General features: G+C 53.0%; 2 protein-coding genes and 1 long non-coding RNA gene across 7 annotated transcripts; 2 read left to right on the forward strand and 1 right to left on the reverse strand.

Annotated features, from left to right (window-relative positions):
- Window positions 1-7,895: 7,895 nt before the first annotated feature.
- PRRT1B (proline rich transmembrane protein 1B) lies at window positions 7,896-15,849 on the forward strand. The gene is made up of 4 exons (XM_030292863.1): window positions 7,896-7,968; window positions 8,174-8,634; window positions 9,390-9,533; window positions 10,593-15,849. The coding sequence occupies exons 1-4, from the start codon at window positions 7,896-7,898 to the stop codon at window positions 10,740-10,742; spliced, it is 828 nt and encodes a 275-aa protein (XP_030148723.1). The 3' UTR covers window positions 10,743-15,849.
- Window positions 15,850-28,324: 12,475 nt separating this feature from the next.
- RAPGEF1 (Rap guanine nucleotide exchange factor 1) lies at window positions 28,325-162,630 on the reverse strand. 5 transcript variants are annotated; one of them, XM_032595542.1, is made up of 26 exons: window positions 162,530-162,630; window positions 94,276-94,415; window positions 88,337-88,515; window positions 84,499-84,655; window positions 72,349-72,437; window positions 71,522-71,674; window positions 70,901-71,024; window positions 70,271-70,454; window positions 68,196-68,702; window positions 62,686-62,885; window positions 60,232-60,390; window positions 47,827-48,099; window positions 46,914-47,006; window positions 45,099-45,184; window positions 42,480-42,591; window positions 40,767-40,842; window positions 38,099-38,183; window positions 36,378-36,470; window positions 35,347-35,532; window positions 34,520-34,604; window positions 34,278-34,372; window positions 33,036-33,114; window positions 32,843-32,944; window positions 31,759-31,856; window positions 30,652-30,780; window positions 28,325-30,447 (listed from the first exon to the last, which is right to left on the reverse strand). In XM_032595542.1, the coding sequence occupies exons 1-26, from the start codon at window positions 162,588-162,590 to the stop codon at window positions 30,297-30,299; spliced, it is 3,696 nt and encodes a 1,231-aa protein (XP_032451433.1). In that variant the 5' UTR covers window positions 162,591-162,630; the 3' UTR covers window positions 28,325-30,296. The 5 variants fall into 5 exon arrangements, with proteins under 5 accessions (XP_032451433.1, XP_032451429.1, XP_032451430.1 ...); XM_032595538.1 differs by lacking the exon at window positions 60,232-60,390; XM_032595539.1 differs by lacking the exons at window positions 60,232-60,390; window positions 162,530-162,630 and adding an exon at window positions 115,614-115,913.
- Window positions 40,836-44,285, forward strand: LOC115499408. Its single transcript, XR_003964144.1, has 3 exons — window positions 40,836-40,914; window positions 41,320-42,876; window positions 43,663-44,285. It is a non-coding gene; the product is annotated as an uncharacterized LOC115499408 (long non-coding RNA).
- Window positions 162,631-201,942: the final 39,312 nt, after the last annotated feature.

Raw genomic sequence — 201,942 nt, forward strand, 5'->3', positions numbered from 1 at the left:
CGGTGCCCCACCAACCGAGTCACCCAAGCGCCCCTTTTTTAAATCCTAGTGATTATAACGAGGCGGACGGGTGGTTTTAAGCTACTGTGTTTGTGGTTACTTTGTGATAGGACGATAGAATGCTAAAACGTACGTACCTTTATTCCTCAAGCACATTTTTTTAGGTCTCACTTTCTGGGTTGGCCCTTCTTTCCTTTTGGCACTCTAAGCCAGACTCTAAGCTACTGTCTTCTGACCTAGCCATGTATTGAATGTTTATAGAAATTCGGATTATTGTTCCCCTCTAAAGAGCGATCCCATTTTCTTCTGCCTGTTTTCAACACTTTATTATGATCGTTGGTTTCGAGAAGTTACACGATGATGTATTTAGGCTGAGTGTTCCCCCCCAGAGTTCCTGTTCTGGATTTTCTGAGTTTTATGGATCTGTAAATTTGTTTTTCACCAGACTTGTGAAGTTGGCAGCTATGTCATACTTCAAATATATCTTTCCCCCAAATCTCTCCTGGGACTTCCCTGACCGATGATGCATCAGACCTTGTGTGGCCACACAGGCCCCTGACGTATCGTTCTTTTCCTGTTTTTTCCTTTCCTCGTCCTCGCTCCGTTCTTTGGATTAGTGTCTGTTCAGGTTCACAGACCCTTTTTTCCCCCCTGTTCTCTCCATTCTGCTACTGAGGCCAGCCAGTACATTTTTAACTTCAGGTATTATTATATATGCTTTAGTTGAAAATTTCCATTTGGTTCCCTTTTTAAATAATGTTTGCTGGTGACACCTGGGTGGCTCAGTATGGGGCTCGATACTTGATCTCAGCTCAGGTCTTGATCTCCGGGTGGTGAGTTCAGGCCCTGCATGGGGCGTGGAGCCTGCTTAAGATTTTTTGTTTTTGTTTTTGTTTTTTTGTTTTTTTGTTTTTACTTGGATTGTATGTTTTTTGCTCTTGAGTTGTAGGAATTGTTTGCATATTTTGGATATTCACCCCTTCTCAGATACATGATTTGCCAGTATTTCCTCCCGTTCTCTACATTGCCTTTTTCACTTTGTTGATGGTTTCTTTTGCTGTGTGGGAAGCTTTTTAGTTGGATGTGGTCCCGCTTGCTACTTTGTGTTTTGGTTGCTTTTGCTTTTTGTGTTTAATCCAAAAAAATCGTCACCGAGACCGATGTCAAGGAGCTTTATGCCTATGTTTTCCTCTAGAAGCTTTATGGTTTCAGGTCTTAAATTCAAGCCTTCACTCTGTTTTGAGTTAATTCTTGTGTGTGGTGTAAGAGAGCGGATGGTTCCTTCTTTGGCACGTGGCTGTTCAGTTTTCCCAACGCCGTTTATTAAAGAGGCGCTCATTTCTCTGTTGTATATTCTTGGCTCCTTTGCTGTAAATCAGTTGATGATAAATGCACGGGTTTATTTCTGGGCTATTTCATTGATCTATGTGTCTGGGTCTTTGGGGGTTTTTTGTTTTTGTTTTTGAGAGAGAAAGAGCACGCTATCGGGGGAGAGGGGGAGAGGGAGAGAGACAGAGAAAGAGAGAATCTTAAGCAGGCTCCACGCTGAGTGTGGGCCCTGATGCGGGGCTTGATCTCATGGCCTGAGCTGAAACCAAAAGTCGGACCTCAGCCAATGGAGTCACCCAGGTGCCCCCCCCCCTTTTTTTAATTACAACCTCTTTGTGATGTAGTGTGAAATCGGGGAGTGTGATGCTTTGTTTTTCTTTGTCAAGATTGCTTTGTCTATTCAGGGTCTTTTGCGGTTCCATACAAATCTTAGGATCACTTTATTTCTGTGGGAAATGCTGTTGGGATTTTGATAGGGATTGCTTACACTAAATCTATATGTTACTCTGGGCAGTAGTGTGGGTATTTTCACAGTAGTGTTCCAGTCCATGAGTGTGGAATAGCTTTCCGTTTATTTGTGTTGTCTTCATTTTCTTTCATTAATGTCTTCTCATCTTTGGCTTACAGGTCTTGTACCTTCATGGTTAAAAAAATTTTTTTTAATGTTTGTTTATTTTTGAGAGGGAGAGAGAGAGCCAGAGCGTGAGCAGGGGAGGGGCAGGGAGAGAGGGAGACACAGAATCGGAAGCAGGCTCCAGGCTCCGAGCTGTCAGCACAGAGCTTGACACGGGGCTCGAACCCACAAACCATGAGATCATGACCTGAGCCGAGTTGGATGCTTAACCCTGAGCCACCCAGATGCCCCTAAGTTTATTCCTAGGGGCGCCTCGCTTGTTCAGTTGGTAGAGCATGCTACTCTTGATCTTGGGGTTCTGAGTTCAAGCCCCATGTTGGGGATAGAGTTTACTTTAAAAAAGGATAAATTTATTCCTAGGTATTATTTTTTTTTTTTTTCAAATTTTATTTATTTTTGGGACAGAGAGAGACAGAGCATGAACGAGGGAGGGGCAGAGAGAGAGGGAGACACAGAACCGGAAACAGGCTCCAGGCTCTGAGCCATCAGCCCAGAGCCCGACGCGGGGCTCGAACTCACGGACCGCGAGATCGTGACCTGGCTGAAGTCGGACGCTTAACCGACTGCGCCACCCAGGCGCCCCCCTAGGTATTATTATTATTATTATTATTATTATTATTATTATTATTATATATTCTGTTTGATGCAATTGTAAATGGGTTGTTTTCTTTCTCTTTTAAGATTTTATTTTTAAGTAATCTCTACACTCAGTATGGGGCTCCAACCTGTAACTCCAAAATCAAGAGTCACATGCTCCACCAACTGAACCAGCCAGGCTCCTCTAAATGGATTATTTTCTTTTTATTTTTTTTTTAATTTTTTTTTCCAATGTTTATTTTATTTTTGGGACAGAGAGAGACAGAGCATGAACGAGGGAGGGGCAGAGAGAGAGGGAGACACAGAATCAGAAACAGGCTCCAGGCTCTGAGCCATCAGCCCAGAGCCCGACGCGGGGCTCGAACTCACAGACCGCGAGATCATGACCTGGCTGAAGTCGGACGCTTAACCGACTGCGCCACCCAGGCGCCCCGGATTATTTTCTTTTTAAAAAAAATTTTTTTTAATGTTTATTTATTATTGAAAGACAGACACAGAACATGAGCAGAGGAGGGGTGTAGAGAGGGGAAGACACAGAATCCGAAGCAGGCTCCAGGCTCTGAGCTGTCAGCACAGAGCCTGACGTGGGGCTCGAACTCACAAACGTGAGATCATGATGTAAGCCAAAGTTGGATGCCCAACTGACTGAGCCACCGAGGCGCCCCAAAATGGATTATTTTCTTAATTTCTCTTTCTGACAGTTCATTATTAGTGGATAGAAATGAAATGGATTTTTGTTTATTGATTTTGTATCCTGCAACTTCACTGAATTCATTTATTATTTCTGAGTGTTTTGGCGGAGATTTTAGGGTTTTCTGTTAATATCATGTCATCTGCAAATGGTGACAGTTTTACTTCTTTCTTTTCTTTAAAAAAATTTGTTTTTTACATTTATTTTTTTTTTTAATTTTTTTTCCAACGTTTATTTATTTTTGGGACAGAGAGAGACAGAGCATGAACGGGGGAGGGGCAGAGAGAGAGGGAGACACAGAATCGGAAACAGGCTCCAGGCTCTGAGCCATCAGCCCAGAGCCCGACGCGGGGCTCGAACTCACGGACCGCGAGATCGTGACCTGGCTGAAGTCGGACGCTTAACCGACTGCGCCACCCAGGCGCCCCTTACATTTATTTTTGAAAGACAGAGTGAGACAGAACATGAGCAGGGGAGGGAGGGGCAGAGAGAGAAGGAGACACAGAATCTGAAGCAGGGTCCAGGCTCTGAGCTGTCAGCACAGAGCCTCACATGGGGCTCGAACCCACAAACTGTGAGATCATGACCTGAGCTGAAGTCAGACACTCAACTGACTGAGCCACCCAGGCGCCCCAACTGCTTTCTTTTCAATGGGGATGCCTTTTATTTCTTTTTCTTGTCTAATTGCTGTGGCTAGGATTTCCAATACCATGTTGACTAAAAGTGGTGAGAGTGGGCATCCTTGACTTGTTCCTGATCTTAGAGGAAAAGCTTTCAGCTTTTCACCAATAAGTAAGATGCTACCTGTGGGCTTGTCCTATATGGTGGCCTTGATTATACTGAGGTGTGTTCCATACCCACTTTTGTTGAGTTGTTTTTTTTTTTTTTAATCATAAGTGGATGTTGACTTTTGCCAAATACTTTTCCTGCATCTGTTGAGAGGATCTTGTGCTTTATTTTTCCCCTTTCATTTTGTTAATGTATTGAGTGTATCATATTGACTTTTGTGTATGTTGAACCATCCCTGGAATCCCATCCCACTTGGGACATGGTGCATGATCCTTTTAATGTATTGTTGAATTTGGTTTGCTACCATTTTATTGAGGACGTTTGCATCTGTGTGAATCTGGGCCATTGGCCTGTGATTTTCTTTTCTTGTGGCATCCTTGTCTGGTTTTGATATAAGGGTGATGCTGGCTTCATAAAATGAATGTGGAAGTGTTCCCTTCTCTTCCATTTTTTGGAAGTGTTTAAGAAGGATTGGTATTCTTTGAATATTTGGAATTCACCAGTGAAGTCATCTGGTTCTAGACTTTTGTTTGTTGGGAGGTTTTTGATGAACATGATTCTGTTCAGATTCTGTTTATCTTCATGATTCTGTCTTGGTAGATTGTATGTTTCTAGGAATTTATTCATCTCTTCTAGGTTGTCAAATTGTTGGCTTTTTACAATTATTCATCGTAGTCTCTACGATCCTTTGTGTTTCTGTGGTATCAGTTGTAACATCTTTTGTTTTTGATTTTGAGTCTTTTCCTTTGTGAGTCTAGCTGTAAGTTTGTCCATTTTGTTTATCTTTTCAAAGAACTAGCTCTTCATTTCACTGATCTTTTCTCTTGCCTTTTTAGTCTCTATTTTATTTCTGCTCTGATCTTTGTTATTTCCTTTCTTCACCTAACTTTGGGCTTTATTTGTTCTTTTCCCCCTAATTTCTTTCCTTCTAGTTTCCCCTAATTTTCCTCTGACTTGTAAAGTCAGGATGTTAATTTGAGATTTTTCTTGTTTTTCTGATGAGGCATTTATTACTGTGAACTTTCCTCTCAGAACTGCTTTGGCTGCATCCCATCCCATACAGGAAATCTGTTGTATTTATATATTCATCATGAGGTATTTTTTAATTTGCCTTTTGATTTCACCTTTGACTCATTGGTGGTTCAGCAGCATGTTGTTGAATCTCCACATATTTGTGAATTTTCCAGTTTTCCTCCTGTAATTGCTTTCTAGTTTCATACCACTGTGGTTCAAGAAGATCTTTGGTAAGATAGAAGTCTTGAATTTATTAAGACTTGTTTGTGGGGGTGCCTTGTCCATTAAGTGTCTGACTCTTGGTTTTAGCTCAGGTCATAATCTCACCGTTCATGAGTTTGAGCCCCACCTTGGGCTGTGTGCTGGTGATGTGGAGCCTGCTTGGAATTCTCTCTTTCCTTCTCTCTGCCTCTCACCTTCTTATGCGCTCGCTCTCTCTTTCAAAATAAATAAACTTAAAAAAAAAAAAACTTGTTTGTGGCCTAACGTATATTCTGTAATGGTGAATGTTCTTTGTGTACTTGGGAATAATGTGTATTCTATTGGTTTTGGGTGGAATGTTCTGTGTAGATCTAAGTCCATCTGGTCTGACATGTTTAATTTTTTAAAATATTTTATCATTTATTTTTGAGAGAGAGAGAGACAGAGTATGGGTGGGGAAGGGGCAGAAATAGAGAGAGACACAGAATCTGAAGCAGGCTCCCGGCTCCGAGCTGTCAGCACAGAGCCCGATGCAGGGCTCGAACTCACGAATGGGGTTTGACTCCACAGTCTGTCTGCTTTTGGTCACTTTTGTGTCTTCAGGTGGTTTTCTTTTGTGCTTTGTCTACATCCATAGGAGAGAGAGACTTAAAATTAAAAAAATTTTTTTAAAGTTTATTTATCTTGAGAGAGAGACAGCAGGCGGGAGAGGGGCAGAGAGAGAAGGGGAGAGAGAGAGAATTCCAAGCAGATTCCACACTGTCAGCATGGAGCCTGATGCTGGGCTCAAACCCACAAACTGTGAGATCGTGACCTGAGCTGAAACCAAGAGTCGGACACTCAACTCACTGAACTACCCAGGCGCCCGGGATAGACTTAAATTTATTTATTTTTTTTTTTAAATTTTTTTTTTTTCAACGTTTATTTATTTTTGGGACAGAGAGAGACAGAGCATGAACGGGGGAGGGGCAGAGAGAGAGGGAGACACAGAATCGGAAACAGGCTCCAGGCTCTGAGCCATCAGCCCAGAGCCCGACGCGGGGCTCGAACTCACGGACCGCGAGATCGTGACCTGGCTGAAGTCGGACGCTTAACCGACTGCGCCACCCAGGCGCCCCTATTTATTTTTTAAATGTTTATTTATTTTGAGAGAGAGACAGAGGATCCGAAGTGGGCTATCTGTTGTCAGCACAGCGACGTGGGGCTTGAACTCACAAATCATGAGATCATGACCTGAGCTGAAGTCAGACGCTTGACTGAGCCCCCCAGTTGCCCCTATATTTATTTTTTTAAGTGAACTGCATGCCCAACATGGGGCTCAAACTCATGACTCTGAGGTCAAAAGTTGCATGTGCCACTGACTGAGCCAGCCAGGCGCCCACCCCTGTTTTACCACAGAATTTGATTTATTTTTTATTTTAATTTTTAAAAACTTTTTTTTAATGTTTATTTATTTTTCAGTGAGACAGAGACAGAATGTGAGTGGGTTAGGGGTAGAGAGAGAGGGAGACCCAAAATCTGAAACAGGCTCCAGGCTCCGAGCTGTCAGCACAGAGCCCGACCCGGGCTCGAACTCATGAGCCGTGAGATCATGACCTGAGCCGAAGTCAGTTAACCGCCTGAGCCACCCAGGCGCCCCATCTCTTGTCACCTTTAAGAACACTTAGGAAGTAAACCTCCAAAGCCAGGCCCTGGGCCGCCCACCCTGCTGTGGGGCCTTGAATGCCCACCCAGGTCCCTCTCGCAGGCCGTTCCTCTGGAACCCACCTGAGACTTAGAGGTTCTCAGCCGTCAGGGTGCTCTGAGGAGTAGCAGGCTACCTTCGGGACTTGTAGAACCTGCTTGGGTGCCTCTGGAGTGATAGCCTCAGAAATAACAGCCCATTACTTTACCAGCAAAATGGGCTTATTCGGGAAGAGTAGAGAATTGCAACTCCGGACGTGCGAGCTGGGGTAAAATCACAGGCAAGTCCTACAAAGAGGATTCTTTTAGGAGGAGGACGCTGGGAGGGGCTGTCCTGACCCGGAGATTGGCAGGAAGGAGTTCAGGGTGAGGGCAGTTTCTCACTGGCCGAGTCGCTGGGGTGGCGGGTCTCTTGTTGGAGATGCAGGGTCCGTCCTTCCCTCTGGGCCCGCGATCACGATGGTCTCCTGGTGAGGGTGCCTCTGTTGGGCTCTGTCAGTAACTGACAGTTGTTCCTGGAATTGATGTCGAGGGTACAGCTCTGCCATCTGGCCTCCTGCCTCCATTTTAGTGAGCCTTCCCTTAGGGATTTCCACAGGAGTCCCCGGGGTGGGTGCCGAAGGCCAGGCCGGGGCTGGAAGGCGGCTCAGGGCCCCTGCGCCCTTGCTTCCCGAAGCTGGCGGGCTTTCCCCACCCCTGCTGGCTGCCCCTTCCCTGCCCCCTCTCAGGCTTCTGTTCCCTCTGTGCCTCAGCTGGCACTTGGCCCTTAGTGACCTCCTGGCTCTTTGAAGTCCATCCTTAGCCCGGGCCTGGCGACCCTGGGGCACCTCGTCTTCCCTACCTCACAAGCCAGGACTCTGGCTTGGCTCATCTCTCAGACCAGCTCTCCGGGGCTAAGATCCTTACTGGTCCAGTCTTCCAGGGACAGGGCAGTGGGGGCAGGACCCAGCGGCCGCCATGGGGACCAAGGCCTGTGTCCCATCCCTGCCTGGTGCTGTGCTGACCGTGTGGCTGCCCGGAGACCCTTCCGGTCTGCGCCTGTTTTCTCATCTCACCCTTCCACTTCGGGTGGATCCTTCCAGCGCCCAGCCAGCCCAGCCGGGAGAGGCCTGAGTGCGGGCACGTGCAGGGTGGGGACGGGCAGCGTCGCTGTGACTTTGTCCCTGGAGGGGCTGTGACTTGCGGCTCACGGGGAGGAGTCCCACCTGCTCACTGTCCCTGGCGTTTCTTCCCAGGAGCGGACGCAAAAGGGGGCGGCGGCCCCGCAGCCCCCCAGGATCCCTGCGGCCCCGCGCTGCCCCAGCTCCCGCGCCGCCCTCAGCTCCTGGATGAGGACGGAGGGCCCAGCGAGGAAGTGGCCGTGGATGCGGGCAGCTCCCCGGCCCCGGAGGAGCCCCGGGCTGAGTCCCAGGCCGAGGCCTCGACGGCGGCCCCTCCCGAGGCCGAGGCCACGGGCGAGGCCAGACTGGGGCCCAAGGTGGCCGTCGGAGGGGTGCCCAACATCGGCTTCGTGGGCGAGCCCCCGCCCTACGCACCGCCGGACCCCAAGGCAGTGCACCTGCTCTACCCACCCTTCCCGCAGGGGCCCGTCCTCTTCCAGCCTGGCCCCTCGCCCCAGGCCCTGTACCCGCCGCCACCGGCCGCGCCCCTGTACCCCGCGCCCGCCGCGCCACCGCTCTTTGCGTCGTTCCCGGTGGTGAGTGCCGTGTACCCCTGACCCCGGGTCTCCCCTGTCGCGCTGTCTCACTTCTCTTGCCCCTCCTCCCTCCCCAGTGGGGGTGGAGGGTGGGGAGAGTTGGGCACGCAGGTGACCAAAAGTCACCATAAGTGACCCTTGCAGAGGGGCTTCGGTGCCCAGATGAGGGAAAGGAGAAGGTCACGCCAGCCTGGGGGGTGGGCAAGCCTGGAAGGCTTCCCAGAGGTGGGGGCTTTTGAGCTGAGTTCTGAGGGATGAGGAGGGGTGCTCTGGGCACAGGGTAGGGGGTGGCCGGGCCCAGCTGTTCTGGGAATGATGGTGGTCGACTCAGGGAAGAAAGGAGGATGGGGGGGTGGGGTCTGTTGTAAGGGGCCCTGGGGCCTTTGGGTGGGAGATGACTTGGTGAGATTTGTAGAAAAACCAAAAAATCCTGGGATGCCCGTGGAGGAGAGCTTAGAGGTTCCTGGTGGTGGGGAGCCCAGTCAGGACAGGGGGGCACCGCCACGGCTCACCCTGGACTGAGCAGTTGGTGGAGGGCACAAGTGACAGGACTCCTGGGGGCCAGGGGGCCAGGGAGTGCAGAGGGAGAAGGCAGACGGGGGCCCTGACCCGGCCCCGTGGTGACCCACAGCCTCACTGGGCGGGAGTCGGGGGTGGACGGGGGGACCCTCCGGTGGCCCCCATGGCCGTGTCCTCACTGCGGCGTCTGGAGGCTGGGCCGGCTCCCTCACTGGCCGCGGCCTCTGCCCCTGCAGTACAACAGCCCCGTGGCCAGCATGCCCGCCCCGCCCCTGGTGGAGCACAGGCCCCTCCCCAAGGACTATATGATGGAGTCCGTGCTCGTGACCCTCTTCTGCTGCCTCCTCACGGGGCTCATCGCTATCGTCTATTCCCACGAGGTAGGTGGGGGTGGGGCAGCCCTGCCAGCAGTCGGGGGGAAGAGCCCCGGCGGGGCCCACACAGCCCCTGTCCCCCTGTCCCGGCCACTGGGTGTCTCGGGAGGGTGGCAGGAATTGGGAAAACAGTGCTCGGTTGACCCTGCGGTCCTGGCCCCTCTTGGATGGACACCTCCTCCCCTCTCCTGTCTCTGTCCCGTGCCACTCAAGATCTGCTCTGGAAAAGTCAGCTAAACCAGTTTAGAGCGAAGGTGTGAATGATTGATAAGGCCCCAGGAACTGCCTGCCTCAGTGGGGGCTTGTGTTTGACGGGGTAGAGACAGTCCTCCGTCCATTCACTCGTCTCTTGTAGCCCTCCGCCCCCGTCCCTCTAGCTCCTCATCCGTCCATGGACCTATCCCTCCGTTTCCTTCCGTCCAACCACCCTCCCACCCACCCCTCTATTAACTCACCCGTCCGCCTCTCCCTGTCCGTCCAACACCTTCCACCTGTCCTTCTGTCCATCCATTATCTGCATAGCTTTCTTCCTCCCTCCTGACATCGCTGACCGTTACCAGGCAGGGGGTACCCTGGGGACCCGGTGACGCTGGTGTGAGGATGTTCTAACGGAGTAGGCCAGCCCCTGGGGGCTTCTGCCCACGGCAGACCTGGCCGGGCCCTGACCTCCCCGCGCTGGTCAGGCTCCCCCATCATAAGCCAGGACGGTGGGGAGAAGGCAGCTCTCAGGACCGCTCGGAGGCGGGAGTCTGGAGGCCACAGCCTGCCTGTGAGTTCTGACTCCACCGCTAGCTGTGTGGCCCTGGGTGGGCCTTTGTTTCCTCATCTGCACGGTGGGGGCAGCAGTGACCCCGGTCTCAGGGCTGTCGTGAGGGTTGTAGGAGAGGCTGAGTGTGCGCGCCCGTGGCCTCTGTTGTCGCTGCTCCTTCACGTGAGGTGGCCGGGCGGGTCCTGAGCATCTCGGGCTGTCCGCATTCCAGGCTGTGTGCCGGGGCCTGGCCCTGCTGGTGGCACGTGGGGGGCCTCGGGGGCTCCCGTCCACTCCCTGCCTCCGTCTCGTTGCAGACGCGCGCGGCCCTGAGCAGGGGGGACCTGGCCCAGGCCGAGGAGGCTTCCCGCAAGGCCCGCTCGCTCGTGCTCTTCAGCCTGCTCTTTGGGGTCTTTGTGTCCACCAGCTGGGTCATCTACGTGGTCGTGGCCCTGTACCTCCCCTGAGGGCCGCAGGCTCCTTTCAGATGCCTGGATGCACGAGGACACCCAGCCTGGCCAGACGCTTCCTGTGGACTTTGATCCCTGCCGGGGGCCATCTGTTGCCTCCAGAGGGGCCCCAGGGCCAGAAGAAGGTGGGGTCTGCAGCCCTTGGCACATCTGTGGCTGGGCCTCAGCCCCTACGGGTGGCCTCAGGCAGCGTCCTACACCGGAGTGGCTCCAGGGCCCAGGCCCAGCGGTGGGACGGGGCCCACTGGAGCTCCGCGTCCTGTGCTTCCTCCCGAGGCCTTTCTGGGACTGGGCTGGCTGGGCCCCCATGGCCCTTGCCTTCACCTTACACCCGGCAGACCACCCAAGGGACCGGGGCTCTCGTCCTCGGAGCCATCTGGAAGGACGTTGCAAACTCGGCCTCCTCCCATCTCCAGCCCAGCCTGGTGTCCGTGGGGCAAAGCTGCTGGTGTGTCCTTTTCCCTGTCGGGGAGCTGAGTGTGGCGTCGTCCCTCTCCTCGTCGCTCCTGGCTGATTGTCCTGAGCCCTGGCCCCTGCCTAGGAGACGGGCTCTCTCAGGCCGACTCCGTGTCCAGAAACCAAGGCCACCGTGTCTGGTCAATAAACAACAAGCTGCCCCCGGGCGGGTGTTGCTACTTCCTGGCTCAGTTTCAGGGCGAGCGGCACATCTGTCCACAGCCGGCCTCTGGGGGCTCCCACGCCTGCCCCTCCCAGGGATGCTGTTCGCACAAAGGCAGCTCTGTCAAGGGCCCGTCTGTCGCTCACGTCGTGTGGCCCCTCTGAGATGTGATGCCGCTTCTCCCTAGACCCGCTTCTCCTGGGGCTGCTTCACTAGAAGCTTCTGTCTCCTGGTTTGGGCCCACTATCTCCATCTGTGGTCTTGCAGCATTTTTGGAATGTGCATTTTCTGCTCACTCCTTCTGCCCCCAATTTTATCACCCACCAGCGGAGGATCAACTGGGCCCTGTGGGGTAAGGGCACCCTGACTGGGGAGCACAATGCCAGACAGCCTAGACAGCTCTATGTCGGTGTCCCTGCGTCATGCCTGGTACACCGGTCCAGTCAGCTGTGGTCCTGAGAATGGCCCTCCATTCTAACAAGGTTTCGAGCCATCTGCAGAGGAAGGGGCTTGGGGAACAGGGAGTGGGGGCCCTGCCGCGGCTTCCCTCCACGCCTTGTGATCGGCAGTGACCTTCTGGCTTGTCCAGGTCCCAGTCCCAAGAACAGTCCTTGACTTTAAGGAGTTTCTGGCTTCTTGAGGAAATTGTGTTTTCCCCATCTGTAAAATGGGCTGGCGGTGTAACTTGTCCCCTGGAGTTGTGGGCAGACTCCGTGGAGGGCCCGTGGGTGTTCAGCATGGTGCCTCGTGTGTGGTGAGCACGTGGAGTGGAGCTGCTGGGGACCGGTGGTGGAGATTTCTCCAGGGTCTCCCACAGCCAGAGGTTTTGGGAAAGCAGGGAGCAAGCCTGTTACTATGGGCTTAGGGACCCAGGAGTTTCCCAACCAGAAGGGGAAGCCGTTAATGGGCGTTTTCCTGGGGAGGTGTCCAGATTCAGGGGGGTCTGTGATTCAGCAAGATAAAAAAGCATCTGCATGGAGAAGAGGAAGCCTCCCCCAGCCCCCCCAGCTGAGCCGTACCAGAATGACAGATCAAGTTAAATCAAGTGATTTCTGAGCACCCACTGTCCTCGCACCTGAAGCAGGAGAACATCCCATCTCGGCCTGGAGATGCTCTGGGGAGCTGAAGAGTCAGGATGAGGAAGTAAGTGGTGAGCGACAACGCTAGGGGGTGGTTGAAAGGTGGTTTCCTGCTGTCGGCACAGGGCTGGTCCAGAATTAGGGTATCAAACACTAGAAAGCATGGTAGCCACCAAAAAGGAGGGCTCCGTTTTTTAAAGGACCAGTAGATGCCAAACGATGTTTGGTAGACCCCAACAGCGACAGCTTTTCTTACTAAACTCTTAAGTAAAATCAAGATAGAAAGAAATCATCTAGACCAGTGTTCCTCGAACTTTATGTAGGAAATCTTTTTGAAATGCAGGTTCTGGTTCAGTAAGTAAGACTGGAGATTTTGCGTTTCTACTGAGCTCCCAGCGATGCTGAAGCTGGGACATGTACCGACGGCAAATGGCACATTTCAATGGAAAATTACTAAAACCGTTAAAAGCCAATATACCCAGGATCAAGCTGTGGATGCCCTCTAGTGTCTACTCAACATGGCTATGAGGTTCTAGCTTCTGTAAAAAACAACAGTGAGATTTGTAGTATAAAAAGTAGAAGAGAATGATTCCTTAGCAAGAATATCCAAGAATCCATGAAGGAAATTTGGAGAACTCAGTAAAATGGTTGGATTTAAAATCTACAAATAGTCAACAGCAAGAATCAGTTAAAAGTGGAACAAATTTAAACATTCCACTCGTAATAGTGATAAAAACCGTAAAATCTAGGAACATATTTAACAAGACAGATCCAGATCCAAATGAACGATTTTTAAAAAAATTACCAAAAGGCAAAAACAAAAAGCTGGACAAAATAGATAGGAAAAGGTACTAATGTAAAGATATCTAGCCTTCTTAAATAGAGATTTAATTGAGTTCCCAAAAGGAAACCAAGCTCTTAAACTATGGCAAAATATTTTTAAAATTGACATGGAAGGAAAGTGTGCAACAATTGCTATTAATTCTTTTTTTTCAGTTTAATGAGGGGGGAACTTTCTGCACCTTATACTAAAACTTAGCATAAAGCTACGGTGATCAGGACAGCATGGCTTTGCCACAGAGATAGATCAGTAAAAAATAACAGAAGTCCAGAAAATGTTCCAAGTGTGTATGAGAAGTTAATATTTGATGAAAATGGTATTTAAATTGGGAGAGTTAAGGATGGCTTATAATTAGTAGAGTTGGTTATCTGGTTGGAAAGAGTAATTATAACTGTATGAAAAAACAAATTCCAGATGGGTTAAAGAGCTAGGTATAAAATAGCCCTGCACTCACGATGGACGAAAGCCTAGGAGGATGTCTTTAACCTCAGGGTGCTGGTGCAGGACAGAGGGGAGGCTGCTCACATCTGGAAAACCATCCAGAAAGACTGATAGAACCGAGTCCTGTACATCAGGAAAATATGGATCTAAAGCACGAGGTGGCTTTCACTTGTCACATGGGTAAAGAATTGACTGAATACATCCAGAGTTGGTGAGGGCTCCCTCACCAACTCATCTATTGCCAATGTGTATGCTGCCACTGTATTTCTGGAAAGTAGACGGTCTCTATTAATACATGCACGCTGTATTCATATGCATGTATGTGCAAAGAACAGTCTAGAAGGATATATCCTAAACTGCTGACAGTGGGCTGGCCTTGAGGAGGGATCGGGAGGAAGCGGAGGGTCTGTGCAATATGTTGCTGAACTTTACAACAGAGCTGTGTTCGTGTGTTGTGTAATGAAAACACAACTGAAAAACGTGCATGCCTTTTGACCTGGCAATTCCAGCTTTAGGATTTACAGTGGTGAACAAAGTTTGTTTTCCTGAAGCTTCCAGTCCAGTGCGGCGGGATCTATCAGACAGCATAGTTACCAGCTGTGCCAGAGCACCACGAAGGAGAGGGAGCTAGGCAAGTTCGAAAGTGGAGTGGAACGGAGGAGGACCTGATTTGGGTGCATCCCAACTTCAGAGATGTTAGAGTGTGTGTGTCTTAGAGTCTTAGACTTCGAAGTATTTGACCTGAAAGTGGTAAAGACAGGCTTTCCTGAGGACGTTGTGGATCTGTTAAAAAGTGCAATGAGGTGCTGCCAACCTGCACCCCCAAGTGGCTGAATCATTTTGCATCCCACCCCCAGCAACAGAGATGCAAATGCTGCCACCCCTCCCCCGCCCCCCCATTTGTCTTGTAGGTTTCAGTGCTGCTGGCAGGGAGAGCTGTAGTGGTGCCTCAGTGTGGCTTTAACTTGCATTACTCTGATGACTAATGATGTTGAGCCTTTTATCGTGTGCTTATCAGCGATTTCCATCTCTTTTTATCATGTGCCTGTGCAAGACTTGTGCCCATTTTATGCTGGCCTGTCTTCTTAATAGTCTAGGGGGGTTCTTTATCTGTTCTGGCACCGAGTCCTGTAGTCTCGCCTTTGCACTCTGTGCGGGGTCATCTGATAAAAAGAAGTCCTCAGTTTTAAGATATACAAATTTATCTTTTCCTTTACGGATAATGCTTTTTGTGGCTTAATAAAAATTCCCCTACTCTTAGGTCATGAAGATATTCTCTTATATTGCCTTCTAGATCCACAGCTTTACTGTGTGTTTTCACATCTGGATCTGTCACCTACCTGGAAGTCCATTTGCTTATTTCTTGTTCCATTGTCACATTTCATTACTGCAGCGTGAGAGTAAGTGTTGATATTGGGAAGGTCAAGCCCTCCCACTGTCTTTAAGGGTCTTGGACATTTAAATTCATTTATATTTATAATCAATTTTAGAATTGTCAATTTTCACCATAATAAAGATTGGGATTTGACTATGATTGCTTTAAATCTATGGATTAATTTGGTGACAACTGGTATGTTTACTAACTTTTCCAACAAAAATGATGAATTTCCTTACTTGTTTAGATCTCTAAAAATTTTTCCCCTTGATTTTGAATTTGTTTTCTGTACAGAAATATTGTACATATTTTGTTAGTATCCCTGGGTATCTGATTTTTTGATGCTATTATAAATATTTTGTTTCTTTTGTTACTTGCTAGTATACAGAAATACATTGATTCTTGATTATTGACTCTGTATCCAGCAATCTAAGTCCACTTATTCTGATAATTTATCTGTAGATTGTTGACTTTTTTATTCACATGAATATTATCTATGTGTAATGGATTGTCTTCCTTTTGAAGCCTTACGGTGTGTGTGTGTGTGTGTGTGTGTGTGTGTGTGTGTGTGTATGTGTGTTTTGCTGTCCTGCACTGGCCGGGACCCCCCAGAACAGTGCTGGAAAGAAGTGCTGACAGTGGCAGCCTTACCTTTCTCCTAGTCTCAAAAGTCACGCTCTCAACATTCTGCCTTAAAAAAAAAAAATAGATAAGGGGCGCCTGGGTGGCTCAGTGGGTTAAGCGTCTGACTTCAGCTCAGGTCACAATCTCACAGTCTGTGAGTTCAAGCCCTGTGTTGGGCTCTGTGCTGACAGCTCAGAGCCTGGAGTCTGCTTCTGATTCTATGTCTCCCTCTCTCTCTGCCCCTGCCTCCCCTGCTCATACTCTGTGTGTGTGTCTCTCTCAAAAGTAAATAAATATTTAAAAAACCCTAAAAACAATTACTAAAAAATAAAAAAGCTTTTTCAGATTAAGGAAGTACCCTTTTATTTCTAATTTGCTAGGAGTTAAAAAAATTGTGCATGGATTTTGAACTTTACTAAATTACTTTCATGTATCTACTGAGAAAATTATGATTTATTTTGTTAATGTTGATTTTTCAAATATTAAAGTGACTTCTCCTGGAATAAACCCATCTTGGTCATGATGTGTTCTTTTTATGTATCACGAGATTCGGCTAGTGTCTTATTTAGGAGTTTTTACATCTGTGTTCGTGAGTGAAGTGGTCTGTAATTTTCATTCTTGTTATGGTTTTGGTATCAGAGTTATGTTGGCCTCATCACAAGAGTTGGGAAGTGCTTCTCATTTTCTTTTTCTTCCTTCCTTCCTTCCTTCCTTCCTTCCTTCCTTCCTTCCTTCCTTCCTTCCTTCCTTCCTTCCTTCCTTCCTTCCTTCCTTCCTTCCTTCCCTTTCTTTCTCTTTCTTTCTCTTTCCTTTTTCCTTTTCTTTTTTTTAAGTGTTGTATAAGATTAAGAGTCATTTCTTACATGCACCTGAGAGAAGTATGTTAAACCCTCTCACCAGGGGGCACCTGAGTGGCTTAATCAGTGAAATGTCTGACTCTTGGTTTCGGCTCAGGTCATGATCTCACAGTTCGGTTCATGGGATCAAGCCCCGTATTCAGGCTGTCAGTGCCTCTCACCAGGATCACAGATTTGTCTGTTTGATTTTGTAGTTCTGCTGGCTTTTGCTTTAAATATTTTGAGGCTATGTAATTAGATGCATACGGATTTAAACACTAAGTCTTTTGTTTGTACTTCATATATTCTCATCTATGTCTTTGTAACTCTAGTAATGCCTTTTGCTTTAAAGTCTACTTCTGATATTGATAGAACCATGCTAACTTTTTGGGGGACTGTATTTGTGGAATGTATCTTTCCCCAATTTTTACATATATATATATATATATATATATATATATAGATATAGATATAGATATATACATCTCTCTCTATATATATAGATATATACATATCTATATATATGTATATAATTTTTTAAAAATTTTATTTGAGAGAGAGTGAGCGTGAGCTGGGTAGGGGCAGAGAGAGAATCCCACACAGGCTCTGCACTGTCAACCAAAGCCTGATGCGGGGCTCAAACTCATGCACTGTGAGATCATGACCTGAGCTGAAATCAAGAGTTGGATGCTTAACCAAGCCACCCAGGTGCCCCTTTACTTTTTTTTTTTTTTAAGTTTATTTGAGAAAGCACATGCGCACATGTATGAGTGGGCGAGGGGCAGGGGGAGGGAGGGAGGGAGCGAGAGAGAGACAGGGAGACAGAGGGAGGGAGGGAATCTAAGCAGGCTCTGTACTGTCAGCACAGAGCCTGATGCAGGGCTTGAACTCACAAACTGAGATCATGCCCTGAGCCGACTGAGCTACCCAGATGCCCCTCCCTCCAATTTTTACTTTCAACCTTTCTGTATCTTTATATTTTGGACAGATACATCTTGTTAACAGCATGTACATTAAAAAAAAATAATAGTCTGATGGCCTGTCTTTCAGTGGGAGAATTTAGTCCATTTAGTGTTTTTTGTTTTTTTTTGTTTTTGTTTTTTTTTTTTAAAGATTTTAAAGTAATCTCTATACCCAACGCGGGGCTCGAAATCACAGCCCTGAGACCAAGAGTCCCAGGCTCCACCAACTGAGCCTGCCGGGTGCCTCTATTTAATGTAGTTAAAAAGTGGGTTTGAATCTGCATCTTGTTTGCTTTCTACTGGTCCCACCTGTGCTCTGCTTCCTGCCTCCTCCTGGATAGGCCATTGTTGTTTTTCCCATCCCTTCCCATCAGCCTGGCAACGAGACATCCTTTCACGGTTTCTTTCTGTGGATCCCTAGAAGTCACAGGTGGCACTCCAGACTTCTCGAAGTCAAGTGTTTTATTTATTTTTTTTTTAATTTTTTTTTCTTATTTGTTTTTGAGACAGAGAGAGACAGAGCATGAATGGGGGAGGGTCAGAGAGAGAGGGAGACACAGAATCGGAAGCAGGCTCCAGGCTCTGAGCCATCAGCCCAGAGCCCGACGCGGGGCTCGAACTCACGGACCGTGAGATCGTGACCTGAGCTGAAGTCGGAGGCTAAACCAACTGAGCCACCCAGGCGCCCCTCAAAGTCAAGTGTTTTAGTATCTTCTTCCTAGACAATCCAAGAAGCAATTCAAGAATACCTCCATGCATCCCCTTCCTGGGCCCCACGCCCCTGCTCCCTCTGTTGATTCTTGATCTTTTAAGCCCCAAAGACACTATTTATACAGTTAATGCTCATTAAGGTTTATCTACGTGTCAACTGGTTTTTGTTGATTCCCTCTTGCATGTCGGACCTTCCATTTTGGGGTCATCTTCCTTCTGCCCGAAAACACCGTTTTGCCTTTGCTTGGTGTAAGTCTGAGGATGAAGCCTGGTTTCGGCTGACACTCTCTCGGTTTCCACCTTCACTCTTGAAAGGTATTTTGAGTGGAGAGAGCAGTGTGGGTGGGTGGGTGGTTTCTTTCAGCATTTGAAGATCTCATCCCATCGACTTCTGTCCCAGCTGCTTCTGCTGAGGAGTCTAACTGCTGTACCTTTGAAGCCAATGTGTGCTTTTTTTCACTTCTCTGCTTAAACGTGTTTTGTTTTTTTGTTTTTTTTTTTTTTTTGTTTTTTTTTTTTGTCTTTAGTTTTCAGAAGTTGAACCACGCTGTGCTTAGAGATTTCTTTTTAATTATCCTGCTTGGGATAAAGCTTCTTCGATCTAGGGCTTGATTTTTTTTCAGTCAAGGACCAATCAGGAGACGTAAACGATGGAGTAATTTGAAGAGAGAAAGATTAATATAAAGAACTATTACCGATGATGGGAGAGAGCTGTGAAGGTAGAAAGAGAATGCTGAAGTCACCCTCAGGCTGAAGGTGACCACCCAAGGAAGGCAAACCTAGAAGGGCCCAGTTCCCAAGGCTGGGATTCAGAAGTTCCCGGTGTGGCTGTAAAGAAACTCACTGTGTTGTGCAGACCAGAGCTGGGTCAGAGCTGGATGAGCAGGACTGACCCCTTGGAGGTACAGATGGGCCATGCTGGTAGGTGAGTGTGCATGTGGAGCTGTGGGTGGGGAACTTACTTGCTGGCAGGGTGGCTCATTCCCTGAGGTGTGCACGGTCCACGTCTGGGAGGCCACAGTGAGGTGCTTACCAAGCCAGGGCTGAGCTGCAAGCTTGCTGGGGGGCTGCAGGGTGTGGGTCCCTGGCTGCATGTCTCCCCGCACACGCCTGTAGCAGCCACGTGGGCAGAGCAAGAACGACCCGAGCACCATGACCACAGCCCCCACCCTGGTCCTGCCATGTCCCTCCAGGGCTCTCCACTGACAAAACACTGCTCACTACAGAACAGCAAGTAAAGGGTAGACCTGGGCATGAAAAGCAGGAAATTGAAAACTGGCACAATCCGTTTTGGAAACTGTGATTTTTTTAAAAAAGCTTTGTTGAACTAGAATTTACAGATTGTAAGCTCATCCTGAGTGTGCAATTATTTTTAATAGCATTACCATCATCACGATCCGGTTTTTAAACCAATCCTACACCCCAGAGACGCCTCGTGCGTTTGCCGTCCATCCCTTGGCACTCCCGGGCACCCACCGACTGGCTTTTGGTCTCTAGATGTGCCTTTTCTGCACATTTCATGTAAATGGCAGCATGTGAGATGCAGTCTTTTGCATCCGTTTTTGAGGTCCCTCCATGTTGTAGCATGGCAGGCCATTTTCTTATTAAACAGCGTCCCACTGTGTGGAAATGCCACGTTTGCTCATCCTCTTACGAGCTGGTGGACATTCAGAGGGTTTCCACTTTGGGCTGTTACGAACAATAATGCTGCTCTGTACACGGTCTCTGCTCTAACCTTCCTCCTGTTCTGGTGCTCGTTAACACTGTGACCTCGCAGGCCCAGGTCTTTTCCTACTTGTCGTGTCTGTCCTTTTCTCTCCTGATGCTTCATTCCACGACTGTAGCTCCTCCTCTGTCTCCAGGTCACTAATTCTGTTCAACGTATTCATGGCGTTCTTCTCAGCAGTTCATGTTTATTTTGGTTTTGGATTTTCTGCTTGTCCTCTGTATTTTCCAGTCATTCACCTAAATTCTCCATCTCGCCTTACTCCTAGGATAGGCCAGGCACTGTGCTTTCAAAATCCCAGCCCCTGTGGGTCTTTTTCTGTTCATGCTTGTCTCTTTGGGTCCCTGGTTGTTTCTTATTGTATATGAAAAACTAAGGAAATAATCTGAGGCCTAGGATGAGGTTAACCTCCCCTGAGACACCAGCGGTCCACTTTGGGGATTGAGAGGACTGGAAGCAGGCTCCGTCCCCAGGAGGACCAGTATGTACTTGTCTCCCTTCCACCTGGAGGGTGCTTCCTTGGGGTCTCAGCTCTAGGCATGGTGAGTTCTGGACTTTTAGTTTAAATTCCCGTTTGCCACAAGGGCCACAGAGCTTCTCTCTCAGCCATCTCTTCTGGAATTGGCAGGCACCTTGAACCGTGGGGTCCCACATGTCAGGCCCACCTCCCTGGGTTACTGTCTCCCCCGAATCCCAGCCCAGTAATTCATCAGCTGCTTGCTTTCTGATGCATTTAGGCAGTGATTAAAAATATTTTGTACAGCTTTTCTAGCAGGATGGCTGGTCTGAATTACTGAGTCTGCCATTACCAGAAGTAGAAATTTTTATACATTTTTAGAATAGACTTATTAAGGACCATATGACATCCCTGTGGTCTTTTTTTTCCGGAATACTTTTGAATGTATACATTAACTGAGGAATAATTGACATCTTTAAGAAAGCCAATCTTTCTGTCCGTGAAATTTGTGTATCTCTCAATTTATTAAAGTCTTCATATTTTAAATAAAATCTTATTTTTTAAATTTATGTAGGGAGGTATAATTGAGACACAGAGTTATGTTTCTGGTGTACGAGGTAAGGATTCAATATATGATACTGTGAGATGATCACAGTAAGCCTAGTTAACATCATTACTACATAGTTATGAATGTTTTTCCTTGTGACCATGACTTTTAAGATCTATCGTCAGCAGCTTTGAAGTATGCAACACAGTGTTGACTGCAGTCACCATGCTGTATGTTACAGCCCCAAGACTTATAAGCAGAGGTTTGCACCTTTTGACCCCTTCACCCACTCCTCCTACCCTCCACTCCCTGCCTCTGGCAGCCACCAGAATATGCAGTGAACGTGGGGACACATGTATCTTTTCGAATTAGTGTTTTTGTTTCTTTGGACAAATATCCGTAAGTGCAATTTCTGGATCATGTGGTAATTCTACTGTTTTATTTCTTTAATGTTTATTCATTTTTTGAGAGTGTGTGAGCGGGGGAGGGGCAGAGTGAGAGGGAGACACAGAATCCGAAGCGGGCTCCAGGCTCCGAGCTGTCAGCACAGAGCCCAGTGCGGGGCTTGAACTCACGAACCGCGAGATCATGACCTGAGCTGAAGTCAGACGCCTGACTGACTGACTGCTTATCTGGGTGCCCCGTGGTAGTTCTATTTTTAATATTTTGGGAACCTCCATGCTGTCTCCCATAGTGGTTACACCAGTTTACATTCCCATCAGGGCACGAGGGTTCCCTTTTCTCCACATCCTCACTAACACTTGTGCCTTGTATTCGGTACTAGCCACCCTAATGGGTGTGAGGCGGTATCTCACTGCAGTTTTGATTTGTATTTCCCTGATGATGAGTGATTCGGAGCATCTTTTCATGTGCCTGTTGACCATTTGTAGGTCTTCTTTTTAAAAATAATTTTTTTAAATGTTTGTTTATTTTTGACAGAGAAAGACAGAACATGAATGGGGGAGGGGACGGTCAGAGGGAGAGAGGGAGACACAGAATCTGAAGCAAGCTCCAGGCTCTGACCTGTCAGCACAGAGCCCAACATGGGGCTCGAACTCACAGACCGTGAGATCATGACCTGAGCCGAAGTTGGATGCTCAACCGACTGAGCCACCCAGGTGCCCCCATTTGTATGTCTTCTTTAGAAAAATGTCTCTTCAGATCCTCTGCCCATTTTTTAAATCACATGGTTTTTTGCTAGTAAGTTGTAGGGGTTCTTTATATATTTTGGATATTAGTCCCTTATCAGGTACGATTTGCAAGTGTTTTCTCCCATTCAGTTGTCTTTCACCTTGTCGATGGTTTCTTTGGCTGTGTAGCAGTGTTTTTAGTTTGGTATAGTTCTGCTTGCTCATTTGTACTTTTTGTTGCTTTTGCTTTTCATGTTAAATCCAAAACGTCATTGCCAAGACTGATGTCAAGGAGCTTTCTGCCTGTATTTTCCTCTAGAAGTTTTATGGTTTCAGGTCGTAGTTCAGGTCTTTAGTCCACTTTGAGTTAATTCTTGTGTGTGGTGTAAGATAGTGGACACTTTGTTCTTTGGCACGTGGCTGTTCAGTTTTCCCAACGCCATTTATTAAAGAGGCTCTCATTTCTCCTTTGTATATTCTTGGCTCCTCTGCTATAAATCAGTTGACCATATATGCACGAGTTTATTTGTTTCTGGGCTGTTTCATTGATTTTTGTGTCTTTGTTTTAAATTACAATCTCTTTGATATGGTATAAAATCAGGGAGTGGGATGCTTTGTTCTTTCTCAAGATTGCTTTGGCTATTCAGGGTATTTTGTGGTTCCATACATGTTTGAGGATCTCTTTATTTCTTTTGAAAATGGCATTGGGATTTTGAGAGGGACTGCACTGAATCTGTACATTGCTTTGGGTAGTACAGACATTTTGGCAGTATTCTTGTGACCCATGGCCATGGGATAGCTTTCCATTTATTTGTGTCTTCAATTTCTTTTATTAATGTCTTCTCATTTTCAGTGTACAGGTCTTTCGCTTTCTTGGTTAAATTTATTTTTAGATATTCTTTTTGATGCAATTATGTTATTTTCTTAATGTCTCTAATAGCTCATTATTAGTGGATAGAAATGCAATGGATTTTTGTTTATTGATTTTGTACCCTGCAATTTCAATGAATTCATTCGTTAGTCTTAAGGTTTTTTTTGTGGAGTTTTTAGAGTTTTCTGTATATAATCTGAGGGGCAAATGATATATTCTATATATACAGATACATTGTGTATATAACATCATCTGTGTATAATATCATCTGATTTTGGCTCAGGTCATGATCTCACAGTTCATGAGTTTGAGCCCTGCATCAGGCTCTGTGCTGATAGCTCAGAGCCTGGAGCCTGCTTTGGATTTTGTGTCTCCCTCTCTCTCTGACCGTCCCTTGCTCATGCTGTGTCTCTCAAAAGTAAATAAACATTAAAGAAGAAAAAAAATATATATCCTGTTATCTGCAAATAGTTTTACTTCTTCTTTTTCAATGGGGATGCCTTTTATTATTTTTTTGTCTAATTGCTGTGGCTAGGACTTCCAATACTATTATGAATAAAAGTGTTGAGAGTGGGCATCCTTGACTTGTTCCTGATCGTAGAGGAAAAGCTTCCAACTTTTCACCAGTGAGTATGATGCTAGCTGTGGGCTTGTCGTATATGGTGGCCTTTATTATGCTGAGGTGTATTCCCTCTGTACCCACTTTTTTTTTTTAATTTTTTTAATGTTTATTTATTTTTGAGACAGAGACAGAGCATGAACGGGGGAGGGGCAGAGAGAGAGGGAGACACAGAATCTGAAACAGGCTCCAGGCTCTGAGCTGCCAGCACAGAGCCCGACGCGGGGCTCGAACTCACAAGCTATGAGATCGTGACCTGAGCCGAAGTCGGACGCTTAACCGACTGAGCCACCCAGGCGCCCCTGTACCCACTTTTGTTGAGTTTTTATCATAAATGGATGTTGAATTTTGTCAGATACTTTTTCTGCATCTATTGAGATGAGTTTAGAATTTTTTCCCTCTATTTTGTTAACATAGGGAGTGTATCCCATTGATTTTTGTGTATACTGAATCATCCCTGGAATCTCATTCCACTTGGGTCATGGCGCATGATCCTTTTAATATATTGCTGAATTTGGTTTGCTAACATTCTATTGAGGAGGTTTGCATCTATGTGGATCAGGGCCATTGGCCTGTGGTTTTCCTGTGGCACCCTGGCCTGGTTTTGGTCGCAGGGTAAGGCTGGCCTCACAAAAGGAATGTGGAAGTCTTCCCTCCTCTTCTATTTTTTGAAAGCATTTGAGATGAATTGGTGTTCATTCTTGGAATGTTAGGTGGAATTCATCAGTGAAGCCATCTGGTTCTGGACTTTTGTTTGTTGGGAGGTTGGTTTTTTTTTTTTTTTTTTAAGTTTATTTTGAGAGCGAGAGAGTGTGTGTGTGTGCGAGTGAGGGAGGGGCAGAGAGAGAGAATCCCAGGCAGGCTCCACACTGTCAGTACAGAACCTGACATGGGGCTCAGACTCATGAACTGTGAGATCATGACCTGAGCTGAGATCAAGTGTCAGACACTTAACTGACTGAGCCATCCAGGTGTTCCTATTGGGAGGTTTTTGGTGAATGAACTAACCTTACCATTTTGAGAGAGAGAGAGAGAGAGAGAGAGCACAAGTGGGGTGGGGCACAGAGAGAGGGAGCGAGAATCCCAAGCAGGCTCCATTCTGTCAGCGTGGAGCCTGATGTGGGGCTTGATCCCACAAATAGTGAGATCATGATCTGACCTGAAATCAAGAGTCCAACACTTAACTGACTGAGCCACCCAGGTGTCCCTGTTCCTATTTTCTACACCCACATGATTTTGTCTTGGTAGGTTATATATTTCTAGGAATTTATTCACCTCTTCTAGACTGTCAAATTGTTGGCATATGGGTGTTCTTGGTTGTCTTTATGACCCTCTGTTTCTGTGGTATCAGTTATAACATCAATTTTTAAGCTCTACACCCAGTGTGGGGCTTGAACTGATGATCCCAAGGTCAAGAGTTGCCTGCCCTACCCACTGAGCCAGCCAGGTGCCCCTCCCCCACCCCTCGCCTTTTTTAGCTGTAACATTTTCATTAGATTGAGTACTCTGTTGGTGAGTCTATTTTGTTCATCTTTTCAAAGGACCAGCTCTTCATTTCATTCATCTTTCCTGTTATCTTTTTAGTTTCAATTTTATGTATTTCTGATCTTCGTTTCCTTCCTTCTCCTAACTTTGGGCTTCACTTGTTCTTTTTTCTAGCTCCTTGACGGTAAAGCCGGGTTGTTTTAATCTCTTCCTGTCACCTCCCCTCTCAGAACCGCATCTGCTGTGCCGCACACGTTTGGCATGCTGTATTTCTGTTTTCATTTCTTCAAGGTATTTTCAGATTTTTCCTTGGAACCAGTGGTCGTGCAGTAGTACTGTGTTGTTTACTCTTGGCAGAACTCTTTTCCAGTTTTCTTTTTGTAACTGATTTCTAGTCGGATTCTGGTCAGAAAAGATGCTTGACAGGATTTCAATCTTAAATTCATTAAGGCTTGTTTTGTGGCCTAACCTCTATGTTCCTTCCATGAGCACATGAAATGGTGTATGGTTGCTTTTGGATGGCACATTGGATTTAAGTCCATCTGGTCTCCTGTGTCCTTTAAGGCTGATGGTCCCTTGTTGGTTTTCTACTTGGATGATTTGTCCGTTGATGTGAGTGGGGCACTTAAATCCTGTATTATTCTATTGCTGTCCCTTCCCCCCTTTAGGTCTGTTAATACTTGCTTTATATATAGGTGTCCTTTGTTGGGACAAAGGTCATTTGAAGTACCTAGTACCTTAAAGACTTGTGATAGTAGCATAAGTGGGATCTTTTAAGAATTGTATTTTAATTACTGACTGTATATAGGAACATATTCAATCTTTTATCTGACTGTACAGCTAACTATCTTGGTAGATTAAGTTTTTAAAAAATTTTTTAATATTATTTTTTTTTGAGAGAGAGACAGAGCACGAAAAGGGGAGGGGCAGAGAGAGAGACACACACAGAATCTGAAACAGGCTCCAGGCTCTGAGCTGTCAGTACAGAGCCCGACACAGGGCTTGAACTCTGGAATGGAGAGCTCATGACCTAGACCGAAGTCGGACACTTAACTGACTGAGCCACCCAGATGCCCCATTTCTTTTTTTTCTTTTTTAAAGTAGGCTCTATGTCCAATGTGGGGCTTGAACTCACGACCCGGAGATGAAGAGTCGCATGTTCTACTGACTGAGCCAGCCAGGCGGCCCGGTAGATTTGCTTAGTAATCCCTTATTTTTCTTTTCCAGCAGCATTCACTAGGATCTCCAGTACAAGTTCTGATTTTAAAGGAGCTGCTCTGAGTATTCCAACATTAAGTATAATGTTTGCATGGGATTTTGGAAGGTAACTTTTACCAGATTAAGAAAGGTTTTGATTTCTAAGAGTTTTAAACAAAAATTATGGGTGTTGCATTTCTAACAAAGGTCCTAATGACGACTGAGGGGATTATATGGCGTTCTTCCTTTGTTAGCGTGTTTCATTCAGGAGTGGCCAGGCTGTGTCATGAGACCTTACGAACCTTGAAATCTCAGAGGCTTAGCACAAGTTCGTTTTTTCTTCATGTCAGGTCTAGTGGGGGCGGCCCCGGTCTGGTTTCCCTTGGAAACTTGGAACTCTGCCATCTTGCGCTGGGAATCTAAGGGTGTCACGGTGAGGAAAGAGCGGGCATGAAGGTGGCACCCATGCTGTGCCCGGCCCACGGGGACACATGTCTGGCTCTGAGGGGCCTGCCTGCGAGGGGCTGGGAAGCAGAGTGTTCCCCTGCGCCCGGGAAGGAGAGGCGGCCAGATGGGAGCACCCGAAGAAGGCATCTAGTGCACGAGGTCTAGTCCGTTCACCGGCGTACGGGCATTCCGTCCCCACACCCAAGGGAGAGTGCCGATTTTTACACACTGTTGGCTTGGGGTTGCCAAGATTATTTTAGAAGTTTCGTGCAAGTATTTGCCTGTAGTTTTTTTTGGACGGTTGTCTTGGGTTTGATGTCAAGACTGTATTCCGCTCAGAACGAGTTGAGAAGTGTTTCCCTTCTGTTCTCGGGGGTGTGCAGGTAAGCCTGAAGCTATTTGTTTGGCACGAATCACCTGTTAAGCCTGTCTGGACCTGATGTCTGTGAGTGGATTTCAAACCAGATTCAATTTCTTTAATGTCAAGAGCCTCTTCTTCAGGGCTGTCATCATGGCCCGGATACTTCACTTGTGGGGATTTTCAGTTAAGAGGACTGAATGAAGGGGTCTGCAGAGTGCTTGGTCCGCAGGATCTACATGTATGCAAGTGATGAGGGAGGTGGCAGCTTGCCACACCTCTTCCAGGTCCTACCTCGCTGGGCTCTCACCTTATGAGGTGGAAGATGACAACACCTCCACTGTCGGCTGCAGAAACCAGGAAGTGGAGAAGGGGCCGCTTACCTAAGGTCTCTGGGCTTACCAGCTGCGGAACCAGGACGGGAGAGAACAGTGCGAGGCCATTGCACCCACAGAAGACCGGCCCTGCGCATGGACCTAAGGTCTGAACGGGGGTGGGGGCAGCTAGGGGAGGGTCCTTCTCAGGTCATCTGAGCATCCTGAGTTGCTGGGCCAGACATGCAGATTCCCAGGCCCCTCTGGGGGTGTCAGCGGAGCCCAGGCATTTAACCAGGATGGGCGGTACCAGCCAGGCCTTGCAGCTCTGGTCGGCAGGCTCAGTGCACCCATCTGCACCTGGCCCGTTACCTGCCAGTCACCTGCAGGGTGGGTGGGGCCAGACCAGGCTGGTTCTTGGTATTGTCGGCTAGTGGAGGACTCAGGACCTCTCTTCTTTCTCGTGGGCAGGACAGTGAAAGGGGCTGACACACAGGCTGGGAATAAGTCCGATGGCTCACCTTAAATGGAGGAGACCCAGCCCACCTCAGATAGAAAAGACTGGAACTTACCGGGCTGTTTCCAAGCCCACGTGTGCTGCCTTGTGAGTGGCAGGCGGATGGAATCTTGCAGAGGGTGCACCTTCAGAGACTAGCTTTAGGGGCTTTGGAAAGTAGCCCTAGGTACCTCTGTGCCCCCTGAACTCGACCTTGGAAATTTCAGTTTTTTTAGGATGCTGGGTTTGAGGGAGCAGTATAGGGCTTGTGCATTAATCTGCTTCTGGAGCCCCAGGCCTAGGAGGGAAAATCCCAGATAGGGGCTGGTGACCTCTATCCCCCCCTGCCAAAACCACCCGGCCCCAGCGCACGGGCCCCAGGACTGGGTTGTTACTGCATCCTGCCGGAGGCCCCGCCTGTGTGGAGGCAGCTCGGACTGTCGCTTGGACGCTTTCGTCTGTGTTTATTTTCCTCTCATATAAAAGTTACAGGTTTGAAATGTCTGCAGGAAGATGCTGCTATCAGCCAGGTTAGTGGGGGATATATATATCTTACAACGAACGTCGCGGGGGCGTGTGTGGAGGTGCTTCTGGAGAGCTGGGTTCGTGCTGACCTGGCGTGTGCCTGCCCTGCCGCTGGCCCCGGCCCCACCTGCAGGTGAGAATGACTTTCCTCCCGAGGCAGAAAGTCACGGGCAGGCTGCGGTGACGGCACAGGGTCTGCAGCTCCCAGAGCCCCGAGGGCGCCTCAGCGAGGCACGGGGCGGGAAGCCCGCCAGCCAATAAGTTAAGCACACGTTGCCCCTGCGGTCCTCACACAGGGTCGCCCTGACACACGGGCCCCTCGTCCCCGCCACGCTGCATCCCCCTGCCTGGCCGGTCGCCAGACCCTGACCATGGACACCCACCTGACCACGTGTGTGGCGGAGACACGGCGTCAGTTATTTGTGGCACGGTGGCCCCCATGCGTGCACACGACAGCATTCAGCAGAGCTGGGGTGGAGGGAGGCGTGACGGGAAGGGAGAGGACAAGACTGCAGCGAGAGGTTCCAAGTGGGAAGCAAGCCCACCCTCAGCACTGAACCACACACTTCAAACAAGAAAGCGACACGTTCCGGCCTGTGGCCACAAGATCGCCACCAGAGGGGCGTCACTGGCAATTCACAGATGTTCCCCCCTCCACATACAGGACCACAAACAAGTGAAGGGAGCTGTTCGAAACCCATGAGGGACTCAAAGGGACTGGTCGTTTAGGAAGTTAGATCCCGGCATTTGCTTGACCAAGTCCTGAGCCCAGGAGAAGCGAGCGCTCAGCCACAGACCAGGACACGAGAGGCGTGGGGGCAGCCGCCCGGCCCCTCTGTGTGCGGAGAGCTCCCTGCCTCGGACCGTCAACCTCAGCAGCGAGAGGGGTTTCCAACAAGGAAGACGCTCTGCCGGAGGAGAAAGCAAGCCTGCCCCGGGTAGACGCTGCCGTAGCCAGGCCGGGCCCTGTCCTCTCAGGGCGGAGCAGCCCTGGCTCCACCCGATGGAGGCAGGTAGGAGGGGAGCCCACGGGGCAGGGGGGACAGGAGATGGAGTTTAAGGCACACAGCAAGTGACAGAGGAGGGGGCCGCGGGCCTTCCCCAGGACAGAAACACCCCTCCGCTCTCCACATTCACTCCCCCGGGAGCTCCCGGCCCCAGCTCAGATGAAACAGAAGTCCTCCTTTGCTCCTCCCTCTGCCCACTCCCCAGAGCGCTAGGTGACAGGGACGATGAAGGGACAGACGGGGGACCACCGTGAGGGCCAGTACCGTGACGGGAGCACCAGCTCCGGGCCTGCTGAAAGGCCACCTGCCGGAAGAACCTTTTGGGGCCACATACGAAGCTCACGCCATTTTGCATGTTAAAAAGCAGGGTGGGGGAAGTGGAAGGAGCCTCCCCGGGTCTTCTCTGCTCTCTGCCCACCCGACCGGAAGTCCCCTTCATTCCAGGTCACTGGGAGTCCAGCCCCCCGCCTTGCGAGGGTCCTCTACCTGTGTGTCACGTCAGCAGATCCAGGACCCTAGGACCCGGGGGGGGGGGGGCGAAGAGGCCACCATCCCCACCCCACCCTGTCTGCTGACATCCCTGTGCTGTTGCCAGGCGGGGGAGGGGTGCGGAGGGGGACACAGAAGTGAAAGCAGAAACCAACACCACGGGTTCACAAATCGGGAACGAGACCCGCCTGCTGGCTCCACTGCGGGCCTGGCGTCTGCTCCCGCGGGGCCGGGAGGCTGCCGGGGCTCCCACCCGTCACAGCCGAGGGCTGGCTGGGCCTCGGGGCCAGGACGCGTGCAGCCTGCCCGGGGACAGGTCCAACGTCCCTCCCGGTCTCGGAGCCGCCCTCGGGGCCCCTCTCGAGCCGTGTTCTCCTCGCTCGTGCCACCCGCTTCTAGGTTTTCTCCTCCCGGTCTGTTTTTCTCCTCGTTATGTTCCTGGGCTTGATCTTCAGAGACAGTTCCCACAGCGCCTCCTCCGCCAGGTGGTCGCTGAAGTCATTGAAGAAGTTGATGATGTCGTCGTTTCTCCGGATGTCGTAGTGCCTGGGGGGGGGGGGGGGGGCGCCAGTCAGAGCCGGTGGGGGCTGCACGCACCGTCCCGCTCCTCGGGACCCCCCCCCCCCCAACCGCTCTGGAGCCGCCTCCTACGTGCTGTGCAGGGAACAAGCAGGCCACCATCTCCGCGCGTGCTGAGCCTCACGACCCGGCGGTCCCGTCCCCTCCCCTCTGCTCAGCGGCGGTACTCACGCTTGCTGGAAGCATCGCATGCTGTCCAGGATGTTGAACTGCTGCCACCGTTTGGAAAAGTTCACCTTCCCGTCGATATAGTCTGGGTTTCCCAGGTGAACAAAGGTGAGGTCCTGCAGGATAAGCCCCCTGGGAGGAGGGAGAGGCCCAGTCACCGCCCTGGACAGCAGTCGGGGCCCGCTCGGGCCCGTGGGCTGCGCCCGGGCAGCGCGTCTGGGAGTGTCCGTCTCTTCCGGCGGGAAGTCCCGACCTCCGAGCTGTGGGTCCCCGGGAAAGCCAGCTCAGATGCTGGACAAGCCTCGTCACGTTAATAAACAAACGGGAAAAACATAACAAAGAGAGGCTCTCCAGGCCTCCCTCCCCACCGAGTCTCGGGTTTGCTTAACAGGTGAGGGAACATGCTTCTGACTACAGAGGACACGAAGCCACGAGGTGAGCGATGGGGCACAGACGACGCCCTCGCAGGAGCCCAGCCGGCCACCCCAACGGGAAAGCACGGTGGCAGCCGGTGAGGGCCCTGAGGGCAGCCCCGGCCCCGGGACACCACCGAGCCTTCTACCCCTCTCTCCAAGACTCCCAAGGTGTCCCAGCTTATTAAGGGCTCTGCTAACAAACCGGTCCCACTTTGATTTTTTCCGCTATTTCCCAGAAATGTTTCTCCCCCAAAGCCCCGCTGAGTCCATTCCGTACGTACACTTGGGGAAACCCTCTCTGAGCTGCTTTACGTGGAGTGCTCTCGGGGCCCTCAGCTTACTGGAATGTGCAGCCAAGGGTGACGACCCCTCCCTGAGGTGGGGGTGGGGCGGAGAGAAGTGGGATGGGGAGATGGGAGAGGTGCAACCCTTTTTAAAAAATATTTTTTGCATTTATTTTTGAGAGAGAGAGAGCACAACCAGGGGAGGGGCAGAGCGAGAGGGAGACACAGAATCCCAAGCAGACTCCAGGCTCTGAGCTGTGAGCACAGAGCCCGACGCGGGGCTTGAGCTCACGAGCCGTGAGATGGACCGAGCCACCCAGGCGCCCCTGGTTTTAAAGTTAGAAGTAGAACTGTCTGGGTTGGAAACCCTTAAGGGAGGGTCTCTCTGAGGCAGCGGGGGCTCTACTCACAGGTACGGGATGCAGGGGGGCTCCACCTCGGAGAGGGCGGCCCGGTAGGCGCGGAAGGAGGACGAGCTGTCGATCAGTGTGCAGTACTCGGCCAGGCCCTGGGCAGGCGGGACAGTGTGTGAGGGCGGGGACGCCAGCCCCTCCTCCCTGCCTGGCACCCCAGAGCCACGGCTGAGCGCCCGGGGGCCCAAGTGGGCTTCTTCTGAAGCACACTGCGACCTGTGTCATGCCCCGAGCCTGCCTCTGCTCCTCCCTGCACTCGAGGCAGTGACTTCCCCGAGCTGCCCTTTCGGCACGCAGGGTGGGGTTCTTTCCAGTCTCACCCCTAGCTTGTCTCTTCCCCCGATGTTTCACCTCCTCGGGAACCTCCTACGTGTTCCTGGAGCAGCTGTTGTGACTGTCCCACACTTCTCCATACGATACTGTCTTACAATACTGTCCCCTTGTGTCACCCCTTGAGATGACACCTGAGTGGCCCAGCTGACACCCAGCCCCTAGGGGCTTTGCCTCTCTTAAGGAACCTCTCGACACAAGGATAAAGGTCCAGGTCCTTGCCCGACTCCTCCCTGCAAGGCCCTCATGGTCCAGAGCAGGGCCCCTCCCCAGCCCCTGTCCTGCTGCTTGAAGGTGCCTAACTCCCAGTGTGTGCCCTCCCATCCCCTCTGACAGGAATTCCCAGGATTTCCTTCTTCCCAGGAAACTCTTCCTACTTGGGTCTTGGTGTGACGGACGCTTCCTCAGGGGGCCTCCCCGTCCCCAGGCCAGACCACCCCACCCTCCCCCTGGGGCACCCGCCCTAAAGAAACCATCCAATACATCTCTAGCCTGTTCACAGTATGTCCACAGTGACCAGTGTGGCCCCCAGCCCAGAGCAGCCCCTCCAGGAGCACGGGTGGATGGGAGGAAGGAACAGGTGAAGCTGGGACCCAGATACGGGCCTGCAGCCCAGGTGGCAGGACCCTGTGAGGGGACAACCCCAGCACCAACCGCAAAGATCAGAGATGAGCCACGGAGAACCCAGGTTGGGGGTGCGGAGCAGACATCTGCGTGCCTGCTGCCACAGCTGGCCCCCGCAGCCACTCACCTCCGAGGTCTGTTTCTGCCACTCCAGCCTGCGGATGGGCGCCGAGTCCAGTGCCGAGAGGATGGCCAGGTAGGAGTTAAAGTTGTTCAGCTTCCGTAGGTGCTGCGGAGGGAGGGGAGGCCGTGAGGCGGGGGCCCGGGGCCACTGGGCAGGGCCCAGAGGAGCAGACTCTGGGCGGGGCGCCTGCGGTTACCTTCATGATCTTGATGAACTTCAACAGCAGCCGCTCCCTGTCCTGGGCTTTTTCTTGTAACATGATTATTGAGCGGACCCTGCGTGAATCAGAGAGAGAGAGACCGCTGAGCTGAACAGTCTCCTCCCAGACCCCCGGGTGGTCCTGGTGGAGAGGGATGTGGAGGCCTGCACTGCGTGCCCAGGGCTTTCGAGGCGCCAAGCACAGGCCCCCGTCTCTGCTCTCCAGGAGCTCACGGCATCGCAGGGATGGTCAGGAGGCCACACACCAAGACGGGGTCCTCCAGATGGAGGCGCGGGAGCATCGGAGGAGAGAGTTCCCGATGAGCACGGGCCGGGGCGCCACTGGGGCTGGGAGTGCTCCTCAGGCGGCCTCCGGACTAGCCCAGGGGACGAGTGAGCCTTGAGGACCAGCAGAAGGCCAGCCTTGCATGAGGACGTCACGGGGGCCACAGCAGCCACTCGAGGAAGAGCCACCCCTGCTTCGTCTTAGGCGCCTGCCCTGAGCACACCCTGAGGACCATGGCTCTGAAGGGCCCCGCCTGCACCTCCTCCTTGGAACCCCTGAGGACGCCCCATGGAGGCCGGCTACAGTTGAGCTGAGGAGAAAAACCAGCAATGTGGGAGGTGACCCACGTTCTCTCCAAAAGGCAGCCCCCAGAGCCTTTTAACAACTATTAGATGCTCTGTCGGTGGCAGCGGTGGAAGGGGTGTGGCCGGGGCCAGGTGCAGGCCGCATGGCTGCCACGCTCTGAACATCCTCCGTGCGATGCCGAGAGGCCATGGGCACCTTTGAGTCACATCTAGAAAAGCTAACAGTTCTGTTACACGTTACAGTGTAAACACTTCGGACCTCATTCTGTGCTAAGAATTCAGGGCTTAAAGTATTAACAGAACACCCTCCTTAGCTGTTCTCTGTCAGGCAGAGGCCGGGTGAAGTTCAGCCTTGAGGCTGCCTGGGGGCTGGCAGTGACCAGTGCCGGTCGGCATACTGAACTCCCCTGTCGCCACCCAGGGCAGACATTACCAATCGATCCTGGCACTCCCCAATCTCAGCCAGCCCCCCAGGTGGCCCCTTCCAACATGCAAGACCCACCCTGCCCTGTCCCTGCTCTTTTCCTGCAGTGCCCAATTAATGCCCAGGGCCTTGGAAGAAGCTGGGAGGGATGGAGGGGGCACCTCCTCCTTGCCCTCAGAGCGCTCTGTGGGGGACGGCGTGGGAACCCGCTCAGATGCGCCTTACCAGTAAGACATGTTGTTGAAGTGCTCCGTGAACTGGGTCAAGTTGGGGCTTTTCTCCTCATTCTGCTCTTTGGCCCAAAGCAAAACCTCAGGAATCTGAAAAAGGAAGTAGACTGGATGGAACTGGAGCCCTCTGGCTTCTCTGTGATGGGCCGTTTCTCCTGTCTGGGGACAAGCAGTGGCTGCTTGCCCAGGGCAACAGACGGCCTTATCCCCAGTCCCCAGCCCTGCTCAATGCCATACCTCTATTTTATAAAAGAGCTCAGCGTCCAGCAGGGTCAGCTGCTCAGCTATCTCATGGCTGTGGAAGTCGTGTAACGTCCCCGGCCTAGAAGATAGAGGTGAGATGAGCAGACGGGACGGGACGGCAGGAGCTGGGTGGGCCTTGTACTGCGGCCTCAGAGCCGGGGAGTGGGGGGGGTGGGGTGGGGTGCAGAGGGAGCAGCTGCCCCTAAGCCCGGCCTCACAGGAGGATGGCAGCCACAGAGCTGACAGGCAGCAGGACGGGACCACACTGCACTCAGGCCCGAGACCCTGGTGCTCTGCTAGGTGGGTAGCCCCACTGCCAGGGCTCAGTGGGAGCAGAGACGGCACCACAGGGCTGAAGGCCGAAACACTGACAGGAAGTGGCACATCAACAAACATCTATGGCTGGGGCACAGGTGACAGACTGGACACTACATCCCCAGGTTCTTAGGAATGTTCAGGATGGTGGGGATGGGGGGGCGGGGCAGGCAAGAGCTCGCGGCTGCCACGTTAGTGCCGGGAAGACAAGAGCTGACCACGGCCCGGAATGCATTCGCCTGTCTCCTGTCCCAGGAGGCGCCCCCGTCCTGGCTCCTCACTTCCTCGCCAAACGGGGACTCATCACACATCATGACCCTGGAGAAGAGGCCTAGCCCCTGAGGAACGCGCTGGACCGTCCACTGGGCTGAACCTCGTGGCAGGGCCCGGGCAGAGCCAGGACGTGAGGCTGGGGAGGTACGCCGAGGGCAACGGAACGGAGAGGCTGAGATCGGGGGCAACTCTACCAGAGGAAGGAGCTGGAGAAGCCACGGCTGGACGCTCACCTGGCGGCCACCCCCCTGGCTGCCAGGGGCTGGTCGGAGTTGGCACACCTGAGCAGCTTCTTCTGGTCCACCTTGTCCAGAATGTTCTTCCGGAGCACGCGCGCCAGGCTGAGCTCCCCGTTGCACACCAAGCGAAAGACCAGTTCCATCAACAGCTTCAAGATCTCTTCTGTCAACTCCACTAGGCTAGAGGGCCGAGGGCCATGCGGTGAGGGACAAGGACCCAGCATAGGAAGAGGATGCCGCCGCCGGGCCCACATCCACCTCACAAACCCAAGGGTCACGTGACAGCGACCAGCAACACTGGGGATGGTCCCACTGGTGACACTTAGCGGTCGTGCCCTCCACAAGTGCCTGCTGGCACCTGATGAACACCAGGCCCCTGTTAGTGCTTGGGCTATGGAGACATTAGCATGTAAATCCCACCGCAGAGGAAGTTCCTGTTCCCTTCCGGGTGACAGTCACTAAGTGGTCCCGGCCCCTCAGACCAGCCGCCTTGCCTGTAGGACACTCCTGCACCCTCTCTGCATGGCACTTCCCGAGCACAGCGGCCCGAAGGCTGTGCAGTCATGGACTAAGGCCTCCCTCCCGCAGCAGGGAAATGCCTTGAAGGCAGGGGCCCTGCGGTTTCTTCCCCGCAGCTCTCCAGACCTAGGAAAGGGACCGGCCGGATGGGTACTTGTTAAGTAAATGGTGACGGCGAGTGCTGACTTGGGGGGACGTGGGGGACTGAGGAGAGCAGACGGGGCCTCCACTACTGCTGGGGGCTGAGGGCACAGATGCCACAGACCAGGCCTCATGCTCCTGTGCCCTACGCGAGGGACACCCGGCCAGGTCTGGGTGGGAGGGCCATTCTCCCCAAGGGGTCTTGTTAAAGTGGGTGGGAGAAGCTGGTGGCATGTGACGGGATGGATGGCCCCTTCTCCCCAAGGAAGCCTGCAGCCCTGGCGGGTGGCGGGGTTGGGGAGATCCCGGGATGCCCGAGGGCTCCCCACCTGCCTCCCTGCCATCTCACGGGCCGACGCACTCACCAGAGCTCATCCACCACCCGCACCAGCACGAAGAACGTGTTCTTGCTCACGCGTTTCTTGAACGTGTCGGCGAAGGGAGAGAACTTCTCGTACGTGGAGTGTGGGTTAAAGAAAGGCATTCTTACACAGGCAGGGATGGTGTGGTGGTGGGGGGAGGGCTGCCTCCCCCAGCTGCCATGGACAGAGAGCTTACAGTGCACAGGAGCCCTGGTCCCCTGGAAGCCGCTCCCCTGCTCCTCGAGGCCAAGCTTCCTGCAGGGCTCACCGAACCGCTGCAGGCTGCCTTGCTGAGCCTCAGCTGGAAAAGGGTGGTCAAAACCCACATGCCCTAAAACCTCCAGGTCTCCAGGGAAGGGGCATGGCCCAGAGGGGCTTCCTGCACTCTTGCCCTGGGTCCGCTCCGTTCCCATCTTTCCAGAGCCTCCGAGGCCCCTTCCCCACCGCAGCCACTCCAACACCTGTTCACCTCCTGCTCCTCCCCAAGGTCCTGGTTTCTGCCCAGAAAGTCACAGATCCTTGCCATCCTCTCCAAACCCTTCTCTGGCTGTCCTTCCTGCTCTTCCGTGATCCACAGGACACTGGAGGGGTGGGGACACACCAAGGACCGTCGCCAGAGCCTGCAGCACAGGACTTACTAGCCAGCTAGGCCTAGGATCTCAAGGCTGCAACATTCCCATCAATGCCTGAAGCAGCTGAACAAGGTAGGTGCCCTGAACCTGAGCTAGGAACCTATGTCAGTGGCTACTCTCCCACCAAACAGCCGTACAGGTCATTTACCTTCTCTGAGCCTGTTTCGAATCACAGAATAGTGATATCACGGCACCATCCATAATATGGCAATAACATACGAAACAGTACTGTAACTGAGTGAGCCTTCATGGCACGGGCTTAGTTAGCATCCTGCCCGACGCTAGGACGTTCTTGACAGGTACGCTGAGCCAGGCCTGCGAGCAAGTGAATGCAGACTATCCACTTCAGTCTTGAGGGACCAGGTCCTCTTGTGCTGGGGTACGGGGACAGCGGAAGGAGCGACAGAGGTCTGCAGGAGACATGAGCCTGGTGGGGGAAGCCTTAGGACACACAGGAAAGGAAGGTAGACAGCTGGGAGGGAGAACGCGGGACTTCCTGCCCCAAGTAACAGAGGCTGTCCAGCAGAGGGCAGTCGTGGGCTGCGACAGGGAGAGGTGGCCAAGGAGCAGGTGACCCTGGCTGGCCGGCTTTTTAGAAAAGCAGGTTTGAGAGAAAGGTAATGACAGCGGCTCCCGGGGCCCTGGGTCTTTCTCGGCTGCTCCCGCACAGGGTAGTCCCTGAAGGGGTGAGCCCTCGGGGCAGATGTGGCCGAGGGGCGGGAGTCGACTCTCCCTGGACATGGTACTTCTGTCCGCCGCTGGTCTGCCGCCAGGCAGAGTGGCCGTGCCTACCTCTGTGGCTGTTTATCGGAGTCCCGATTCCGGTAAGCCCTGCACACTTGGTTCCTGTCACCTCAATGCCCTGGGGCTCAGCTCAGAAGCTGCAGGTGCCACCGACCTGGGTCTCTTTGGGGGCCTGGGTGCTCCCCCCCTCGCAGGTGCGCCAATTCTAACTCCTTTTCAGGACTCCTTAGTGACCGCAACCACCATCAGGCAAGCCCACCCCCATCCCTTATGCCATCTCACTCAGCCCCTGGGCGAGGACAGGGGCTCGAAGAGCAAGCCGGGCCGGAGGGACACGGGAAAGGATATCTGTACTGCAGCTTCTTGATGAGCTCCTCTGGGGTGATGAAGGTCCTGTAGGTGGTCAAGAAGGCCTCACAGTACAACACCAAGTCTAGAGAGAAGAGCGACCATTGAGGGATGGCTGCCACTGGCAGGGGACGGAGATGGCAGGGGACGGAGATGGCAGCGTGCCTGCTGCACGTATTTGCCATCTCTGACGACACACTGAGCGCGTCTTGTCTGCCCTAAGACCCAAAGGGCCTTCATCGTCATGGGCACAGAGAAAATAATCCAAACTCATCAGCAGGATTCTGAAGCCAGGTCACCGGTAATACCTTAGGGGGCAGTGTCCAGGGGCAAAGATCTTGGGAATTTCCACATACTGAGCGATAAGGCTGAAGGGCCACAGCTCAGCACGTTGCTGGAACACAGAAGCGCCAGGGAAGGGAAGGCCAACCAGGAGAAGCCTGGCCCCGGCGGTCGGGTGGGACCCAGACCAGCAGCTCCCACCCCTCACTCCCTGCCCTTCAGAAGGGCTGGCTCTAGCTGGGGATTCCCAACGTTCCCAGAATTCCAACGGCCCCCTGGCTCCGCTTGTGCTGGTGATGCAGCCCCTGACGCTAAAAAAAAAAAAAAAAAAAAAGGAATGTTTTAAACTCAGGACACTCCCCATCACAGACTCCCCGTCTGGCCAGGCTTAGGAACTTCAGAGTTAATTCTGTGCCGGAGCTGAGGTCTGAGTCCTGACTGGGTCCCAAAGTGTGTGCTGCTCACGGTGAGGCCGAGGGTGACACACGCACACGGTTTAAATCCGTGTCCTTCTCTGGACACGGACGCCTTCTCTGTCTTCTCTCATTCGTCCCCCACCTCCCCAAGTGCAAGAATCTAGGGGACCAGCAGAGGGGTGGGCCCGGCTGGCGCAGCAGGTGTCGTGAGGGAGGCTCACAGGCTGGAAACGCACAGCGGGGCCCAACGGCGTTGTGCTCAGGCGCCTCCTTCCTGGACCCTCCACTCACCCGGCTCACTGACTCACCGATAACCGGGCCTTTGTTCAAAGAGGCGGGGGCAAGGAGGCAGAGGTGAGCCCCGCACAGGCCACCGCCTGCTTCCGGAAGAACAGATCCAAGTCCGCGTGCCCTGAGCCGCGGGCTTCCCGGTACAGTGCCACCGGTGTGGTCTCTGGTCCACGGGAAGCCACCCGCCCAAGGAACGTGCCGTGTGGCCCCTGGCCTCCCCAGCCCCACTCCACCCCAGGTACAAATGACTGTTTCCCCTGGAATCCTCAGGATCTCCGTGAATGACATCGAGAGGAGGCCCCAGTCGGCAACACCTGCCCCGGGCATGGCCCCGGCAGACCGGGTGGCTCTGGTCTGCCCTGCCCTCGGGGCTCCCTCTGGCCACACCCGCAGGTAAGCCGCTCAAAGCCGAGGACGGGAGCCAGCTCCCGCTTCAGCCCTTTTGGAGAAAGAGGAGAACTGTTCCTCTCGGCCTAGCTGAGGACGGTGCTCAGGCGGGCGTGGAGGAAGGTTTGCCGCAGCAGAGCGAGCGCCACTTCCCGAGCGCTGGCCGCGTGCCGCGCTGGCTCGGTCGGCTCCGTGCACCTCCCTGTCCCCGGGCCACCGCCAACCTCTTCAGGCAGCCGAGGCCGGAAGGGGAGGGATGTGCCCGGATTTGAACTCCGGGACCGGGGTCTGCCCTAGTCCAAGGAAGCCGGGGGTAAAGAAAGCCCAGTGGCTACGGTGAATTTGTTGGAGTCCTTTCTTCTTTTTCTCTATTTTTCAAATTCTCTGCCACGTGAACATTTCTGTACTACTTTCGTAACTTAGAAATTCCCAGAATTGTTCTGTGTAACGTATTTTGGGAAACCTGCTATGAAAACAGGGACGTGGTCATTCATAAAAGTAAGATTGGTGGAGTAAGGTTTCAGGACTGGGGTGTTTCAGTTCTTCCCACAACTGACTTTAATCCTGCGGTCACATCACCTTTTCACTGATTTTCAAAGACATCAACAGAACACCAGGCACCCGTCCCCCGTCTTGACTGAGGTCGAGGCCGTGGTGCCTTCCTCACGGCCCTCCTCCTCCTCTCCCCGTCAGAACTCAGGGCACGACAGCTCTGGTGCCAGCACAAAGTCTGCCTGACAGTGGGTGCCCTGCTCCTCCAGCCCCGTCAGTGGGTCAGGACGCTGACCGGGGCGGCCCCCGCGTGCGGAGGGTCGGAACCCCATCCTGTGACGGTGCTGCCACTGCTCTGGGGCTGAGGCTCCCGGCCGGAACGTGTGCCAGGACCTCCGTGAGTGAAATCCATCTAGTGGTCTGGAATAACGTAATGAGTCAAACATCAGGAAAAGCAGAAAAAGCTACCCACGTGTCACCGTGACGTTATTTGAGGGACCATGGGGGGAGCACCTACTGGGTGCCGAGCTCTGCACTTGAAGCTCCCTCTCCACTGACCCTGGCGGCCCTTGGGGTCATCATTACCCTTCACCAGTGGAGGACACGCCCTGACAGGGCTGGGAAGCAGCGAGCCGGCTCTGTCCCCCGGGGTGGGCTCTCCTCACGGTGACCCTGCCGCACCCGGGCCGCCGTTCCGACCGGCTCAGGGCTGGCAGGGAGGGCCGCGGAGGGTAGGGCCATGGGGCCAGGGGATGCCTGGAGAGCCGTGACAAAGGCCGCCGCACGGGGCGCTGACGCACCTTTCCTGTCTGTCTCAGTAGCGTGCACCAGCAGGATATCTCCGGACCCGCCACGGACGTCCGGCCCATCGTCACCCTGCAACGACAAGAGCAAAGCAGGGCGTGTGGCAGAATTCGGCCGTAGGAGAGCTGCGCCGGGAAGTCCGGGGTAGGGACGAGACCAAGTCCCTGCACTGTGGAGACCCCGGGGCCCCCTTCCCTCTGGTCTCTGTCACCCGGGAGCAGCGCGGCCGCGCACGGAGGCCAGTGTGCCCACGTGGCCCGCCCAGCTCTGCGCGCTCGGCGGGCAGGACAGACCACGGCTCGTCTGGGAGCCGCCCGGACACCAGGGCACCCCGCTCTGGGTCACAGTGGGGTCAGGGGACAATAGTACCATCAGATCTCTCTCTCCTCACCGCCCCGGGGTCTCAGAGGTGGGGAGGGCAGGACCCCACAGGGAGGCAGGCGGGGCTGCCAGTGGCCGCTCCGAGAAGGCAGCGGGGGCAGCGGGCTCCTTGCGGGCACACCCGCTCCCACAACTGCAGCCAGCCGCCCCGCGTTACTGTTTCCCCAGGTGGGAGGAGTCACAAGTCCCTCCACAGGGAGCACTCCCAGGAGCCCGAAAGCGTCACAAAGACGCTCGATTATGCCCGACGTTGCTTATGGGACACCAGCTGCCGTCTCCCGACTAAGGAACGAGTCTTACTTTCATGTGGGCAGAGGCTTTAGCCCATAAACCTGCTGGGAGCCAAAGAGAGCTGGCAGCAGGCGAGCCTGAGAGCCCACACCCCCGCCTCTGATCCTGAAGGACACCCACCCCGCCAGCCTCCGTGGGCCCACGGCCCGCAGGCTCAGAGGCGCCTGCCTCTCTGAGCACCTCTGTGTTTCCACGCTTGGACTCGAGTCCCGAGAGCGTCGTGCGTTTCCAGCTAAGGGTGAGGGCAGCCACGCCCACGCCCCGATTTTTCAGGACTTTCTGCGAAGGGTCACGAGACGTGACTTCTGTCGGCAGAGGAGCCAGCTGCCCCCGGGGTCCCCGCCAGCCTCGCCTTTCCTGTCACGCTCTGCGGCGGCCGGCCCGGCCCAGCGCACCCCGTGCCAAGGGCGGTGTACCCACTGCTTGTCTTTGCATCTGCGTGCCGCCACAGCCGGAGCCCAGAAACAGTCCTTCCCCAGGGCGGGGTCAAGGCTATGACACGAAACTGCTCCTCTGTGCTTCCAGAATCGCCATCCCGGCAAGGCACGGGACAGAGGCAGCTGTGGCCTCTGGGCCTGGGATTTCTTAATCAGCCTGTGTCTCCCACGCGGAAACTACCGTGGGGCATTCGGTCAACAGTAACGTGAGGGCGGCTTATGCTAACGAGGGCTCCCCATGCTCAAGCTCTGAGCTGAACACCCTCCGCAGAGTTCACGGTTATGAGACCTCTGGAGTCCTGTCCTCTGGGGCCTAGTTACACAACTCGCCCCAGATTCCTCTCTGGACGTAGCAGAGAAGGGCACATGGGACGTTTTCTCTAGAGTCCACCTGTTTGCCCAGTGTCCGTCAGCACCCACCGTGGCCCAGGCACGGGGTCAGAATAAATGCCGTGCACAGAGCCTAGGAGGCGTGGGTGGCCACCTGGGGCGTCAGTGCCTCACTTGGTCTTCTGTGTGAGACACCTCCCGGCTCCGTCCTCCTCAGAGCCCTGTCGCCCCCCGTTACGGCCCCGACGCTCAAGGAAGGCCTGTCCTCACCTCTTGCTTCAGTGTCAGCCTCGCCATGATTTCATCATGATCGATGAGGGACAGCTCGTCAGCTTCCTCCTCCGACCGAGCCAACTCCGAAGCATCTGGTGACCCTGGGGCCCTGGAGGGAGAAGTGGTTTGTGTCGCAAGCGCCCAAGAGGCCCCAGCATCCAGGACAGCAGGGGCCCGAGGCAGTGCGGCCCGCTGCGTGAGGACTAGGAGTTACGACCGCCCCTGAACAGGTCCTTCTGGAACTGCGGCTACAACGGGGAAATCCACACCCTTCCCCCCGCCCCAGCACAGGGGGCCCGAGTGGGGGCTGGGAGCCAGGGCACACACTGGATTTCTGGTGCCACTACCGATGAGCTCTGTGACCTTGGGACGTTTCTTGCTCTCTGCTCCGTCTGTAAGTGGACGGGATTAAGAAGGCGATCAAGAAGGTTTCATTGGACTATTTAAATAAGCGATGGGATCGGCCGCTCTTTGTCAAGGCCACCGTCCACATAGTCGGTATTCAAGGACACAAATGGCAACAGGGCAAGCAGCTTGGGAGAGAAAGTTCGCATGGCTATTCGCGCCATTCCTCAAGTGTTTTTCTAAGGGCCGCCTTTCTGTGGGACTGAGAAGTATGAGCCGGGCAGACTGGCCCTTGTCCTCGGGGGTGCTGGGTTTAGCAGGAGAGGCGGACGTTAAAGCCAGCAGTTGGGGCACCGGCCTGAGAAGGACACAGCACAGTCTAAAGGCCAGCAGGCCCTGGGGCAGGACACACGGGCTGAGGCCTGAAGGACTGAGCCGGGGTTTGCTGGTGAAGGGGGAGAAGGAGAGGACGGCCGGCAGAGGAGGGATGTGGGGGGTGAGGGGGGCATCCCGGGAGCAGACAGATGCTGGGTCTGTAGGCCCCATGCCTCCCCCGGCATCTTCTCCCATGTTCCGGTTTTATTCTGACAGTTTCCACCGTGGATCCTTGTGGTCACAGGCCACGTTTTTAACCCTAAGTATCTGGGAGATAAAAACCTGTGCCTTCAGTAAGACATGGACGGCCCAGAGCAAAATCACACACAGTCATGGGAAGAACCATCTGCTTCGTGTCCCTTCAGGGTCCGGTCCGCAGTCTGGCCTTTGTGGAAGGAGGAGAACATCTCTGTAATTGCTTCTAAGTGGTCGACATGCTCATCCTTCTGTTTTCACACAGGCCATCTGCAGCTCTGAAAAATGGTGCTCTCGGGTTCCGTGCAGCTGGAGGCTGAACCCATGAGTCTCTGATGCCTGGCGCAGCCCCTGTTTGCTGCCAGGTGTTCAACGAGAAGACCCATCATCCCTTGCTTAATACTTGGGGAGATCTTAGCCCGGGCAGACGGATCAGACGGTCTCCACCCACACGGACGGCACTGAGGAGCGGCCAAGAGCAGGCTGGGCGGGCAGCCCTCTTCAGCGGGCCCCTATCGAGCGCTTTCTGATTCTTCTTCTGCCTCTTGCTATTTACCACCTCTTGAACCGTTTATGCTTAGGCCTGGCAAGCAGGACCCCAGAGGTAGCGGAACCTTGGCCTGCAGAGGGAGGAAAAGCTCGAACTTGTGGAACATCTCGCTGAGAAGGCAGCGTCACCACGCGGTTGCCGATGGCAGGGCCAGAGAGGATCTGGAGGTCCCACGCGTACAGAAACGGACTACACGTTTCTAAACCGGGTCAGGTCTGACTCCGGCAAATGCCGAAAAATGTTACAAAAGATTAAAGACACATGGGGTTCCTGGGGGCTCAGTCGGTTAAGCGACCGGCTTTGGCTCAGGTCACGATCTCCTGGTGTGTGGGTTCGAGTCCCGCGTCGGGCTCTGTGTTGACGGCTCGGAGCCTGGAGCCTCTTTGGATTCTGTGTCTCCCCCTCTCTCTGCCCCGCCCCCACTCACGCTCTCTCAAAAATAAATAAATGTTAAAAAAATATTAAAAAAAAAATAAAGACCCACAACTAAATGCAGTGACTCCTGACTGATCTTGGTTCCAAAAAAATAAGCTATGCAAGCAGCTTTACGGACACTTGGGGAAGTGGAGGATGGTCTGCGTACCAGATGATATAAGGCAATTTATCATTACTTTCCTTGGGTGTGGTAATGGTATTGTAATCGGGGAAGCTTTTAAAATATTTCGGGAGGCACATGAAGTATTTAGGGCCTGAATGTCACATCTGTAACTTACTTTCAAACGGCTTAACAACACAATACACCCATCAAGAAACTCACGATAAAAGGTTTGGCAAGTCTTGTACACTCCCTTATTGCACTTGAACTTGGAAGAGGCCAAGGAAGGCTGGCCTGGGATTTGAGAAAGAAAATACTGTCGTGGGTGACTCGCAAAGTGGATAATACGTGAGCACATCACCAGGAAATAATGGCAGAATGCTTGCCAGAGTGGAGCCTTTAAGGGTGGGATTATCAAGGGTTTTTCTGGTTTACTTGTATGTTTCTGTACTTGCCATGCTTTCTGCCCTGCGCATGTATAATTTTGAGAGTCAGAAAAAGGGAAAGGACGTAAACCTAAAGCCCCGGGAGGCCTGTTTGCCGGTGCGCAGGGGGCAGCTCTCCCCGAGTGGGCTCGCTGCCTTCAGGGCGCCCACTCTACCCGGTCACGTCCTACCTTTCGCCGTCTCTGCTCTCCTTCCCAGGTGCGCCGCTGCCCAATGCGGGGTCTCTGGGATGTCCGTCTTTCGTAGCTGGTGATTCCTGAAAAGAGAAGCCAGCGCTGGGATTGTGACGGGTGCCCCAAGCCGGGTGGATCTGCTTCCCGGCATTCCTGCCTGCAAGCGGCTTCTGAGCGTAAGTTCCTCCGGAGCAATCCGAAACGTGGACACAGGAACCATGAATGCGGTTAATCCCGCAAGAAGTGCAAGGCCCTCTTGCCTTTGGGGATGGTGAAAGGGGGCCCCTACTTATGACCATCCAAGCACCTCCTGGAAGAAAGGACTCACAGCTGCTGCTACCGGCCAAGCCGAGCCAGGCGTTGTGCTAAGGACTTCCCACGCCTCCTCTCACCTGACCCGACCAGGACCCTGTCCGTTAGCTGGAGGCACCGTGCTACTCACGCACACAGACACAGGTTGAAGGCTCTGCCCAAGCGCACGCGGCTCGGAGGCCACAGCCTGGACTCTACCCCAGGGTTGTCTGCCTCCAAAACCTCTGACCTTGACCACCGTGCGGCAAACCCCTGCTGACTTCCTAGTTAGAGTCCTCAGGACGGCCACGCACAGCTGCCTCCCAGCTACGGCTCCAAGGGGTCTAGCTGCTCGAGGGCATGAGAGCCAGCCCCTCTCCTCCAGCAGCCGGGCCTGGGCATCCGGGCCCACCCCACTCGGTGACGACACGGCTGTCTGGCATCCCTGCTCTGCCACTGCGGCCGCGACAGAAACCAGGTTAGCACGAGCACATGGATCGTCCTCGTGGAGAGTGCTGTGAGGTGAAGCCAGCACCGAGCGTGGTCGTGGGCAGAGGGGAGAGCCACGGAAGGCCAGCCTGGCATGGGCTCCACCGTGTGGAGGCTAAACTGGACGATGCGGGGGCATAGGTCACCAGGTGCGGACAGGTGAGGAGGGGACCCCAGGGTAAAAACAGCTTCCACAGACAGGGTCGAATCCCACAGTGTTCTAGGACTTGCAAGTAACTAAAGCGGGGCTCGCCTTGTGCGGACGTGGAAGGTCCTGCGGGGGCATCCTCGGCGGGGCTGTCTTACCAGGGGTGACCACAATTTTAAGGGGCTGGGCCCTGTGAGCTGATCACCAGGGAGGACTCGCGTCCTCACGGCCCCTCCTGTCAAGGGACTCATTCTTTTTCAAGCTTCTGAGCTTGCTCGCGTCTTGCTGCAGCAAAACTTGGAAAGCCGACTGCTCAACAGAACGGCTGTATCTGGCTGGGACAGAGGTCAACCAAGGGCAGCCACATCAGGTAGCTCTCTACGCTCTCAGGACAGAGGGCTCGTGAACACAGAGGGCGGGGGCTCCCGGACAGACCCCATCCAGCTTCCTCAGAAGCTGTTCCTGTGGGGGTAAGGGAGTGCGCTGAGGGAGGAGGAGGGGGCGAAGGCCCGGGAGGCTTGGTGGTGAGGGAGAGAGGAGTCCCTCCCTCTGGGGAGGGGATGGAAGACGGGCTTTGACACTAGAAGACGGGATAGAGAGAAATCTCAGAGAGCAACCGACACGGGGGGCCAGGCCCACACTATGCCGCCTCCTCTCATTTCCGGAAGACCCATCCGGCCAGGCCCGGAGAGCGTCACGCGAGCCCTGAAAGCAAAGGGAGGGCCTCCACGGGGAGCCACGTCCTCTCCCCACCGAGCCAGCGTGGCTCTCGGCAAGGCTGCGGGGCCCAGCCGGCTAGGGACCGGGAGGCTCAGCCAGGCAGAAGCAGGGCCCAACCCTGCCAGGCCAGGCCACATGCACGAGGCAGCCCTGAGGTTACTTACTCCTCGGGAGTGAGGCAGCTCCTCGCTGCTCTGGCCAGAGGAATACAGATTGACGTATTCACCCTCACCAGCCTCCTCGCTGGCGTTTTCACTCTGGGGGAGACAGGATGAGAGGAGATGCACATGTGACAGGCCCCCCAGCCCGCCGTCACGGCTCCGAGAGAGAGCAGCCTACCGGGCCGGCCCTGACCGGGACTCTCCTCTCACGGGGAAGGAACGAGGGCGGCAGTGGGAGCTCGGGTCTCCCTGGGGACCTTTCCCAGGCCCGAGAAGGAAGCCACCTCTTGCCTCTGTGTTACAGGGGACGCAAGTTTCCCGCTGATCTTCTCCAGGGAGGTCGAGGGCCGTTCAAACTGCCCCGGAGGGAGGCAGCGTACCAAGACAGGCCAGCTCGCTGCAGCGCCGCCCCTGCCTGCCGGCCCCGGTCCTCTCCGCCCTGCCAGCTAGCACCCCGTCCCCGGATGAGGCGCTCAGGGAACTCAGCAGCACAGGCAGGCAGGGCCGCTGTCCTCAGCACCACCTGCAGCCAACAGAGGCAACTGCCTCCGGTCTCAGAGTCCTCTGTCCGCACCTTTCTTCCACAGGTGTTTGTGTCTTTCTCTAAAAACGCACAACCAACCAGGAAACCAGGCGCATTTTCTGTCTCGTGCTCATGGCTGTCTCTAAACGGCCACTGATCTGTTTCTGGAAAATCGGGTTCCCCATCTGATGGGAACTCCGTACGGAAGGTTCCGTTTCTGTTCTGGAAACAGACACCCTCCTGTTTCACTCTGCGACCTTCCACAGACCTCAATCAGACAGGCCTAGCTGCCACTGGGGGTGGGGGGGCGGGGCGGCAGACTCACGAACAGCGACACCGCTTTTCTCAAAACGTGCAGACCCACGTGCAGGGGTGTGTGTGCTGAGTTCTCACCGAAGGCGTCGGGGGCGAGTCAGTGAGAGAGGTTTCGGAAGGAAGGCAGACAGTGTTCCCATGAAAGCTGCTCTCCTGAGAAGACGAGAGAGGCCCGTCCACGGTGCTGGGAGGCAGACTGGCCACGGTCGGCACCGCTAAGTCAGAGCTCTGAGACTGGTGGACGGGCGGGAAGTGTGGAGAGGAAGAGGGGGTAGACGGGAGGAAAGGCTGAACGGAAGCTTGGTTGTGAGGCACGAAATCCTGGGAGTAGGACCTAAACACAGATTTATACTACAGAATCAAAGTGGCAGACAGACACAGAAACGGGAAGATGGGAAGAAGAAAACAGACAAAAGAAAAAGTCGTTAGATTAGGTCGGCCGAGCTGGGGTAGGCCGTTCACAGCGATTCTAATGAGGACCACGGAGCAGGCCGAAGCAACCCCCGCATGCCTCCGGCCTGAGGTCCCCCAACCCGGGCGCGCCCTCCCTTGAGCAGGGCCTGGGGACCGACCCGCGCCATCCGCCACAACAGAGGGACGCGGGCGCCCTCAACGACGAGCAAGCCCCAGGCGCGGTACGGGTGGTCCCACCGTCTGCTGTGTCAGAGAACCAAACCCACGAACCCAACCCGTGCCTCTGTCCCTTCAGGAACCTGGTGGCTAAATGCAGTGTGCGCCTTCAGACCATGGGTCATATTTACTCATTTCGAGTCTTTCGGATGAACTTTGGTTTTATCCCTTAAAAGTCAAACGCTGCAGCCTTTCAAATACTGTAACCCGCTTCAAATCCTTTTGGAAGGGGAGTCTTAAAAATGCGATCAAAATGCTGAAAATTTCTCTGAGCTCACTTCCCTCCCTACCCAATCTTTTCTCTTTTCTTTCACCAATGGAGGGATCTTGCAATGTCTCTGGTACCACCCTAGAGCTGCGAGGCTAACACTCCCAAACTCTCATGGAGACAGAGAAGTCTCGAGGCCAGGTTGAGGGGTGACAGCGAGCGCCCACAGCTTCTGAGAGCCAACGAGCACTGCCCAGGCCTGAGCTCTGCTGTGGGAGGAGGGACAGAGAAGCTCTGGGGCCACCAGGCTCAGAACCTGAGATGTCACCACGTCCCACAAAGGGCCTGACAGCCTGATGCTGTCACAGGGAAGTGGGAGAAGGGCATGTGGAATGGTCTGTATCCAAAGTGCTGGCCCGGCTCACCTGCCCACCACAGATGCCGGAGTTTGCCAGAAGCCAAACTCAACACAAATGTGCACACGGCTCCCTCAAAAGTTCTCTGCATGTTGCCACTGGATTTTCAGAACCCACGGACAAGGAAGAGGAGGAAGAAACACAATTCTAAACAGGAGGTTAAAGCCACTCACATCCTTAGGTGGTTTTGTAAAGCTACACTTTACACTGGACCAAGGGGCTGCCTCAATTCCAGGGACAGGCGCCCCCCCCCCCCCCCCCCCCCCCCCCCCCGCTGCCGGCCAGCCCTGCTCCTTCCTGGCTGGCCTGAGTAGGCTAAAGCTCCCTCTCGCTCTGCGGGTTTGTATCAGACTCAGGACACCTACCCCAGGCACCTACTCACTCGTACACATTTTATTTCCCCATCTAACTCCCAAACTCAAGACCAACCCCGTACGTGGTCACATGAATTCATGGGAAGTGCCGTCCATGTTCTGAAGGACAGGCACCGGAGGCTGAGATTCCTGGGAAGCTCCATTCCCACAAGCTTTCTACACAAGCTGGGTGAGGGGATGCCCGGCTCAGTGGCTCTCATACTGGGGGCTGAGGAGCCTGAACATCCACGGTGCCCTCACCAGCCAGGTGCCACATTTCACTGATCTTTTATAGCAACCACCTAGGCCTGGGGGACTCACTCTGGACCTTGCTGGGGATGGCAGTGGGGTCAAATGTTTGGCTTTGGGGCTCTCCATTCATCCCTGGTTAATGTCCCCCCCTGCAGTGAGGCTCTCTCACTGGCTGGGAAAGGCCAAAGAGAAGACAGCGTATGGAACGCATTGGACAACGGATGGTACGGTCTGGTCCTGGGAGGCCACCCTGAGAAGCCCACGTGGCCCTTTCAGGCAGCGGCTTTGGTCTCACGCAGGAGCCTGGTTCAGCTCTGTTGCCTGTGTGTCCCCAAGGGCAGAGGCTGTCATGACATGTGCTGACGGATGCCTCTCCCTTGAGCACGTACCCAACTAGTTTAGGTATTAGGAGGTGGGGACCTCTGGGAGGTGCTTAAGAGCTCCCTTCCTAAATGTGATCAGTGCCAGGAAAAAGGGTCCAGAGAGATGCCTTGCCCTTCTACCGTGTGGGGATACAACCAGAAGTCTGTGACCGGAAAGGGACACCGACCATGGTGGCAGCCTGACCTCGGACCACAGCCTCCAGAACCGTGCTGTATGTAAGCACCCAGGCTGTGGAGCTGTGTTATAGCAGCTTGAACAGACTAAGACAGATGCCAGCTCTTTTAGGGGTCCGGGACCTGTCCTCATGGACCACCCCTGAAGCGTAAAGTCTCTCGGCACTTGGGCAGGCCCCGCAATAACTGAGCACTGGACAGACACTCACGAGTGGTTTCTATGCGGTCACAAGATGCATCAGGTGTGACGGTACCTTCTTGACCAGCTTTGATCTGGCCCGCTCAGGGTGGCGGACTCCCAAGCACCATGGGTGCCTTTTCCGGGAGACGGCCTCAGGGTGACTGCCAAGGGCGTACTCTCAAGTCACACAGACTGGACTCCGGTCCCCGGCTCTCTCTTTCCACCTGTGTGACCTTGGGTAAACAGCCTAAGTTCTTGAGCCTCAGTTTCCTTGCCTTTAAAACAGCGATGCAAATGCATAGCACTGTATGCTAATTATACTAGAAGAAAAAAATGCAAAATGAAAACCCAGGAGGCAAGGACCACGCTTCTGTGGTGGGGTCTCTGGGGAGTTACAGAGATGATGCTCTGGGAGTCCTGGGTGCAGTCAGGGCTGCTCGGTCAGCTCTCCTCCCTCATCCTCCAAAATACCAGGAAACCCCAGAGCTGAGGTATTCAGTGGGGTCTACCGCTGAATACGAGGGGCTACTTAGGAACTGATTCTAATGTTAGTATCGACGTGCCTAAACACTGGCTGACTCACAGGAGTCTGCAGGGTGACAGGCTGCCCCCAGGGGAAGGAAGGAGCCCCAAGGATGTGCGTTATGGAGGGGGGCAGCCGCCGCCGGGAGACCGCAAGGGGGCTGCCTCTCCAGGACAAAGGCTCCTGGGCTGCCTGCGCTCCCTTCCCGCAGCAGCATCCCCCCCCCCCCCCCCCCAGCCTGGGAGCAGCTCCGGCATCCCAGCTATGCAGTCCTGCTGGGACAAGAGCCAAACTTGAAAAATACCTTCCAGTGGGGAAGCGCCCCGCGGTGCCCCTCCCCACAGTGCCCCTCCGGCAACTCTGGAGGGGAGGGCACTTGGGGGCTCATCCCTACACCATTTCCCCCCAAGCTCTGCCTCCACGGATCCCCCAGAGAGTTCTCTCCAGGCCCTCTGAGGCCACATTTTTCGTAGGGGCAGGAGAAAGGCAGGCTGGCCACGGAGCAGAAACACCACTTCGCCCCTGCCTGGAGTTTATTCTAGGACCTGGCTGGTGCCTGGCTTTGCCTCTGACAGAGAGTTGCTGCTTTCTCTGTAGCAGGAATTTTTATTTATAGCCAGAGTAAGACTGTTTGGGCTGAGATTTTATGCCAGGAGGGGGGCTGCCTGTCTGGAGACGGCAGATTTCTGCAGAAGATCTAGGCGTGCCAGAGCCAAGTTCCTGCAAAAGAAAGCAGTTAGGAGGGGCTGCCTGGTCCCTGCCATCAGCCTCGGTCACAATTTGTCAGAGTGCCAGCAAAACCCGTCTGGGGATGACGATGCCTGCTGGTCAGTGAGGTGCTAAGGGTTTTGCACGAATCCTCTCATTTAACCTACACCAAGGGCTGTTACGATCCTTGTCACAAAGACGGAGAAACGGGCTGAGAGTGCAGGCTACACACCCGATAACACACGGCTTGGCTCCTGAGAGACGTGTGGGGCATCTCACTGTCAGCGAGGGTTCTGGGCATGTGACAGGCCCCACCCTGTCATCCCACGGCAGGATACAGCCTCCTAACTCGCTGGGAAATCTCCTTGGCTAAGTGTTTTGCGATGACCAGCACGCAAAAGGCAGTGAGCTGAGGCCCGATATACGAGCCAGGGATGCAGAGATAACATCTGCCCTCACAGAGACGGGAGACGCGGGAAGTGGCCACCCGTTCTGAAAACATCCACTCGAAACCACCACCAAGAGTCTTCCGGGTGGAAAAAACGGTGGAGGTTGACGACCGTACATGTTAACAGGCCATTCACACGCTAAGAAGCAAAGCCACCCAAAGCTGGCCAGGCATGCAGTTTTCAATGACACTTTATCTCCAGCAGAGTCTTGGCGTGAACCATGACTGGGGAGGAGCCCTGTGCTGTGCTGGCAAGAAAGCAGGAGAAGAGATCTTCAAAAGGAAACTTCTGGCTCCTCGCTGTAACAGACACTCCATTTACTTCCCCTGATTATCAGGAAGAACGAGGGTGCCGGAGGCGGCAGAGAGGGTGCCAGCGGCTGAGGGCTACGGCCACAGGCCCGAGGGCCTCGATGGCTCTGCGTTTCCACGGTGACCTGCGCCCCAAGCTCTGGAGAACTCGCAACTCCACCAGTCACAGGGAGACGCAATCATCCGAGCGAATGGACTCACTGTCGTAAAGCGTCTGGGAAGGACAGAAGTTGCCAGAGATTGGTCATCACTGCACACTCTTGGCTCGAGCGAGGCTTATGACTTCAGTGTTTCTGGACGCTGCTCACCAACACAGATAAGCTATTGGACAGCTGGTTTTCAGGCTTAAGTTCATCATTTGTGAGAAAACACACTCCAGGGAGGCTGCTGTTCTAGCGTGGCTCGGGCCTCCTTCCCGTACGCAGAGTCACTGGGAACCCTGCAGCTCAGCACCGGTCCTGGGCTCACACTTCCCTGAAACTAGAGACTGTGAGTGTGAACACAACCAACACAGCACGGGGCTACGCCGTTCCTCTTGGAGCGAAGTCCAGCCCACAGTCACCGCACGACACCCCCCGCCACCTCCGGGGGACGGATCTCCTGCGGACAAGCACGTCCGACGACTCGGCTCCTAAGGGATGGAAGGTCCCCAGGAAGGACCCTTGATAACATTCCTCGTCACTCCGTGAGGCACACTGGGAGGGGGACCGCTGCACGCGTCTCCTCTCTCCTTCCTGTTCCCCCATCAACTACTTATTTGCCAAAGCCCTTTTTCGGGTCTCCCTTACGCCCAGAAGCGACTTCCTTCTTTGATGCCTTTGTGTCAGAAGGCGGGTTCTGAGGCCGAGGCCACCACCGCCTGCTCGTGGCACGGAGAGGCACCTTGGCGTGGGTGCTGGGGCCACGTGCATCTTAGCAAAGAAAGGGACAGCGGCAGCACAGTGGACCCCCAAAATATCTTCTCTCCTCTTGAATAAACTTCTTGGTGGAATCTAGTTTTAAAAACCATTTGAGAATTCTAATTAGTATTTTATAACAAAGGATGTAAAGAATAAAACCCCAAGAATGCTTTGCGTAGGAGAATTTTCGGTAGGATGGGTGCAAAGTTAGAAACGTATTGCATTTCTTGTCATGTGACATTTTTGCCATCTGAATCACAAGATCTTCCTTGAACACCACTGGTTTCAAAGCCAATGGTCTCTTGCCTAATCACGTTCTTGCAAAAACCTCGAATACATTTTAGGATGCTCTGTATGTGCACTAAACGTTAAGAGCATCAACGCTTTGTAGAAGGATTTAATACAGACTCAAAAATTACTTTACTTCTGTTCTAGAAATCTGACAACTATTTTTACCCGGTTTGGATTTAAACGGCATGCCAGGGGCTCTACCTTAGACTCGTTCTTAGAACTCTGTTTAGAGCCTGCGGCTGCAGCGTGTGAAGTGTCAGAACACGAAGGAGCAGCACTCCTCTCGATGTCCAGCCTACGTGCGGGCCTTTCCTTTCACACAGCCTTCCCGGGTCGCCATCGGTTATTGGCAACCGACAGTGGGGATCTGGATCCTAGCTTCAGCTCTCACCAAAGACTCTGAACATTTACATGACACGGGCAGCTTCTCTAGCCCGGTCTCCCCGTCTCCAGAGTGGAGCGGGCACTCCCTCCCAGAGCCGTGGGAAAGGGACCCTCACAAGTGGACGAGCGGGCTGAAACGGGTGAGGGTCCACGTGCACGGACAGCACCCTTGGGGTTCAGGTCGCCACGGGACCCTCGCAAGGACCAACGGGGTCCTTCTGGCACCCGGCCAGCTGGACAGTCATGGACGGAGTCAGGGGCACAGCTGCAGCGAGGGGCTGTCGCCAATTCTTGGGTCTGAAGCTGGTCCAAGAGCAATGACCATCCAAAATGCCATGAGCCCCGGCAGAACAGCAGCAGGAAGTCTTGAAGGAGAGGAGCAGGAGTGGCCGAGTCGCAGTGGCTGCTTCGGCAAGTCTCCAAGGCCGAGGATCCCCAAGTTCTGGTCTCGGGCCCAACAGACAGCAGCCAGGGCGTTCTGGGTTAGCAGGAAGGAAAATGAGGAAGAAACGGGGTTTTCGGCCACAGCGTGGGACCGGCGTGTCTGACGCACACGAGCGGAGAGGCTACCGTGGCGAGCCGACACCTGGCTGTCGCGACGAAACGCGGGGAGCGGGAACGTGGGCGCAATGGCGGGCGGAGAGGACCGCGTGCCTCCCTGCTCCCTGCCTTTGGGTGAACGAACACCCTCCTGGTCAGTCTGGCGTCACAGAGCACCCGCTGCTTGCTGGCTCGGCCCTGAGCTACGTACCAAGGCTGCAAGCACGTAACAAGCCCAGCCCTAGCCTCAGAGGATTTGCGACCTTAAGAAAAAAGAACTTGAGCCTTACAGAAGAAAGAATTTCCCAGTGTGGTAATAAACGTTACCATGATGCCTCCCTTTTTGTTAAACACTGGTTGTGTGCCTTTCACTACATTTCTCGCTCCACATGTGCTCTGCCTTTAACCTTCACGACAATTCGGGGCTCCCGTCACCGAAGAGGAAAGGGCGGCCTACTGATCCGGAGGCCGCACGCTCGGGTCCACCCCGCCAGTAAGGAAAAACAAGGTGGGGAAGGTGACGGGCGCCACCAGGAAGGGTGGGACACGTGACAGAAGGAAGGATGTGCAGGAGAGCCAGGGAGTCGGCGCCTGGAGAAGGCGGAGGGAGCACAGGGCGTGGGCAGGGGACAGGTGGGCACCGGTAGCTGGCGAGGCCTCAGAAGGCTCTGCAGTGATAAGGGGACACTGCAACCTGGCCAGCGAGAAGGGGGCACGGTGGCAGGAAGGCTGGTGGGGAGGCCACAGGAGCCGTGCCGGGGGCAGGGAGAGGGAAGCAGCGACAGGGCTGGAGGCGAGGGGCTCAGGGCCCAGGCTAGGACGCACAGCAGGGCTTGGTGAGCGGTGGGGCACGTCACAGGTCAACGTGGCGCGTGTGTGGCCGGGGAGGAAAGACAGCTCCTCGCTTCCTGCCTGGGCAGCTCGGGGACAGTGGAAACGTCCCGAGAGACAACGAGGATGGGGGCGGAGGGGCTTGGCTGGGCCTGTGGGGTCTACTTCCTAATCCCAGGGGGACGAGTCCGGGTCTGGCGAGGCGCCCGCACTTGCACCCTGAGGACCCTACTTGGCGGTACGGCCCCCAAGAACGGGGCAGTGTACGAGCCCACGACTTCCGGGGTGTGAAACCCCGACAGGCCCCAGAGCCTCCGCAGGCCAGGAAGGACCACGCGACCAAGAGGCCTGGCTCTCCCTGCGACGGTGGGGCTGGGCCACTCTGAGGGAGAGCCCGGCAAGTCCGGCAGGCCAGCGGAACGGAGCCCCAGCCAGGACAGCTGGAGCTCGGAGAGGTACCCCCCGTCCCTGGGCCGCCAGCGTCGCCCACCCCCTCCCCCGCTCTCATCTCTCAAAGCGAGGGAGGTCTACGCAGGTCAGGAAAGCACAGAGGTAAGTCAACATCAGGAAACGGCAAGGCACAGAGGCGAGGAAGCCAGGGACTTCTCTCTTCCAGCACAAGGCACACACCGGGCCCAGCCCGGCAAGCCTGAGCTCCCGGCCACTCTCCCCCCCCCCCCCCCCCTCCCCACTCCACCATCTGTCCTCCCGCACTTTCACTTCCCGTCTGCTCGCTAGACCGCTCTTTCAGCCCACGGTCTCTGTGACAGCCGCTGGGCTGCCGTTCAGGGCAGCAAAGGCGAGTGACAGAGGCACTCGTGGGACTTCAGGGGCCTCCACGTGTCTCAGGGAGTGGGCCCTTGCCGTCTCACTGTGAGGGGAAGGCACGGCAGAGGAACACGGTCCACGAAGCAGGCCTTCCAGTGAAAGCATTTGTGCCGACGTGCAAAAACCTGGGTTCAACACCTCAGAGAATCACTCTCTGCCCAGGACGGGACACCAGCTGCTCTGCCCACCCTCCCCCGTCCTTTTTCACTGAAGTCTTAGAGACGACACGCACTGGATGTTCTTACCCTAAAAATGTTGCAAATAAATGACAGTTATCATGGGTCCCTCTCAAGTTCTCCTCAAAACCTGGGTCTCCCAGCAGTTTTACTTCCAGAATCATTCTGGAAGCCAAGATGGTAAAGAAGCATTTCAACACATTCCCAGCACCTGAGTCCATCTTCTAGGAGTAAAATACCTGTGCCTTGCAGTCAGCGAAGAAGGGCTGTACCAGAAACCAGTCTGGGGGTGGAGGAAGGTGACTGTTCTAACGTCAACATTTCAAGCCCTGAAGGGCACTGGCAACCCTGATGGCTGCTGGGAGGTTTTCAACACCCTGGTCGAGGGTCAAGTGCATATAGACCCGATCCAACTTTTAAGATCCTTTTTAGAGTCACAAGACCAGCGTTCAGAGGCAAAGCCGAAGCAAGCCAGAGGAGGGACCTGGGGATTCAGCGCAGAGCGGGGAGGGCTGCCGCCGGAAGGACCGGAACTGGAGTGGAGGCGGAAGGTGGGCGGCCAGCATGGTGGGGCTGCAGGGAGGACGTGGCAGGCAGCCCGGGGGGGTACCAGTAACCGAGAGAGAGACTCTGGGGACAGAAAGGGAGGACCCCACTATCAGGTCAGAGAGCTGTCTGTAGGAAGGCACATCACTCAAGTGCCTTCCGGGGCCAGCTACATTGCCAAGGCCCGGCGGAATCCTATCAGGAACGGGGACCCGGCCTCCCTGCGCCTGGCTCTCCACATCCTTCCTGGCTCTCACTCGCTCACTCCTCATGTCCCTGAACACCTTCCTCTATCTAACAGCCCAGAGACCACATGCCTGTCTGGGTACATGTCCAAGTTTCAGGACGCAGCACGAGCCGGGCAGGACGGGAAGTCTGTGGACTGGGAGCGAAGGCTTCTGTGGGACGAGAGCTGGGCAGACACAGTGGAAGATGCCAGGAAGAGTGTGAGCACCCCCTGGCCTGGCCCCCAAGGGCCATGCTCAGGAGGGAGCCTCGGGGGAAAAGGTCTGTTGCAGTGAAGGTGTGCGACGCTAAGCACACGGGGGAGGGCCGGCTCGCTCACTACCCTTCGGCCAGCTGCCCCATAACCTCACTCCTTGAGCGCTTGCACCTGCGGTGACCTTCCAGCATGCATAGGAGGCCCCCACCCTCCAGGCAGGATAGAACATCCGTGGCGTGGAACATCTTGGACTTGTTTTCCCTGACCTTTGCCCTTTATCTCCCAGAAATCCTAACTGTCCTTCAGGCAACGGACCAAGTGCCACCGTTCCCAGGAGGCTCTGTCCTTGTCCCGGCTCCACGGCCCCGACGGTTCCCACGACAGCCTGAGACTCTATCGGGCTTACGCACACCCTGCCTCAGCACGAGCCTCTTCCATGCTTGTACTCTGCCCACCGGAAGGCAAGCACTTGTTGAGGGTGACGGGGCCTCCGAGCCGCTGCGGATCCCTGCACGAGGAGAATCCCTGCGCTTGCTGAATTAAACTCAACCCGGAGCACCAGGAAGAGCGAACAAGAGGCTTTTCAGCCCCCGTTTCAGTTACGCTTGGTCAATGCAGCCGTCCTGCTCCAATTCAAGAATCTTCTGGTAGGAGTAACAGGTCGCTGACAGGGTGAGGGGTCTTCAGGTTTGACAACTGCTGTACCCCTAAATGGCGTCCCTTCAGAATTCTGTGGTGGACTGACGACAGAGGCCCAGGAGAGACAGAGCGAGGAGATTTGGAATAACGGGCCGCTCTGAGAGCCACCCAAAGCCCTCCACTTGGGCTCATCTCAGAAGGCAAGTAGGAAATACACAAAGATGTTGGCCTTGCAATACACCACCACTTTGGGGGGGAGGGGGTCAGCGTGCCAGATGTCAAACGTTCCAAACCTTCAGGCCATTACTAACAGCTCTGGAGGCGGGAGGTAGGGTGGGGGACTTTCCCTTTCGGAAATAAAGCACCTTTAGTAGTTCATTCCCTTGGGTTCTGCTGCGGAGTTGGTACGCAGAATGTGGTCTTTCTGATGCGAGGTGTCTGGGGACTCCCCTACGTCCCGGGGCTGGAAACTGGGACATACTCAAGCCCAGGCTTCATTAAAATGCCCTCAAACTTTCATCAACTCCGGAGTAAACAGAGCAGCTCACTGACAGCCCCCTAAGCCCAAACCATTCAAAAGGGACATTGTGGACGCTTTCTTAGGATAACTCACACTTTCCTTCTGTTCACAGAGGGGAAAAAACGGTCAAGAGCTGGATTGTCTAAAGGCCAAGTTCTGCACGATTTGTGAAAGAAACTCACCAGAAGTGCCTGCTGAGGAAACAGAGGGCGTCTGTGTGCCAGGGCAGGGCCGGGAGGAGGCAGGGAGGCTGTGTGGCCTTTCCATAGCAAGCACAGGGCCGCCGAGGGCTCTCAAGAGTTAGGCCCCAGCACCCAAAAGAACAGTGCATTCCTCACCGCAGGCAGGACCATCTCGACCTGGGCCCTGGATAGGTGGTTCCCAAAGACGGAAACCAGACAGGACCACACTGGGAACCTGAGCTTCGGTAGGTCTCTCTCTGAGAGTCACCAGGTCAACCTCACTGGTTTTAGAGGGAAAAGGAAGTCCATCTGGGTTGACCATGAGGTTAGGTCATCTGTCCAAGCTCTCATGCGCAGGATTAGGACAGAGTGGAGACTAGAATCCAGAGCTCTGAGAGCAAGCGCTATGATAGTACATTTCTAAGCTTACCAGGTGCCTGGCAGTTTCCTATGATTTTATTTACTCCCTACAATCGCAAAATAAGAGACAAGTAAAAGCATAACCTCAATGGAAAGAAGTGAAGGCCAAGAAGAGTAGGTAAATTACCCAAAGGCAGAACTGATTTTAAGGAGGACCCAGACGAACCCCTGTCCGTGTTCTATCCCTGCTGCTCAGTCCCATTTCAACAAATTAAAGGGAGAACTGTAGCTATTTCGGTTCCTGGACAGATGGAGATTCCAGCAAAAGACGACAGACCGGCACCGTGCCTCCTCCAGTGTCAGTGTCCCCTAAGTTTCAGAAGTACACCGTTCACAGCAATGGCTGCGCCCATTCCCCTCCTTTGTCCACGTCTGTCCCTCTGCAACATGATCTGCTGGAACACCCCCCCCCCCCCCCGCAAGAGGCCGAGTGTACCTCCCGACTCCCCGAATCCAGACCGGCCCCGTGATTCAACCAAGAGAATGCAAGAAAGTGACAGGGTGCCAATTCCGAGCCCAGGCCTTAAGGTACCTCGCGTGCTTCCGTTTGCTCCCTTGGAGCCCCGCCAGCTGCTGCAGGAGCAAGCCCGGGCGAGCCTCACGGAGGCTAGCGGGTCACGAGGACCACAAATCAGCCCGCGGTCCTGGCTGCGGTTCCGGAGAGGTTAGCTAGGTCAGCCAAAATCAGATCAGCAGTCAGCCTACTGACCTGTGTCCTAAGCAATGCCAAGTGGTTACCGTCATCTTAGGCCACTGAGTTCTGGAATGGCCTGTCACACAGGGTCCCCAGACTCAGACTCAGACTCCGTCACAGCCTGGTGGAGCCTGCCCTCTCTGGCCTTGCTTCCTGTGCAAAGACTATTTCTTCTTCAACACAGAACACTTACAGGGCTGACCCAAGGCCCAAGGGAGATCAAAATAAAAAGGCCAAAACACTCTGCCAGTTTATGCCTGAGCGGTGAGGCTCAGAGCGGGGCTGCCAACGTTCCCCCATCCCCACCCCCACCTCGTCCACCCCAACACTTCACACAGTCCTTAGGCCCCAGAGAGCCAACCGCGCACGCCCCTTCCCCCTTGTGCAGGGTCTGCAGGAGGACAGAGTCCGGCCTGGGTGGCAGCACACACATCAGCAGGCACAGGCGACAAACGAAAGATCGCACTCACGTTTCCGAGAAAGAGCAGCGGGGAGCGACTCACCGAGGGCACGGGCAAGTTGCCGTGCCGGCTGAGAAAGGAGTTAGAGACGGACACACTGATGCCCTGAGTGGCACTGCCGTCCTCGGGGGTGAAGGCCACTTTAGTTTGCTGGACACAGTAGGAGACAGAGGAGAAGGAAGAAGCAGCATAGGAGGCCTGCTGGACAGAAGGGACGAGAGAGAAGACAGGGAAGGAGGGAGAAAAGCAGAGAACGGTCAGGCAGGTATACGAGAAGCATACCTAGGCTGCTACCTAAGTCTGCTCGGACACTCTGGAGAAGAACGGCTTCTCCGCTCAGCTTAGGAATCAAAGACGCCTGCCGAGGGCTACCCGGATGAGAGGGTGCCCTCCTTCACCTCCTCGTGACAGATTTAAAAAGCAAACTTTCATACAAGTCGCATCCGCTGGAAGTGGTTGTAAGGTGCAAGGAGGCCAAGAGGGCCTGGAGCCCCGTGGACCCGGCTCTGAATCCCGTTTCTTCCACTTACTACTCAGGACCTCTTCGTCCTCCGTGGGAGCAGCCTAGGCAGTCATTATGCTCCAGCGAGCGCGTGCACTCCTGGGACCAGGCCATCCGGCTCTGAACCTGGGCCTCACTGTTCGTGACCTGCTTGGCCTCGGGCATTATTTAAAGCTCTCTGTGCCTCAGGTTCATCATCCGTAAAGCGGGGACAACGCTGTCTGGGACCACGTATGTGTCAGGCACTCGACTGTGACTGCCACACTGTACGTGGGCTGACGGGCACAGTGATCACTACTGTTTTGCTGGTAAAACGGAGAGAGTCCTCCCTGCACCTGCATTTGAGAGCGGGCACGCCAAGCAGCCGGCACAGGGCACGTCACATGCCGTGTCGGGGCTTCAGCCAGAGTTGGGCTCGGTCCCCGCATCTTCTACTTCCAGCAGTGGGTAGGCTCCAGTTAAGTCACTCTGGCTTTCTCAGCCTCAGTTTACTTAACACGGGGGTGATAGAGGCTGTGGAGAGGATCATGGGAAACCAGACAGAAGCCCCAGTGCTGACATAGGGAGGCGTTCAGCGGAGCGTCTGCCCTGCCTGCATGGTGAGGTGCTCCGCGGGTGCTCCCAGACGGGCTCTGGTTCCAAGCGTGCTCACTAGGGATGTGTGTGAAGCCTGTGGGCTCCACGGTGCGGAGAAGATGCCAAGGGGCACCTGTGGACACTGGCAGGAGGGGCCGAGACTGTCTCAGATCTCCATGAAATCTGGTTCGGCTGCTCAACCAAACATTTTAGGTTAGGGGTCCGTGCGGCAGGCATTTCTATTTCCATGGTAAAGATCCCTTTTTGAAACGTTTTCAGAGTAATTCAGATTCACATTGGGGCACATTTGGGTGTTCGTGGGGGTGGGCAGGGTGGGTGAAGGACTGAGACCCTGAGTCTGAGTCGTGAGACACGGCTAGACAGTGGCAGGCCAAGAACCCAGGGCGGGTGCTGCCTTTCCTCTGACAGACCGAGCTGTCTCCCAGCAGGCTAGGCGTGCTCCTGCCTTGTCGGTCCCTGAGCTCACTGAACGTGGGCTCAGGGACCCTGCGGGCGGGGGCTCGGGGAGTGACCTGGGGACCTTGGTTGTCCAGTCAGCAGTTGCCTCCCAGCAAGGGAAGGGTGGCACCTTTGTGTCCCCTCAGGACGGACGAAAGATGGCCAGCTAGCCGGTCACCTCTGCGGTGGAAACACCACCAGGCTGGCCAGCCCATGACCAAAACGGCACGTGCAGCTCTGAGCAAGAATCCCCTTCGGAGGTGCACTCCTCCCGGAAAGCACGGCCGGATGAGATGCCTGGATGCTACAACCTGACCACCGTCCACGTGGTTAGGAAACCGGCAGCAGGGAGAACAGGGCTCAGAGGCGGGCAGCAGGCACACCCCCCCTGCCCGGTCCCGGAATCTCACATGCTGCCCACGCAGGACAGCCGGCCTTCTGCGCCAACCGGGGCTTCGTTACCTACAGGGAATCCTCACACAGGAGTGTTTCCAGGGGAGGAGGGGCACCGTGCTTGGGACACAGAACGGCTCTGTTTACGGCCATCGTGCTTCAATAGGGCTTGTTTCCACGGGGCCATCCCTGGCCAGGGTGGGGTGTAAGTCACCCTGTGTAGCGAGGCCATTATGTAAATCAAGTTCACAGATGGCCGTGCACAGACCATGCCCTGTGCTTTGATGGAGTCCCTCCTTTCTGGGAGGTCTATAGTGGAGCCAAAGAAGAGAGGAAAAAACACGAGACCGTCGGCAGAGAAAGCAAACATTCTGAGCACAAGCCAGGCCCAGCTGCAGGGGCGGCAATGGAAGCGAGGGCGCCACCACCCCCGGGGCGGGAGGCCGAGGAGCAGGCCCGTGAGCCGGCCAGGAGGAAGCGAGAGCGCCACGTGGCACCCGGCGCGGCACGCACGGCACGCACGGCACGCACGGCGGCCCGGGCCCCGGAAGCAGAGCGCGGCTTACCAGCTGCCGCTGCTTGGGGGGCAGGGCGGGGGGCGGGGCCAGCTCCTGCGGGGCCTCGGCGCTGAAGGAGTCGTTGAAGCCGTACACCTCCATGAGGAGCTTGTTCTTCTGCTGGTAGATGTGCTCGTTCTGCGGCGTCTGGTAGAACACGGACGGCTGCGGCTCCGAGTAGTCCTCCAGCAGCTGCATGTAGGCCAGCACTGCGAGACGGAGAGCGGGCGGGGCCCTGGCCGTGAGCGGGGGTCCCCCGCCAGCGCGCCCCCTCCGCACCCCGACCCGTCCCCGCGGGCCCGCCACACCAGGCCAGGAGCTTTGGAAACACGACAAGAGGGAGCCCTACGGAAACCGTGGCTCGGGCTGAGGCCGGCGCGACCCTGCGGGCTGGGCGACCAACGTGTGGCGCTCTGGTGGAGCCGGTGACAGCGGGGAGGCCGGGCGTGTGGGGGCAGGGACACGCGCGAACTCCCTGTACTTCCCGCTCAGTGTCGCTGAGCTCTAAGAAATAAAGCCTCTTTTTAAAAAAGCATCTTGGGGCACCTGGGTGGCTTAGTCGGTTGGGCAGCCGACTTCGGCTCAGGTCATGATCTCGCGGTGCGTGAGTTCGAGCCCCGCGTCGGGCTCTATGCTGACAGCTCAGAGCCTGGTGCCTGTTTCCGATTCTGTGTCTCCCTCTCTCTGACCCTCCCCCATTCATGCTCTATCTCAAAAATAAAAACGTTAAAAAAAAATTTTTTTTTAAATAAGAAATAAAAAAGCATCTTGGGGCCCCCACCTCCCTGCTGACAAGCCCTGGGGGTCTCTGGCCCTGTTCCCACTCTCCCCCCACCCCCCCCAAGGTACGCAATCCTCCTCCCGCACCTGGGACACCCGGGACGTGTGCACATGCTGTTCCCTGCTCTTCCCAGTCCTGCCGGGCACATTCCTCCCTCGCTCATGGCTCGGCGTCCCCAGGGGTTCCTCGCCAGTCGCTTGCCCGGCAGCCCCACCTTCTCCCCCTTGTGGCCACTCAGCCCTTCCCACAGCGTGTCCCGAGCCGTCTGCGGGACTGTCCCAGGAGCACCAACGCTTCGGGCACCGGCTCAGCTGCCGGGGCCTCACAGGGGCCAGCAAACAAGTCCTCTGCCCACCTGAGGCCTACACCCTCCCACAAGGCAGGAGACAGACCCGGAGAGAGGCGCCCGGGGGGGGGGGGTGGACAGCAGAGCGGGCTGGTGGCGGGCGCTTCTCCCGAGCACGGATGAGCCACGTGAAGGACTTCTGCACTGAGCCTGCAGGCCAGCAAAGGCCGAGGCCGGGCCCAGGGTGCGGTGAGCAGAGCAGAGCCAGCAAGGGGAGACTGGAAGGAGCGAGGCAGTCGCCTGGGGGGTCACGAGAGGCTGTGGGAAAGGGGCAGGGATGCCGCGGGGGCGAGGACCAACAAGGGCTTCCCTCGGGGCCTGCCCACGGCCGCTTTGTCTTGAGAAAACAACGGGGGGGCCTCTGTGGTGGTTCGGGCGAAAGACTGCGGGGTGGGCGGAGGCGGGGAGAGTGGTTTGATGCAGGATACACTTTTAAAGCTGATGTAACAGGGCTTACTGCCTCCCACTAGAGTTGAAGCCCCTGGAGGGCAGGGACCATAAGGGTCCGCCGGGTCCACGGCTGCATCGTCAGCACGTGACACGCCGCAGGTGTCCACAGATATTTGCAGAATGAATGAGTGAAGGAAACACGTGTCCTCCATCCCGGCTGAGTCCCTGCTAAACCAGGCGGCGCCCCGGGGTGGGTCTTGTAACGCACCCACTGGGTAAACAAGTAACAACCGCTAAACTCCGTTCCCCCCTTCCAGCCCAGAGGCCACAGAACGTTCTCGGGCGAGAGACAAACTGCAAAGAAAGACGTGTTTGAATTCAAATGCGTGCGTCCTCTCCTCCCTAAACATCCTTCCAGAAACCCCAGCCCTTGCCGCCCTGCCACCTGCCACCAAGTGGCCGCCTCACGGTGGCACAGCCTGTAGCTGTGCGGCCGCCCAGGGACAGGCTCCCTCGCCTGAGCCGTGTGGCATCACCGGAGTGGCCCCGGCAGCAGACGCCAGCAGGGGCCTCACCCACGCGGGGAGGCGAGACGTCTCAGCCCTCGGGTGCGAGCATCAGTATGCGCCTCGCTCCTGACATTTCGGGTGATCCGAGCCCCACCTCCAGAGCCAGGCCCTTCCGACGACTCCACGGGTTCGGGAAAGCGACCGTCTGGACCTGTGTCCAGCCCTCTGGCATCCTCAGGAAGGCCTTCTCCGATCCCCGTCTCTCTGTGGGACTAGAACCTGCACGTGACGCTCCCCGTGGCAAAGTCTGGGTCAAGGCCGGCCCGGAATGCAGTACTGCCTTTCTCTTCTCTCGGCAGTGGAGGAAGCTCCTGAGAGCAGGGGATCCCCGGCCAACACCGACACGCCCATGGCTGAAGGGCAGGTGCTGTTATGCCTCCTTGATTCACGAGTTAGGAACGAGGGCCGATCAACGTACTCACGGGGCCGCTGTGCACGCGCCAGGGGGAACCGGTGACGACGGGAGCTGGGAAGGAAAAGGGCCCAGGTTTGGAAGCAAGGGAACTTAGGTGCGTGTGTGGCAGGCACGGGGATGCCAGCGAAGGCACCATCTGGAGTTGGGTGCTGTCCTCTTGGGTCATGTCACAAGCGCTATGAGCACCCGCTAGATACCAAGAAAAAGTGGCCAGGACAATTTTGCAGGGCTTAATTCTGTGTTTTCAAATAGTCTCCACATTGAGGGTAGACAGGGAATTCCTCTCTCGGGGGATGTCTTTCTGATGTCCTTCACCAAAAGGGGGATTGAAAAGAAGCGGTATAAGGGCCTTCACTCCGACAAGCACTGAGCAGAGCGTGGCTGTAAAACGCGGTACGTAAAGGCAGTCTCGCCCTGAGGGCACAGCTGTCACAAGCGCACCTCACTGTCCCCCTTGAGCCCCGTGAGGCTCTCCTTCCATGCGGCACCAACACCATGAGGCCCCAGAGGACGACGCAAGCCTCTGAAGGGGACCCCACACGCCTACCGAGTGCCCTCTACAAAGACTGCACACAACCCTCTGTGGCGGACTCAGACGGGAAGCTTCCACAAGACCTGAACTGACGAAGTCCTCGCAGGGACCGGCTAACCAAGCAGAGAAACAGCAGTGAGGCTCGCGACCGGAGGAATAAGGAAGAGGGGTCCGTTTCAAAAGCAGCCCAAGAGCTCAGAGAAGGGGGCAGCGGCATCACTGGAGACGCTTGCAGGCTGGTGCTCCCTGCGGGCACCCAGGGCAGTGATTAGGAAGCCTGTCGGGCACAAGGGGCTCGTGGGGCTGCCCTCAGCAAGAGGGGCCGAGGACCCTAAGGATGTCAGTGCCACCCAAAGGAGGAGGACACTGTGACACCAGCACTGCGTGTGTACGAGCTCGTCCAGCATTAATCCCATATAAGGGATGATGTCGATCTCCTCCTTTCTCTCGAAGCAACTGTGCAAGTTTTCCACTGGGGCAAAGCCTGGAACGCCCCAAGGGTCCCCTCAGGGAGTGAGGAGCGGACTAGAGACGAGGGCTGTGCCTCAGGTTTGGGGTCCTTTCACAGGGCACAGAAACGACTCCCAGCTGCCTGGGGGTCACTACTGAAACCCATACGGTCTCCACAAAGGAGGGCCGGACGCTCTCCTTCTTAGCGTGGGAGGCACTGTGTGCGCTGTGCTGGGAAAACACAGGCCTGCTCTGAACCCCCCTCTGCCACCCACTTGCCAGGTGATCCTGGCAAGGCTTAGTCCCCCTGCGCTCCCGTTTCTTCATCTATAAAACGGGCGCCAACATCACTGCCTGGCCAGGGCGTAAGGACTAAATACGACAGTGCGGGAAGCCTTAACCCAGGTATGCCACACCTTAAGCTCTTAGTTTTTAAAGGTTTGCAGACAGAAGTGCTACAGACACTGATAGAAGAAATAAAGCCTAAAAATAGACGTCTAAATTAACAGAAAGTATTTTCAGCCACCGGAGACCTGAGGCTGCTGGAAAGGCAAGAGCGGACGACTCTCCTTTTCCTCCTCCTCTCTACAGCCCCTGCGTGCCCTGACCTGCTCTAAGAGCTGAGAAGGTGAGGCCCCTGGCTCCGTGGCCAGGCACCACACATCTGATGCGGTCTGCATGGATGCAATCCTACCCTGCATTCTGGGTTTGGATAATTTAATGGAAAGGGGAGGGGAGACAAGGGGAGAGGAGGGGAGGAAGAGAGAGGGGAGAGGGGAGAGAGGGAGAGGAGACGGTGTGAGCCCAGGACGGCACACTGCTCAAGTCAAGATAAGGTGGGTGGAGGGGAAGGGCCAGTAGCTCCCTAGACACCTGCTCGTGTAGAGGGAGACGTTCCTAGCACTGCCCCTGGTGACTCCCACCAGTAGGGCCCTGCTTTCTCCTGAGCGAACGACAGGTGGGAACGACCTCATCAGTCTGCACGGCCAGCTGTCCCTCCAGCGGGGAGACCATACCACCCAGGCTGTGACACATGCTGGGTGACACCCAGCAAGGAGCTGGGCGACAAGGCCCATCCGGCTGCCCTCAGGGCCGTCCTTGCCGCGTTTAACCAGGCCGGGTCTCCCCTTCTTTGAGAGTGGGTCCCATTCTAGCAGGGGCCAATCAGATGCTCTCATTTGGGAACCTGGAAGGGAGATTCAAGTCCTAGTTGGTGGAAGTCCTCTGCTGGATGCTTCGACTGAGGCCAGGGAATCCTGGGGCTGTGTGGCCCACGCGAGCACACACACATCTGCGTGGTGGCAGCCAGTGCCGCAGAAGGGCCAAGCAGAGCCTGGCTGGTGGGGAGAGGGGGAGGGCGGGGCAGCTGTTACGGGAACTAGCAGAAAAACAGTCTCCGGTAGAACTCTACTTAGGAACCTGATGGCAAATTTACAGTTGGAAAATACAAAAATCTAAAATTTCAGCTCCATCCCTGGGCCCCAAGAACATCATCTATTAAAAATATGTGGTCTAAGAAACGTCCTCAGCAACTGCAACCAGGTGCCCTCAGATTCCAAGTCAGTACATGACATCTCATGTCTGCAAACAGAAGACAGCGGGGGTACCAGGGACCTCTCTAAACAGCAACTGTGCACACTCTCGGGGATCCTCAGAAAACCCCTCTGTGGGCGTGGTGAGCTCTAACTAAATTCAAATGTCCACCCTGCTTTGCCCTGATGTTGCTGTAATGCTGTCCTGCAGCTGGGACCCTCGTCTCTCTTTGCTGCTGCGTGTTCTGGCCAAACACTCGGGCTCTGCGGAGGCTTGGCCCGAGGTTTTAGAGCAGCCATAAGGACAGGTTGGCTTATCGGGCTCTGAAAACCATCACCAATATGGACAAGACAAGGCTCCTGGAAGTGTCCACGTGCCGCGGGCCCTATCTTTTATGAAATCACGAGGCCACCGGTTTGATTTCGGCCTAATGCTTAAATAAAACACACCACCGTTTTAGGTGACAAAATGTGCTTGCTGACAATGGCTGGACAAAAGCTTACTGTGTTTGTTTTTCTTCTCTGGTAGAGGAGGCGGTTTTTCCGGGTCACCCGATGATTCAGGAACGGTGAAGTCACCCACAAACTCGACAGAGGCTGGGGATCCTCCTTGCTGAAAGGGGAGAACAGCAGCAAAGGGCGTGAAGGGGACAGACGGGGCCGAGGCTGGGTTCTGCAGGTCAACCTCAGAGATGTTGTCGTATTGCGAGGGGTGTCGCTCATAGGACACCCTGCAGCCAGAGCTGTCCGTGGTCTGCGAGGCCGCGCTCCTGCGCTTCTTCTCGGGGAGGGCAGGCGGCATGTCCATCTGCTGTCCTGGAGCTGAGGACCCCTCTTGCTGGGGACAGCTGCCAGGTGCCGGGGACAACTGGAAGGGATGGCCGAGGAACGGAGACCCAGACTCTCCCAAGGACTCCGGCAACGGGCTAAGATTACAGGCCACTTGCTGAGGTATCTGGTCTGCATTAGAGAGGTCTTGCTGAAGGAATTCGTAGTCGGGATCATAGTGATCTGCATTCACAACGGGAAGAACATGACCCGTCAGTCACGAGGCCCCGCAGAAAGAAACAATCCAACCCGCCCCTTAACCTGGTGCCATTCATCACAGCGTGAGGACACAGCATCCCCGTCTCATCTCTATGCTTCATTTCATACTCCTCATTCTTCTCCCTGCTTACAGAAGTAAAGCCGAGTGGGAAGACGGCTGTTTGCTTATTTGCCTCCATCGTTTGAATTTCTTAAGAAAGAAAGCAAGCAACAAAGACAGAAAGCAAGAAAGAAAGACAGAAAGAAAGAAACGAAAAAGAGAGAGAACTAAAAAGAAAGAGAAAAAAGAAAAAGGAAGAAAAAGAAAGGGAGATAGAAAGAAAAAAGAAAGAAAGAAAAGAAAGAAGGAAGAAAAGAGAAAAAGAGAAAAAGAAAGAAAGAAAAAGAAAGAGAAGAAGAAAGAAAGAAAGAAAAAGAAAGGAAGACAGAAAGAAAGAAAGAAACAAACAAAGAGGCATGACCACTGTAGGAAATGTGGCAAAAAAAAGAAACCAAAATCAAGAAAATAAAACTCATCCACAATCGCATTATTTAACTATCACCTGTTTACAATTTGACGTATTTCCTTAAATGTCTTTTTTTTCCCCCCTAGGATTCATTTTTTGAACACCCAACTGAGAAAATACTAGGTCAGTGGTCTTGGATTTTGGCCATTACTCAATGCATCATGATTGACTTTTCATAGCTATGTATCACTCCACCAAGCGGATGCATGACGGTTCGTCGGATTCCCTAACACTTGAGTAGTTAGCTTGCTTCTGGGACACCACTACTCCCAGTCATGCCGGGAGTAACGTCCTGGGATAGATCTTGCCACAGGGACGCCTGGGGGGCTTAGTCAGTTAAGCGTCTGACTGTTGATTTCAGCTCAGGTCATTATCTCGTGGTCCCGGCACTGATGGCTCGGAGCCTGCGTCTGTCTGTGTCTCCTTCTCTCTGCCCCTTCCCCACTGAAGCGCTCTCTCGCGCTCGATCTCTCTCTCTTTCTCTCTCTCTCTCTCAAAAGAAATAAATAAACATTAAAAAAAAGAAATCTTGCTACAAGCTTCTGATTAAACCCTCAAAGTGAAATGTCCAGCTCACGGGACACGAACAGCTTCATGCTCTCGGACCCTGGCACCAAGCTGCCTTTTGGACTCTCCTCCGGCCCCCGCGGCACGCGCTCAGCACCGACCGGGAGGTCAGCATGTGCTGCCCACCTGGCCTCCCCCTCCATCAAAAGCCGTCAGGGGCTCTCCCCGTCATCTATAGCTCTGAGCACAGATGGCTCTTAATTTTGGCCACGGGAGTCAGATCACACACTGCCGGATTAACCACAGTAATAGCCACCATCTGAGCATCTCCCAGGCAGTTTCACATGGTTGTTCCATCTAAACGTTCAACCTCCTGGGGACAGACAGATACCGGCAGCCCCATCTTGCAGTCAAAGAGACAGATCAGGGTCGTAGGACCAAGACTGGCATCGCCGTATGACCCCAAAGCGGCCACCAAGAAGCGGAGAGACAGGAGAGGTGAGAGATGGCTGAGCCCACCTAGTGTTTCACAGCTTGTGTTCCGGGAGCACTGCCCGCTGTCCCTGTCCAGAGAGGACAGCTGCTCGTCTGACTTGCTGAGCTTGCCCATGCTGCTGCAGGGGGACAGGCGGGGCGATTCTCCGCCGTATGAGTGGCTGCCTCCTGACAGCCGCCTCTGTGTGTAACAGTCCACGTCAAAATCCTGGTGTGGAGAAATGAAAACCAGGCCCAAGTCACTTCTGAGAAGTGGTGGCAGAGCCCAGGGGAGAGGAATCGGTACACTGACTTAGAGGAGACTGCCAAGCTCAGAAACCGGCTGCAAAGGCCCGTCTCTGATGCAAGCACTAACAAGCTGCGTCTGTGACTCCTGAGAAAGGAGCCTTTACGAGTGCTGGGAGTGCGAGTGCGTCACCAGCGAGGGCCCCAGGGCCAGCCTCAGATGTCCGCAGGAGACGCTCTTTGGCTCCAGCCTCCCCACCCCGACCTCCTCCCTCACGCGGGAACTTCCACCCCGTCCGGTGGTCCCGTACAGAGAAGGAACGGTCCTCCCACTGCCAGGGGCTGAAGACCACTGGGTTTCTTTTCGCCTCGGGAGCCAAATTCCCACACCCAAAGCCTTCCTCTGCCTTCCAGACGGGGCGACATTACCTGCCTATTAATTCCAACGGGCAAACTGGAACCACTGGTGGCCCGACTCATGGGGGCCACGACGGCCACTCGGGTCGGGGACGGAGCTGACTGTCTTTTCTTCGGTGGCAATGCTGGTGGAGGACTGAAATAGATTAAGAAATCCTATCAAACCGAAAACCCAAACAGAAGCTCTTTAAAAAGGCGTCAGGGTACAGAATGTGGCATTCTTTCATTATCAGAGACTTCACACCTACTTTGAACACTTTTAACTCCCGTCCCCCTCCACTGCTCTGCCAAAAGAAAACCTATCAATGCCAAAACACCAAGAATCAGAAACATCTTTTCTTTTCCTTCCATAGTAAGTCGTACGAAGGCTAAGAGGCAAGCCGCTGGGAATTCTTGGAGGGCGCGGCAAGGGCGGGCGCTGGGGGCGGGCGCTGGGGGCGGGCGCTGGGGCCGGGCTCGTCCTCCACAGATGATCCTCCCCAAGGAGGATCAAGATTCCAAGGCTTCTAAAGAGCGAGGGGCTGGGTTCCAAGTTCTTACCCTAATGGCACCGTCTTCGTTTTGGTTCATCTACCCATCCATTTATCAGATTACATCATAAACAGAAGAGGGTGCCAAAAAATAAAAAATTACCTATTATCAACCACCCGAATGCCAGGTAAGGGGGGTTTGGGGGGCGCGACCTCTTCATCTGTACAGTCTGGAAGCAGCTCGGCTGACTGGGACAGGCCACTTGTCTTGTTCAGAATCTCCATCTCTCGATCTGTCAGGGGGACCTCAGACTGGCTGGAGGATGAGAAGAACCTGGGATTACAGAAGGTTACAGAGCACACGCAGGTCCCGAGCGGGGCAGGATGTGACCGGGCCATGGAACCGAGGCAGGGCACCGGGCCGAGCAGCAGGAGCCCTGGACCCTGTCCCTGGAGCTCTATGGCACAGATGGGGTTTCAAGTCTGTCTGATCACCAGAAATAGCAGGAGTTCGGCCAGGACCCCCCGACTGCATCTGTTTCCTTGTCTGTAAGAGGAAACCTCAGAAGACATGGTCTAAAGGTTCTCGACATGCTCCAAATTATTATGTTTTATATTTTTACTAGGAGCTTGTAGCAGACATGGTTACAAGGCCTTGAAACTGTCCACACTGCCCTCAGCAGTTTACTCTCTTGATGAAGCTCAGTTCTCTCAAGCCCAATCCCCAAAACCCAACCCTCTAAGCTCTTTCCAGTTATGGAGGGAAGTGGCTCCGGAAAAGTGCAGGTGGGGGTCATGGTCTCACGCAGCAGCCTGCGAAAGAGTCACGCTGACCGCTAACCCTGAGATCAGGCAATACTTCGAAACATGAGCGAGCTGGACACACTTTAAAGCAACACAGGCCACCAACAGCCTACCTGATGGGGCTCACGCTCTCTCTCAAGGGGAGACCCAAGTGGCCAGTGGCTGGAGGGTTTAGTCAGAACTCACCCGTCAGGTCTGCAGGCTGGGGAACTGGGTTTCACTGGGCTGGTTGGAGACGGATGCCCCTGCTTCTCGATGGTAAGTCTGACCAGCTCCTGTACCCCACACAAGAGAGAAGCCATGAGGCACTACGACAGCTCCTTGCTGCTCGGTTCTCACCCCAAGGCAGGTCAGCTGTCTGTCCTCCGCCCAGTCTCTTTTTGTGCCTGGAGATTTCCCGCACACCGTTAATGCAAGTACTGTTCGATTTAGATAATCTGAACTTCCCAAAATGTCCCCTACCCTCCAAAAAATACCTTCATAGCGTGTTGAGACGTTTCAAGATACATAAAGGTACTTCCTCTTGGAAGAGGGAAATGACAAACCCTGCTGTCTCAAAATGACGAAGCTTAACACTGAAATTACATTCCAGCAGAACAGATTCCCAGCCAGTTTGTGGGGGGAGAACTACTCTTTAGTTCCTGAAAGCCATTAAATTACATCCTATAACGTGCAGGGCGCTGCCTATGTTAAGGAGCAAACCTCCGGCATGGGGAGGGTGGTTTCCCAAAGCAAGGTGGCCCCGGGTGTGGCGGCAGCTGGTATCCCGAGATGACTGGTCAGCATCTTTGTTGACCGACAGAAAGTTAACGGCCTATTACCCAGTGGAGATGTGACTTTGGAAAATATATTTTTTACACAGAAAAAGAGAGAAAGATCAGGGCCTGCTTCTTTGTTTTTTTTTTTTTTTTTTTTCTCAACTAGAATGCAATTTTCCCCAGTTTGATGGGGTCTGATGATCACAAATACCCGTGTAAATACCACTCAAAAAATACCGAACATTTCCGCCGCTCTCTCCAGAGCCTCTGCCCCACCCCAACCATGGTTTTACTTCTGTTTCGCAGATTACATTGCCCAGAACTTGACATAAATGGAACCATTACAGTATGCACTCTCCTGCATGCATCTTGTCTGAACAGCTTTGTGGGGCGATCTAACTCACGTGCCGTAAAAGCCGGCGCGATGGTTTCGTCTGCTCGCGGTGGAGCTGCCCTCAGCACTGCGACTTTTACTACTTCTGCTCCCCCACAAAAGAAGCTGTGCCCGTGACCAGCCCTTCCTCATTTCCCCAAGCAGCCGCAGCTCTGGGCAACCACCATCCCGCCCTGCCCTGTCTCTGTTCCGCTTCTCTCTTGCTCAGTATGACCATCCACGTCATCGTGTGCACGAGTAATCTGTTCCTTCTTGTTGCTGAGTTATATTCCAATGTATGCACAAACCTATGTCTCTTTATCCATTCTCCTGTTGATGGACATCTGGGTAAGACCTGTTTGCGTCTGGGGGCAGGGGGGAAGGTTCAGTATTTCAGCATGAATATCCATTTCTAAAGTTACAGAGGAGGCAGCAATGGGCGTGAGTGGGCAACATCGACATGCCCCTGAATGAGACTGCAAATCCTCTCCAAACTCAAAATGCCCAGACACGAATCACAACACATGGGCTAAGGCAAGGTTAATATCCTCCCTAGCACAAGGATTCTGTCAGAAACATGAAAACTAGAAGAAAAAGACAAATACATCAAAACTAATACCAAAGAGGAAACTCACAGACATAAACATCAGTGCTCAATAGTCATCAGGGACTCTCCAGCTTTGATGGTAACAAAACAGAACCTTCCAGACACTGTAGGTAGGAGTAGTCCTTTGAGAACAGCCTTCTTAGAGGATGATTTGTCAGTACGTGTCAAAATTAAATATCTGTACTCTTTTTATAAGAATTTAGCCCAAGGAGGGGTGCCTAGGTGGCTCAGTAGGTTGAGCATCCGACTTCGGCTCATGTCATGATCTCACAGTTTGTGGGTTCGAGCCCTGCCTCGGGCTCTGTGCTGACAGTTCAGAGCCTGGAGCCTGCTTCGGATTCTGTGTCTCCCTCTCTCTCTGCCCCTCCCCCAGTCGTTCTCTCTCTCTCTCTCTCTCTCTCTCTCTCTCTCTCTCTGTCTCAAAAATAAATAAACATTAAAACAAATTAAAAAAAAAAAAGAATTTAGCCCAAGGAAAACGTCATGGATGTATGCAAAAAATAAGCTGCAAAGGATGGTCATCACAGCATTATATGTAATAGATAAAATTAGACTCAATGCTCTGTAACTAAATAGTTAATATTAGATGCAGATTGTGTCAATTACGACAGAACCAAGCAACAGACCATTATGTTGCCAATACAAGTCAAACTCGTGAGAATATATGATATCACGGAAAGAAATGTTTGGTGGAAAATAGCTCCAGGTGGTCCCATGGCAGATATACAGTATGTTTTGGAAATAAATCGTAAACAAGAAGGGGCCCCCAAGTGGCTCAGTCGGTTAAGTGTCCGACTTCGGCTCAGGTCATGATCTCACGGTCTGTGAGTTTGAGCCCCTCATTGGGCTTTGTGCTGACGGCTCAGAGCCTGGAACCTGCCTTGGATTCTGCGTCTCCCTCTCTCTCTGCCTCTCCCTAACTCATGCGCTCTCTTTCAAAAATAAACAAACACTGAAAAAAAATTTTTTAATGGAAACAATACACATCTAGAAAGAAAGTATGGCTATGAAACACCCCTAATTTTCTTGCTTTTGTTTCTTTGCGTTTTTGTAAAGTTTCTATAATGAACACGTATTACTTCTGAAATACTAATTAAAACGAGAAAATACAACCAAAGGCATGCTCAGTACAGCTGGAATCAGCATCACCCCACTCTGTAGGACAGGACAGCGGCTGCCTATTCTTGGAGACAGAAGTTAAGATCTCTAAGAGTCAAGTACTAGACAAAGAAAGGAGAATGTTCCTATGTCCCTGTTCTCACAATTTACAAGCTACATAAAATCTCATGGGCACTTGGACACTAGTTACCTAGCTGGTGATTACGGCCAGGACGAGACTGAAAGTAAGGAGACAGATGACGGGTTGAGGAGAGAAAGCAGGGAGTGGGAGGGGGAGCAAGTCGCCGGGCTGCACAGAAGAGCATCGCTGTGTCAGAGGGGGTCAGAGGGCCAGACCAAAGCATCCTGGAAGGCCCATGTTCACATTACTCTTTTCCACAAGCAGGGCGAAGAACAGAGAGAAGTATGTGTACTCGCATCGGCTGACGTAGGAGAAAATTCCACTAACTCTTCACTGATTCACGAGCAATTATGATTAGCATGCCTTTCTGGAGGGGCTTTCTGAGCAACGGTGCAGGAGTCACGGAACGATGGGCACATCGGCACAAGCGCGCACCCAAACTCCCACACGATGACGTGGTGGCGGAAAGTCTCCCTTTTGCCGGTTTGCCAGCCTTGGCTCACGGAGGGTGCAAAAGGGGCAGACAGCTTTTCCACCCCTACCACCCTTCCGGCGCCAGAAGGAGACAGAAGGGAACCTCCAGAAGGTGCCCGCATCTGGCTACTGCACCAAAAACCTAATCTCGGTCAAAGCTGGCCATGGGCAGTGCGGCAAGAGCCTAACTCCTACTAAAGGCAGAATTTCCGAGAGGGACGTCAGACTTTTCAGCCCTCTTGAGGCACAGGTGTGAAAAGACCAGACTGTGCGCACAGCTGGTGACTGTGAACCAGACAACGACCGGTCCACTGAAAAGCAGCCTTCAAAAGCCAAAGGGTATTGGGAAGAGTATCTTTCTAAGTGCATAATACTTTATTTCTGTGCTCATTTTATTCGTACTGAAAATGGTCACAGTGATGTTCCCATCTTGAGTGACCTTCAACAAGTCAAAGTACGAGCTGTGGTCCTCCCATCTCCTCCTTGGCACTAAGACAAAGCCCCCGTCCGGCAGAGAGTACACGGGCCACACAAGGGCCCCTACGAGGTGCGGCCACGGGCAATGCTCCTAAGAGCGGCTGCCACGCTGCCCCTACCAGTGGGCACCACACCGTGGCCAATCCTCCCAGGCTCACACGCCGTGCCTGAGAAGCGCACCAGTCTACGGGCAGTGGCCACCAATCCTGCTCCCCCCTCACCCCGGCCCCTCGCTGTCCATCCTCAGTCACCTTCTGGCCCTGTGAGTCTTCTGGGTTCAGGCCATGACAGAGCCCCTCTACTGCTCAGCGGTCCTAAGACAAGTCCTTCGCCAAGGACACCGCATGGAGGCCACCAGTTGGGAGTTTCCCGGACCGAAGCAGCAGAATGAAATCACAGGGGTGTCTAGCTTTTTCATGGTGAAAAGAAGGGACCTTCCCACCTGAAGTCTGAGGGGTGAGGCAGCCACAGAGCAGAGGAGGCGGCCTCCTTCTCCTGTGCAGCAAGCACTGGGGAACAAGTGGGGTGGGCAGTGAGGGACTCCCGAAGTCAGCTCTCCGAGGGCCACTCCAGCCGCAAGACGCTGGCTGTCATTCCTCAAACGGACTAAAGACAAGGCAGCCAGAGGAGACCTCAGATTCAGTGTGGGAGGAAAAAAATTAAGACACGACTCTGATGAGGTTAAGTGAAAACCCCGGTGGTGCTGAATGCGAATTGCAAGTACCAGCAGAAACTCCAGATGTATTTTGTCTTACAGAAACTAACCGCGTGACCCACCAGCAGCGATGAGAACATCAGCCCTCAGTGTGGTCTCTAAACGGGACTTCCCAGCAAAGGGAAGCAGGGCTCCCTAAAGGAACGGCTGATTCCAGTTCTGTGGTAAGCAATGTACAAGGTACCTTATAACTCAATAATAAAACGAAAGCCCAATTTAAAAATGGGCAAGGCGGGCGCCTGGGTGGCTCAGTCGGTTAAGCATCTGACTTTGGCTCAGGTCATAAACTTGCTCTTGTGAGTTCGAGCCCCGCGTCGGGCTCTGTGCTGATGTCTCAGAGCCTGGAGCCTGCTTCGGAGTCTGTGTCTTCCCCTCTCTCTGTCCCTCCCCCACTCATGCGCTCGCTCTCTCTCTCTCTCTCAAAAATAAATAAAGATTAAAGAAAGACTTTTTTTAAACGGGCAAAGGACTTGAACAGACATCTCTCCAAAGAGATACACAGACGGCCAATAAGCACACGAAAAGGGACTCCATATCATTAGCCCTCAGGGAAATGAACATCTGCCAAAAAGCACAGGTGGGAATGGAGGCCGTGGAGAAGCCGGAGAGGCTGAGGCCCGCATCCACCGCAGATGGGGTGGAAAATGACGCAGCCGCTTCCAGCCCAGAGTTACCGTGTGGCCCAGGCACTGTGCTCCTGGGTGTACCACCAAGAGAAATGAAAACACACACCCGCATAACAACGTGTACAGGAGTGTCCACGGCAGCCTCACTCAGAGGTGCCGAAAGGTGGAAACTCAGACGTCCAAATGGCCACGAGAAAACAATGCCACGTGGTGCACCCACAGAGTGGATTATCATTTGGCAAGAAAAAGAAAGGAGGTACCGATACACGCTGTGGCACGCGTGAACTCTGAAACCATTGTACTAAGTGACAGGAGCTGGTCTCAAGGGGCCACAGAGCATACGACTCCTTTTATATGAAATGTCTAGAATAGGCAAACCTATAGAGGTCAGGCTGCCTAAGGCTGGGCGGTGGGGGATGGCAAGAAATGAGGGGGGAGGGGAGAGCATAAAGGGTAGGCAGTTACTTTCTGAAGGTGACGAAAATGTTCTAAAATGGATCGTGGTGATGGCTGTACAAGTGTGTGAATATAGTAAAAAGAAAAATCACCATATACATTTTAAGTGGGTGAATTATATGGTGTGGGGATGACAGCTCAATGAAGCTGTGTATCACCACCCCAAACAAAACAACTATCAGATGATAAGAGCCTGGAACAGATTTTCATACCAAGACAACTACGAAGAAAACTATCAAAGACTTCTAGGGTCATATCACAGGGAACTCAGGAAACAGCCTAAAAAAGTTTTCAGTGGCCAAAGATGGGGCCTGGGGACCAGGAAGAGGGACAAGCACAGTGGGTGGGAGCACGGCCAGCACGTGTAAATTCATGAGTTCAAAATGATATTTTAAACAGCTCAACTCACTGGTCATGTTAAAGCGTGCTAGGAGACAGGCACTGTTTTGAGAACTGGTAAAGGAAGGAAGGAAGGAATTAAGCACGGATCCTGCCTCTTCTCTGAGAATGATCACTCAGGAAAACCGTAAGTTTACAAGGGAGGTCTGTCATTTAAGTGTTTCCCAGATAATGAGAGAACGGCACGAAGAATTAGAAACTCATCATTCTGCAGCTCCAAATCAGTGAGCAGATCTAGGCAAAAATCATGGATGGCTACTAACATCAGAAAGGGAGGGGCGCCTGGGTGGCTCAGTAGGTTAAGCGTCTAACTTCGGCCCAGGTCACGATCTCACGGTTCGTGAGTTCAAGCCCTGCGTCGGGCTCTCTGCTGGGCCTGCTTCAGATCATCTCTCTCCCTCTCTCTCTGCTCCCCCCCTGCTCACGCTCATTCTCTCTCTCATAAGTAAATAAATAAACTTAAAACAGTTTTGTTTTTTTTTTTAAAAAAAAAGAAAAGGAAACATGCCTCTTGATGGAGGTGAGGGCAGCACTGAGGGAGCATTCGAAATACAAAAACCTGAAACTGATTCAGCCTCTAGTTTCACAGGGAATTCAGGGGAGAGAGGAACATGCCAGACAACACTGTTTGGATGTCATCAGCACAAAATCCAGAACGTGGGAGACCTGTGACGGCAGTGACCCTTCCTAACGACACAAGTAAGCTGCAAGGACAAACAGACGGAGAAAAGCGATCTTTAGACGCATGTTAACGGACTAAGAGGCAAATGGGCTTTATCTGGACCCTGAACTGAAAAGCAAACTGTTTAAAACCAGAAAACTATGCCCTGCATACGGGCAGGATCCAGCCCAGGGCTTGCTTTCTGTAAGGTCCTCAAGGTGAGAATTCTTTAAAAAGAAAAAAAAAATTACATAAACCAATGACAACATGCAACAGAGACCCATAGGCAGCAGAGAAGGTATGTAGCCTGAGAGGCTTCGAGTATTTATTCCCTGGCCCTTTGCAGAAAAAGCTCGCCGTGGCCTCAAGCTCTGCACGGGCATTTCCAGGCGGAAGGACATGGGATCTGTGATTTGCTTCCAGCGATCCCGGGGGGCGGGCAGAGGAACAAGACTGGCCGGGAGCGAACAGCCGCAGAGCTATGTGGTGGGGCTTCATTACCCCGTTTTCCTCTTGGCAGATATTTGAACGTTTTCATCAAAAAAATAAAAAAATAGGCTGAGCGAGGAATAAAAGAGATGGCTTCTTTGAGATGTCAGTGTGGCAGGGACAGCAAGTTGCCCCACGACTTGTTCTTCCTCTTTAGCAGAATTTCAGCTGGGCATGTGACCAAGCTGTGATCAATGAAGTGTGAGTGAGTTCTGTGAGGCCTTTGAGGAAGCATCCTCAAACGGAGAGGGCGCACCTTCCTACTCTCTCTTCCTCCTCGCTCGCTGGAATGCAGTCACGATAGATGGAGCAGGAGCAGTCGTTCGGGACCATGAGGTGGAATCCATGTGCTAACTAAGGATGGCAGGAAAGCAAGACGGGAGACGACCACATGCCTGACCATTTTGTGAAAATGTCATTAGCCTCAGACTGCCCGTCTGTGGGCTTCTTGGCCATGAAGGAGAGTTAAGTTTAAAAGCCAGTATTATTGAGGATTTTCTTGCAGTCGAACATAATCCTGACTGATGTAGTCAGAAAAACACTTCCTACAAAATATTCCCGTTGTAAGTGAAAACTGATACAGGGAAAGCTCACTAAAAGTGGACCTGGGAGGTTACGAAGGGAGCCACACCAATGACATCAGTTACAGGAGGAATCGTCGCTTACAGAGCCCAGCAGAGGTACCCTCACCAGGAGACCATCGTGATCGCGGGCCCAGAGGGAAGGACGGACCCGGCGTCTCCGATGAGAAACCCTCCACCCCAGCGACTCGGCCAGTGAGCAACGGCCCTCACCCTGAACTCTTTCCTGCCAATCTCCGGGTCAGGACAGCCCCTCCCAGCATCCTCCTCCTAAAATAATCCTCTCTGTTTGTTGGACTTGCCCGTGGTTTTGCCCCGGCTCGCAGGTCCCGAATTGCAATTGTCTGCTATTCCCGAACAAACCCATTTTGCTCGTAGAGTAATGGGCTGTTCTATTCTGTCGGTTAACGGGTACGAAGGGGGTCCAGGACAGAACACGAGCGCAAGTGTGGGTGGTGACGACAGAACTGCAGGTACTCTCCTCCAAGGCTGTCGGCATAAGGTTGAAAAATAAAAGTGTGTGTGTAGGGGCGGGGGCAGCCGGAGGCCAGGGAGAGAGGCTCTGGGTCTGAGAACTGACATCCGGGAGGGCGTGCCAAGAGGGCAAGCAGAGCCCAGGGAGCTGGGTAAGAGACGGTGCATCTGAGACAAGAAGAAGGACTGATGTTTAGACGGAAGGGCACGAAGAGCCGGCACACTGGCTTCCGAAGGACAAGCCGGGTCACCTGCTGGAGCCAGAGGAGCCAGGTGCTAGGGAAGGTGAGGGCCTTTCGATTCCTTCCTTAGACGGTCACCATCCTCTCTGGGCCTCAGGCCCCACCAGCAGAGCACCTGCCCGGGCCAGATCCGGTGATAACGACAGGTCTGTCTTTCGACCGGAGATGCACGGAAGCGAACCACAAGCACCGTCAAAGACAGGCAGGTGCAAGCCATCCTGGACGCTAACATTTCCGTGGTCAATGGTACCTACCCGCCATTTACTGGGCACCTAGCACTTACTGGCCAGGTACTTCATATACGTTCTCCCTCTTGACCTTTCTCCAGTTCTTCAGGGTAAACATTTAAAAATCTACTCGAAACTCACACAAGTCACTTGCCCAAGGTTACAGAGCTAGCAAGTGACATTTACTCAGGGCTTTAAATAATAAATGGTGCTACCCCCATTCAGGGACAGAAGCAGAGCAACCCTGTTTGAAAATACTTCTTCGACCGTTCAAAAAAAGAATTCCATTTAACAACTGAATGAGTTACTTGGAAGATGGTGAGTCACTTTAAAGGCACACGCCAACGTCTCTCCTACGAGCGGGATGACGACATCCTCACATCTCTGCGCGGCCCCGTCCCTCCCGGCGAACTGAGGCTCACTCACTCCACCACGACCCAGGCTTATACGGTGTCCTCAGCCCGATGGGGACAGGAGAGGGGATGGAGGCCGGCTGGTGGCGAGGGGGGACGCACAGGCAGTCCCTGGGCTAAGCTGGGTCTCCCTCACGTGGGGGGAGGCCGAGGGTGACAGGAGGCGCACAGGGTCTGGGGTCCGGCAGCCCCGGGTGGGAGTCACGACCTCGCCGCTGACCACTGGGCTGCCTCGGCCTGTTCCCACACCTGCGAAGGGCGATCACGCCCACGGCAAGAGTCGTTATGAGCATCGGGAGGGACTAAATGTCAGCTGTTGCTACTATGACATCTCAACAACAAACGCCAACAGCACAGTGTTCGGACCGTCCCTGCTCCCTCGACCGATTCCAGCTGCAACACACTTCCAGCGGCAGGCCGACTCCTGCACACCCCTCTCTGCCTTTGGCCCGTCTCACCCTCAGGGCAGTCTCCGACCACCCTGAAAGGGGAAGGTGACCCAAACACCCGACCAAGTGAGGCCACGTGCCACTTTCTCTTGTAACACTAGACCTCGTCATGATTACAGAATGACAAGCTCTGCTGTCCTTCTCCCTCTGCAGATCCTAAGCTAATGGTCAGGGACTGTGGCAGGGGTATCGCTACATTCCCAATCGTATGGCACCGGCTGGCACTCGAGGAGGCTCTCGAGAAGGGAATCCTGAATAAATGAAACAAAACTGGACTCAGAGAGGTCATCACCTAGAGTCTTCGTTCTGGGTCAAGTATTTTTTATTTTTCTTATTTTGGGAGGGGGAAAATATGGGAGGGGGAGGTGAAGGGGGAGGGGGAGGAGAGAAAGAAAGAGAGAGAGAGAGGGAGGGAGGGAGGGAATCTCAAGCAGGCACCATGCTCAGTGCAGAGCTCGATCCCACAGCTCTTGGATCATAACCCGAGTCAAAACCAAGAGCTGGAAGCTCTAACGACTGAGCCTCCCAGGCGCCCCTGGGTCAAGTATTTTAAAAACAATTGTGGAAGGGCACCCGAGTGGCTCAGTCGGTTGAGCATCTGACTCTTGGTTTCGGCTCAGGTCATGATCTCGCGGCTCATGAGTTCGAGCCCCACATGGGGCTCTGCGCTGACAGTGCAGGGCCTGCTTCGGATTCTCCGTCTCCCTCTCTCTCTGCTTCTCCCCCACTTGCACTCTCTCTCTCGAAATAAACAACTTAAAAAAAATTGTGGAAATGTTCTTTGTGTCCAGACACTGACAGGTTCATAATCTGGAGGTTTCTCTCTCCCTCTCTCCTTGGCCAGTTTGAAAAATCAGAGAAATTTTTCTTTCCGACATGCCTTTCAGCGGGTACTGGGGTGCTTTAATGATCCCGTAAAGAGAAGTTACTTGGGAACGTGACAAAGCTTCACACACAGAAACTCCATCTCGTCTATTTTGGGCACTCTAACTTGTTTCACACATCTCGTGATAATTCAGTAGAAGGAAACCTGAACAATGTCACCTGCAAAACAACAGCATTTCCAGAAGCCTGGGCAGGAAGAGCAAGGGGTGTGTGAGCCAGAATTCCACACGCTCTGCTGGTGACGTGCGACCCAGGTCACGTCTCATTCTGCACTGCCGACCTCCAAGAGCTCCAGGGGAAAGCGACGGGGAAAATGCGTATGGCTACACTCCAAAATCTGGAAAGTGACACAAGGCCTTACAGGACGGGCCACTCTGGGCCTTTACCCTTAAGTCGCCCTGGCCCACACAGACATGGCAGGACCTAATACGCTCTGGGGAATGCACAGAGCCTGGGCCAGCAGAGGAGACGTGGTGGCATCCAGCCAAGCCTCTCTCTACGTGAGCTTCCTGACGTCCCACCGACACGGCGGCCCTACTTATGTGGCCCCAGTCGACACGATTCATTCTAGAGCAAGTCGCAGTGCTAAGCAAGGCTTTCTTAGCCTTCCCTCTGTGACTTTTACCATCTGGGCACCCTTACTCGACTCTCCGGAACTTCCGCGGGACGTCAATCCAAGGAGACAGCTTTTAGGAATCTGCTGGGACGGCTGAGTGGTGAAGGAGGTTTTCTTGGACCTAGGTTAAGCACCTCAGCTACAACTTTGAACTGAAGGGCGTGGAAAGGAGGAGGACACAGCTGTTTTTTCCTTCCCCTAAGCCAAGAGACTGGTCTCCAAAGCACACACCTAGCACCACAAAATTAATAAGGAATAGCAGCTCAAGTCTGAGTGCTTAGTATGTACTAGGTGTTGTTCTAAGAGCTTTCCATGTATTAATTTAATACTTCCCACAACCCTAGGATATATGGCACTATCATCATACCCATTTCACAGATGAGTTAATTGAGGTGTAGAACCCTAGACCGAATAGATTGCTTAAGCTCACAGACTAGTAAGTGGTGAACTTGGATTCAAACCTAGCCGGGCAGGCCCCAGGCTAGCCCTCTTTCCACTGCTAACATGGCCTCGCGGACCAGCAGGTCTCCACTTTCCCACTGCCCGCGGCACGAATCCCGACCCGAAGGCCCTCAGCCACCTCGTACTTACATCCTGTCCTGCTCCTCACCCATAGGACCTACTGTGTCAATTAGACTTTATCCCGGACCCTCTGTGGCCTCTGCTTCCCACCTCAACTAGGTTTCGTAATTTCCCATCACGCTGTTCCCGACCTCTCTGGCCGGTAAATTCCAGAACGTCAGACCCAGTTTCATTCCTTACTCATCTCAATCCGACTTTTCTACCAAGAATCACAGAAGTTCTCAGAATGTGAAACGGTGGCGGTCGACTCGCTGAGAGCTTTGCGACCAGTCAGTGCGGAGACAACTTCCTCTGCGTTCTGTCTAGCAGGCAGGCACACACAGTCAGAGCTGTACCACAGAGCCTCACTGAGGGCTGACTACGTGCTCGAGCAAGGCTGACTGCTTCTGGCAGCTTTCCCAGTATCGAGACGATCAGGCCAAAGGCTTTAGTGCTCTGAGAGCCACCTGTCCCAGAGAGAATTAAATGGCCATCGGACCGAGCAGCAACACCAGAGACGCTCGGAGACGTTCGTTCCAACGCGTGAAGCTTGGGAACAAGTTGTCGTGTGACAGACGCCCAGCGGGGAGGCCGCTGGCAGCCCGTGTCCTACCTTCACTCCGTCCAGCACAGCCTTGATGACCCCTTTCACCGTCGTGACCATCTCTTTGTCTTCTGAGTTCACCCCTTCCAGCATCACTTGGTCAGACCAGCGGATGAGGTTGGCGAGACTTTGGTACACCCGGCTGTAGCAGGAGGAGAGGGCTGAGCTGGGGGCAAGAGAAGAGTTTCTTAAAGAAGGTGAACCCTCTGAAGCACGACCGTCCCTTGAAGCTACTGTTTGATACAGAAGCGGTTTCTTGGAGACAAGGGCTCACTTCTAACCCTTTCTCTCCGGAAGACCCACACCTCCTTTTCGTGACAAACGTTCCCCTGAATCTATGCCCTTATAAATCCAACACACACCGTATGCAGCTTTACATTCTAGTCTGTTATAAGACTGTCTTCATTTTCCAAACATAACAGATAAAAATCCCGCCACAGTTTATGTGCTTATTTCCACAGCTGACATGCTTCTTCAAACTTCCCGCCACCCCCCACCCCCTCCTCCTAGCAGGATCCTGACCTCTCCCTCCCCACCCCTCCCTCCCCTCCTCCTAGCTGCTAATCAGGGGTCAAAAGCACTACACGCTTCTCGCTCTCAGTCAGACTAACACTCATGTTAGATGGGCCGCAAGGAGCCAGCGGGTGCGTGGCATTTCAGCAGGCAGGATCCTCTACCAAAACAGCCTCTAAACGTGAGCTCGGATGGTCTGTAGCTCACCAGAATTCCTTCCAACGTGGGCTGAGCTCCACTCTCTGCACCATAACCATGGCAGACCCGCCAGAGCCCCGCACTCATGAAGAGCGTTTCCAGAACGACAACGGACGAGGGGCGAGGAGGCCCCTGCTGGCGGAGGCGTCGACCGCTCACCGCGAACGGAAGGCCCGGCTACGTCCGGATGCCTCGCCGATTGGGGAGGGGAGGCCCAGATGTACACTCTATATATCTTCCACACATTTTTAAGTAACCGGAGGTACTTTTCTCTAGGAATTATGGAAAGGATTATCTTTCCATTTTAAATATTATGTACCATAAGAGAGGAAGGGCAAAAATATGGAATTTGTGGAATGCCCCTTCTTCCCCTCAAAAGAAAAAAAAAAAAAAAAAGTTGGGGGAGAAAAAGAATGAGGGGGATATTGAGCAGCCCAAGATAGAATTTGAAGGAAAAGATACAATACTGTAAGACATGATTAAGACAGCTTCTAAAAACAAAGCCGCTTACAACAAAACCCTGGAACAAACAAAGCTCTAGCAAGAAGCTCTTCAGAATCAGGTGACGGGCAAACACTTTCCAGGAGATCTACAATTTCCATTTAGCCACTCATTCCGCTCGGTGCGTGTTCCAGCAGGAGAAGAGAGCAGTCAGAAGGAATGAAAGCAAACTCCAGTCCCCTTAGAAACCGGAACAATTTACCAAAGGGGCCCCGGGAGAGCCAGGGTTGGGCTGCCTCAGGGAAGAGTATGAGCGAAGTGCTGGGTGCTGGAAAGAGGTCTGCTGAAGGGGACGAGAACTGGTCTCCCCTGGGGGCTGGGCCATCGGTGGTGCCATCCTGCAGGAGGTGGGGGGATGGCCCTTCTGGCAACTCCAAGCCTCCTCCGCCTCCTCCCGGCAGGGCCAGGTGAGGCCTCTTTCAACCAAGACGGCCACCTTCTGCCAAAGTGCCCGTGGGGGATCCCGCCAAAGCGTCAATCACACTGTTAAACCACTGGCCAGAACTAGATGAAAAGGAGGCAGGCAGACACTTTTACACAATGCTCGATTTCTACCTGCGTTGAATGGTAACATCCTGAAAGCACCTGAAGAACTCGGCAGTCGTGGCCACGCTTCACAGCGTTAGCTTGGAATACTCCTCTGTGTCAGGGGCTGAGACATTAAGAAAGGAAGGAGGGTCCCGTAACCAGGAGAATGTCCAGTGGCCACACGTCTCCGTGCAACACACACTCCCCAGCGCGGGAGAAGGTTCCTCCGCTCACTGTTCACGCCAAACAGCCGCTGCTTGTTCAAAGGCTGGTCCGCCACTGTCCCAGCACCCTAGGGGACGGAGACGAAGGGCCCACCAGCTGGGACCCAACCCACAGAGATGCTCTGAGCAGAAGGCGGGAAACACCTTCCTAGCTCACAAACTGCACCGGGAGGAATGATGACGGAAGGAACCTAAGAGAAACCTTTGAAGAGGAGATATCAGGGTGGTCGAGAAAAAGATCATCCGTTGGCTTTGCGAGAATCTCAGGAAGAAACATCCCTTACGTGGTATCAGCCAAAGGACTGCCAGAGAAAAGAAAATCATCGCTCCTTATGGCCACACCCGGGCATTTCTCTTTCCCTCTAGGAAACTGCTATAGACGTGAAATAATTTTTGCCAACTACAAAATAGTTATAAGATCTCCCCATAGACAAAAAATGCCCCCAAACCACTGTCCTACCGCTTGATCTCAGTGTTTGCGCCTATTCCCACCCTTCCTTCAGGTCCCGCTCGAGCATCTTCTCCTGCAGGAAGTTTAATTGGGCCACGGAGTCTCCTCTAACTCTCCCTCCTTCAAATCCCAACAGAGCTCCGCTCGGTACCACTAGGTTCGAACTCCACCGCGGTAGGGACACTCACACGAAAAGGGGTGGAGGAGAACTCTGCATAAAAAGCCGTCTACACATCTGACCCTAGCGCACTGTTGGGCACATCCCCTCAAAGGAGAACGGCACCGGGCCCTTCTACGAGCCAGGCACGGGGTTAACTACGGGAGGGACATGGTACTCGGTCTCAAGCCCAGCACACAAAGCACTCTGTGCGTGGTGGCCACTCAGCAGGGCATGAAGGGACTCATTTCCCCAGGCTCCTCCTCGGTGACAGGAGCACGGCCTGGAAAGCAAAGACAGTAGCAGGGCAAAGTCATCCCGACAGTTTTTTCCTCCGCCACCAACTGGCCAAAAGACCACAGTCTACAGAGGTCAGCTGAAACTCCAGGGTGGAAGGCCCAGGCCAGAGAGCTTCTTGGAAATAAAGACACTTGTTTGCATGATCTCCCAGAAGAAGAGAACTATGCACTTCGTTGCCAAGTTCTGAAAGCAGTTCACAAAAGTTCAATCTCATGGGGCTGGACGAACACCAAACCATCTCAAGGAACAGAAAACACAGCTGCATTTATCCTGAGCAGGTACCAGAAAAGAAACACAGAGCCAGCGGGCACCTCCGCTAGGCCTCAGCTAAGACCACACCGAATACCCCTTTCCCTTCTCTACCTAACAGTGAAGACCAGAGCAAGCTGCTCCCAGACTCTGACGGGAAAACGCACTCTAGCGGTAAGTGTTCCTCAACCAAAGCTCACTGGGACGCGGGCTGACTCCTCCCGACATCCCTGGCTTCCAGGGAATCCGGGTGCTGTCTGGGAGATCCTGGTCTGATACAGTTAAAGGTTTCGTTAATCCATGCTCGAATGGGATTCTCGATCTCTTTTGGCCTAATCAGCTAGGCAGTTGAGGTCTCTACCAGGCTGGATATTAATAGGATTTAATGTCGTAATACACCACGGCTAACGGAAGGGTACTAGAAATGTGTCCAAATCAATGTGATTATTGCCAATGACCTAAGGCCAAGAAACCACCACAGACTTACCCTGTGGCTACATCCCGAGCAAGGCTAGAGATCTCCCTCAGGGTCGAGGCCTCATGAGTAACAACGACCTCGACCTTGGGAGAGCATCAAGTCATAGCTGTGAAGGGTGGGGAGAAGGCTCTTTTCCCTCCCCGCACTCTTCACTCTTCCCAGGAGCCCTAAGTTTGAAGTGCCCCCAAACCAAGACGCCTGTAGGCCTCCCTTGCTCTGACACAGTCAAGGATTTCAGGGCAACTCACCTGTGCTGAATCCGAGGGTCGCTCTGCACCAGGGGTAAGATGGCCTCCAGCACCTTACTGGCTGACCCTGGAAGCATCTCCAGTACCTTCTTATCAATAGCCATTTTGTCCACAATGGTCTTGAAGTAGCGCAAGGCACTAACGACCTCCTTCTCTTTCTCTTCCAGCCAGCTCAGGTTCTGAAAGGAAATGTTAAGCATAAGGAGGGAGGAGAGAGATTAAAGGGAGCGGTTTCGAAAAAAATAAAGTACGATCTCCTATCGACTAGCTGGAGACTGATGCAAGCAGAGGAGACTTCTTGCCAAATCACTTTCTAAGGATTGCAGTCAGGATACAGAGGCTAGGCTAGGAAGCAGAAGGGAGCTCGGACCAAGAACGTTCATTCAGATACTTCTGAATTCCCTTCCTGGTAGAGACTGATGTGGCTGAGGTCTTGAAAACTGCTTCGAGGATCCTTCCCTACCACACTGAGATAGCACCACTCATCAAGCATAGTGAGGACTAATTTGCTGATGGCTGTCGGAAGCTTAGTGAACCCGCAGTTAAATCTCATGGTGCCTATCCATCCAGTAAACCAAATCAAGAGACCCCAGGCCTTTCAAAGATCTGAGGGACAGTAGAAGATGGTCAGAGGCATTCGTGTTCAAAGCCCATTCTCCCAGGACCCCTCACTAGATTCCCACACTGAGTCCGAAGATGCAGTTCCCTCTCAATGAAATGGCTTGGCTCACCCAAAGGGTCTAGAAACCCCAGGGTTAGAAGGGGTGGATGCTCTGGGGTGAAAAGGGGAAGGTGCTGGGGCAGGTAGCAACGATTCAATCATCACTCGTGTAGCAAATGCTAACAGCATCCATAGTTCCTCTGCTCCCGAAGAAAGCACAGCTAGGAGGAAAATAAACTCCAGAGCCCTGCACTTAGCAGTATTCAAACTCCCATGCCCAAATCTTTTCTCCTTGACTATAGGATGCCTCAAATCCAGTCAGTGGGCACACGCACCCCTTGGTTCCTTTCCCCAACCTCCCTCTATATGGCCCTCAGGTCAGAGGTCCGGGTCCCAGCTGCCTGGCAGGGAAGGGAAATCAAAGATGATCTGTAAGACAGATAAATCCAAAAATGGATACCCTATTCAAGTAGAACTGATTACATGTCCAGCGCAAACTGCGATTGCTGTATATGAGGAAAGCTGCCACCTGTGGGCTCTCTGAGGTCCAGCGAACATACAAATAAAAGCACCCAAGGGCAAGAAGAACATTTCTAGAAAAAAGCTGACTTAAACAATAATCTCTAAGGAGACACACCAATGACATATAATAAGAAGTGATTATGATTCTGAACGCTAACTCTTCTCTTCTCAAATGATGGAGAATGTCATTTTAAATAACATTCAATACTCGAGGCATTTATTCCATGGGAATAGCAAAAGAAAACAGGTAAATGGGATCAAGAAGTAAGCAGCTTCTTTAGTCAGACAACGTTCGAAGAGCCGACTCAATTCTTCTCCACGGGAAACTTCCCCAAAGGGGGTCTGCAGACCACAAAGAGCGGATTCTCTAAGGCAGGGAGTGCCTGTCCCTCCTCCCCGCCCCCCCCCCCCCATCACTGGAGCCTCATTACCCCCACCTTTCATCTTCTCATGACCTCACATGTTTATCTACTGTTTTTGAGGCCAGGCACTTGTTTCCTGCCTCACAGACAAGAGCTCTCCGCCTTGGGGCGCCTGGGTGGCGCAGTCGGTTAAGCGTCCGACTTCGGCCAGGTCACGATCTCACGGTCCGTGAGTTCGAGCCCCGCGTCGGGCTCTGGGCTGATGGCTCAGAGCCTGGAGCCTGTTTCCGATTCTGTGTCTCCCTCTCTCTCTGCCCCTCCCCCGTTCATGCTCTGTCTCTCTCTGTCCCAAAAATAAATAAACGTTGAAAAAAAAAATTTTTTTTTAAATAAAAAAAAAAAAAAAAAAAAGAGCTCTCCGCCTTGCCATCGGCCGCCAGGGCCACAAGGAACGTGAGTATGAAGGAGTCACACTCAGACATCAGTGTGACTGAAACGCCGGCGGCCAGCGTGGCCAGAGGACCCTGACCACGGCACTGCTATCTCGGCACATCGGGACGTGTTTGGAACCAGGAATGATGGAAGATGGGGAGGAAGCAGGAAACCTTATAAGAAAATCTCATCGAGGGGCGCCTGGGTGGCTCAGTCGGTCAAGCATCCGACCTCGGATCAGGTCACGATCTCACAGTTCATGAGTCTGAGCCCCGTGTCGGGCTCTGTGCTGACGGCTCGGAGCCTGGAGCCTGCTTCGGATTCTGCGTCTCCCTCTCTCTGCCCTTTCCCTGCTCACGCTGTCTTTCTCTCTCAAAAATAAACACTAAAAAAAAAATTAAAAAAGAAAGAAAGAAAGGAAATATCATCGGGTTTGCTAGGGAGAAAGGGGCTGACCTGGAGATGGGAGGCACCCAGAAGGGGCAGGAAGACACTGTGAAGCAAAAAGAATCTTCCCATCATTTGCAGAGAGATCCAATGAGCACTGAATAGCCAAGCTGCCCTGGGCTCCTACTGAAGGAGCCGACAGCTTAGCAGAGTCTGGTTTCATCCATTAACTCTCCAGCAAACTGCACTCCCAGAATTAATGGCCTCCGAGTGTTGTGCGTTCAAAGCGCCTCTGCTCCTGAACAGCTCCGACTTCTTGCAAAATGCAGCCAGCGGTCAGAAGAGTTTACAAGCAGACAACTAGCTGGAGCACTCGCCAGAACTGGGAACCCAGAGCTCTGGCTCTGCTCTGTCGTCCAGCTGCACAAGCTCAGAGGCAGGTGCCCCCACCCGGGCACAGCCTCCCTGCTGTGGGGGATGAGGCACCAGCCACTGTCCCTCCACAAACCGGGAAGCTACGTGAGGGTAGAGGTGCCAGGGGAGGGACTAGGTTCGAAGCCACCACTGGGCTTGGGGGCCAGTGACTTCAGGCTCCTCATCTGAAAAATGGGGAGGGTATTACCTGATATCCGCCCCCCCCCCATGTGGGGACGTGAATAAGAATGTGCATAGAAGCAGGGCATAAAACTTAAGGGAAAACCAGATTTTGATCAAGAAAACTTGGGCCAGAGCCCAAAGTCCGTACATTTGGCATAATAAGAGGTTTTGCACACAGTTATGGAGAGGAGTAAGTAGGACAGCACGTGAAATCACCTGGGACAGGGCCTAGGCAATGAGAGACCCTCCGTAAGCCGTACATGAACCTGAATCTGTGCTATCTACCGGGCGACAAGTTTCCCGTGTGTTTAGACAGGGAATGGCAGGCATAGAAACTGGGATTAAAATGAGAACACGGAGAAAAATATTCTCTAAGAGGTAGGAGAGCTCATGAGTAATAAATAACAATGACAGCAAATGACACGCGTGTTTTCGGATTTCTTCGACGGTCTTCTAAGTTCACACATGTTGGCAGGCTCCCCACACCTCCAGTTGTGCCTGTGGGCCTCTATGACACAACAGGTTTGCGCTCATGTCGTCTCAGGCAGCTGACTTGGGGCAGAGCAGAGTGACTCAACCCTTCTTAAAGGGCGACAACCAAAAACCAGAGTAGCAGTCTTCCTGGGTAAAGCTCATACTCACAGTTCCTGGCTACAGAATAGGGGGTTCTAAGCAGCAGCACTACTGACGTCTTGGGGTGGATAATTCTCCGTTGTGGGCAGGGCCGTCCCATGTAGGATGTTTACGAGCACCCCTGGCTTCTATCCACCAGCCCTAGTAACACCTGCTTCACCTTTCGAGTCGTGACAACTCAAAGTGTCTCCAGACGTTGCCAACGTCCGCTGGAACCTGCAGGAACCCGTACCAAGCGAAGGACACTTTAGCACCGAATTCCCCCCAGGGACCTCTCTCGGAGGAACGAACAAAGGGGGAAAAATTCCAAGAACCGAGTGGCTGAACCAGTCTCTTCCTGGCGCCAACTGCTAGAACGCGGTTGTCGGAAGTCACTTCACCCTCGACTGCCTGCTCGAGTGCTACAGGGGCCACCGGCACCGTGCGTGGACTCCATTACCGGACTCGGCTCCCAGAGGGGGCCGTACGGAGGGACCCGGAAAATGACTCTGGCACACACTGATCTTCCACTCTATTACTATTCTTCTTCAATCTGGAATTTGACCAATCTGGCAAACACTGAATACTTTATTTCCTCTTTTTCTTCAGCCTCTTTTGCTACCAGATGAGGCGGGAAAAAGGGTTATTCAACAAACGACTTTTGGACTTAAAACCTTAATTGTCTCCACTTCTAACTAGAATTTTAAGATATCCTGCTGGTCAAAGTACAAACAAAACAAAAATACAGGTACGCTGTAAAATGCAAGAATCGTGGCGTCTGTTTGCCAGCGGCATTGACTTGACGGCTGTGACGAAAGCTCTTCCACCGACTACGCTCTGGGCGGGCCCTGGAGAGAGGCCGCGTTTCTCTACAAGGCTTGTGTTTATTCTACGTGGCGGGGGCTAATTTTGCTTTTCTGTCCAGTTACGTGTGAGCGTTAACACTTACATTCTGGCTTTCGTAACGAGGAATGCATCGCAAGAGTTTTGGCTTGGATGTGAGGCAGCCTGAGTTCAAATCTCAGCCCTCACTACCTTTTCCTGTGTGATGGTGAATGCTTCATCTTCCTGCAGGCCCAGTGTCCTTTTCCAGTGTCAAAGTAAGTTTCCATCCTCCAGGGCTGTTAGGAGTGTTAAGTAGGAGTAAGTGTAAAGCAGCCAGCACGTTAGTGCTAAAGCTGGATAAACGTCAGTGGCACAAAAGGTGTCCCTGGCTCTCGCAGTGCTTGGTTCTGAGTGCACTCACCACACTGGGCTTGCCAGATGCCTCACAGAGCACCTGTTACTGTAGACGCCCTTCCCTTCTTAACTGCTCAGATCATCTTAGCAACTCAAGGAAAAAAGAGCTGGTCTTGAGAGAGAAGACTTACCCACTTCCCCCAGAACCCGTTGCACCCAAGCAGCACGCCCAAACCCACCCCAGAAAGGACCCCCAAGGTTTCGTCAAGGAGTGCTGAGCTCTCTCCAAAGACCACAGGGACTTGGATAAACTCTTAATTTTACCCAAGGCCCCTCCTTGGACTGTTTCCTGAACGATTAAGCCCACAGTCGCCACCCAGTTCAACACAGGGATATTGCAAGAGACTTTTTTTTTTTTCCATCCCCAAAACCATGGGCCAGGATTCTGCAGTAGAAGGCAAGGCAAACCCAATTGTTCTTAACGTCACACTGACCTTCTGCCTTTGAGACCTGGAAGCCACAGCACTGGTGGACATAAATTCTACTGCTCCAGATCCAAGGGGATAGGGTAGCCCTCTGGTAGAAATCTGTCTGTTGCCTCCTGGAAGAGAGGAAACCTGGATTCCTGCAGAGCTTGAAGTGGCCGTTTCAGGCTGAAGGGAGGGGTCGACGAAAATCTACAGCTGTTTCAACGTATCTGGCTTCACTGGCCCTGCTGAGGTTACCAGTGCTTGAGGACACCCTTGGCTGGGTTTCGAGGATTTGACACGTCTCAGAGCATGGGCCCTAAAGCCACACGAAGGACGTTCTGGACGTCACAAAGCTCCCTCCATGTGTGTGCGTGCCAGGGCAACGTGGGGCTCTCTGGGGGCAGGCAGGTGGCATCCTGGGGCGTAAACATGATGCACTGAGCTGTTCTGAATGCCCAGAGGATGATACATCTGGGAAAGGAGAACTGCTTCAGCCAACAGAACCTGACTCTGATTAACAGGAGAAACACTCGCCATCCCAAAGGCTCACATTTCGCAAGGACACTCCAGGCCCCTGCCTGGCAGCACGGGAATGCTACGAAATCCGTGTTCTGCACTGGAAGCTGATCCCCAGGGGGTGAACTTAAACACAGCACAAACTCCGACTGCTCGAAGTAGGCGAAGGCCAGGACAGACACCTAGAGAGAGTCCGCTTACTTTGTTCACAGGCTTCTCCGGGACTTTCACCGACACCTCAGCTGGTTTTCCCTTCTTGGACGGCGTTCGCTTGATTTTGGGCGAGTGGAACTTGTCCTTGAGCTTCATGGTGAAGGAGGAGAGGTGGGAGCGCTGAGAGTCTGAAAACAAGGAGGTGCCGATGGTTAGAAGTGGGGTGGGGAGGAGCTGCGCTCCGTGACCGTCTGCAGAAACGAGTATCGTCCCCAAACAGATCGTTTCCCCCGGCTGTTTTAGAGTCACAAAGCAAAGGAAAGATCCGCTGAAACGCTGCTGCTTGCACGTTTTAATTTCTGCCATTTCCATGTAGTTGGGTTGTTCAGGATTGTGGAAGTCAGAGATGGTCAAATAGCCGTGGGAAAAGAACCCACAAACGCTTTCGGTGTCCTCTACAGAGTCTGTAGGATGAGCTGACCCAAGTCTAAGGGAACCAGCTAAGAAGAAAGAACACCACAGCAGGATCACAGGGGTGCAGGTTGTACGAACTGCAAAGGAAGGCCCTTCTGGATCAACCTTTAGGGAAGGTCACCAGGCAGCACAGGCACGGCCTCAGAGTTAGCATCGGGGACTGAAATCGCACTAAGGTATTCAAAAACCCTCCGGAACATAGTGAAAGACTGGATGGTTTCTCTCCAAGATCAGGAATGAGACTAGGGTGTCTGTTCTCACCATTCCTATTTGGTGTCATACTCTTAACAAAAGCCATCCAGATTGGAAAGGGAGACATAAAACTATGTCTATTTGTAGCTGATCTTGTATATGGAAAATCACAAGCAATCTATTAAAAGGCTATTAGTACTAATAAACAAACTCAGCAAAGCCACAGGATACAAGATCGATATGTAAGTGTCTGTTGGATTTCTAAACAGTAGAAATGAACATTCCAAGATGAAACTTTAAAAAGCTTCCATTTACACTACAGGGAACTGATGATGACGGATGCAGAGGGAAGAGGTGGGGAATGGGAAAAGTGGGTGACAGGCAGTGGGAGATACGGGCTTCCAGTTACGGAATGAATAAGTCATTGGAATGAAAGGTACAACCAGGGAATATAGTCCAGTGACACTGCAAAAGCACTGTATGGTGACAGAGGGGGCCACACTTGTGGTGAGCACGTAGAGATGCCGAATCACTGCGTTCTACACCTGAAACTAACATAACACTGTATGTCAACTCTACTTCAATAAAAACAGAACGAAAACAAAAAGCTTCCATTGGCAATATGCTCAAAAAGAATAAAATACGTAGGCATAAATTTAACACAAGAAGTGCCAGACCTACACTAAAAACTACAAAACGTGTTGAAAGAAATTGAGACAATCTAAATAAATGAATCAAGAGTTAATATTATTAAAATGTCGATACTCCCCAAATTGATTTACAGATTCAATGTAATCCCTATGAGAATCCCAGCTGGCTTTTTTTTTTTTTTTTTTTTTTTTTTAGAAATTGACAATCTAACCCTAAAGTAAGTATGGAAATAAAAGAAACATGGAACAGCCAAAACTATGTGGGAAAAAGAAGAATAAAATTAGAGGACTCATGCTTCCGGACTTTAAAATGTTCTATTATGGAGTTACAGTAATCAGGGCAGCGTGGTACTGGTATGAGGACAGGCACACAGAACAACGGAATGGAACTGACAGCCCAGAAATAAACCCACGTGTCTTCGGCCAACGGATTCTTAACAAGGGTCTCAAGGCCATTCAGTGGAGGAATGAATGTTCTTTTCAACAAATGGTGCTGGCACAACTGGGTATTTCACATACAAAAGAACAAATCTGGGCCCTTACTTCACCATATACAAAAACTAACTCCAAATGGAGCACAGACCTGAATGTAAGAGTTAAAACTAGAAACTTAGAAGAAAACTTAGGGATAAAACTTTTGTGACCTTGGATTTGCTAATGGTTTCTTAGATATAACATCAAAAGTGACAAAAGAAAAATCAGACAAGTTGGATTTCATCAAAATTTAAAACTTTAGACTTATTGTGGTGATCATTTGGCAATACATACAAATATCCAATCATGATGCTGTACGTCCGAAACTAAGACGGTATTTTGTGCTGCAAGTGACACCATCAAGAAAGTGAAAAGACAGACTACAGAATGGAAGAGAGTATGTACAAGTCGCATGCCTGCTAGGGACCCGCACACAGAAAAGGTAAACAACTCCTATAATCCAAAACAAAAGGCAAATAATCCAACTGAAAATGACCCAAGAATTTCAATAGACATCTCTCTAGATGAAATATACAAATGAGCAACAAGCGTATGAAATCACCATCATTAGTCACCAGGGAAATGCCCAAACTGACATAAGTTACTACTTCTAACCTACCAGGTATAATCAAAAAGACCTATAACAAAGCAAGCGTTGGTGAAGGCTGGGGGACTGGAACCCTCCCACACTGCTGCTGGAAATGCAAAATGGTGCAGCTGCTGTGGAAAATATCCGTCAGTTCCTCACAGGATCAAACACGGTTACCCTACACCCCTGCAATTCCATCCCTAGGCTTATACCCGAGAGAAATGAAAACATCTATCCACATGATTTGTACACGAAAAGCTCACAGCATCATGCATAATAATCAAAAGGTGGAGATAACTCAAAGGTCGATGAATGAATAAATAAAGTGTGGCATATCCAAACAACAGAATATTACTTGACAACAGAAGAAATGAAGTTCTGACACCTGCTACGACATGGATGAATCCTGACAGCATTTATGGTAAGTGAAGGAAGCCGGTCCCCAAAGACCACGGATGGTATCCAGAATAGGCAAACTTTTAGGGACAGAAGGTAGATCAGTGGCTGCCAAGATTGAGGGAAGGGGAGAGGGCACGAGAGGGGTTGCCAATGAGTATGAGGTTTCTTTCGGTGAGGGGACATAAATGTTCTAAAATTAGAATCTGGTGATGGTTGCACAACCCAGTGAACTACTAAAAAACAAGCCACACGGGATTCTACACTTTAAATGAGTCAATCGTATACGTGAATTATATGTCAATTAAGCTGTTTTTAAAAAAGCAAAGACGCACCAGGCCTTCCTCCATCTCGCCATCTACCTCCGTGCTTTCCAGTGTCTGAAACGATCTTGTGAAGCGATTTACTGACGTGCTTGTCTCCTCACAAGAATGCCAACTCATGAGGACCACACCTGCCCTTCTCATGCCCGCACCCCCAGTGCTGACATGGTACCTGGCCCAGAGAAGATGCTCAGCCAACATTCAACATTCACTCAACAAGTGAACAAACTGATCAACCAAAAAATACCCCTGCAAAAAGGACTGCTTCTTTCGATACCAGCTGAAATTCACATTTGAAATTTTCATGCTTGAAAGTGGTCGAAAATTGGGGAACAGAACACGATCCTATGCGGTAGAAAAACATACCTGTGGTTTTAAAAATAAAAAGCACCCGTCCCCTTTCCATTTTTCCAGCTATGTAGTACTAAAATACCCTTCCAAACGAATGACATAGCACCCTGCACGACAGCCGGTTAGTGTGTCTGTTATTACTTCACGTGACCTTGGGGACAAAGTGTGATTCTTTTGTCAGACCTTCCAGGTGGCAGGCAGGGTCAGATAAACTATCTGCTCCGCACAAGTCTTCTAGAAGCGCATTGCACTCTGGACCAAAGAGATGGTTAAAAGGGTGAGGGGCGCCTGGGTGGCGCAGTCGGTTAAGCATCCAACTTCGGCCAGGTCACGATCTCACGGTCCGTGAGTTCGAGCCCCGCGTCAGGCTCTGGGCTGATGGCTCAGAGCCTGGAGCCTGTTTCCGATGCTGTGTCTCCCTCTCTCTCTGCCCCTCCCCCGTTCATGCTCTGTCTCTCTCTGTCCCAAAAATAAATAAACGTTGAAAAAAAAAATAAAAAAAAATAAAAAAAAAAAAGGGTGAGCTCTGTAGTCGGACTGTTTGGGTTAAAATACTTCAAAGTCACCTCTCCAAGTCTGAAGTTTGTCTGGAAAATGGGGCTGGTAACATTGTTTTTGGTTTTTGTTTTTTAAGTTTATTTATTTTTGAGAGAGAGAGAGAGAGCGCGCGCGCACACGTGCACGCATGCACAGTAGGGGAGGGTCAGGGCGGTGGGCGGGAGGGGGGGAGACACAGAATCTGAAGCAGGCTCCAGGTCCTGAGCTGTCAGCACAGAGCCTTCATGGGGCTCGAACCCACGAACTGTGAGATCATGACCTGAGCCGAAGTTGGACGCTTAACCGACTGAGCCACCCAGGTGCCCCGGTAACACTGTTCTTAGGATGGCTGACGTGATGTAGGATAAATGAGACGCTGCCTGTGGGTAACGCAATGAGGTGCTTATCCAAGTGCCAGGCACATGGTACCTCAATGCAGGTAGCTAGCCAAACTAACTATAGGATTTGGATGGGTAGCAAGGCTGATCAAACTCTGAATTCTTACCTCCCAACTGCTTACAGATCTTTATCAGGCGATTCTGTAGCAGTGAACTTTTAACTCACGACCCTAGGTGACCGTGGGCCTTACAGTCTTCCTCCTCTTCCTTTGCACCGACCCGAAGCCTCAAGCGGGCTTTTATCCGTAATCTGTCCTGCTCTGTGGTTTCACGTGTCTCCTCGGCCCTCGTGTCCCTGCAGGCATAGCTCTGACCAGGCAGGTTCCCGAGCCAGATGGGATGTTAGAGCAGTGTACTAATCCTTACGACTTCCATCGGAGCAACTAAGACTGAAAGCAGGGCCAGAAAAGCAGACACAAATGAGGAAGTCTAGGCAGGATGCACGGTTTCTTTGGTTTGCTTCCGTGGTCAGAGACCTTCAGAGGCCTGGCATGGGGAACCAACTTCTGCCTGTGCCTGTCTGCCGCCCCGAGTTGCTCTACGGACAAGCCAGATTCACATCTCCGCCATCGTGACGAGGGCGGAACTGGGATGTGCCAGCAGGGCACGGACGGCTCCCCAGAAGACCTCTCTGGTTCCTGCACTTGCAGAGCCAGCCCTGGTCATGACCCAAGGGCCAACGAAGGGCACCCCCAACCTGAGAGCAAACTGAACGCAGGAAGTATATTACAGCACTCTCTACCTCAGCCTGAAATTCTAGTCTGTCTCGGGGCACGGCTGGGAATCCACGTCAGCATTTAAAGAACGAACTACATCTACCAATAAATCTCTCTCCTGGGAGTATTTCAGAGCCTCGAAACAGCTACCTTTCGCACACACGGTGTTAAATCAAGTGGAGAAAGCAGGTTCTTCCTAATGATAACGAACCTCGTCACCCCTGGAAACAGAAGACAGCACTAACTAGGACAGATTTTCACTCAGAGGCTGCCTGTCATCTTTTCCTTGCAACGCCGGGTCGGCAGCATAGATTTCAGGTGACTTAGATGCAGGTTGCTCCGACTGTGTCTGAGTGTTGATAAAGCACCACAAGCAGTGACAGCAGGCAGAAGGAAGCAACAGGGGGCAGCTGTGTCGGTAATTTCACCAACAGCACCCCCCCCCCCCCCCCCACACACACCCTTCCTGCTCCTTTTCTTGGGTCGCTCAAGTGTATCAATCATCTGGAGTAGAGGTCAATGGCAAAGAGATGCTCCCACAGTACGGGGCTCTCCGGTAGCTTTATTGACTGCTCCCTTATCATTCCCTGGCTTTTCACTTAGAAAGGTACACATTCAGATTCAGATTCTGTGTGTATGTTTTTAGAGATTTTCTACTACTGAAATTAAAACAAAATTTTGAAAGATTTCATAAATATAAATACACACACACACACACACACACAACTTAGAATTAAATTAAATACATGCATCCACCAAGCTAGCCCATCAGAACTTTCAGCCATGATGGAAATGTTCTGTATCTGCACCATCCAACGTGACAGGCCTTGCGTGTCTACTGAGTACCGGAAATGTGGCTGGAGGCTGCTGGATTGGACAGCGTGGCTCTAGAGGCGGAAAGTTATCAGGTCCACTGATGCCACCTCACGTCCCTTCGTGATCACATCTCTCTTCCCAACAACGGGTAACCGCGATTCTGATTTTTGTGCTCATCAGCCCTTAACCATTTGTGACAGTTTATATCTATAAGCATAGTTTAATTTACAGGTTTGTGACGCTTACATAAATGGAAATATGCTGTAAACATTCTCACGTTCTTGCTTTTTCACTCAGTAGTAGGTCTGACGTTCAACCGTGCTGAAGTGTATGGAAGTGCTCTCGTTTTCAGTGCTGTGAAATTCCATATATTCCATGATCCCAGGGGACGCTGGCATGTTTCCAGCTTCTATAAACAACACTGCCATGAACACTCCCATACGTGTCTCCCGGAACACATGCAAGGGCTTTCTATGAATAGAACTGCTTAGCTATAGAGTATATATATTTAATTTTATGGATTAAAAAAAATTTTTTTTTAATGTTTCTTTTTGAAAGAGAGAGACAGAGCTTGAGCAGGGGAGAGGGAGAGAGAGAGGGAGACAGAATTCTCAGCAGGCTCTAGGCTCTGGGCACCCCCAACATGGGGCTCGAACTCACAAACCGTGAGATCATGACCTGAGCCGAAGTCGGATGCTTAACCGACTGAGCCACCCAGGCGCCCCTAATTTTATGGATTTTGCCAAATGATTTTCCAAAATGGCCACGCCACTTTGCAATTCTACTATCAAGATCCCAGTTGTTCTACATCCCCTCCCCACCAACACCTGGCACAGCCTGACTGGTACACTGTCTTTATGGCCATACCTAACCGAGGGAAACAAAATCCCTCCTTCACAGAAGAAATGTCATAAACTGCTATCTTATTGTGGTCTACCAAATCTGTGAGAGCAACTTCAAAGGTTATCGACAGAACTTAAGAAAACAAAGCGCCCGACCACTGCTCAGTGTGGCATTTACACCACGGAAGGTCAGGAACTCCCAATGACTAATCTGCTAGTCATTTCTTCCAGAGAGAGGGTGGCTTACAGGGCCTCACAAGTCTGTATAAATGGCTACAAGGTTACGGAGAGCAGGCACTTTCTGGGGCAACCATCTCAGGATGCAGACCCAGCGGTCAGACGAAGGTCCTTCTCTACCCAGAGAGGAAAGACAGACTGGAAGAGAGGCACGTAGCCTGTTCACAGAACCAAATCGCAAAAAAACCCCCAAACCCCCAAAGCCACACCACTTTCTTCCTGAGTCGTCGGCCAGGTATCGAGGTTTCAGTCTTAGATTTTCAATGTGCCCCCCGGCCAAGCCCGACAGCGGTCTCTGCCTGTGGCTGACAAATGTACCCATCAACCGGCCTTTCAAATGTCACTTGTAGCAGCTGGGATCCCAACTTAGCAGTGGTTTCTGTCAGGGCTTAACTTCGCTCTGGATAAGGGCAGTCTCCAAATATCAACCACGGGACCACAAAGTCAGGGTCACGGTGGGTAACACTTCGAGGCAGTTCCAAAATTATTACAGCTAGTCTTGAGAAACACCGTGGCCACCAGTTTCTTGTTACTTACAGCGTACTGGGCACAGAATTGTGGCACCTTTGTCCACTTACACGAGTTCCATCCGAATGCTGTCTACCCAACCCATACTGCCCCATTTTCCAAACGTGTAAAAAGGGTAACCCCAGGGGAGAAGTGGCATGAGGACATCAGGAAGAACTTTTTTTTCCCTGAAGTTATTTATTTTGAGAGAGACAGAGAGAGCGCGAGCGGGAGAGGGGCACAGAGAGGCAGAGACGGAATCCCAAGCAGGTTCTGTCAGTGCAGAGCGCGACGCAGGGCTCGAACCCATGGAATCGTGTGATCATGACTCAGGCCAACATTAAGAGTTGGACACTGAACCAACCGGGCCACGCCGGTGCCCCTAGGAAAAACCTTTTCAAACCTAGGATTTCAGACTGTTACTTATTTAAACGTTTACAGACTAATGGAAAGATAGAGACAAGAGTCCAGGCTGTGGGCACGGCAGCCAGCACGTGGGCTTTACCCGGAGCTCGGCCGTACACAGGGGCAAAGTCTGTACCTCTCTGAGCTGCACGTTCCTCGCCTATGGAAAAGCATAACCTCGGGGCCTACCTCCTTGGGCTGCGGTGAGGATTAAACATAACCCCGTGTGTCAAGCATTTCGCCAAGGACCTGACACACAGCGAATGCTCAATAAATGGAAGCCATTACTGTTACTTGATAACATCACCAAGCCTCTGCCAACACTTAGCTAAAAATAGCCACGGCCTAGAACGGAAAGCAACCTGACGTTTCATCTTTTTCCAACAATTTCCATATTAAAAGATCCTCTGTCTTACTTAATACAGAACTATTCGTGTTAAAGCAGAGGGAAAATTAGCATTTGGGGTTTCGCAACAGCAAGGCCTCTTCCGACCCGAGAAATCTGTTCATGCGACCCGTTCGCTCTGGCAGTGGACGGACGACTTGGTGCTGCTGGGACGAGTAAGTAGCTCGCTTTTCTTTTCTTTTTTTTCCAGCAACAAAAAGTGAAACAACCTTGTGATAAAAATCCAAGCACTGCAAAAATATCTAACACGGAAGGTGAAAATCCCTCATAACTCCACATATGGCAGAGATGAAGTATTTTTCAACTTCTGTGGGCATTTTTTCATGCAAACACAGTTCATGGTTGAAAGACGTTCTGCTGAAACCTCTGTGCCCAGTCTCCTGGCGGACGGTTTCTAACTTCTGCTATTCAATCAATGCCGCGTTGATGGGCACTCTCAGGCGTACCTTTCTGGGTGCCTGTATAATGAGACAGACCTAGAAATGGAATGGTCAGGTCACGGGTATGAGCACTGAAAAACTGAGAAGATACTATCCAGACGCCTGAGCTGGGTGCAGACCAGCAGGGACGGAGCCAAAGAGTGAGGCTCGGGGCAGAGGCAGAAGGGATGGGGTGCAGGAGAGAGGCTACGCCTACTGTCTACAGAAGAAACCAAGCTTCACCTCGGATTTGGGCTCAAACCTGATACAGGCACCATTTTGGTTCTCTCTGCATAACTGGTAACGATTAAAAACAGATTCCGGATTGAACAGACACGTCACAAAAGAAGATATCCAAATGGCTAATACACAGACTACTTATGGAGCACCTGGGTGGCTCAGTCGGCTAAGCGTCTGACTTCAGCTCGGGTCATGATTTTGCTGTTCTTGTGTTCAAGCCCCTGTCGGGCTCTGTGCGTTGACAGCTTGGAGACTGGAGCTTGCTTTGGATTCTGTGTCTCCCTCTCTGACCCTCCCCTGCTTGTGCTCTGTCTCTCCTTCAAAAATAAACATTAAAAAATTTTTTTTAAAAACCTGGATGGGTGCGCCTGGGTGGCTCAGTCAGTTAAATGTCTGACTTTGGCTCAGGTCATGATCTCGCGGTTCGTGGGTTCGAGCCCTATGGTCGGGCTCTGTGCTGACGACTCGGGGCCTGGAGCCTGCTTCGGATTCTGTGTCTCCCTCTCTCTCTGCCCCTCCCCTGCTCACACTCTGTCTCTGTCTCTCAAAAATGAATAAACATTAAAAAATAAAAATTAAAAAAAAAACATGGATGAACCTTACAAACGTAGGAAGAAGGCACACACACAGAAGGACACTGTGTATGGTGTTCCATTTATACAAATACGAACACCAGCAAAATTAATCTACGATTTGAGGAGTTAAGCCAGCGGTGATGCCTGGGGTGTGGGGTAACCAGCAGGGGACAGGAGGGAGGGAGGGACACGCTGTATTTTGCTCAGAGCCGGTTACACTGGTGTGTTGGATTTGTGAGAATTCTCCATGCTGAGTACTTAAAAAGCCAGGTGTACTTTTCTGATTCATGGTATACATCAATGAAACGCTGGAATAAAGTAGACACGGGGGTCTAAGCTTCTTCTAAAAAAGAGCTCACATGATTTTCACGTGGGTCAGATGAACAGCTCATTTAAAATTTAAGGAAATCCTATTCTCTGAAACAAACTTATCTAACCATGAACAATCCAGAGTGAGTGTCTTTCCAAATAACTCTCCATTGAATATCCCAGGAAGCATCGTGAGTATCTTAGGAAGTTTCTATTTCGTCTTTGTAAAAGTAATAAAAAGAACTTACATAAATGTAAATATTTTTATGATCTTAAATCACCAGTAGATAGTGTTTCCTACTTTTGTTCGCTGCATGGAAATTTTAAAGAACTTAACGCAGGGGCACCTGGGTGGCTCGGTTGGTTAAGCATCTGACTCCTGATTTCAGCTCAGGTCATGATCTCATGGTTCATGAGTTTGAGCCCCATGTCGGGCTCTGTGCTGGCAGCATGGAGCCTGGTTGGGATTCTCTGTCTCCTCTCTCTCTCTGCCCCTCATCTGTATGCACTCTCTCTCTGTCTCTCAAAATAAATAAAACATAAAGAACTGAGCATAAACACAACTGTATTCTGTAATTTCTTTTGTTTTTAATCAAGACCGAATCGGTGTATTTTTATATAATAGCAATAGTACCTATTCACGAGGTTAGTCTGAGAAATAAACAATACTCCTTCTCAACAAACACTTGAGCACATCTCACCTGTGCCAAGAAGCCCTGTATCGGGACACCGGACACAGGAACCCTCCCCTGCAGACATCCAGGGGAACTTCAATTAGGCAGGTGGACAGGCGAGTCTGAGTTAAGGAGATGGATGGGGGCTGGAGGTACCCGTGGGGGTGCTGGCAGCATACGGATGGCACAGGAAGCCAAGCAACCAGAGGACAACCCAGGGGCCTGTGCTGACGGAGATCGGCGCCGCTTAACTGCTGAGCGATCTGTCTCTGCACACGAGCTCCTGGTCACTCCTCTGGAGGGTCTAGATCGGGCAGCTCAACCCCACAACTGCACTCCCCATACTCCCTCCCAGACCTGCTGCCACGACATCCTGGTAAACAGGAAGCTTCATCCTCCCAGAGCTCAGGTCAGAATCCCGGACTCTGCTCTCCCGCTCACGTGTACCATCCAGTCTTTCGGCAAATTCTGTGAATCCCGCCTTAACAGTACATCCAGACTCTCCCCACTATAACCACCTGCACCGTCAACACCCTGACCCAAGCCATAGCACTTGGTGCCTAAGCCACTATGCCACCCTTCCAACAGTCCCCAGCGCCTTGCCTCTCTAGAGTCTTCTCCAGCCAGTAACCAGACGGATCCTCGTAGAAGGTCGCCCCTCTGCTCAAAGCCCTCCTGTAGCTTCTCTTCTCACTCAGAGAGAAAGGTGGAGCCTCTGAGACGTCCACACGCCTCACCCACAGCCATCCGAGAGGGCTCTGAATGTATTCACACACAGAGTTCTCCCCAAGACGTACTCCTTTTATCAAACCTTCATCAAATACCGGACAGATGGCCCAAGAGAAGGTGAAGGGGGGGGGCCTCCAGGGTTGAGAACTGCTTCCCCCCTGGAGTCCAATCAAATGGTTAAATCAGCAGCCTCTGTTTTAAACATCCCGTCAGAAGTCGGGCCCCGTGCAGGGAGTTCTAGGTCATCCCCCATCCTCGCACGACACTGGAAGGAAAGTATTTTTGTTACCGTTTGACAGACGAGGAAACCAAGTCACAGGGCCCAACACTGCCCCTCCACCCCCGCCCCATAAATCACACACACATCCCCGTCACAGACAAGGCAACTGCAGCCCTTCCACGTGCCCTGAACAAGTCAAGGTCAGCCTGCCCCCAGGGCGGCCTACTCCCAAGGAAGTACTTTTTTTCCATCACTGTTTGGAAACGACCTAGAGATTCTTAAAGCCACAGACTTTGCAGACATCCGGAGATGTGAATTAGTCACCTCTCCAGAGTTTTATTTCTAGAGATGAGAGACAGAGAGAGAGAGAGAGAGAGAGAGAGAGAGAAGGGAGGGGGAGGGAATGAGACACGGGCGGGGGGTGGGAATAAGCTTATTCTGAGTAAACACACCACAGCACTGGGCAGAGAGTAAGCGGGGCCAAAGTGCGCCACACCACTCAGCATCCTGGCTACAACAGGAAGCAGGGTCCACCCTGACCTTTGTCCCTTAGGTGGAGTTGTTTGGAGCAGCCTCTGTCCCTCAGAGGAACTTGCGCGTTAGGACTGATGCCAGTTTAGAATTCAAACAATTCTCCTCAACGGCCTCAGAGCATAGTTTTTAGCATCATGTCACCAGCAAAGCAGCCCAAGTTGGAGGCAGGAAGGCCTGTTTATTTGGGGCCAGGCCACAGCGGTGGGGCACGGGCGCTCACGGGCAGCGGAGGCTGTGGCAGACCAGGACTCTGCTGGCCTCAGCTGTGCCTGGCCCCGCGCGGGGCCCCCGAGGGCTCATTATTTGTCAGGCCACCCTCTGGACTTCCAGAGGAAAACCACTTTCGTTTGTCAGCAGGCGCATATTTCTTTCTTTCCCAGGCAACAGGAAGAGCAGAGAGCCAAAGCCCTGGAAGCTTCGGACGCTGCAGAAGGAGCTCACTGGACAGAGCAAGGAGAGAGTCAAAGGACAAGGGTCACCTGTAGTCCCTTCCCTTCCTTATCACCCGGGAAACGGTGCAGCAGATGCGCACAGGGCAGGCACTACATGGCATCCGCATTCGTCCACTCATTCACCTGTTCGATAAATCTTTACAGGCCTGACATCTGCAAGGTGCAAGGGTCAAGAGGGAGGAGCAAGATACAGCTTCTCTCTCCGAGGAGCCCCTGATCTCGCAGCGGAGAGCCGGGAAAGCCCGCAGTCATGACACGGAGCGAGGAGGCCCAGGATGGAGACTTGGTCGGCAAAGGCAGGGGCTTTTCAGCTGCTCACGGCCCCGCTTGAGAGGAGCACGAAAGTGCTCTGCAGCCCAGAGGCCTTGAATAAGGCCTAGCCTGCTCCGAGGGCAGGAGGACCGGCTGGGCTTTCAGGGACAGCTCCGGGCCTTAGGCATTTCACATGGGGACCAAGGAAATGCATCCGAGTCAGCAAACAGGTGCTGGCTTGGGAAAGGCTTCACGAGTCTCTGAGGACCACAGAGGGATCTGAAAATGACCACTTCTCCAAAGGCATACGTCTGGCTTCCCAGGCACGTGGGTGGAGGGCAGTGAGGGGCGGGGGTGAAGGAGAGGCAGGGAATTTTTCTCCAAAACAAAATGAGCAAAGGGTCTTCTCAGCTGTTCTTTGATGCGTGTTTTTCATGGACCCTGACCCTCTGTTCCTGTCTCTCAAATACGTTTGTGGCCAGGGGGCCTGTTCTGGAAGAAATACTCATTCCGCGTGACAGTCCAGACCAGTGGTGGTGGGGGAACCAGCCCCACTCTGCTCTACGCATTCAGAATCAAGTGCTGATCAATGCCAATCTCTCTGCAGCAGTGGCCAGCCAAGGTGGCACCCCTGGGCAGGTGCCCAGTGAGCAGTGGGCTCTCAGTTTCCACGCAGCCTGAGAACTTGAAAGGATCCCGAGTCTGCCTGCAGAGGAAGTGGAGGCCTTGGGATCAGATATGCCCCAGCCTGGGACCCAGGCATCCTGAACCAGGCCAGTCCAGGGCTCCTTCCTCAGTAATGGCTAAAAGTATCAACCAGCCCCCTGGACATCTCTCCTCCTCGTGGGACAACTTCAGTGTCATAAGTAAACAACATGTGGAGGGCCAGGAAGAAAAAGACAGCCCCCTCCAGTACTGGTGATGCCCAGCTATTCCGTTTGTGAATCACTTAACAGCCACAGACAGTCTAACCACCCAGAGGCTCTGAGGGCCCTCGTAATTCTGAGACTAAAATCTGAAGTCATGCTGGTTTAGCCAAAGCCACAATCTCATTGGCTTAGAGCTTGATAGCCAATCCAACTCGTTTCCAGCCAAATGCATCAGTTCTGTGTGCACAAGGCACTGCTTAGGCTCTGAGGAACCACACGGCAATAGCTGGGCCCATGTCCCACACAGTGAGTGTTCAGGCCTGTCTCATCTAGTCCTCATAGTGAGGTAAGGTACTAAGGTAGGGAGACTGAGGCTGTGAGGTGACAGACCCTGGATCTGAACCCACTGCAGTTTCACACACCAGCCACACAGTCTCCTAACGCAGTAGAGGGACAAGTGAATAAACACCCTTAAAAATGGCTCAAATAAGGGGTGCCTGGGTGGCTCAGTCGGTTAAGCATCCGACTTCAGCTTAGAGTCGAGTTGGAGCCCTGTGTCGGGCTCTGTGCTGATGGCTCAGAGCCTGGAGCCTGTTTCAGATTCTGTGTTTCCCTCCCTCCCTATCTCTCTCTCTCTCTCTCTCTCTCTCTCTCTCTCTCTCTCTGCCCTTCCCTGCTTACACTCTGTCTCTCTGCTTCTCTCTCAAGTAAACAAAAAGAAATTTTTTAAAGATGGCTCAAATAAGTGGAATACAGGCTCGGGGGGTGGGGGGGGGGAAGACTTGTGGGCTCTTGTCTCCTATAGGAATATTCTCATTCTCTCTGTATCAGCATTCCACTTAAAGGGAACCAGCACCCAAGAGGAGGTACAGGGCTCTGTGTTTGGCCATGCATGCCACCCCGTCCCCACCCCCGGCTTCCGACTTACACGGCACGTCTCAGTGTAGGTTCTCTCTTCCTCTTTTGAAAACTAAAGCCTAGCAAGTACTGTTTATTAGATGTGTTCACAACTTTGATCGCCAGGTGCGCAAGTTGCCACAAGAGCAGAAAGCAAGACTTTCAGGCCAGCGCCGCCTATAAAAGCGAACCACACCCTCTTCTGGAAAAGTCCAAGACCAAGATGGCTCACAGCAGCAGCACATCAAAGACCTTCTTGCTGTGGTAGCTCCTGGGCTAAAAATACTCTTAGTGGTGAAATCTCAGGCGGTCTCTTGGCCTGAGGGGAAGAGGCCAAAGTCACACGCCAGCTCTCTCACCTTGGGAGGTGGGGTTACAGATGGGACGCGAGACTATTTTTAAATAACTCCAAAAACAATGGGTCGCGGAAGAACGTGTATTTGAGCAACGGCTGGAGTTGCCGTTTGGCTAGGAAGCATTAGAAGGGGACTTTCCGCAGTCAAAAAGGCCTCCCAGTTCTCACAGAATTTACACCTTTACGGTCTGTGATTAGTAACAAAATGGTGTCACTATGTGTTGTTACAAGATAGTTCTTCAGTGGTTGGCCCCTTCCTGGGTCTCAGGCTCAGCCAAAAAACATTCCCTTCGCTCTCTCCAAACTCTCTCTTGTTCAGAACCTTCCAGAAACTCACTCCACTCCAAAGACTGCCTTTAGGAAGAATCCAGTTGCTTCATTCTAGAATTCTCCAGAAGGAAGCTCGTTTTCCCATCTTCTCTCTCAGCACACGTATTCTTTGTGTCCCCTGGAACTGAAGTTCTTTTTAAAGGACCAAATCTTTCCACAGGAGGCAGCCTCCTGCAGCTTGTCTGAGGCCCCGTCTCAGCATGCCAGGAGGAAGGACAGGCACAGGCCACACAGGGAAGAAGGAAGGAGGCAGAGACTTATCTTCTCAAAGTCAGCGGTTTGGAGTCAGGATGCACTTTCCCACTGAAACAAGGTTAAATACCAAATTCAGGGACTCCTGGGTGGCTCAGTCGGTGAAGTGTCTGACTTTGGCTCAAGTCATGATCTCGAGGTTTGTGGGTTCGAGCCCCGCGTCGGGCTCTGTGCTGACAGCTCGGAGCCTGGATCCTGCCTCGGATTCTGTGTCTCCCTCGCTCTCTGCCCCTACCCGACTTGTGCGCGCGCTTGCTGTCTCAAAAATAAATAAGTGAACAAGCAAAAAAAACCACCAAATTCGGGCCCTGTGGCCATCCACACAGTGGCGCACAACTTGGCTCAGCTCCTTCCACCAGCCACATGCTGGGCGTTCGGTGCCGCAGAAAGTCTGGTCTGGACCGTGGTTGAACGGGAACGTAGGCTCTGCCCTCAAGTGGTGTAGAAGCTAACAGAGAGGTAAAGCCATCCACGCAGAGCCCCAGTACACAGCAGAGCAAGCAAGTCAAGTGCTAAAGAAACGAAGGGTTTACTTCCTGAAAGACACAGGAAAAGTTCGTGAAGAAAGCCCTAAAGCTGTGTAAGCCGAGCAGACATGATGGGGTAGGACCATGACAAATGCGAAGGGACGGGGTCGCCCTGGGTGAGAGAGGCCTCTCTGAGAGACAGAACCGAGGGAGTCGCGGCTCCTGCTCACGTTCACGCCAAGTCACGACCCATTAGCAGGTCCCCAAACCGATTCCAGGGATTAAGACACGAAACAGAATGGAAACGGTCAGAGGGCACTAAGGTAGTGAGGCTAAATAGCATTTCATGAAACTTATTTCCATCACAACCAGCTTGAAACGCTGAAGAACGTTCTCGGCGGGGAGAGTGGGGTGGAGAAGCCGCCTCACACGATGAGGTCAGGGGTCCTGCAGGGGCAACCGAGACTGCGGCACAGCCCTCTCCCGAGTCACCCGGGCCCCGGTTGAGCTTCCCGCCCTGGCTCTGGAACCGACGATCGGGCCCGGGCACAGCACCAGCAGGTGGGCCATTTCTAAGGCAGAAGCGCTCCGTAGCCTTCCGACCTTTTCTGACCACAAACCACAGCAAGAAATGCTGTGATCAAGTACACGAAGTGTATCAAAAATCTAAAACATCTAAACTCCATTTTGCTTTGTAACCCTACAAGCTAGTTCTAGGACCAAACAGTGTCTTAATCCTTCCCCCAGCAAGAGTGAAGGGTCTGGGTGGTTAACGGCAGCACCGTGGCCTGGAGCCGGTTGGGATACCAGCTCTCCACCCCAACCCAGACCTAACGAATCAAGGTCTCTAGGGGAGGCACCCAGGAATCTGGGCTTTAACTAGTCCTCCAGGGGAATAAAGATCTAGAATAAAGATCTAGCAGAAAGAGGTAAACTGCCAAGAAATTCCAAATCTTGAGCGGGAGATGGGGGGACTCTGCAAACTCAGCAGAGCCAAAGTGACAGGCAGGTACATCCTTTGACTATGACAGAGAAGTTCTCATCTCCCATCAAAACATTCTTTGGGGGGCACGCCTGGGTGGCTCAATCGGTTAGGCTTCTGACTTCAGCTCCGGTCATGATCTCACGGTTCATTAGTTTGAACCCCACATCGGGCTCTGTGCTGACAGCTCAGAGCCTGGAGCCTGCTTCGAATTCCCTGTCTTTCTCTCTCTCTGCCCCTCCCCCACTTGCAGTCTGCCCCCCCCCAAAATAAACAAACATTAAAACAACAACAACAACAACAACAACAACAACAACAACAACGTTCTTTGGGACAAGCCCCTTCTGACAGGGAGACAGGTAATGTAGACGTTGTGCCTAGAACAGGCCTGCACTGGCACAGCCATGGGGCTGGGGGGGAGGGGTGACTACTCGTCCCCGTCACCAAATTCCAACCAACCAGCCACTCCAAGCCAGGAAATCGGGCTAAAACAGGTGTCTTTAGTACAAGGCTCAGAGCACAGGTAAGTCAGTAGATATTTCCCGCAGACTGACTGTGCGCACGTGCTCAGGACAACAACATTCACCAGAAGTGGGGGACCAGAGTGGTCACGATTGCTCTCCTGCCCTGTGTATCCTTGCGCATATCAGGCTACAATGTTTGTTTAGCATCTACTCTGTGCTGGAAAAAAAGTGGGTCTTCCCTCCAGTAATTGCTCTAAGGCAGTGGTTCTCACGAACGTAGACAAGTGGGTCAATGACAAGGCGTCTATCAAAAGCACACACAAAACTACACGCGTTCACATCTGCAATCAGAAGAAACCAACCTGGACAAAACGCACAGAGGCTACAAGCGGAGGGGCTGTGTCAGAGGGTCCAGAATTAGGACTCGGTGAAGAGCCGGCACCCTGCTAGGCCTAGGGCCCAGCCTGACTGCTCAGGAGGTGGCCCCGAGGCAGGAGGATGGGTCCTCATCCCACACTCACCCCAACCCACGAATGAACGGTTTTCTTAGTGGAAAACAAAAGTATCTTCGAAGCCCTTAGAACACGTTCTAAGATGATAACCACATTTTTACATTTAAGATGGAGAACTCGGAATTTTCTACACAGGAAAACAAAGCCAGCTGGGAAAGAAAGGAATGTGCTAGGGATCCAGCATCCCCAAGCACAGGTACCCCAGATCTGACAGGAAGCAGGATGTTCTTATGGCGCGGTCTGGGTGGGGTTTGTCAAACCATTCCTTAGGAAGAAGGGGATGGCAGCGGACAGTCCCAGGGCGTTCAACCAGAACTTTCTGAGAGCCACCAAGTGCCCATGGAGAAAAACATGTCGCTTCATTTTCTTCCAGGAAGCCTGGGCCCATAGTGAACTCACCCTGCTGCCTTCAACCTCCCGCAGACAGTTTTCAGTTTTTGTTCTGCAACTGGTCTGCCGGCCACAACGTCCTCAGAACTGAGGGCGTCTTAATAATGAAAATACGCAGCTTCCCAAAAGCTACTGGATGTTTGAAAAAATGCGTGAAAATCAGTGGACTGAATCTGTACATGGGTCTACACTGCAGAAGATTTGGCACATTTTTGAAGGTCACCTTTTAAAGCGTTTTGGGTTCCAACTCTCTTTACAAATTGAAGTATGACCACGAAGCAGGAATTGAAATATATTTAATTTCTTTACAATAACATTTTTGTATTCTTTGTGGTGGAGGCTGAGAGTAGTGTTTCTAAACTTTTCATCAAAACAAAAACATTAGCACAGAACCTCACGTGTCCTGAAGCTTGGTTAAAGCCCGGCTGCTAAGAACGTGGTGCCGCTTTAACTTCAACATTTCGTTTCTGTGGGCAGGAAACCCAAACCATCCGTGGAAAGCCCAGTTCTGAAATCTCAAATTGGCTACCTCTTCTGTCCAATCTACTGAAGCACTGTTTGGCTTTAAAATTCCGACCTCTTACCCAGGGGCGCCCGGGTGGCTCAATCGGTTAAGCGTCCGACTTCGGCCAGGTCACGATCTCGCGGTCCGTGAGTTCGAGCCCCGCGTCAGGCTCTGGGCTGATGGCTCAGGGCCTGGAGCCTGTTTCCGATTCTGTGTCTCCCTCTCTCTCTGCCCCTCCCCCGTTCATGCTCTGTCTCTCTCTGTCCCAAAAATAAATAAACGTTGAAAAAAAAAAATTTAAAATTCCGATCTCTTACCCAGGGGCGCCCGGGTGGCTCAATCGGTTAAGCGTCCGACTTCGGCTCAGGTCATAATCTCGCACTCCGTGAGTTCAAGCCCCACATCGGGCTCTGTGCTGACAGCTCAGAGCCCGGAGCCTGCTTTGGATTCTGTGTCTCCCTCTCTCTCTGATCCTCCCCCGTTCATGCTCTGTCTCTGTCTCAAAAATAAATAAATGCTAAAAAAAAAAATTTTTTTTTAATTCCGATCTCTTACCCAAAGAAGACCGCCTGATAAAACAGAGCTCCTATCTCTGTGCTATACAGCTGACCCTGGGCCCATTCCCCAAATAGGAGAGGCCCCCACTTGGGCTTCTCCCCCAGGTACAAAGAAATCTGGAGCTCCATACTCCGCTCGGGAGGAATTTCTTCTCCCTTTGAGGGCAGCAGCCACGTGTGGCACAAGGCACCGATGCAACGGTGCCGGCTTAGGCACAGCAGAGCCTGGAGAAGTGTGAACCCTCTGATGACATCGTCTGGTGACGGTCGTGCCCCTTGACACTGCCCCCACCTGCCCAGGTTAGGGGGGCCCCCCCGCATGGCCCCAAGGGAAGAAGGCTCCCCGTAAACAAAGTCCAGTCTGAGCTGGCGCCATGCCGAGGAAGAGCCTGTGACGGTCCCTCTCTCCTCTTGGGCGAGGAAGGAACCCTGCAGAGGATGGGGAGCATGATCGTCGGGGGCAACACGGCTCAGGGCGCTTTTCAAGCCTCTGATGCGCAGTGCCCGGTGCGCAGCGTGTCAGGCAGTCGCGGCACGGACACTCAGGAGGGACGGGGAAGAGAGACCTGCACAAACCCCCGCAAGCACGACTGCGACCGAGTGGGCCGAGGCCCCATAACCCAACTGCGAGAGCGCTGAGTGCGCGGACCGTGGGCTGCACGCCCCCAGAGGCAGCCCGGGACGGGGATCGGGTGCCAGCAGAACTTGGGTGGGTGGGGAGTAAGGCGGGGATGGGTGCCCTAAAGCCATCTTCCGCCCTGGACCCTGCAAGGAAACCGGCCTAAACTGGAGCCTGAAAGACTCGCTGCATTCGCCAGGTTTTTATTTTCTGTAGTGTGTGTGCGGAGGGCCGGGCGTGTGGACCGAGGAAAAGTGCTTCTGGCAGAGGGAGGAGCATGTTGGGAAGGCCCTGGGCCAGCAGGGCCAAGGTGAATCGGGAGACCTGGTCAGTACAGCAGAGGGAGGGAGTGGCGAGAGGGAGCGGGGCCAGCGGGGCCAGGCAGGGGCAGGCTGCTGGGTCCAGGAGGGCGGGCCTCCGGCCTCCCCACGCCGGGAAGCACACCCTACAGCGGGTGACGAGCACCGGGGGCTCCACTGGCTGGCAGGACGGCTCAGTTCACGGTCGAAACATGCTGCCCGCAGGGTGACAGCACAGCGCCCTGGAGCCCTACTCCTCTCAACAAGGCCCTTCACCCGAGATGCTGAGACACAGCGAACTCCCTGCACGCTAAGGCAAAACCCAAGTGTGCGGGCGCCGTCCCGACACTGACAGAGACCACGAAGTGCAGGGAAGGGGCCACTGAAGGCACGTGTTAGTCAAGCACTGCCCACAATCCAGCCTGGTCCAGTCCGCGCTCTCCTTAAAACAGCCGTGATTCACTGAGCACTTACCGTGCCGGCCCTGACAGGCACACATGATCTCAACGGCCATTCCACAGACGAGGAAACTAAGGCTCAGAGAGGATAATGAGGCCAAAAGTTACACAGCGCTCGGGAACCCGCCTGCACTCAGACTCTGCTCACTGTGACTCATCGTGACATTCAAGTGTCTTAAGTGTCACAGGGACGAGTGTCGGGGGGGGGGGACAGTGGCGCCAGGGTGACCAGTGACGGTGCATACAAAGGGCGGGAAATGAAAGAGAGAAGCGTGAGCAGGAAACGCCTACAATAAGCTCCTTGTGCCCAAACCCAACAGCCTCTGCTCGAGCCTGCCTGCCCATCGGATTCGTCATCTCACCCAGAGGAAGTGGAGAAGGGCCATGAGGCGGGCCCCAGGGGGCTGTCCAAAGTGCCCCTCCACCCCAACCTTAGCGCCTCCATGCTGCACGGCAACCACCCGCGTAGCTGTCCGGCTTCCCCCCGAGACCCTGTCCCATCCACAGCCGACCAAGCACGAGGGCCGTGCTCAGACCTCCAGGAGGGTCAAGGGACCTCAGAGGACTAACCGGCTTCCAAACAAACCACCTCCTTCGATGGGTGGTGGATGCCATCTGGTCACAAATGGGCAGCTGGGACAGGGCACGTTGTCTGCAGGGCTAACGAGTATCTGTAACAACACCTCTTGTCCTCTCCCAAAGTTGTCACTTACCTGGGACTAAATCCCAAGAAAGGCACTAGGGCATGTGGTCACATCATGGCAGTTTGCCCACTTAGGGACATCAGGGAACATTTCTCTCTCCTGGAAGTCAGGAAGTGGGAGGCCGGCTTTTCGCATCAGTTCTGCCACTAAATGGTTTTGTCAACGAGGCCGAGCACAATTTCTCCGAGCCTCTTTCCTCGTCATAAGCCTACATGAGTGGTTCTCAAAGTGTGGTGATGAACCACCAGCAGCAACAGCAGCCTCACCCACGACGTGGTCAGAAGTGCAATCTCTGGGGCCCCGCGCCACCCCCACTGCACCAGAAGCTCTGGGGGTGGGGCCCAGCAACCCACTTTCGGGAGCCCTCCGGGTGATTTTGACACACGCGGGGTCTGAGCCCCACTGGCCTAGCTGATTTCCCTACTTAGTTTGCTTTATAAAACCATCTTTCTTGGACTTTTCCCCACCTGTATTGCTACTGACTTCATTTACCCAACAATGGAAAGGGTCTACAGCATGCCAGACACTGGCTCAAACCCAAGTCCACCGTGACGGGCACACGTGTAAGGTCTAATGACGACGGATGCGTACAAAGCTTGTCTGCTAGTTGGCCGCTGGATAAGGAGCGCGACTGTACCTTCCAGCCACTTTCCTCTCTATCCACGGTCTTCCTACAAGATGTACTGTGCCTTTATAAACAAGGTATTCAGTCCACAAGGAGGCATGCAAAGCGCCAGCCAATAAAATGTTATTATATTGCTACTGATGAAAGAAATAGATTAGGTATGTCCAATTAAAATAAGTACACAAAATCAACCGGAAAATCTCTAGAGGGAAATACAGAATAGCACAGACATTTCTTTTCTCCTAAAACTGTTTCAGTGACTCACGGGGCTCACAAGTCTTGAATGTTATTCTAGGCACAAAATAAAACACTAAGTGACATTTTTAGCAGTCCATTTTGCTTCAGGAGGTATACACAGGAAATGCAAAAGCAAAAACAAAAGCTAAAACACTCTACCCTAAGAGGAAAGACGCAGCTAGACTACCTTAACTTTAAAAATGGAACTAAAATTAGCTTCCTCCGACTCGCCTAGGGGTCCTGCTAAAATAAAAGCATCTGCCAAGAGTTTTCCTCCTCTCCCCTCCGTCCAGTGACCAAGGAGGGCAAAGGAAACACAGCCAGAAGGCAGACAAGTGGCCCAGCTCCTACAGTCAGTCATTAACACTCACTGCAGACGTCTTTGGTCTGTACCAGACCCCCAAGTTCAGTCTTGGGCAGAACAAAATTCTCCTCAATCAAAATTATATCATGGGGTTTGACTTCTGGGTAGAAGCTGACATCGGAGTCCTCACCCTGCGCACAGGTCAACAAACTCTTTTCTACATTAGTTAAAACATAGGCCTAATAATTAACATAACACACAGCTGCTTCTTCTACCCAGAAGCAGGGTCAAAGCAAACCACAGAACTGTTACAAAGTTACAAACTGTGTGCAAAGTTACAAAGCAATTCTCCCCCTGGCTGAAGGTATTTATTTAGGCAGTACTAAACACAAAACAAATAAGAGAGTTTAAAAGAGAACAGACCCAGAAGATTAGAACACAAGAGTTACCGTGACTGAGCCTTGGCAGTGTGGCTCTAAGTTTCCTAGCAGTGAAGGTAAAAAGGTAAACAAATGGGTTAATTTTGAGCATCCAAAGAAAATATATGAACTCAACAGAAGAGGGAAAACTTTTCCTGGTGTGACATTCCAGCAGAAATTTTAGGGGGATGTAAAGTAACACCGTGAACTGCGTCTTCAATCTTGGTTTTACACCGATCCACAATGTTTGGGGTACCTCAGTGACTCAGCTGGTTAAGCGTCCAACTCTCGATTTCGGCTCATGTCAGGATTTCGAGGGTTGTGAGATTGAGCCCCGAGTTGTGCTCTGAGCTGACAGCACAGAGCCTGCTTGAGATTCTCTTTCTCCCTCTCTCTCCCTGCTTCCCCCCCTCCCCCACCGTTCCTCCTGCTCACGTGTGATCACTTGCATGCCCTCTCTCAAAAAAAAAAAAAAAACAAAACACAACACAAAACTTTACATGATCTAAAATGTTCTTCAAATAGCCACTTAATATTTGCTCTCCATTAAAAAATTCAATAGCCCAAGAACTTTGTATTTGTGGATACATTTCTTAGGGAATCCCAATTATTAATACAGTCCCGTCTGTTGTTTTCCGGGGCTCCAGGTTAACACAGAAATAACCCTTAAAGAACTAATGGAAACAGGGGTTTTCCCCACCTATTCTTGGCAAAAGTGAGATGTTGGTCACATCAACACTGAGATCTGAGGCTAACGCTCAGTGTGGTCAGAGCGGATGACTTCGCCCTGAGGCTCTGCACCCCACAGGGATGGAGAACACTCCTGCCTCAGGGCGCAGGAGAAAGCCCGAGGGATCCAACAGCTCCCCTGGAGGCAGCCGCACGCTGGGGCCAGGTGGGGGGTCCGCTGGGGCCAGGTGGGGGGTCTGGGGGAGGAGAGCCAGGAGCCTCGTCCTCTCCAGGGAATCTGTCTTCGAAGAACTCAACATTCAGTCAGGCAGCCAAGATTACACAGGGAGGCTGCAGGTGCGGTGGTCCCACCTCGCCAGCTTTTTAGGAGGAAAACCGGAGAAGGTCTAGAAGGGCAGTCTAGAGAGGGTCTAGAAGGGCTGGACAAAACGGACCAGCAGGCTCACGGCCAATCTAGAGTCAGGAATTCCTCAGCTCGCAGACGCGTCACAGGCAGAACCGGGTGAACGAGAGCGCCGCTGTCCGACGGCCCGAGTGCTGGAAGAAGGGCCCCCCCACTGACACTCCAGGAAGAGGCCAAAATGGGCCCTCGACGCTCACAGAAGGGGGCGCGCGGGCAGCCAGCCGTATGCAGGAGAGGTGGCAAACGTCCCCAGGTGCCACCCCCGCGGCAGCTGAGGCCGACTTCCGGGAGGACGCGCACAAGAACAGGCCCCGTCCTCCACGCACTCGGGTGAACCACCACCGGGCCCCCCTCTGCGGCCGCCCGCGGGGCACCTCCTGGCAACACCTCGTCGGGACCACAGAAACGACCGCAGGGGCCACCTGTGGACTCACCGGCAGGACGCGACAGGGACCGAAGGCCTACAGGCTCCCCGGGGCCGTGACCTGATGCCCCCCACGGAAGGCAGACCGGTGCAGGCCCAGCGTCGTGTTCGTAGTTCGGCCGCTTTCCTGGGGGGGCCGGTTTCTGGAAGGGGAGCAGTGGGAAGAGCGCCCCTGGGGTGACGTTCTGTGGCAGCCTTCAGGCACAGGCCTCCGGGTCCCACCTGCAGTCGGGCCCGGCTCCCCACTAACTGGCTCCGAAACCTGCGACGGGACTTTCACGGCCTCCTCAGCAAAAGCGAGACACGCAACAGCACCCGCCACGAAGGGCTGTTGTGAGTCGTAAAGGAGCAAAGGCCTGAGAATGAAGCTTTCTTACACAAGTAACCACATCAGACGGGGTCCTACGTCGTGACATTTTCAGCAGCCCGTCTTGCTTCAGGAGGTATACAGAGAGGAAAGGCAAACGGTAAAATGCCCTGCCCTAAGAGGAAAGACCTTCCAGATGTTCTCTGAACTCTTAAAAAGCAGGGGTTGAAACACACACACGCACACACGCATACATACTTTCAATACATATATGCTGTTTTCTGAGCCACTTGAGAGTGAGTTTCACACATACCATGGTGAGTCCCCTGGAGTTTTTCAGTGAGTGCTTCCTATGAATATGGATATTCTTTTATATCACTACAGCACAGTCATCACCATCAGGAAATTTAACATTGAGACAATACTTTTTATCTAAGCCACCATTCATATTCCAATTTTGTCAAGTGACCCAAAATCTGGGGACTTTTTAAGATGTTTTAATTTTTGTTTTGAGAGAAAGAGAGAGAGAGAGAGAGACCGAGCACAAGTGGGGTAGGGGCAGAGAGAGAGACACACACACACACACAGAATCCCAAGCAGGCTCCACACTGTCAGCACAGAGCCCAATGCGGGGCTAGAAGCTATGAACTGTGAGATCATGGCCTGAGCCAAAGTCAGGCACTTAACCTATGGAGCCACCCAGGTGCCCTGAGGACAACTTTCAAGGGCGGCGGGGGGAGAACCTATTACAGATTCCCAGAATTAGCTTGCATTTTTATAATGTTAATATGAACCAATAAAAACCGGGGTAAACTTTTTGTCGTTTGTATTAGTTTTCTATTGTTGTGTAACAAAAAACATGCACATTTATCATGTCACTCTTTGTATTTTTTTTAGAAAGAGAGTACATGAGCGGGGAAGAGGGGCGGGGTGTGGGGGAGAGAGAGAATCTTAAGCAGGCTCCATGCTCCGTGAGAAACCCGATGTGGGGCTGATCCCACGACCCTGGGATCATGACCTGAGCCAAAATCAAGAGTCGGATGCTCAACCGACTAAGACACACGCAGGTGTGCCCCATATATCACACTTTCTGCGGGTCAGGGTCTGATCATGGGCATTTAGATGGGTTCTCCGCAAGGCTGCGGTCAAGGTGCTGGCAGGGCTGAGGTCTCGTCTGGAGGCTTAACCAGGGAAGGGTCTGTGTCCAAGTTCCCTCAAGTACCTGGCAGAATTAATTTCCTTGCAGCTTTAAGGCTAAGGGCTCTGGCTTCTTGCTGGTTGTAGGCTGAAGGCTGCCCTCAGCTCCCTGCCACATGGAGCCTCTTACTTCTCTAACGCAAGCGACAATGTCTCCAGAATGTGCTAGCACATTAGCAGGGGAGGGACAGCCCATCGCCTTGGGCCCATTCACAGGCCGGTCCACACTCAAGGATTCGACAAAGGTGTGAACACGAGGAGAAGTGACGCTGAGGGCTGTCGTGAACTCTACCCGCCACGTGACTTGCTGTTTCTTTACAACCATCAAATCAAATCAAATTTATAATTCGATGCAAATGAAACTACAACCTCCAAACAGATGAACAATACTGGTCGAGCCCAGAGACAGTGGACTCTGGAGCCCGCATCACCAGGTACGACGGGAACAGTGTGGACAGCTGCAGGGCAGTTCTCACCACATTTCTCCACCGAAATCACTATGACGTCATTTTAGCTTCTGGGTAGAACCACACCACCTGCATATTAAGTCTCCCCGCGCTTTTCTTTGCCAGCCGCCACGTCTGAAGTACACGAGTGTATGATGGACTCCATTAACCTCAGATCAACCCAATTATGTGCACTTGAAAAAACAGAGAGGCAGAAAGGGGAGGAAGGAAGGGAGAGGGAGCAGGGTAAATATTTTAGGCAAATCACTCTCTCTTCCGTTATTAAGCATAGGAACCCAAGTGAGAGCGACACAAGAGAGGGGCCATGACTGAGTCCTCAGATCTTTCCTGCCTTCTGTGGTGTGAACATCTCACCTCACTAATAGGATTCTGGTGTTAAAGATAACAATTTTCTTTTTAGAACATGGTGCTTAAATATAAAACTAAGCCCTACATTCGCTCAAAGGAGGAGTCAGCAAACATTTTCTTTAAAGGGCAAGAGAGAGTAAATAGCTTCAGCTCTGTGGGGCATACAGTCTTTGTTAAACTACTCAACTCTGTCACTTTAGTGAGAAAGCAGCACATATGATTGGTCAATAAACGAGCTGTGCTCAGATGGACCTTTATTTGTGAAAACAGGGAGCCACGTGGATTTGGCCCTGGGGGAGAAGGAGGGAGTACTGGCCCCTGCTCTAAAGAGACAGCATTCCCTTTCAATGCTGAAAGGATAACTAACACTGGATTTATTTTCAAGGGTAATTCTGACCATACACAATTGTGGCCTTGTGTACAAGGCCTTCTTCAAACCCAGTCCTTCTGTCTGGATAAAATGCAACCCCACGCACGATACAACGGGGCAGCGACACAAAGAACTGTCAACGTTAGTGCTGGAATCCACGTGAAGTCCCATCCAGACCATCTAGAATACGCTCGGCTCCTTCTGCTTGAATACCTTTCTCCGGGAGACCTTCCTTGACCTGGTAGCTAGAGTTGGGTTGGTAACTAGGTCAGAGACCCCGCGAGCACGTCAGTGTCCTGCAGGTTAAGTTTACCGCCTCTTTCCCACTAGGCAGTGAGAGGCCCGGCCTGGTCTATTTTGCTCATCGCTACGTCCCCATTGCCCAGCATTGTGCTGGGTACACAGAAAGTCCCCGTTAGTATCTGCTGAATGAAGTAAAAGATTAGGTCCCATCACACGCTTTTCTCAGCCCCCAGGTACTCTTCATTCTTGGCACTTAAATGTAATTGCACAGGCAGAATATAATTAGTTAAACTACAAGTGGGGTTCTGGTGAAAAGGAAGATACAAGATAAGCTGAGCATTTCAACTGTTCAAAAGGTTCAAAACCATGGCAAATCAGGATTTAACATCAGGAATGTGACCATTAGTCGATCAATCTGGAATTTCCTGATCACACTGGAAAGGTGATCTGCGTGATAGATTCCCCACCCTCCAGCCAAAGGAAGGTGACCTAGCCAGAAACAATCCTTTCTTTTCTTTTGATAGGAGCTGCCCTGTCCCGCCCTACTTCTGCCGATCAAAGCCTCCCATTTTATACAGGCCCTCCAGGCTCCTTCCTGCTTGCTAGATGGGGTGATGCCCAATTCATGAATGTTCAATAAAGCCAGTTACATCCTCATTTACACATCTGGACTTTGTTGAACATGTTAAATCAAACTGCTGGCCACTGGCTTTACAACAAAACTGGAAACTTTGAGAAGACAAAACCAAGTGATGGATTCAAATAATCAATAATCTTGTAGTGGCCAATCAAGTAACTTACACAGGGAATTCTCTTCACCCCTCCCTAAATGCTCATTCTCGCTTGAGTATGTTTCCCTTAGGTTTCATTTTTAAAAATGTCCCAAGAAAAAAGTGTAAGGTGGTCCTCAGCCTTTTCCTTCCTTCTTTCCTTCTTTCCTTCTCTCTCTCCCTCTCTCCCTCCAGTTTATTTATCTTGAGGGAGATGGAGAGAGAGAGCACAAGCAGGGGAGAGACAGAGAGAGAGGGAGAGAGAGAATCCCAAGCAGGCTCTGCTCCAGCAGCACAGAGTTCAACGTGGGGCTTGAACCCACGAACTGCTAGATCATGACCTGAGCCGAACTGGATGCCCAACCAACTAAGCCACCAAGGCACCCTGGACCTCAGCTTTTTGTTGTTGTTGTGGTTTATTTTTTTTAATAGAGAGAGACAGAGAGACAGAGAGAAGGGGGGAGGGGCAGACAGACAGGGAGACCCAGAATCTGAAGCAGGCTCCAGGCTCCAAGCTGTCAGCACAGAGCCCAACGTGGGGCTCGAACCCACGAACTGTGAGATCATGACCTCAGCCGAAGTCGGATGCTTAACTGACTGAGCCACCCAGGGACCCCGATTTTTCTTAATTGGAAGAAGCAGAGAAGATACATGGAAGGACATCAGCCCATTTGTACAACCAGCTCCCGGTGGTCCTTGTTAGAACTGAGTGCGCCCAGATCCTGGGACGGAGCTGAGGATGCCAAGTTCAAACGTAGTTGGCAAATACTTAATGCCACGCGGGGGGGACCCTGCCTTCCCTCCCTTCATGCCATCCATCTAAGGGGTCTCCACCCACATGCCTTAAAAGAAGTTAGTTTTCATATTAATAGAAAACCAACTTGTCAACCTTGGTACGCCACCATCACAGGTCTCCATCACCGGACAGCAACACCCTGATGGCTGCTTGTGGCAAGTGTTGGCTACCCACGCGAGCACAGTTGACACAGTTGTTCCGATAAATCATGTGAGTCACTCGTGAATAGAGGCTTCCTGGGACCTCCTAATGGAAAACGTTCTCATTAGGAGCCCAACTGCCCATGAAAAGAAATAAAAATGAGCCACAGCCAGGTCTCTTGCCCCTCGTGAAGGTCAGGACGTGCACAGTTATCTCCCTGAGCAGAGCTGCGTAGAAAAGATGTCTTGCCAGGCAAAGGGAGGGTCTCTCAAGATGGGCTTGGAGCACTGTCCCTTTAACAGCCTCCCAAATTCCACAGGAACTTCAAGAACTGGGGCGCCTGGGTGGCTCAGTCAGGGAAGCGTCCGACTTCGGCTCAGGTCATGATCTCGTGGTTCGTGAGTTCGAGCCCCGCGTCGGGCTCTGTGCTGATGGCTCGGAGCCTGGAGTCTGCTTCCGATTCTGTGTCTCCCTCTCTCTCTGCCCCTCCCCTCCTCACCCTCTGTGCATTTCTCTCTCAAAAATAAATAAACATTAAAGAAAAAAAAAAAGAACTTCAACCTGCAAACACCTATAACTAATAGTTTTGCTCCCATGGTTAACAAAAATAGAAAAAGCCCTAAGAGGACCATAATTCACTGTTTATATTTAAGCCAAATAAATGGGTTTCCTCCCACACCTCTTATCTCAGTGAATGGTGAGCGCCCATTAACACACCAGGAATCTCACTGCCGTCCCTGCCCCACTTCCTGTCCGTTATTCTCCAGATCCCACCGTTAGCAAGTCCTGCCCCTTCAGCCTCCAAAGGCCAGCGAATCTCCCCACTTCTGCCACCCCGTCCGTACTGCATCATCTGCTGGGATGGCTCAGTCAGCTGCCAAGTCCCCTCCTGCGGCCCTCGCGGCACCAATCTGATCTCCATCCTCAATCTTGCACAAACACACATACACCACCTAAAACACCTGATGACTTTTCAGCTTGCTGATGCTCTTAAACGGAAGGCTCCATCTCCTCTTCCACTGAGGGCTCCTCTCTCCGCCCCACCCCTTTGTTTCAGGACCTTTACACGTTGCTTCCTCATGTAGACGATGCTCCCCTCCAACTACACACACACACACACACACACACACACACACACACACAGGTCCACCTCACTCCATCTAGATAATAGATAACTCTGACTTAGCCCTTCAGATCTCACTCTGATCCTTCCGTAGTGGCTATCAGGAGTTATCAGTCCACAATTATGAACCTACCTGGGGGCTATCTGGGTTTCCACCTTCCTCAGCTAAACAGAAAAACGGGAAAGAATGAAGCCTAAGACCCTACGGCATCTACTGGATGTAATAAATTCTCTCTGCGTCTAGAATGACACCAGCTCTGGACCATCCCTGGATTATCTGAGAAAATCATCACTCAAATAACTGTGTGTTCTGTGGTTCAGGCGAGGAACTCAGGTTCAGAAAGATCTGTGCCTGAAAGCATCTGACACAGAGCAGGCGCTGAGATATTTACCGACAGAAAATGAAAAAAAAAAAGAAATTAACGAACAAACTGACTACCCACTCCATGCTCCAATTCCTTTCACTGCACTGAGGCCCCTGAGACCGCTGAGGGGCAATGGGATACGGATGCACTTTGCACAAGCTTTGGAGCCAGAGGGGGGTGGATGCCAGTTCCAGTGAGGCCACTTGGCATAACCTTGAGTAAGGTTAACCCCTAAACCCATCTCCCTCCTGTAAATGGGAATGATGCCATTTTGGCCACGGTTCTTTAGCAAGGAACAGAAACCCAATGAACGCGTTCAAGTGAAAAGAAAGGCTTACGGTAAATCGGAATGCAAGGAGACCCTGGGAACCGTAGAAAAGCTGAACACCCCGCCGTCGGGAAGGGCAGACAAGGGTAAAGAAGGCAGCCCTGAGAACCTGCCCTCCCCATCTCGCGCTGCTTTCTGTCCCCCTGCACCTGCCGTCATTCTCCACTGAGGCTCACTCCCGTAGGGAGCCCGCTTGCTCCTACAGCTTTAAACACATTCCCTACACCAAGACTCCTCAATTTATACCTCCAGTCCAGAGCTTCCTCCTTGCCAGACTTACAGTCCAGGTGTCCCCTCGCTACTTCCACTGGGATGTCTAAAACGCACTTGTGACTGAGCTCCAATCTTCCTTCACAGCCTCCGCCATCTGAACGGATGGCATTTGAACTCCGTCCTCATAGTTAGCTGCCTAGGCCCAAAGCCTTGGGGTCATCCTTGACTCCTCTCTTTCCCCTACAACCCTCAGCCAAGCAGCCAGCAAATCCTTCGGCTCTAGTCTGCCAGGTATGTCCAGACCCAAGCACTTGCCAGCACCTGCAGGGCACCACCCTGGGTCACTGCACCAGCCGCTCGCAGGGACCCCTGCCTCTGCTCTAGCTCCCCTTCATTCCCCCTACATACACGACACAGTGATCGTACGAACACCTAACTCAGACGATCTCACTGCTCTGCTCTCGACTCTGCAGCGGCTCCACACTTCTCTCAGGACAAAAGTCAAAGCCCTGGCGATGGTCCTCGGAGCCTAACAAGACGTCGCCGTCTCCATTCCAGTCATGCCAGCGTCCTCACCGTTCCCGGAACACGCCTACCCGGTCTCCCTGCCTGCAAGGCTAGTCCCTCAGACGTCTGCTTGGCCCACGCCCTGTCCTCCTCCGTGAGACGCATCTCCCTTTCCCCGTGAGGCCACCCTGTGTGCCCTAGTAAACTCCGCAGTCTAACCCCCCAGGCCTGGGACCCCTGACGCCCCTCGTTCCGCTTCCCATGGCACTGATCTCCTCACAGTCTTTGTAGCCCACTGGTGGATGGTGTTTGTCAGCCGCTGTCCACTCGCCCCCACTGGAAACCTACGTTCCACGAGGATGGAGGTCTGTAACCTAAGTGACTAAAACAATGCCCAGCACACAGCAGGTGCTCAAATCAATATCCATTAAATACACGCGTGACTGCGCCTCTTCTCAGCCACCACCACTCATGCTTGGGGAGCACGTCACGCTCGCCTGCCTCCAATTCCGTAAGACTCTTTAGCGCAAATGCCCACCAGTGATCAGACGGCCTAACTCCTGGGTCAAATTCCTGAGCCAGAACCAAGCGGCCCAGCTCATCTTTCCAAGGCAGGCCACACACGACACGGGTCAATGGCCAGCTGCCCAGGGAAGAGCCATTAAGTACAGAAGGTCCTGTGGGCAAACCTGAAAAAGAGCAAGGCCATCTAGAGCAACCGAGTGGGGGAGGCACAAGTTCTCCACGGGGGGCAAGGGCACTGCTGTGCCGAGCGGAGTGCCGTGGCACGTACCAGTGACAGCCTAGAAGGGCTTGGGAGCCGGTCAGATCAGAGCAGACGTTGAGCCCTCAGTACGGACCTTGGCGGGAGCTGTGGCGATGAAGAGGAGTACATCCGTGTCTCACCCACCCAGGAGAGCTGGGTTACTCGCAGGTAACCATCCACCCATGAACAGACGCGGTGACACAGTTAACTGGTGCGGATGCTACGTACTAAGGAGGAATTGACCGGACTCGGCAGGCAAGCAGGCATTCCTTAGGCTTCCTCCGTGTTCCCTTTTCACTGCCGAGGATTTCATAATCACCCACAGACAGGATGATTTAAATGAGCCAGGGGTCCCGGCTCAGGGTCTCTGACAAAGCTGCAGCTCAGGTCTTGGCCAGGGCTGGAGGAGCGGTGTCCAAGCTCACCGGCCCCCCACCCCCGTGCTGTTAGCAGGGGGCCTCGGGGCCTCGCCCCACGGGCCTCTCCTCCTTCCCCAGAGCAGAGGATCCCCGGTGGCAAGGAGGCAGAACCCTCCCCCTCCCCCCGCCACAGTCAGAACCCACCTCCAGGCACCCCTGCAGCAGTCACACGACCAGCCCGGGGACAACGCGGGAGGGTACTACGTCTGGGCTTGTGGACACCGAGGGGCAGGGAACACGGGGCCATCTTGGAGGCTGCGAGAACAGTCAGCCTCCAAGATGGCCAACAGAACACCAGGGGCTGTTCGTGTAGACCACGGCCTGCTTCTGAAAGGCTCAGAGCTGAGGGTTGTACAAAAGAAGATGAAGTACATGTGGCCTGCAAAGCCAGTGTTTAGTATACGGCTCTCTGTAGAAAGAGTTTGATGGCCCCTGATGTTATTACAGATTTAAGGGGGTTCAGGAGTAATCCTGACTACATGCCACGTTCCCTTTACGCCCTGATTTCCGAAACTAACCCGCAGGTAAACGATTCTACTGACGTAGGTGCTCAGCAAACCGCAGCTCTGGGTATTATAATGTCAACCACTAAGAAATGTACCTGAGCAGGAAGAAAATAATCAACGGTACCTGGCCCATAAGTAGGAGCTTGATAAATACAAACTCAGGGAACGAATGACTAAAAAATACAAGGAGGCATCTTCGAAGTAGAGAGTAATCGTGAAAGTATGAGAAATCTTCAACAAATGACTTACAACATAAGCAAGACATGACTTTTATATAGTAACTGCAGCCACACCGGAGATGTGCTGAGGGCCAGCTCTAGGCCAAACGCTCCCTCATTCACTCCTCCTCATGCTCTGTCAGCTGCGTGTTACTAGTTGCCTTCCTTTTACAGACAAGCAAATGGAAGCTGACAGAAATTAAGTAATTTCCCCCAGGTTACATGATAAATAAGTTGCAGGACTATGTACTCTTACTGCAAGGGGTCTAAGAGTAAAGACCGACCGTGCGACTGTGCGTCTGGAGTCCCATGCCTCTGCGTCGTCGTGAGCTTGCGGCGAGCACAGCAGACAGACAGACAGACAGACGCCCTGCTTCCTACCCAGCTCGATCGGATCCTCACCAGGGACTTTAAAGAAGGGCAAAGCTCCCGGGCTCCCCATAGGCAAGGTTAGAGAGACTTGAAATGCTCGATTTCATCTAATTACTCATTATCTGCTCTCTCGACCCAAAGAGAGCTTTCAAAAATTATCTTCACTGTGGTTTGCTTTCAAAGCAGGTATCATCTCTTCCGAGACGGTGCAACCAGCACCCAGACCAGCCATCTCTCCAGCTGCCTTCCCCGTGCACTGAGTGGGGGGGGGGCAGCTGCTCTGACACTGGACTGGGGGGACTCTGGCTTGCTGCACGGCCGTCAGACACACACGGGGAGCCCGCTGCGCACAGAACGGCACTCTAGGCCAACGGTTTCCGACGGGGACATGAGCAGACACTGTTCTCCCTGAGTGGTCTGCTCACCTCAGATTCATGAACCTGAGGGAAAATGACTTGCCCAAGGCGATAAAGCCAGCGGCAGGGCCAAAGTTTCCTGACGCTGATGCTGTTTTTTCCACTGTTTGCAGTCTGCTCTTGGAGAGCCTGAAATCCAGCTGGTTGAGGAGACAGATGTTGATTATGACATGTTCTGGAGGGAGGAGGAGACCTGAGCAGAGGGGGTTAACCCTGGACTAGAGGCAGGAGTCCCAGTGTCAAGGACAGAAACAGGCAGGGATAAAGGCAGACATCGTGTCAGGAGGCCTGGAGGCAAAGGGGGTTTGAAGGAAGCCTCGCAGACGGTGATGACCGCTACAAGAACAGGAGAGTCAGCTGACCCGGGAGAAGAGGAAAGACTGTCAGAGGCACTGAGGGTCCAGCTGGGAGTGGAGACGTGAGTTTCTGTCAACAGAAGACCTAATTACACACACCGCCGTGTCCTCAACGGGAGTCTAATAAGTACAGCTGTCTAATCTCCACACGGTAAACACGTATACCGCGTAAGACAATCACCGCCCTCGGTCCGTTCTTATAGGAGATAATGATCACTGACAGAAATACCATTCCCTTGCCTAACACGAAAAAGAGGACTTGACCCTGCAGTCAGCTCTCGGACAGCAACGCCATCAGCAAGGCTGGACAGAGAAGGGGCTCTGCCATCACAGCGACCACAGACGACGGTCTGGGCCCCAACCCTGCCACTTGGCGGCGGTGTGGTCTTGAACAAGTCACGGGACCCTCACCGGAGCCGTCTCCCCATCTGTGAAATGAAGATGATCCCACCCACCACACAGAAGTCATGCTTGGCTCACGGGGGCCCGAGTGTGCCCCACCTGCTGTCCACACCTCCCGGCAAGGTGGCTTTAGGCACCTCCCATCGAGAGGCGGGGCCCCTCTCCCTTCTCTGTGAATCCCGACTGGCCTTCGGACTTGCCTCCACCAGCGACAAGAGCTGGTGGTGGCGCCGTGCCAGTTCCAACCTGGGCCTCAGCCCCTGCACGCCTCGCTCCTAGGAAACCTGCCAGATGCCAGGTGAGCCGCCCCGCCCGCCAGAGCCCCAGACACGAGCCCTCCCGGCAGCTGGCCAGACACACGAGGGACCCCAGCGCACAGTGCCACCTGCAGGACCACGAACTAGACAGATAGCCAGCTGTCGTTTCCAGAGTCACCAAGTGCGGGGCGGCGAGTCGGGGCCGACCACGTGCGAGAACAGAGCTCGGTAAGCCGCAGGCTTCTCCCCTGTGCGGCGACTCTCCCCGTCAGTCAGACCTTCCTTGCCCACCGGTCTTCCCCACCAGCATCCAATCGCGCCCTTCTTCTTCCCTTTTTAAACAAAGCTTTCCCTTGGCCCCACCGCGTTCATCAACTACCGCCTGAAGCAAAACCCCTCAGAGAATCGACCATGCTCAGTGTCTCAGTCCTCTCTGCCCGTTCTCTTCTAAGCCCCCTTCGCACCCAACAAGGCACCGAAACCTCGTGTCAGGGTTCCCAGGGACCAGCGCAGGCAAGTCCCAGTCCCCGTGTGACCTGACTGATTTCACTCCAAGCAGCATGACCCACGCCCCGTGCTCCCTCCTTCCTATCACACTTCCTCCTACCTTACTAGCGGGTCTCTCTCTTCTCCTCGCCCTCCGAGTGCTGGAGCACTGCAGGCTCCCAGTCCAGCCCCCCCCCCCCCCCACTCACTTCCGTGGTAATCTCATCTAGTCTCACAGCTTCAAACACCGTCTTTGTGTCAAAGACTCGAGGCCTCGGCTTTCCTGAACTCCAGATCTTACAGCCGACTGCTGAAGGGCCACCTCCCTCGAGATCTCTAAAAGCCATCTCGAACTCAACTCAGACTCCTCTCCAACTGCACGAAACACAGCTCCCAGTCTCCACCCCTACCTACCCCCGATCTGCTCCGCTGGCCCTCCTCCGTTTACAAGGGACAGATGCTCAGACGGTCAGCGAATCCCATGGGCTCTCCCTTCAGGCTCCGTAGAATCACCTCCACGGCCCTACATAATGTGCTACTCCCTGGCCGCACGTCTCATCACTCTCTAGAGTCCCCGGTCTACTCCAGCCACGCCTGCCCCACGATCTTCCTCATCAGGCCTGTGCTCCCTGCCTCTCAGGCCCTCTGCACCAGTGACTCCTGCTGGAGTGCTCCCGCTCAGCGGCAACTTCCACACCTTGCTGCCGAGTGCCCCTCGCTCACAGTCCTCCTCGCTGACGACCACCCCCAGCCTTGGACTTCCTATCCCCCTCCCTGCCTTCTCTATACAATGGATTTCACTTATTTATATATACACTATAAAATCCAGAGGGCAGTGAGGTCCTATTTTTTCATTGGGCCTCCCCCGTGTCCAAAACAGTGCCCGACACAGGTCCCACTCAATAAATATTTGTTGAGTGAATAAACATCCATCAATCAATGAATGAATGACTATAGAAAATGGAGGCTTTTTTTTTTTTTTCCAACGTTTTTTATTTATTTTTGGGACCGAGAGAGACAGAGCACGAACGGGGGAGGGGCAGAGAGAGAGGGAGACACAGAATCGGAAGCAGGCTCCAGGCTCCGAGCCGTCGGCCCAGAGCCCGACGCGGGGCTCGAACTCCCGGACCGCGAGATCGTGACCCGGCCGAAGTCGGACGCCTAACCGACTGCGCCACCCAGGCGCCCCTGTTTTATTCATTTTTGAGACAGAGAGAGACAGGGCATGAACGGGGCAGGGGCAGAGAGAGAGGGAGACACAGAATCGGAAACAGGCTCCAGGCTCTGAGCCATCAGCCCAGGGCCTGACGCGGGGCTCGAACTCCCGGACCGCGAGATCGTGACCTGGCTGAAGTCGGACGCTTAGCCGACTGCGCCACCCAGGCGCCCCTTTTTTTTTTTTTTTTTAATTTTTTTTTTCAACGTTTATTTATTTTTGGGACAGAGAGAGACAGAGCATGAACGGGGGAGGGGCAGAGAGAGAGGGAGACACAGCATCGGAAACAGGCTCCAGGCTCCGAGCCGTCAGCCCAGAGCCCGACGCGGGGCTCGAACTCACGGACCGCGAGATCGTGACCCGGCCGAAGTCGGACGCTTAACCGACTGCGCCACCCAGGCGCCCCTGTTTTATTCATTTTTGAGACAGAGAGAGACAGGGCACGAACGGGGCAGGGGCAGAGAGAGAGGGAGACACAGAATCGGAAACAGGCTCCAGGCTCTGAGCCGTCAGCCCAGAGCCCGACGCGGGGCTCGAACTCACGGACCGCGAGATCGTGACCTGGCCGAAGTCGGACGCTTAACCGACTGCGCCACCCAGGCGCCCCTGTTTTATTCATTTTTGAGACAGAGAGAGACAGGGCACGAACGGGGCAGGGGCAGAGAGAGAGGGAGACACAGAATCGGAAGCAGGCTCCAGGCTCCGAGCCGTCAGCCCAGAGCCCGACGCGGGGCTCGAACTCACGGACCGCGAGATCGTGACCTGGCCGAAGTCGGACGCCTAACCGACTGCACCACCCAGGCGCCCCTGTTTTATTCATTTTTGAGACAGAGAGAGACAGGGCACGAACGGGGCAGGGGCAGAGAGAGAGGGAGACACAGAATCGGAAGCAGGCTCCAGGCTCCGAGCCGTCAGCCCAGAGCCCGACGCGGGGCTCGAACTCACGGACCGCGAGATCGTGACCTGGCCGAAGTCGGACGCCTAACCGACTGCGCCACCCAGGCGCCCCTGTTTTATTCATTTTTGAGACAGAGAGAGACAGGGCACGAACGGGGCAGGGGCAGAGAGAGAGGGAGACACAGAATCGGAAGCAGGCTCCAGGCTCCGAGCCGTCAGCCCAGAGCCCGACGCGGGGCTCGAACTCACGGACCGCGAGATCGTGACCTGGCCGAAGTCGGACGCCTAACCGACTGCGCCACCCAGGCGCCCCTGTTTTATTCATTTTTGAGACAGAGAGAGACAGGGCACGAACGGGGCAGGGGCAGAGAGAGAGGGAGACACAGAATCGGAAGCAGGCTCCAGGCTCCGAGCCGTCGGCCCAGAGCCCGACGCGGGGCTCGAACTCCCGGACCGCGAGACCGTGACCCGGCCGAAGTCGGACGCCTAACCGACTGCGCCACCCAGGCGCCCCTGGAGGCTTTTTTTAGTACACTGTCCCATTTAACAGTCAAGGAAGGCTACTTAAGGCTTCTGCATTCAACAGCGCCAGGTTCTTCAAACCTCCATCATCTATCTTGTCATTCCTGTAGTGATGGGAAGGACTATTTTTATCAATAAAGCCCTGAATGTGTGTGTGGTGGACTAGAAACCAGAAGGCTCAGCTAAGTAATTCCGATTATAAAGGTGAAGCAGCTAGAAGACGATATTTCAGTCTTCTCCTGACCTGAAAATTTGAATTTTTTTTTTTTTGTAACTGGCGAACGACCTGTTTCAGAGCACCAGAGGCATAATGACGACAGAAGAGAGCACCCAAACCGAAAAAGACCCCACAGACCAGGGGCTGGCAAACTTCTGCCTGTAGCCCCAATCCCGCCAGCCTCCTGGTTGTTGGTGCAGGTTGCTTATTTATAGCCTGCAAGCAAAGAATTTGGGCTTCACACTTTGAAACAGTTTCATTTTAGCTGGTTATGTAAGCACCTACATGCCTCTTGGCCCTGCAAGGTCCACAAGAGTCGCTATCTGGCCCTTTAAGAAACTGACCCACCCGTGACCTAGATGAGCCTCCTCGGCTGTGGTCCACAGAGTCTCCAGAAACAGCCATCTGGTATTTCAGCATGAAGTGACTTCTGAAATCAAGTGCCCTATAAGCAATTGCCAAAGTGTAATTAGATTTAAAGTGGCCACTGGCCATTGTTATTATCTAAAGCAATGGCGACACCCTCCCCACAGCTGGGAAAGACGTGGTCAAACACGGAAGCGTATTGTGTGCCTGTTCCCAGGGTAAAGCATACCGTAAAGCCAACGGCTAGGGATAGATATTGTTCTAAATTTGGAAATATCTGATGACAAAGCGAAGTTTCCTTCCCTTTTCTTACCCCACCCAAAACAACACCCCACACTTCTCACGAGAAAAATTCCTTCACACTTACGTTTCCATTTCCTACATCTGATCTTTCACTTCACAAAAAACTGACTTATGGAAGAGCCCACTATGTATGCAGATCTTCTAGTACCACACCTGGCATAAAGGAAGCCATCAGCATCACTGTAACGTTATATCCCAACCCGTTACTATTATATCGTTACATATGTTACTGCGTTATATCGTATACTGTATATATGATAGATGCGATTTATAATGTATCACATATACAAGTACTGGACACAACAACGTACTGGACACAACATATGCTACGGCTTGTAAATATATAACATAAATTCAAAATATGTAATCATAATATACACAATACGTTGCACTGTTTTATATCTTTATTACGTACATTACTACACCACTGGTATATTACTACCCTAGCACAGGAGACCCTAAGCCACAAACTAGCTGCAGGACTTCAGACAAGTCACTTCACTTCTGTAAGCCTCAATTTCTTCATTAGTTAAATTAGGGGATCATTTAGGAATTTTTTTTTTTTTTATCATTCTCTTCTAGCTGAAGACATCTGTGACTCCATTAGCATGGTAAATAACCTCTGCTTCGTAAATTTCTTTTCTCCCATCCTGAAGCCTCTTTATGGTCACGTCCAGCCGTGGCTTAGAGCCTCGCCAAAGAACAGGCATCACCTTCGTCCACTATATTTACCCTAACACCCGAGGCCTGCACCTGTTGACTCAAACCTCCGTGGCAGCACAGTTTGACAGCAACATACCCGTCCGAGTAACAACTGAGCTGGCAGCCCATCACAGGCAAGCAGTTGGGGAAAATGGTTCTCGGAGGTTCGGAGAGAGCCCTACAGAAGCGGAGAGGAGGAGGGGCTGGGTCATTCGTCACGCGGCCTAACGGTGATCATTACACTAACCGTGTTAACAACACTTGTGGGCTCACTCTTTCCCTTTCACATGAGGAAACCGAATTATTTAATACTCACTCCTCCCTGGGAGGCAAAAGACAAAAAGCTGTGATGGTAAACGGCTATCCTTAACACAAAATCTCACGCCTCCCTTCCATGAAACTTAGCACCTGAATGAGATCGAGTCAAGTTCCATGCAAAGGACAATGAGAACACAGAATCTTAAAAACAGATTCTTAAACTGATAATGGGTTTTGAACTCCCATGCCCTTCTCTGAACCCCATGCCATTAGGTAACTCATCACTCTGCATGAGTAAATACAATCTAAGTTTTACAAAAGAAACAATTCCAAAATGATAATACTCAGTGCTGATGGGCTTGTGGCTAATGGATAAACTGGTGCATCGCTCGTGACAATGTTGACAGATATGTCCCTTAGAGCCTTAAAGCTAATCTCCTACAAGCTTGGCTTGGGAAGTTTACACTGGGACCTCACCTTAAGGAAATAAAATCATCCAAAAGAATCACAAATACATATGAATGAAGCTACTTATTGCTGCCTTGCTTATAACAGCAAAAAGGGGAAATAACTGCAATATTCAGCAGCAGGTAAATGATTTAATACGTTATGGAATATTAACACAATGGAATGGTACAGTCATTACAGTAGTTACGAAGACCACACAGAGGCATGAAATAAAAAAACGATTTGCACGTGGTTACAACTCTATGAAAACTATGCATGCACGGGCAGCCGCTCTGGAAAAGATTACCAGTCGGAGCTAATACTTCTGCTCTCTTTCAGGCCCTTTAGACGCTCAACATGCACTTTCTTCTTTGCATTTGGTCCACTTTTCCCAATCTTTTCTTTAATAACGTAACACCTTTTCCATTAAAGTAAAATGTAATTCTTCTGTCTGCAACCTAAAAATACCACCAACGATAAACACTATGTGCCAGGAGCTGTTGTAAGCACTTTACAGGTATGAGAACTTTACAACTCAACTTTACAGATGAGAAAACTGAGGTCTCGAAGTTCACTAAGATCACAATAAGCCAGGCAGCACGATGAGGAGCAAGGGTTCGGCCCCGGCATCTAGGCTCCATAGTCCACACTCCTAGCCATGATGCAGTTATGGAAAAACACCGCAACGTGACAGTACTCAGAACAGGAAGACGGACTTTCATATTCTAGTTAACAAGGAATGGTTCACTTGCGTTGGGTCCCGCAATAACCATTTTCAGAGAACTGCAACGCCACAAAAGCCCCCTGTGCCCCCGGTGCTGAGCACAACGGAAGCCTTCTCCGGACACTGAACACCCAGAGAGCCTGCAGATAGGGACGGCAAGGGCCAGTGCGGGCGGTCGCTGACTCACCGACCTCACCAGCACCTCTGCGATCACCTGACCTGTGATCTCTCACACTGAGAGAAGGAAACAGGCAGAATTGGCAAACACACTGCTAGCTGGGGCTGCACAGAGCCAGGCCCATGATCCATATCCGTGGATGTATGATAACAAGAAGGACTATCATTCATTACGTGCTCACTGCCTGCTAAGGGCTGTAACCCCCTTACGTGAATTACCTCATCTACTTCTCTCAACGGTCCCTCGAGTAGGTGTTATTATTAATCTCACGTAGAGACCAGGATCGGGCTTGGAAGTGTGAGGTCACGTGGCTGGCCTCCCTCAGCTAGAAGGCACTGAGCCTGGTGGCCTGAACGTAGCACCCAGTGCTTGCCCAAGAGGCTGACACAGGCACCACTGTGGTCCCAAAGCAATGGAAGAAAGGCCAGAAAATGGATGGTGGGAGGTGGGCCGGCTTCTGCTCTGGCCAGAAAAGCCATCAGTATAACTGCCTGGCACAAAGGTGTCCAGGGCCTGAGACGCTTCTTCACTACCTAGCTTGGAGTGGCAAGTCTAAACACCATTGCTGACTGGAATCCAACCAGTTGCCCCTACAGCCCAGGGACCAGGGAGCATGTGGAATCAGCGACAAGTCCCGGATTCCCTACCTCCACCCCCACCTCAGCCAGCCAATCTCCTTCCCAGCACCGCAAGCACCCCCCCCGTCCCATCCCCCATCCCCCCCCCGTCCCATCCCCCATCCCCCCCCCCCCCCCCCCCCGGGAAAGACACTTTTTATATATAGTCAGGGCTTCCACTGAGGGTGTTAATTTCATTCACTCACACCCAGCTGAGTACAAACATGCAAATCATCAAACATTTTCCATTTACCAGGCTGGTATGGCCCTGAGCTGCTGGGATTTCTGAAGGAGATAACAATTCCATTTGCAATGACTGCTGCAATGTTTAATTCCCAAGGAAACTCCTTATACTCCCCAAAGCCAAGACGACCATTGCAAGCAACTCTTCAAATTAATTCTTAAAAAGGAAGAATGAACGAATGAGCGAACGAGTCTTCTGACAGGGCAGGATTATAGGCACATTTTAAAAGTTCAATTTAGCTCTAGATGGAAGGTTTCACCAGCTGTTTCAGTCAATGAATCAGCAACTAAATATTCACTATGATTTGAGTGCTTTTGGTGAAGCAATCTTTTGCACTGTGAACAATCCTCAATAGATTTACTCTGTAAATTCAGAATCACCGTGGGATAGAGGAAGATGTACCTATTTTCACCCCCGATGTCTCCACTTTAGCAGGAAGGCAAAGAATGAACACCTCCAGGTCCCCGTAACCAGCACACAGGCCAGCATCAGTGGCTACCGTTTACTGAGCACCTACTCTGTACCAGGGCCCAGGCTCCGCCTTTCATACCTCCTTTATATCCATGGTAACGCAGGCAGCCAGGGAGCGGGAGTTTTGTCACCAAATGCACTCATGGAAGGCATCAAGTGACACCCCCTCACCAGTGTGGGAGACAGAACAAGGGTCCCAACAGACAGCCTTCAGGGGGTTTACAATCAGTGTATAAAACAGATCAATAAAAAAAATACCTGCGGTGAGGGCTGTAAGGAAATAACACAGGAAGGCACCGTCATTTGGAGAAACCGTGGGAGGGAAGGGCAGTGAGGGAATGAGGCCACGTGGGATTACAAAATCCCCTTGTTCAAGGTCAGATGGCAAGCGTGGGGTGCAGCTCTCGCTGGCTGGAACTCTTAGGATCACACCGGAAGCCACTGCCTTATCCTACCTCCCATCGCGCGCGTGTGTGTGTGTGTGTGCATGCGCGTGTGTGTATGGGGGCCTGTTAGAACTCACTATGGGACTGCAAATAACCCACATTTATCAACCACTGCAAGCACCCAGCACTGCAAAAAAAGCAAGCAGTACTGTTTGATCCTTATGTTTGGGGTTCTGAGAGCCATTAGAAAGACAAGAATAAGACAGGGTATAATGCTGGTCCCCTCAAAGGCTGTGCGCTGCACATTGTTTAAAATCCTTAGACGTCTCTCTGCCAGGTGTAAAATGCTCTTTAGGGGGACAGCTGGCAGAGGGGGTAAGATTTGTGTTTCTTGCACTAATATCCTGTCACTTGATTTTTCAACTTTCCAGGTGTACAACCTGGAAACAGAAATGTAAATGATCTAAAGGGCAGATAGTGATGCCCTTTAAATTTGCTTTCAGAATGTACTCTGAGCTCGACCTTCCTAATCACACATGTCTGGCTCTGGTTAAAGTCTGTATTCCCGGGAGCCCCTGCCACGGCTGGGCCACAGACGGGCTGGAGAAGTCAGGGGCAGCCTAGGCTGTTTGTACCAAACGCACACAAACACGCGTTTCCCGTTCCCTTGCCCCCAAAGCAGACATGGACACCATCCTGCTCTGCCGTGGAGCCTGGAATCCCCGGTCATCCACCGAGACTTCACAGCCACGGTGAGTGTGGACCGCGGAAAATGCATGCAGATCAGGGTCACAGTGGTGCCTGGGACTCACTCGATCCGGTTCGAAAATCCCGTTTCCAAAACATCAACAACCTTTAAAGACAAAGATGAGCAACGGTGAAGGACTGCCCCCCACCCTTGCTCCTGTGGGTCCTTGGCGGGCGCGGCCGGACTCTGGATCAGGGAGAGGCACTGCTCTCCCTGGTCTAAGCTGCACAGACAAACGCACCCGACACTGGCAAAGACGTGCTCCTGGCCAGCAGGGTCCAGGCAGACAGAAACCGGGGCAGGGAGCGACTGTTCCTCTCCGCCCAGCCGGCCGCGGGCCCCGCAGTGCCCGCCAGCACCGCGCCCCCACACCCCTCTCATGGAAACTACCGGACACAAACACACAAACTGCAAAATGCAACACAGGCGGGGAACCCAGCTGCTTCCAGTGGAAATTTTAAGAAGTCTTAACTCTTCTACATCTTTCTAAGGAAAACCAGAGACTATCTGAAAACAAATACGTTAAATTCCCGTTATAAAAGCTGTGCCTCTGAGTTAACGGATTTTTATGACGATTTTCCTGTTGGCAGCCAGAGATACCAGCCCTGATACGTGGCCCTGAGCAAGAGCGGGGGATCCCGACCCACCTCAGTGCATACCCACGACTGCTAAGATTCGTGCTTCGGAAGGGTACCGCACTACGGTGTAACCAGCAACCGTTTTTTCAATGGTTCCCCCACAATGAGTAAAAATCCATTAACGAGAGGATAGCAAACCTCACCCGTCCATTACTTGGATTCTAACACTTCTTACACTTGTCCTACTTTGCTTCCAGGTATGTACACATGCACTCATTCACCTGTGCCATTTTGGAGCAAAATTATAGGCCACAAAACCCTGCCCCTAAGTACTTCAGTATGACTATCCCCCAAAAAGGACCTTCTCCTACATGACTCCTTACCACTATTACACATAATGAAGCTAGCAACAGTCCCCAGATACCATCTACTGCCCAGCTCATATTCAAGTTTCCTGAGCTGTCCCCCAAATGTCTTTTATCACCGTTTTGCTCAGACCCAGAACCCTTCAAAGGCCACTAGGGAGGACTCCTTTCACAGTAACATGCTGGACACAGAATGAGTGGTATAAAGCCAGAGAGGCTGGAACTTGACATTACGTTAGCAGCCTACCTACTTTTCCCTTTTAAAAAGAAAAATAAATAACCCATAACCTGACCACGAAAGACAACTACTGTCAACCTTTCCGTGTATTTTCTCCCAGGTTGTATTTTCTGCATAAACACATACCCACGGATACAGCTGCAATCACACAGTCTTGCTGCTGGTCAAATGTTACCTCCATTTTTTGCGGAGTGGAGGTAAAAGAGCCATGACCCTTAGTCCTGGGGGCCAGTGGCTGGTCTGAGGGGTTGATCACAGTGAAAACAGCAGTCAGATGAGCTGGAGGACCAAGGTGCCCGGGGCCATGGTTCAAAGGGCCCCCAGGCCCAAGTGCTCTGTGGCAGTGCCTGTGGCCCACGGACCTCCTCCTCCTTAAAGTGGACACTGACACAGGGCCCTTGAAAGGCACAGAGCAGGAGTGAGCAGACGTGGGCCCGCATCACGGGTGTCTGGGACGGGTAAGCATGAGGTTTCTCATGGAAAGTACTTTGGAGTCTATGGGAGAAAAATGTTATATATTCAAAAGCTGTTAACATTCTCTCACCAAACCGTTCCAAAAGATTCAAACTCCCGGATATCAACATTTTTATCCAGCATATTTCTTAAAGCTTAAAATTTTCAATCAGCACACCTGCTGCACGGAACACAAACCTCAAGGTGAGCTACGTTCTCGGCCGAGTTGTGACGTCATATTGACATACGAATTGTTTTATTCCTTAGGACGGTTAATTTTCTTTAGACTGGACTTATGCTGCACTGAGTGCTTTTTAGTGCGGAAGGTGTTTCCCAAGCAGTTTCAGCTCTGGTTCTGAGCCAAAATATCCCAATGAAGGCTGCCTCCTTCCTCCTGGAGACGAGGCCCAGGGCCTCCTTACCTTGTTTCCAGGGGCACAGACGGCTTCGTTTCCGGGGCTTCTGTTTTTCAGCAGCATTGCCCATTCTAAAGCCAGGGGCTCAGAGCGTCCTCCCAAGCCCAGGTGTCTTCGCTGAGCCGCGACTGAGGACCAAGGCACCGGCTGAAAGGGGCTTCATCTCTCAGACATCCCAATCACCCAGCGGCGAGCCCTGGCACACTCTTGCAGGAAAAACCTGATTTCTGCTCTGAGAGGTCTTTGCCTCCCGCCTTTCAAACTCCCTTCACTCCCAGGGAGGAAACCAGAAGGAAAGGCTTGTTATCGCCCTACCGGCGGGTCCCGTAACCGGTCGGTCTATATTAGGAAGCTCTTCCACGGCCTTCCTTTGACGCTCTATTACTCATCGGCACGGTAGCGGCCTCAGAGTGAACTGTATTTCCAAACACTTTCCATGCTGCCTTTTCCTGGGGGAGGAGTGGGCAATCAGGTGACCAAGAAGCTGAAAGTCAGAAATGGACCAAGTTTGGGTGCGCCATCAGAAACATTTTCCAGGCTGAGCTTTAATGGGTTATTCCTAACGACAGGCCATTCTCTTTATCTTCCCCTATGCCCAGAAAGCTGACATTTGAATCATTAGGGGAGGTCATGATTCCTTGAGAAGCAGCTGGACCACAGGGTCCTCATTTCAAAGTTGTTCTCTCAAGCAAATTTCTAGTTCATTTGTAAGGCTCATCTGTAAGTCAACTGTTTCTAACTTGGGATGCATTTTCTTATGAATGTGGCCAGTGACCCACCTCTGGTCCGCACGTTAGGGAGGCAATCCGGGACTCTAACGGATGAGCTGAATGGACAACGCATTGCTACCAGAAATAGAGCATTCACCGCACGGCCAATACGATGTGGCTCCTTGTTTCACACAAATGCTTCAGGGATGCCGTGGACGCATGTACCATATAATCAGACTCTATGTGACCACATGTTCAGTATTGAGGCATTACTACGGCAGCCCAAATCACTCACAGAAGGGCAGGGCCCACCAAGCTCCTCCCCTGCACTACAGATGGGGGGGTGGGGAGGGGATCAGGGCCACCACCTGGTGAGAGAGCAGAGTTCCATCTGTATCCTTGCCTAGGAAATCCCAGTACCCATTTCCTCATGACTGGAGGAGGAAGGAGGGCAGTGGGAAGGTGCTGGCCCTGGAGGACAGCGGGCCTGGTTTGAATCTCTGTGAGCACTTTCAGCTGGGCAGCTTTGGGACAGGAACCTAACCTCTCTGGTCCTGAGTTTTTCACTTATGTAAAATGTGTACAATTATGCCACCTACTTCAGAGGGCAGCGAAAAAGTTAAATATGATGTTGAAAAAGTGCCTGGCACATAGCAGATACTCTTAAAGGATAGTTGTTTTTATTATTTTATTAAAATCTATAAACATCCAGCTTCAGATATATTAAAGAAAACTTATTTACCTGCACAAGGGTTTTTGTTTTTTGTTTTTTGTTTTCCCCCCACATCAGAGGAAACATGCTGCAACATTCTGGTAGACAACTCATTTCTTTAGCGCAAATAAAATTTCACCTATGATGTTTGAACTATCAGAATAACACCTTGGAATGTGGAAAGTGACCTAAAGCAGGGAGGTAATGCTGTGGCTGCCGAGGTTCTGAAGCATCTTACAGAGAACCCTCCCCTCCACACAAGGCGCTGCTGGATTTCCTGCAGGGCATGAACACTCCTGGAGGGAAATTAAGAGACAAATCACGGGGAAGGGCAAGTGACGGCTGTAATGTGCACATTCACCTCCCCCAAGGGGCCAGGAGACGGAGGCAGGTGCCCGGCAGCTGACGCGAGGCTTTGTGCGTGGACTTTGTCTGCTCGGAGGAAAGTCTGATGTTGGTCACTTCCCCCCTGGAGAAAAATACAACAATATGAGGAAGCACCAGGCACTGTGGGAAGGCTCCAAGTGGGAGCTGCAGCTCAGCCCAGAACATAAACAAAGGGGAAGGACCAGCCTGGAGGTCAGGCTCAGCAGGGCACTGAGGCAGAAAGTCTGGGAGCCAGTCTTCTGGGCCCTCTAGGCCCTGCTTTGAAGTGACTTCCCTGCCCAGCCCCAGAGGAAATCAGCCAAAGGAAAAAAAAAAAAACAACAAAAAACAAACAAAAAACAAAAAAACCAACACATCTTGTGCAGAGTGCCACAGGAAGCACAGAGCACGGATTGGTATTTTCTTCTGACACGCTCGCACAGTCACACGTCAATCACAGAATGTGCGGTCGGAGGCACCTCAGGGGTTCACCTAATAAATACCAACACAGAGCTTAGGGAGAGTCAGATAACATGTGCTGAGAGGTTCAGGGTAAGGGAAGCATGTCTAGCAGGGCAACCTAATCTAATCTCAGAGGTCAGGGAAGGGTGACACTCAGAGGGTGAGCAGTAATCGACCAAACAAAGGGGTGAACAGCACTTTGTGCAGGGGCAGCATGTGCAAAGGCCCTGTTGAAGGTGGAGGTACATAAATGGGGGGACGTAAAGGGGAAGTCAGCTGGGAAGGGCCTTACAGGTACAGCGCTTGGTCTCGTGGGCTTCAGGGGGGTCCTGAAGTGTTGGCCAAACCATGAGTGTTCATTTTGGGAGAAGGAAAGTCCACGGCTGTCATCGAAGTCTCAAAGAGTTCCAAAGGTTAAGGTTCACATCCCTCTCATTCCAAAATGAGGAAAATGAGATCCACAGAGAGAAAGACGTTTCCTCAAGCTTCCACAGCCAGAGAACCCAAGTCACAGACTCCCAGTCTGGTGTTTTTCCACATCCAGCCAGTTGCCTTATTTCTGGCAGGGGTGTATCAACAACAACAAAGTACTAATCCTCACTGAATATTGATACTGTATCCAAAACAAGGCTGCTTTGTTTCAATCCGGGCAGGCCTAAAAGGGACACTCTACAGAAATGAACCCTAAAGTAAAGCCGGCCACTCCACCTTTCCTGGGGTCTAACCTAACCTGCAAACCACGAGGGGTCAGAACCTCAGATTCCAAGGCATCCCCGTGGGCCAGCTTCTGGGTTCTGAGGACCTCCACCGGGCCTGCTGGTTTACTCGAGAAGGGCAGCCACAGCAGGCCCCTCTCTGCTAACCAGCACCCGGCCTTCTGAAGAAGCTGTTCGTTTGTTGTTCTTTTCAAAGTCAGGACTGGGCCAGGAATTAAATGTAGCCCAAGGGACATGAAGGGGAGAGAGCCCACACCCCTAAATGTATAATTCCACTTGGAACTGAGACTGAGACTACTTTTTTAAAGTGAACAGAAATTAATTTTCTCCTCCGCCGCTTACTTCATGATATTTGGAATACTTGGGAAAAGCGTAAATATGCGTGGAGAACACTTCTCAAAATGTTGAGGCTTCCTGGGATACCTACAGGAGGAATTCTCAAGTGCCCGGACTGGCATTCAAGGCCCTGCAGAATCTGGTCCCCAAGTTACCTTTCCCACCTTTCTCTCCCACATGCTCCATGCTGGGGCCTAGCAACTTTGGCCAAACGCTCAACACCATGCCCAAACCCACGCCTGCTTACCGGCACTGTACCCTACCCCCCTTCCTCTCCGGCTACGCAAAAGAAACCTAACAGTCAACACTCAGCAGATGGTCAATGGGCAACCGTAAAGGGGTCCCACAATCTCTGCTCTGCTTGGACCACAGCGGTGTCAGAAGAGGGCCCACATCTTCCACCAGCTCTCCAGGCCTTCGGGATCGGTGGCCTCCTGCCCCTTACAGCTCCTGACTTGCAGAGACAGAGGCCCCCAGCCCGACAAGCAGCTGGCTCACTGTGGCCTCTACCCTGAGTGGGAGGGGCTCGGGAGGGCCACCAGGCTATCTGCTTGTGCCCTCCGAGCTCTCTGAGAAGCACACCCCTCTCCAATAAGAGGCTGAGTCTGTACCCAATATGTGCCTTTCATTGCTCAGTCCACAAAAATCGGTGGGCCTCAGCTGTGTGCCAGGAGGCCTCCTGGGCTCTGGTGAAATAGTGGCCGACAGGAGCTTACCTCCCGACGAGGGAAAAGATCACGGAAAAGCAGCAAGTAAGTGCCACGTTAGAAGAAGGGAAACGAAAAGGCTGGGCTGAGGGGACAGTGGGGGGAGAGTGACGGGAAAGGTGGGAGTGGCCCCCGAGTGCCATGCAAACCGGACCTGGAGGAGTCAGGGCACAAACACACACAAGAGCTTTGGTTCCCCGGCCCTTGGCATCGCCGGGCTTCCCGTCAGGACCGCACAACGGCCCAGACGCTGGCTCCACTTCTCCGATGAGAAAACCCACTTACGAGGAGGAGGGGCGAGCAACTTTCCAAGGTACGTAACCAGCAAATGGCGGACGCGGCTTCTGACCCGGGCTCTCGGGAGGCGCACCCCACGCCCGGGGGAACGAACGCTCCAGGTAGACGGAACAGCCAGAGCAAAGGCCCTGAGGCAGGAGTGCACCTGGCATGTTCCAAGAACACTTGAAGGAAAAGCTCGAAAGCCTGCTCGGGGGCCAGAGTACAGGGCGCCACAGGCCATGGCAAGGACTCTGGGCTGACCTCACACTGTGACAGGAAGCTATCTGACAATCGTGAACAGGCCTGATTCGATCTAATGAATGCCGATCAGACGATCGTGAGGCAAGGGTGGAAACCAAAAAGCCAGTTAGGAAGGAGGGGGCCTCGGCAGTCCAGGGAGAGACGGTGGTGGCCCGGAACAAGTGCCAGAGAGGAGGGGATACATCAAAAAGCAAGCCCCAGAGGACTTACGGATACATCGGGCGTGGGTTGGGGGAGGAGTCAGGGATGAGCCTGAACGCTTAGATCAACAACGGCATTATTTCCTGCTGTGGGCACCCCGGAGGAGCCGGTGAGGCGGTGGGTGAGGCGGAGAACCACGAGCTCTGGTCTGTGCACGTCACATGAGAACCCCTGCGAGACGTCCGGACAGAGAGCAAGTGGGCAGTCTGTAGTTCAGGGGAGAGTTTGGGGCTGGAAACATACACATGGGAATGACCAGTATCTGCGTGGCGTTTAGAGACACGGGCCTGAGACTGCCTGGGAAGAGAGCAGAGGACTCAGCCCCAGAACATTCCAAAACTGAGAGTCTGGAAGAGAGGATCCCGAGAAAGGAGGGCTGAGAGGGACGTGCCTTCATGTTACTGGGACACGTCCACGTGAAGACAATTCAGGAGTAGCTTGTTAGCATTTACCATGATGCGTTTAAAGTCCTAAAGTGAACGCTGGGTGACTTTAAACATAGTTTAAAGTGTACCATTTGGTCTTCAAGTTGCAGATGTGCAGTTTAAAGACGTCTTGCTGACGATGACTAATGTGTCAACCTAATTAATTAGCTAATCTTCCGAGGCACAGTATACATTTAGTGTGAGAGTCATCCAAGGTTCTCCACAACTGCCAATCTTCTGGCCATCCTGTCAGCGCTAATTAGACCACCGCGGACGAGAGCACAGAGTGCCGGGGAAGCGGTGTCCACACGGTCATTCTCGGGCTGCTCACTCCTGCTTGTGGTACCAGAATCATCTTCGCTCTGTGAGGCCTTTGACACTTACTCATTTTCTAAGGGTCTCGGCACCGAGCAGTGGCTTCGACCCGGCTCTCCCACGTGGCAGCTGCACGAGTCACGTGAACCTTTCCAGGCCTCCCTTTCCCCATCTGTAGGGTGAGGCCACCACCCCCTCCCTGCAGTGCTGCTGAGATGATTAAACATATGCACACAGCACGGCTCCTGGCATCGATCACAGAAGTCCCGTCCCACAGCCTTACGACTACACTATCCTAAGGGCGGCGCTTGAGGTCAGATTCCTAGGACCCTTCCGTCCGCTCCACACTTAACTCTAAGCAGTGGTTCCAGAGGGTGTCCCCCGCTCAGCCGCCCCACCAGCAGCAGCAGCATCACGGGGCCACTCGCTAGAAACGCCAACGCTCAGCCCAACTCCAGATCTAGTGCATCAGATACCGGGGGTTGGAGCCCAGCATCTCCGTGTGCTAAAATCCAAGACCAACCACAGAAGGTGGGCAGGATTTGGGGATACCTACAGGTCCTCAGGACAGGGACCACCCGGCCCCAGAAGATCCTGCCATCACTACCTGCTAATGAAACAGGCTGCGAGTCACCAATTTATCATAAATACAGAGTGTCCTGTCTTTCTAAATGTTTTCCTTAAACATCAGGTATATCACTTAAATAAAAATGAAATTTTAGCGGTGCCCAGGTGGCTCAGTTGGTTAAACACCTGACTCTTGGTTTCAGCTCAGGTCATGATCTCACAGTTCGTAGGTTTGAGCCCCACAGGGGGCTCTGCACTCACAGCGTGGAGACTGCTTGGGATTGTCTCTCTCCCCCTCCCCCACTCCTGGGTGTACCCTCTCAAAAGAAATAAACTTAAAAAAATACTGTTTAAAAATGAAACTGTATAAAAATTCAATCTTCCCATACACATTTCTATAGCAACACAGAAAACAAAATCTCCATCCACCTTCACCTAGACCAGTGTTGCCATGTAATTATTTTTCCAACTTCCTCTGTAAGACTCGACACAAACACGAACATCCTTTCTATCCGTTCCGAAGAATATGAATTTAAGATCTGGTTAACCTGACTGTGACCATAAGGAAAACACGTTCTGATTGTTGTATGTACACGTTTATTGTTTTTTAAACCAGACTGTCCCAGATTTTGATGCTTCCATGAGTTGAGTAACTAGAACATACGGAGTGGCAGGTGCCCACAGGGAGAATGGGACCCAAATCAACTCAGCGACCCTCCCGCAGCTTCTGTGGGCTTGATCCTGTGTTGGAACAGACCCTGTTTTGAAACAGTTCTCTCGCTGCAAACCAAGACCCTCTTCAGCACAAACGTGGAACCCAGCAGTCGTAAATGATGCCTCCCTCGGTGTTTTCCCATCCAAACCAGGACATTTTTGAGAGTGGCAGGGAGGATGCTATTAATAACTGTGCCAGGACAGCAGGTGTAAGCCAGAATGCGCGATCGTCACCCCATCTGTCACAGTCTACGTGAGCACAGTGATCCTCAAGGTAAGTTTCCTCCGGTGTCCAGACACCTAACTGTGAGACGAGAACAGGACTCCATTTGTTAAGCGCCAGAGTCTGACTCTTCAACGGCTGGGTGCTGCTCGCAGGGGCTGAACCAGTTGCCTTGAGCTCCGTGAGAGCAGGGGCCGGGGCTTCCGTATCGCCCCGACCCAGCATCTAGTGCCATGAGCTGTAGACGCTGGGTGCTCAAGAAACCAGCTAAAAGAATGAATCAGTGCTTCGCATTGTATTTCCCTGAACCTGAGATGTATATTTCTTCACAATTTAACTTTTGAAATCAGGGGTGTTCTTTTTTTTTTTTTTTTTTAACGTTTATTTATTTATTTTTGGGACAGAGAGAGACAGAGCATGAACGGGGGAGGGGCAGAGAGAGAGGGAGACACAGAATCGGAAGCAGGCTCCAGGCTCCAAGCCATCAGCCCAGAGCCCGACGCGGGGCTCAAACTCACGAACCGCGATATCGTGACCTGAGCTGAAGTCGGACGCTTAACCGACTGAGCCACCCAGGCGCCCCGGGGGTGTTCTTTTATAATCTACGTTGCTAACGTATTTTCTTTGTTTCCTAAGAAGCGTTATTAAACCGACAACATGCCTTACGTGTGTTGGTGCCGTATTACCAAAACAATACAGCGACGGCCTGTGATCCCGGACTCACAGAGATGGGTCAGTGATACTCACGGGACCAGAGACCCTCTCGTGGCAATCTCAAGGAGGCAGCTCCCCAATGGAGGCACCATTCCATCTAACAGAGTCTGCCTGGCCTTAAAATTCTCGGGAAGAGCCGTGATCTTGCTTCTGCATAGATCATCCTCCCCTCCCCGCCAGGTCAGTGATACCTTCTCATGAATGGGGCCAATAGCCTGGAATCCTGCCAAACGGTGGAGTAAATGCCATCTGTGTTGTCAACTCAGAGAGTGAGTGCCAACAACGGTATCCAGGCAGTCTCGGATGGAAGCCACGGGGGAGCGCGAGAGTCTTCATCAAGCGCGGACGCGCGCTAAGCACTGACCCCGTGCCAGTCCACAACACCCACAACACCCACCGGGCTCTGGCCCCCGCTGCGCTTCCGCTGGCCACCCGTGGACTCAGCTGTTCAGGCAGACAGAGGTGGGAACCAAAGGCTGCCAGAGGGCAGCCCTGGGCAGCACCCTCTCTCTGTGAGGGTCCTTGCAGGAGCCCGGCACAGCTGAGCAGCTCAGGCCCAAGGCGACAAGATCCACATCGGGTGGGTACAGGATCCACCCTGGCTTAAACGCCTCCTGCCCCACAGGAACCAGCATCTCATAATCACGCAGGTTTCCTCGGGGGACACGCCCAGTTAGAGTCGTCACTGAAGTCCCAAGCATGGTTGTCCCACCAGGTGCTTACAGACTACGTCTGGTTCCTCCCAGCTCAGATGAATTAATGAAACGAGAAGTCATTCTTACCATGAGCACTGCTGCCCAGTAACACAGCTGTCTTGTGCCATGATTATTTCAATGTTTTAATACAACTCGCAAAGACATTTAAGTTAAATAATGATTAAGTACTGAAAAACATGCTAACTGTAGGTAAGTCTTTATGAGTGGTGGTAAATACACGTAACATAAAATTCACCACCTTAGCCATTTTTAAGTGCGCAGTTCGGTGGTAACACGCACATTCATCCCGTCACATATGTGACTACCACCCAGCCACACAAGTCCTCTGGCCTTAACAAGGCGTCGTTGACCAGTAACCGCCCGCTCTCCCCTCCCCCAGCCCCTGCAACCACCATCCTACTTACTTCCTGTCTCTACGATTTTGACCACTCTTGGGTATCCCGTGCTAACGGGATCCCACAGTATTTGCCCTTTTGCGACCGGCCTATTTCACCTGGCCATCACGTCCTCAAGGTTCATCCACGATGAAGCCCATGTTAGAATTTCCTTCCTTTTCAGGCGGGGTAACGTTCCGTGTGTGTACGACCACGTTTTGTCGATCTCCTCGTCCTTCGGTGGACACTTGGGTTGCTCCCACCTCTGGGCTCCTGTGAACAACGCTGCTATGGAGCTGGGTGTCCAAATGTCTTCCTGAGAGCCTGCTTTTATTTCCTCACGCTCAGAAGCAGAATTGCTGGATCAGATGGTAATTCTATTTTTAAGTTTTGGAGGAACCGCCATGCTGTTTTCCATAGCAACTGCAGCATCTTACGTGCCCACTAGCAGTGCACGATGGTTCCAGTTTCTTTCTTTTAGTGTGCAAAGCCCAGTGAAGAGTGGAACAGTGCGGTCTCAGAGGGCAGAACGAACAGGGACAGGGAAGCGCAAGAGGGCGTGATCAAGTTGTCCACCACAAAGATCCGTTCCTTAACCCCTCGGACCTTCTGGGAAGTGGCAGGTACTGTGTCTCTGGACTGACGCCCCGCGGATGAAAGGGAAAGCAGGGGTCCACTGGTTCTCATCTGCGCTGGTCAAAGTCTGCCTCAAAGAGGTGGGGTCCCGGGGCGCCTGGGTGGCGCAGTCGGTTGAGCGTCCGACTTCAGCCAGGTCACGATCTCGCGGTCCGGGAGTTCGAGCCCCGCGTCAGGCTCTGGGCTGATGGCTCGGAGCCTGGAGCCTGTTTCTGATTCTGTGTCTCCCTCTCTCTCTGCCCCTCCCCCGTTCATGCTCTGTCTCTCTCTGTCCCAAAAATAAATAAACGTTGAAAAAAAAAAATTTAAAAAAAAAAAAAAAAAAAAAAAAAAGAGGTGGGGTCCCTGGCACTTCCGGACTGTGCACGCCAAGCAGATTTCTACAGTCTCCCACACTGCAGCATTAAGGAGAAGCCCCGAAGAGGTCCTGGGCGACATCTATGAGCAGCTGTTTGGAGCCTGTGCAGAACTGATCTGGGCAGCAATGGCTGGACTGAATACAACAGGTGAGCCTGAGAGAATCTGGACCTGAGCACAGAGATGTCGATGTAAACTCTGTTCTAGAAACGAGGAACCGCTCAGATGGCTGACCAACCTCAATGACTGCCCCCCACCCCCCCCCCCCCCCCCGCGCTGGGATGGAGTCACCAGGTTCCTGGGGGCAAGTGGGTCCCTACTTTCCCTCCATCTAGTCTCAGGGCCTTTCCCTGGCCACGTGGCCTCCGTATGTCATCTCTGTCACCACTGTGCCGCACGAGGGCAAAAACTAGAGCGCTAGGGCGCCTTGGACCTGAGGCTGGTCTCCACCAGCCCCAGCCCCAGGGTCAGAGATCGGCCTCCAGAGCCGTGCATATGAAAGGATGGCGGCCCGCACCCACTGTTCCAATTTCTACACATCCTCACCGACACTTGTCATTTTCCGTTTCTGTTTTTTGAAAGCAGCCATTTTAGTGGGTGTGACGTTGCATCTGTGACTTTGATTTGCATTTCCCTAATTTCCCTAATAACGGATGGTGTTGAGCACCTTTGCACGTGCTTACTGGCCATTTGTGATCTTCTCTGGAGACGTCTACTCAAATGTTTTAATTGGGCTGCTTGATTTTTGTCGGTCAAATGCCATCCCTATCTATTTCCAGGAAACAGACCTAGTTAACCAAGATAAAATTCTATGCAGATAAACACTGATGATACTCATACAATGGAATACAACTCAGCTACAAAAAGGAATAAACTACCGATAAGAACTGCATGAATCTCAAAGGCACTACACTGAGTAAGAGAAGCCATTTTCCGAAAGTTACATGTTACATGATATTCTGGAAAAGGCAAAAACTACAGGGATGGGAAACAGATCCATGGCTGCCAGGAGTCAGGGGTGGGGGAAGGAATTGGCCACAAAGAGGCAGCAAGTCTCAATCCTGACTGTGGCAGAGGTTACACAAGTCTAGAGATGAGTCACAGCTCAAGACAACGAAGGTCAATTTTACTGCACGTAAATTAAAAAAGTTTTCATGCAGAAGGCAAAAGGTTTCTCCTTTACCCACATAGACATTATGCTTAAGCAGCTTACAAGCATCATTTGGTAGAACCCTCACCAAACTCCAGGAATATACAATGATTAACAGTCATTTGAACCCAGGTGTGACTAAAGTGGGAGAAACTAAGTCTGATTATTTCAGATACGTGAGATTCCATTCAAGCGTTCCGAGACGTGGAGTGTTTGCTAATTATTATTTATCCTATAGTAGCAGCAATTTAGAGGGGTAAAACCACGTCCACACATAAATGCATCTTTCTCGCTGGGGACAGGGTCTACTGAGCTTCTGTCAAATCCTTAATAGGACTTACGACCTTAAACAACTCAGGAATCACCCCTCCAGTCCCAAGGTTCGGGGAGGGATCGTGGCCTGCCCCAGAGGCACAGCAGGTCTGTGGCACTTCCAGACACTCAGGCCAGTGAGTGTCCCTCTCCATCGCCCAAAGATGTCACTGTTCGAAGCATTCCTAGCGACAGCAACTCACATGTTCCCCATGGTGATTTTAGTGCACACGATTTCTTCACCGGTAGGAGCATTTCACCTACCAAGCTGGAACCAGGGCACTTTGGGCTCCCTGCAACACAGGGCCGAAATGTGGTCCAGGTCCCTAACCCAATTCCTATCTTGGTCCCATATAAAAACTGTATTTATTCTATAACCTTGCACGTTTAGGGTAATTAAGAGAGACGGTTCCCAGTGAACAGAAAAAACAAGGACAGAGCACGCAGAAAAGCATGCTTTTGATCTCTGCCTTTGGTTTTCGGATGAGCTCAGAGAATTACTATTTGTAAGGCACTCTTGACAAGCTGAGGCAGGAGCCCAAATTAGTGTGGTTATGCTAATTAAGTGAGAGGTTCTGTAGCTCCAGGACCCAATGATTAAAGAAAGTGAAAAGAACTGACTGGGCTTTGGTCTCTGTGCAAACAGCCCTGTGCTCTGAGCGAGCTTGCACTGACAAACCTCTAAGACTAGACACACACACACACACACACACACATACACACACACACACACACATCGCAGAAGCCCAGGACAGCACGGGTTAAGGGAGACTCAGAACAATACGTCAGCACCTCTGAATTTATCCTAACTGTGAAAACTCATCAAGGAGGAAAAATAAAGGGTACGAAATCACCTGCTTGTGGCACTCAAGGCAATTTGTAAGCTACTTGCCCAAGAGGACCCTGCACGGCTTGCGGTAATGCTGCTGTCACAAGACAAAAGCACCAACTGCGATCAGTTCTCCTTCAGAGCTGAACAGAGATGGTTTAATGAGTCCAGAGAGTCACCCCTGCAAGGAGAGACTGAGGTGCTATCTCTTGGGAGGAAGCAAGAATACACCTGCAGGCATGCTCTGGCTGTGGGATAAGCTGCCACCCAGGAGGGCAGGCCTACTCCTTCTGCACAGACGTAGGAGACGATATCATCAGGCCTTTCCTCAATCTCCCTGCATGTGCGGGGGCCACCTGCAGCTGAAATGAAACGCCACCTATCCTTCCTATAAATGATCTTTCTGGAGGTTTATCACTTAGTTATACAAACCTATTCTCTGGAACTCAGCTTTCTCAAATTCAGGGGGAAAAACGGTGGGGGGAGAGACCCTGAGCAGAGCGGGACATTCGGGGAGAACAAAAGCTAACGCTCACGAGCACTTCTGTGTCAGGACTTTGTTAATATGCTCCAGGTACGTCGTCTCATTTAACCCTCCCTGGAGGCCATAAGCAGGCGTGGTTATGATCCTCCCGGATTTTACAGATAAGGACGGAGGCTTACACAGGCACGGTGACTCGCCCAACATCCCATACCACTGTATGGGGGAGCTGGAGTCAAGCCCACGGCCATCGGACTCAGAAGCCCAAGCCTCCGCCACTGTTCCCCACGGAGTCCCTCCTGCCTTTCTGCAGACGGGGAGCCCGAGGGCTCAGAGGCGTGCGGACGGTGCTTCCATGTAGACCCAGGGCCCACGAGGCAGGTCTCCCGACCTCCAGCCCCAGGCCCAGGCTGCTCCTAACGTGAACGAGTGTCAAGAAAGTATGAAAGCCTAAGCCAAAAGTCCCCTGCACATACACAGCACAGGCGGGGGCCTGACTGTCAACTCCCTAAAGGCACAGATGGCCTCTAATCTTCCCAGCACCCTCCACTGCCCTGGCACTCCGCGCGCGCTTGGCCATCGACGCATAGATGGTTGGACGGACGGGTGGGCAGAGAGCTGTTTTAACCAAGGGCCTCTTCCCGCCATTCACGTCCAAAGCAGATTCCCCTACAATATTTTTAGCAAATGTACTTTTTAAGTCACCTCTGAGAAACCAGATGCTGCTTTGAAAACCTGTAGACAGATGCACAAACACCTTCCCCATCCCCTGAGATGCTGGAAAGCCCCAGGGGACTCCAGACAAAAGACAATGCGGGCGGCTCCAGGCCAGCCTCCTGGTGGCACCAGACCCCAGATCCAGACTCTCAGAGGGGCCAGGGAACACATGCATTGGAGGAGGGGAAGGGAAGCAACAAAAAACACCCAGGGTCCCCAGCTGGCTCTGCCTCTCACTCGGCACATGACCTCAGCAAGCCACTTCTCGTCTTACTGCCTCCCTTTCCTCAGCAACTGTCAAATGGGCACAATACCTGCCATTTAACTCTCTTATAAGAACAGAACTCATGAAATCGCACACGTATCTAAAGGGGAAGCTCCTAGCATGGTATCTGACGTACAGGAAGTACCCAGCAACTGTTAACTGCTGTTCTCTTCAACTGGGAAAAAACGCTGTATGACTCCAATACCTTACGATAACCAAAGAACAAAACCCAAAAACAACAGCAAAAAAGAAACACAAAACCCACGTCTAGAGAAGTGTTTTGAAAGCTATGAAGAATTATGTAAGTTTTACCATGATGAGAGTTAAGTGCCACACAATATCGGTGTCATTAAAAGCCAACAAAACAACCCCAATACATCCAACTCCCCCCTTGATATTGCTCACAAAGAATCAGCATTAGAAAGAGTTCTGGGCTGGGTTTGGCCACCTCATCAGGTTACAACAGAGGTGCGAGAAGCTCAGAAAGATTAAGCCATTTGCCCAAGGTCACCCACCCAGCATGAAGCAGGGCTCCATGTGAGCTAGAGCAGGAGAGCCAGGGCCACTGTCTCTCCCAACATCCCATCCGGCATTCATTAGTGGCCCTTTCAGTGCCTCGGTGGCAGAGGGGTCCCTGGAAATGCAGAGGCCCAGTTTTGCCCAAGTCACAACAGTCGAGAGAATAATGTCATCACAGCCAGTGGAAATACAGAAAAATGGGCTGCAGTCCCAACTTGGCCCCCACTCAGCGTATGACCACCGGCAGATCTCAGCTGTTCCGGATCTCAAGATCCCATGCAAAAAAAGGAAAGCTTGTGTCTCAGTTCCCTCCTGCAGTTGAACGAGAACCTCCCGCTGTAAGGATTAAATGAGACCACGTGGGTAAAACACGCAGCACAGGGCCTGGTACGGTAACGTGGGAAGCGTTACTGAAACTCGCTGCTACTATGACTCTTGTGTTTACCACTGAAAGGAGGAGCTGAGAGTAGCCAATTCCATGACCCGTGTACAATCACCCATCTCTGTATTCACGGCCAGCCACGTGCAGGAAGGAGGCACACGTGATTATCCATAAGCAGCAAATAAACACAACCACTGTGTCCAACCAGAAGTTTTGGGGTTTTGTTTGCTAGTTTCGGGCCAACTAAGGGGCAGCTGGAGCCACCACACCGCACCAGACTCCACTGTCCCTCTTCACGCCGCGTCCACACCTGCCTCCTCCCTCATCACTCCGCATCCACGCCTGCCTCCTCCCAAAGGCTGCGTGCAGAAGCCCCGCTCAGGGATTCCACGGGCTGCCGCCACTCTGAACGGCATGGCGCGCGGCCGGGAGCCACGCTTGTCAAGTCCGCGCCGATGGCATAAATGTTTGAAAAACCAGGAAGCAAATGTGTGAACCCCGCCCTTTTGTCTCCGGCCCGGGGAGGACCACAGGCCACCCAGGCCACCCGGTGCCTGACAGCCCCACTTCTATGCTTTACAAGTAGGGCGGTTTCCTGATCACAAAAAGCCAGTGAAAAGCAAGGAGCAAGATCGCCTTTCGGGAACTAATGAGAACAGAGGGTCTGAGCTGCGAAGAGGCAGCAACGGTGTTTCAGGAAGACGCAGTCCGACCGCAGGTGGGGACTCCACCACCCACCTTCCAAACCACAGCCTGGAAGGAAAGGTGGGGAGAGACAGGGATGGTGGCCATCAGACAGCAGACTTTCAATCCAGGAGGTAAATCTCTGCACGGCATCTTCGTTCACAGAGGAGGAGGACGGGACATAAGACACTCTGCCTGAGCCCCTGGACGAAGAGGAAAGGGGGAGCCAGGAGAGCCCCGGCAGCCTACCTCTCCTGGCCCCCCCAGGGAGCGTGTACTCACAAACAGTCCACAAACAGAGCTGACGGTGCAGGCGGCTCGTCCCAAATAACACCCAGAGGCCGACTGAAAAAATAACAAGTAGAGACAAGGACTCTCATCAGGGCCTCGCTGCTGCGGGGAACAGGCTGAGCAGAACTGGCACCTGCCAGCGGTTTGGAAATAAAAGGCAAAGTCCCATCTGTTCGGATGCCTGAGAGGACTGTCCCCGTGTGTCCCCTAGTCCCGCACAGCCATCACAAACATCAGTGGCCTGACGGTCGCAGGCTCAGAGGGGAGCGTGGCTCAGTCTCTCACCACGTCGTCGTAGAGCTCCCTCAACAGTGCTCGGAGACTTTGATCTCAGCCTTCCCGGGAGTTTTCAGAAAACTACACCAAAACAGCGATCAGCGTATCTGGTTAACACAAGCCCACAACTGTCCGCATATCCTGATAAGATTAGTGGTCCTACTAGTTCACCAAGAAACATCCTCACTGGCAATTCAAAACCCAGAAGAAGCTCCATTTAAAGATAATTTTGGGGGTTGCCTGGGTGGCTCAGTCGGTGGAGTGTCTGACTCTTGATTTTGGTTCAGGTCATGATCCCAGGGACGTGGGATCGAGCCCCACATTGGGCTCCAGGCTGAGTGTGGAGCCTGCTTGAGATTCTCTCTCCCCGCTGCTTGCGTGCTCTCTAAAATAATTAAAATGAAATGAAAAAGCAACAAAAAATAAAGATAATTTTGGGGCACCTGCTGGCCCAGTCAGTGGACCGTGGGACTCTTGATCTCAAGGTTGCAAGTTTGAGCCCCACGTTGGGTGTGGAGATTACTTAAAAATAAAATCTTAAAAAAATAATAATGTTGAGACTTGGAATCAGAGACCTGAGTTCATCCTATGATAGTATCAAGTAAATTCCTTCATTCTTCCAGCGAGTAGCTAGTGAGCATCTATATCCTAAGCACAGTGACGGCAACCTCGTGGTGGACCAGACAGGCACACTCCTCCAAGAAGCTAATGGTCTCGTCAGGACCCTATCTGTTGATTTTTCTAATGTTTATTTATTTTTGACAGAGAGAGACAGAGCATGAGTGGGAGAGGGGCAGAGAGGGAGACACAGAATCCGAAGCAGGCTCCAGGCTCTGAGCTGTCAGCACAGGGCCTGACGCAGGGCTCGAACTCACAGACTATGAGATCATGACCTGAGCTGAATGAAGTCAGACGTTCAACCGACTGAGCCACCCAGGCGCCCCAGTATCTGCTGATTTTTAACTTTCAGAAAGGAAAGTGAGGTTTCTGGATGAGCTAAACAATACCGATTTCCCCAAGTGTTTATTTGGGGCCTTCCCATGGAATCCACGATCTGCTAGGGGAAGAGAAGGCACGACGAGCCCAGAGGAGGCTGGTTTTGGAAGAGAAGGCTGAGTGCATCCTGGAAGTAAGTTTTCACACTGCTCACTGGAGGACCCAAGGAGGATCCTCAGGGGCCACCGCTGAACAGGAAGGATTCACGGTCCTCAAGGTTTCTGATGGCCCTCATCCATGGCAGATAAGGACCTGGCACCTTCAAACAGAACAAAGAAGCACTAACTTGAGAGTCTCATGCCTTCAGAGCTCCGATGGAGAAAACGAGACCCTGGAAAGGGAAAGAGTCGCCCAAGCTCACAATGACAGGTCTCAGTCTTGGTCAAATGGCCGAAACAAATGGCTAGAACCAAGATGACAGATCCCTTAAGAATTCACAAACTGTGGGTTTTGTTTTTCATCATAAAACAGCCTTCGGGGCAAGGTGGGTGACGAATCAGGGGAACACCTGTCCCAGCAGCGAGGCGCCCGGTCGGATCCTTCGTGGGCGCGGCAGCCGGCAGCACTCTGTCCAGTGCGTCATCTTATCATGGCAACGGGGAACACGTCCAGCTGGACTGAAGTAAGACCCAGCCCCGTGCTCAGGGCATTCTCCAATCCGGGCTAATTTGGGAAATGATTTTTCTGCAAGCTCACACATGACTCATCTTTACGGCCTCCCATCAGGTCTGTCGGCCACGAGGAATCCCATTCAAAACACCTCTGCCAACAGCTGTGCAGGCGACCAGGCAACATTTGGGGCCGCGGTGGCTGCTTTTGTGAAACGCAGCCCACACCCATGCCATTTATCTCCCTCAAGGACTGCTGATGTTGTCAGTGTTATTAGCATCACACGCAGCCTAAAGACTACGCTGGGCCTACCTTTATTTAACTGAGTTGTTGTTGTTTCCCTCCCCCCTTAGGGAAGACCAGAAACAGAAACATGAGCAAGAATCAAGATGAAGCTACTGTGTGCCCAGCACCACGGGAGGCTCTAAGCGGTGCTCTGTGAAGGCGGAACGGTGGCCGGGCAGGGAGCTGGAGACCGCCTGCTCGGTCCCCCACACCTTCCTGGATCTTAGTTGTCCTCAGGCGCAAAATAGGGAGAATGAGCCCTGACCCAGCACCCAGGAGGGTCCCGCGGGTGGAGTGAAAGGAGGCTGTCTCTCGATGCATTCTCAGAAGGACAGGACGCTGCAGACATGTTCAAGACCATTTTGATGTTACTCTTGGACCGGGACCCTGGGAGGGCCGGTCCTCTTCGGACCCCGTGCCGTGAGGCGTCCCAGCGTTTGCCTACGAGGACAGACTGGGTAAGTTGCCCGTGTGAGTGAATGAAGGCCTACCGGGAGCCACAAAAATGTTGCATGCGTTGACTGGATTCATCTTGACCACAAAGACTGTTAAGGGGGGGAGGGGAGGAGGAGGAAGTGTAAAATCTGAAAGAAGTTTAAAATTGACCCAAACCCAGTGAGTGCTGACCCACAAGAACTTGCTACGGCCTCGTGGGACGGCACTCGTACCTTTCCGCTGTTCTGAGGAAAAAGCGCAACGACGAAAAGTTACCGCGCACGCAGTCGGGATAAATGTTGCTTTTTAATTTACAACAAAAGCCTCTCCACACATCTGAAAACCATACACTGGAGTCTGAGACGCCGTATTTATTCTGTCCTCAGGCGGCGCACCGGGGAGCGTGTACCACATCAGCCCCAGCGGGCAGTTCGGGGTCACAGGGAGCCTGTAGAACTGGCCGGGGGGTTCGGTGACAGTCTACGTTCTCACGGTGTCTATTCTGAGTATCTGCCCAGTTAGGAGGTGAGGCCCTGGAGGGGGGTGGGGTGGTGGGTTGTATTCCAAGGACCAGAACAAGTCCAGGCCCCTTAGGAGATGCTGGACAAACCATCTGCGATGCACAAACGAGCAAGGGAGACGCTGATGAGCAGTCAGTAAAACCAGAACCCCCTTCCTCCCTATCCCTGCGTTGTGCCCCTGCTAACTCGCCCCACCCTCTGAGTCTCACCCTGAATCTCAGCTCCCCACAGAGCTAGCCGCCTGACACCTGCCCCCGCCCTAAGTCTGACGTGACCCCTCCTGACCTCTCCGGTGCTCCCCACACTGCCAGGGCCAGGGCCTGGGTGCACTGATGTCTGCTGAGTTCAACGCTAGTTCCCCGGAGCCTCGTGTGGAGCCGGACAGAGCTGGTGCAGAACGACTGAGGAAGGAATCGATGGAGGAATGGGGCAAAGATTTCAAAGTCCGGATGAAACGCGAACACACACAAATGGTGTCTCCAAGGAAGGGGCTGCAGACTCAAATGTCAACGGCCCAAGTGGGAAACAGGAATCCGAGACGTGGCTGGTGGAGGGAGTGGCGCCCACCCCCTGCCCCACCCCGCCACCTTGTAGGAAACAAGGCCTCAGAATTACCAGAGTTTGTCATTTTTCAAGAGAACCAGAAATCTGAGACATGTGAGCGATTTCCTGATTTTTAAGGGCTGGCCATCAATTCCTTCCTCTTTCTTCGGCAACGCGTATGGCTCAAACACAACACATCTATGGACAGAAGCCAGCCCGGAGCCACCAGCCCGCTACCTCCGCGCATAGGCAAGAGAGGCGTTTCAGTTCCAGACACGCAGGGCATCAACCGTCCGCACACGATGTGTTTGCTGGAACTAAGCGTGAACCAACTGAACGCCATCATACCTGCGTGCAACAGGAACCGTGTTCCCCGGCTCCCCCAAAGTGGCCTTGGAGCGGCCACACGCGTCTCCTGCCGGTGCCCTCGCTCAGAACTAGTCCCGCTGGGCTCCTAGGGCAGAGTCTCTTCTCTCTGCCGGGCCTCCCTCCGCACAAGCTCACCCCGGGTTGCTCCCTGATCCATACGCCTCCGCCCTCCAACATCAGCCCTCCTCCGCCAAAGCTAACCGGACAAGGCCCCGACCGGCCGGCCAGCTGACCCTCTGCCGCCTTCTGGAACCCAGACCGTCTCGATCTGGGAGCAGAGATGACCGGAGACAGCACGAACTGAGGCTTGCCTTTCCGTGTCCCCAAAGAAACGGCAGGTAGACCCTGGGAGGAAGGCAGTGGGCGTACCCCTCCCCCAGCCCCTCCCCGCCCCCAGCCAGGCACTGCTGAGTCAGTATGCTGAAGGGCGGCATGGCAGACCCCAGAACATCTCCCCCCCGGAAACCCCGAGTGACTCTTCAGCCTCTATGACTTGCCAGGGACTCACTTGCTAACAGGAGTCGCTGCTGCACCCAAAGCCCTTCCCTTGGAATGAAACACTCTGCTGGTGACTTAGGAGAAGGGCTGTTTAGAAAACGCCAACAGGAACCTCATCCAAACGCAAGGAGAAGCGCGCCTGTAACGACCAGCAGGGACCCCCAGGGAGACGCACCCTTCATTCCAGGGGCGCCCCCATCTTCCCCGACGACCGTGAGGCACAGCCAAAGGCCGTAGACACCACGGGCTTCCCGCTAGCTCCACACAAGGTGCCAACCTCAGAACTTTCTCGCTTAGCTGCCTCTCACCCAATGCATTTTCCTCCCGAGTTTCCCGCGGCCCTGGGTCGGCCCCTTCCTCTCTGCCCTCCCCCCCCACCTCCACTCCACCTGGGCATCCCTCCCACCCTCTCTTCGGAGCCCAGCACGAGCCCCGTCCCCTCCAGGGCCTCCCCCCATTCCCTGGCTGTCCCCAGGCCCTGGCTCTGGCTGCAGTGCCTATCAGGTGGCCCGGGAGTCCGGGGTCAGGCTAGGTCCGGCCCTCCCTGCCTCAGAGAAGCTTCTCTGAAGAAGGCGCTTACTGGTGTCTCCGTCTGCGGCAGACCCTCGCGGAAGGAGGTGCCCAGAGAGGGCGAGGGGCTAATCTATGCTGAAAGCAACTGGCCTTAAGACCCCCCCCACCTTCTCTAGGTAACAGAGCACACAACTGAAGACTCGTTTTATCTGACAGGTCTGCGCTGTGGAAGGCGGTCCGCGGGACGACACGTGCTTTTCAGCTCGCTTTTTCCTCTTCCTCGATTCTCACGTTTTTGACAATGAACACATCCTAAGCAGCGAAAACCCTGCCATTTATTTATTTATTTAAAGCAAACAATCTGACCTGCCCAACAGCACCCTTCGGAGACACTATTCATGGGGCTCCTGAGAAACGCTGCACAAATTAACCCCAGGTATTTCTGGAATGGTACGTGTGCCGAGAAGCAGCTCGCGGTCACTGGGCACGGCCCTGATGAGAAGCTGAGAGAAATACCCAAGAAACAGCCCCTGAAACCGAGGGCCCTGCCCCTGAGGAAGGCAGCCAGGCCCGCAGTGGATGGCCAGCTGCCCTCTCGCTGGGTGGCCAGCCCGTAGGAACTCACTGAGAGGCCCTGAGCCTGTAAAACCACCATCAAATCCTCTCCCACCGAGAACCTGCAAGGATTTACTAAGCAACACTTGTAAGGTGCTCAGCACAGAGCCGGATGTATAGAAAACCCTCAATAAAGGCGACAGAAATTTCCTTCCTGTGCTTAAACCACAGCCTGCAAGTCCCCACCCACCCACCCCCCACCCCTTCCGAGTCCCCTCCTGAGGCCCAGCGCAGAAGAGTATATGGGTTCCGCCTGGGCAGAAGGCGCCACTTCCCAAATCAATGCAACTTGCCCCTCGGCAGCCCCTAAAAGCCTGCCTTGCACGACGCGGCCGCCAAGCTAGGCTGGCGCCCAGGCGATGACAAGCAACGGTGTCCCCCACACAGGAGCCCTGGCCTGCCAGCCCACCTCACCTGGGACCCAGGGATTGGCCCCGCAGGGGGTCGCTGGCCAGAGCCGCCCCGGGCCCCCCACCCGCACCCCGGAGGCACGGCCCTAACGGAGTCTTTGGGGACCCTGACCCCCAGCACGGGCAGAAGCCCGATGATGGGAAGGCAGCTCTCCGAGGTTTCTAGGAAACACACAAAGAGATGAGGTTATCATCGCCCCCAAACCCGCAGGCTCCCTCCGGGCCCCGCTGCCGGAGCTCAGCGCGGCGCCAGCGGGGAAGGCGAGCGAGCCCCGAAGGCGCCCAGACACATCCTGCCTGCTTCCTCCGAAGCCAGCGAAGCGGCTGCTTCGGGTTCAACGTACACCCGGGGCTCGGCAGAAGTGACACCTTTCGGGGCTCGGCTCCGCCCGCCGTGCAAGAACGGCCGCGCGCCCGGGCTCCCGTCCCGCTGCCCGCGCGCCCCGGGGGCCCGAATCCCGCCGGCCCCGCCGCCCCGGGAGCGCCAGCAGGCCGGCGCGCCGAGACGGCCCCCGCGGGGCGGCGGGGCGGCGGGGCCCCAGGCCTGGGCGGCGGCTCGCCCCGGCGCCCGCGCCCCCGCAGGCCCGCCCCTCCCGCCCGGCGCCGCGCTCACCTGCTTTCTCGAGCTTGCCGGACATTTCCGGGCTGCGCCGGAGGCCGAGGCCGCCGCTCATGGGGCCCGGGCCGGGCCGCTGCGGGGCCACAGGCCGGCGCGGCCGCCGCTCGCCTCGGCCCTGGCTCGCCGCGCCTCACACCCGCGCCGGCATGGCGGGCTCTGCGGGCCGCGGCCTGTGCGCTCGGCCAGCGGCGCTCCCGCCCGCCCGGGCCCCCGCCGCCGCCGCCGCCGCCGCCGCTCCCGCCGCCGGCCGCCGCCGCTCCGCCTCCTCCGCTCTCGCCGCCGCCGCCGCCGCCGCCGCTGCCGCTTCCCGGGCCCGAGAGCCGGCCGCAGCGCCGCGCTGCCGCCGCCGCCGCCGCCCGCCGCCCGCCTCGGCCGCGGCCAGAGCGCCACCTGCCGGGCGCCCGCCACGCCGCCGCGAGCCCAGCGCCCCCTGCCGGTCCGGAGCCGGCCCGAGCCTCCCGTCTGGGAGGCGGCGCCCCCTGCCGGCCCGGAGTCTCCACGCCAGGGCGAGGCGCCGACCCGCACCAGCACCCCTGCCCGCGCAGAGCCCGCACCGCCACCCACCGCCGCAGAGCCTGCACCCCCACCGGGGCTCCACAGCCATCACATTGACCCCAGCCAGGACTCAGCGGCCCCTGCCCACCCGGCCTGACCTTCTCACCGGAGGCACATGCCGACCCGGAGCGTCCAAGCCAGGGCTTGGGGCTGACGCACTCACCCGCATCATGCAGGACTCGGAGTCCTCTTAGGGCCAGAATTTCCTCGCCAGAGGCTGGGAATGACCCCCCAAGCGGCCCTCAGCACCCTCTACCGGGGCTGGGAGCCCGTCCTGACCCTGCTACCCGAGACACAGCACCTCCTGCTGGCCTGGAGTCTCCAAGCCGGGACCCGGGAGTGATCTCCCCCACGCAGAGTTCAGGGTCCTCCCTTGGGCCCAGAGCCCAGCATGTCCCCCTGATACAGGACACACTGCTCCTTTCCAAACTCTAGCCTCCATGAGGGAACCAGTGACTGACTCCACCCAGGATTCAGAGCCCCATGCTAGCCCACAATCCGCGAAAAGTCATGGGGCCAGTCTCCCCTCCGGTCAGCTGGGTGTCGGCAGCCCCTGCTAGCTAAGTCAGCTGGCCGGGTCTCGGCTTGACCCACTCCAGACCCTGTGCTCCCTGCCATCATAAGGACTCCAGGCTCTGGACTGCCCTGCCCTCCCCTGCTCTCCCCATCTGATACTCAGCACCCCCTGAAGGCAAGAGCCACCTGGCCAGTCTGACCCCACCCAGAGCTCAGTGTCTCCAGAGTCTCAGAACCTCCATCTATGCCAAGGCTTGGGCCCAACCCATAGGACAAGAGACCCCTGCCTGCCCTACTCATTGGATCCCCATCTGGGGACTATTTATGCTTCTAGTTTGGAGCTCAGGTGTGAACCTTTTCTAGCATGGTGATTGCTTAAGTAAAAGTCATTAATTTAAGAATCAAGGACCCTGCTAGAGCCAGGCACTGTGATGGGTGCTGTGTGTCCCACAAAAATGCACATGGTCGGTTCTTGCCTCCAAAGAGTTCACGCTTGGAGAGGCAAAGTTAAATCATATAATGCAAGTATAAATGTTAGTAACATACTTTGGTAACACAAGGGATAGTCACATGTAGAAAAATGTCCTTCTCCCTGCTCATTGTTCTTGGCCCGAGGTAGAATACAGAAAAGCAACACAAAACCAACGCAACTAGTTTTCCCTCCTGTGTCTCTTGACATAGGTAAATTAAATAATCTGGTGATGAGGACAGGATTTGGGAGAGGTGCAGGGAGAAGGGGAGGCTGATGTTGCAAGAGATTTCCTGTTTCCATCCACCTGGAACCGGGGTGGGTTTCCTGATTCTGGAACTGGTAGCAGCCACATTTTCAGAGTCGTCAATTCCAGCTCTCTGGGAGTCAAAGGCAAAGCCAAAGACTGACACATTCACGTCTCTTTTAGAGCTAATGAATGGCTGCTCGGAGCCAGGGTGGCACTTCTCAGCTCTCTTGGAAGCCACATCACTAGGAAAAACTGGCCCCTGGCCCCTGGCCCCAGACCCACCTCCCCAACACTCCCAAACCTGCCCCAGTCCTTCTAAGCTTCTGAGCTAAGGAGGGCCAGTATTTTAGGCCCCAAATCCTTGGTGCAAAGTAGAAAATTAGACTCAAATAGTAAGCCCAGTCAGGGGTTCATGAGAGTAAAACCAAGTATATGTAATAAATCATGACATATCAAGTGTGGAGGGATTTTCAAACAATAGAGTACTTTCTGAATGGACCTTACTTAACAAAGGTTATTCACCAAACGTGTTTGTAGCTGTCACAGAACACACACAGGTTAATGAGGCAAACGAATTCCTAAAGCTCTCTTCTTCCCACCTCGGGGCCTTCTCTCACGCTGGGCTTTCTGCCTGCCGTGTTCTCTCTCCTCTACTCCACCTGGCTCCTTCCTGGTCGTGTTTCACTTCCCGATCTGTCACTTCTCCGGGGGCCCCTTCCTGCCGCCCCCAATAGGGCCAGCTCCCTGGCCCTGGTCGGGATGCTTGATTTCGTGGTCAGAAGCCCGGCTCAGCTTGGTTAGAGCAAAAGGGAGTTTGTTGGACGTCGCAAATAGCAAAGCAGGGATACAGCCAGGACCGACACAGCCACTTCTAGGCTCTGAAACCATGGCATTGCCCCTCTGGGTTGGGTCTCTTCCTGGGTGGTCTCTCTCCGCCTAGTGGTGGAGTTGGGCACCAGCCGACTCATTAGCCTAGTCTGGGTCACATGACTATCCTGAACCAATGACCGCAGGGGCGGGGGCAGAATATGCAAATCGGCCAGGTCCGCTCCAAGTGCGAGAAAGCTCCGAGTGGACGCCGTAGAACCGGCATGTGGGACAGGGGAAGGGCATGTGCCCAAGGCAATACGGGGGGAGGGGAGACACGCTGGTGAGGCAAAGCCAGGACGTCCGTCTTGCCATCTCAGATGGCAGAGAGCCTCGTGGGATTCCATGTCATAGCACGTGCCTCCCTCTAGTTCGCTAGTTTCTTGGATCTGTTTAATGCCTGTCCCCTTCAGGACACCGAGTCCACGCAGGTGGGGAGGACTTGTTTGTACCCATGGATTTCAATTTACATGGGTGACTCGGTGGCGACAAGGGGAGGCCAATGCCACTGGAAGAACATACTACTTGCATTTCCCAAGGGGAGGAGCACACCATACCAGGCGGGGCGGCTTGAGGAGCACGGGGGGGGGGGGGGGGGACACAGAGGGCAGAAGCAGCAGTAAGGGAAAAGCTTAGGCCAGAGCCTGTATTGGGGTTTCTTCAGGAAAGGCAAGGCAGGGCAGAGTGAACAGTTTAGGGTTGCCTAGAGGGAATAATCCCAACGGGCTCCGGGAAATAGGGGTGGTCTCCAGTCGCCGGGCCCTGGGATGATTTAGGGCAGGGGACATACCAGCTTGGTGTGTGAGAGGTGTTGCAAGGTTTGCTTCCTTTCCCATCTTCGAGAATTCGCTAGCCTGGGGGAGGGCAGTCTCTCCCAGGCTGGCAGATTTTTAAGACGTCGAAACACAAGACAGGGGTTCCCCCGGAGGCTTAGCCAGTTGAGCATCTGACTTTGGCTCAGGCGGTGATCTCACGGTTCATGGGTTCCAGCCCCGTGTCGGGCTCTGTGCTGACAGCTAGAGCCTGGAGACTGCTTCGGATTGTGTCTCCCCCTCTCTCTGCTCCTCCCCTGCTCCCACTTGCTCTCTCTCTCTCTCAAAAATAAATTTAAAAATAAAAATAAACCACACTGGTAAAGATAAGTGTATAGTCAAATTCAGAACATTCTCTAATACTGTAATATGGTGTGTTCAACATTTAATTCTTGTATTTAAAGGACAAAAATGTTAACTACAATAATTTATTAATAGATACAGAATATAAAAAGATGCAAACTGTGATGTCAAAGACCTAAAATAGGAAGCCCAGTAAAAAGGAAGGACAAGCCAGATGACCACTGTGTAGCTCTCCACCTCCACAGTTGGAGGGACAGCCGGGCAGGTGGCCCGGGCTGCCCAGAGAGCCTATCGGAGGTGTGGCCCTTTCCAAAAGGGTCACATTCTCTTCTTGGCAGTTGCAGATGACATTCAGCTGTCGGGACGACAGGAGTTCAGTGAGACTAAGGCAGAGTGAGGCTGGTGGCTCCGGGGCTCAGCTGCGATTGTTGGCAATCCGTCCGTAGGTGCCTGCCCCGAACTCCCCAGATGCATCATCAGCTCCCCGAGGATAAAGAATATGGAGTCACTACGTCTTTACCGCACAAACAGGCAGTGTCGTGCATGATAGTGGCAGTAATGATAATAAAGGTTTCCCATGGCTGGTGTGTGCTTAGTAGCTGCCTCAGTCCTCACGGTGATCCTGGGAGGGTAGGGGGTCTAGATCAGGGAGTATTTGGCCACACGTTACGAAGCCTGCCAGTGTGAGCGGCCTGGCTGCTGTCATTTCTTCCAACAATTTGGTAAGTGTTACAGCTGGCCTGTTGAGCCAGGAAATTGTGCAAGAAATGTAGTAAACACTTAATTAGCAAACAGCACAGGCGAACCCGCACACACGTATCTCTTCTGCCCCCTAGTGACCATTTAGAATTCTAAGCTCCGTTTGCTAAAAGCCCTTTAAAAAAAAAAAAAGCAACGTACTCTCATTTTACAAGTCTTTAAGTGTTAATCACAGAAAACATGTGTCATTACTAGGAAAAATAACAGAGACAAAGAAAATAAAAGCGAGAGTCTCCCTTTCACTCATGGGAGGTAAAAGTGTATATCCTTCCAGACTTTTCGCTTTAAAAAAGAATGTTTATTTTATTTATTAAAATTTATTTATTATTTTTTTATTTTTTTAACGTTTATTTATTTTTGAGACAGAGAGAGACAGAGCATGAACGGGGGAGGGGCAGAGAGAGAGGGAGACACAGAATCGGAAACAGGCTCCAGGCTCCGAGCCATCAGCCCAGAGCCCGACGCGGGGCTCGAACTCACGGTCCGTGAGATCGTGACCTGAGCTGAAGTCGGACGCCTAACCGACTGAGCCACCCAGGCGCTCCTAAAATTTATTTATTATTAAATATATGTTTATTTATTATCTGAATTTGACTATACACTTATCTGTACCAGTGTGGTTTCTTTAAATTTATTTTTGAGAGAGAGAGAGAGCGAGTGGGAGCAGGGGAGGGGTAGAGAGAGAAGGAGACACAGAATCCAAAGGCAGAGAGGGAGAGGGAGAGGGAGAGGGAGAGGGAGAGGGAGAGGGAGAGGGAGAGAGGGAGAGGGAGCCCAAGCAGGCTTCACGCTGTCAGCACGGAGCCCTACAAGGGCTGGATCTCACAACCGTGAGATCATAACCTGAGCTGAAATCAAGAGCCAGACGCTCTAATGGACTGAGCCACCCAGGGCCCCCCAGATTTTTCCCTTTTAAAAATATATCCAGGCACCCATTTGTGGGGTTTTGTATGAATGGGTTTAAGTGGTACATATCAGTTCGCAAGGCAGAGGCCGGCTGCATGGTCACCGAGCCCCTTGGCTGGGCACACAGCTACATGACGTCTCCCAGCCTCCACCCTGCGATTAGCCTGTTCAAGCTCCAGACAAGGGGATGTGGTTGAAATAACGATCGTCACTGCCATGCTCGGCCCATAAAAATCTCCCACCTCTGATCCCCTGCTCTTTCTTCTCGTTCTGCTGTGATATGTTGACAATGAGAATAGTCTGGGTCCCTGAATGGTTGCCTGGGGCTGAGCATTGGCCCATCCCATGGACTTGTGCAGGGTTAAAGGATTGCGATGTGAGCCAGAAATAACGCTGAACTGAATCTGCCCTGGCACGGAACCTACCCTGGCCGATGTAATCTACAACTTGCATTTTTCGTTAAGTTATATATAGATAGGTAAGTAGATAGATAGAACATCTTTCATGCCAGTACATAAGAATCTGATACTTTTTAACAGTTGTACAGCGTTACATTGTGTCGATGTATCAAAATATACGTGTATTAAATCATTGTAAATGTATTCGTATTTAATCAATAAATACAATAAGTACAAATAAATACAATAAATACATTGTAAATGTATTTGTATTTAAAATGTACATGTATTTAATCATTCCCTTCTTGACGAGAGCTTCTGTTGTTTCCTTCCATTTTTTTAAAGTGGGTATGGGGCGCCTGGGTGGCGCAGTCGGTTGAGCGTCCGACTTCAGCCAGGTCACGATCTCGCGGTCCGTGAGTTCGAGCCCCGCGTCGGGCTCTGGGCTGATGGCTCAGAGCCTGGAGCCTGTTTCCGATTCTGTGTCTCCCTCTCTCTCTGCCCCTCCCCCGTTCATGCTCTGTCTCTCTCTGTCGCAAAAATAAATAAACGTTGAAAAAAAAATAATAAAAAAAAATAAATAAAGTGGGTGGTGGGGAAAAATTATGAACTGTAGTAAATATCAAGGTCGGCATATCTTGTGTGCTTTCATGCCCATATTTCTGTGGGGCAGGCTTTTATTTCCTATCATTTTATTTTATTTTTTTTTAATTTTTTTTTTAACATTTATTTATTTTTGAGACAGAGAGAGACAGAGAATGAACAGGGGAGGGGCAGAGAGAGAGGGAGACACAGAATCTGAAACAGGCTCCAGGCTCTGAGCTGTCAGCACAGAGCCCGACGTGGGGCTCGAACCCACGGACCGCGAGATCGTGACCTGAGCCGAAGTCGGACGCTTAACCGACCAAGCCACCCAGGCGCCCCTATTTCCTATCATTTTAGATAAGGGCCCAGAACCACAGCAACCTGGGCAGTGAAGAAAGATCTGGAATAATTATATTCGGTTACGGGAGGTATTCAGGGAGGTAATAGGGTGCAGTGTTGAAGATCCTTGAAGAAAGAAAGAAGCCGGTCCAAGTTCTGGCCCTGCTACCCGCTAAGCAACCTTGTACAAGTCACTTAGCCTCTCTAGGTCTCAGTTTACTCATCTGTGAAATGGGGGTAATTCTAGCTAGCACCTGCCTTATATTGATGTTGCATCTGCAAAATGGGGACAACCGAACAGGGATGTGAGCACCTACTTCACAAGGTGATCAAGGTTAAATAATGAAGGCAGGAAGGACAGTGATGCTTGAGGAATGGATACAAATGAGAAAAGCCTTACAATTGCCCCAAGGTAATGCCTAAAGGCGGTTTCCAGGCTGTGGTTCAGGGAAGCGGTACCCAGGCAGAGCGGGTGGGCTCCCTGGGTTAAGGTGACAGAGCCGTGAGTCCGGGGAGTCCAAAGTAGCCAGAGTTCACAGGACAGAGTGGCAGGGAGGGGAGGGGAGGTGCAGGTGGCCTCAGGGCCATCTCTGTAAAGCTTAGTGTGGGGTAACAACGCAGACTATGGTTCCAGACAGTTGTCTGCTCCACGGGAGGAGGGAGGAAAGGGCTCAGTCACACACACCCCCTTCCTCCTTCCAAATTCACCAGCCAGGTCAAGCGTCTCCTCCTTCCCGGGGGTGCATGGGCAGAGAGGCCAATGCTAGTTGGGCTCCCTCCATCTGGAGGGAAAGAGTGGAGTAAGGACGAAGAGGCAATATTGGGGCACCTGAGGGGCTCAGTTAAGTGTCCCACTCTTGGTTTCGGCTCAGGTCATGATCTCACGGCTCGTGGGTTCGAGCCCCACATCGGGCTCTGTGCTGGTGGTGTGGAGCCTACTTGGGATTCTCTCTCTCTCCCTCTCTCTCTCTCTCTGCCCCTCCCCCACTTGCACTCCTCTCTCTCTCTCTTTTTTTTCAACTTCTTAAAAAATTTATTTATTTCGAGAGAGAGTTGCGGGGATGGGGGGGAAGGCAGGGAGGAGCAGAGAGAGAGGGAGAGACAGAATCTCAAGCAGGCTCCGCACTGTCAGCACAGAGCCTGACGCAGGCCTCGAACTCACGAACCGTGAGATCATGACCTGAGCCGAAATCAAGAGTCGGGCGCCTAACTGACTGAGCCACCCCGGTGCCGCATCTCTCTCCCCCCCCTCCCCCTGTCTCTCTCCCTCTCTCCCTCTCTCTCCCTCTCTCTCTCTCTCCCCCTCTCTTTCAAAATAAGTAAACTTTAAAAAGAAAGGAAAAAGAGGCAATATCGTTGACTACTCATACCTCAGGACGCCCCTCCACTGGCTCTGGGGTTATTCTCAGAGCTGAGTGTGGGCCCTCCACTCCTCCTCCTGTTTCCCAAAATGTGCCCCACCTGCCACCGTCTATGCTCGTCATCCGTGTTACTGAACCACAAACTGCCTTCTGGCTTAGTGGTTTGATCTGTGCAGCTGTTGGGGGCCAGGAAGAGTCCGCCGGGCAGCCCGTGCCTTCTCTGAGCAGCGCCAGCCCGGGGAGGCCTGGAAGATTCGCTTGGAAGTTGGCTTCCTCGGGCACCTGTTGGGGCCTCAGTGCTCCTGGGCCCTGTTCTCTGTGCCCGGGTGGCATCTCATTCTCTGGGGCTTCTCCACCTGGCTTGGGTTTCTCACGGCATAAGGTCTTCCGGAAGGTGCACTTTGCACATGGCAGCTGACCTCTGAGCGTCTGCAAGCAGAAGTTCCCAGGCCAGTCAAGGGCAGCTCCTGGTACTGACTGAATATCCCTCCTGCCCTGGTTCCCCCGGCCAAATCTCCTGCCCCTGTGTCCTGTGTGGGTCAACCCCCCATCCCTGTGTCCTGTGTGGGTCAGTGCAGTCACATGATCTGGCAAGAGTCAAGGGGGTGGAGCACGGACCGCACGTCTTGGTGGGACTGTGGCTGAAGACGGTGTTGTGAGCCTCTTCGGGAAACTGGTCTCCCGTAGCTGCCGTGGTCCCACCCCCACCTCTGTGCCTCCCCGAGTCTTCCGCTCAGTGTCCCCTCGGCTCCGTCCCCCGCGGCTGGTGGACGTCTCCCCTTGGCTGTCTTGGAGGCAGCTCAGCTGAGAATGTCCGAACTTGGACCCAGGACCTCAGACCCTGAACCTGCTTCAAACCCTAAACCCTAAGCCCTTCCAGGAACCAATCCAGAAGCCTGGGCGCCCATCTTGCCCATTCGGTCAATTACAAACGCCCGAGGACCTTCCCCTCCCCCCTGACCCCACCTCTGCTCCCCGGTTCCTCGTCCAGGCCTCCATCGTCTCAGGTCTGCGTGACTCCGATACCGCCCGAGTGAGCCCCTCCCCCCCCCCACACCCATGCACACCGCCTGTTCTAGCAACTTCTTCTCCATGTTGTGGCCACAGAGGTCTCCTCAGTGCTAACCTGATGGCGTCGGTCTCCAGCCGCTCCCCATCACCCTTGGCACAAAGGAGAGCCACCTGTTCTCGTCTTCAACCTCTGCTCCCCTTGGGGCGCCTGGGGGGGGCTCAGTCGGTTAAGCATCTGACTGGTGATTTCGGCTCAGGTCATGATCTCACAGTTCGTGAGATCGAATCCCAAGTCAGGCTCCACATGGACAGTGTCGAGCCCGCTTGGAAATTCTCTCTCCCTCTCTCCCTGCCCCTTCTCCATGCTCTCTCTTTTTCTCTCACAATAAATAACACACACACACACACACACACACACACACACACACACACCTCTGCTCTCCCTCACTAAAGCCACCAGGCACACACAGCTCCTTCTGGGCGTCCAAAGCCACGGGCTTTCCTCTCCTGCCATCACTGGACCTTTGCACATTCTGTTCCCTTTGCTGAGGACACTCCTCCCCCGCCCTCCCCTACCTCCATGCTCGTCGAGATGGCCCTTCTCATCCTTCAGGTCTCACCTGAAACGGGACCTCTGAGAAATCCCCTTCTTGGCAACTCATCACCCAGTGAAGATAGTATTTTATGAAACGGTTTGAAATGGCTACTAACGGGAGGCAAGCATCCCTTCAATATTTCAAAAGCATGCTGAGGAGCAATCTTTCCAAATCATGACTCCCTCTCACAGAACCCATGATGGCTCCCTATTGTCCATAAGATCGAGCAACAGTTCCTCTGTCTGGCTTCATACACCCCAGTTCTATTCCCTCTGCTATGAATACTCACAGCAGCTGGGGCCAAGTCACAAGAACTCTGTCTGATTCCTTTTGCTCTCTTGAGTTCCTGTGGTTGTATCCTGAGTTAAGAAGTATATCTTGTTTACTAATTCCCCCAAATGACCCCCGAATGTCATTTCCCATTACCCAACTTTCGTTTTCTGCATTCATATCCTTTCCCCCGTCTCCCTGCACATCTCTGTTGATTCCTGCCCCTGTGTCTTTACTCTGTGTGTAGCTGCCCCTGCCTTGAATGCCCTCTCCCCACCCCACCCCCATCCCCGGACAGTGGGTGGGCCCACATTTCCCAGCACAAAGCTTCCTTCTGGAAGTCAAGTTATTCTTTTCTTTAAAGTTTCAAGTGGCGATAAAATACACACGGCATAACATTCACCATTGTAAATGGTACTACTTAAAAAAATCTTTTTAATGTTTATTTCTAAGGGAGAGAGAGAGGCAGAGAGAGAGAGAGCGTGAGCAGGGGAGGGGCAGAGAGAGGGGGAGACGCAGAATCGGAAGCAGGCTCCAGGCTCTGAGCTGTCAGCACAGAGCCGGACGGACGCGGGGCTCAAACTCACAAGCTATGAGATCACGACCTGAGCTGAAGTCCGAAGCTTGACCACCTGAGCCACCCAGGGGCCCCCCCATGGTAACCACTTTTAAGCATACAGTTCCAGTGACATTAAAGTGCGTTCACACTGTTGAGCAACCATCACAGCCATCCCTCTCCAGAACTCTTGGTATCTTGCAAAACTGAAACTTTGTATCCAGGAAAACACTAACTCCCCATTCCCTCCTCCCCTCGCTCCTGGCGCCCAGCTGTCTACTTTCTGTCTCTATCAATTTGACTATTCTAGGTGCCTCATGTAAGCAAAATCATACAGTGCTTGTCCTTTTTTTTTTTTTTTTTTTTTAAGATTACGTATTTATTTGCAAGGGGTAGGGGAGGGAGGGAGAGAGAGAATCCTAGGCAGGCTTCGCATTGTCAGCACAGAGGTCAACACGGGGCTCGATCTCACGGACCGTGAGATCGCGACCTGGGCTGACCTCAAGAGCCACCGACTCAGCCACCCAGGTGCCCCAGCGCTTGTCCTTTTGTGTCTGGCTTATTTCACTTGGCATAACGTCCCCAAGGGGCGCCTGGGTGGCTCAGTTGGTAAGCATCCGACTGTGGCTCAGGTCAGGATCTTGCACTTGGTGAGTTCGAGTCCCACATCAGGTGAACTTGAGCCCTGCTTCAGGTAAAACATGAGCCCCGGGTGAGCTCCACTTCTCTCTGTCTCTCTCTGTCCCTTGCTCACTTGCACCCCCACCCTCCGCCAAAACACATGTCCTCAAGGTTCATCCATGTTATAGCAGGTGCCAGAAATTCCCCTCCTTTTTAAGGTTGAATCATATTCTAGTGTGTGTATGTGTACATGTATCTCCCATTTTGCTTATCCATTCATTCTTCGATGGACACTTGGATTACGTCCACTTTTTGGATACTGTGAATAGTGCTGCATGAATATAGATACACAAATATCTAAGACCCTGCTTTTGATTCTTTGGGGTATACGATGGCACCCTACTTACAAGGGGTCGACTTACTATTTTTTGACTCCACTGTGGTGTGAAAGCAATACACATTCAGTAGAAACCACGCTTTGAATTGTGAAGGTCGAACTTTTCCTGGGCTAATGCTACACAGCACAGTCCTTTCTCGTTGAAATGCTGGGCAGAGGTGGGCTGGGCCCCCCCCCCCCCAGTCCTGACACGATCATGAGAGTAAACCACCGATAACTCTGACAACTATTTTGTGCCCATACAACTGTTCTGCTTTTCACTCCCCCTGTGATTTTCAATCAATTACATGAAACGGTGAACATTTTATTACAAAAGAGGTTTTGCATTAGGGGGTTTTGCCCAACTGCCGGCCAATGTACGTGTCTGGAGTTCGTTTAAGGCAGGCTGGGCTAAGCTACGATGTCTGGTAGGTTAGGCGTCGTCAGTGCGTTTTTGACTTACGATATTTTCAGCTTATGATGTGTTTATTGGAACGTGACCCCATCGTAAGTCAAGGAAGACCTGTATACCCAGAGTGGAATTGCTGAATCGTATGGCAATTCTATTTTCAATTTTTTGAGGAGCCATTAGGCTGTTTTGCACAGTGGCCGGACCAGTTTACCTTCCCGCCAACAGTGCACGAAAGCTCGAATTTCTCCACATCCTCGCCAGCACCGTTTGTTTTCTGTTTTGTTTTGTTTTGTTTTAATAATAGCCATCTTAACGGGTGTGAAGGAAAATCATCTTCGGAGGATGGGCTTTACCCCTCTTCAAACGCTCCTCCCGAGAGGACACTGGTCTCCAAGCCAGACAAATCTCAATCCTGGGGAATCTCAGCTCTGTCCCACCGATTGCACAACCTGAGAGGCACCAATGAAAACCCGAGGCAGTTTTCACGTTTCAGCGTCAGATGCGGATTCACTCAATGGGTATATATTGAAGGCTCTTCACTCGTAGATACGTGTCGTGCAGGATTGGGTCCGGGTGCATGGTGGCTCCTGGCTACCCCAGCTCGTGTGAGGAATCCCACAGGGCCATCTTGTTCGGCGGGATAACAAAGAGCGAGCCAAGAATAAGCCTGTTGCTGCTTCCTCTTGGCACTTGTCCCTGCTCTCCTCCCTTCTTCCATCTGCATTTAATTTTCTGCTATCTTGTCTTATTTTATGAACCCTTGTGAGCCATTCTTAATCGGATATTTTTCCCCCGCAGAACAAGGCAGGGTATAAAAAAATAAATGAAAAAATGAAAAAAGAATTAGCTGTGGATATAATTAGCCGGAGTGTCTTCTCTAAGCTGACTCAATCAAAATATTCTACAAAGTCTCAGAGATGTGACAGCCCCCAGCCTCCCGCTTACCTTCATACTCTTGCTGTCCGCCCTCCCGTGATGGGTGCCATCAGGACCTGATGTCCCAGTGGCCCCTGCTCCTCCCTTGTCTACACAGCACTGTCTTCCCAAGGGCATGCTGGGAGTGTGAAGCATGTCAATGCCCACCATCACCACGCAGCACTGTGGATGCCTGTGGGAATTCTGGCCCCGATCTCCCTCTCCTTCCCTCCTGGAGGTGAACTGGCAGTCCTGACCAGGGATGCTTGCCAGCCTGGCTTTCTTTCCTGCTTCCGCAAGCCGGCTCCTACCTGCCTCTCCATTCTAGCCCTTTGGCACCTGGTCTCCCCTCCCCCAAACATCTTTATTACCTTCTTTCATTTATACGATGAACACCTGTTTGTGGCAGAAAAAGAAATTTTTTTTCCAGCTAATAGATGTTAGGAGGAGAGGGGCGCCTGGCTGGCTCAGTCGGTGGAACGTGCAACTCTTGATCTCAGGGTCGTGAGTTCAAGCCCCACGTTGAGTGTAGAGGTTCCTTAAAAATAACATTTTAAAGGGGTGCCTGGGTGGCTCAGTTGGTTACGCATCCCGGTCTTGATTTCAGCTCAGGTCGTGACCTCACGGTTCCTGAGTCTGAGCCTTGTGGGATCGAGCCCCACAAGCACGGAGCACGTGCCTGCTTGGGATTGTCTCTCTCCTTCTCTCTCTGCCCCTCCCCTGCTGGTTCTCTCTCTCTCTCTCTTAAAAATAAATAAACAGAAACATTTTTTTAAATAAAATCTTTTTTAGGAAAAGAAGCTGGAAGGAGAAAGAAAAAGGGAAAACTAACCCACATCCCGCATTTCCATGATAACCACCATTAATATTTTGGCAGAAAGACTTTCAGACCAGTTTCCCAAAGGAAAACCCCTTGAACACTAGCTCTGAGAGAGGCTTCATAGGGGAAAATGGGGATTCTATAGTCAAAAGTCCCCGGGAAGAGCTCACCAGCGGTGTAGACATGCTGAATCCAGCTTTCACTCAGTCTCCTCCTTAAAGACCGTCAGAGGAATCCCCAGGAACACAGTTTGGGAAACACCGTTTCAGGGTCTTTCCTGGGAGGAGACCTCACGCACGTGCACAAAGGCACTCTTGAAAAGAGAGTTTTAACAAAATTAGATTATACGAAATAGATTTTTAAAAAAATTTTTTTTAACATTTATTTATTTTTGAGACAGAGAGAGACAGAGCATGAATGGGGGAGGGGCAGAGAGAGAGGGAGACACAGAATCTGAAACAGGCTCCAGGCTCTGAGCAGTCAGCACAGAGCCCGACGCAGGGCTCGAACTCACGGACCGCGAGATCGGACGCTTAACCGACTGAGCCACCCAGGCGCCCCACGAAATAGATTTTTTTCTACTCCATGTATTATGGATGTTTCCCCCTAATAATAAGTATAGATCTATATAATCAATGCAGCTTTAAAATTAATTTTTGATGCATAATACATATGAATAGAGAACCCAGAAATAGATCTCTACAAGTATGCCCAGCTGATTTTTGACAAAAGCTCGGAAAGAATTCAGGGAAGGAAAGATGGCTTTTTTTTTTTTATGTTTAATGTTTATTTTGAGGAGAGAGAGGGAGAGAGACAGAGCATGAGCAGGGGAAGGGAGAGAGAGAGAGGGAGACACAGAATCGGAAACAGGCTCCAGGCTCCGAGCTGTCAGCACAGAGCCCGACGCGGGGCTCGAACTCACGGACCGCGAGATCGTGACCTGAGCCGAAGTCAGACGCTCAACCGACTGAGCCCCCCAGGCGCCCCGAGAGATAGCCTCTTTGACAAAAGGTCCTAGAGCAACTGATCTTCCACAGGCAAAAATATGAACATCACCTTAAGTCTCATACCTTATACAAAAATTAACCTTACAGTAGATCAGACTTAAATGTAAAATGTAAAAGTTTAAGACTTTTAGGAGAAATTAGGAGAAAAACACTTGGATCTAAAAGCTCTTTTAAGAGATTGAAAAGGGGGCACCTGGGTGGCTCAGTCAGTTAAGTGTCTGATGTTGACTCAGGTCACCATCTCACGGTTCATGAGCTCGAGCCCCGTGTCAGGCTCTGTGCTGACCGCTCAGAGCCTGGAGCCTGCTTCGAATTCTGTGTCTCCCTCTCTCTGCCCCTCCCCCGCTTACACTCTGTCTCTCTCTCTCTCTCTCAAAAATAAATAAACATTAAAAAAAGAGAGATTGGAAAGACAAGCTACAGACTGAGAAAATATTTGCAAACCACATATCTGAGAAATGGTTAATTTCCGGAATATACACAGAACTCTCCACAGTCGACATTAACAAAAGAGCACACAGTCCGTGGTTGTGGCAATGGGTCCCGTATCTTGACCGTGTCAATGTCAGTATCCTAGTGACTGTGTCAATGTCAACATCCTAGTTGAGATGTTGCAACGTTATATAATTTTGCAAGATGTTACCACTGGGTGAAGCCTCCTGGGGAATCTCTAGGCATGTGAATCTACAGTGATCTCAAAATACAACTTTTTTTTTTTAAATCCTGAAGACTGTAGACCATGAAAAGTAGGCTTTCCACCCTCCCCAACAGCAGCCACTATTATTAGTTTCCGCATCTTTGTTTATAAAAGCTGTGCTGTATCTCCCTGGGTGCATGTGCCGTATTTTATTGAACCAATTCCATATTGTTAGAGTTCGCATTATTTCTAATTTTCATCATTACGAACCCCGGTATTATGAGCATCCTTGCATATATTTCTTTGCCAGAGGGTGACATTTCTGGGTCAGGAAATATGCATGTGTGACAGGTTGATACATGTTGCCATATTGTCCTCTAGAAACATTGTATCAATTTATGCTTTCCCTGACAGGTTCATCCTCTTGATCCTGGCCATCAGCTTCTATCCTCACTAATCCACACTTTAAATTAAGAAAGGGCATAGCCAGGGGTGCCTGGGTGGCTCAGTTGGTCGAGCACCCAACTGTGGATTTTGGCTCAGGTCATGATCTCCCGGTTCATGAGTTCAAGCCCTGTATCGGGCTCTGAGCTGGCAGTGCTTGGGATTCTCTCTCTGTCTCTCTTCTCTCTCGCTCCCTCTCTCTCTCAAAATGAATAAATAAACTTAAAAAAAAAAAGGGCACAGGCAATAAAAATCCTGGATAAACTTAACCTCTACATTATATATAACCCAGGATGTCAGAAGGCATTCCTTACTTATTTACCAAACTCCTGACAGGCAAATACATCAACTCACCACTTAGATTGCTGTTTTTTTTTTTTTTTAAACAAAAAGACAATGCTTTAGACTTAAAAAAGATCAACCATTCCTGGTTTTATGTGACATTTCCTTTCATCTTTACCTGAGAAGCTTTGAGTTCCTTTCTATCTTCAGTCTTGCTGCTCTGAAAAATAAATTATGAAATCTCTGGTTTCCTAGAGCAGGGATAAAGTTTTCACAGTCTACCACACCCATAAAGGAGGAATAAGACAACCCCGACCATCAGACCCGGTCCTGGCTGTGACTCCCATGCTGTCACTTCTGGGTTGAGGGGTCTTGGTCAAGTTTTTTTTTTTTTAATTATTTAGTGTTTATTTATTTCTGAGAGAGAGAGAGAGACAGAGTGTGAGTAGAGAAGGGGCAGAGAGAGAGGGAGACACAGACTCCGAAGCAGGCTCCAGGCTCCGAGCTGTCAGCACAGAGCCCGACGCGGGGCTCGAACTCACAAACCATGAGATCGTGACCTGAGCTGAAGTCGGATGCTCAACCGACTGAGCCACCCAGGCGCTCCTTGGTCAAGTTTCTTATATGGTCTTAAACCTGCGTCCTCGAGGGAAAGATAAGTGTCACCATAGTGGCTCCTCTCAGAGACAGGGAGAAAATATTTATACTGCAGTGGAATGCCTTTACAGAAAGGCCAGAGGGAAGCCCACGTTAAGGGCTGATTCACAGAGCATCATCTGGTCAGGGGAAAGGCCAGGACCGGAAGCCAAAGCTCCTGACTCCCGCCCGTGGCCGTCAAAGCCACTGTCACCAAAGCCACTGTGAGTCTTCTAACTTGTTACAAAGCCGAGGGAGGGAAAGTCACTTGGTTGAGTAAGTTCTGGAGGAGTGACACGGTGCGGTGACTCATGAGGTCGTGCCATGCTTCCACGTTTGTGTCAGTAAAACGGCCGCTGCCCTTCTAGACGGATGAAGCAGGCGGAGGCAGCTCTGGACAAAAGGCTCAAAGTCCCCACCTTTTCCCCACGCGACTGCAATACTCTTAGACTCTGGCTTTGCCACCCAACGTGCCTTCCTGCAAAACCCACCACGCAGAACCTGCACTCGCAGCCTTTTCCCTTTAATTAGAATAGCTTTTATTGCTTCTTTCATATTACAAAATCTAGAATACTTTCACTGTAGAAAGAAATGTAAACATACAGAGAAGCAAAAAAGGGGGGGGAGGAGGGGGGCAGGTAAAGGACCCACAATCCCGTCCTAGGAAATCGGCTTGAACACACGAACCGTGAGATCATGCCCCGAGCCGAAGTCGGACGCTCAACCGACCGAGCCACCCAGGCGCCTCTGAATGTTTATTTGTTTATTTATTTATCGAGAGAGAGAAAGAGTGCAAACAGGGGAGGGGCCGAGAAAGAGAGTCCCAAGCAGGCCCTGAGCTGTCAGAGCAGAGCCCGACGCGAGACTCGATCTCACGAACTGTGAGGTCATGACCTGAGCTGAAATCAAGGGTCGGATGCTTAGCCGACTGGGCCCCCCAGGGGCCCCAGCCTCTTGGCTTTTAGCCCGTGTGATGATGCAGCTGCAGAATACTTCCCTGGAAGGAGTTCCAACGTTTCCTTAAACTCCACGTACCTGCTGCTTTGGGTTTGCGGGTGACGAGGGACACGGGATGGGCTAGAATTCTGTCTGTTCTCCTTCCCACCTAGTCATGCTGCCACGACACGGTCCCCCCCCCGACGCGCACACACACGTGCACATGCACACACATCCACACACACCTGCGCACCTGAGCTGAAGCACCTAAGCAAGGATTCCGTGCTGCTCTGTGACCCAGCCCCATTTCCAGTCACACCCTCTCCCAGCACCTAGTCAGCTCCTGCAGGCCGCTCTGGCGGTGGCTGACCTCAGTCCGGGGCGGGGGACTTCCCGTGGTCCTTCTCCTTCGGCCCCTGGTGACATACGTCCGCAGCTCTAGGACGCGATGGGCAGGAGAGAGCGCCCCTCTGGTCCCCGGTCAGCTGGCCAGAGTCATGTGCGCGCAGCGCCACCAGAGGGCAGCACGGTCCCACGGAAGGACGGCGCAGCTGGTCCCGCGGAAGTGCACGGGGACAGGAGTGGAGAGGGGCCCGCCCATCCCGGTTCTTACCCTCCGGAGCCCTCCCTTCTCCCCACCTCATACCCTGCTGGGGCGGACTGAGCCCTGGGGAGGAAATCTAAGGGCCGCTTGGCTTTTTCAGTCACTACCTTTGAGACTTTGGGAAAATCATTCAAGCCGCTGTGCCTCAGTTTCCACACCTGTAACACGGCAATCACACCTCACCCTCTTTGTCAATAACACCTCACCCTCTTTGTGGGTCAATAGGGAGGGTTAGTTCTTTCTTTCTTTTTAATTTTTAAAGCTTATTTATTTTATTTTTGAGAGAGACAGAGCGAGCGGGGGAGGGCAGAGAGAGGGAGAGAGAGAAAGTCAAGCAGGCTCTGCGCGGTCAGCACGGAGGCTCCGATGTGGGGCTCGAACCCACGAGCCGTGAGATCATGGCCTGAGCCGAAACCACGAGTCGGACGCTTAACCAACTGAGCCACCGAGGCGCCCCCGAGGGAGGTTTAATTCTAGTAATAACGTTAGCTGTGAGAACAAACAATAATAATACGTGTGATATTTTGCTCTGGACACCGGCGGGTGCTTCTGAAATGTTCTCTCCCGTCATCCTCACAGCTGCCCTCCGAGCAGCTGGCGAGGGAAAGGAGGGGGAAAGTGACAGCAACAGTGAGGTCGATCTCCCCCGAGCACATGCTGGCTGTCCAGCTCTTTGCTCGACGTGCTCTGATCCCTTCCTTCAGACCATAACCACCCCCCCCCCCACGGTAGGTCCTGTAATTACTCCCACTGGGCCGACGGGGAACACGAGGGACAAGCCGGCCTGTCCAAGTTGCGGGAACCAGGCTGGGGTTCCCCCACCCCATCTCAGGCAGTCTGACCACGGAGCCCCTGGCCAGAGTCTCAGGGAAACTTTCGGGAGGCCTGGGGCGCTGTGCGCACAAGTGGCTGTGACCTCCCAGGTCCCATCGGCCCGCCATCACCGGGCGGTCAGCATCGCGTGGGGCTCCCTTCACCCCCCTCAGCCTCTGCCTCTTCCCCTGGCGTGTGAGGGAGAACACCAGGCCTGTTCAGCCGCTGCCCCTCGGAGGTGCCCCAAAGGTCTTGGGGGGTCAGCAGCAGCGGGCGCGGGGTCCAGTGGCGAAAGCCCCTCCCCTCCTGCCAAAGAGCTCTAAAAGGCTTTGTGTTTTTTATTCTGAAAAATAAAAGAGGTTTGATGCTAAATTACCCAAACAAATGTTTCGAACCGCGAGACTACATAATTCCTAAGGTCCTTTCTAGTTTTGAATATTTTATGAAAAACCTTTCTTGAACCTATTTATATTTCTAGCTGGTAAAGTTCAATTTGCCTCTTCTCTACTGGGGGCAGATGTCTCTTTTTGTTTTTGTTTGTTTGCTTCTTTCTTTCTTTTTTTTAATATCCTAAGATTTTCCTTCTCGAATCCCAGGCATCCTCCACCCCCGCATCTAGTTCTGGGGTTCCCAGATTTTCTACGCAGTCTCTTCTCCCTCTGGATCGGCACCCGTACCTTTCCCTCTGCGGTTTCCCCCATGATCACCTTGTAACATCATTGATCCCTCCCCTAGCCCAGAGCTGTGGTATTTCTCAGAGATACCGGGGACGGGGACGGGGCTCCGGGGCCTGGCAGGAGGGAGTGTGTCGTTAACAAGTGAGCGAGGAAAGAGCTGTTCCCGTGACAAAAAGGGAAAAGAGCATCACATAGACACTTCCTTCCCCCCATTTTCTGGTCTATTCTTCCAACCCTATCCTTTGCCTGCAGAGATAAATCCATGTTATTTGAATAAATCCCACACGTTAAGTGGTTCTCAAGGCGTAGGAGACGGAGGGTGAATTTGGACCCCGGCACAGCGGGAGCATTCTTAAGAGCCCCTATTCCGCTGGGGAGTACAGGGGTGTGGCGAGAAACCCCACTTTGCCTGTGAATAAACCCTCTGCCGGCCTACTCCCAGCCCTGCTCAGCAGGAGAGTCCCACTCTCTCTACGGGAACTTCTTCTGAAGCCACTGTCGTCCCCAAAGGACGTGGCGCCCTTCCTGGCAAAGTCTCCCCTTCCCCCGCATGAGAATGAGGTGATCAATCCACATCAGCAACCCATCGATCCAGAAATGTCCAATTATCTGCCTAACACGGACCTGGTAGTGTTGGGTGTGTTGGAGGGTGCGAGGGGTGTGAGGGACCTAAGGGTCCCAACACGCAGAAGCGAATCGTGGCTGGAGAGAGACGCGGCCTCGGCTCCGGGCGAGAAACGCGGCAGAAACCAGGAGACAAGGGGGCTTAGAACAAAATCCCTGTCTTTGCCCTGGCCCTCCCTGGTGCCCCCTCTCTGTGCTCACGGTTCCCTGGGCACACAGACCCTCCTTCAGTCATGGCGATGGGCCATGACTTGTCCCCTCTAGGCCTGCTCACGCGCATGGACCTCTCCCCCAACTCTGTCCCACGGCGCCCAGTCTCTCCTCAACCCTTGCCTCGGCCTGGCGGTCCCCCCTAAGACAGCCCCCAAAGGAAACTAAGTTCCTCCACCATTATCCGCTCCTCCCACCGGGATTCCTGCCCTTTATGGTACAGGATAGTGGATCTAAGTGGCTGATATACACAGTGTCATTTAATTTGGGCTTTCGCACCTGACTGTGAGTTCGGCGCCTGTCCGCCCAGCCTCCAGCATGATGCTGACGACAGGTGCCCGGTGAATGTCCGGCCCTCCCCAGCTGGACCACAGGGGTAGGGCATGAGTGAAGGGGAAAAGTCCTCGCAGGCAGGAACTTCCAGGATAGCTTCCCAGAGGGACAGATCCTGTGTCTGGCCCAGGACCAGGAGACGGAACAGGGCTTGACCCGGCATGCCGACGGAGGCTGTGTTCCAGGGACAGGAGCGCGCCTGGCCTCAGGGCTCAGGCCACATCCTCTCCATGGCAACGAGCCTCTCCATCATTAACACAGCCACTGTTTATTGAGGGCCTACCATGCGCCAGGCCTGGGTTCCTGGGTGCCATGGACATAGCCGTGAACAAGGTCCCGGCTCTCCTGGAGTGTCCAAGAGGGAGGAAGAGATGAATCACGAGGAAATATCCGTTCATCTGTTAATGGACATCTGGACTTTTCCCAGGTTTAGGCTGTCACAAATTTCAAAACTATAACATATCAAGTCACTGTACCAGCACTTAGTTAGAAAAGGGAATGAACTGATACAATATAATGATGCTGAGGGAGAGAAGTCAGTGACACAGAGCAGGTCAGTGGTTATCTGGGGGCTGGGGGCTGGGAGGGACGATTGTATTTGTTTGCTAGGCCATCGTCATAAAGCACCACAGACTGGGTGGCTTGCCCGGCAGAAGGTGGCTCCCCCTGAGGCCCTTCTCCTGGGCGTGCGGACGCCCTCCTCTCCCTGTGTTTTCACACGGTCATCCCTCTACGTGTCTGTGTCCCGAGCTCCGCTTATGAAGACACCAGTCATGTCGGATTAGGGTCCACCCTAGTGATCTCATTTTAACTTGATCACTTCTGTAAAGACCCCGTCACCAATATAGTCACATTCTGAGGTCCTGGGGGTTAGGACTCCCACGTATGAATTTTTTTTTATAACTAGAATTTCCATTCTTTAAAAAAAATTATTTTAACGTTTATTCTTGAAAGAGAGAGACGGTGCGAGCAGGGGAGGGGCAGAGAGAGAGGGAGACACAAAATCCGAAGCAGGCTCCAGGCTCTGAGCCGTCAGCACAGAGCCCGACGCGGGGCTTGAACTCACGAACCGTGAGATCGTGACCTGAGCCGAAGTCGGAAGCTTAACCGACTGAGGCACCCAGGCACCCCTCCCACGTAAGAATTTTTGGGAGAACACCAGTCAGCCCACACAGGTATTTCAGTAGCTTCATGATAGCAATGGTTTCACGGGCAGAGAAAGTATCAAACTGAACACTTGAAACATGTGCATGTGGATTATTCCTCAACAAAGCTGTTAGAAAAACAAGTAAACGAACATATCACACGTAGCCGGATATCTGTGCCGTGAAGGGGGAGGGGGCCCACTGCGTGGAGCTGGAACAAAGCCAAAATGTCTCATATTTTGAACGAGGAGATGCACTTTAAAAGAGGGACGGGGGGTGGGGGCTGGGGTACACGTCTCCCAAAACGCCAGGGGACTTGGGTGATTTTATTCAGATGGAGTGAGAATTCTTACAGTCACTCCAATTTTAGCTACAAAATAGGAATTAGAACTGGGTTTTAAACAAAATCCAGGGGCGCCTGGGTGGCTCATCGGTTAAGCGTCCGGCTTCGGCTAAGGTCACGATCTCACGGTTCGTGGGTTCGAGCCCCGCATCCAGCTCTGTGCGGACAGCTCGGAGCCTGGAGCCTGCTTCGGATTCTGTGTCTCCCTCTCTTCTCTCTCTGCCCCTCCCCGGCTCACCCTCTGTCTCTCGCTCTCAAAAATAAATAAAAAATTAAAAAAAAAAAACCAGACTTTATTTATTTATTTATTTTTAGGGCCGTTTTGGGTTCACAGCCAAACTGAGCAGAAAGTACAGAGATTTCCCGCATGCCCCGCCTCCCTCACGCACACGCCTCCCCCGCCGTGGACGCCCCCCTCCAGAGTGGCAGGTGCACCACTTGTTACCCCCCGCCGATCCTCCAGTGACACGTCATGATCGCCCAGAGTCCACACTTTACATCAGGGGTCACTGTTGCTTCGGACACACTCAACGGTCTGGACAAATGCGTGACGACACGCATCCGCCCTTCCAACATCACACGGCCTCGTCTCATTGCCCCCGTTTCGTCCCTCCTGCCTCCCCGACTCCTGGCAACCGGGAGTCTTTGTACTGTCTGCACAGTGCTGACTTTCCAGAATGTCCCACGGCTGGAGTCAGACGGGCTGCGGCGCCCTCGGATTGCCTTCTTTCGCGGAGTCACGGACACGCAACTTTCCAGGCTCCGTAGCTCAGAGCAGTGTTCCGCTGTCTGGACGGACCAGTTTGCGCCTGTGCACCACGGAAGGACATCTTGTGCTGAGAGGTATACTCACCACTGTTTTTGGCAGGCTTGGCAAAAGGCTTCCTCCTGCACGTCCGTTCTGCTTTGTTCGCTTATTCAACGTACACGTCTGGAGCCCAGACCACGGGCCAGGCACCATTCTAGGCCATGTTCCGGGGATATGCTTTGAAGAAAACAGACAGAACTGCTGACCGCGTGGGGCATCCTGTCTAGCGAGTCTGGAAGATGAGGTAGACAGGCTCCCTGGGGCAGGAGGGGATTCTGAGGCCAGTGGGGCTCTGTGGGAGAGGAGGCTGGGACTCTTCAGTGACGGCAGCCGTCAGGAGGGGGACCAGAGCTCCCCATTTGCCCATGACTGTCCTGGCTCAAGGCTGTCACTCCGGAGTCCTTACTAATAGCACCTCTCCTTGCCGAGCATTCCAGCCGGAGGCGGGTGGGAATGCTGGGAGGGAGGCGACACGCTGGGGGGAGAGGGGAATTGAGAGGGAGGGGGAGGCAGGTTTCCTGTCCTCTTTGGCCCAGCAGATTCATATAATAAGTGCCTCACGCAGAGCCTAGAAGGTCTAAAAATCTTGCCGTTGATTCAAATCCCTGAGCTCAGTCACCAGAATTGGAGCTTTCTGGATTTAAATATTAATTTTGTTGATTGTATTCTTTAGATCAAAACTGGAAGATGTCTGTCTCGGGGGGGAAAAAAAAACTCCCAATAAATTATAAATTGAAGACATTATTTTGAAGATAATGTCACGGGGGAAAGAATTATTGAGCTGCATATGGGGGGTCGGCTGAAGAAGTCGAAGGAGACGATGTAAACGTGTTTTTGATTTACAGTGTCTTTTAAAAAATTAACATTTGTTGCTTTTGAAAAATTGATCACCTGCTCCAAGCTGGACGCTGTGCAGGGTGCTGCAGCATCACGGCTGATTCCTAAGGGGCAGGTAGTATTTATGACAGGGGAGCCCCCCGTCGGCCTTGAGGGAGGAGGTGGGGGAGTCGGGGCCTGAACCCCAGCCTGCCGGGCTCAGAGCTCTCACCTTCTCCGTGGGCGGCATGGGAAACAGCCCTCTTTCCAGGAAGTAGCTCACCTTCCCCTGAAAACTGAGCAAACAGGCCATCACCCCCGCACGCCAGGCAGCTGGGACTTCCGTCAGCCCCGACCCGGTCACAGTCAGGCCTGACACTCGGGATGGAGTTGCCCGGTTTGCCAAGCTCATTCGTTTGTGACGTGAGAACATCATTCATTCGGGGTTCATCATTCATTAGGGGTTAGGGTGCTAGAGATACAGGCGCGTGCGAGACAGATGCTCCCACTCACCAGGGCCCTGTGGGAGAGACAGACAACCGACCGCAACCCACCCACCCGGCGTGAGAAGTGCGCGGACGCGGGAAGCGTGGACGCCACGGGGCACACGGCGGGGCAGGAATCGAGGGCGTCTAACCCGGGAGAGCTTCCTGGAGCAGGTGACATTGAGACCCGGGTAAGAGGAGCCGGGAGAGTATTCCACAGCACGTGCATAAGCCTGGAAGAGTGAGAGGGCATGGAAGCTTCCAGAAGCAGAGGGAAGTTCAGTCTGGCCAGAGCGTGGAGCCTGCCTGGAGGAGCAGGAAAGTTGGACACGTTGTTGTCATGGTAGTGCCTGACCGTGGACGTCACGGCGAGAGATTCCTCCCTCCTGCAGCCTATGAGGAAGCACGGGCGTCATCCCCATCTTACAGACGCGGTGACTGAGACCAGCGTGGAGGAGCTCGCCCCAGGATTCAACCCAGGCCCTGCCTGACTCCGGAGCTCATAGCCTCCACTGGGTACCACAAGCTGCCTGGTTTTATCCCCAGGGCACTGGGCAGCAGGTGCATAACCCTTGGAGGCCTGCACGACCAGCCTTCGGACCCTGGCCCAGGACTGCCCTGCCCCTCCCGGCTGGCCCGTGCTGAAGCCCTCTGCCGCGTCGTGAGCCCCGCCCGAGCTCTCTGCAATGGCCCCGTGCCTCTGCAGGGCCCGGCTCTTTTTTTCCCTCGGCCTGCAGAGCCCCGGCTGCACGAAGGTGCCGGAAGCCCCTCCCCACCTCTGCCCGGAAGCCAGCACCGCTGCTGGGCTGCTGCCGTGCCGGAAGAAAGACCCCTATCGATTGGGTCTCCCCAGGGTCCGGCCTTTCTTCCCTGCCTTTCTCTGTGGCCAGGAGACCCTCTGGCAGGGCCGGCGGGATGTCAAGGTGACCCCGGCTGCCTCAGGGAGGACTTGTCTGAACAAAAGGCTGACTGACAAACAGGAAGGCCAGCAGGGAATACGGTCAATATTCCAAAGAGAAGTCACAAAAATGGGGTTCGGAAGCCAGCGGCTGCGGGGAGGCCGGTGTGAGCGGCCGTGGAAGTCTGCGCTCAGCCCTTCCCTGTTGCCACGACCCGGTGGCACCCGTGGGGGTTGGGGCAGTGGTGCTGGACCGGGTCTGGGCTGCCTCCGGCTGGCAAAATTGTGAGGCTGGTACCCCTGACGTGGAGCCCCGGCATCAGAAGCTCTCCGGTGTTTTGGGCACAAATGAGCTTTTCAGCTCCCTCTCTCTGTGCTTCAAAAACAAGAGGAAAATGAGGGGGTTGAATCCAATGCTCTTTTCCAGCTTTATGAGGCTACGATTCCTGCCCCATCCAGCCTGGCCGAGGTGGAAAGCCTTTGCCACCCACCCTGCACGGCCTTGACTCAGCCCAGCCACAGGTGTTACCTAGCACTGTGTGTAAGCATTGCGATCGGCACTGGGAATCCGGCAGCAAACAGGACACGGGCCCTGTGTTTGGCGGAAACCACGGCCATGCACAGACGCCCAGGTTTCTTCCACTGTCTGAAAACAGCGTGCTCCCATGAAACCTTTCGTGAACCCAAGTGGTTTCAGGCACAGAACCAATTACCATACGTTTATATGGAAAAAATTTTTTTTTAACTTTTAAATGTTTATTTATTTTTGAGAGAGAGAGAGAGAGAGAAGAGAGACAGAGCATGAGCAGGGGAGGAGCAGAGAGAGGAGGAAACGCAGAATCTGAAGCGGGCTCCAGGCTCCGAGCCGTCAGCACAGAGCCCGACGCGGGGCTCAAACTCACGGACCTCGAGATCGTGACCCTGAGCCGAAGTCGGCCGCTCAACCGACCGAGCCACCCAGGCGCCCCTCTATGGAAAAACCGAGCATTCCCAGCCGCCTCACAAAAACAATCTCTTGGCTTTTCTGGTACCTCAAGGTATATCTTGCTAATGGATGCGTGAAACAATTGAGATGAAGCACAGACGCTCACAGACACAGTGCAAGTGATGGCGGCTGGGTGCTGAGATGCCGAGCGTGGTTCCCCGGAGGAGCTTGGCGGGACCACTCCGGCTGCTGGGTGTGAGCTGCCTCTCTAATGGCTCGAGGCAGAACATACGCGGAGCACTATTTTTGCCTTTTTTTCCTCATAAAAGCAAAAATCCTTTTCGATTTCTTTCAGTTAGTGAAAACAGGTACCAAAATGGCCTTTAAAACGTTTTTTAAGTTTATTTATTATTTTGAGAGAGAGGAGAGAGAGCGCGAGGAGGGGAGGGGCAGAGAGAGAGAGAGGGAGAGACAGAATCCCAAGCAGGCTCAGCGCTGTCAGCACAGAGCCCGATGCGGGGCTCGAACTCACGAAGCACGAGATCATGACCTGAGCTGAAACCAAGAGTCGGAAGCCTAACTGACTGGGCCACCCGGGTGCCGCTGTGGGCTCTTTGTACAAGTGGAGGAATGTGAGCTTTTGAAAAGCTGGAGATTCGTGTATCCGCTTCCCAATCCCCAGGACCTGTGAATATCACCTCATACGGCAAAAGATCGAATGACTTCTTGGAAAAAGGGTCTTCATAGATGTGACTGAGTATAGGTCTTACGCTGAGGAGATCATCCTGGGTTATGCGGGCGGGCGGTAGAGGTCATTACCCGTGTGTTTATAAGACAGGCAGAGGGCGATGTGGGGCACACAGAGAAAGGGGGTGAAGCCCAGAGGCAGAGACTGGAGTGATATGGCCACAAGCCCAGGAAAGCTGACGGCCACCGGAAACTAAGAAGGGAGCAGATTCTTCCCTAGGGGGAGGAGGGGAGCACGGCCGACACCTTGATTTTGACCCAGTGAGACCGACACTGAATTCTCTCCGAACCTACGAGAGCTACGAGACCATACTTTTTCTGTTGTTTTTAGGCACCCAGTTTGGAGTAACTTGTTGCGGCAGCCGCGGGAAACGAACACAGTCGCACGAGCTCAGTTGGGTCCGCTCAAGGGGGAAGCAGGAGGTTGCAATCCGGGGTGGTCCGTGCCCCGTCGGAGGTGGGGACAGGGTGTGCTGGGTACCTGGGAGAGGGACACCTCCCCGGGTGAGGGGTCAGGGTCAGAGAAGGCATCCTGATGGAGAGAACATCCGAGCAAGAGTGGGAGTTAGCCAGGGAAAGAGGCAGGGAGAGCAGAGCAGGGAAGAACATCCTGGCCAAAGGGAACAGCATGTGCGAGGGCCTGGAGGCAAATGACAGTGTGGGGAGCATGGACAAACCATGGACAGTCCCGAGTGGAGGCAGGGTGAGCAGGCAGATCATAAAGAGCCTTTAAAATAATCTTAGTATAAGCGTCCGACTTCAGCCAGGTCACGATCTCACGGTCCGTGAGTTCGAGCCCCGCGTCGGGCTCTGGGCTGACAGCTTAGAGCCTGGAGCCTGCTTCAAATTCTGTGTCTCCCTCTCTCTGCTCCTCCCCTGCTCATGCTCTGTCTCTCTCTCTCCTTCAAAAATAAAAACAGGGGCGCCTGGGTGGCGCAGTCGGTTAAGCGTCCGACTTCAGCCAGGTCACGATCTCGCGGTCCGTGAGTTCGAGCCCCGCGTCGGGCTCTGGGCTGATGGCTCGGAGCCTGGAGCCTGCTTCCGATTCTGTGTCTCCCTCTCTCTCTGCCCCTCCCCCGTTCACGCTCTGTCTCTCTCTGTCCCCAAAAAAATAAATAAACGTTGAAAAAAAATTTTTTTAAATAATCTTAGTATTAGTTCCTCTCACCGAGAGTGGCCTCTGTGCCGTGCCGTGCCGTGTGCTAAGAGCTTTGCGAGTACCGTCTCATTTTGCCCACCGTGCACCCCTAGAAGATGCCACTGTTACTGGTCCCATTTTGCAGGTGGGGAAACGGAGGTCTAAAGAGATTAGGTAATGCACGTCAGGTGCCCCAGCCGTGAAGCTTAGTCTCAGACCCGGGTCTGACTCCTGAGCCCAGGCTGTCCCTGGCCGGGCTACATGAAACATGTCAGGCAGCTCGACCTTGCCAGCGGCCGCCCCACACTGGCCTGGGTAGCAGCCACCAGGCCGCTCTGGCAAGGTAGATGGAGGCCAGGGCCAGATGTGGAGAGATAAGCAGGAGCATGTCAGACAGAAGGAGTGGGCCTTGGGACGGACATGGGGCCGACTGGCCCCACACTAGCATCCTTCCTCAGGGACCTCGGTCTTTCCTCACTGGGCAAGTGGGACCCTCTAGGGGGTCAGTTGCTGCCCAGGTGCTTGGGCCCTGTGGCTCCTCTGCCCGGACTTACTTCCTTCTGTATTAATCATGCCTTTTAATATTCCGTATTGTCTATGCTTTGGTCATCTTGGGGGTTTTGCTGACCCTGGAGAGGACTGTCCCTCCCAGGATTAGCCAAGTCCTGGTGACCATAAAAGATGTACCTGTGATGATGCCCTATCACACGCAAACCCTCAGCCTCCTTTCCTGGGCTCTCACACTCTGGGCCACGATCCAGCTGCCTTAATCACCCCAGGGCCGGGTACCAGATACCTGGGGACAGCTCCACCACCCCATACGTCGCCCCCCCCCCTCCTCCTGGGGGCCGGGAGTCTCCCAAACGACCTTTCCAACAGCAGTCGTGTCCTGATCTGTTGGCCTCACCACAACTGGAATAGAAATAAAACCTGGATTTTAGAACACCTTCATATGTGAATGCCTGCTTCAGTCCCTACCTTGGGTAGACAGCGGATAGCCTGCTCTTGGCGAGGAGCCTGAGGATGTGAGTCCCACTTGGGCCATTTGGCGTCCCCGTGCTGGCCTCACCGGGAGGAAGGCAGGGCAGCGGGGCAGCCAGCCTCACGCGGAATCAGAAACTAGGGTGTCTTGTCCAAGTGCTGAACTGGGCTAGACCTGACCGCATCCCCCAGTGCTTCCAGACTCCCAGACCACAGCCAGAGACACTTGTCAGGGACTCATTGGGAGTGACTTTCTGCCCGAGGAGAGCCTCTGGGAACCTCACTTCCCTCACCTCAGGGTCGGGATCCCAGACAAGGGTTCGGCCTGTGTGTATGGACAAGGCAGGCGTAAGGAGGACCGATTCAATTCGCTCTCTCAGATGATCAGAGGCAGGACCAAAAAGGGCACTGGCTCCATTTGGGCTTAGTGAGCCGCCATTTTTCTCAGGGAAGGAAGGAGCCAGGGGCCTGTGGCCTGGTTTCCAGATCTTAGATTCCGCCCTGATCCCCAGAGACACCCCGCATCTTCCAATGTCCCCCTGTGCTCAAAGGTTGCCGCCTTTTACATCAGAGTCTACCCTGGTACCCCTCAGTGCCTCACTGCCTCTCTCTGTGGCCTCATGAAAGCCCCCATTTTACAGATGGCTCCACCTCCTGAGACACAGAGAGGTCAAATGGCCAACCCCAGGGTTGGGGACCCCAGGGCAGCCCGGGTGGTGGTGGTGGAAGGTGATGGAGGAGTCAGGCGGGGGGGCTGGGGATGGCAGCCTTGCCCCATGCCCCATAGCTCAGGGGTGCAACGGGGTTGTCCGGAGCCCATCCTCTCCCAGAACTCCAACCACACCAAGGTCAGCTAGGCCATCTGTGAGGTCTCAGAAGACTCCAGCAGCAGACAGAGCGCACTGCCCCGAGCTGCTTCCCAGGACCCAGACTGTTTGCTAGGTCCACTGTGGCCACCCCAGCTTCTCTCGGGGAGATAGAACATATAGAAGGACAGCGAGGAGAAGGTGAGGGCCGGCCAGCGGGGGCCCTGGGGAACTGCCAGGGAGGCTTCCAGCCCTCTTTGAATGCATCAGGAGGCAAACCCCTCCCTCGTGGCAGGGCTTGCCACCAGACTGCAGACCTAGGCAGCCGGGTCTCTCGCCCAAGCATGTCCATCCGTGGCCCTTCCATGAATCTCTTTCTCCCTCTCAGCCCGATGCTCTGTGGAGCAAATATCTTTCAAGGGAGGATCAATGCAGGCATAAGGTTGTTTTTTTTTTTTTCTTTTTTCAAAAGTAACAATGAGTTTCTTTAATTAAACTCTCCATAATTCTTAAATCCAGGGAGCTTTTCTGGCTTATCTGAAAGGTGGGAATGACCTCTGGCCTGGGGGGAAGGATGACCTTTGTCCTGGGCCTTCCCTCACTGTGGTGGCATGAGCGCCTCTACTGTCCCGGCCAAGCCAAGCTCACCTCCTGCCTACAGTGCTACCTGCCTCCACCTGCTTGTCCCTGCAGGGGTGGAATGTTTGCTGGGCAGCGGGGACAGAAGGCCACAGTCTAGTGCTAGAAAGAGAAGTGACAGGGGAGTCACAGCGGGTGCAGGTCACAGAATGGGAGCTTCAGAGGGACTCAAGAGACCGCTGAGACCACTCCCCTCCCACTTCTGAGGGGGATGGGCTTCCCCAAGGCCGAAAGAGTTAGTAGCAGCTTGGCCTTGAAGCCACTAGACTGGTCAGGTTGACCATGACATAGGCACATTTATTTTATTTTATTAAAAAAATTTTTTTAATGTTATTTATTTTTGAGGGGCGGGCGCAGAGAGAAAGGGAGACACAGAATCCGAAGCAGGCTCCAGTCTCCGAGCTGTCAGCACAGAGCCTGACGTGGGGCTCGAACTCAACAAATCGCAAGATCGTGACCTGGGCTGAAGTCGGACGCTCAACCTACTGAGCCACCAGGGCACCCCACAATAGGCACATTTATTTACTGAGCACCTACTACATGCCAAGCCCTCGACTGGACGCTATGACCTCATTTCGCCCCACGGTGGCCCTGTGTGTTGGGTGCCCCCTTCATGCAGACGAGAAGGCGCAGTCTATGAGTTATGCCACTTGCCCAAGGTCACTGGCTAGCAAGCCAGAGAGTAGGGCTCGAACCCAGAGCGGTTAGGTTCCCGACTGCACGCTTTAAAGGCCGCCGCACTCAGCTCTCTCTCCAGGGGGAGGGGGACCCCTTAGGAACTCAGCGAAGGCATCCCTGGGGGTCTCCAGCCGGCCTAAGCTCTGGCCCTGCCCCGGACAAGGACACAGTGTCTGCGGTTCCCCACGGAGTGGCAGGATGGCACAGCCCCGTGGGGTGCCTGCAGCCTTGGGCCGCAGCCACAGGGTCCGTGCCAGCCCTACCGCGAGCATCATTTGCGAACGTCAGTGAGGCCTGTGCCGCCTGCGGCAGCTCGCAGGCTGTTCCTGCGGGGCACTCTTGTGGGGCATCCGCTCTGCGCCCAGAGGGCCAGCAGTCCAGTCCAGGAAGACAGCGTGACGGCCGCAAGTCCCCTTTCGGAAATCAAGGAAGGGCCCCACGAGGCAGAGTAGCAAGGTGCCGTAGAGACCGTCTGATCCGCTCTGTCCCTTTCCAGGCGGAGGGCCTGGGGCTCGGAGATGGGGTGGGACTCGCCGGGGCCCTTGTCCACCATCGGGTATGGGACATGGGTCTCACGTGCCCGGCGGTGTGGCCCTGGAGACCTTCCAGGAGCCCGGGCTCCTGGAAGAGCTTGTTGTACCCTAGCCTGGCGGGGCTCGCACAGAGGTCCCCGCCTGGGCACCAGGTGGCCTCCTGGGCACCAGCCACGGGATGGACGCTGCAGGGCAGGGGGGCGGGTGCTGCTCCAAGAGCCGGGCCCCTTCCCCCAACGGAAGCGGTCCCAGTGGTCCGGTGGAGGGGGAGAAACTGTACGGAATCCCAAATGAGAGAGGGGAGTCGGCATCGGATGGCCCAGAGCAGGTGTGAGTCAGAGGTCGGGCCACGGCACTGCCACGGTACTCGGGGGGGGGGGGGAGGGGGGTGGTGCATTTCAGAGAGACTTCACTTCTTCTCCCCTGCCTCCTCCCCCTCCTTCTTTTATTCCTTCAAGGAGGAACCTTCAGTTCTCCAGGAAATGCACCATATGAGGCTTTTCATTTCTCAAATATTCCGTATCCCCAAAGCACTTTTTCCTATCTGCCATTAAATGATTATGTGCTTAATACTTCTCTCTCCTGCCAAACCAACGGTTCTGCCCGGGCGTGGGCCCCATCTGCCAGCCGAACAGCTTCGTCCCGGCGCCTGGCGTGGGGCCTGGCCCGGAGCGGGGCTTCATCCGTATGTCTTGAATGAAGCCGTGAATGGTACCCTGCTGGTTGACCCAGGGGCTGAGGGGAGGCTGGGTGCCCCCTGTCCCCCCTCCCGGGCTCCCAGACCTGTCGGGGGCCCCAGAGCCAGACTTTGATGAAGCCCTCAGCCTGGGACAGGTATAGGAGGGGGAATGCTGGGTGGGTCCCAGGTCCCAGCCCCTCTCCCAGGAAGTGACCCCCTCAGGGTTGGCAGGGGGTAAAAAGTTGATGAGAAGTTCTGTCCTGAGACCTGACACCAGCATTCCAACCTCGGGTGTGGGGTCAGCAGGACTGGAGGTGCCAGCCCCCGGCCCAGCTTTCCCTGAGCTGCTCCTAAGGGTCCGCGGGGATTTGCTTCCCGCGTGCTTGGGCTCCTCGAAGCCTCGCGGTGTGATCTGCCCGTCCTCGACTTGAAGTCTACAGAACCCTCCGGCGTTGCTCTCTTGCCCCGCCCCTCCCTCACTCAGTGAGGACAAAGGGCCTTCGAGGGCAGACAGTTGTGGGGGATGGAACAATGCTCCCCAAAGATGCCCACGTCCCAATCCCTGGAACCTGGGATTATGTTACTTAATACGGCCAAGGGACAGGGGCACCTGGTGGTTCAGTCGGTTAAGCATCCAACTTCGGTTCAGGTCATGATCTCATGATTCCTGAGTTCAAGCCCCGCTCGGGCTCTGCGCTGACAGCTCGGAGCCTGGAGCCTGCTTCGGATTCTGTGTCTCCCTCTCGCTCTGCCCCTCCCCTGCTTGCACTCTGTCTCTGTCTCTGAAAAATAAATAAACATAAACACATTTTTAAAAATTGAAATACGACAGAGGGACACTGCAGGTGAGGTTAATTTACAGATGACCCCGGGTGACCTGGGCGGGCCTGATGTGATCACAAAGGTCCTTATAAGAGGGAGGCAGGGGGGGTCAGAGGAGGAGAGAGGTCAGAGCCTCAGCAGAGGTCAGACGCGGGGGAAATGGCTCTGAAGGTGGAGGGAGGGGCCGGGAGCCAGGTTTGCAGAAGCTGCAGAAGGCAAGGAACCTACTCTCCCGGAGCCTCCAGGAGGAGCCAGACCTGCCGACACCTTCATTTTAGGACTTCTGACCTCCACGACTGTGGATGACGAATGTGGCTGAAGCCACCAGTCCGCGGTGATGGTGTTAGAGCAGCAATGGGAAAGGACCACGGCAGTGTTTCCATTTTACAGTGAAGCAATTCACGGTCCGGTCCCAGGATGGGTCTCCCTGCCTTCACGCCAGGGCCCCCAGTCCACTCCGCCACGCGTGTGGTCGTGGGACCCCACGAAGCTGCTTGACTCCTCTGAGCCCGTATCTCGTCACGGATAAAAGCAGGAGAGCACCAGCCGCCCCGGGGGCTTTCCTGGGGTCTCGCGCCATAGAGCGTGTGTGGGGACTTAGGACAAGTGGGACAAATTGATATGATTACCATGCACCCCAGACCCAGCTCCTCTCGCTCAATTTAGAAAAGACACCAGGGGCACCTGGGTGGCTCAGTCGGCTGAGCGTCTGACTTCGGCTCACGTCATGATCTCGAGGGAGCCCCGTGTGTGGGGCTGGCCGCCGTCAGCCCGTCCTGAAAAGCCCGCTTCAGACCCTCTGTCCCCCTTCTCTCTGCCTCTCCTCCCACTTGTGCTCTCCCAAAAATAAATATTAAAAAGGAGAAGAAAAGAAAAGACACCAAGGCCTTTAAAGGCCACTAAGCAGGGCAGCCAGTCACGCAGCCACCGGACCTCTCCTGGCCTCATCTTCCTCATCAGCGAAGAGAGAGGCGGGACACCGTGTTCTCAGGCCGGGCTCCGCCTGTGGTCAGGCTTTGTTTGGCCCACACACTGTTCTAGAAAATAACAATTAGGTGTTGATATTCAAAAATCGGGAGATCTCATCTTAAAATTAGATTTCTCGCCTTCTTTTGGAAAGGGCGCACAATTCCTCCATCACCAGGGGACCTGAGCGCAGGGACGGCTTCCTTTGAGACCAGGCCCGTGGTGTCCATTGTGCCACGGCCACCACTGCTCCCTACGACCCACCCCTCCTGCGGCTTTCATTTCTACGGCCTGGCCGCTCCCAGAAAGACATTCACGTGCGTGACCTGTGGATGCCATGTTCTCAAATTCACGACCTCTGGCCACTGTGATCGTCCATGAGCCCAGCAATGAGCGTGTGATCTTGGATTTCTCAGAGACGCCGTTTCCCCAAAGCACTTTGTACGACTACTTTAAGTTTAAGCAAGTCAAGCGGCTTATGTCTAACTCTTTGCCAAACCGGAAGCCCCACGAGGGCACTTGCCCCCACGTTAAATGGCCCCAGACGGCTCTGCTTCCTGTGGGTCAAGTGCATGAACTTCAATGCTTGCGTTTTGTAGCCTTGAAATGGCTCCTATAGAAAAAAAAATTTTTTTTTGAGCTTCCTTTTTCTCCTCTCCTCAATATTCTAGATAACTTAAGTTGTTCATCAAGTGACTTCTAGATGGCCGAGGTATTTCGAATATTAAAAATGTAAAACCACCAGCTTTGAGGTTACTCCATTTTGCAGAGTGGATCTTAGGGTCCTAGCTTGCGAGGTGTTCGTTCAGGGCAGACGCCCTCTGCCTCAGGCATGCCTCTCCTGTGTTGCCTAAGGCGGGAGTCAGGCTCTCTGGTTTCTATCATCTTCCTCGCCCCGCCCTCCTGTCCCCAGGCCGTGCCATTAATTGCTGGCCTGGAAAATGCCACGGCGGGGGGGGGGGGGGGTTGGCACCACCAAGGCCTCTCCTTACCTATAGCTCTCCAGGTCTCCATCCCGCTTCTCCTCCCTGCACAGTGAGGGAGGCGAGGGTACTGGGGTGCATGGAGGGGGGTTGCACTTTGCAGGTGCTCCTGTGGCTGGAGCCCGGGGGGAGGGGGACACGAGAATCTGTCCCTTTAAACACAGATTAGCAGCTCTCTCCCATGCTCGCCTTCCTTAAAAAGAGAACTTGTCAAGGTTTACATCAATAATAGATAATGGTGCATCGCTGTGGCAGATTCCAGCCGGAGGCTGTTTTGATATTTTCCAGAGAATTTGTCAGCAATCGCGAAGTCAAGGAAGAGTGGGGGCTGGGGGGCGGAGGCAGAGGGAGCGGCTTCATTAATTTTCCTTCATTTGCATTCTTGCTGTTAAATAATGTATTGATCCCCGCTCCGTGTCTGCAGCCCCCCCCCTCCTCCCTGAGCCGCTGGGGTCCTCCCCTCCTGGAGAGATGAGCTTGTCACGCCTTTGACGGCCAGGGGGGGGCAGGACTGGGGTGTCTCGGCCCCACTAGGCTTGTCTCCAGGATCCTCGTGCACCGGGACTCCCCGCCACCTAGCATTGATCTAGTCCTCACCAGGCACAGGTCCTGAACTAAGTGGTTTACACGGACAGCACCGGGGAATCTTTGCAACAGCCTTATGAGGTCGGTACTGTTGTTAAGCTCGTTTCACAGATGAGGAAAGTGACACTCAGGCCAAGTGCCTTCCCCGGATCGGGATCTGAACCCAGGTCTGTCCGGCTCTAAAGCCAGGGCTCTTGAACTCTAAACCTGCAAGCCTCCCACTTGCTTGGGAGGCTCCCCGAGGCAAGTAGGGAAGGCGGCCTTCCCTCAGACGGGCGGGTGTGTGGGGAAAAGCTGGTTGGCTTTGAGGTGGGGGGGGAGGAGGGGCTGAGACCAAGGGGCGGACAGTCTGTCACCCCAAGGGCAGAACTGGCATTAGCGTGGGGACGGGCTCCACCCCAGGAAGGATTCCCCAATCCCGGAGCCACCTGGAGATGAGGGGGGCTGCCTCGCGAGCAGGGTGTCACCGGCGTGTTTCCGAGAAGGATGTCGCCTGCCAGGGTCACCTGCTGCCAGTGTTTGTATCTGAAAAGACACCAACCGACCTCTACCCCAATCAGGGACTGACTCACCAAACCAGGATCTGGCCTCGCAACAGAGCATTATGCACCAGGAGAAACGATGGCGGGGTGTGCTTTAATTGATGCACGAAGATGTGCACAATTTTTGTGGTGTGAACCGCGCTGGGCCTGGAGTAGGGTGGCCCCATTTATGTAAAACTGTACCCACAAGGGCATGTGTGAACGCGTGTGCAGAAGGACGCTGAACGGGACGCTGCTGCCTCACCCCAAGTTGGCGTGGGGTGCTGGGATTTTGGGTGATTTTTCTTCCTTCTCCGTATCTTCCTAATTTCTTCTGAACACATATTTCTGGTGCGTGTAGAGAAGGCTTTGTAGGGTCCACAGGAGAGAGGACAAGTGCCCACAGGGACTCTGCCTGGAGCGTCTGGGGTCACATCTAGCATCACCTCTCTATGCGCCTCATATGACCGGAGTCACCCTAAGCAACTCCGTGCCTCAGTTTCCCCACTCTCTCTGTCAGAGCGGAACACAGTCCAGCTGGGACTGTCCTTCGTTCTATACCAAGTCCGCATCAAGCATCACTTTTGTGCCGGGCCCTTGAGAGGGGCCCGAGATAGAAACAGATAAACACTTCAGAGATGTTCAGTGACTTAGTCCAGGTCCCAGGCTTTGTGGACCTGTTATACCGTCTTGCCTCTGTCCCGCTCCCAGTCTGAGGTGGCCGACCGGTGTGCCTGGGCCAGGGCATGGGGTGAGGGCCTGGAAAAGAAACGATGGCCTCCAGTTTGCTGTTCCCACCGGGAAAGGGAGATGAGCTTCCCCACGTCCCGGTCGGACTGCCTGCTTCTACCCACAGTGATTTTCACACTCAGCATTTGCCACCTGCTTTTGCGAAGTCCTCATTTCTTCCTTTTTTGGGCAGCCGGGGGGTGGGGGGGGGGTGTTTCTGTAATCCCTAATATGCTTTTTTTTTAAAATGTAAATTGCTTTTTAAAAATGTAAATAATTGACTTTTAATAAAAAGTATGTCCTTCTAATTTTTTGTACTGTGATTTTTTTCCCCTCAGTTTTATTGAGATATAATTAACACATAACATTGTGCAAGTCTGAGGTCTACAATGTGTTGACCTGATGAACTTCCATACTGTAACACGGTTGCCACCACAGAGGTGGCTAACACCTCCATGACGCCGCATAATTACCATCTCTTTTCTGCGGTGAGAACGTTTATGACTCACTCTCTTGGCAACTTCCAGGTATGTAACACAGCGTCATTAACTACGGTCACCATGCTGTACATTGGATTCTCCAGAACTGATTCATCTTCTCACTGGAAACCTTTGCCCTTTGACCACCCTCTCCACCCTCGTCCCTCTCCTCTGTGGCTGACGTCTGCATCTGTGTCTGCCGGGTGGTCCCTCCCTGGTATTTGGGATTCCACCAGGAGTCTCAGTTTCAAATCAGCCTGGGGCTGTTTGGTCTGAACTGAAAATGCCCTTTGAACCGAGAAGGCCACTTGGGGGGTAGTGGGGGGACGGGAATCACTCGGTCTTGGTTCGGCTGGGAGACCCACTCGCACAACCCCGGGGGACGCACGGGGCTGCCTGGCTGGCCAGTTCCCCTCAAGCACCCAGCTAAGTGCCTTGCATGCAAAACTTTACCAGGTCCCCCTGACATTCCTAGGAAGCAGGCACTAATATTCCCATTGCACAGATGAGTAAACCAAGGCTGGAGAGAAGAAATGATTTGCTCGATGTCACACAGCAGCGCCAGAAATCCAGCCCAGCTCTGTCCGGATCAGAGCCTGACCTTGCAGACTTCAGTCTGCAGTCTCTCCGAACAGGAGCAGAGCGCACATGCAGAGGAAGCCAGAGCAGAAAAGGAGGGGGCAGAGGGTCTCTGGGAGCGGCCGAGCTCGGGGAGGGGAGGGGGCGGGCACTGGCAGGGGCTGCTGGTCTGTCGGCCCGCGGGGACCCGTGCCTACACCTTCCCGGGAGCTCTGGAGGTTCAGAGAGAGTTAGTGATACAGACGCACTAGAAATTGAGTTTATGGATCTAAATGGGTTTAATGGAGATCGATGTAAATACAAACCTGGGTCTAAACTGTAGCTACAATCATAAATAAGGACTCAGTGATCATTTCCTCATTTGTTCAGCAAATGTCTGTAGATCCCCCAGCAAATGTCTATAGATGCCCAGAGGCATCCGGAGTGGGGCTGGGCTCAAGGGGGCACATCGGTGAAAAGGACCCGCACGCAGGAGCGCCCCGAGGACTGGGGTGCCGAGCTGGGCAGGTAGCTGTACCACAGCAGGTGCAGGACCGAGATCCCGACTGAAGGAGCAGCAGGAAGGTGCTCCTGGCTCAGCTGGCGTGAGCGCAGGTGGACACGGGGAAGGGGTCCTGGCGGGGGAGGGCCCAGGGGGCCTTCACACACGTGTGCGCATACACACGGACACACACATACACGTATGTAATCGAGGCATATTCACTTCAATATGTTTAACGCACCCACATAACCGCCACCTAGAATATACTGGAAATTGTTTCAAACCCCCCTTCTAGCCAACCACCCTCTTCTGCTGTTCTGATTTTTAAACATATAGATCCCTTGGGGCGCCCGGGTGGCTCAGTTGGTTCAGCATCCCACTTCGGTTCAGGTCATGACCTCGCGGTTCGTGGGTGTGAGCCTCACGTCGGGCCCTGTGTTGACGGCTCAGAGCCTGGATCCTGCTTTGGATTCTGTGTCTCCCTCTCCCTCTGCCCCTCCCCTGCTCACACACACTCTCTCTCTCTCTCTCAAAAATGAATAAACATTAAAACAAATTTAAACACATAGATCACTTTTGCCTGTTCTAGGATTTCATTTCAACCAGCCCCGCGCACTCACTGAGCCCATCTCTAGAATCCTCTGTGCTGAGCTAGGACAGTGTGAGCCGGGACATCACCCTTTTCATGGCTGGGCAGCATACCCCCCCTCCCCCAAATGGGGCTCAATTTGCTTAAACATT

This window comes from Lynx canadensis, chromosome D4 (genome assembly GCF_007474595.2).
Source record: "Lynx canadensis isolate LIC74 chromosome D4, mLynCan4.pri.v2, whole genome shotgun sequence".
NCBI classification, from domain to species: domain Eukaryota; kingdom Metazoa; phylum Chordata; class Mammalia; order Carnivora; family Felidae; genus Lynx; species Lynx canadensis.

Bases quoted from the DNA above. Each gene is read 5' to 3' on its own strand.
- PRRT1B (XM_030292863.1), top strand. From the start codon at position 7,896: ATGGGGACCAAGGCCTGTGTCCCATCCCTGCCTGGTGCTGTGCTGACC. The intron at 7,969-8,173 runs GTCTGCGCCTGT...GTTTCTTCCCAG, and splicing joins GCTGCCCGGAGACCCTTCCG to GAGCGGACGCAAAAGGGGGC. The intron at 8,635-9,389 runs GTGAGTGCCGTG...CTGCCCCTGCAG, and splicing joins TCTTTGCGTCGTTCCCGGTG to TACAACAGCCCCGTGGCCAG.
- RAPGEF1 (XM_032595542.1), bottom strand. From the start codon at position 162,590: ATGAGCGGCGGCCTCGGCCTCCGGCGCAGCCCGGAAATGTCCGGCAAG. The intron at 71,025-71,521 runs GTAATTTTTTAT...AATCTATTTCAG, and splicing joins ATTCGGGTGGTTGATAATAG to TCCTCCACCAGCATTGCCAC. The intron at 36,471-38,098 runs ATATCCTTTCCC...CCCACACTCCAC, and splicing joins ATCAAGAAGCTGCAGTACAG to GTACGAGAAGTTCTCTCCCT.